At 39.9% G+C, this 288,358-nt stretch overlaps 8 protein-coding genes and 1 long non-coding RNA gene across 16 annotated transcripts in view; 3 read left to right on the top strand and 6 right to left on the bottom strand.

Moving 5' to 3' along the window:
* LOC120536903 overlaps positions 1 to 29,603 on the bottom strand; it is a 405,177-nt gene extending 375,574 nt beyond the window's left edge. For all 5 annotated transcript variants that reach the window (XM_039765454.1, XM_039765455.1, XM_039765456.1 and 2 more), the window contains exon 1: positions 29,472 to 29,603. The gene's annotated coding sequence lies outside the window, so the exon portion shown is untranslated. The remainder of the gene's footprint in view (positions 1 to 29,471) is intronic.
* Positions 29,604 to 50,464: 20,861 nt separating this feature from the next.
* Positions 50,465 to 53,358, bottom strand: LOC120536901 (sterile alpha motif domain-containing protein 3-like). Its single transcript, XM_039765452.1, has 4 exons — positions 52,786 to 53,358; positions 52,547 to 52,696; positions 51,344 to 51,436; positions 50,465 to 51,252 (listed from the first exon to the last, which is right to left on the bottom strand). The coding sequence occupies exons 1-4, from the start codon at positions 53,278 to 53,280 to the stop codon at positions 50,935 to 50,937; spliced, it is 1,056 nt and encodes a 351-aa protein (XP_039621386.1). The 5' UTR covers positions 53,281 to 53,358; the 3' UTR covers positions 50,465 to 50,934.
* Positions 53,359 to 70,280: 16,922 nt separating this feature from the next.
* Positions 70,281 to 76,172, bottom strand: LOC120536902 (zinc finger protein 493-like). The gene is made up of 2 exons (XM_039765453.1): positions 76,037 to 76,172; positions 70,281 to 71,390 (listed from the first exon to the last, which is right to left on the bottom strand). The coding sequence occupies exon 2, from the start codon at positions 71,334 to 71,336 to the stop codon at positions 70,416 to 70,418; it is 921 nt and encodes a 306-aa protein (XP_039621387.1). The 5' UTR covers positions 71,337 to 71,390; positions 76,037 to 76,172; the 3' UTR covers positions 70,281 to 70,415.
* Positions 76,173 to 88,243: 12,071 nt separating this feature from the next.
* On the top strand, positions 88,244 to 89,946 carry LOC120536201. The gene is made up of 3 exons (XR_005635059.1): positions 88,244 to 88,425; positions 88,990 to 89,062; positions 89,908 to 89,946. It is a non-coding gene; the product is annotated as an uncharacterized LOC120536201 (long non-coding RNA).
* Positions 89,947 to 99,314: 9,368 nt separating this feature from the next.
* Positions 99,315 to 145,458, bottom strand: LOC120538129 (zinc finger protein 845-like). Its single transcript, XM_039767563.1, has 5 exons — positions 143,999 to 145,458; positions 137,793 to 137,867; positions 133,714 to 135,333; positions 116,839 to 117,439; positions 99,315 to 102,617 (listed from the first exon to the last, which is right to left on the bottom strand). Exons 3-5 carry the CDS (start codon positions 135,169 to 135,171, stop codon positions 101,035 to 101,037), a joined length of 3,642 nt encoding a protein of 1,213 aa, XP_039623497.1. The 5' UTR covers positions 135,172 to 135,333; positions 137,793 to 137,867; positions 143,999 to 145,458; the 3' UTR covers positions 99,315 to 101,034.
* Positions 145,459 to 152,647: 7,189 nt separating this feature from the next.
* Positions 152,648 to 159,734, top strand: LOC120536900 (zinc finger protein 684-like). The gene is made up of 2 exons (XM_039765451.1): positions 152,648 to 153,164; positions 158,075 to 159,734. Exons 1-2 carry the CDS (start codon positions 152,855 to 152,857, stop codon positions 159,280 to 159,282), a joined length of 1,518 nt encoding a protein of 505 aa, XP_039621385.1. The 5' UTR covers positions 152,648 to 152,854; the 3' UTR covers positions 159,283 to 159,734.
* A 21,330-nt stretch (positions 159,735 to 181,064) lies between these two features.
* LOC120538128 (zinc finger protein 585A-like) lies at positions 181,065 to 219,655 on the bottom strand. The gene is made up of 4 exons (XM_039767562.1): positions 219,014 to 219,655; positions 200,895 to 202,465; positions 186,117 to 186,124; positions 181,065 to 182,871 (listed from the first exon to the last, which is right to left on the bottom strand). The coding sequence occupies exons 1-4, from the start codon at positions 219,519 to 219,521 to the stop codon at positions 181,155 to 181,157; spliced, it is 3,804 nt and encodes a 1,267-aa protein (XP_039623496.1). The 5' UTR covers positions 219,522 to 219,655; the 3' UTR covers positions 181,065 to 181,154.
* Positions 219,656 to 229,148: 9,493 nt separating this feature from the next.
* On the bottom strand, positions 229,149 to 254,797 carry xrcc6 (X-ray repair complementing defective repair in Chinese hamster cells 6). 3 transcript variants are annotated; one of them, XM_039765449.1, is made up of 13 exons: positions 254,656 to 254,797; positions 250,412 to 250,500; positions 246,297 to 246,406; positions 243,197 to 243,329; positions 242,516 to 242,767; positions 242,164 to 242,347; positions 241,844 to 242,030; positions 238,120 to 238,288; positions 233,254 to 233,415; positions 231,866 to 231,995; positions 230,308 to 230,408; positions 229,691 to 229,810; positions 229,149 to 229,534 (listed from the first exon to the last, which is right to left on the bottom strand). In XM_039765449.1, exons 2-13 carry the CDS (start codon positions 250,479 to 250,481, stop codon positions 229,338 to 229,340), a joined length of 1,815 nt encoding a protein of 604 aa, XP_039621383.1. In that variant the 5' UTR covers positions 250,482 to 250,500; positions 254,656 to 254,797; the 3' UTR covers positions 229,149 to 229,337. The 3 variants fall into 3 exon arrangements, with proteins under 3 accessions (XP_039621383.1, XP_039621382.1, XP_039621381.1); XM_039765448.1 differs by lacking the exon at positions 254,656 to 254,797 and adding an exon at positions 254,148 to 254,419 and having other exon boundaries at positions 229,149 to 229,531; XM_039765447.1 differs by lacking the exon at positions 254,656 to 254,797 and adding an exon at positions 254,148 to 254,415.
* Positions 254,798 to 261,549: 6,752 nt separating this feature from the next.
* On the top strand, positions 261,550 to 286,666 carry LOC120536897 (desumoylating isopeptidase 1-like). Of its 2 annotated transcripts, none has more exons than XM_039765445.1 (6): positions 261,550 to 261,907; positions 269,172 to 269,193; positions 270,480 to 270,549; positions 271,345 to 271,454; positions 278,578 to 278,700; positions 283,342 to 286,666. In XM_039765445.1, the coding sequence occupies exons 1-6, from the start codon at positions 261,817 to 261,819 to the stop codon at positions 283,433 to 283,435; spliced, it is 510 nt and encodes a 169-aa protein (XP_039621379.1). In that variant the 5' UTR covers positions 261,550 to 261,816; the 3' UTR covers positions 283,436 to 286,666. The 2 variants fall into 2 exon arrangements, with proteins under 2 accessions (XP_039621379.1, XP_039621380.1); XM_039765446.1 differs by lacking the exon at positions 283,342 to 286,666 and adding an exon at positions 279,347 to 279,468.
* Positions 286,667 to 288,358: the final 1,692 nt, after the last annotated feature.

Here is a 288,358-nt window from a genome sequence, read left to right as displayed (position 1 = left end):
GACAATTAGGAATAAGATGAAGGACAAAAACAGATTATGTCTTTAATAATGTATATTTATTTTAACTGCTCTATAAAAATGGCTTTGTATTTAAGCTTAGATTACTGTTTTAGATAGCATATGACCCAGTACAGCAGACAATGAAGGCTGAGACAGTGAGACACCTCATTTCTCACACTAAACTTTACCTTATTTCAGATCAATTCAACAATACCTGAAAACTGTTGAAATACATTTTTATTGCCTAAAGTAAACATTAATTTGCCTATAATTGGTGACAGCTGTCTTACTCTAAAATGTGTATTATGTTTATATGCTGTGTTGCCTTTGTTGTGTAACTTATTTTATCATTTTCATGACTTATGAGTGTGAAATACAACATACAGTTGGATGCTGATTGTATATCGTTACTTCTGGCATCAAAAGTGCTTTGTAAATGCCAATACTGATGCTCTGTGTAATAAAGGTCAGAGCCGACTATACTTCCTTAGAAGGCTGGCGTCCTTCAACATCTACAATAAGAATCGTGGCGAGTGCCCTCTTCTACACGGTGGTGTGCTGGGGAGGCAGCATAAAGAAGGACGCCTCACGCCTGGACAAACTGGTGATGAAGGCAGGCTCTATTGTAAGCATGGAGCTGGACAGTTTGACATCCGTGGCAGAGCGACGGGCGCTGAGCAGGCTCCTGTCAATCATGGAGAATCCACTGCATCCACTGAACAGGATCATATCCAGACAGAGGAGCAGCTTCAGTGACAGACTGCTGTCACCGTCCTGCTCCACTGACAGAATGAGGAAATCGTTCCTCCCCCACACTATACGACACTTCAATTCCACCCGGAGCGGTAAACGTTAACATTATACAAAGTTATTGTCTGTTTTTACCTGAATTTTTATTACTCTTTAATTTAATATTGTTTTTTGTATCAGTATGCTGCTGGATTATGCGAATTTCCCCTTGGGATTAACAAAATATCTATCTATCTATCTAAATAAATCTTGGGCTAGGTGGTGTCATAATCTCTTCCTTTAAACAATCTGAAAGATCACTAATTTACCGGGGATTCTACAAGGTCATGCTGTTAATCTTAAGAGATACACTGCTTAGTTATTTGTTCTACACCTACAAAAATTGCTAAAGTAATACAATTTATTAAATTGCTTCAAATGTAGGGGTGGCACAGTGGGTAGCGCTGCTGCCTCACCGTTAGGAGACCTGGGTTCGCTTCCCTGCGTGGAGTTTGCATGTTCTCCCCGTGTCTGCATGGGTTTCCTCCCAAAGTCCAAAGAAATGCAGGTTAAGTGCATTGGTGATCCTAAATTGTGCTTTGTGTGTGTGTGTGTGTCCTGCAGTGGGCTGGCGCCCTGCCCGGGGTTTGTTTCCTGCCTTGCGCCCTGTGTTGGCTAGGATTGGCTCCAGCAGACCCCCGTGACCCTGTAGTTAGGATATAGCAGATTGGATGATGACTGACTGACTGGTTTCAAATGTAATTTCTGTAGTGTTTCCAGCATCACAAAACGCAGAGTTATTCACAGCATCAAATATGACAACAATGGCATCAATTAATTTTGTATATATTTGAAATTTCAAACTGAAATGTCTGTAATGTCAGTTTGTACTTGCTTTCCCAGACATTTGTACCACACAAGATTGCTTTTAAAGTTAGAATAGACTTCTCATCATGTGTGCAGCCTTGCAGCCGTGCACCTTTCTCTCTAGCTATTGTTACTCTTATGTAATTTATCTGTGAGAACTGCTTTCATTGCAATGCACATGTGGCTTTTGATTCTCTCCATATGTGTTTTACGAATGGCTTGTTTCACCTAATAAACAGTGTATTAATCTATTAATCCTCTCATGTTTATTCCATGAAAGTTGGTGCAGCAAGCAGGGTGTTGCTCCAGAGCATTCCAGAACAGGATGGTCCATCGAGAGAAGTAAAAGAAAAAAGGTGAGTTGAAATGACTTATTTTTAAATAATAATTTGTAAAATTGCCTATATGAGTGCTCTGTACTGGTTTCAGTAGCATTATTTTGAAAGTGAGTAAAGGATTGCAGTGTTGTATAAAGTACTCAAACACCACACTTGAGTAAAAGTAGAGATACTTGAAAAGTTACTCAAATAAAAGTAAAATCTGCTTATAACTACCCCAACTAGAACGTTTAAAGTATTAGACACTAACTGCACTTATGTACAAGTAAATGTAGGATCTCTCTGTTTTCTTTCTATACATGAATTTTCAAATGAGAGAGGAAACCAGAGCACCTGGAGGAAACTCACTCAGATATGGGAAGAATTTGCAAACTCTATGCAGCGAGCACTTGAAATCTGAATGCAAGGCAGCAGCATTATCACTGCTGCCTCCCATTTTATATAAAGTCAAAAAAATTGCACAATCTCAAAATAATTTGAATTACTGTCTTTTTATGTGTTAGATGTATGAAATTAAAGAAGACAGCAATCAGTTTTATTTTTTAAGGTCAATGCCTACTGTACTTTTCACAACTCACATTTTGCTTGGTACTCAATCTGAGAAATTTAAAATTAAATGTAAAAAAACCTTGGTTTCTGCATTGTGTCCCATCAGAAATGGCAGGAATACACTGACATTTAGAAAGTTAAAGGCCACAATGACAATATGAAAGTATGCCATAAAGATATAGGCACTGATGATTTGAAAAAGCATAAATAAATAACAGGATTGACACATCTGTCTAATTCCTTTTGGAAAACTACATTAGTGGTGAGATCCTGCTTTCATGGTCCTTATTTAATTTCTGAATCCTTTATTTCACTTTTCACAACCTGTTAATATTAACAGAACTGTGCATCCCATTTAGAATATAGTGACTGGGCTTTGAAATGGAAATTAAATCATCCAGAAATCACAAATCATTATGTCCTCGCCAGAAACTGTAGAACTATGGTGTCTGATCTAAATTTCAAATTGTGCATTTAATTTGTAAATCTTTTGCGTTACTTTTCACAAGCTATCACATTCCTCACTTCTTCACATACCTATGAAGTTATAATTTGATCTTTACAGGAGAACAAAAATGTTTAGAAACAACGTATCATTTCAGTTTGTGACGGTGCGGGTCAACTCCTTGCACCCTCATCCATTTGGAAGCCTCTTGAAACTGACACCGTCGACAGTCATGATCGGGATGAGCTGTGCAAAGGAGTACACCACATAAAGCAAGGGGAAGGTGCAAAGGTGAACAGTGCTTTTATTAAAAACAAACCATAACAAATATTTCAAAAAGTGTAGAGCATAGAAATATTAAATAAATAAATAATTCATAAAAAGAGGTGAAGAGTGTAGGTTAAAATCCAAATAAATAAATCCAATAAAAAAGGGTTAAAATTCAGGCAGGAAACTGTCTTTTTGTCCTGTGAGCCTCAGTGCCCCTTAAAAAAATCTGACTTCTCCTCAGTTCACCTTGTCTGGACCTTACAGCCCAAGGAGACGTACTCTAGCAGGCACAAACACCCTTCTTTTCTTCTGGCCAGTGTTCCCAATGCCAACCCCATGGTGTCTGCAGGGAGCCACCCAGCCCTGCTCCTGTGCCACGGCTGCCTTTCCAGGCTCCACACGGTGAAAGCGCTCTCTGTACTCTCACCGCAGCCGATCCGTTGGCTCCTCGTGGCAAGAGGACATTCCTGAGTCCCCTATCGTGCACTGCCCACACGCTCCTTCCTGGGGCTCAACACCCATCTTCCTGCTTCATTTCATTACACTCACTTATTCTCCTTCATGCTCTTGCCTCTCTTCTTCCCATACTTTAAACCTCTGTACCCTTTTTTTCCCTTTTGTTTGCTTTTCTTTTCCTTTTTTCTAACCCACCTTGCACTTGCACTTCCCCTTTTAAATTGGGGACATGGAAGGGCTGTGGGAATTAGCAGCTCCCGGTGTCAATTAGGGTCACTGGGCAATCCTGCATCATGCACGGGATCCGCTGTCACCACACTACCACGACCCCGCCACACATTGATGTGAGTGAAGCAATTATTTATTTAAAAAGGCAATCAGCGGCAGACTTCACATTAGTACAGAGTTACATTAAAAGTAGTAATATTAATGTCTAATATTGAATCCACAACCTACATTAAATTTGTGAATCTTTTCTTTCAGAACACACAGATTCACCATGTGTAAATGAGTACAAGTCTGTAATTTACAGTGGATTATAATTGTCTAGAAATGCTATACCATTATAATTCCTTTAGACAAGGTAAGATAGTTGCCTGATCTTAGATTTACAACCAACAATTAATTTGTGAATGTTTAATTTTAGTTTTCACAACTTGTCAAGGTTTACACAACTATGCATTCCTGAAAAAGCATGTGATTTAGGATGAAATTAACTTGTCTGAAAAAGATATATCATTTGAATTCTTTTTAAAATAGGAGTTTAATAGAAAGACAGACAGACAGACAGGCAGAGAAGTCACTAGATCTATACTAATAAAAGGCAAAGCCCTCACTCACTCACTCACTCACTCACTCACTCACTCACTCACTCACTGACTCATCACTAATTCTCCAACTTCCCGTGTGGGTGGAAGGCTGAAATTTGGCAGGTTCATTCCTTACAGCTTCCTTACAAAAGTTGGGCAGGTTTTATATAGAAATTCTACGCGTAATGGTCATAACTGGAAGCAGTTTTTCCATTTACTGTAATGGAGATGAGCTTCAACGCCGTGGGCGGAGTTTCGTGTGACATCATCACGCCTCCCGTAATCACGCAGTACATAGAAAACCAGGAAGACCTCAAAAAAGCGCTGAAGAAAACATGCATTATATAATTGAGAAGGCAGCGAAACAATAAGAAGCGAGCGAGTGACATATACAACCATATTCATGAGTTCTGCTACTTGAAACAAAGCACGATGTAAACCTACACTTTAAATTAAGTTCATAGACAGGCTGCCGCTGGCGTTTGTAATTTAGTGCCTGCCCATATAAGGCCGTCCGTCAGCGGCAATCCAATAGCAAACTGCCACGGGTAAATATTCACGGGTGAAGGACTGTGCTTATGGAGAGGAAGATGAGATGGTCAGGGTGGTGTTTGACACAAACTCAGCGAAACTGCGAGAGAAAGTTTTAAGTGCCAGGACTAAGGTAACATTAAATACAGCCATGGACATAGCAGGAGATGGCACCAGCACAGCTGGGAACCTTCGATGCATGTACACCGAGTGGCTCACGTGAACTGGCGCAGTGCACAGATAAAAGCAACAGTTCCAAAGAGCTGAACAAAACCGAATTACACAATTGAAAAGGCAGCAAAAATATGAAGCGTCTCATACATTCAAGCATATTCATAAATCCAACTACTGCGGAAACAAAGCACACGTTGGAAAAAGTCAATGTCCCGCTAAAGGAAGACAGTGTAAAAAAAACCCGTGCATGCAGTGTGTCAGGTCTCAGATAAAGAAGAAGACGAGCTGTTTATTGATGCAGTAAGAAACGAATCGATGAATGAAACCTGTCATCTTTACAACGATTGACAAACACGGAATGTAACTTGAACACAACACATCCTACAAATACGAACCTGATTGAAAGAAATAATGATAATCAAATCCTTGATGACAGCAACACTCAGTAACACTCACAAAACAAATACTGTATATTGACAGTCATGTTACGTTATTTTTAAAATGTTCCCTTTTCTTTTCTAGCTTTTTAACACACTACTTCTCGCTGCGATACGCGGGTATATATATATGTATATATATATAACCCGATCTACATACTCGAATAATGGATACTTTATTCGCCATCAATGATTGTTTTGGTAAAGCCATACTCAGTGTATTCATTAGATGAACGGTAAAAAGTAAGAGCGAGGGAGGATGACTTATTGAGGCATGCAGGCTGTAGTCTTGCGTCAACTCTATCTGAATTGCGATCACATTTGAAAAATATATCTTTTCAAGTTCTATTTAGTCCATATGTGTCAAACTCAAGGGCGCGGGCCACATCCGCCCGGTGTAATTATATCCGCCCGAGATCATTTTATATACTGTATTATTGTTATTAAAGCCCGGTATATGAAGCGCTGGTAACACAATAAACTACAGATCCCATAATGCAGCGCTTCAGCTGCCTTGCCAACACTTACGCGCTAATCAAGTCTACCTTATGATGCTGCAAGTTATTGCGAAGCTAGCTCACACGATGCTGAAGAGAAAAGTTGATTCTGAAAATAGAGCCTTTAAAACCGATGGGAGGCTGAGTATATGTTTACTGAACCCGTGTGTCTCATTTGTGGAGCTAATGTGGCTGTAATTACAGAATTTAATCTAAGACGGCACTATGAAACAAAACATCAGGGTAACCTGAAAGACCTGAATGCAATGCAGAAGATACAGAAAGCAGAAGAATTAAATAAGAATCTGACACTTCAGCGGACGTTTTACCCGTGCACAATCACAAAGTGATTTCAATTGAAGCTGCTTTTATGGGAGACACAACCACTTGCCCCACTTTCCCTGTTGCCAAGTAATGTTAAACCAAGTCGTCACTACGGTGTTCCCAAATCGCACTTTGCTGATAAACTGAGCGCACTGAGTTTGCACGGCGCTTTGGTGACTTTGAAGAACAAAAAGTCCGTCTACATGCGGCTCGAACCTTGTGCATGTTTGGTAGCACATATCTGTGTGAGAAGCTCTTCTCAGTGATAAAGACTAACAAAACAGCACACAGGAGTCGCCTCACTGATGAGCACCTGCAGTCCATCCTGAGAATCTCCACACCACAGAACCTCACACCAAACAGAAACGAACCTGTGCCAAAAAGATGCCAGGCGTCCAGCTCTAAAATGACATATGAGCAAAGACAACTGAATGATTTGATTTGTTATTGCTGAAAGGAACACATTTTATTTATATTTCCAGGTTTTGTTATGCAGCATGTTCATATTTGAATTTGTATAATTTTGACAGGATATATTTTTATGGAGAGCAAAATCTTTTGGGATATTTAAAATCTAAGTTTATTTTTATATATAAAATTACATAAGAGTAAAGAAATTTGAATGTTTGTTCTTTTAATGTTTACTTTATTTCTAACTTGTATAATTTAGACAGGATATATTTTTATGGAGAGCAAAATATTATAAGTTGTTTAAGGTTTGAGTTGATTTATTCAGGAATAATATTCCTGTCTGTTTTTACCATTCCTACCAAAGATATTTCTGTCGACTAAATAAAAATTCCTTCTATTTAAAATTTAAATAGAACTTGAACAAATACGATAGTTCATAATATCCCAGACTTGCACGTAAGAGCGGGAGTCATCCGTTTTAACAAGCAGCGTATTGCACTGATACGAAATAGCTGTGTGTGTATATATGTAGATATGTATGTATATGTATATATATGTTTATATATGTGTGTGTGTATGTATATATATATATATGTATTTATGTATATATATATGTTTGTGTGTGTGTGTAAATATGTATGTGTATATATGTATATATATATATATATATATATATATATATATATATATATATATGGCAGCAACACTCATCACTCACAACAGTGACAAAACAATTACATTGACAATCATGTTACGTTATTTTCAAAATGTTTCCTTTTCTTTTTCATTGCTTCTTTAACACACTACTTCTCCGCTGCGAAGCGCGGGTATTTTGCTAGTATATAAATAAACAGGGAAGGCACTGTATAATAGATATATAAAAAAACAGCTAAGGGGATAGATATATAGATCGGTAGGAAGGAAAGGCACTATATGATAGGCAGACAGGGAAGCTGCTATATAATACTAAAATTACTGTTATTACTATATACTGTAGATAGACAGGAACTTCAGGCAGGCAGAGTAGCGAAGGTTAAAGAGAAAAAAAATTAACATTTTCTCCTCAGCAGGGAATCAAACTTAGCTCTCTGAGGCACGACAAGCCTGCTGCACTCTGAGTCAGCAAATCTTACCAGTACACCACAGAAGCTGTTGTATTCTTCTTGAACCTTTTGTGAAAGTGTTCGTTTGATCTTTGGACTTCAGACTTCATACATTTTATAGTTTATGCCAACATTTTGTCATTTATTACTAAAATATGAAAAAGTTTCTGTTTTAACAATGTGTTTACACAGATTACTGTAGAAAAGGAACACTCATGAAATGTGTGTGTTCCAAATAACGATCTATTATTTACACTCTAGAACTCCACTTCACTCCCAGATAATCAATCAAGACATGAGCTGGGAGAAGTTTGTGCACATTCTAAGTCGGTGGGGGGATGGAATAGCCGGCTGCTTATAGCTTGTCTTTATCGGCACATTTAGAGGACAAAGGACACTGGCGGAGAGGTGTGAACGGATTTAAGGTGGGCCGGATGTACAAGTTTTTTTGTAGACTCTGGTAATTGCCGATAATGACAAGCAGCAAGAAGCCTGGTATCCCATCCCCCCACCACCACAGAACGTTTATAAACTTCTCTCAGCTCATGCCATGATTGATTATCTGGGAGTGAAGTGGAATTTTAAAGTGGAAATAATAGATCGTTATTTGGAACACATTCATTTCATGTGAGTTCCATTTCTACAATAATCTGTGTAAACACATTGTTAAAACAGAAACATTTTTCATATTTTAGTAATAAATGACAAAATGTTGGCATAAACTATATAATGTATGAAGCCTGAAGTCCAAAGATCAAATAAACACTTTCACAAAAGGTTCAAGGAAAAGACAACAACTTCCGAAGGCATAGCGGTAAGATTTGCTGACTTGTAATCAAGAGTCCCCGGTTTGATCCCGACTGCTTCCTATATTTGTCGTTTTCAGTAGTGAGCTGCTCTTATTTTTAATATTATACAGTACACACATACATTTGGTTTGCATCTGTAACAGACGGTGTACATTTATAGGGCTTGTAAAAGTTACCGTTTTTTTTTTCACTTTTTTTTTCTCTCAGTCATGATCACGATATATACTACTGCCCTAGGGATCTGACGCTGTTAGTTTTTATTTGAAACTGGGAGTAACTGTATATGTGAGTGGTGTTTTGAGGCAATGGAAATGGACATTCTCTGATCTGGAGGGATAAAAGCTGACACACAAAAGCTGGTGAATCAGCCTTCTTCGTATCTCACCATCACTTGATTTTTTTTTATTCAGTTTTATTGAGTGTTCCTGCTCACGCTGAATTAGTATACACCTTATGGTCTATGATGTCAAAAAAAACCCAAAAAAAAACAGAGACATAGGTATATATGATATTTGGAATAACTCATTTTATGACCTGTATAGTACATTTCAGAAAACATTGTGGCACAGATGCAACATTATTCATATTATTCAAATTCATTCGCATAACATCTTGCACTTGCAATCGGTGATCGCGTGTTTTTTTTTTCCCCCAATCTTGCCAGTCACCACGTTGCTGTATGGGGCTGTTTCTTTTATACTCCAGGACATGCAGAGGAAAGAATAGTACAGAGTGGTCAGTTCAGCGCTATATACAATCATCAAATTCAAATGTTAACAGTTGACACACACGCAAGGACCGTCCTTCCTACATGTACCAACAGGTACACATGTCGTAAATGTAGGAAGGATGGTCCTTGCGTGTGTGTCAACTGTTAACATTTGAATTTGATGATTGTATATAGCGCTGAACTGACCACTCTGTACTATTCTCACCTCGGACTACTGCATCCTCCAACCATCCTTCTGCTGATACCAGCATAGGTGAGACATCCCCACCCACAATTACAGCAGCCCAGGTGAGCAGAGAGCTGAAAAGACTTTGTGCCAGCAAAGCAGCGGGTCCAGATGGTGTGTCGCCACGATTGCTGAAGGCCTGTGCGTTGGAACTGGGGAGTCCTCTACAGCGCATCTTCAACCTGAGCCTGGAACAGGGAGAGTCCGAGGCTTTGGAAAACATCTTGTATCACTCCTGTCCCAAAGGTATCACGTCCTAGTGAGCTGAATGACTTCCGGCCTGTTGCTCTGACGTCACATCTGATGAAGACCATGGAGCGGCTGCTGCTTCACCACCTGAGGTCACAGGTCCGTCACGCCCTCGACCCTCTGCAGTTCGCATACCAGGAGAAGGTGGGAGCGGAGGATGCCATCATCTATATGCTTCATCGATCCCTCTCCCACCTGGACAGAGGCAGTGGTGCTGTAAGAATTATGATTTTGGACTTCTCTAGCGCCTTCAACACCATCCAACCTCTGCTCCTTAGGGATAAGCTGACTGAGATGGGAGTAGATTCACACCTTGTGGCATGGATTGTGGACTATCTTACAGACAGACCTCAATATGTGCGTCTTGGGAACTGCAGGTCTGACATTGTGTGCAGCAATACAGGGCCGGGACTGTACTCTCCGGTCCTGTTCAATCTATATACATCAGACTTCCAATATGACTCGAGTCCTGCCACGTGCAAAAGTTCGCTGATGACACTGCTATTGTGGGCTGCATCAGGAGTGGGCAGGAGGAGGAGTATAGGAAACTAATCAAGGACTTTGTTAAATGGTGCGACTCAAACCACTTACACCTTAACACCAGCAAGACCAAGGAGCTGGTGGTGGATTTTTGGAGGCCCAGACCCCTCATGGACCCTGTGATCATCAGAGGTGACTGTGTGCAGAGGGTGCAGACCTATAAATATCTGGGAGTGCAGCTGGATGACAAATTGGACTGGACTGCCAATACTGATGCTCTATGTAAGAAAGCTCAGAGCCGACTATACTTTCTGAGAAGGTTGGCATCCTTCAACATCTGCAGTAAGATGCTGCAGATGTTCTACCAGACGGTTGTGGCGAGTGCCCTCTTCTACGCGGTGGTGTGCTGGGGTGGCAGCATAAAGATGAAAGACGCCTCATGCCTGGACAAACTTGTTAAGAAGGCAGGCTCCATTGTAGGATTAAAGTTGGACAGTTTAACATCTGTGGCAGAGCGACGGGCACTAAGCAAACTCCTGTCAATCATGAAGAATCCACTGCATCCACTTAACAGGATCATCTCCAGGCAGAGGAGTAGCTTCAGTGACAGACTTTTGTCACTGTCCTGTTCCACTGACAGAATGAGGAAATCGTTCCTCCCCCACACTATACGACACTTCAATTCCACCCGGAGCGGTAAACGTTAACATTATACAAAGTTATTGTCTGTTTTTACCTGAATTTTTATTACTCTTTAATTTAATATTGTTTTTTGTATCAGTATGCTGCTGGATTATGCGAATTTCCCCTTGGGATTAACAAAATATCTATCTATCTATCTAAATAAATCTTGGGCTAGGTGGTGTCATAATCTCTTCCTTTAAACAATCTGAAAGATCACTAATTTACCGGGGATTCTACAAGGTCATGCTGTTAATCTTAAGAGATACACTGCTTAGTTATTTGTTCTACACCTACAAAAATTGCTAAAGTAATACAATTTATTAAATTGCTTCAAATGTAGGGGTGGCACAGTGGGTAGCGCTGCTGCCTCACCGTTAGGAGACCTGGGTTCGCTTCCCTGCGTGGAGTTTGCATGTTCTCCCCGTGTCTGCATGGGTTTCCTCCCAAAGTCCAAAGAAATGCAGGTTAAGTGCATTGGTGATCCTAAATTGTGCTTTGTGTGTGTGTGTGTGTCCTGCAGTGGGCTGGCGCCCTGCCCGGGGTTTGTTTCCTGCCTTGCGCCCTGTGTTGGCTAGGATTGGCTCCAGCAGACCCCCGTGACCCTGTAGTTAGGATATAGCAGATTGGATGATGACTGACTGACTGGTTTCAAATGTAATTTCTGTAGTGTTTCCAGCATCACAAAACGCAGAGTTATTCACAGCATCAAATATGACAACAATGGCATCAATTAATTTTGTATATATTTGATAGGATAGGATAGGATTAAAGTTGGACAGTTTAACATCTGTGGCAGAGCGACGGGCACTAAGCAAACTCCTGTCAATCATGAAGAATCCACTGCATCCACTTAACAGGATCATCTCCAGGCAGAGGAGTAGCTTCAGTGACAGACTTTGTCACTGTCCTGTTCCACTGACAGACTAAAGAGATCGTTCCTCCCCCACACTATGCGACTCTTCAATTCCACCCGGGGGAGTAAATGCAAACATTAATTTTATTTTAATTCTTTTCATTTTTATTACTATTTAATTTAATATTGTTTCTTTGTATCAGTATACTGCTGCTGGATTATGTGAATTTCCCCTTGGGATTAATAAAGTATCTATCTATCTATCTATCTATCTATCTATCTATCTATCTATCTATCTATCTATCTATCTATCTATCTATCTATCTATCTATCTATCTATCTATCTATCTATCTATCTATCTATCTATCTATCTATCTATCTATCTATCTATCTATCTATCTATCTATCTATCTATCTATCTATTCTTTCCTCTGCATGTCCTGGAGTACAAAATAAAACAAAATACAGCAATGTGGAGACTGGCAAGATCGGAAACAAAAACCAAAAAAAAAAACACGTGGTCACTGATTACAAGTGCAAGATGTTATGCGAATGAATATGACCAATATGAATAATGTTGCATCCGTGCCACATTTTTTTTTACGAAATGTACTATACAGGTAATAAAATTAATAATTCCAAATATCATATATACCTATGTCCCTGTTTTGTTTTGTTTTTTTGACATCATAGACCATAAGGTGCATAGTAATTCAGCGTGAGCAGGAACACTCAATAAAACTGAATTAAAAAAAATCAAGTGATGGTGAGATACAAAGAAGGCAGATTCACCGGCATTTGTGTGTCAGCTTTTATCCCTCCAGATCAGAGAATGTCCAGTTCAATTGCCTCAAAACACCACTCACATATACAGTTATTCCCAGTTTCAAATAGATAGATAGATAGATAGATAGATAGATAGATAGATAGATAGATAGACAGATAGATAGATAGATAGATAGATAGATAGATAGATAGATAGATAGATAGATAGATAGATAGATAGATAGATAGATACTTTATTAATCCCAAGGGGGAAAAATAAAAACTATCTGCGTCATATCCCTTAGTATGTATCGTGATCGTGACTGAGAAAATAAAAGTGAAAATAAAATGGTAACTTTCACAAGTAGTATAAATGTACACCGTCTGTTACAGATGCAAATCAAATGTATGTGTGTACTGTATAATATTAACAATAAGAACAGCTCACTACTAAAAACAGCAAATATGGTAGGCAGTCAGGATTGAACCAGGGACTCTTGATTATAAGTCAGCAAATCTTACCACTACACCACAGAAGCTGTTGTCTTATCCTTGAACCTTTTCTGAAAGTGTTCATTTGATCTTTGGACTTCAGGCTTCACACATTATATAGTTTATGCCAATATTTTGTCATTTACTACTTAAATATAAAAAATATTTCTGTTTTAACAATGTCTTTACACAGATTATTGTAGAAACAGAACACACATGAAATGCATGTGTCCCAAATGACAATCTATTATTTCCACTCTAAAACTCTAGCACTTCACTCCCAGATAATCAATCAAGGCATGAGCTGGGAGAACTTTGTGCAAGTTCTGCAGCGGTGGGGGAATGGGATACCAGGCTACTTGCTGCTTGTCTTTATCAGCACATTTACAGGACATAAAACGCTGAAGGAGAGGTGTTAAAAGGATTTAAGGTGGGCCGGATCTACAAGTGTTTTTGTAGGCTCTGGTAATTTTAGTGTTAATTACCAATCTTTATTTCATTTGTGAATCTTTCATTTCACTCCTCATAAATTCATAATATTTCATTTTTATAGATCCATATGAAGACATAAGTACTGACAATTTACAATTGTCAATACTTGTCCATGAAAGATTAATCTTTAAACAGTAACTACCATGTTGAGTTTACAACCTGCATTTAGTTTATGAATCTTTCATTTCACTTTGCACAGCCTATCAAATGCTGCATTTACGCATGTCTCTCAAGGTATACGTATTGAAATTTGATAATGGAATTAAAGTATTCCGAAGCACCATATCATTTTCAATACATTTGAACAAGCTACTTCACTGCCTGACTGAGAATTAACAAGTCAAGGTCAATTTATAAAACTCATATTTCAGGTGGGTAGATCGGTGGCTCTGAGGCTAGGCATCTGCACTGGCAATTAGAAGGTTGGCGGTTCATATCCCATAAACGCTAGAAGTGACTCCACCCCATTGGGAACCTTGAATTTAACCTGCAATCGCTTTGTCCTAGGTATGACGTTAATCTGCATCCAGCCCTGCAAGCAGGTCCCCCATCTTACAAGTAAAATTCAGGGGTTGGTTGCAGGATTAGCACTCCAGCCCTGTAAAGAAAACTCACACTGTTCCAGTGTGGTGCTGAGGTGTTACCCACCACACTTGGGTCCCAATCCAGGTAGTTTTTGTGGTGGGTGCGATAAAATGTATCAGCACATGCTCATATATTTCAGATGGCTGGTGTAGTAGCACTGCTGCCTTAGAGTGAGGAGACTGGATTTTGAGGTCTAGGTACTCCTTCAATGATGTTTGCATGTTGTACCCATATTTTCAAGGACTTCCTCTCACAGGTGGATTGGCAATGTTTCATTGGTATGTAAATATGTTCTATGATGGACTGGCACCGTCTCTATGTGTTGTTCTTATCTTGCACTCATTAGCTTTAGTGTATGATGTTTTATTATTTAATTTCTGGATGTTTAATTACACTTCTCAAATCTTCTTCTTTCAGCTGCTCCTGTTAGGGGTTGCCACAGCAGTTCATCTTCTTACACATCTTTCTGTCCTCTGCATCTTGTTCTGTTACACCCATCACCTGCATGTCCTCTCTCACCACATCCATAAACCTTCTCTTAGGCCTTCCTCTTTTCCTCTTCCCTGGCAGCTCTATCCTTAGCATCCTTCTCCCAATATACTCAGCATCTCTCATCTGCACATGTCCAAACCTAACGCAATCTCACCTCTCTGACTTTGTCTCACAATCCTCTCCCACCCTCTAATGTCCTCATTTCTAATCCTGTCCATCCTCATCACATCCAATGCAAATATTAGTATCTTTTACTCTACCACCTCAGACTTTGTCTTTTGTTTTCTGGTCAGTGCCACCGTCTCTAACCCATACAACAAAGCTGGTCTCACTACCGAAATTTCACTTCTCAAGTACTTCACATATATACATCCATTTTTGAAGCACATAGTTGAATACATTATAAAATAAAGTGAAACACATTATCTAGGAATGACATAGCATTCCAATTCCTTTTGAAATAGTAAGAAAAAAATCAGATACTAAAATCACAATCCACAGTTAATTTGTGAATCTCTCATTTCACTTTTTACAACTTGTAAAATATTACATTTCTGTGTGTCCACTTGAAGGTATGGGGACTGTGTCTAGAAATATACTAAAAGTGTCTATAGATCACAATACCATTCATATCAGTAAAGTTTAGTTCCTGATATTGAATTCACTACCTGCAGTGAAGCGGTGAAGCCTTTCTTTCATTTTTTAGAACTCAACAAATATTATACTTTCATGATCAGCAAGGGGGTGTGGGGAGATGTGTAATGGAATGAAAGTCACCAAGAATTGAATATCACTGTAGTTCCTTTTGAAATAGTAACTATGGTGACTACTTTAATTTACAACATGAAACTATTCAATTAATTTATAAATTGTTTAATTTCCTTTCCACAACTCCTCACAGTTTTTATTTACATATAAAGGGAAAGGATCTTAATATATACAGTGCAATAAAAGTGTTCAGAAATGACATATCACTCTAATTCCTTCTGTGGATGCCACCAGCTGGATCTGTGGGAGCTGCTGAAGCTGTAGAGCCCTACAATGGGCTTCAGTCACATCTGGGAGCAATTCCAGACCTCCCTAAGAAGCCACCTGGAGTGCTCCTGGGTGTGGCTTAAAAAAGAGTCAGCTGCCTCACAGAGATGAGCCAGAGTCAGGAGGAAGAGGGACGAAGCTGTATTCCTGGGCTGTACTGTGATTGGTGCTAGTGGGAAACAACTGGAAAACATTTTTCATGGAATAAAAGACTTCTATTTTATGACACTTGTGACTGTGTCTGTAATGTCAGGTGTTTGGGTGGCTGGTGATGGTTGAGAACAGCAATAGACAATAAATTACAATAACAGCAAGCAGCATACAAACCAGTAAGACACACACAAGATAGTACATATTGTCACACCAGTGAGCATGGGAGGCAGCTAAAGGGGATGAAGGAGAGTAATTTCATGCCAGGCCAGGGGGTGGCGGAGTGCACTAACTCTTTCTCTCACTTCTGTGCATACCAGTAATGGGAAATTCCACCTGGCCCTAATGACATTACTTCCGGTCCCGGGCCCAAAGACACCACTTCTGGTTCCGGCCCCCAGTGCTGACATCTCTTCCTCTGCTCTCCTTTAAAGCTGCCATCTTTTTGCCAGCAAATCAGTTCTGCTGTGAACTCTAACCTGTACTAATGCTATTCAACCAATTTTGCAGCCAGGAAAGCAATATATGGGTAATATTGTCCCAAACCTTTTCTGTCTTTTTGTCATGTTTGTGACAATACACATAAGAACAATAATTGAGAAAAGATTAGATAAAAATAAAGAAGCATATCTGTCATTTCTTGATTTAAAAGCAGTATTTGATGCAGTACTGTGAAGATATATATGGGAAACATTAGACACAATGGAAATGGCAGAAAAATAAATAAGGATCTTTAAAAGTATTAATTAAAAATGTGTAGGAATGGCACGATTAAATGGGCGAACATCAGAGCAGTGAAATATAGAAAAGGGCATCAAACACGGAGACAGACTCAGTCCTTTACTATCTGTGATATACAGTCACTCAGTCATTGTCCAACCTGCTATATCCTAACTACAGGGTCATGGGGATCTGCTTGAGCCAATCCCAGCCAACACAGGGTGCAAGGCAGGAAACAAACCCCGGGCAGGGCACACACACACCCACACACCAAGCACATACTAGGGGCAATTTTAGAATCGCCAATGCACCTAACCTGCATGTCTTTGGACTGTGAGAGGAAACCCATGCGGACACGGGGAGAACATGCAAACTCCACACAGGGAGGACCCGGGAAGTGAACCCAGGTCTCCTAACAGCAGCGCTACCACTGCACCACCGTGCCACCCTGCACATTATATGAATTATGTTTAATCAACATGGGCAAGAAAGAAATTAGAAATGCAGCCTTGGGATACTATAAATTAAATCCAGTATTGAACCAGGAGTTGATATATGCAGACAATATAACACTAGTTGCAATAAGTGAGCAACAGTTTACAAAGGAAATTAATAACATGGAAGAGCAAGCTAAAGTGAAAAGTATGATAATAAATACAGAGAAAAGTAAAGTTAATGAAAATAACAAGGGAACAATAAAAAGAGAAATGGCAAATATAGATACAGATACTGTATATGGAAAACAACTACAAAATGTGAATGAGTGCCTGGCAGTAATCATAAATGAAGATGGAAAGATAGATGAAGAAAACAGAAACAGAATAAACATGGCAAAAAATAATATTATCAAATTAATGACACATTAATAGGAAAGAATTAAGTATGAAGACGAAGATGCAGCTATATAAAACCACATATGTAACAACAATATAATATACTGCAGAATCTTGGGCAATACTGCATAAACAAATATCTAAAATAATTGCAGCTGAAATTAAGTATTAGTATGAGTGGTAGGTAAAACAAAAAGAGACAGGATAAGAAATAAAAGTGTATCACTTTCTTTAACCTTTAGCCATAGGATAGCGCCCTAAGTTCGTAAGATCTATTTCCCTGAGCTGATTTATGAAAACCCCTTTAATTTTAAATACATGTTTTTAGAAGATAAATTAGAATCCCTGAACTAATACCTACTCCCCAGTAATAAGCTGCCAGCTGTTTCACAATTAATAACTTGTAACACAATTCACAATACAAATATGTTCCCAAAATATAACAAAATGTATTGACTACATTGGAAAAATATCTAAAAAATAAAACTATTTATAGTTAAGTCCAATCAAAATTCCCACAAATTATAGATTGCAGAAATTAGAAAACTCACACAAATTGCAGTATATTTAACCCTTCACAACAAATACCTACAGGTTCAGGCAGTGCACTTAATTAAACCTTACAGATGTACTTTTAACTCTTTGCTTTTACCAGAACTTAAAACATCCCTCTGTTAAAGAAAACACAATAACTAAATCTATAATAAGAACAAACTTAATTACTAAAATCTCACTTTAACGTAACAACTAGGGGCCCACACACACACACACACACAAACACAAGCGAGCGGCCACCAAAATAAAAATAATATTAACACAAACTCCCCTCGTTGCAGTCCTGGCCGATGCTCGGGAACGTGGTGGACAAAAACATTAAGGCCTGTTCACTCTAATGAACCAACATAAAAAGGTCACAGTACTCACAAATAAGCGGAGTGAATATCAGTGTCCATTGTCCAAACACAGCACTTCCACGCTGTGGAAAAAATGATGGAGTCATCCTGCAGGCAGGCTCACGGCAAAACGCTGCATGCAAAAATGAGCTAGTCCACCCGAGAGCATCCGCAACCATGTAAAACTCAAACTTAATTTTTATTTTTTTTTCAAACTCTCCAGGTAGTCATTCTCTTCTCTTATCCGAGTACGAGCCCCGCCTGTCCTCTCGCCCACTCAATTACATTACAGAAACACTGACATAACTAAATAATAATAAGGATTAATTTTCAACATGAGCCACACTATTCAGGGGAATATTATATGATTCTAGGGCTACAAAAGGATCTGTGAAGAACTGAAAATGCAACCACGCGTGGAAACCATAGAAATAAAACAGCCACAGTGGTTTGGACATATAATAAGGATGAATGAAACAAAGTATCCCAAAAAATGTGTTTAAAATAAAGTGTGAAGGAAAAAGACAGAGGGGAAGATCTAAAATGGTAACCTAGCCACGGGATGCACAAACCAGTGTGTTTCTTCGTGCCGGTCCTAAGCCCAGATAAATGGGGAGGATTATATCAGGAAGGGCATCCGATGTAAAATTTTGCCAGATCAATATGTGGAAAACTGTGCTGTATTTCCATTCTGGATCAGTCCAGTCCTGCATTGACAATGGCTGCCACCAGTACTGTTAGCCAACAGGATGCTGGCAGAAATTGGGCTACTGTTGGCCGAAGAAGCAGAAGAAGAGGGGGAAGGCATTTTCGGAGGCAGGAGGAGAGGAGGAAAGTAAAGAGAGTGGAACTGAGGGTAGGAACTTTGAATGTTGGCAGTATGACTGGTATGGGGAGAGAGTTAGCAGATAATGATGGAGAGAAGGAAGGTTGATATATTGTGCGTGCAAGAGACTAAATGGAAGGAGAGTAAGGCCAGGTGGATTGGAGATGGATTCAAATTGTTCTATCATGGTGTGTATGGGAGGAGAAATGGAGTAGGAGTTATTCTGAAGGAACAGTATGTCAAGAGTGTTATGAAGGTGAAAAGAGTGTCAGGCAAAGTAATGATTATGAAGCTGGAAATTGGAGGTGTGATGATGAATGTTGTTAGTGCATATGCCCCGCAAGTTGGGTGTGCAATGGATGAGAAAGATGATTTCTGGAATGTGTTGGATGAAGTGATGAACAGTGTACCTAAGGGACAGAAAGTGGTGATTGGAGTGGATTTCAATGGACATGTTGGTGAAAGGAACAGAGGAGAAGAGGAGGTGATGGGTAGGTATGGTGTCAAGGAGAGGAATGAAGAAGGTCAGATGGTAGTGAATTTTGTCAAAAGAATGGACATGGCTGTGGTGAATACGTATTTTAAGAAGAGGGTGGAAAACAGGGTGACGTACAAGAGCAGAGGAAAATGCACACAGGTAGATTACATCCTATGCAGAAGGGTCAATCTAAAGGAGATTGGAGACTGCAAAGTGGTGGCTGGAGAAAGCGTAGTTAGACAGCATAGGATGGTGGTCTGTAGGATGATGCTGGTGACCAAGAAGAGGAGGAGAGTGAGGGCAGAGCCAAGGATCAAATGGTGGAACTTGAAAAAGCAAAACTGCAAGGTTGAGTGCACGGAGGAGGTGAGACAGGCACTGGGTGGCAGTGAAGAATTACAAGATAGGTGGGCAGCTACAGCAGATGTATTAAGGGTGACAGCAAGAAGGGTGCTTGGCATAACATCTGGACAGAGGAAGGAGGAAAAGGAGAAGTACAGGAGAGTATACAGAGGAAGAGGAAGAAGTGGGATAGCTGGAGAGATGCAGAAAGTAGACAAGAGTACAAGGAGATACTGTAAGGCGCAAGGTGAAGAGAGAGGTGGCAAAGGCTAAAGAAAAGGTGTATGATGAGTTCTATGAGAGGTTGGACCCTTAAGAGGGAGAAAAGGACCTGTACTGATTGGCTAGACAGACGGACCAAGCTGGCAAGATAGGGTGATAAAGGATGAAGATGGAAACATACTCACAAGCAAAAACAGTGTGTTGAGCAGATGGAAAGAGTACTTTCAGTGGCTGATGAATGAATAGAATGAGAGAGAGAAGGTTGGATGAGGTGGAGACAGTGAATCAGGAAGTGCAACAGATTAGCAAGGATGAAGTAAGGACAGCTATGAAGAGGATGAAGAATGGAAGGGCACTTAGTCTAGGTGACATACCTGTGGAAGCATGGAGATGTTTAGGAAAAATGGCTGTGGAGGTTGACATGTTGTATTCTGGCATGGATTCGTGTTGCTCAGATTTAACATACAAGAATTATTTGAAATCCCATTAATTATACTTCTTGTTATGGCCAGCAGTGAAGCAGTGTGGCCATATGGCAAAGAAATGAGAAATATGACAGATAGAACTTTATAATTTTTAGGGAACATATTAATATTTAATGATATATTATGGCTACAGTAACCACACAAAACACAACGTTATGTTAAGCTGGTGTGAGCTGGTGTCATGAATCATGTGCATGAATGCACATTGTAAAGAACATTATGTTGGTTGTGATCAGTCAGACTAACGTTAAGTTACAGTCTTCTCTATGTCGAAAATCTGCAAAAAAGTTATGTCACAGTAAAGAACATATCCTTCTGGAGCAGAGAAAAGAAAAAAGAAGACAATACAAGATAAAAAAAATGATGAATTTCAGCATTTCACCATATTCACTTGCTAAATAGTGTTGAGCTTTTCTAAGCTCAAACTAATCAAAAATTACTTGAGCTCTTCCATGGAACAAGAAAGACTGAGTGGATTAGCATGAACAACAAAGTTGGCCGTCAGGTCTCTTATAATGATATCATAAATTACTTTGCCTCCAGAAAAGCCAGGAAAGAGAGATTCTAAGGTAAAAGTGTTATACTGAGGTAGACTGTAAGAGGAAGACATAAGAATATCTGAAAAAAAAAAAAGAAATCAATGCCTTAAATTTTACTTTGGAATTTATTTGCACCTGTGCATAGTTTTCATAATTATTCAGCTTTATATTTTATTCTTGAACAGTTATTGTATTGTAGTGTTACAGGTTTATATTTTCATTTTATGTCATTATTTAAGTATTTATTTAATTTATTTGATGTTATCTATGTTTTGGGTAGTATATTTTTTTTCATTTGAAGTTGATAGTTGTTCTTCAATTTTACATGTTGAAACTTTTTTAACAAAAAACAATTAAAGTGTTTAACCTGGTTAGAGTAAATGCATGGCCTTCTGGTTTATTTGGCTACTTTTCAACACACCACATTCAATATACAACTTATCACTATAATATACTCAATGTACTCTATCTCTTTGAATAGGGATTTTCACCCCAGTCCTCAGGCCCCCAAGACATTCCAACATTTTGCTCAATTTTAACCACCCTCTACAGCAGAGCCAAACAATCAGTAATACTGAACCGCTGGTTCTGGTGTGCTGAGAGTTTGGATAAAACATAAAGTTGAACTGTCTAGGGGAGCCTGAGGACTGGGTTAGGAAACCTTCACTTTGAATATTAAAATGCACAGAGACCACTTTACTGAGCTAAATACCTTTAAAGATTAAAAACCACAGAATAGTGAAAACATGCCAGGCTGACATTGGTATAACATAAGCAACGGCAACAACTAATAAAAATGATAATGGGTGTGTTAAATTTATAGTAGGTATGTGAATGATCAAGCATTGAAAATAGTAGTTTTGGCAGTGCCAAAGCAGTGGGGGGCCCAAATCGTGTTCTTCTTAGGGCCCAATAAATGCTTTGGCCAGCCATGAGCAGCAGTATGTTTTCATGCCAGGAAAGAGCACCACATGTGTGATGTTTGCTCTAAGAGTGTTGGGGGAGGATAGAGAAGGCCAAAAGGAGTTGCATTGCATCTTTGTGGACCTGGAGAAAGCATATGACATGGTGTCTCGAGATGAGCTGTGGTATTGTATGAGGAAGTTGGGAGTGGCAGAGAAGTATGTAAGAGTTGTATAGGATATCTATAAGAGAGGTGTTACAGTGGTGAGGTATGCTATAGCAGTGACAGATGTAATCAAGGTGGAGGTGGGATTACATCAGGGATCGGCTCTGAGTCCTTTCTTATTTGCAATGGTGATGGACAGGTTGACAGATGAGATTAGACAGGAGTCCCCGTGGACTATGATGTTTGACACTGTGATTTGTAGTGAGAGTAGGGAGCCTGTTAAGGAGACCATGGAGAGGTGGAGATATGCTCTAGAGGGGAAAGGAATGAAGATCAGTAGGAACACCAAGACAGAATACATCTGTGTAAATGAGAGGGAGGTCAGTGGAATGCTTAGGATGTAAGGAGTACAGCTGGCAAAGGTGGATGAGTTTAAATACCTGAGATCAACAGTACAGAGTAATGGGGAGCGTGGAGGAGAGGTGAAAAAGAGTGCAGGCAGAGTGGAGTGGATGGAGAAGAGTATCAGGAGTAATTTGTGACAGACAAGTATCAGCAAGAGTGAAAGGGAATGGTAGTGAGAACAGCTATATTATATGGGTTGGAGACTGTGAGACTGACCAAAAAACAGGAGACAGAGTTAAAGATGTTAAGGTTTTCATTGGGTGTGACGAGGATGGACAGGATTCGAAATGAGGGCATTAGAGGGTCAGCTCAAGTTGGACGGTTTGGAGACAAAGATGCTGGGTATATTGGGAAAAGGATGCTACAGATAGAGCTGCCAGGCAAGAGTAAACGAGGAAGGCCTAAGAGGTTTACACATGTGGTGATTGAGGACATGAAGGTGGTTGGTGTAAGAGAAAAAGATGCGGAGGCAGGAAGATATGGAAAAAGTTGATCTGCTGTGGCGTCCCTTAACAGAAGCAGCCGAAAGAAGAAGAAAACGGAAGACCTAGAATGGCATGGGAAGAGAACATCAAAGAAGCAGTCAGAAAGAGTGGAACAAATGAAGATCCTGGCAAAAGACAGAAAAAATGTAATCATTGCCTCAAGACCCCAACATCATAAGGTATAATGGGAGAAGAGTAAATAAGTCGATAACAAATTAATTACTGTGTGTGAATTCATGACCAGGGCCAGTATTTATCAGGTTTCTCAGAATTATTGATAGGAATTGCACTAAAAGTCACACCAGGATAAGATTTTGTCCTACCTTAGAGTAGGACATAAGAAGTATTTACAAAGTGTTCTAGTCTCAATCCCAGCTAAGAGTAATCATTTACATCTGTGAATGAATGACATCACAATTCGACGTCACCACTTGCCATAAATTACAAGAAGGGTATTGCTGTAGCCCAGAGAAATTATAGGCTGATCAAGGGTGGGTTTGGGATAAATGTCAATCAAATTCGACTTCACCAGATCATGTTGTTTTCAGTGCAGGACTTGATTGATTGCTATACCATAAGATATTGCCCATAAAAGGCTTCTGACTTTGTGCTAGATCCTCATCATTATAACCACTCGCATATTTATATTTCATAGAATTCTTGTCAGATATGGGTAAATACCAGATGGGCTGTTTATTTCTGGACTGAACCCAAATAACACCTTCACCTGTTCTATGTCTTCTGTGTGTGTCTTTCACGTGTCTCTGTCCATATTCTCTGGTGTTTCCCTTCAGTCAACTTAATTGCCTGGCTTTAAAATAACCTTCAAGGAAATGGGTCAGTCCTGCTTTACAAATCCCTGTCCATGGAATTCTTACACAAAAAAAAACAGCAGACCTGGGCTCTTGGCCACACACCAAATAGGACAACTGTCCTGCTCTGCCATCTTCTAATTGTTCATGTCATGAATCTCCCCATCAGCCAATTTGTCTCACACATGTTTTCTGTCAGCTGGCTTACCTAAATGTGTCTGGTTTCTACTCATATGAGTAAAATCAGATACATTGAAATAAACTTTACAGATCATAGTGACATACTGTAAACATTGGCTACACAAGGCTGTATTTATAATGCCCTGTGAGTTTCCACCTGCCATCTCGAGCCTTCTAGGACTTGAAAGGTATAATGGGAATGCAAATCTCAGCACACCTGAAAATACCCTGCAGTCAATCACCTGTTCAGCCCCTGCCCCTCTCTAGGGTGACAATGCTAGCCACTACAATATGATTGGTTGAAGTAGAAAATGATTGACGGATAAACAGAAGTTGAAATTGATGGATGACCGTGCCCACCCTGACAACCATTACTTCAATATCTACTTGCAATACTTCCTGAGCCAGTGACATAACACCGATGACAACGCACATTCGCTAGTACCAATACATTAGGGAAAGCCAGTGAGAGTCTCAAATGGTTTTCTCACCAGTGAAAGGCTTTCGAGAAACTGTCCAAAAATCTCATTATTAGTGCATGCATTTCAATATAAAATGTACTTATTTCAGTATTATGTGTTTCACTAAATAGTGTATACTAGTGGTGAAAAGGAACAAAGTACAATTACTTTGTTACTGTGCTTAAGTACATTTTTCAAGTGTCTGTACTTTACTTTAGCAAATTTAGTTGTGGATACTTTTGACTTTTACTCCAGTGCATTTTTCAGCAAATAGATCGACTTTCTACTCCACTACTTTTCTACATGGTGATGCGTTATATTTTTAGTCACATGAACTGTTTGTTCTATTTGAACGACTCTTTTCAGTGAATCATGGGGATCGACTCATGTGCATCAACAAATTAATTCAGTAGAGCTCCATACGAGTGCTCAAACGCATGTGTGATGTCGTTAGCCTCTTTTGTTTAGAGCAATTTCTCTTAAATAAGTCTGTGATGGGTCACCACATAATTGTGTGGTAAAATTAACGCAATTTGTAAAAGAGTGATTTAGGTATCGAGTGATGAGCTGCCCAAGATATATCGTACTGATTGCAGCAGTGCAGGATTTGAAGCAATGTCGTTGATGCATCACAGAGCTTTTACTTCTGTGGCACTTGTTGGATTATTAATCAGGCAGCTATGGAGGCAAACTAGGCAGCAGGGATCGTAATGCTGAGGCACCCACTGTGTACCACTGCACTGTGTGCTGCCCAATAGACTCTGTTGTTACCTGATCAACACGCAACTGCACATACAGCCAGAAAATCCAATAATGAAAACTAACAACTAATTGTTTAAAATGACAACTGAACTTACACTGGGGATACATAGACATTATGTATACAATAAAAATACCTTATTCAAATTTAAACAAATAGATCTTTAACAATGATTTTTAGTAAAGAATATGTTTAAGCAGCTTTACCGTTTACTGGCCTTGACATTCTTTTCATAGACATGAAGAAGGGTTCAACATCATATGAGAATAATTTAAATTTAGGTTTAGAGTTTATGGCTCTTTCTTTATGAATAGATTTCCCAAAGAAACAAAGTAATTTTAAGGTGTTATTAAAAACAAACTCCAACATAAAAATCATACTTTCAGAATTCTGTAAAAGTTAATGAACACATACAAAGAACAAAGCAGTAACTTCTGATTGTTGAGTGGCTCTAAAATAAATGATTAATGGTTTCATCTTCTTCATTGCAAAATGAACACAAAGAAAACACATTATGACAAAAATGTACTTAGCCATTTTTTAGAAGGGTAATAAGCGTACAGAATTTTAAAAGGAATTTCTTTGACAAGAAATTTATGTGATATAATCCACGTGCTACTCGAGTTTAATTTAGGTTATTAAACTTTCCATTGAACATAAGCTCTTGAAATTTTACAATCTGAAATTAAAGCACTTCTGATAAATAAACTGTTACATTTCTTGTCCATGATATTAACACCATTGATTAAAAGTCATAGAGTTTATTAGACAACAAACCATAACTTCAATAAGCTTTAAAAAACATTCTCAATCCAGCAAGAATGCTCTTTGTCACCTTTAGGTCATCTTTTAAAGAAACACTTGCCCTGTGAAAGCTACAGAATCTACAAAAGTGTAAAGATCTCCCTGCTCATGAAGAAGGTCAGAAAGATAAAGAATGTTCTGGTCAGCTCACTCTTTTATAAATAAGATTTGTTGCAAGATAATATGTACTCAGTGTTCCAGATTTGTGAGTGCTTGTTTGTGAAAATTGGAAAGTTTGATTGGGAGTTTACAGCTCAAATAACAAATCTGGGATTCAGTACCAATGAGAATCTGTGTTAGAGAAAGGATTCCTAATCCAATTTAAGTTGAATATCTGATTAATTGTTTGAAAATCTAAGGTATTAAGACAACTATCATTGTAACGTTTTAACAATGTATTTCATTTAATTTATTTAGTGTTGTTCTCCCAAATAAACTTAAACAATTGGCAATTAATAGAATTACACATTCTCTTATCAACATGCAATGACAGTGCCAGGTACACTACACATGACATGCCTTTACCCTTTGTCAGTACGAACCTTCCATAAATTGTAAGATCTCTCTGCAGCTAAGAATACTTTTTTTCATTTAGTCTAATTTTGGATCAAAGTTTTTAGATATTCACTTAGAGTTTATTTTACATATATCAACACCAAGATACCCAGTGTTGTGTTTCACAGCTATTCCATTTCTAGTGCTTTTATCTGAAGGATGCACATACGTAATTTCACTTTTCCTTGCATTCACTGACAAACCAGAGGCCCCTGAAAAAGACTGAGACCATTCAAGACCTCTGATACCTGTGACTAGTCCTTTAGAAAAAGAAATATCAACCACTAACTGACGGAGAGTGTTGTCACCAATCTTAATACCATCAATCCTGGAGCAATGAGCAACATACAGATTAAGAAGTTCATCTTCCAAAAGGAAAAGAAACAGGGAAATAGAGCAGCCCTGACAAATGTCCCTATCATTAACAAAACTGGAAAAAATACCAAAAGATAGAGACACACAACTATAAATGCCATTATAAAAAGTATGTACTGTACCATAGTTTGAAGTTATCACAAAAACCAAATTTACGTAAAACTTCAAAAATAAAAAAGAAGTGCTACCCAGGCCTTGTAGAGGTTTAGAAATGAATGAATGCATCTTGATTTATAAAGTCTGGATAATCTAAAATGTCTAGAATCAGTCTAATGTTACTGTATATATGCCTCCCTTTCATAGAGCCAGACTGGGTATTAGAAATAATATCTTCTAAACAAGATTTAAGTCTATTTGAATACAGAGACGCTAGTAATCTGAATTTAAAAGTGTAATAGGGCGCCAATTATTCACATGGCAGAGGTCTATGCTGTATTTGGTTTGGGTATTAGAGATATAAGACCCTTATGGAAGAAGATAATCCACTGTGGCGTCCCCTAACGGGAGCAACCGAAAGAAGAAGAAGATTAGAGATATAAAACCCTGTTTCATCAGTGCTGATTTTATTATGATTTTATACTTTTTAGAGCTAAATCATCATCTGCAAATGGAAACTCTGATCATTCTTTTGTTCATCATACAAATACAATGTATTCACAAAACATTTATATTAAAATGTGCTAATTGTTTTGTACAGTTCATTATTGGAATTGTTTAAAGCAGAGTAAATAAATGTGATATTAAAACTGATATATTTATGCAAGCCTGGATCTACCATCAGGGTGACTCATGTGGTCACCCTGGGGCCCTGCTTGCAAAGTGGCCTTTACTTGTGCTAGAAACTAAAATTCCTAACATCAGTTCAGACACTCACAGCAACGTGCACCACTGCCACAATTCAATCCTCGTGATTATAAACCTGTCTAATTAGACCTAAATTAAAAAAAAAAAAAACTTTTAAAACAAAAGTACAAGTGGGTTTGGCACAAACACAACAGGTGTTGAATAAGTCACTTTTATGATATAGGCCATCTGATGTGTTACCAGGACGTAAAAGAGAAAATACTGTAGATGGTCATTTGAAGTGAGAGCTTAGTGGTGAAGCAAAAGAAAAAATTGAAGAGAGACTTTGAACATATTCTGTAACTGAACTGAAATATAGTTTATGGACTCTTCAAGTATACTAAGCAATAAGCCTGGTGTAATTTTAATTTCGATAGCTAAGTATTAACAGCTTATTCGAGCAGCATGCAGTGGTAGGCTGAACTATTTTTTTTTTACATTGTTCTATTTTCATCCATTCATCCATTATCCAACCCGCTATATCCTAAACACAGGGTCATGGGGGTTATGACTGCTATTTGTTACCACAGAATTAAAAAAATACCTTATTTCCCCTCATTTTGTTCTTTAATCAAAAATCAAAATCTGAAAATTCCTTTCATTTCCGTTTTTTCGTTTTTGCTTCTAAAATGAAATTTCAAATACCAAAAAGTACACGGACCCATAAACTTAAAATTACACATACTTTTCTGGATTTATTTGTGATTCAAATATTGAAAGTGTTATAGCTCAAAAACAACAAAACAGACGCATTTTCGTTGTCTGAAACCGGAGGTACTACTTCTTCCTCACAACAAATCAATCGACGGCCTTGGAGTTACACTGCATGGCATCAGCAGAGGATTGACCATTAAGTAAAGTACTTGCTGCAAGGCTGAGAAGGGGTTCAAACTACTTTCTGGCGTAGCTGTTCTTTCTAAGTGAAGAATTAGGCCACCTGGTGTACAATCAGCACAGTGACGTATAACTGTCCATCACAACACTGTTGAATCGGGGAATACATTCGATAAGTACTTTTACTTTAATACTTTATTTATATTTTCAAGCAAGTACTTTCTTACCTTCACTTAACAAGAAAGGTTAACGGGGTGTTTCAACTTTTAGTACATTTTTGGTCATTTATTTTTACTTAAGTGAACTGTCTGAGTAGTTCCTCCAACACTGATGTATACTTCTCAGTACAGTCAAAGCCTTTCAGTGTATGTGTTTCAGAAAAAAAAAAAAAAGATAATAATGTAAAAGACTGGCATAGATGTATGCGGATGATCCGCTATGGGAACCCGTACTTGCGGGAGCTGCCGGAAGAAGCTTCAGTAAAGAAGTGTATGCGCTGTGAAGAAGAAATTAAGTTCTAAACGGCTCTTCATAGGATACTATGAAAATACAAAACGATAGGCATACCTTACTACGTTCAACAGATTACTGAGGTCGTCGGATATGTTCAGCAAATTAAAAAAGCAGTCCTGCTTCGTTTAACAATTACTTGTCTTGATCAGACCGTTGAAAATTGTGTCGCTTCCGTTTTTTGAGCAACTGAACCGCAACATCCTCTGCGATATTCTTTATTCGTTCTAGAAGCTTCCGTAAATGATTCAGTACAAGGCACAAGGTTAACCCAGAAAAGCTTTTAATTTATTAAAGCACATGAAACAGAACTTTACAAAAGATGCCCGTCTCCATTACTCTGTGTTACTAACCCCGGCCCTTATTTATTCATATATTTACCTTGGTTATCTGGTTCATAACAACTTTATTTAAAACCTTAATTCACAGTATACCGTATTACATCCTTGATAACGAAACAAAAAGCAGTTCTGTGAACGTGATTGGGGCGTTGAGGGCGTTTAGGGTATTACATGACTGACTTCATAGGAACTGCGGTCTGCAATTACACTCTGTTAGGATATTTTGGAGAATATTGTAGAGCTCCACCTGAAAGATGCGACGTTTTGATACTTCTTAAATCTTGGGCACTTTCCAATAACGTTCATGACTAAGATAATTTGCACATTAAGGGAAGGAAATCAATTCATCCATTTTCAAAACCCGTTTATTCAGAACAGGGTCACGGGGAAGACGCCTATCACGGGTTTTTCAATATAAACCCATGACAAATGAGAATAAAAAATGCCTTACCAGAAATATCATTACCAAAATAAATGGCCAGCTGTTCAGATTGAATGAGTTAATGGTTCAGATTTGACAGACTCTCTGTAATGTGTGGTAAAATGACCAGTAAAGTGGAGTCGTTTACAGCTGTGCAGTTTATTATGTCAAGACCGTAATTCTGTTCTGTTGGTCTTTGTACTGGAGTTTACACACACACTGTGTGTATTCTGTTTGCTTGGGTAGTCATATAGGATTATGTTCAGCTGAAATATCTAGCATTTCTAACTCGTTAACAGTCGTGATGCTGAAGCCCATCAGTGCCTGCTGTACAGTTGGACTCCTGGCCTCCTCCAGTCTCAGAGACACTAAAGAGAGGCTGATATGTTCAGTACACCACTAGGACCTGATGGAGTCAAATGGAGGCTAAATGAGATATGAACTATACAAACAAACATCTGTCAAATTTCAATCTCAAAATGTAACTTTTGCATAAGTAATATGAATTATAATAAACATGTATTTGATGGTCTTAAAGAGGAATTAAAAATTCCAAAAGTAATAAAGGTCCAATTAAGTCAAAAAATTGAATAGCCTGATTAACAGGTGCACAGTCAAAAAAATTGCAAAATGATTACTCATTTGATTTGCTCTTCACAGATTAACATAGTAAATTTCATTATAAAAATAATAATTGAAATGTGACTATTAGCACTATGATAACTGTCTTTCTTACATTTAACATTGATATCATGTAGAGACAGCCAAAGGATTCTTTCAATTCACGATTTTATTGCCAGCTTTCTTAATGTTATCTATTCCTAGATGAACTTGAGAGTGTTAAGTATTCTGTAATCATAATACAGCTAAAAAGCAACTTGAATACGAGATCCACAGGCAAGAAACTCACTAGAGCTGCTGGTACGATGAGAACAAACACGAATACCGCAGAATATTTGACTGACATCAGCAAACAAAGAACAGAGGCTGATCTGCAGGCAGAAGGGGGTACAATGGAATATTAGGAATACATACATAAATACACGTAGATAAATAGTAATTCAAGTAATAAAACAAATGTTTAGGGTTGTGTATTATTGAAGTTAAGATCCAGCTTTGGCGATTTATTCAAAGTTTAAAATTGTAATACGTTTATAGCCCGTCTTGTGTCTTGTTAAATGTACGCGACCATTTCCTTTGGAAATTCGATTAAACAACAACAGTCAAATATTTGTTTTAATTTGACTGCCTTACGGTGATCAAGTATAGTCCATTAAGTCTACCTCAATCCATTAAAATTAAGCGGACACAAATGTATATACATATGTTCACCGAAATTTTCTTCAGATGTTGTTCAGTAACAATAGACATCTGATAACTAAACTTTTGTGATCATTATTTTTCAAAACCGCTAATCATAAATGACGGTGGTAAAAATACCGGTGGTAAAAACGCATAATTTAATATATGATTGGCTGAAGTCGAAAATGATATGCCACGTCCATTTTACTCCGGTCTGCCTCAAGAGCACCAATTCTCGTCTCGTGTTGAGAAGGGTATTGCTGCAGACCGGAGACATTATGGGCGGATCTGAAGGCGGGATAACTGTAAATAGAGGTGGATATTATTGGCTAATTAAGAATTTCAACGAATGAGATTGTTGTTAAAGTATGACAATCAAAAACTCACTCAGCGTTTGAAGTTGTCTTTCAAGTGGTACTTCCACCAATCTTGTCACAGTTAGTGATCCCTACCGCTTTGAGGTTCCGCCTCATAGAGTTTCCTTTTAAATAGCCTTGCACTGTACTAAGCAACGAAACTATGTTAAAGAAAAGAAAACAAAGACGAAGCAGCAGCGAAGAAACTCTATTAGACCAAAGAAGAAGCGACAAAACGAATTGTTTGTTATTTCTGACAATGGAAAAAAGTTTGCTTCTAAATTAAAACGTATGAAATTTGCAATTGCGAAGTTTTCTTCGTCTTTTTTAAATAACTTTGTTTCTTTGTTGTGATTGTACGTTTGTATAAATATTAACATATATTGTATTCACGTTTGTATTAATAATCATTTTCGCTGTAGTAACTGATGCATATTCAGTGCTTGAAGTGGTCCGCCACTCAGCGGTGCCGGTGTTGGAACAGGTGTTCTAACGAAACATCCTACCCATCGAAATGATCTACTCACTGATACTACGCATGCGCAGACCAAAATTACGCAACTTCGCCTTACTACATTAATGCATTTATTACAGTTAACTGCATAGGTATTTACTGTCAACATTTTATAAGTTGTATATTTTGCATGTGTGACTTTTAATCTTGTACAGGCCATTGTATCCATGCACGAGTAAAGACCGTCTTGTGAAATCTTTGCATCAGGCTGTGTCTCTTTCGGGCATTAAATGATGCTTATAGAATAAATTGAGAAATGTTCACATTTCCATTAATTTGACAGACGACTTCTAAATACAACATGTTAAATGATGACATGGTATAACGTTATAAGTTTAATGTTACGACTTACAATAAACTACGGTAGGATACTTCGACAAAGTAGGACAAATCGTCAGAACACCGGCAACTCTTCAAACACCAAGAGGCAAGTTTCACGGGGAACATCCACCCATAACTACCCCCTCTCCGGTGCTCAGTGGAATGCTAGTAGATCACCGCCAGTAGTTTGGTTCCCTATTAATTCTGTGCATATTTATACATTTGTGAGATGTTCGATTAAAACGCTGTAATGTTATTTTACATTTTTTTAAACAAGATCATGTCACGATCAAAAATACCACAAACATTCCGTCCGTACTTCAGTCTTCAGATGTGTTTTTGTGCCCTTTCTGTCATCCGCGACTGTATTCTTCACACTCGTATATACAAGCAAATGAACACTTGCGAGATCACCGCAGAACAGCAGTTTCCTACGGAGGTACGTGTATCCCACTTTTCCCATTAACTCGGGCCTTGTAATCTTTAAACCAATTTATCAATGAATAAATTTTTCTATATTGATAATTACCGCATGGTGTCCAGTCCTTTCTTTTAATCTCATTTGGACGTTTTTCAGCGACTTTATTTATGCACAGAATAAGAAATTAGACAATCCCAGGAGCAACACAAATGAGAGAGATATCAAAGAAAATACTGGAAAGTAGACCGAGGTGGTTTGAATTTGTAATGAGTAGAGATAATGTGTATGTGGGTCAAAAGATGATACAAATGGAAGTACAGGGGAAGAGAAAGCTAGTGAGGCCATAAGCAGAGATGGATTGATAAAGTAAAAGAATATCTGAAGGGCAAGGGTCCGACAGGGGAGTAAGATCAGGGCTAAGCTGTATGGAGACTGCTGATCAAGCACATCGACCCCACATAGAAGTGGGAATTGATGATGATGAAGAAGAAATTGTTTGACACTTGCAGCCCTTTAACCAGCTGTAGTGTCATATTTTTTATATACAGGTCAATTGCCTATATTTTTCCGTTGTATGTAAAATACTGCAGTGGTTGATGTAGTTTGCTGTGCTGTTAATGACAAACAGACAACATTAAGAGAACAAACCTGCAACCTACTTTAGCTCAATATAAATTAGTATTTTCAGTTTTATTTTAAGATGTAAGTTGGCTGAAGAGTATAGATAGATAGATAGATAGATAGATAGATAGATAGATAGATAGATAGATAGATAGATAGATATAGGTTATACTTCATGTCTGTATATAGAGCCATGTCTATTTTCATTAAACTGTTATAACAGTTAAAGTGTTTTTAAAAATAGGTTTGCCGTTTCAGTAATTGCTGTTTGCCCTGGCCTGCTAGTCTGGTTAGGGTAACAGATGAGCGCCGGATACCATGGATATTAGACGGGTAAAGTCTAAGACAGAAAGCTAATTTATTACAGATGTGTATATATGTATTAACTGGAATGATGCGTGATGTTACCTTTTTTCCTTTTCAGTTGAGTTTCTTATGTTGGAGCTCTTGGAGCAATGTGTCTAAATTGTAATACCAAGTATACTATCGGCCATGTTTTGGCACCGTCAATTTTAACAGACTTTCTTGGTAGTTTTCTGCAGGTGATGCATGACATTTATAAACTGTTAAGACTTTCAAGAAATGTGCAGTGCATCACTTAACTAACTGTATGAGACTCAGACTGACAGTTATGATGTACACAGGACCTTTTCACTGTAATTACAAGTGCCATTTATATATATTTTTTTTCCTTTCAGCAAACTTGCAACAAGAATATCTGCCTGCAATTATTAATGAAAAATAAGGTAAATTGCATACAACCATTTGTTAAACTTGTAATTTCACTTGTAGTTTTGGACTTTCAAATGTGTGTTTTTTTTTCTTCCTCTCTTTCATAGGACATCCCAAAGCAGCCTACTGGTTCAGTAGACTGTGGAATTTACATGTTGATGGTATTTAATTATTAATTATAGGCTTTATGTAACCTTTCATTTGTGTTTAAATTGTGTGTGATTTCAGTACTTTTTCTCTTGTTCTCTGTTAGTATGCACTAAATATGCTGATATGTACATTTCTTTCTTCATATGTGGCATACTTTTAACCATGGCATTCACTGATATATCCTTTTTTATCTTAGGATGACATGCCTGCCAGTAGAAAGTGGTAGTGTTTGGTTGTTCTAGAGAACAACTCGTATGGGTGGTAAATATTCAGTGTTTCCTTTTGTTTTGTTAACAATTTATCCCATAATTTTATGTGGCCATGTCCTATGGTCTGGTTTAGTGGGTGCCCAATGACCTGTGCCTTCTTAGAATAATTTGCAGATATTGGTACTTGTTTTGAGTGTACCATTGCTGAGTGCCGGTGCGGGTACCCTGCTTTTGGAGATGCTCCTTTTAGGGATGCTTGGACAATCAAAGGTGACACCTCACATCCAACCAGGGGAAAACAGTTTAAATAAGCTTGGAATTTTACAGTTTTTAATGTCTAAATGAGGTCATATAGTGTTACTTAAAATACACCAGTGTGTGTTTTGGTGTATACAGGTAAACTTTTACTGGCACTCTTTTTTCTGTTAAATGAATAACATCAATATTTTAATGTCTAAAAGTCAGGGCCAAGAAGATCATGGCAGCAGTGAACTCGTTGAGGAATCTACTGATACAGCCACACCAAGGTATTAATGTAGAACTTAGTCTACCACTGTGGTTTGATACTTGGTTCAACTTGAGTAAAAACCTTCAAATTGAACATGGTATGAAGGATTGTCATAAGCTTTGGGACCCGTTGTCACATGGGGAGTGTTAGATTGGTTATTTTGATGATTAGAATAAAAATATCTTCAAAGCTTTTCTGTGACTTGCATATTACTTTAGCCAGTGTCCTGACTGGTGCAATCATAATACTCTGAAGTAATGGGTGTATTCAGAAAAGCTATTGAGATCACATCCAACAGGAGTTTTTGTAGTGAGTACAAAAGTACAAAAGTAATTTGTTATTGTAATCTATCTAGTAGCAAAGAGCTATGATGACTTTATAGCACCAAACTCTTGTATTTTCTTGTCCAACAGGCTGTTGTATCTCATAAGGTATCGTCACCGGGTAATGACTTTTATATAGAAGATGAGGAGCTGATAGATAGCCTGTACAACTTCTTGGATGAAGTGCTGTCACGAGCTGTAGGCCCTTTTGAGAGGATTGACAGAGTTCACATCATTCTGGATGTGTTGATGCCGGAGGTTAATTAGCCTTCAGTAAATCTCTAATGAGTACAGAAAGTGTGTCTATGAGTACCATCCTCTCTTTTTATGTGTTTTTGATAGGCTCTTATTAAAGTTATGCAGACAGTTGAGAAGATTTCTCTGCCAGAGGCAGAAAATCTGTTCATGGGTGGACCAGCAGACGGTGAGTGGTATGTCATGTCGAAAATAAACAGTCCTTTCTTTTTCTTTTCAGCGCCATTATTCTGTTAAACAGAATGCCCTATAGTTGTTGTGAATTTAGACAAGAATATAAACTAAATATATATAAATGTGAATATACTATGTTTAAAGTGACATTTAAACTATAAATTAGTACATTTTTAGTATTGGTAAAATTACATTTAGAAGTATGCCATATGTAGCATTTATTCTAAACTTTACAAGGTCAAGAATTGTGGTTTCAAATGACAAATGCACAAGTGTTTCTGGTCGGTATGAGTAGAATTTGTTCATTTGTGTGGTTGGTTTTGTTTTGTTGTTTTAGTGAGAGGGAAGAGTTTGACATACTTGTTTTACAACAGTTGGAAGCACAAGGAAAACACCACTGAGACATTTAAACTCGGGATTACATCTCAACCCGACTCAAATAAATGTGTCACTTTCTTTACTTCTCTTTTGCCTTTTTTATTTATGCGTTAAAACGAATGTGCATAATAGAGTTGTATATATTTAATGTACTGTAACTATTGATGTAAATAATAAAGGACACTTTCTGTTATTGTTAAAGATTGTTGATTAAGTTCGGTATGTTTGAAATTGAGTGTCTGTTTTTAGATAATTGATGTCATCTGGATTTTTTCTTTAATTGTTATAACTGCTTTGTACAGATGTTATGCATTTTACATTGTTGTTTTATTTATATATAATATATAGAAGCGGGCATGCTATAGTTTTAATACTTCAGTAAATTCCTTGATCAATCTGTTTGTTAAATTTAATCTTTGTGCATTCTTTCTTTCAATTCAACTGACCAATCATTATTGATAATTGTAAATATTTCTTGAAATTGTTGCACAATTTATATTGAATAATTATTAATAAAATCTTGTTTTTGGTAGTAATAATACTGAGTGTTCTGTTTAAGTGGTGCTGGTCCAATCACCTTGCATATTAACACTGTTAGAACTGATAGATATGACCAGAGCCTCCACTGTATCCACATGGTTACAAATGGTGTGCACTTTGCTAGTACCTGTAAATCCCACAAGCTTGGAAACTGAGCATCCTGATCAAGGCTTTGCTGTACACTTACAAACATACTCTACAATAATATAGTTCTTACTTATCTTTTATTAGGAGTCACATTTTCAATAACACTTGCATTTTTTAACTTAAAATACAGGTTTTACATATGGGAACAAAATTAAAAGAAAAGGATTGTATACACCTGATAAATAATCAAAATTTTGAAGATCAGTATTCTAAAACCATGACTCGCAGCTAGGACCTTGTTGTTCTAAGGTATTGACATTATATATATATAAGTGCACGTCAATCCATTAAAATTAGGCGGACACGAATTTATATTGTTATGTTCATTTAAATTTTCTTCAGACGTTGTTCAGTAACGATAAATATCTCATATGCAAACTTTTGTTATCATTATTTTTTCAGAACCGCTACTTATATATAAATGACTGTGGTAAAAATACACTGCAGTCTTAATAATGCACTCGACAAAGTGCTATAGTGTAAGGCAGGAGTTCCCAAACTGTTTTTTGCCGCAAACCCCTTTACCAAAAACTTTTAAAGCCATCGACCCCCTAGTCACATGCAACGGTTTTTCATGTCCACACTTGCTTTGATAAGTTCGTTAAGACAATGCACAGACATGTTTGTCCATCCATCCAGTTTCCAACCCATTGAATCCGAACACAGGGTCACAGGGGTCTGCTGGAGCCAATCCCAGCCAGCACAGGGCACAAGGCAGGAACCAATCCTGGGCAGGGTGCCAACCCACCACAGGACACACACACCAAGCACACACTGGGGACAATTTAGAATCGCCAATCCACCTAACCTGCATGTCTTTGGACTGTGGGAGGAAACCGGAGTGCCCGGAGGAAACCCACGCAGACACAGGGAGAACATACAAACTCCACGCAGGGAGGACCCAGGAAGCGAACCTGGGTCTCCTAACTGCGAGGCAGCAGTGCTACCACTGCGCCACCGTGCCGCCCCAGACAGGTTTGTGCTACATGTATTTTCATGCATTCTTACGTGTGACTCTTTTAATGACACATTTTACCTTTTCGTTCACAAGTTTGGTATGTAATATATTTTTATCAAAAAAGTGTTTTTTTGAATTATTTTGCTTAATAATTAGGTGCCTATTGGAATCATAGATATTTTGAAGTAACAAACAAATAGCAGTAGTAAGGGGGTCTATTTTTGCTGTCGTCGACCCCCAAATTTTTTTATTGAAACTATCGACCCCTAGAAAGTTCAAATCGACCCCAGGGGGTCAATATCGACCACTTTGGGAAGCCTTGGTGTAAGGTATTGACACTAGTAGACTATCGTCGTAGAGGTATTTTATGAATATACACTCCGTCTCTTACAGTCACTTTATCCTACACGTCCATCTTTAGAAACTACTCCCCCCTTTCTTTTTACGATTCCAAAAGGCAATTGGCTAAAGTGCCCAACGAAGGACAAATAACATCGATTGGCGATTTGTTGAATAAAACGGTGATTGACCGCGACGTTTAAATTTTCGATTGGCTGATCAGTAACTGACGCGCGCAAATTTAATATATGATTGGCTGAAGTCGAAAATGATATTAACGCCCATTTTACTCCGGTCTGCAGCAATATCTACTTGCTCGTGTTAGCCAGTAACAAGATGTCATGCGTCATCAGTTGTTATGTAGATGTCCCATGGCCTGAGCCACTTGATTGTTATTATCGGCCTTGAGAATCACAGAAATTGTGATTGCGAGCTTGCTCAGCTCCTAGTAACGAACTGGCAGAAGGTACAGTGAAGACGAGCGGGTGTAAGTGTTAGTGACACTCAGTCATTCTTACAGCAAATGCTGAAAGTGTGTTCATGTGTCGTGCTTTTGTCAACTTGTCATTTGGATTTCTCGCATATCGTCTGTATCTTCAAACTTCATGCAATCCCTCACCTCACCCCGACACTAGACAGGAAGTAAAAACGAGAGAAAAAAGACTCATAAAATACTCCCTAAAACAGTGGTCGGCGAACCGGGGTAAATTATCCCAAATGGGGTAAAAACAAAACTCTTGAGGGTAACGGAGACTCATTTAACCTAAATTATATACATTATAAAAAAAATAATGAAATGTGAAAACATTATTTTAGCTATTTAAACTTCTACACGATCACTGAAACTAGCTTAGTACAGTCATCCATCACAGTGTGGCGCCGGCGTACAAGTATGCTACATTTGCGTATTCTGGCGTCTGATTTTGTAACTGCATGAACAGAGTACGGGAGCGTATCGAAGTGTTTGAGTACTGATATGGTCAAACATGTTGCTGATGTATCTACACCATTCTAACCTAGTCGTTTTGCACAACTATGTAATATTTGTGGTTAAAGTTTTGATGAGCAAGGTAACATAATGTTTTATTAACAAAAGTTAAACTGTTGATAAATGAAAAGGCCTTAATTTAACCGACGTATGCTCAACAAATAACCACGGATGATTGATTTTTCCTTTCAGAAGGCTTCAAATAGGAAGAGAGTATACCATGAAGAGTTCTTCAATTATGGGTTCACACAAATAGAAGACAAGGGAATAATGAAACCACAGTGGGTTGTATGTTTCAAAGAACAAACTGCAGAATCTTTCAAAAAGAGTCAGTTAAAGAAGCACTTGGATAATTTACATTCACATCTATTTTCCAAGCCGCGGGAATATTTTGTAATTTTAGAAAAGTCTGCCAAAAGACAAAGACTGGACAGCAACTTGAGAGGCACATTCGATCAACGTTAAGCAGCAAAGGCTAACTTTGAAGTAGCCTGGTTGACTGTTCAAAACAAGAAACCACATACAATTGGTCAGGAATTAATTGAACCAGCAGCTTTAAAAATGGCAGAGATCATGTGTGGTCAGAAAGAGGCAGTGAAACTGAATTCAATGCCCTTGTCTGCAAAAGTAGTAAAAGAAAGAATTTCCATTTTAGCAAAAAATGTGAGGGAACAAGTTATTTCTTCAATAAAAGAGAGCAAATATTTTGCTATTCAGCTTGATGAAACTACAGATGTCAGTAACAACGCACAGCTAATGGTATATATTTGCTACAAAGGTACACATGCAATTGAAGAGGAATTGTTGTTTTGTTCCCCCTTGAATTGAGATCACGTGGTATTGATGTCTTTAATAAGGTGAATGAATATTTTAATACTCCAAGCATTAATTTGAAGTGGAAAAACTGCATTGCAGTGACTGTTGATAGAGCTCCAGCTATGTTGGGTAATCTTAATGGTTTTCGGCTTTGACGAAAAGTAATAATACAAAAACTGAAATTACTCACTGCATGATCCGTCGCCAAGCACTTCTTGTTAAGCATTTGGAACCTGTACTGGAAACCGTCATACATGACGTTATTAAGGTCGTTAATTTTGTCAAACAACATGCACTTAACACGTGCCTATTTCGTGAATTATTTGAAGATGGTGAGGCTGAATATACAGACTTACTCTATCACACAGAAGTAAGATGGCTTTCTCGTGGGAATGTTTTGAATTGAGTGTGGGCTTTGAAAACTGAACTTGAAATTTTCCTCACTGATCAAAAGCATATTCTTGAAGACAAGTTCACGTTTTTGAGCATGTGAATGCACTGAACAAAGAATTGCAGGAAAAAATATCAACATCATTTCAGCCAGAGAAAAGATACCAGCGTTTGGATCAAAGCTTCTATATAGGAGACAGAAAATACAAGGGAACAAGATAGCTGCATTTCCAAAGTTAGCTTTGTTTTTGGAAGATTCTGAAAATGTTACTTTTGATGACATCAAAGATACAGTTATAAGACATCTTACAAAACTCAGAGAGCGGTTCTCAAATTATTTTCCTGATTTTGATTTAAGTACTACGGTATCAGTTGGGTTGTTGATCCCTTTAAATGTGAAATAGCTGAAATACCAGGATCCTCGAGGATTGGCAGAGGCAATTCTTGAACTTCGATTGTCATGGCGAAAAATTCATCATCAGAAGGCTTTTTACCTAAAAGTAAAGGCTATTAGGACTCAAGATAGACAGACAGAGTTTTAAGGCTTTATTGCAATAAATCAACCACAAAAAATAACAAGGACTTAACCCAATACGGCCAAATTGAGCTGAGCGACATCATTACAACCATTGAAGCTTTTATAACAATTTCTTATCATTTTGGCTCATTCAATTAGCTTTTTCTTTACTTTACTTTGGAAAATTTAATGTAAGCCTATAAAATAATGCAATATAACTGATTTTTAATTAAATATTTGCTAAACCTATCGTATTTGCTTTTATATTCTAATTTATGCTTAATCTAATGTATTAGAAGCTTTTAATGACTTTTTATGACTTTATATGCTAATTTGCTATTCTATTATGCTAATAAAATTTTTTTCCTTCTACATTCCTCCCTTTTGAGGTTTAATCAAACCTCAACATCTAACCTGATTCCAAAAGAAAGGTAGGGGACGTTGATTCAATTCTTCTTCGGAGCCCAATACGGACCCCTCACAGTTCTTCTCAATACTTCAACACCCATACCCCTTCCTCTGGTGGCACAGGAGCCAAACATCTCCCCCATCAATCAACCAAGAGGAGTAAAAGACTTCCTGGCCCTACCCTAACAGTCAAAAAATATACATAATCATTCACAGGTGCAGATAAATGTAAACATCATAGGAATATCATATAATCCATGGAAGTTACAAAATAGTGTGATTACAAAGCAGAAAATAATAATAATAGTAATAAAACAATTGTCCATAATAAGTGCTTTTTCTTCGCTTAGAGAAATATTTTCCAGTGAAATTACATTTTTCTTCAACCCAGGTACTTTGCACGTAGAGGGTCACCTCCCTGGGGAGCGGTTACTAGCACTTCACCCAAGGAGTTTCTTCTGATTTGGTATTTCATCATCCACATTGTCATCAAGAAAAGAATAAAAATCTGTAACTGAAGATGTCCATGGTTCAAGAAATTGGATGCACACTTGTTTGACAGCAACTCTAGTAATAACTAATTAGGAAACTGGTAATAAGCAACAAAATACCATTCAAATATATAACAATACCATTAAGAGAGTAATTTCTGCTTCACTAACATGAACCCCCATGATTCCCAGGTTCAAATAAAGCTAATACTAATTATATTGGTTTTACCTTTCCTTTCTAAGATGGATTTACACTAAACACATAATGTATGTCCCAATTCCTAAATATGGTGAAATAACTATTTAATGTACCTAATTCTTTGTGTTCATCTACAATAAGAACTATAAATAATATTGTTGGTGGTGATACAGATGGCATAAATATTTATCTTAAATAACTCAAAAGTTCTCAGTTTTAGGTTGCCACGCTGTGCACAATGATAATCAGAGATAAAGTCCTTACACACCTCACCATGCTCACATCTTAACACACTCATTCATAAAATTGCCCAAATATACACCCAGCTGTGGTCTCAACCTTGAGCCACCTTTATCACATTAATGCAGCCATTTTGTGGACAGTAGGTGTCAATCCTCCCTTCGGAAGATGTCAGCACTACCTTCCAAAATGCAAATCACTGGGTCATTTTTGAGGTCACATTCATTTCAATTTCAATTTCAAGGGTTATACCCAAGCTTCTATTAAGGATTCATATCTTCAGAGATCTTCAGACTTCATCTGGGCTTTTTAATTCACAGACCACACATTCACCACTGTATGTATAAGACACTCCATCTCCTATGGGCCAAATTATTACTTCATTTCACTGATTTTATAACATATACTCATCAAGCCATGATGTTAATCATTTGACCTGTATCACCATCAACATGCTAGCCTAAACTGTTTTATCCTATTCTAAAAGTTATGGATGTTCTGACCTATAGTAGGTGTCCCTTATCCCCAAAATACTAGTTATGTGTCATCCCATATGCTTACTATTATTCTTTTCAATTAAATAGATGTACCTAAATGTTAAGCTCTACATTATTTGCTATAACACTACAATCAATAACCTAGAATATCTAAACTGGACTGACCCTAACTAGTAATAGTGCATTGTCCCTTCAATGACAATCACTTAACAATCTCTAATAGATCCCTTATGTTATATTAGACTCAATTCTGATTAACTTTACAGATAACAAAATCATTGGTCCTTAAAGGTAACTTATTATCTCATACAAAATATCAGAAGGCATATCAAAACATTTATCTAAAAATATCTATTCTTAACCACTATGAATTCATAATAATTATGTAGTATTCCCATTAATACAAACATTCATTAAATACATATTATTTAGGAGTCCCTATATTCTGCTTTACATACAAATAATTAGCTTTCCCTTCTATACCTTTCATAACTTTACAGTTCAAATACTTTTAATTTAAAAGATGTTGCTATTTGTCAAACAAGTGGACAGTCAAAGTAGGCTCCAGCAAGAACATTGAGCCCTGCAGAGTAAAAGTGTGACAAATTTTCTTCTCTGATAAGGATTAAAGCAGGTGTTGGGGTCCAATATCCCAGGTAAAAGGACCACTCTTGGACCAAAGCAGGCAGATGTCATCTATGATTCGAATCCACGATGATCTTTTGGGCTCAAACATCACCAGCATAGTTGAGCTCTTGGCAGCAGGTATCCATGATGCCTGGAACTGGAATCAAGTGTTTGTCCAGTAGTCAGCTGATCGATGGCCTGATTCATGACTTGATTCCCTCTCTGGTATGGCTGGGTTCTCCTTGGAGTCAGATGATTAGTTTATCTGCAGACCTTTATCACAGCCCAATCTCTGGTTCAACTTCAAATGCTGTCATCTACAATGCACTAGGAAAAAACAGCTTTCACCTGCAGATGTAAAGACTTAAAAACGCTCATTTAAATAGTCAGCATATTAATTCTTCATTGGTAGCTACTTATGGATCCAAAAATAATATGTCATAAGATGTCAGATCTGTTTCGTTGGGGGTACCCCTATTAAAAATATTGCTAACAGTAAAACAAACGGTCATTTCAATCCAGTCTGTGCTTGTCTAAGTCAATTTGTCTTTAAACAGTCAGAGTAAAAGTTTAAATTGATAAGCACAATGTTCAAGTCCTCCTTTATAGCTGTTTCCAGTTTGGCTGCGGTTGCAATTTCCACTCAATTAAAAACATGTCCCAAGTCATTATAAAAATAAAGTCAATCAATGTATTACAAAGGGAAATGTACTCAATAATAAATCATTACAAAATTTGTCCCAATAATATTGACATAATATTCAAATTATCTGCATTTGTTCCATAATAATTAAAAATAGTTCCAAGATTTAAACTGGTTTCAAAATGTAAAATTTAAACAAAATTAAACATACTTATACCAATACTTATTATACCAACCCTTCCCCCCTTATTGACACTTGTGTCAATATTGCTGTTTTTATTTTTACAAGTAGAGGAGATGTGGAGCAAGAGGGTAACTAAAACTGATCCCATTAATATAATATAATAAAAGCCAAATTTTATAGCTCCCTTACAGGGAAGACAAATACGTCCAGGGATAGAGAACAAACAAAACCAAAGAGAAGGTTGAGTATTTATTAGTTAAAGAGCCATGCTCCGTGGAGGTTGGTGTAAAAATCAAGAAGACTTCAGTCAATTATAATAAATTTGTCGTAGTGTTCATTGTACCCCTCCCTTATATGATCGTCAAGTATACCAGCAACCTCCAGAGAACATCTCATAGTTAGCATAGCAAGTAGAGTCAAGAAAGAAATCCACAATCTGGATGGGTACATTCTTAATTACTTTTCCTTTTTGACATTAAATATATAAAAAATAGTTAGGCTCCACATTTCCTCCCCCATGTATCTAATTATAAAGCATTGTTCAAATGTACAAAGTCCTAAAACATTTTTCTTTTTACACAAGGTGTTCACATTTGAGTATATTTGGACCATATCTAAGATTAACAAGGTCAGTGAAGTAAAATATTTTATCCCTTCCCACTCAAAGGCCCTTAAATTATTTCAAAGGTTATTTAGCAGCAAAAAATAATCTTGGACTTCATCTCTAACCCCTTATAAAAAGCTTAAGGTTTCTATACATGTATCCCAAATAATATTTCTTTCTTTTTATTACTATTTTTTTAATTAAAATACCACATACATTTGGATCTTAGTTTAGAATCTTAATAAAATTATTATTATTATTAAAATGTCTCATTCAATATTTCATTAATGCATCAAAAATATAAAAGTGAACCTTCCATTAGTTTTGTTGTGATCCCAGTATTCCACAATATTTCACACAAAGGAAATGAGGAAAGAAATCAATATATCAGAATGCCCTATAATGCAAAATGTGCCTTTATTTATTTACTATAAGGCCCTCTAAGACATGTGCACATTTCCTACCCATATTTAGAATGAAGAACCCACTTCTTTATCAGGTAAATTTTTCCCAGAATCTCAAACTAAGAAAATACTTTAAATCTACTTCAGTTACATACACTGATTTCTTTTCCTCATAACCTACTGCAAAGTCACTTGATCTTGCACATTCTTTCATTATTATCTTTCAGATGTTTATTACATGTTTTTCAGAATGTTGACTCCAAAGAGCACAGTCTGTTTTTCTCTTAGTTAACCCCCCTTTTCCCTCTTTTTTAGTATTTTAGCATGGAACACTATCTGGACTTGAAGCCACTGTTTTTATTCAGCTTTATTTACTATTTTAAAGAATGTCTCCTTCAATTGGAATTTACTCATTTTAATTAAAATACTCCCTTATATCAGAGTCTGGCCAGTACTCAAATGAAAGGGGTGCTCATATAATATGCCTAATCTGGAGACTTTTTACACCACCTGTTCATATCTTTTTAATTTAGAATTAAGAGCTCTTTTAATTTCAACATTTACATTCACATTCTCACACACATTAATATCAATTATTTCATCCTTGCAAACAACACCACATATTTTTACACATACTCTCAAACACACTGAAACTTATTTAACATGCACACATAGGGATCCCTTTAATACACTATATAACATACATAAAATCACCCAAACCATTGTTTTAACACATTCAACCTTACCCCAGTTTTGTTACTTATTATTTATTGTTACACACTATATTTGGAAACAATGCAGCAAAGGAATCAGAAAGAGAAAATGAATTCTGAAGAAGAGAAAGTTCCATTCTCACTTAACATTACCAATCAGGACAAACGAATATAAAACAGCCTCTCATGACGTTAGCTGGTGTTAACCCTAGGAAACATAACACGATCCTACTCAGCTCGAAACGGCGCTGGTTTCTAGATCAAGGAGACTCCATTGGCGAAATGACTCAGCGACAACGAGGAATTGCTTCCGTGGCGATCCATTCCTGCGACAATAAGGGCAAATCCAACTATCGAGAAATCATGCAGTTCGATAGCACAGCAAGACGACACTCCCAACAAAAAGACTAAACGGTCATTGAGAATATTAACTCAAAACAAATAACATGTAACCTTCAACACAAATCACAAATAAACTCGAATCTTAGCATAAGTGCTAACCACTGCACCACCACACACTCCACTGTAATATTCCTTATAGAGCACAATTTCACATACAGTACACACATCACAAGAAAAAGAAAAGGACAGAAGGAAATTGAAAGACATTGTTTCCCTTGAATGTTATAGTTATCAAAAGTGCACTTTTCCTTAAGACTTGATCAGGGTCCGAAGGAAAGATGCCTCGCATATTTTATAAACATTATTTATTATTAAAAGTAAATGCATTTTTCATTTTATCAAATGTTACACATACATTTATTTTAACCCATATTTACTCAGAGCTCTGGAAATTTATATGCACACGGCAGTTTCAGCAAATCATAATTGAACTACATTACCCAGAAGTCTCCATGTTTTCGCTTTCTTACTCCCAAACACACACACGCACACCCACAGAACAAACAACTGCATGCTGACACATTTTTAGCACAAACATATTTACACACACACACACAGAGAACAGTTAATGCTCACGCATACACATAACATACATGCACACACATTGAATAAGTTCAGCACAGACATTAGCGAGCGCCAGGTACCTTTGAAGTTAAATACAGTGCACTTTTCTTTTTTCGCGCACAATTTTCTTTTCAACGCTTGTTATTCTTTCCCCACAAATATAAGTACAGATATATACATATTTACACACAAATCTATATACTCAAACATTTTTCTATCGCTTAATTTTTCTTTTTGGTGCTATCCTCCTACATTTTTCTGAAGGCTGCTTTACTTATCAGACTATAAAAACGACTCGGATTGTTTTTTAATAGGGAGTAACATGAAGCCCAAGTATTTGAATCAAGTTAACCTTTTTCAAAACTTCACATTTTAATATCCGAATTCTTATTATAGTACTTTTCTAATTTACCAAATACTCGCACTTCTTCTAATTGTCTATATATACGTCAATTATGCTTTCTTGATAATTTTACAAAATCCTACTGCTGCAAGGAAGGAAACCCATGCCAACTAAAAGTACTTAAATTATGGTATTAAATTTATTTTTAAGAAATTATGTCACTTGAGCTACGTTAATGCTTTTCTGGATATAGTTTTGTAATATACTCTTTCTCTGATCTTTAATTTATTTCCTCTTAACTCACTAATTTGGCTTTCATATATTTATTTGCTGTACCTCCTAACAGTGATACCGTCTTGATGAAAAATCTCTCAATGTATCTTTATGTAAAAAGTGCTTGATTATAAAATCTCACTCACACTCGTTATGTGCTTGATTACTTTATTGTGTCTCCCGGTACCCACTATTTGGGTCGCTCGCACTCACACTGGTCTCCGCACTTGTGGCTCATTTTTACTACCACTAAGAAATAACGGAGCTTATGCAGTCACTCACACAATCATTCATTCCTTATTCGAGGGTGGGGCAATTAAAATATATATATATATGTCTGGCTATACTTCACCTAGCTGCTTTTGCTATTTAATGATTTAATCCTAATTACTGTTTTTCATTGTTATTTCTAATTTGGTCACAAAATCAGTTTCATCCACTGTACTCAAATGCTCTTCCTGTCCCGTTTCTTTCTTTTCTCCTAATTCTTCCCCCTTATTTGTCACCGTTATTTGTACGTTAAATTTTCCTTTTCCTTCTATCAGGGGAAACACATATGACACACCTAAAGGTAGTGTCAATGAGATTCCACCCCCTATCTCTCCGTTCCCAAAGCACCAACTCGCTCTATCTAATATATATATATATTTTTTCTTTTCATTGCTTCCCCCATAAACATTTGCATTATGTTCAGTTCAGTTCTCCTCTTATTTTCTTTTTGTTTGCTAACATCTTCTATTTTATGATTTTTTATGTGCTCTATCATTTCTTTGCACAGTTCCATGTTGAATGAACCTTTTCGGGGCCAGCGGTTTTGAAAACTTTTTGTTATCTTATGCCATTTTTGAGATGATTTTTCAATAAGATCTTTGTGGAGGGGGTTGTTACGCCCCAATATATCCACGGGCAACTCGTTCGCACTCATTTTAACTCCCTGTAGCCGTGGGTTTCCTATCGCCAATCTTAATTTTGATTTCCTATTTAAATTAGGTTTGATTTCACACAGGACCTTTCCTGTTCCATAGATTTTGCTGCCTAACTTTTCCACCACTTACAACCACAGTAATAAATCGTGTACTATCCTTCTCCTGAGTGTCAACCTTCCAGTATTTACACAGCACTCTTCCTGTAATTCGATCTACAGCTCCTGCTATTTTTCTTGTTTCTCCTCAATAATCTGCAATACTTTTATTTCTCCTCCACTCTTACGTATATATTTATCTGTTTATAGCACTGTTCTTTTATTCTCCTTCGAACACACGTTGTAAAAATGTTCGATCCTATTCGGTCTTCTTTATTTCACAACTTATATCTTCCGCAATAATATTTTCTCCATACACGTCTCCAAATGGTATATAAGGTCAAAACTATATAGTATATCTAAACAAAAGACCTCTTTCTTTATTCCTTACCGAGTGTCTTAGCTCTACACTTCCTCCTTTAATTCTGTGATATTTATTTACAGCTACTTTTATACGCTTAGGTTTCTATATTCTCTTAATCCATAGAGTTTATTTTACACATAAAAAGTTATATTCCCTTCTTAAGCATATACAATTCGTTCATTCCCTATATTTTACACTCGTACTCAATCACACTTTTTAGCTCCTAATGTGGTAACCCTAGTGCCCTATTCTCTCCTTATGCTAGTTATACCTTTGTACCATTCACTCTTTCCCAATCTGCACCTGTGTGCTTCACTCACCGCGTCGCTTTTTTAAAGCGCTCCAAGCATTCTGCGCACCTTTATGTGCTTCAACGATTGCCGCGACGCTTTTTTCTAAAGTTCTAATTCCCTTATCTGTCCCTTGTACTAGCATACTCACTCCACCTGTTACCACACGGATTCCTTTCACCGGCTCTCTATACGAACTTGAAAGCGTTTATCCGAACAGGAATTTCTGCCTATACGTTAGCCAATCCCCTTCTCTAATTCAGGGCAGCAACAATAGGTCTCCAAGCGCACCTGAATTAACTCCTTTACTGTGGCACAATCAGAAGGAACTGCTCTTAGCGTTTCCCAAAGATTGGCTCTCTCTCGAGACAAGCAGAATTTTACGACATCTCACCCGTCTCACTGGAGAACATACAGCCACAGCAAGAGATGCCAGCTTAGGAATTCCACACCTATCTATACTCGGAAAGCCGTCGTTACAGCAACTTTAGTATACTCTCGGTTCACCGTTACTAGGGCAATCTTCGTATTTGATTTGGATTTCAACACCACCCGTTACAATGCAGGCCTCCGTCCCCCGGATCGGAGGGAGCTATATTCTGCACCGTGCAGTCCCCTGTCCCCCGGATCAGGGCGTTTTCTATTAATAACCAAATACCAATAACCAAAAACTCAAATTCTCATTATTTTTCTGCAAAAAACTCATTCCCATTATTATACTGCATAAAACTCAAATTCCCATTACTTTACTGCAAAAAACCCAAAACTCAAATGGCCACACTGTAAAAAATGCTCGACTCCCCTAACTTAAAATTATCAAGCAACTAATTTCATCACTCTTTTTAAGTTAGCACAACTTTTTAGCAATTTGTTCTCTTTAAATAAAAAAAATAGTTGACCCAACTTGTGTTAGGGCTTAAAAAAACAAGTTGGACAACCCAACTTAAAAAGAGTGATGTAATTTGTTACTTTATTTTTTTAAATTGATATGTGATACAAAAATATATTACTTGCATGGATTAACTAAAAAAAGCTCATTAAATAAATGAAAAACTGAATTTATTTAGCAAAACTGTTTATTATTTTCTCTCAACAGACACCAATGAAAAACATATCTGTTAAAATTTGTGAAAAACATTAGTGTTAAGTAAACCACTAGTATTGATGTTCAACAAGAGCAAATTAAATCATCTGTTTAACAGAGACACCTAATAAGCATTTTTCGTTTCATGTTAAAACAATTTAAACACAATAAAACAAAACATTTTCCATATAACAGACACTAAGACAATATTTTTGTACCTGAGAAGAGATGTTTTACTCCATTCTTTCAAGATCTAAACAAATAAAACGTCAAAGATTTTAAACATCTCAAATTAAATAAAGATATTCAAAAACATTAAATATTTACAAACTGCAAAAAAGACAAAACTAATAAAGGTTTGCACATCATTTACCCTCAATCAACAGATTTTACTTATATATAATTACTAATCTTGCAAAACGAATATCAACATAATTGATACACCAGGTTAAAGCTTTAGAACTTGCAACAACTTATTTTTTAAAGACAGGGTGCGAGCCGAACATTGCTCTCCAAGATTAAGAAAGACCTTCTGAATGGTCTCAAATGTGTACTTCCATTCTTTGGGATACTCCATATTTAAGGCATAAATCAACCCAAACAGTACACAAAAAGCAGTGGGATAATCAGGCAGTCCTTCAACCACAACAGTGTCCTCAATCACAACTGCCATGCTGTCTAGTGTCCTGGAATCTTTTTCATCTCTGACCATTTCAATCATCATGATTTTCACACCTTGAGTGTCCAATTCCTTTGACTTAGTTACCTTAAAAACATATAAAAACAAATGTTGTAATACACCATTGTGAACAACAGTTGTTAGTTTTATGATGATTGGGGGGAAAAAAAAAACTTACCAAACAAGTCTTCAATAGTGGTGTGTGCTCTCTCAGGTAATGTGGAAGGCCTTTCAATGCAACTGATCTACGGTGTTCAGTTATGTCTGTAGTCTGGAAAGATGAAAGATTTATGGTATTATAAAACAACAAAAAGGAGAGACAAGCTTTCTTATATTGATATCACAACATATATTTACATTTCAATACATTTAAAAATACATGTTAATGAATACATTTCTTAAATGCATAAATAGTTTCACATGTAAAATATTTTTTATGTCACACTTCAGTGGCCGCTTATGCTGGTCAACATCACTGTTAGCCGGAGCCTTATTCTGGGAGCACAGAGGACTCAACAAGAGGCACAATAGGGTGCCAGTTTACCAGAGGGTACACACAGACAGACCCCCACAATTCTCATACACTCACACCTGGACAATTTAGTTAGACCTAAGCGGTCTTTCATTGGTTTGTGGGAGGAAACTCACTTCCGTTTAATTTAATGTTTTACATTTTTCAAATCACCATTAAAAAGTATACTGGGTAATCTTTCTGCTTCTAAATTATTGGAAGTTTAAACATCACTTCTTAAAGATGTAGAATTAGATGTTGAAGTTCTAAACTGTTCAAAAAAATTCATATATGAAACCTGGTCTACCCATGGATGAAAACATAAATGGAAAGTAAGGATCACATAACAGGGTGGGAACACATGAACACACTGAATTTGTATTTTACATGAATAAAATACATTTATAATTTTTATGAACAAAATTTACTTTGGCTTAAATTGTCTGAGTGTGAGTGTGTCGGTGCTTGTGTGTGTTTATAATACAGTATCTGAACTGGTGCTTCATCCAGAGTGTCCATTTGAAAACATTTAAGCATTTATATTGAACACATGGTATCAACATGGTGTTACATACAATGTCTACTGTAAGGTATAGTATGTAATGTAACAAGAATTATGCAACTAAATTGACAGACACAATAGACATGATTGCAAGGCAGCCTTATACACATTTGTCAATAACCAGGATGACAAAAAAAAAACACCCTACTTAAACAATAATAAGTAGAAATCTTGAGAGGAAACAAAGTTTACAGTCCACATGAACCCTGAAAGCTTAGTAAAAATATAATTAGACATAATTACAGAAAAAAAACATTTAACTATTTCTTTAAATGACTGGCACTAACTAACCAGAACTTGATTATCACCTGCTGATCAAGTCTTTCCAAAAGGGTCCCGATTTCATCACCTCCTTTTGTTCTGAACAAGCGAATAAGCCCATTTGCATACGTTTCCAAAGCAAACAGGAAGGTTTTATACAGGTCGATTCCCGTTATTCGTTTGAATTCTCCATACACCTGAAAGATACATACAGAAATTACCAATGGCATTAATATTTATAAAATCCCATATTAAAAAATGAAATCAAATTCACATATGACATTACCTGATGCTGTAAGAAGAGGCCTGGCCATTTCTCTTTTACAAGTGACACTAAAGGTTGTTCTTGAACAATTTCTTGTCGTCTCATGGAGAATGTAATGTCCATTTTTTCATTTAGAAGGGTCATGTTGAAATTTTTCTTCTTAAGTTCATCTACCATGGCTCTCCTTTCACATTCCAGTACTTCTTCATTGATACCTGGTGGATGGTCAGGCAGGAAGTTTATCTCCGCATGCTTTGGTTTTTTAACACCTTTCTTTTTCTTTTGGTTTACCGTGACTTCAAAGCAACCAGCGCTGCGCAATTTTTGACGATAGTTGCCCATCTTGTGCTTTAGGCTCATTTTCCATGCCTGCCACCCCTTCTCAGGTCCAGGCTCAGACAAACAAGGGTGCTTGGAAACAAGTTCCCTTGCAACACCTTCAAACTCTTTGTCAGTGGGGTAAGCTTTGAAAGAATACATTAGCTCGGCTAATTTGTCTAATATTTCCATTTTCATATCACGGGGCACATTCAAAGTTGTTTGTTCTTTCTCATATTGTTCATTGCCTTTTCTGAGTCGGATCTCTACGTCAAATGAAAACTTGGTATGAGAAATTTTGATGGCCACTGATTTACACGGTGACAAGAACTGGATGAGCTTGGGCCGGACTCTACTGATACCAGACTTGCTGTATCTAAAGTGTCAAAAGAAACATCTGATGAGTCTTTGTCAGGTTGTTCTATTGGGCTCATCATTAGTTCCCAAAAAATTCTTATAGTGGCTTTTTCGGGTGGAAGTTCCTCCATATTATGTAGATTGCAAAGCCGATAATCAAAGTCAGGATCTTCATATTGCATTGAAAATCCTTTCTCAATCTGTAGCTTTTTCGATAGCATTTCTTTGAGGTCTTCAAGTGAAGAAGGGTTGGGAATGGATACTTTTGTATATTGTCAGGTCCAAGAATAACTCGAAGTAGCATAGTGACAAATGTTACTAAAAAAGATAAAAAAAGATGTTCAATATAATTACAATAAGTGGCTAACAAACGATAAATCTCTTGAGAGAAATTAAAAGCTTTCCTCTTATTTTGTATGGTGTAAGAGGATAAAAGTCATTCAGCTGTTCTGGACGAACAAGAATTACATCTCCATAGTTACACCTTGCAATTTCATATGACCGAAGATGTTCAATGTACCATGAGCTCTGTTTTTCAACAACAAATGAAACTTCACCATTTATTATTAAAATATTCTGAATGAAGGCAAAGTCAGGTAGACCAGAACAAGAACCCACAGATATTACCATACCTTTTGAGTAAGTAGTTCCACGCAAACATACAGTATGTGTGACAGACACCATGTTTTGGCCTGGATACCCTTTACTGATAATATCTTTAAGCTTTGGTTCAAGGAACTGGGTTTGGACCACCTTTACTTTGCCAGGTTGCAATAAAGGCTTAAAAAAACTGGGCGAGTCCAAAACATATGCCAGCAATAACTGATGTTGCCTTGCCAAAGTAACTATAATGTTTTTAAAACTGCGTGAATCACGAACTACCCTCTTGAAAAAACTATGCTTAGATTCAAACCTCATGCTCCACAGATCAACTAAGGGGCCAAAACATCTTATCATATTTGGATAATGCTCTATGAAATGGTGTTTGGGTTTTAGTTTTTCATTTGGAAACACTTCTTGAAACAGCTGTCTGTGTCCTGAGAGTTTTGACTCCAAATAGCACAATGTTTCCTCGGAAAATTTTTTGGAAAATGCAAGTTCCACAATATCCTTCAGGTCCATTAAAATTTCCCAAGTTTTCTTTTTCTGGCACTAAACTACCAATCATCAAAGATAAGAGTCTTAACAGTGTCCAATTCTCATGCCCATTACCACCAGTTGTTTTTTTGGAATGGAAGGCTTGTGAAATTTTTGTGGCCGATTAACTTTATCAGAGTGGTCATATGGAAAATTCTGGATAATAGTGTTAAGGCAGTCAAGTGTGAAATAATTATCTTTAATCAACTTGTGCAAACAAACACTTAATTCAAAAGGCACAACACCCTCAAGAAAATCATGAAGAAGGTCTGGTGGAAACCCAGTTACAGAGTGGAAAAAAGTCAAATGCTTACTCAACACACATTCAGCTTTCACACCACTGGCAGACTCAAGACTGGGGTTTGTTTTAAGGTGAGTAATTAAATCATCATGCCCCTGTTGTGTTCTTATTTGAAATAATCCTTGTCGTACATCTATGCTCTGAATGTCACTCAGTGATGCTAAACAGAAACGACAGAATTTGTCTACCTTGAAACTCTCCTGGAATCCTGCAAGACTATGTGCAGCAAGATTATCGGCAGAAACAGCAAACACAGTTCCTCTGATGTTTCCAGAAAGTTTACTGATGTACAAACCTTCTTGTTCAAGCATCTTTAAATCTTTGACTAATGGATCAAAAAAAGCTTCATAACCAAACTCTTTTACATCCACACTTTTGCTTATAAGTGCTAACTGTATTGCATTGAGATTGCTTCGAAATTCTGATGGCCAGTTAAGAAGAACCCAGTATACTGCAGTTAACTTGTGTTTCTTGTGAAGTGCCAAGTGGATTGGCAACTTCAAAATCATCAATGTACAAACAAATAGCAATTCTGAACTCTCTGGAACCAAGAAGTTTGTTTTCTTTATAAAACTTTCCATCAAGATACGACATATAATATCCTGGTATCTCCACTGGAGTATTCAATGTGTTCTCCAAAACATCATCTCGACCCAGCAAAGTTGTTAACACTTTCAGTATTGGAACATAAACAAATGACTTGTTTTTTATTCGGTTGAACACAAACTCAACTGGTTCAACTACAGCAAAGTTTTTCTTAAAATAAGCCTTTCTTTTGTGACCAGTAGCAAGTGTTCCTCCTTCACAAGCTTTTAAAAATGGGTTGCTTTTGTGAATGGTGTCTGAAATATTTGCAAGATCAGAGTTACCAAGAGTGCAGCCATTTTTCTTCAAAGTGTCTACAATAATATTTAAGGTTTGGGATTCTGAAAGTTCTGAGATCTCTTTTAAATTTTCAATAATCTGTTGCACTGCATTTTGTGAAACGTGCAGCACAGTTTGCATGCACTAAAAGAAAGCAGCAAGCTTATGTTCAATTGCTAAATCTAAATTTTCTCCTTCAACAACAATACTTGTTAAAATGTTACTGCTACACGCCTCTGTGGTATCTTCACCATTATTAGAGTCCTCTAAAGTACAGCAAGCTTCACCTAATTCATCCTCTACAAGCACCACAGATGTTCTAAAATCCTTCAACGAGTGATTTTTGTGTTTTCTATTAATGTGCACTCGGAATGTGGAAAGAATGTTGGTTTTAAAAATACAATTAGAATATGGACATTTCACAGTTTCATAGTTTTTCAAGTGTCTGCTCAAATGAATAATATAAGTCCTTTCTTTGCAAATGTCTCTGAAATGACAGTTTTCACAGTTAAATGTCGCACACTCCGATTTATCACTTTTATAATGCACGCGGCTTAGGTGCGTTTTTAAAGCTCCTATTGTATTAAATAAAGCTAAACAGTCCAAGTACAAACACTGCACTCTTCTGTTGGTTAGATGATGCCAGTGTTTTAATCGATAGTGCTTAATCAGAATGTGTTGTTTTTCATGTGAAAATTTGCAATAACGACAAGGTATTAATGGCGTGGACATTATTTTGTTATTTAAACTCGACTTCCTTAAACTTTAAAATTGGCACATTCATTAACATTTCTGATATAACAAGACTATATAAACTAGGACTATTCTGAAATTTTGGCAGAAAAATAAAGAAGTGCAACTAAAGTGAAACGAAGTAAACTGCTTAGCTATGCAAACAATTCACGGCTCACGCTATTAGACTTCCTCCTTTACGGCAGGTTAATTATTCGCGAATTATTATGAAGCTGACCGCTTTCCTTAACTCACACTGTCAATGTCAGAGAATATCACGTACCTCAGAACTAAACAAAATCTTCACAAAATACCGCATGCAATGAAAATGGAGTCACTTTCCTGAATCTGCCGGAAGTGTAAGTCAAACAACGATTTAGACATGCGTGAATTAAACAGAACGTTTTTACCTTGTCGTAACTTAAAGTTTTACGTTAACTTTAAGAGCAATACTTGAAATGTGAAAAACTTGATTTAATATTTTTATCAACTTCGTTTCCTACAAAAAGTTGAAGCAACTTATTTTTATAGCATTCCAGAACGATTTTTAGATGTCATTTTTACAGTGCATTATTTTGCTGCACAAACCTCAAATTTCCATTATTTTACTGCACTCTCAATCATACCATTTATACATACACATTCATAAAGGCTACACATTCTATTTAAGTCTGTCTGCCCATCCTTTATTCCTACCTGTTCGTTTTAGAAAGGCCAAATGCTGTTTGTCTCCGTTGGAGGGGCAGATGCTCTCTGAAACTTCACACAAATTAGTTTAGCGAAAATATCGCTTACGTTACAGGTGGCCACCAACTGTGCCCGTTTCGTAGAGCATTGCCCCTGTCGCTGGATTCAGACAGCTGCCTTGTTATTCTATCACGTCGGAAGGTCACCAATATGTCGTGGCGAAAAATTCATCATCAGAAGGCTTTTTACCTAAAAATAAAGGCTATTAGGACTCAAGATAGACAGACAGAGTTTTAAGGTTTTATTGCAATAAATCAACAACACGGACTCAAACCAATTCGGCCAAATCAGATTGAGCTGAGCGACGATCATTACAACCATTGAAGCTTTTATAACAATTTCTTATCATTTTGGCTCATTCAATTAGCTTTTTCTTTTCTTTACTTTGGAAAATTTAATGTAAGCCTATAAAATAATGCAATATAACTGATTTTTAATTAAATATTTGCTAGACCTATCGTATTTGCTTTTATATTCTAATTTATGCTTAATCTAATGTATTAGAAGCTTTTAATTACTTTTTATGACTTTATATGCTAATTTGCTATTCTCTTATGCTAATAAAAAAATTTTCCTTCTACACGATCCAATAATGAATTGCGTATTGAATTTGAGAATAAATCCAGTCTGTCATCTTTTTGGATGTCAACTGCTGCAAAAGCTTTCAATATTGCACATGAAAAGGCGACCAAAAGGTGGCTGCCTTTCGCAACAAACTCATCTTTGCGAAAAAGGGTTTTCCACATTAATGAATATTAAAACAAAGCAAAGAAATCGCTTGAATAGCGAAAACGATATTCAAATCGCGCTTACCTCCAAAACTCCCAGTTTTGATCTCATTGTTTCAGAAATGAAACAATGTCATTTTTCAAAATGTGTGTGAATTGCATTTTTGTTCATTACCTTGTTTTGTGTATTTTGTTACTTATGAAATATTTTGTTTATTTTCACTTTAGCAGAGAGTTATTTTTTTATATTTAATTTATTTACATTATTTATTCTTTAATATTTCATATTGGTGCAATAAAATATTTTAATTTTGAACAGATTTTGATTTTTTTTTCCTTTCAAATCTCAGGGGTAATGTTAGAAAAACCAAATAAATTTTGGGGTAATGGCTAAAAAAGTTTGCCGACCCCTGCCCTAAAACAAAGAAAAATTCCTATCGTCAGTTTTTTTCTACCATATTTTTTTCTCAGTCATGTCACTTAAGGAGCTATGTTACAAAGGTTACCACGAATATGTGATAATAATAAAAAAAAAAATAACAAAACCCACTGTTCGGTTTAGGGAGAATGTAGAAGAACAAGTCTTGAAAAACATATTGCGTCATATTGGTATGACCAAATAGAGATTTATACATTATTTTAAATTTCTAGATTTGGGGAAGGTGGGTGCAGCAGTATACATTCCTCAGCTCTATGAAATATTATAAAGAGATGTCCAGTACATTTATTAGCCCTTTCAGTAGAATTAATGGCAATAATTTAGGCATTAGTGTGGGTAGAGGAAATAAGACCTTAGAAAGTGGTAATTTGTTTTCAATCCAAAATGAGCAACGTATACTAAGATTAAATAAAATCCTGCATATGCTATGAATTCTATGCAACTAAGGTATTACAGTTGGATTTGTGTGCGTTCCAGTGCATGAGATATAGTGGGAAATTAAGTGGTTGTTAGATTCTCTAGGAAATATTTAATTAAAACAGATCTAGATATGACAGCGTCACTGAGTGCATCTGAAATAAAAAGTCTTGTTCTGCCCCACATCTTGTTAGTTGAGACTGTTGTTGAGCTGTGCTCCCCCTTCATCTTGTCATTTATTAACACACCTGTCAGTCACGTCCCACACTCACAGTGGTACTATAAAAGTCTATGAAACTCACGTAAAGCACGTAGGTCCCATAATAAACATTTGAATACAATACACCCCATGTGTCTCACGTAGGCATTCCTTCATCTCTTGTTTCGGTCACGTCCAAAACGTATCCTTAGGGTATATAAACCCCTGTGTCTGGTTAGTTGTAGTACGCAGCAATTTGAACCTCTGTCAACGCGCTTCTCTTTGTCTTGATCCATCCGTGGAAATCACTCGACTTGTAAATGTCTTTTAAAGCTTTACTGTTTAATGTACACTGTCTGCTATGTATTGCTTTGTAAATCATTCTTTATTGTCTTTGTACACCTGTAAATGCCTGTATGTTTCTATCGTATATATTTCAGTTTACAACGAAGTACGTCCAGTAAAAGCCTTCAAGATAGCTCGCTCACCCCTTGTCGTTTTTTACGTGGATGTACCGAGTTGTTTAAGCTCTCTGCGGCCGCATTGCACAAGACAGTGCGGAGTGAGGCAGAAAAAAGTCTCTTTAAAAAGGAAATCAGAAAATTATAGAAGGAAAGACGGGAATTGAGAAATGCAGCTGGGCATTTATTCCAAATTCAGATTTCAGTTTATGCGAAAATCTTTACAAAGAAACACAGAATGGATGGTATTGTTATCTGCATTACAGATTTTAAAACTGCTAGTAGTATATACTGTATAAGATAAGGAAATTAACACTTCCAGTACTAAAAAAATTGAAGTGATGCACCACTAAATAGTGAAAACCATGTTTATTCAAAACCGATGAGAAACTGAAAGAAACTACAGACTCTAGTAAGCACATTTTATCATGTAGAAGGTTAAAAATGTGGAGCTTAAAAACACCATGTTTATTTTTTGTAGTGTAAAATTTTAGGTACCATGCAGATTATCATTTGCTGATTTTTTATTATTGCTTGAAAGTGTATATACACATGGTAACCCTTCTCTTCCCAATGCACTTGAATATTCACAGTCCATCAAGTCAAGTCAAGTTGGGGAGCATGCACTGGTACAGTGCTTTGCCGCACGCTACACGATGAATCAACTCAGGATCCCGGTTGGCAATCCCCCAGGCAGACACACGGTCCAGTCCCACCCTCCAAAAATTACCCTTTATCTGCCACAGCCAGGTGTTACATGGACGACCCCTTGGCCTGGTCCAGCTACTCGGGTCCCCAACAATGAGGATCCTACAAGTTGGATCACCCTCGGGGAAACGCGTTACATGGCCGTAGTGCCGTAACTGATGCTACCTCACAATGCAGATAATGTGCCTCATTTGGGACTCCATGAGCAACGCAAAGTCAAACCAGCGGTACCCAAGAACTCTCCGAAGAGACACAGGACCAAAGGAGTCCAGTCTTCATCTCAGGTCACTGGATAGCGTCCATGTTTCACAACCATATAGCAAGACAGGAATTACCAGGACTCTAAAGACTTGGACCTTTGTCCTTTTGCATAGATATCGGAAGTGCCACACACCCCTTACCAGCGACCTCATGACCTCCCCATGCTCTCCCAATCTGTCTACTGACTTCATAGGAAGAGTCACCAGAGACATGAATGTCAATGCCAAGGTAAGAAAACCTCTTGACAAGGTCAACACTCTCTCCGCAAACAGACACACTGCTGATGGCCGTGCCCAAGAGGTCATTAAAGGCCTGGCTCTTGGTTTTTACCCAGGACACTCACAAGCCCAGACACTCAGACTCTTCACTCAGTCTCTCGAGTGCCCCGATCAGAGCCTCCATTGACTCCGTGAAGATCACAGCATTGTCAGCAAAGTCAAGATTGTCTTTCTTCACCAACAGATGCCCCACAGCCGCTGGACCCCATGACCTTGCCCAACACCTAGTCCATACAAGCATTGAACAGAGTAGGAGCAGAACACAAACCTGACGAACCCCAGAATCAACTGGGAAAAACACAGAGGTCATGCCTCCACTTTGCACTGCACAGGCCGGCCATGATATCCAGCAACCTTGAGCAGATCCTGTGAACCCTCAGGATGTTCCACAGGGCTGCTCAATCAACTGAGTCAAACGCTTGCAAAAATCGACAAAGGCTGCAAAGAAACTCTGCCGACATTCGCATTTGCGCTCCATGAGAACCCTCAATGCCAGGATGTGGTCGATGGTAGACTTCTTAGGCGTAAAACCAGACTGGTAGGTGAGCAAGAGGACAACCCTAGCAAGACCTAGGGTTGTCCTCAATAGGATCCATGATCACAGTCCATGATCAGACAGAAAAAGTTGTTAGTAAAAATTAAAGAAAAACAGAAACTCAAATGCAGTGGGTGGAAAAAAATCAGAAGTCAAGAATATAGTCCAGTGTCTCTCAAACTTTATTCCTGCAAGTTCCCCCAATGTACCGGATGGATATGTATCGCCCACCTGCATGATATTTGCCCTCTAATGTGTTTCCTGCTGTCATGACAAAGGAGCTTCTTTTTGAATTGCATTTATTAACAAAAGAATATTTGCTGTTGGTGCTGTTACACTACTTGTATTTATCAAAGCATAATGAAAATTTAAGAAGCCATTTCAAAAACATCCTACATGTTTTTATTAAATAAATAATATTTTACTAGTATCTGAATTTCTAAATCTTAGCATAAAATGAGTAGACATTTAATCTAGATTATACACTATAAAAGTAAATGTATGTATGTATGTATGTATGTATGTATGTTCCAGCATCACATCCGAACGGCTGGAGCGATTTTCCATGAAACTTGGTACACATTGTTCAATACTGTAGGATGAAGTCAACCCTAACCCACCCCCTTCTGGGTAGGGTGGGGGGTGATCTTTCGGTCTTGTATGCATGTTATCATCCAGTTGACACTCGGAACGACCGCCAGAGGGCGAACTGGAGGTGACTGTCAGCATTCTTTATGTTTGAGCAGCACGGCGCGCCTATTGCTTTTGAAATTAAATAGAGTTGGCCGATTCCGTGCGTCAACTGGATGATAACATACGTACGAGACTGCAAGACATGCACAGTAGTGAGTCTTCATTGTTTGTTAATTTACTTTTAAAATTGTCTTTTTAATTTTATTTTTCTCAAGTAATTAAAAAAAAAACACTTCATTTTTCTCCCGGGCAACGCTGGGTATTTCAGTTAGTAATAAATAATTACCAGTAATTACAAAAATACAGAATTTGTCACTGTGGATATGTTTGATGACAGCACAAGCTGCTCAGTACTTGGTTTAAGTATTACTTTTTAAACTATGTATAAAATTATTTCATATTTCTAAAACTAAAGAGTCAAAATGTTTATAATGTACTGTAGAATTAATCTCTGCAGACATTTTTGTCATAACTTAATTACAAAAGCTACTTTTTTCCTATGGATTCAACACTGGAGTCTTTCCATCAGTGATAGCCACATTTAACACAAGTGAAAATGCAATTGCATTTTCAATATACATGTGACAAACAAGTCAGCGAAAAAGACAAAAAGCATCATATAGGGGAAAAAGGTCACACCAACATGGTGGTAATGTGAAAATTCCCCACAGGTAGTGCCCGGTCCAAGGATTACACAACACACTGATGGGAACAGAGCAATCAATTCTAATTAGACCTGCTAAACCAAGGTGAAACATGGCAGAGACGTTTTCAGTGAATTCATACTTGGGGAAAATGCTCTAGAATGCAAGCTCGAAGACGGGCAACTTAATTGATATCTTACAAATAATACTGACAGGCCTTAGTAAAAAGATAGAGGAAAAAAAGGAGTGACCAGACAAAATGAACATTCACTACATGTTGACTAGTAAGGCATTTCTTTGAAGACTGCAGTCTTAGTTATTTGACAGATTCATGCAGGTTATGCCACATAGGCAGCCATTCTGGGGTGTTGATGTTGATATGTTTTACCTTACTAACAAAGCTGTAGAAATGGTTCATTATGTGGCAGGAAATATGTATGCTGAAACACTGAGACATAATCTATACTTATATATAAAGAGACATGGCCTTCATACAGTACATACTGCTGAATGTTACATATGTTTTAAACAGTATATGAATAACAGTTCATTACATTCAAAGTTATTGTCCTTTCTAATTTTCTATACATATTTGTACATTTTTACATAGTTGAACTAATGTCTAGTTTCTCCAATGAAAAAACAAAAAGCTTATACAGAAGAGGGACTTGCCGGGATGGAAAATTTTGTAATCATTCAGAAGCCCATCCCCCAGCACTGTTAATGGTTTTGAAACATAATTTAACCAAAATCAAGGTCAACAAAGCACACTCAGACCATAATATTAAAGATGATGTGGAATAGGGGTCAGAATATGTTAAATCTCCTTCATTAAAATTCTGTAAAATGTAAAGGAGAACTCTGTGAGACAAACATCTCTTCATAACATAAAGGGATACAGCTATCACGTATGGTAAATGTGTTAAGGAAAAGCAGTTTGTTAAAGACTTTTGATTCTGATAGTTAATGTACATACACAAGAGAGACAATTTTCCTGACATGGCACATACTGTAAAGCAGAACACCAGTTTAAAAAGCTGCCTAGTGAGAAATGAGGCAAAACCTTCCCATCCAGGTCCAAATATCACTTTTAGTTCAGTCAAATAGATGCTCTCAGTTTACACCAGTTGGTTCACAAATAGAAACTGATTTTGAATTTATTTTATATTCACACATGGCTGCAATAGCAATGCCATGTCATAAAGATACACTCCCTTAGTGTATCTTTAATTAGTCATGTAAGTAAGTCATTGTCCAACCCGCTATATCCTAACTAAAGGGTCATGGGGGTCTGCGGGAGCCAATCCCAGCCAACACAGGGTGCAAGGCAGGAACAAATCCTGGGCAGGGCGCCAGCCCACCACAGGACACACACACACACTAGGGACAATTTAGGATCGCCAATGCGCCTAACCTGCATATCTTTGGAATGTGGGAGGAAACCCACGCAAACACGGGGAGAACATGCAAACTCCACGCAGGGGGGACCCGGGAAGCGAACCCAAGTCTCCTTATTGTGAGACAGCAGCGCTACTACTGCTCCACCGTGACGTCTAATTAGTCATGTTTATATGCTAATTGGCACGGTTTTTAGAGAAACCCTTCTAACTGCATTGAACCTTTCTAATTGCTGTGAACACCAAATTAAAACTTGGCCATTTCAAGCAGTAATAGCCATTACAGATTATGCAGTAGTAATACTTTAAACTTATTTATAAAATGCAGCCTATGGTATCTTAATAAAAAAAAGGTATCACTTGGTGTCAAAAACATGAACATTTCTGGGTGACCCCAAACATTTGGCAGGTAATATATATAAAACAGAATATACAATAATATATTTCAGTGTGTATGATGTGTCAAATGAGCAGTTGCTCATGGAGTCCCAAATGAGGCACATTACCTGCATTGTGAGGGAGCGTCAGTTATGGCACTACGGCCATGTGGCACGTTTCCCCGAGGGTGATCTGGCTTGTAAGATAAGATCCTCATTGTTGGGGACCCAAGTGGCTGGACCAGGCCAAGGGGTCACCCACGTAACACCTGGCTGCGGCAGATAGAGGGTCATTTCCGGAGGGTGGGACTGGACCACGTGTCTGCCCTTTGGGGGGGATTGCTGGGATTGGCATCAGCCGCCCCATGAACCTGCACTGCATAAGTGGGTTTAGAAGACTGATGGATGGATTATCATATTTCCTTGCAAAAGTAATTAGATACTAAAAAAGGTTTTAATCATTACTGACTTACAAATTATTCTTAATCCAGCCTCTATTTACACACTGCAAATTCATGTGGCAGAAGGAAAGATGATTTGTCAGTGGATGGAAACTTCCAAAAGCACAGATATTTTATAAGTGTTGAAACCCATGATGAAATCTGTATGAACTACTTTTTAACCACAGTAGCAGGCTGAAGTAGTTTGAGGTACACAGTTGTCAGTTTTGCACAAGGATCAGTAGTGAATTTTTGCAGTTTCCTCACATTCCAGTTTATTTGTATTTCTACCACAGAACATACAGATCAACACTTTCAAAATTATGCTGATGATTTTCTGTGGGGCAGATGTTTAACTTGACCTGCTCCCTTGAGACACTCCTGTTGTCATGCTTCTGAGATCAGTAACATGTTCCTAATGTTCATTTTGTTTTAATTAAAACGCACTCCTTTGCAATATTTTCCAGTACACTATCTTAACAGCTTTATTTCAATCCTAAAATGTTGCCTTGTTCCACTGATAAGCACTGCCATGATAAAAGTCCGCCCACCACCACACTTCATTATGGGAATTGGGTTTCTGGGTCTTCATTTTTTGCATCATTCCTTCCAATTTACTGTGTAGCAAGGATTATTTTCTAAATAAACTGTAGTTTAATAAAGAAGAGAGATAAAATCTATCTAAAAGAAAAAAAACTTCAACAGTACATAGACAATGACCAATGACTGTAAATTTAAAACTACTTGGGTACGCAGGACAGATCTCCAACTACATATAACTAATTTTCTATTTAAAATGATCCCCTTAAGCAAGGTAACAGAGGTGCAGTGATAAACTCATATCAGAAAAACAAAATCTATACAGATTAATGGAACTGATGTTTATTATGTAACGCCTATAAATTTTACAAGCAAAACAAATAAAACACTCACACAACCATGTGCAGGTTTTATTTAAGGGTGGCATGATGATGGCTCCCAGCTCCAGAGTCCTGAATTTACAGCACAGCCAACGGCTATGTAGAATTTGCTGGTTGCACCTGTGGCTGAATGAGATTTGATAGGCACAACGGTTCTCCTACAACCTTTCAAAGACAAGCATTAACAGCTATGTTTGGTGTACTCCCAGATGGGCTCAATGTGGAGAAGGACAAACAAACTGTGATTGCCTTCACTACCATGTTGGCACGTAGACTTATCTTGCTGAATTGGAAGAACCTTAACTCTCCCATTCTAAGTCAGTGGGTAACCGATGTTATATATAATTTGAAACTGGAAAAAATCTAATTCTCACTTAGAGGATCTGTGCAGAACTTTTTCAAAACCTGGCAGGATGCGATCAATAACATTTTACAGGGAGTGCAGAATTATTAGGCAAGTGAGTATTTTGACCATATCATCATTTTTAATGCGTATATTCCAACTCCAAGCTGTATTAACTTGAATGCTTATTGGATTTAAGCACGTCAGGTGATGTGTATTTGTGTAATGAGGGAGGGTGTGGCCTAAGGAGATCAACACCCTATATCAAGGTGTGCAGAATTATTAGGCAGCTAGTTTTCCTCAGGCAAAATGGGCCAAAAAAGAGATTTAACTGACTCTGAAAAGTCAAAAATTGTAAAATGTCTTTCAGAGGGATGCAGCACTTTTGGAATTGCTAAGATATTGGTGTGTGATCACAGAACCATCAAACATTTTGTTGCAAATAGTCAACAGGGTCGCAAGAAACGTGTTGAGAACAAAAGATGCAAATTAGCTGCCAAAGATTTGAGAAGAATCAAACGTGAAGCTACCAGGAACCCATTATCCTCCAGTACTTTCATATTCCAGAGCTGCAACCTACCTGGAGTGCCCAGAAGTGCAAGGTGTTCAGTGCTCAAAGACATGGCCAAGGTAAGGAGGGCTGAAACCCAACCACCACTGAACAAGAAACATAAGTTGAAACGTCAAAACTGGGCCAAGAAATATCTGAAGACAGATTTTTTCAAAGGTTTTATGGACCGATGAGATGAGAGTGACTCTTGATGGACCAGATGGATGGACCTGTGGATCAGTAATGGGCACAGAGCTCCACTCCAACGTGGAGGTGGGGTACTGGTATGAGCTGGATATTTTAAAGATGAGCTAGTTGGACCTTTTTGCATTGAAGATGAACTCAAAATCAACTCCCAAACCTACTGCCAGTTTTTTGAAGACACTTTCTTCAAACAGTGATACAGGAAAAGACCATGATTTTTATGCAGGCCAATGCTCCATCACTTGCATCGAAGTTCTCCACTGCGTGGCCAGCCAGTAAAGGCCTTAAAGATGAAGGAATAATGACATGGCCCCCCTTCCTCGTCTGACCTAAACCCTATCGAGAACTTGTGGGCACTTCTTAAACGCTAGATTTACGGGGGAGAAAAACAATACACCTCTCTGAAGAGTGTCTGGGAGGCTGTAGTCACTGCTCCACAAAAAGCTGATCGTCAACAGATCAAGAAACTGACAGACTCCATGAATGGAAAGGCTTATGACTGTTATTGGAAAGAAGGGTGGCTATATTGGTCATTGATTGATTGATTTATTTTTTTGAAATGTCAGAGATGTTTATTTGTAAATTTTGAGGTGTTTGTTTATTATTCTCACTATAACAGATGAAAATAAACAAGTGAGATGGGAAAATTTTCATTTTTCCTTTAGTTGCATAATAAATCTGCACACTAATAGTTGCCTAATAATTGTGCGCACATATGTATTCCCCTGATGATGTTCACACTCACATTTCCGTTGTGAAACATTCAGGTTTCAGGTTTATTAACATTTTGGATTGACTGATAGCACTGTGTTTGTTCCATATTAAAATTAATCCTCAAAAATACAACTTGCCTAATAATTCTGCACTCCCTGTAGATTAAGCTTTTAAAGCACAGAGGAAGCAGATTCTCTCCCCAATTCTTTTTCTTCTCCATTTATTTATATTCATTTATTAATTTATCTTATTTTTACTAGCTTTAAGTTTTACTCTGCTGCCAATGCTCTCAGGGGTAGGGGTTGATTTGTTTGCAAACCTATTTTTGTAAAAATGTATCTATTTGTATGGAATGTTGAGTGATTACAATAAAAATAATGTGGGGTGTGCAAAACAGTGACAGTATGCAATGGAGAAACACTGCACCTAAAAGAGGTTGGAAAGTAGTTGGGTTAATGGAATAACAAATTTTTAACATTTTAATGTCATTTTAATAATTACAACTAAACATGTGGCACATTTTTGGTTACTTCATAACTTACTTAAAGAATGTACTGTACATTCATTAACATTTTACAGCCTGTTTTAGGGTGTAAAAGTATCCAGGAAACATTTAACATTCAAGAGCCCATAGTTGCCTTTGTATTCTGCATCTTTAGAAACAATGCTTTATAAATTGTTCCATTTCTATTATAGCTGTAGCTGTTACTATTACATACATTATGCAAATCAAGGTTACAGCAACCTGTAATTTCATGATTAATATGTCATGATTTTAGGCTTAGCGGCGCAGTTGTAGTGCTGCTGCCTCATAGTTAGGAGATCTGCTTTCGTTTCCCGGGTCCTCCCTGCGTGGAGTTTGCAAGTTCTCCTCGTGTCTGCGTGGATTTCCTTCCACAGTCCAAAGACATGCAGGTTAGGTGCATTAGCGTTTCTAAATTGTCCCTAGTGTGTGCTTGGTGTGTGGGTGTCCTGCAGTGGGCTGGCGCCCAGGGTTTGTTTCCTGTCCTGTGCAGGATTGGCTCCAGCAGACCCTCATGACCCTGTAGTTAGGATATAGTGGGTTGGATAATGGATGGATTTCAGGCTCATAGCTTGGCATGGCTGGGGAATGCAGGATACTGAAAAACAAAAAAGTGCTCTGCCTGCCAGAGGAAAAAAAAAACAACAATAAACCTACACAAAAACAACTAAACAGGGTACTCAATTCCAGTTGTGGAGGTCTGTGCTGGGTGCAGGTTTTTTCATTCCAACCAGTTTTGTAGTTAGAAGCCAAACATAGCAGATAATGAGAGAATTTACTTATATGGCTTGTTAGTGCTTTTATTCTTCATCACATTTTATCAGTATGTTTTGTGGTGTGGGATATACATATTAGTCTTTCTCTTCTCTCTCATTTGTTTCAAAACACTGTATAACACAGATGTTTTATGATGCATAAACACAGGTTTAAATGGAGCCACAGGGTTTACCCTTTTAATTTCACCCCATTAACTGATGTTTGCTTGAGAAAACAGACAATAATTAAAATCTTAATGCAGTTGTTTGAAACTAAAATAAGACAATTAAGGGTTCTGAATAGTAACAAAAAAAGTTAACTGGAGCTAGCCCCCCACCCCAATGTTTTAGTAGTAAATAAATGGGTTCTCATTATAGATTCTGTTAAATCAAAAACAGCAGACCGCCAGGTCCAAAGCAGAGTACCCTGGCCCAATAAAGAACTTCATTTCTGTTTATCTGAGTTTAGATTACATAATTCAATAGTGAAGATATTCAAAAGTGCTGTTTATTATGTCCATTAAACAACAAACCAGAAAAGATTTTTTTTTTTAAACACTTCTACAACTGAAGGCGATATTCACCAAAAATGACTGAAAGAAATAAACAAAACACAAAACTTCTTAAGTTTGGCAAAGTTAATCATGCCTGTGCTTCAGCAGCATCTTTGGGTGTTTGACTAGCAACTACTATGTATCTGACTTTGGTAATCTCGTTAAGAGGTTGCCCTTCAGACCTTTCCAAGTGACATATAACTCTTAGTTTTATAAACTGATTGAATTGTAACAGATTCTTGGTAAAGAAGATGAGGAGCAACATTGTGTATTTTATGCTTCACAGACCTGTATGTATGATAAGGTTAACAGCAAAAATAAATACATTACTGTACATTGCTTTGTTTCATTTGTTCTTCTTAGCTGTCTTTATGAGTTTCTTACAGTTTCATCCTTTAGTGACACCTTCTGTTCAAAATAAGAAATGTGTGTAAACACAGTTACATGACCATACAGACAAAGCAAAGCGAATTATGAACATTTAATTTTATGCATTCTGTTCGATCAATTAAAGCTGCTCTATAAAGTATCTTGTTAAAGAGCGGATATCAACGTGGAATACTAATCAATACAATTAAGGACATCACAGTGCTTTAGTGCTGCTGTCCTACAGTTCCAGAGCCCTGGGTTCAAATCTTACTATATGCACTTCACATGGATAGTACCCACACCATGTTCCCTTGTGTCCGAATGAGTTTCCTTTCATGATACAAACACATTGCGGATCAGCTGATCAGTGCTTCTAAACTGAGATTATAGAAGCACCCATGGTTATGTGAATGAGCACATTTAGGACTGGTTTCTGCCTCGTCCCCTTTTGTATTGCTAAGAAAGGCTCTGGTTCCCAGCAATCCTGTACCAGAACAAGTGTTTTAATGAGGACTGGGAGTCATAGGTCTTTCAAGGATCAATCTAAAACCTCACTGTGTTCAAAGACTCAATTTATTAACATTGTGCTTTGGCAAAGAATATTTACATATTCAGTATATTCTCTTATGCTCTACAATATTCATACCAAGTTATTACTTCACTTCAACAGTCTGACATTTTTTCCCTTAATGTAACTTCCTGTGGGTTTTCAAATTACTTAACTGACTGAAGGTCTTTCCACAAAGAGTACAACTGTATGGCTTCCCTCCCACATGGATCCTCTGGTGTTTTCTTAATGCTCCAGACTCACGGAATGTCATCCCACAGTCATTGCAACAGAAAGGTTTCGCTTGTGTGTGAATTCGGTTTTGATTTAACTTTCCAGCTTCACTAGAACTTGCCCCATATTCATTGCATATGGATGGTTTCTCTCCAGCGTGAAGTTTCTGGTGGTTTAGTAAACTGCTTACAAATATAAATGTCTCTCCACATTCTTTACAACTGAAAACCTTATCTTCAGCATGAGCAAGGTGGTGCGTTTTAAGAGTTCCTGAGTATTTCAAGGTCTTCCCACATGCCGGTTTCTCTCCAGTACGAATCTTTTGGTGCAGTGTTAAATTACTTGACCGATTCAAACTCTTTCTAGACTCTAAACTAGGGCATGGGCTGTTTTTTGTGTTTATTAAAGCCTCTTCACAGTCAGTAATTTTGCCTTGGGAACCAGCATTCTTTATCACAGTAGGGAAAACTGGATCCATCTGTGAGCAAAGTGCTTGAGAGGTACTGACTTTTTCTTCCAGCTGCTCTTTCTTACCACATTGATTATGAGGATGGCACTCTTCTTGTCTGAATTTATCACCTGCAGAAATTTCAACCCTACAAAGCTCTTCTCTTGTCAGAGCATAATTTGAATTATTATGCTCTTGTTTAGCATGTACATTGCTCTCATCCTTGTTCTCCATTTTTGTTAGGCCAAATTCTTGCTTCAAGTCATCTTGTATGCAGCTGTCCATGTAAGCCTGGCTATGTTTAACTTTACCTAGAAAGTGTTTCTCTTTAGCAATGTTTCCCCCGCCTTCACAGAAAACACTATCTTGGTTTTCCATTTTGACATTCCTCTCTTCCGTAATCAACTTCTAAATCTTCACTTGGAGAAGAATCTGTACAAAAATTGAAAAGTAGGTATATGTAACAAATTAAATATGCATACAGCACGCTTCAAATAAATGCTTAAAAATACACACATTATAAGGTAATACATTGGAATGAGAATTTTTTCACAATTAATGGTGTGGTCTGAGTGCTCCTTACTGCTTGATAAATTAGAACAGTTTTTCTAAATGGAGAAAAAAAAATATTTGGGGCACAGCGGAAAACAAAGACCACCTTGTTTTGTTTGAATTATAGAAGCAAGATGCATTTTTCAAGTTTTGTTTATTTATGTGAACTTCTTATTTGAATCTGTTTATGCTTGTTATTAACTTTGCTGTACAATTTGTAAGAGTCAACAGCACTACAAGGGGGGAAAAATCATTACATTTGCTCTTGAAGGTGGCTAAGAAATCAAGACACAATCATTTTTAAATGTACATATTTTTCAAATCTACTTCTCCTAACAGAGAGATGAAAGCAGCAGCACTAGACAAATGTCAGTGTGAACTCCTGAAGCAGAACAAGTCTACCTCAGACAATTGTTTACATAAATGGTTTTTAACTTCAGTCTTGAAGAGCCACAGTGGCTGCAGATTTTCATTCTAGTCAATTTCTTAACTGGAAGGAACTTACTTCTGTTACATACTTATGGGCTTAATTTGAGTTTTTAGGTCACTTGATTGGTAAGATATACAACCATCAACTGTTTTTTTAGCTCATAAACAGCTACATTAAAAAGAAAAACAGATATGTAAAAAAGCATAAATGCTTTCCTCATATGGTAACCAATTTGTTAAAACATCCAGAAAGAAGTAAGAGAAAAATGAAAGACCAAGACACACCAATTTGCTTTGGTCCAGAAAAAAAAAACTGAACAACATTAGAAGTCTACAATATCAAAAATGCTTGATAAGTTAAAAAAAAAAAAAAAAACACAAAAGTTGCATTATTAAATAAGATGTTTTAACAGCTAACTGTCTTATAACCTAGAAATCATCTAGACCACAAAAAACAGAATCAGAGATTATGCGGTTATCAGTTATACAGTCTGAGGACCCCTTGTTTACATGTTTGGTAAAATGAGTAGATGCAATTTAGGTAACTTGTCCAGATTCACAAACAGAGACACTAGTAAAGACCAAACATATCAGCTCATGTTTTTACTTTAACATGGCCTTTTTATAACTTCACTTTAACTTAATCCTGATACTCTGTATGTTCAATTCTTCATAATAACTATTCACAGTGGCTCCAAAATCCATACTGACCCCTACTCTCTCTTCTGTTTCCAGTTTCTTTGTGGTGGCGGCCTGCGCCACCACCACCTACTCAAAGCATCATGATGCACCAACATTAATGGACTGAAAGCCAGAAGTCTACGTGACCATCATCATCAGGTCCTTCCATGAAAACCCTAAATACAAAGAGGACTGTTTGACTTATGTTAGGTAGATTGCCCAGAGGGGACTGGGCAGTCTCTTGGTCTGGAACCCCTACAGATTTTATTTTTTTCTCCAGCCTTTGGAGTTTTTTTGTTTTTCTGTCCACCCTGGCCATCGGACCTTACTCTTATTCTATGTTAATTAATGTTGACTTATGTTTATTTTTTATTGTGTCTTCTATTTTTCTATTCATTTTGTAAAGCACTTTGAGCTACATTTTTTTTGTATGAATATGTGCTATATAAATAAATGTTGATTGATTGATTGATTATAGTACAATACTCTATCCACTAATTCAATCAGCAAGCAAGGCGACAAATCAAAATCTACTATGAGCAATGCAGAATTATATCAAGGTGGAAACTGTTCTGTGTTAAAAATGGAAGAAAAAGCTTTGTACAGCGAGTAAAATGGTTTCTTTGCACCAAAGAAACTGTGAAATTAGTTGTTAATTAGATATTTGCCAACATATTAAATACGGCAATAGGAATTACATAAAAGAATAATGAAGGGTAGTCAAGTTGGGACATGTTTTATTATATTTTCAAACATGATTTATGATTTTTTGTGTTTTTTTTCTAAATAACATAATAGAAAAAAATGCTTATGTAATTTAACTATTTGCAAACTATGTAAACTCTCTTAAATACAACCAACATTTGCCTTTTCCAATTGAACACTTTTTTTTTTAATACATGGTAAAGCTCTTGGAGATGTACTTTCTTGCCACAAAAGCTAATTTTATACATGTGCTTATATGCTATTTTATATATATAATGTAACTTAGTAAAATGCATAATGAATATTTATATTTAAATATACTAGAATGTACTACAATATTGTCTTTGTTAAGAGTGGGGAAATAAAGAGGAAAAAAGTTCATTAAAACACACTTAAACCAATTTAAGGTATGCTAGAGGAGACAAATGTGTAGGGCTGCACCAAATGACTATTTTTTTTAATGATTAATCCGGGGTGGCCAACTCTGACCCCTGGATTAGCCTATCGATATTTTTTTCTACTCGTCAACTAATCTAATCAGTAACTTGTAGCATCTACAGAGACATCTATTTTAAATGTAATGCTGATGAGATTAATTGCACATTATGGGATGGTATATATGCTCAGGATACGCAGGTCTGGAACAATGGATGGTATTTAACAATAAAAAAAAAAGTGTCAAAATGCACCGTATCTTTAAAGAATCAAAGTTATTCAAATAAAGTAATGCTGACTTTAACAAAGAAAACTAAACTAGTCAAGTAGTTGGAGTCTGGGGTGCAGTGTCTGTGCCGATTATATACAATCTCATCCTTCTTCCCAGTTTAAGCTCAAAATTTATTGTACATGGTATGCATAATGAAAATAGCAAACAATGATATGTCATTGAGTAAAGCAAAGCAAATATGAAAAGAGATCAAGTACTGCTTATTCTACAAAAATATTCTAAAATAGCCGGGAAACATTTGTTGGTACCTCTGAAAATTATCATAAATAATTGGATTTAAGTGATTTTTCAAACTAGCTGTTTTCTTGAATTTGTATCACGTGTCTCCAATTGTGCAATTAGTCATTCAGTACTCAGACTGCTAATTGGCATCATCATGTGTCCCACACTGAACATGGACCAGAGAAAGTAATGAAGAGATTTGTCTGAGGAGATAGAAAGAAAATCATAGACAAGCATATTGAAGGCAAAGGCTAGAAGACCATAGGACTGTAGCCAACATCCCAGGATGCAGCCACAAGAGAAAATTCAACCCCAGAATGGGAGGAAAGACAGTGAGAATAGCCTACAAAAAGCCAAGGACAACTTCCAAAAAGATACAAACAGATCTCCCAGATCAAGGTCCATCACTGATTTGAATCCTATTGAACATCTATGGAAAGAACTGAAATATGCAGTCTGGAGAAGGCCCCCTTCAAACCTGAAACAGCTGGAGCAGTTTGCTCGGGAAGAATGGGCCAGACTACATGTAGACAGGTGCACAACTCGCATTGAGAGCTACTGGAATTGCTCATTTGCAGTGATTGTCTCTAAAGGTAGTGCAAGAAAATATTAGATTAAGGGTCCCATCATTTTTGTCTATGCTACTTACATGTGTGTCACTATTTGAAATATTGTGTTGAATTAAAACTTGTGATTTTTTGCTAAATACGGAAGAAACAATGACGGGTGCCAATTACGTTTGTCAGTTTCAAATTATTTCAGAAACACTTGTGGGTTCTTTTTATTCCATGGAGGGATAGTAACAAATTTGTCAATGTCTGTAAAAGGATTGAAAGCATCTTTACTGTGGCTTGGAGTAGGATGGAAAAGATTGGATGGATGGATGGATGGATAAATTAATGAAAAGGTGCCCGACAGGACTGGTGAAGAAAAGAACATGTCAGAAACAGCAAGAAAAAGACAACAAAACTGGATGAGACGTGTGCTGAGTGGAGATGCATTGTTTAAAATAGTGGCAGAGGGTACACTGGAGGGGGGGGGGAATCAAGAGGAATGCTAAGACAGAACACTATATTAAACTGAAAAATGGTATATCATACAAGAAATAAAGGAAGATCAGAAGACAGAATAAAATGCAGGAACTCGCGATCGAAAGACCTGCCCCACTGCAAATAACTAACGAAGAAAGTACAATTTAATTCTAACCTCGTATCATTAAAAGCCGCTCGTATGGAGTTTATTGTCAAAGTTTAAGTGAGACATTTGTGGAAATGTACGCATTTCGGTCAAAGCTGTCATTTAGTGTATACCAAACATTTTAGAAAATACAAATACATTGTCCATATTGTTATAGTGCACTCCTTATACGCGTTAAAACAGTAATGTTATTTGCCTAACATTCCATACTTACATCGCATTTTGGGAAACAGCATAAAACAGTATCGAAAAGTTATGCCCTCCCGGAAGAGGCAGACGTTCCACGGGAAACCGACAGCTGTGTCATAAAACGAAAACTTGCTACATATTATTTTCAAAAATCAATAAATAAAACAATACCGTATATAATAAAGAACAGTGTCTGTGGAACTCTTCTAAGAGCCCTCCGTTATCAGCAGGCCACGAGAATTATACTTTCAACTTTGATTTGCAAAGCGCTATAACAACACCATCTTACACCGTGTAAAAAGTCACAATCGAAACAAATAACGCCAACATAAAATACATTAATTGTCCCATTAATAGTAAAAGAGTGTGCTTTTACCGGTAACTGAAGTAAAATCAAACACCTTCATAAAGGAATGCTCCAGTAACACCGCTGTACGCACACAGCTACAGCTTGTTGATTGCTTCGAGCTCCGTCACCAGGACTTCCGGTCTCCGGTGTATCAAAAGAAAAGTTCCTATAAATTAAATCAAAGCTCTGAAACTCTGTTCCGGGTGGGTCGTCTTGGCTGTAGCCTCTTTCTCAATTAGTTCTATTACTGCAGATAATGGAACAGACTTTATTGCCTCAATTGTAATTGGCTCGCTCTTTTTTAGATCTAATCAATATCATTGATAAGGTCTATAATGGATTATGGAAGTAAGGCACATGGTTCAGCTTCTTCTAATTTATTTTTGTTATATTGGGGAAAATTCAGTACAGTGTGTTTAGACTGTGTTTAGGGGCCTTTCATTCTTCTTCAACAAATACTTTATTATTTGAAATGGAACTACTACTTTGTTTAAGAAGAAAATTATTGGATCTAAACTGTTGACTGTATTTCAAGCAAAATCCAGTTCATCCAACAGAAGAAATATTAGATTGTCAGAATTATCAGGGAAGAGCAGTATTGGTGTATAAAATATGAAATATATAGGAAAAGAGTTTTAAGGCTGGTAGAGGAATCTCTGTTTAATAATGATCACATTGCAATGGATAAAAGTTCTATTTGACAAATGGCAAAACCAATTATTGATTATACAATTGGAAAAGATGTAAGCAAAGTGAGGTCATATTCATGGCAGACTTAGTATTAAATAATTATTTAGAAAATAAATATAACCATTTTATGTATATTTATACTGAAGGTTTGAAAAAAAAAACTTTAAGTAAAAGAGTAGCCTCTGTATTTTATGTTAAAAATATGAATGTAAAAAGAGCCATTAGATTATCAGATGAATTATTAATTTTTTTGTAGAAATGATTGCTATTCTTATTGCCTTAGAGTGGCTGAATGAGGTTACACCTAATAGAGCAGTTCTTTAAACAGATTCTTTATTATGTTTGTTGGCCATACATTCAGAAAAATCGTCAAACAGAAATGGCTGGAAGTGAAACATGCAATAATTGGTTGTATTTGAAAAATATTTTAAAATTAGATAGATTCCTGCACACAAAAGAGTGTATTGCAATACAAGAGCATATACTTTATCTATACATTAAATAAAACTGAAATCAATTCTAAGGTGCCTTTAGGAAAATGTGAATTTAAATGCAGAATTAAAAAGGCAGTTTTTAAGGAATGGCAGAACATTTAGGAGCAGGGTGAAAAAGAAAGACATTTATTTCTGTCAAACCTCTTGTAAGAGTTATGAATAAATATTCTCCTTGTCTTCTTCATCTTCTTTTTTCTCTTTATCTTTTCCCACTTGTACATTAGGTCAATGTGCTTGATCAACCTTCTCCGTACAGCTCTGTCCTACATGCCCTCCCCAATAAGACCCTTTATCTTCAAATCTTCTTTTTTTCATTCTCCATCCACCTTTATTTTGTCCTCATTTATTTTTTCTTCCCCTGTACTTCCATTCCCATCACTCTTTTGTCGACATATTGATTGTCTCTCTTCATCACATGAAATGCTCTCTTTGTAATGTAGATTAATATTTTCATAATTGTTTGTAAATTGTCATTTAAGAATTAATTAGTGATTTAAAGAAAGAAGCAACTTTCTCTGAAATGTCATTGTATGCTCTCCAAAGTTTTCAAGATTGGTATTATTGATAATAAGGTTTTTATTAAATGCATCTTTTGGAATGTAATTTGTGGTAGGGGAGTTGGAGTCATTCATTTATCTACTTGCAAGTGTTTCTACAAGAACATTCCATGAGCCATCTCCCCAGGAAGGGACAAGTAAATGTATTTTTTGAAACTAACTAGCCAGCCTGGGGAAACACAACTAGTCAGGACAATAACAAGTCAGCAACTGGAGATGGATTAGGGTCTTTCAGAATGAAGAACTGGTATGAAGTAGGGCTTATTCTGGATTGTGGCTGTTTAGAACTCATTGCTGAATAAGGAGGGCCACTCTGTACCACAACACCCCATTGGTCCATGGTGTGTGAGAGGAAACCAAAGGATCTGCATAAGTTTGGTGTCTCTGTCGCTCTCTTTCTGTGTTTCTCTGTCTCTGCCTTTTTTCCATCTTGAGAAGACCTCTGTCTTGGTACCATACTCAGACAGGCTGCTTGGTCCCAGTGCAGATGATGACTTGATGAGAGCTGACCATAAAGAATCAAGTTCAACTACAAGTTTATGCACTGCCTAAAAGTACACATCTTGCACTAACCAATTATATAGTTTGTAATACCACATTCTTTTTGTCTTTGTATGGCACTAGTTGTAATAAAACGTATTAGGTATGATACATGAATAAATGTGTAACCTTTGTGTTCTGGTACTCTTAACTACTTGCTTGGTTTGAAGATGTGAAAAGAATGGAGGGAAGTATCAAAGTACAGCAATTAATCCTGCAGTGTGGTAAGAGTATGGGATTTAGTAGTGCAAGCCAAAATCTGAGTGAAAAATGTAAGCAAATTGTACTCCCCTTTAATACTTTAAAATAAATAGTTATCAATATAACTGAGAATAGAAGTATTGTTAAAGTCTTTAATTAAATAAGTAAAATATACAGAAATGTAGAAAGTCTAGTAGGAAAAGAAATTACATTAGATATATAAAGTTAGACCCTCCATCCTGCAGATGGCAGCAATGGATTATTAGTGATGATCCAAGTCTGCCATTATCCAGAAGAAAAGATGAAGCAGTTACAGAAATACACTCAAATCAGTCTGTCTGACACCAACTTTTATGCCACAGTCAAAAATCACTGAGATTATATTTTCCTTCCTGTTCTGGTGTTTGATTTGAGTATTAACTGGTTTCTGATTTCTGGATTGTGGACTTATTTGTTTCTAGTTTTTTTTTTTCTTTAAGTATACTTTTAGTTACCTCTTTTTATTTATTTTTTTATTGTATATAATTAGTTTTTGTAATAAATGTTCAAAAGCTTGAAGTTTTATTTGATTTTTTTTTTTTTAACAAGAGGTTTTCCTGGTTTGATCGCCTATTTCTGAATATTACTTAAGTACTGTCTTGAGCCTACACTTTCCTCTTTTTGTTTCTTCTGGTTTGAGCAAAGACCAATTTTGGAGATATAACTTTAGAGAACCTGGAGGCTAGAGTTAGGAGCCAAGGAATCATTTTGGCATTTTGAGTTTGGCGCCTATAGATTGGAAATTCTGAGGCTCTATTTGGAGGTTTATTCTTCATTTTTCCATTTTCTGTATACTCCTGTATTTTGGGCCATAAACTCTTAACAGTGACATGAGAATACAGCACTGTGATTTCCTTTCTCTAATAATTAACTTTACAAGCATTATCTTATTTGAAAAGCGCTTCCCAGAATTTCGTCATTTCAATACTGTATTAATTTCAAACTCAGACTTTGAAAGTTAAAATAGTACTATACCAGCAGCTAAGATTCAGCACTGTTAACCACTATGCCAGTTTTGTTTCCCAGTACCCTTTAAATATTTAATTCATTATTCCTAAACAATGAGTTCAGTTTTTTTGCCACATAAAATTGTGTTTTAAAGTGAAGCATTTTTTATACATTTTAAATATACCTTGCCTGTTTTTGCAGTTTTACAATGGAGATGAAGGGTACATGGGTCCAAAAATGAAAAAAAAGGCTTCAGCTTACCAAATGCTTCCATATTTCATTGCAAGAATGTTATGAGTTATTAATCAATTTCTTCTAAATTCTAAAACATTATGTTCACATCACTTTAGAAAGGCGTAAAAAAGTAAACTCTTTGTGAGATTTGGCCGTTTTAAAAGAAAATCATCTCTGTATTTCATCTCGCTGGTTATTTCTCCCTTTGCAGTACTGTATGAAAGACAAGAAACGGGTGCCTGTCCATCACAGGAACAACTGACACACACACAACACACGCACACACACACACACACACACATATGCACAATCTCATTCTTGCTAATCTAAAATCACCATTTGATATTATCTTTATAGCTTTGTATATGTCTTAGAGAGACCACTACATTAGTCTGGGAGAACATGTACACAGACAACAACCAGGCACACAATTCAAACCCACAACACTAGCAGCACCAGTAGTAATTGTTCTATCTTGCTGCCCTACATAAGACATGCTCATCTTTACAGTATTCAGTTTGCTAGCAAATGTCATTGAAATCGTTATTATTCTATGGCTTTGCATTATAGTTGCAGTGAAATAAGATCTGAAATATCTTTGAAACTGCAGTTGACTTCAATAATGGAAGTTCAGCAGTAACATATTTTCTTTTCCTCATCCAAGGAGAAATGAGTGCTACACACTTGCAAAACTGCTTTCAGTATGTCTTATGTTTAGGTGTTGACATTCAACCTAAGAACTACAAGCCAATAATAATAATAATAATGATAATGATACTAATAATAACAACAATAATAATAATAATAGTAGTACTATGCCAGACCAGGGGGTGGCAAGGTGCACTGACTTTTTCTCTCAATCCTCTGCAGACCATCCATTGGAAATCCTGCTCACTTCCGCATATGATGTTGGCACTTCCGGTAGTGGTGCCTATGATGATGGCACTTTTGGTACCGGTGACAGTGATGTCATCACTTCTGGGTCTATTAATGATGTCATTTCTGGGCCCGATGACACCACTTCCAGTTTTGGACCTGATGACGTCACTTCCTGTCTTGGCCTTTAAAGCCACCATATTTCTTATCCTAATTCAGTTCTGTTTTGGATTTAAACCTGTCAAGAATTTAATACAATTTACCCATTTGCAGTCAGAGCACAATATACAGATGGCTGCCCCAAACCGTTTTGATGTCTTTGGACTATTCTTGTGACACTTGTTAATGTCTAAACTCCACTCACGATGGTGGCATTGAGCAGACATCCAAACAGGAAATGTATTCTTATCTCAAGAAAATTAGAACCAATATTTGGGGGTAAAATTATTATTTCTACTTTCCTTTCATTATCACAAGAATGCCTCATAAACACAGAAGGCATGTTGTGTTAAATCAAAACCATTGCTGTTTCAAAATGGACATATCTAGCAAATTTTAAAACTTTTTCAGTCACCTGATACCCTTCATCCCAATGATAACAACAATGACTCTCTATTTAAAAAAAAAAATCTTGGAAGGCTTGGAAGGAGACAATACATGATTTTCTCTGAGACATTTTAACGTCCCGTGAGACAAGCCAGTGAGACAAAAGGACAGCTGCTATACAGGCTTTTAAATGATCGATGCGCAGCGCAATATGCAAAGCACCCAGCTCTGCAAAAGCAGCAGCAGCAAGTCAGCAGCTGATCCGACTGCATCTCCTCAGCATGTGTTCAGCCACTGTTGGGATTGAACAAAGCGAGCAGGGGGCAAAGCCCCTTAGTATTTTTTTAAAAATTTATAGAAAATACTTCACTTTCAAATATACATTTATGTGGAAAATTATGTGAAAAAATAACTTTAACGTGAAAAATGCTGAAGTTATCCTTTAACTGCTGGTGATGTAAGATTCGGTGTTTTAAAGCAGTTTGGTGTCGGTAGACAGGTTCATGGTCACATAGGCTTACTGTCAGTCTTCATTTTCAAACTACAATTACTGGTTATGTTACACAGCTCAGGGAGGTAACTGGGGTCCTTTGTCAGTTGGGGATGTCCAGCTCATTTTCTGGTGGGCTACAATGGCTGCAGTCTTGCATTCTGGATACACTAAAGGAACATTGTTTTTACACCTTTAATTTAACTGTTTTTGTGAATCACATCTCTCATTGTTCTATTTCTGGATGATGATGGTAGTCTACCAAAATAATAATAATGTATATTTTTTCTCATTTTGACGCAGTGTTAAAATGATCCTTATGTTTCACGCTTGTTCACACATAGAGCCGTGTTCAGCCTTTTAATTAGAGGTTGCTGCCTGAAGTCTGACAACTTCATCTTAAAAAGATGACTACTTCCAAAGAGGAGAGAAAGGTATGAATGTGAATCCTGGCAACAGTTCATTATCATGCATTCCTGGCCTATTTATAACAGAATGGATAGCATCAGCCCCCCCCGACCTTAAACTGGAGTAAGTGGATTATGGGTGAATGGATGTGCTGCTTAGTGTAGCTGCTGGGCTAACGTCTTTAAAGGTGACAAGATTATGAGCGATCTCCTTAATGAAAACAGATGGACTGCAGTACAAAAGAAGTCATTTATTTAATGTTTTGCACTTGCCCTTTATACTAAGTAAGAGATTAGACAGACCATAATAAAGATTTGGGGTAGCACCCAGTGACCGCATATAATGGAAAAACAGTACAGTAAAAATCAAGCAGTAACTGCAGAAGAACATCTTTTTGGACAGGAGTTCCACAGCGAACTCATTTCAAAATGACCAAACTTCTAGTTATATGTCCTTCCAGCAGGAAGAGGCGGGTCTTGGTGGGTGGACACCAGAAGTGATGTCAGAAAATTTTACAGCTGTCAATCATCCAGTCTGCAGAGGGAGGAAGAGAAAAGGCATTAGAACACAGTACCAACCCCTGGAATTATGACGTCCATTGCCTAAACAAACTGGAGTCCGAAAAGAAGGTAAAAAGTAATGAACTTCAAAATGAAATCTCTAATTAAAATTCTAATTACAAAGTTAGATGACTTGGCTTTAAAAGCACCCAAAATGACATGGAAAAATGTAAAAGAATTACAAGTCATAACAGATGGGCCTGGAATAGGGTTCAGAGGGTTCTGGAGGTGAGAAGGAAGTGTTTCAAAACATGTTCTGTGGTGGTTAAGTGCAGTAGACCTAGAAGACTGATGTGTTGGTTGTTACTATGGAGAAGGAGGAGGAGGAGGTTAGGAGCATGCGCTGATACAGCACATTGCCGCACCCATCACATGACAAACTAACTCAGTATCCCAGATTAGGACCCGAGTGCAGCCATGCAATAGGTGACACCTCAGCACCACACCAGTTCAGATGGAATGGAATAGTGTGAGCTTTTTACGGTGGCCAGTGTTCTAATTCTGCCACCAACCCCCAGCTTTTTCTCTGCAGGTTTGAGGGCCTACATGCAGGGCTAGAGGCAGATTAATGTCATACCCATTAATGTCATACCCAGGACGGAGCAATTGCAGAGTAAGGGCCTTGCTCAAGGGCCCAATGAAGTAGAGTCACTTTTGGCGTTTATGGTTCTCCTTTAATAATCCCTGTAGCCAAAGGGTTTGAAGTATGTCATGGTGATCTGTGAAGTTTAATGTCATTGGACCTGATTTTACTCAAACTAAAAACCATTAATTGGTACAGCAGAAACTGTCCAAACTATGCAAACCAGCTGAGAGAGAGAGAGAGAGAGAGAATCTGATACTGCCATGCAAGCAACCTGACAAAGAGATGGAGAAGAATCAAGTGGAAACAGTTCAGGCAGGCTATTAAAGGAGAGCAGGTGTACCCAGTGGTCTAATGGTCAATTTATGGTTTGAAGTAACAGTGTGTTATTTTTCTATGCATGTTTGGAGATTGCATGCTCATGCACGACATTTGCTCTAAACATGGAAGCTCACCAACAGATGGATGGATGGATGACGTCAACACCTGTCCCTCAGATGCCTTCTTCAATGCTGGAGTTGATGAACCCTACTTCTTGTGACACGCCATTCCAGTATCAGGCATCATCTAGAACTTCCTTTGAGTTATTATTTGCAAAGTAAGCTGACATTAAACAAAAGCTAAGTATTTCCCCTATGTGATTCTCTGTGTTCTGTAGCATAACATCACTGCCGTATCATTAGGGAGGGATATAGACTTTTATTTTATATCCATATAGATTCTGGTTAAGTAACATGCTACAATTACCAACGAGCCCATTGCAGGGAGTTTGTGCCCCCTGCTGGATACACTCTCCCTCATATTTATTAATCTATATCTATATATATATATATAAAAAATTCGATGTCTGTCTGTCTGTCTGTATGTCTGTCCACTTTTCACGAGAGAACTACTTAAGGGATTTTGCTTGGGTTTTTTTCTATAATTTGCTTGAACATTCCGGTTGATTTTGCGACTTCTCCCATTGTATTAAGTATCATAGTTCGCTTGCGGTACCGATTTATTTGCGTGAATCTGAGAGAGGCTGTGGGCTGAGGGGAGGAGGGTGGGGCCATCCTCACATGCTCCAGCCTCCGTTTGAGTCACTCTGCCTCTCGCCACGTGTTGGAGTGCACCTTGCCTTCGCTTAACTAGCAATGCCTGTTTGTTCAACAGACATTATCATCTAGAGATTCTTAAAGAGTAACGTTTAACAGTTTTTCATAGAGAGAGAGCAGAGCTAAGTGTATTTTAGAGGATAGCTGCTGATTGGCAGAGATATCACGGGCATATGTTCTTCTCCCGATGCAGGGGACCTGCTCGTGCCAGAGCGGAACATGATAAGATACAGTGGCAACTTTTGACGGTGGAGCGTACCTACCTTCCGCTTGGCCAGAATTACGTTTTTTTTTATTGATTTTTTAAGTTTTTCCTGTTTCACTACAAATGGGGACAGCTAGTTATTTAATAAATCATCATTGTTTTTATCCACATAAATTTCCTTGTGGGTTTGGAGATGGTGAGAAGTGAGTGCCAGACTGATGATCAAACCCTCCACTCTTACATTACGGAAGTAACGCACACAAGTGACACATCGTCTCAATGTGATCGTTTTTCAGGAGTGATGCGGAAAAGTTAGGTACTAACATTGACATATAGTATGTAGTAAATGTTAATCAAACATTGCAAAAGAGTTATGACAGTAGGCGCATGATTTGAGATAAATTAAATTGAGGCTACTGGACAGTAAATAAGCACCATCATACAGGAAAATGAAACTCACCTGATATGTCTATAGTCTTAAAACTGAAGCACATCAGTGTTTGCCCTCAGCAGAGCTCACCATCATTTGTAAACCTGCTTATTTCAAATCTTGTATTTCCATACCATGCTAAGAAGCACATCGCTTTCAAAGCACTCTTGCAGTTGTTTGATAATAGGCAGTTTCCTCGTAAAGCCGTGTTTAGTAATTTTAGAAAACGAGGAAGTAACCAAACATAAATGGTATTGACCCTCGATGATATTTTTTCCTGGTCTAAAAAAATGCTTCTGACCATTGAAAGAAGTCCATGGCACATCCATGGGATTTTTATTGATATATTTATTTTGTAGTGTGAAATGTAAATGAGCTAACTAGAGATTGGAACAAAGTAACAAGTTATGATTCCGAACAAAGCAAATTGACTATGAGTGTGAGAACACCTTTAGACTCGATTCTAAAACAAAAGAAAAAAAAATTAATAATGCTTCATTGATCAGTTCTGTGTCATAGCCACTGGGACAGGTTGAGCCCTATTTACAGTATGTCCAACAGATTCACTCAACTCCGAAGCTAATGACAAGGTTTTCTTTTATTAACTCATGCACACTTGCACTAAAGGGAACGCAAAAGGTACACAGTATGAGTATATAAAGCCCAAAATATTAAAATGACTCTTCTGCTTCTCTGAGCTTATCTAACACAAGAAGTGCTCCATGATCTGTATGGCGAGCTGCCTCAACCCAAACCATTTGTCATCAATGGTTTCTCTCCTCATATATCTCCACTAGCAACCATTGTTCTCTTCAGTTATCATTTTCCTGGGGAAAAATCCCAAAGAAACATGACTCTCTTGTGGTTTCAATCAATACAGCACTTCTTAATCAATCAACATACCCACCCACACACACACTCACACACACGCATTATATTAAGCAAGGCGTCCTCAAAGGCAACATCCCAATCCTATGTACCCTCCTTGAGAGTGTATAGTGGCAGTGCTGCCAGGTGTACCATTTTCTTGCCAAATTGGCCTATTTTTGATCTTTACCTGTGGGAAAAAAATTGGCTTTTGCAGGTTGTGTTTTTTGTGTTACTTTTAAAAAACAATGTGTTATTTTGGGCTATTTTTCATCTCCCCCCAAAGAAATTTTACTATGTTTTTCATCCATCTGCCATCCGTCCTATTTACACTTTTGTTATGTTCTTTACTAAAATTCCCCCTCCACCCCAGTTGTGTGATAGTATATACTCATTCTACCACTCTGAAATATTTCAAACGGGACCCCTAACACTAACCTGTACCTAACCCTCTCACTCTGACACTTTTCCCTGCTTTCTGGAGTGCCATTTTATCTACCTCAGGCATTGGGATAGTTTTTTTGGGCAAATTCACTATTTCTAAGCAGTCGTTGGGCTATAAATTTTTTTAGGAACCTGGCAACCCTGTGTGGTGGATAGTCTGCCATTTGTGAGTTTCCCACCCAGTTCATCGTTTCAGCCCAATAAGAGCTAACTAAGAATACACATAATTTTGAATAACTCTCTGCAAATTGTATGCCTCCTGGGACAACCAGGACAAAGATATTACACTTAAAGTGCTTCAGTTGTATATCCAGTGTGGCCCGTAGAAGGCATCTTGCAACCCTAAAGACCAATCCAGGAGTCGAAAATGACAAAACAAAACAAAGGCTTTATTAACAATGTCTCAATAAGTAATACAGGGGGACAATAAAGTACAACCCAAACAGAAAATAATAAACATGTCTGCCCTAATAGTAACCCCTGGCTACTCTGGTAACATGTATCCTCTGTTCACCTTCCACTACTCAGGTCTCCTTCCTCCCTCAACTTTAAGTTCTCTGAGCAAAGGAAGCAAGGCCCATTTATGCTGTACTCCAACCACCTTACAGGTACTCTGCTGTAAGGGTTCCCCGCTGACATCGAACTATGGTGTTTTATTATTAAGACATCCCCTAGAAGCACCCACTACAGTGGTCAAGGTTCTCCTTTAATAATATTTAATAATAATAGTGGAGAAGGCCAGATTAACATATGTGAGGCCATAACACATAAATCCTAGCAGTCTGGGGAACCTCAAACATTGCAATAGAGTTTTTATTATGACCTCCAACATCTTGAAAGTCCTCTTGCTATGAGGGTAGCATCTGATGCTGGTCAATAAGGGTACCGTTACCCGGATTAACTTCACACAAGCTTCTAATACAATTTCTTCTGATTAATCTTTAACGGCCATAACAGTTACATTCTGTTATATGCTGTGAATGAGCTGTGAAAGTCCCAGCATTGCTTGGATTGTCAAGCATTTATGCAAAATTGATCCTGCAGTTCTTCGCCATTAGTTCTTTTAGTGTACAGTTATTGCTGATTTATCATATGAGGAGCAGATGTCTTAGTAGGAAAAACTTTGCAAGGCCAATTAGTTTTATTCCGATTGTTTTTTCACTCACCAGTGATTAGTTTCTAATCAATTCTAATCAATTCAACTAATGATTGATTCGTTTCAACTTGCAATTACATTATAAATAAATTATTACATTTATATGATGCATATTAAATCTGCAATATTTCTTTTGACAGACATTTCATGGCAAGGCATTTGAGCCATCCATTCAGCATGTAAGAGTAATATGTCTGCTGGGTAGATGAGATTTGGAGTAACCTGGAGAAGGATGCAAAAGCAGGAATGGGTCAAAACTGGGAGATCAATGAAAACCGCGCATCAAAAACAAAGATGAGCACAATTCTTAGTTAAGGGCAAAAGCAAAGAGAATGCAGCACAAAGACTTGAGCAAAGCTGTTGGATAAGGGTGTTTATCCACAGCTCAGTTTGGGAAGGATTTCCTTGGAAGACCTTTTATTTCGTAATGTTGTAATACTGAAATCACGGCCTCCGAGGACATGTCCAAAACAATCATCACATGACCTAACAATGGGTGCCCAAAAAATTTTTTTAAATCCAAATAGGCTGAAACAGTAAAAACAAAAATGCCAGAAATGATTGTAGGAGCTTTAAATAACTCCAAAATGAGTGCTTGATCATGAAAACTGATGTACAATTGCCTTTAAAAAAGAAAAAAGGAATAATTCCTAACAAAGTGTTTTCCAATCTGTGCAAATTGTGCTAATCAGTCTTATGACTTTTATTGATTTGATCATTTTTTTCAACTGTTCCTTCACCTTTAAAAATGATGTATTGTCAAACAACTGTGTGCGAGGAGTATTTTGCAGGTTTGTGTTTGGTGAAGATGGAGAAGGAGGTGAGTGTGACACTTCCATTAACCTTTATTACTTCTGACTCCTTACAATGAAGGAGGAGGAGAAGGAGGAAAACCCCAGAAGATCACTGAGGTCACTTCCTTCGTTCACAAAGCCACACCCCTTCCAATTGGAACCTCATATAAACAAGACTCTCACTGGAAGTCGGCATTAATTTGTGGACCAGCTTCTGAGGCCAGTGGAGCTCCAAACCTCTAAAGACTTTTTACACGGTAATATTTCAATCTTTGGTTCAGTACGTTTGTGCTTTGTTTTCTCGTACCTCGGACACCGAAATTGAATGGGGGCATCCTGTGGGACCAAAATCCTCATTTCTTTTTTCTTGCTTTAATTTTACAGTATATGTAGTTCCTGGATGTAATGGTTCTGTACATTGGCATATTTTTGTATGTTTATTTATGCCTTATTTATTAACGGCTACTTCCCAATATGGGTTTTTTGAGAGACTGCATCTGATTTTTCCTTTTGTTTTTATCATCGCCATTTTGTTTTTCCTGTATGCTGTCTTGTTGTGGTATGGTATGTGGTCCTTGAAGTTATGTGGTTTACCTATTTAATCCGCCACTACAAAGACAAATACTTGGATCACTGTCCGAGTTTGTGGATATCAAGGAGAATCATATCTTTGTGCATGTGTTAATTCTGCTATTAAGGTTTCTTTGTTCTGCATTTTGCTTTGATTTCTTTTAATATGATTATTGGGTTTAGATTTCCATATTTACATTCGATAGGACTGATCTTTGGTTTTGACCTTTTGCTTGTTTCTGCTCTACTAGCCATCACTTTACTTTTGGAAGGCTTTCCTGAACAAGGCTAACACTGGGGTTACGAAGGTCACGGAGTCTATTGGTAATATTTATTTTTTGTTCCTAGGTGTTTTTATCAGTGTTAAATATCAGTCATATTTTCTTATGGGTGCTATCATTCTGGAATAGTACTGTTGAGGATTGCTAGGCCATTACAATAAAACCTTGGATTGCGAGTAACTTGGTCAGCGAGTGTTTTGCAAGACGAGCAAAAATTTTTAATAAATTTTAAATGAGTGAGATTTTGCAATACGAGTAGTATGTATACGCTTTGCCTGCCGAGCGTCACGTGATCACAACTGAGCCGAAGGTTCTTCTCTCTCCGTGAGATTGTGGGTAATCGTCTCCCATGCTCAGTCTCAGTTGGCGTGCCTCATTTGTATGAGTGGATAGCGCTTTGAGTACTGAGAAAGCACTATATAAATGTAATGAATTATTATTATTATTATTATTACTGTTTACTATAGCATTGTGACCTTGTGTGTGTGCGAGCGATGAATCTGTTTAATGTGGAAAAATAAAAATCAGTTATTGATCAAATCTGGTGTGCGTGACAAGGGCCATGAACAGTCTGTCTTGCGACAAGTGCAACTTCTGTTTTCTGTAACAAACAAGAAGTTACAAGTGCCCGACTGATGACCTTTAAAATTGTGTAACTGCTGATCCAAACAAAATTATTGTAAAGATGTAATGTCTTGAAATTCTTGTGCAACTAAAGTCATAAGGTCAAATTTTGCGCTTAGCATTATAAAAGATTTAGGACACCGACTTCTCGGGGCAGATGAAGGGCAGGTGTCCTAGGACTGTGCTTCTCTGTCAATCTTACCTTTGCCTGGTGTGTATTAATAAAATATTTTTTACTAACTTTAATTATATCTCTGTCTTCAGTCACGAGAAACGACACTAGAGAAAAAGTGTCCACAGTTTTCTGGCGCCCAGACGTGGGGCAGGAGACGGCCGGCTGACTCCTTGAGCGGGAAGACCTCAGCGATCTGTCTTCTTGAAGCAGACTGCCGCTACTGAGATCTCCGGCAGCAGTGTAAGCAGCTCCGATAAAAGTTAGGACTGCCCTGTCCTGAGATGGCTTCTGCGTGAGGAGTCCCCGGTCTCCTCCTGGTTCAACCACGGTGACTGAAAAGGATTTCCTGACAGAGCTAATTGACACCCAGGCTGGGGTAAGTACCATCGGGGGATTCCCGGGATATAAGGGAAGACGTAACAGGTTTGCTGGTATTGCCCTTGAAACTGGAAGTGACTGAAAGTATAAAATTACTCTAACTGGGAGTTAGGAGTAGGTATAAAATTACTTTAACCAGAAGTCACTGGCTGTTAGGGAAAGAAAAGAAAGTGGTGCTTGCTGAAAAATTATAGAAGGGAATCGGGTTTTTAGGACTAGGTGCGTGGCACACCTTAAAGAGAGCCTAAAAGATTCAGTCGACGAGCAAGGCTGAAGATAAGATATAAATGTTAACAGTTTAAATGGTTAAAGTAGGGGAAAGAAATTAAAAGTACGTACTAAATAAAATAATTGCTCCCTTAGCGCATAAGAAAAGAAATTATTGCGTAGAGAGAAGGAAGCAGGAAATTAGTGATGGGGACACATGGCAGCAAACCTGTTAAACAAAATAGGGAGGGATCAAAATCATTAATGTTAGAAGGACTGTTTTCGGAGGATCACCAGACGTCTAAAAAAAAAAAAAATGATGAGTCTCCAAGAAAGTTAATCGAGAAAAAGACAGGTTTAGATTTTAAGAAAGCATGTAAAAAGTGGAATAGGCAGAGCGGAGGGCGGTGGCCGTTAGAAAGGACAGGAGACGCAAGTGAAATTCAGGAAATTAAAAAAATATTATGTAGAAATGCACAAGGGTGTTGTATGTAGAAGTGTATGAGGATGTTGTAATAGAGGTATGTGTTATGTATGACAGATGGGAGTTGGTTATTAAAGATTGTAATTTAAAGGCAGTACAGAAATGAATTATTGGCTGCAGAAAGTTAGAACTAGAAGGAAAAAAAAAAAAGTTATTTATAGCTTACAGAAAGTGCAAGCAGATTCGGGACCGCAGTCGAATGAGAAGCGGAAGAAGAAAGAAAAAAAAAAAAGACCCGTTATATCCCACACTTGTTCCTCCACCTTTCCTACACCATCCACAGCCCCCACCTTCTCCTCCGCCACCTCCAGCGCCCACCGCACCAGAATTAAAAGATGATCCCTTGGGGTCTGGTTTCTTTGAAGAATATCATTATGATCCCTCATTACACACTGATCCGGGGGATGACAAAAGTAACGTAATGGGTGCGGCAGGTGGGTTTCACGATCCTAGAACCTCCATTTCACAACGCACTAGAAGTCAAACCCTATTCCTTCAGCCCCCTAATCAAAACACCACCTTTCGATCCCCCTTAAAGTCCCCCAAACCCACAGGCCCCTTATTCGAATACCCCTGATTGAGATCCCAGAACCCCCCGACATGATTCAATGCAACCTGCAGGAGCTAATAACCCCACTACTGTAATGATACATCGTAACTGGGACATTCAAGAGCTGAAGGACGTTGTGTCCGAATTGCCTGATCCCAAAGTCATCGGTGTGTTTAAAAAATTCATAGAACAATTACAGCAGCTGTATGATATGTATAAGCCTAATGCCACAGAATGGACTCAGGTGCTGTGGAGAAAGCTTGGCACCACATGGGACACTGTCAATCATGGACAGCATAACGGAAACCCGTGGCAGTGGAACGAGGCGTTGCCTCGGGGCCGGGATGAAGGTCCCTTTATTACGCAATGGGAACATGTTAAAATAATATTAAGGACAAGTATAAGAAAGGCAGAGACTGGTCTCTTATCTCGGCTGCCAAACAGAAAAAAAGAGACAGTAGATGAATGGGCACGCTGAATTTAAGAGTTAATGGCAACACACTCCGGCCTTGAAGATCCAGACAACCGAACTAAAACTGCAGTTCCTCTTTTGTTTCCGGACTTAGAAGCGACATTCAAAACAAGGTATCCTGTATTAGATGAGAGGCTGCCGCGTTTGAGGAAGTAAAACGTCACGCAGTGCATGCTGAACGACAGAGCAAGCAGAAAGAGTCAGACACCCAGACAAAGCTGATTGCAGCACAAATGAACTATTACACTGGTGGGGCCACTCCCGGCAGAAGTCGTGGACGTGGAGGATTTTTCCGGGGACAAGGGTGTGGACGGGGACGAGGTAGCGGATATATGTTACCTAATCCAAGTGGATCATCCACTCAGCTGCCTCCCTCCAGATCCAAACGCTACACCATATGCTTGTTACGGGTGTGGTGAAATGGGACACTTCTGCCGCAATTGCCCTCACAAGTGCCCACCCCCTCCTCCACCACCTGAACAATTTGATGTTTCATGGACATAGGAATCCGCAGGGATCCCCAGCCCTTCTCTTCAACTACCTTTGCTCACCCATAATTCAGAGACTGATCCATTATTGACTTTGCTGGCTGGTGAATGGCACTGAAACTGTTTTCCTCGTGGACACAGGAGCCACGCGCTCAGCCCTTTCGCTGAAGGAGGTCCCTGCCTCAAGAGATTCTTCGAGTTCAGCTGCATTCCAGTGATTCCACTTTAACACACTGATTTCTTTTAAATCAGCTCTGTCCAGTTAACCTCTTAGGAAGGGATCTCATGACAAAACTTTCTCTCTCCATTTCAATGAAATGTTTCCCCACACACCATCCTTCTTAAAGCCCTTCACTCCTGCTTGTTTCCCAATCTCCAAGCCCCTGACACCCTATTGTACTGCCCAATATTTCCCTAGAAGTAGACACCCCTGGCTAGAATCTTTTCTTTCATCAGGTACCTGCCCGAAACCCTTCACATCCCCTGCATTTTCATTTCCCCACAAAAGCTGCTGCATTTGTACATCTTACATATTCACAGAATATTTTTATCTTGGTGGGTCAGTACCTCATATTTCTTTAGCTAAATCAAGCACTGTCCATTGGGTGGAAATCGGACCATGGGTAGAACAATGTCTTAATAGAACAGACTGGTTACATGTTGCTCAGGTGTTTTGATACCTCAGACCATTTAATAACTAAAGTTGTGCTTCAAACTGATTTTTAGTACACGCGTATTGTGCGCACTTCCCTTTCTGTTTCATTGCAAACTACTTCCCTTCTTGGCTCTCAGTGCTTCCTGACTCTTTGTGGTCTCAGGGTAAAAATGATTATGGAAGGATAGCCCATTGTGAGCCTCTGGTGATCTACCCTAAATCTTCTTCCGCCCGCATCGTGCCCAGTATCCTCTGTCTCCTGAAGCAGAGGCTGGCATCTCCGCCGTACATTCCGATCTTGTGAAACGCAGTGCGATTATTCCAATTAAATATTCTCCAGTTAATTCTCCCATTTTACCTGTAAAAAAGGCTGACGGTTCATGGCGTTTTGTTCAAGACTTACGACAAGTGAATGCTGCAATCTTTCCTAGAGCTCCTATTGTACCTAATCCTTCCACTATTCTTTCTGCAATCCCTCCCTCTGCTCGTTATTTTTCAGTAATTGATTTAGCCAATGCTTTTTCTCTATCCCTGTACACCCTGACTCGCAATTCTGGTTTGCTTTTACTTTCCAAAGCCGCCGTTGGACATGGACTGTCATGCCTCAGGGATATACTGAAGCCCCTTGTGTGTATGGACAAGCGCTTGCTCAAAATTTAGAAGGGTTCTGGCCAGACCGAGGTAGTACATTAATACAGTATGTAGATGATATTATGTTATGCAGTGCTACTGAAGAAGATTGTGCAAGACACTAAAAACTACTGCAGTTTCTGGGGGACAATGGACATAAAGTTTCAAAGGCTAAATTGCAATTAATTCAAACAACTGTAAAATATTTAGGTCATGACATCACAAATGGAACAAGAGCTCTCTAGCGATCGCATTAACACCATTCAAAATCTTCCCAGACCTGTCACAAAACAACAGGTTATGTCTGTATTGGGCATTCTGGGTTACTGCCGGCAATGGATTTTGAATTTCACTGAAAGAGCACAGCCGTTACAAAATTTAGCAAACACCCCTGGCCTTCCTCTTTCTGGTCAGGTGCAATGGACCGAGCAGGCTGAGAAGGCTCTCTGTGACTTAAAAATGCACTTCCTCGCACCAGCCTTGGGCCTTCCGGACTTTCGCCCTTCACTCTGTTCGTGGACGAAAAGGGGGATATATGAATGCAGTTTTAACACAATTACATGGGGATAAACAAAGGCAATAGCTTATTTTTCGAAAAATTGGATCCAGTGGCTGCAGCACTTCCGCCTTGCCTTAGGGCTGTGGCTGCCACAACAGAAGCTGTGCTAGCCAGTACAGATATAGTGCTCATGAGCCCCCTAACAGTAAAGGTGCCTCACGCTGTACATTCCATTTTAGTACAGGCTAAGACCTCCCATCTCACTACTGCTAGGGCAATACACTATCAGAATGTACTCTGTACTTTGTCAAACGTCACAATTGAAAGATGCTCCACTTTAAATCCAGCCACCCTGTTGCCAACAAATAATGACGGCGAACCGCATAATTGCCATACAGAAATAGCAAAGGTTGTAAAGCCTCGAGTAGATCTACAGGAAACACCTTTAGAAATTGGAGAAAATATTTTTGTAGACGGATGTTCTTTGCGATTGGAAAACGGAGCACCCTCAACTAGTTACGCAGTGGTCCAAGGGGACCGCCTGCTGGAAGCAAATCGAATTTCATCAAGTTTAAGTGCACAAGCAGCTGAATTAATAGCGCTCACCCGAGCATGTCAGCTGTCTGAAGGAAAAATCATAACAATTTATACAGATTCCAGATATGCCTTTGGAGTCTGCCATGATCATGGGGCATTATGGAAATTGAGGGATTTAAGACCAGTACTGGCAAGCCCATCCAACATCAAAAGTTAATCGAATCCCTCTTGGAAGCCATAACTAAACCATCAAAGCTAGCGATTGTTAAATGTCAAGCTCACACAGGAAAACAGGACCTGTCAGCAAAGGAAATGAATTGGCAGATTACTTTGCTAAAAAGGCTGCATACAGTAACACACCAATCTCTTTATTCCAACAGAGAAATGACAGGGCCCTGATAATCAAATTATTTCTTTACAGAGTGCAGCCACGGATATTGAAAAGAAAAAATGGTCCAAAGAAGGATCCCTCTCTGATGGAGTCTGGACCCATCAGCAAACTAACAAACCTTTTCTCCCAAAAGCTTCTTTTCCAGGTATGGCAAAATAGCCCATGGCCTCGACCATGCTGGGAAAGATGCCATGGTTCAAGATGTTGAAAAACATTGGGAAGCTGTAGGCTTCTCTACATATGCAGAGCAATTCTGTAGACGCTGTGCATTATGTCAAAGGTTTAATGTAGGAAAAGGCACTCAGGTAAGTCCCGCCGTTACTCCTAACCCAATGGGTCCGTTTGAACACCTCCAAATGGATTTTATTGAACTAACACCGTCTAAAGGTTACCGATATTGCCTTGTGATTGTCGATGTGTTCTCCCGATGGGTAGAAGCTTTCCCTTCAAAACACAATGATGCCAAAACGGTTGCTAAAGCACTAATTAAAGAAATTATTCCAAGATGGGGCATCCCGCAAAAGTTACAGACAGATAATGGTACTCACTTTGTGAATTCCATTATAAATGAATTGACTACCTGGCTACAGATCAATGTACATCATTACTGCAAATACCATCCACAAAGTGAGGGTATTGTGGAACGATGCAATGGCACCCTAAAAGCTAAGCTTGCAAAAATTTGTGAACAGACCGATTTATCTTGGCCAGATGCTTTGCCCCTGGCTTTAATGGGATTGAGGGGGCGGACACATCGGCAATTGGGACTATCGCCGTTTGAAATTCTGACTGGACGACCCATGCCCGTTGGCATGGTTATAGGAAATGTGAACCTGCATACCGTGGACAATGATCTTCTCTCTAGTCTTACAGGCCTCCGAGCGTCCCTGAAGGAAGTCCACGAGCAGGTTAATCAGGCTTGGAGAACCAGCCCTCCATCTAAGACTTCGCGATTCCCTTGGGCACCTGGATCCTGGTTCGAGACACCCGGAGGAAACATTGGCATCAGCCTAGGTGGAGAGGACCGTTCCAAGTTCTTCTGTCCACACCACACGCTGTAAAGGTTGAAGGATTGCCCGCCTGGATTCACGCTTCGCACTGCAAAAGATGGCACCCATAATATACATACTCTCGTTGTTTTTTCCTCCATTATCCACTTCACGGGTGACACTGACTTTCCAGGTGGAGGAAACTGCCTCATTCCAGGTTGACTTTTGTGCAATTGTTCCCTGTACTGGCAGACAGGAGCAATGGGAATGGCCTGACAAATATGTCTGTGTGAGCTACCCGGTTTATGACTCTGACTCTATCCCTAATAATACTGCACCTGATGGGTCCATTACTCGAGCACTAGCCAGCCTAACATCTCTCTCCAATGAACTTGCCACTAACTCAGGCATTTCTGACCCTTGGGATCGATGGTTCATGTCCACCTTTGGATCATGGGGCCAAAGGCTAAAATCAGTATTTATTTCTTTGGCAGTAGTATTCATTGTCCTTTTACTTATCGGATGTTGCATTGTTCCCCTTATTCGCTATACAATATCCAAATATTTCACTGCTTCTATAGCCAAGGCCTATATGCTACACGAGGAACATATGCTCCAAATTGCCTCTTCAGTTTCCTCATCCCTTTCCCCCTCTCCTCCTCCTTCCCCATCCCTTACCTCCGCCTTCTGAATTTTTCTTCACTATTTTATCATGCCCAGATTGATAAAAAGGGGGGAATGTGGAAAAATAAAAATCAGTTATTGATCAAATCTGGTGTGCGTGACAAGGGCCATGAACAGTCTGTCTTGCGACAAGTGCAACTTCTGTTTTCTGTAACAAACAAGAAGTTACAAGTGCCCGACTGATGACCTTTAAAATTGTGTAACTGCTGATCCAAACAAAATTATTGTAAAGATGTAATGTCTTGAAATTCTTGTGCAACTAAAGTCATAAGGTCAAATTTTGCGCTTAGCATTATAAAAGATTTAGGACACCGACTTCTCGGGGCAGATGAAGGGCAGGTGTCCTAGGACTGTGCTTCTCTGTCAATCTTACCTTTGCCTGGTGTGTATTAATAAAATATTTTTTACTAACTTTAATTATATCTCTCTGTCTTCAGTCACGAGAAACGACACTAGAGAAAAAGTGTCCACATTAACGACAATGCAATGTCACAATTCCGTGAAATCCTCAAAAGGAAGCAAAAGCAACTGTTATTGGCGAGGTTCCTTGTTAAAGTCGCAAAAAAAGAAAAACATTCCAGTGACCCAACAGACAGCAGTGATTCTGTTAGAGTGAAAGTCATCCTACACAATAACCCTCTTCCTCCTCCTCTTCTCTCTCTCGTCTCCCTCACAACAGCCACGATTCTGTTCAAAGGTAAAGTGCAGGTTAATTTGTTTTATGTATTTTTACTTTATATTTTGTATTAATCATTTTTATATGAATATTTTTCAGTTGTAGAACGAATCATCTGAGTTTCCATTATTTCTTATGGGGAAATTTGCTTTGATATATGAGTACTTTGGATTACAAGCACATTTCCGGAACGAATTATGCTCGCAAACCAAGGCACCACTGTACTTGGCTTGTCATCTTGGATTGTGAGGTTGCGTGATAGTATTACCATGATAACACAAAGGTCAGTGTCTTACACTTCAAGGTCATCCAAGATTTGGATTCACAAACGAATAACCTCTAATGTGTCTTTGTTATTGTTATTATGATTTGTTCATTTTGAGATTTTGCTTCTCTTGGATAAAAAAGGGCAGCACGGTGGTGTAGTGGGTAGCGCTGCTGTAAGTAGACCTGGTTTGCTTCCCGGGTGTTCCCTGCGTGGAGTTTGCATGTTCTTCCCGTGTCTGTGTGGGTTTCCTCCGGATACTCCGGTTTCCTCCCATAGTCCAAAGACATGCAGGTTAGGTGCATTGGCGATTCTAAATAGTCCCTAGTGTGTGCATGGTGTGTGTGTGTGTGTGCCCTGTGGTGGGCTGGCGCCCTGCCCGGGTTTTGTTCCTGCCTTGTGCCCTGTGTTGGCTGGGACTGGCTCCAGTAGACCCCCGTGACCCTGTAGTTAGGATATAGCAGGTTGGATAATGGATGGATGGTTACAACAATATTTTCTGACATCTTACGTGTTATTTGACTCTGGGTACGTGCTCCGTTTTTTTTGGTTTACGACTTACAGCGCTATTCTTTGACCTCGATTGTGGCAACACGTCATGATCTTTGGTTATTTAAATTTAGTCTTAATATGACAACCAGTGACCCTCCTGGAGTAAATGGAATCCGATGGTCACCTTTATTTGGTAATTTCATTACTTTATTCTGTTCTAGTTTTCTTAATGAACTCCTTCCACGTGTACAGCAGTGCACTGAATTTCTTCCACCTCTATAGTGCACATCTTTTGGCTTCCTGTGCCTGTGCCTAGTGGTGGTGTTTTGACTTTGCATGTTGGCTTCCATAGTGTATGATCAATTCCTCTACCCAAGTGTGATGAATAGTCTGTGCTGAAGTGCAAATTTAAATTAATAATGATGACCTGGGAATTGCGGACTACAATTAAGTGTGGGTGTGTGCGAGCACACGTTGCTCCAAGGATGGTTGGGATGCCTGGCTGATTTTGCATAAATGTGCGGATGTGAGCATCAGTCAGGTGCCTCATTCTTACCACAGACAGAGTGGCATATTACAGCGGCACCCAATTAGGCAAGCCAAGATAAGAGGAGCCTGCATGACTGAGAGTAACAGATGAAAAGAAAAGAGAGACGGAGGTTAAAATGGATGGATGATGGAGACAAAGCAGGATTGGGAGACGCCAGGGTGCAGGGGAGAGGAGGCAGGCAGCTGGGAGGAGAGGCCCTAGGATGAACCCTCAAGGATGCTGAAGAGGGCAACTCCAGCTGAGCATTTATTTTGGAGTAGCTGGAGTGGCCAGCAATGCTCATATGGGTACCCATATAATCAATCAATCAATCAACATTTATTTATATAGCACATATTCATACAAAAAAAATGTAGCTCAAAGTGCTTTACAAAATGAATAGAGAAATAGAAGACACAATAAAAGATAAACATAAGTCAACATTAATTAACATAGAATAAGAGTAAGGTCCGATGGCCAGGGTGGACAGAAAAACAAAAACTCCAAAGGCTGGAGAAAAAAATAAAATCTGTAGGGGTTCCAGACCAAGAGACCGCCCAGTCCCCTCTGGGCAATCTACCTAACATAAATCAAACAGTCCTCTTTGTATTTATAAGTATAAATATAAATATATATATATAAGTCCAAGGAATGGCAGTGGGAGACAGAAGGAGTGAGGTGAGACTCGGAGTGGCATCCTGCCAGGGGCCTCTGACAGCAGCAGGGACCCGAGCCTGGTTTTCGAGGACTGGCTGTGCCTGTCAGTTGGGCGTCTCCTCCGCTGCAAGATCCCCCTTGGGGTAAGCGGAGGAGACGTCAGTTATAGTAGATTGCACCAGTGCTTGTGAGTTTTTAAAGGACCAATTCTTGCCACTGCCAGTGATTTTTAACCTTGTTTTTATGGAATATATTTATGTGGTGGATTTTAACCTCCACACATTTTCACCGGCTTTTTATGGATTATTTATTTATTGACTATTTTCGTATTGGATGTTGCACTACACTTTTCGAACACTTTGTCTTTGATTGCTTTTAATAAAAACATGGAACACTTTTTCCCCTATTGCACCTACCCCTTGCTGTAAGTGTGTGTCCTCATTTGCCCGGCTCATCTCAGTTTATGACCATTGACGGCTCAAGAGGCTCCGACTGGAACTGACCCGGATCGTCACACCACGTTTTCTAGTTTACCTGTACCGTTTACCCAGTGGAGGCCCGTAAACTTCTAATCTTTTTTTACCAGCTACAATTACAAAATATCTGCCTTGCTTTTCTGGGTTCCACAAATAGACTCCTTTCATAACATTTTGTTGTCATCATCCAGATTCCAAATTGCACCTTACAAGCTGCAAACATCCCAAATACAACATAGGCTTCAGAAGTGTGTGGTACACAGCAGGCGTCTCTGAGTGGCTCGGCAGCCTTGTGCTTTGCTTTATGGAGCTGTTCCTGTGTGCTCCACTTCAAGCAGTCTCTCCAGAAGCCGCCACCCTGCTCACAAAAGCGCTTACATTCTACAAATAAGATACCTCGAGTCATTTTCATTTTAACCTGGACGTGTGTCAGTTTCAATGCACTTCTGAAGTTTTACTAAACAATTGTCTCACAAAATGATCATTATGGTGCATTATAAGACCATCCTGTTGACCACTGGCATCAGTTCAGTTCTTCTTGTAAGTCCTAAATTAAGTTGTCACAATTGATTTTATACCCCAATATCATTGGTTGGAGAAAATCTGCATCCAACATTTTCCACAGCTCACGGTGATAAGAGCCTCTCAATGATGCCTGCTACCCCTGCATGATTTGTATATGGGTTAATTCCAGGAGGACGCACTTTTTGGTTCTGAAAAATATTGCCCATTTAAAGAGATGAACTCTAGAATTTGTACTAAGGCATAAGGGAAGCAAGCTCTCCTCATGGAATTCTGGGACTACAGTTCCCCACAGCCTTTTCTCCTGTTTAGACGCCATGGCACATTCGTTTCTAAGGCCGTGTTTGAGCATCTTTGAATACTAACAAATTTTTTTGGTGCAAATATTTAAAAATGACAATACTGCAAAGCTAAAGCCACTTGACGGCATTTGCAGATGTCAGTTGGAAGGGAGTGGGGTTGATCTGTGAGATTCATCTTCTTCAGAGGAGCTCCACATTCTGCACCACCATATTACTGACGTAACCTTGGTGCAATCGTATACCGAATAAGTTTCCATTTTGCTGTGATGCGGAAGAGGTACTCACATATAACCTTCTCAACACGCTCCATTCTCGAGAGGGGAGAACCATTTTTCACAATGGGTTACTTTCTGAGATCGTCTCTCCCAGGTGAACTCTCTGATGAGTTTTCAAGTCTCCTAAATATCTGAAGGCCTTATCACATTTCTTACAACTGTACGGCTTCTCCCCAGTGTGGATTCTCTGGTGTTCCTTGAAGCTGAAGAGCCAACGGAAGGTCTTCCCGCAGTCTTTACAAGTGTACGGCTTCTCCCCAGTGTGAATCCTCTGGTGCGTCTTAAGACTACTTGGGTGAATAAAACTCTTCCCACATTCGGCGCAGATGTAGGGATTCTCTCCTGTGTGAACCATCTGGTGGGCTTTAAGGCTCTTTAAGTGACTGAAGGTCTTCCCGCATTCAGTACAGCTGTAAGATTTCTCTCTGGTGTGATTCCGCTGATGTGTTTTAAGGCTTTTGGGATTATTGAAGGTCTTTCCGCATTCGGTACAAATGTACGGGTTCTCTTCTGTGTGGGATTTGTGGTGTGTTTTCAGGGTACTTAGCTGGCGGAAGGTTTTCCCACACTCGTTGCAGCTGTATGCTTTGTCTGGTATGTGAACCGAATGATGGGCTTTCAGGTTGGACAGCTGACTGAACATCTTCCCACACTGGGTGCAACTATATGGTTTCTCACCCGTGTGAATCCTCTGGTGGGTTTTAAAATAGCCCAAGCGACTGAAGGTTTTGTCACATTCGGTACAACTATATGGCTTCTCCCCCGTGTGAGTCCTCCGGTGAATTTTAAGGTGATACAGCTGGTTGAAGGTTTTTCCACATTCCGCACAAGTAAATGTTTTCTCCCCTGTGTGAATCCTCTGGTGAATCTTGAGACTACTGAGTAGGCTGAAGGATTTTTCACAGTCGTTGCAACTGTACGGCTTTTCCGTGGTGTGGACTGCCTGGTGGGCCGTGAGGTTGGCCAGTTGGCTGAACATCCTGCCACACTCGGTGCAGCGATACGGTTTTTCTCCCGTGTGAATGCGCCTGTGCGTTTTATAATGACCTAGACGAATAAAGGTTTTCCCACATTCTGTACAGCTGTGTGGCCTTTTCACAGAGTGGGACCTCCTCTGTCTTTGCATATTAGACCTGTACTTGAACTCCTTGCCATTTGGCATAGAGGTCAGGTGTTCATTCTGGTTTTCATTAGTTCTTTTCATAGTCTCATCTTGTAGCTCATTTCTCAAATCCTCCTTTTTGCACCAGCTACTCTCCTCCACTATGTATTGACCACCTAGGCCACATCTTACCTGGGTGTCCACAGCTTGATCAGAAGTAATTGGATCGTCAGGTGTAGAGATTAGAACAGAGCCCTCTGTCTTAACATTTGAAGAAATGTCAATGTAGCTGGCCTCCTCTTTAATGACCACAGACCCTTCATCACCGAGTTCCTCTTTAACGTGCACTGCCCTCCACTCCATATTGCAGTTTGTCAGGGATGCGATTCTAGCTTTTGTGTCTCCCTCTTCACTGTCTTTGAAGCTAGAGATATCATTTTCCAAATTGGCTGGGGCACTTGCACAACACTCTTCAAAGATATCTTCTTTTTTGATGGGAACCATATCTTCTGAAATGTGGGATTCAACATCTTGATTACCTGCAGAGAAGAAAGAAACATAACCAACTCAATAACTGTACAGTAAATTAAGCTGGAGTCAGTATAGTCTTGACAAGACACAATGCAGGAACAAACTCCAGTCCAACACAGGATATATTGACTCATACAAGGCCAATTTAGAGCTGCTAATAAACGTAACTTGCATGAGGGAGGAGATAAATACACAAAGACATACGGAGAAGAGGCAAACTGCAGGTAGGCACAGAATGCAGTCAGGCAGCCCCGCTGCCAGAAAATCTTGGGCACCTGACAATTATGGCAGAGCCCCTGGGCCCCCTGGCTCTGTACTACGATAATTCTGCCTCCCCAAGCTCATCGAGTGATGTCGCAGTGATTAGTAGAGTAGCTTTAGTTTTTATTTTATTTTAAAAATTTATTTTTATTTTTATTTCATGCTAGTTTCCTGTGGAGTTAACAATTCTTATTTTAATTTAATTCTGTGTTTAAAATTTTAGTTTTTATTTTATTTAGTTCTGGCCTATTTACATATTAGTACAATTTTAGTTTTTTCTTTTTCTGTTTCAAGTCTACAAACACCAGCCTACACATATTTCAACGCAAGTTATGTTTCAGTCAACAAAATACACTCACAGTTCATAATGCCGTTAAACACAGCTTGACTATCAATGATCAAACAGATGAAGTGGCCTAATGAGTGTAGTCGGAAAGATCAAATTTTTCAACCCAAGAAACCAGTCGTTGCTGTTAAGTATTAAACAAGCATGCATTTGGAGAAATGTGTCCCTGTTCCAACAACGTCCATTGCATCGATAGCCACAGAATGAAAAAATTTGCTTGACAAACGCCTGTGATGCAGGTGCACAGACGAGGTCCTCAGCCACTGGCGCCAGCAGTCTGTATGTTGACGATTTCTGCTGCAGGTACTGAAGTGCAGTCCTGGTGCCAGAGAAGTGTTGGACTTCCACTAAGTACTCATCCAGCTGGTCCTGCACTGCAACTCGGAGATTCTTATTCTTCTTCTTGCACACTATATTTACTTTCATTATCATCTGCGCTGTAATTAAAGCATTTGAACATGTTACTTTCTCACTTTTTACCCACAAACATCTGTGCAAAACTCGCCATCCTCAAGCACACATGCTTACTGCTTCAACCCGACGAGCCAAATGTGCTCAACAAACAAACAACGGCCCTTTATGGAAGTTGCGCCACGTGACTATAGTAAGCCCAAGGTACAAGGTCACCACATAGTGAACAGTGCAGCGTAACTGAACACTCAGGGCGACCTACAAACAACCCCTTTGTACGACTGACCGAATTGAACGAAAATGCTATTGCTGATTTTTTCGTTTTTACTCAGTTTTCGTTTGTTCACATATCACTAATTTTTATTTCGTTTTAGCTCCACTGTTTGCTTTAATTTCAGTTCTCATGCTTGTAAAATGAAAAATTATATTCTTAGTTCTAGTTCTCGTTTTCGACATGCCTATGCTAGATAGATAGATAGATAGATAGATAGATAGATAGATAGATAGATAGATAGATAGATAGATAGATAGATAGATAGATACTTTATTAATCCCAAGGGGAAATTCACATTAAATACACTCAAGCTTAACGGCAATCACTGAAATTTCGCACAACCGTAATTAAATTTATAATATCGTATCGCATGTTGTGTCTCATGATGCGTGGAGGGTCTGGTAGCTCTGAATTAAAATTACTAACAGAGTCAACTTATTTTTTTCTGTTTGTGTATTTCATGATATGATATCAACAATCACAGTGCCCTCCTTCGGACCTTAACATTTGCGTCATACACGTTCATGACGTGAATCACCTCATCTTTCAAATCAGATCCTTTGAATATTGTGCATCTAAATTTGTACAAGAGGCTGAGATCTCCTCCATGTTCATGCTCGCAAAGTTTAAAATTGGACAAAAAAGGCGTCATATGTTGTTTAGGCTTTCAAAAAGCCTAAACAATTCTGAAATTAAGGAATCCATCATAACGAGAAATGTGTCTCTTCTGAATTTTACTTCTGGATCTTGGGATTCCTGATCATCTGCTTCTGTGTCAGATCCATCGAGCTCAATAACACACCTTGGTCTTTTGCGACGCCGACCTGATCTGAACACCGCAGGGATTTCCATTTCGTTTGCCGCAGCTTTAGCCTCCCACTGCTCCGGGCCCCTGACAGGTTTCATGGTTGCCTCCCCCTGGTGGTGGCTCTGGGTCAGGATTCAAACCCAGAACTCTGCAGCTCAAAATCATTGCACACTGGGTTGGCAATTGTTGGCTAATACTTCAATTTTAATTAATTAAGTTGTAATTTCTCCTGCAATGGTTCATAATAACTGTTTCAAAGTCGATATCTCTCTTTCATTCATTGTCACTTTTAGCTTCCGGCTCCTCCATGGTGCGTTTTAAGGTGTTGGGAGATGCTATTTAACATTAAATACCGAACATCTTTACAATGAAGCCAAATTCAAGAGGTACTGACACAGATGTCCACAATGAAGCAGAAGCTCATATAGCGTCATGTATACGTGGCTTCACTCTCCAGGGGTTGACACTCTGATTAGAACTCAGTTAAAGCAGTCACCTCTAATTGGTGTCCATAAGAATCACATTACAACTCTGAGTGCTCTTATGATCTTAATAAATGTTCTCCAATGCAATGTGAATTGTCACACCAGCAGACTGCTATAAGAAAATGAAAAGCCTAATTATTCCAGAAGTTCAATTAAAGGCGTGAAACAGCATCTTGTTAAGTTTGCAGCTCTAATGAGATCCTGCAGACACTGTGGCTTTGTACGAGTGGAAACTGAGACTCCTGCTTCACAATGAGAGTGTGGCCTTGTTTTAATTATAAACTTTAAAGGGGGGGGGTCTAGGTTGAAACAGAATAACTCAAAATGCCTCCCGTTTGCCACTGCCAAACACAAACAGGCTCAAAGGTCAAGAGCTTGTCTTCTGTTCAAAAATTGTTCATATCTCATCTGGCAAATACATGGAGATTCACTCGAAAGAGGCTCCGATATTCTGCAATAACTCTCGCTAGGACGAAGCGACGTGCAATGTGCTCCTCAGTATATGGAGCTTCGAACAAGCCGGGATGCCCCTGCGTAGGAGCGATGAGGTAGGTACCGGACAGCCCAGCCATCGTGACGTTTAACCTCCGTTTGCAACTTCTGGGTGCATAGCACCCGTATCCCTTCACTCAGTCACTCGACTTCTCATCAGGATGGTGGTGTACAGTATTGAGCAGTGCGTCTTCATGATGCAAATTCGTTTAAGCGACATCAGAATCAACTGGATGATTGTGAGTTAATGGAAGGTTTCTTCCAGCAAGATGGAGCAAATGTGTCACACATTGGCAAGGAGCACGGCATAAAATGAGTCCTTCTTCGGCAACAGGGTCATTTCAAAGGGGCTTTGGCCACCACGGTCTTCAGATCCGACACCACCAGACTTCTTCCTTTGGGGTCTGCTCAAAGGAAACGTCTATCGGAACAAGACTCGCACTGTGGAAGATCTGAAGGAAAATATCCAACGTGAAATTGCTGCTATTCTCCCCCGAGATGCTTGCCGATACGTTCAGGAAATGTGTCTGACAGGAAACGGAAACCACTTCCAGCATCGCATGTAATGCAATCGATTACATGTACGTCAAGGTATATAGCGTATTTTTTTGGTTCAGATTGCTTCATCCTAATGGGAGTTACAACAGAATATTCTGTGCCTCATTCAAGTGTATCTCCCTGTAGATGGTATCTCCTTCATTCCTTTAAATTAACTTTAAATTCCCATGACCTGAGTATGCTTTGAAGATCTAACAAACACACTACAATACAAGTCAAGTCAACATGGCAGCCATTCATTATGTGACAATGTGCATAAATATTATAGTGCATATATTGTCAAATTCACGAGCCAGGGGAACATTTAATGAGCTCATACAGAGTACACCATGGGGAAGGATAAAGGTGTGACACAGTCTATAACCTCTAATCCATTTCGGCTTCTAGAGTGAAGGAAGATGGCTTGGATGATTCATGTCATCACTTCCAATTCAGGGTGGTGTGGTAGCACTGCTGCTTCACAATAAGGAGACCAGGCTTTGTGCTCTGGATCCTCCATGTGTGTAGCTTGCATGCTCTCCACGTGTCTGTGTGGGTTTCCTCCGGGTGCTCCAGTTTCCTCCCACAGTCCAAAGTCATGCAGATTAGGTGGACTGGAGTGCTAAATCGACCCTTGATGTGCGTGTGTGTGTTCGCCCTGCAATGGACTGGCACTCTTCACTCCAGGGTCTGTTCCAAGCCTTGCACCCTATGCTAGCTAGGATTGGCTCCAGCAGACTCTCACGACCCTTTTCAGGACTAAGCAGATTGACAAATGACTGACTGACTTCCATTTCATCATCACTATATAAAGAAGGCTCAGACCAGAAGTCGCTGTTTACTGTCTGCTTCAATACGGGATGGATCCTTGCAGTCTGAACCATTTATTTCTCATGGCTGCAAATGTCTAAGACTCCTACCAAGGTTATTATAGTTAATGAAAACTAAAATCAAAACTGAAACTATTATTAAAAAAACTTTTCCGTAAACTGAAATAAAATAATTAACAAAACCGAAATGAAAAGCTAAAACTAAATGAAACTATTAATGTACCTAGAAAGACTAACTGAAATAAAATAATAATTTACTAAAATAATTTTAGTTTTCGTTTTTGAATGAATATTCTTGCTGTTAGTTTTAACCCTGATAACTTTTAACTCTAAAACTGAAAGTCATCCACCACCAGCCCCAAAACCTGCACATATTCATTATGGGTTTACTGTTCTTATGATTACAACAATTCTGCTACCAAAATTCAAGACTCACTGTCCCTAACCTTGGCACTACATGCTTGATTTTGTGTTTACTTGTGTTATATTTGACTAATGGTTAAATGTGTTTGATGATCAGAAACATTTTGTGTGACAAACATGCAAAAGAATAAGAAATCAGGAAGGGGGCAAATAGTTTTTCACACCACTGTATTCATTATGGGTTTACTGTTCTTATGATGGGCTACTCAAGTCTCACTGTCCCTAACTTTGGCACTACATGCTTGATTTTCGTTATTTCCCCCAATACAGATAGGTGGGGTCTGCACACTGATTCAAGCCTAAGAGACTTGTTCTTCCTAAGCCCCCATGATTTTCATGATCACACCTGTCAGCACACAGTAGATTTTGTTTTCTAATTTTTTATATCTTTTCATGCCTGCAGGTGGTAAAATTCTGTCTATAAATTGTTTGTGCCTGAGATGGAATCAGAGATCAATATGGCTGGTAGAAAATAACAAAGCCCAGTATTTGAGATTTTTGAATGCAATATTGAAGGCATTTATTATAAGCACATTGTCGTTGGAACAGGATATGTTGTGTGCTGTAGACATTTAGAGTAAAAAACCCTCACACCTTAAAATTCACCAAAATTCCATTACAAATTAGCCCATTCTGGGCAATAAAAGGAAAAAAGTGCCAACAGGCAGCACAGATTTGTTTAGCACAAATGACATAGAAAATCTTTTAAAAATTATAAAATTGTGTAAGATTGTTCATATTCAGTGCCTGATTTTGATTATGCTTGTTTTTCTCAGACAAAAACAAAACCAAATAGTAACTGTGTCGTATAGTGTAGTAAACGTCCACTAACATTAAACTCATATTATATTCAAACTCGTTAAGTGTACAGTTCTGTCTCATTGTGATACAAAAACTAAACTCCATAGTAGCTCTTTAACCATACTATAATTACCAAAACTAAAACTGAAACTAATATATAAAAAAATAAAATAGAAATGTCTTTGTAAAATAAAAACTAAACTAAAACTAAAAATACACAATGAAGGAAAACTAAAACTAAACTGAATTTCCAAGTAAGGTCAGAAAAAATCTAGAAATAAAAACTAATATTAAAAGGCAAAACTATAATAACCTTGACTCCTACTCTACCTACCTGGTATTTCTGGACTCTTTGTTTTCTTTTTTTTATTCTTTGAACACTAAACGTCTCTGCTGGAACATCAGCTCTTTTGCTTTGAGAGTCCATGAATGCAGTGCCTCCAGAAAGTACTCTAACCCCTTCACTTTTTTGACATTTGCCTAGTTAGAATGACTACAAAGGTTAGAATATGGAGGTTCTGTCAGTTCAACCCTCCTATCCTAAATAACACCAGATGCCCAAACCATCACAGTTGGCTCCTACCACTGCAGAGGGTCAGCAGCTCTACTCCAGTTGGATGTCTGTGCTTCTCACCCTGCGGAGAAAGCTCATGTCAGCTGCTTGTACCCTGTGAGGGACGGCCCGTGTTCTTACCTGGCCGGGAAGTCCTTGAGCTGGAAGGACAGGGGGATATAGCTTACACAAGGCTCTCCCCACACCCAGGATGCTAGATCCCCACATGGGTGCCCACAAGGCATGCTGGGTATTGTAGTCCCATGAGACAGCCTTATTGGGTCCCGTGGGGGCCGCCTCAGGGAGCTGCGGGATTTGGGTGTCCCTACACTGTAGGGCTCCAACCTCACCCTGAAGTGCTTCAGAGCTGCAGCATCATGTCACCGGAAGCACTTCTGAGGTTTAGATAAAAGGAACTGCCTGAAACAAGTTGATGAGCCAGTGTCAGAAGGTAGATGAAGCTTGCGAGGCGGAGTGGAGGAGGCAGTGGAAGAGAAGGAAGGAAAACAAAGAGTTGCTTTATTGTGTTATACAGTGCTTATTGTACTTGTGGCCGTGGTGGGAAACACTTGATTTAACTCTTTGAGGGCTGAATATTTTTTTCCAAAAAACAATGGTTTTTACTCAGAAATCAACATAAAACATCTGTTGCTGCATGCTGTGGCTGCCAGTTTGCCAAGAATGTGCGGCAGGCTTGCTGCCAGGCTGTCTTTGCATCATGGTCGCAGTGCACTACATTCTGGTTTCTACCTCTTATCATTGTTAAGTGGCAGTCCTCCCTGGCGAACATTGTCAGTACCACTACTAGTTGGGGACCGATCAGCTGAAGATGGAACCTCACATTTGTTTTTGATCACTTGTATCAAAGACTGAGTCCTACAAGTCATAGTCCAGTTCAGAGATAACAGACAAAACGTCATCCACGGAGTATTTTGCTTTACGCATTCACTTTGATCTCTCGCTAGATGTCAGTGCCATTTTTGCCATTGTGTGCGCCTTGCTACTCATGAGAGTGCAGGGAGTCTCGGTCAAACCAATGAATCTAACTTTCCTTCTAGCAACGAGAGTCCAACTAAAATGTAACGGTTGGTTCTGTCACAATTTAAAGATGATTACCATCGTCAGCTCCTCATTTTGACAAAAGTCGACATCAGCCCTGAAAGAGTTTCCCACAATAAAAGACACCTGCTGCCTTTTAACATGTGTCAAGAACCTGTATATTTTGGGTGCTTGGGTAGCTGGAGTGTCCCCTGGTGTCCACAACCTGGAATCTCATTCTTTTGGTCACAAACTTAAACTCATGGCCATAGGTGAAGGTAGAGACGTAGATCGAATGGTAAGTTGAGAGCTTTGTCTTCTGACTCAGCTCCTTCTTCACCCCTGTGGATTGACTGAGCTCGCTTCATCGATCCGTCTATCAAAATCACCATCCCTTAATAATTAAACGCCTTCACTTGAAACAGTAGTTCATCTCCCACTCAGAGAGAGCACTGTCCACCTTTTTCCTACAGAGGACCATGGCCTTCGATTTGGAGTTGCTGATCCACATCCCTGTCACGTCACATTCGGTTGTAAACCATCCTGATGCACGCTGGAGTTCACAGCCCGATGAAGCCAACATGTGTTAATCAAAAGCAAGCAGCCCAAGAAGAGAAATACATTATGAGATAAACTTGAATTGGATTAAACTGGTTTGAGAATGATATGTTATTACATAATAAGATCTGATGAATGTATTCATACATTTATCAATGTGCATCTCCAGCTGGAAAATCAAAGGATAAATTATGGAAAATTAAAACAGTAAATGAAAAGTTCTTAAAAGCCACAGTGATCAGACCCAGGTGCATACGACAAAGTGTTCCATTTATACGCCTTGGATTCACTGTCACAAACACCTGTGCCTATTCATCGCCAATTGGCGGCCCTTTGTGAACTGAGCAGGGCAGGATTCACAAACCACGTCTTGTGTGATTCTTGTGGCTGCTGATCTATAGAGCAGCTACAGATGCAGGAAAATATGATATGGTATCCACCAGGCTGGCTAGCCCTCCATTAACTGAGATGCACTCATCTCATTGTACTTCTAAAAGAAACCCATTTCAGCAAAATCTGGACAAGCTACATGAAGGCAAAGGTTTTGCTAAAGGCCTTGATGGAAGACCATGTTGACTTGGACTCAATGGTCTCCACCTGCTTGATAAAATTTCTTATGTTTCTTATGTTGTGGCCAGTCACCATTTACCAACCGCCCAATCTGCAATATCTGAATTGCAAAGGCCCTGAGAAGCGAGTCCATTACTCTGATAGTAACAGGAGTTCTCCTGTGCCTGTGCTGCCACCAAGCCCTGCAAGCAGAGCTTTTCACGGCTGTCGTCGGCTGAGCGTCCTCTCTTTCACTGATCTGACCCATGATTTTAATGAGAGAGACCACCGAGATATGCATGCAGTCAAACGCTGAGCCGATTTTATTTACCAGGAAGTCAAGAATATCTTTGTCTAAACCGAAACACTAATCAAGAATCAAAGTCATTAAGGCAGAAATAGTTTTCTTTGAACTGAAAAACAGAAAACACTAGAAATCTGCTAACCCACACAAAGTTTATTCCATCTCAGATACTTAAGGGATGCGACGTGCCGACCTTTATATAGACACGTACAGCGCAGTAATATTTCCTTCTTGGTGATACTGTCAAACCATCAACACTATAGCGCGGAAAATGGCAGCTCTTATAATAATGCGAAATGGGGTAGCGATATAATGATGTAGTGAGAAGTCAAGAAAAATGACATCTTTAATTGGCTAACTAAAAAGATTACAATATGCAAGCTTTCGAGGCAACTCAGGCCTCTTCTTCAGGCAAAATGTAATCAATGAAAAATAAAATTACATAAGATTATATGTGGGCAAAAAAGTGAGGGAGGCCAAAGCGGAGGTAGATTGATAAAAGGGTCTGACTGGGGAGGGAGTGCTTTATGGAGAATGCTGATTAAGAACATCAACATCCCATAAAAATGGGAAAAGATGAAGAGGATGAAAAAGAAAAAAGCAGTGACTGTCCTTGAAAAATGACGCCACACTCTTGGCATACTCAAGTTGGTTCTCCTTCCTCATCCTCAAAGACACGTGTGTTGGGTCAACTGGAAATTCCAAAATGGCTGTGAGGGAGTGTGGCTGTGAGTGTGCCCAGTGATGGACTGCCACCCTGTCCAGGGATGTTTCCTGCCCTGTGCCCAATGCTGCGAGGACAGGCTGATACACCACACACTCAGATCGCTGGTCTATACAGGCGTACTACCTCAGGAAAAGTCTGGACTTGACGATGTTTTATTGCTGCTGTCTTTTATACTTATTATGTTTATTGTATTATTTATAGTGTATTGTGCATTTTAAGTATTCTGCCTTGAAGCTGAGTCCTACCAACAAAATTTTTTGTTTTGTGTATGCATAATGACAATAAAGAATTCTATCTATCTATCTATCTATCTATCTATCTATCTATCTATCTATCTATCTATCTATCTATAGTGCCTTTCATATCTATCTATCTATCTATCTGCTGACTACACTATCTATCTATCTATCTATCTATCATATCTATCTTTCTATCTATCTATCTATCTATCTATCTATCTATCTATCTATCTATCTATCTATCTATCTATCTATCATATAGTGCCTTTCATATCTATCTATCTATTCCTGCTGACTACACTAAAATCTATCTATCTATCTATCTATCATATAGTGCCTATTCATTTCTATCTATCTATCTATCTATCTATCTATCTATCTATCCTGAATCGGGTTGGAAAATGTTAGGGTTAGCTAATAATTAATGAACACACAGGTACAGATGGTATAAGTTAGCAGCTCCGATGTTTACTACCGTGTTATTTATGCGAAATTCCTAACTGATACTAATTAAAAAAGGGGAAGCAATTAAGGGTGCGGAATCTTAACAAGCAAAAGAGCTAAAATGAACGAAAAAAAAAAAATCCTGTGCACTAACAACTGCAGCAACAATAAGCACCATTCGGAATTTTAATGAGGAGTAAAACTCGCACCTTTAGTATGTGTTTAAGATGACTGCTACACGTCAGCCTGGGTCCGACCCTTGGCCCAAGTATGCTTTCTTTTATTTTAAAGTTTTTTGTCATATGTTATTTTTCATGTCATGTTAAATCTATTTCTGGATTGTTAAAATTGTGGGTTTTTAAGATGTTTATCAGTATTTTGTTTAATTATTCAGTATTATTGTATATGTGTGCCTACATTTTGTCATCTTCCTTGATTTCTGTGGGTTTAAACCCAAGAGGAAGGTTCACCTTGACGTTATTATTATTGAGGGACCACCCTCAGCTTTTATATTCTGGCTGGGGGGCTAAGGTCTAGAGGAGAGTCATTGTTTGTTGTGGAGTGGAGATCATTATAGTAAGTACAGGTTGAATTTTCCAGTTATTGTGGATTTGTTGCTTCTGTCTTAGTGGATTCTGATTCTGGATTTCAGACTGGCTTTGGGTTACCTTTTAGGATTACCTTACTTTTTTATACTTGCTCTGCCATTTTGTGCTTCTCTTTGTTACTATTAAATCAACTGTTTTTAATATAAAGAAACACTGTTTTCATTTTTTTCCTACAAGCCAGAGCTTTACGAACATCCTCTCCCTTGAAGGGCACTGTTATGTTTCATACGCATTTGTTGATTATTTAGCTTTCAACCTATCTTAGATGAGTAGCACACCTAGTCCACCTCAATAAAAGGATAAGTTTGTGTCCGCCTGGTTACTATGTCTCTGTCATTCCAACAGATGGCACATCACAAACATTAACACTGGTTTCATGAATCCCACACCAAATGGCATAACACAGACAAATGCAGATAATGCATTTCAAAGACATTTTGCATTGGTGATACTAAATTGTGTATAATAGTGTGTGTGTGTGTAGGTGTCTTGCGGTGGGCTGGTACCCTGCCTGGGATTTGTTCCTGTGTTGGCTGAGATTGGCTCCAGCAGACTCCTGTATTAGTATTTTTCATTGCAACAGATGATGCATCACAAACATTAACACTGCTTTTATGAATACCCTACAAAATGGTTTAAAACAGACACAAATGCATCGCATGATGCACTGCAAACATTAATGCTGAGGTCAACGTTGATTATTTAGATTTAAACCCATCATAGGCAGGTAGAACACAGCTAGTCCAACTTAATAAAATGGTAAGTGTCTGAGTGTCCGTCTATGTGCCCCCCTAGTTGCTATGTCTCTGCCTTTCCAAAAGATGCTGCATCACAAACATTTTTAGTAATAAAATGTATTTCATTTCTCATTACAATAGATGGCTCATCCCAAACATTAACACTGCTTTTACAAATCCCATACCAAATGGCACATAACAGAGACATAGGCTTTGCATGGTGCATTGCCAACGTTAACACTGAGGTCTATGTTCATTATTTAAATTTCTACCTGCCTTAGATGGGTAGCACAGCCAGCATGTAAATAAATTCCTTAGATGTCCATCCATCTGGCATCCATGCCCGGGCGTAATGTCGTATGACATCCACAAGAGGCTGGGAATGTCTGATGAACAAAGGCAAGTGGCCGGCATAAGACAGTAAAGTTTGTGGTGAGCATCACATCATTCGGTGTCCACAACAGGGCTGGAATGTCCAGTGAAGAAACTCCACAAGACGTACAAAGAAAGAGGGCCTACCTGGTGAATAGACGTTTGTAAATGTATGGTATGACTAAAACAGATGCACTTACTTTGGTACCATTAAGTCTGTTTTACTACACAGGCACTTCACTAGGCAAAGTTCAGAAAGGTGGTGGCTCTGAAGTGTCAATGTGTGTGTGTGAGACTCTCTTAAAAATGCTTGTTCTTTAATGGCACTTTACGGCTCTTTACTGGGATTTGTGATTCCTTGTAGAACTATTGCTTGACCAAACAGCATTTCATTCTTTGCATATGAATTTGGCTCTTTGTGCTTTGAAAATCTTCTTCATATGTAGAAAAAAGAAAATCTTTCATGTATGGTAGGCTGCAGGACACTAACAGATTGAGAAAACCTGGGCTTAGCCTGTGTTACTGAATGTATGCACTGAGAGTCCTTTTAAAGTCGTGAGCCATCGGTATTTCACAAATCTGTTACCATTTATTCATGGTTATTTGCTGTATGGATTCGGTTAAAAATCTAAATAAATGAAAGGCTCTTTCAGGAACCTTCATGTGGATGGGTCTTTCAGGAACCACAAATGGTTCCCCTATGGCATCGCTCTGGCACCTTTATGCTTAAGAGTGGAATGTGCCCATGCAGTGACAGACCACCACTCTGCCTAGCATTGGCTCCTTGTGCTTATTGTTGTCCAGGCTTCCTGCAAGGCAGTGAGAGTGGAAAGGTGGTTTGGGAAATGAATGGAAGGACGAGGTCAGTGATGTGGTGGCTTAACTGAGGAATTAAGGGACGTGAAGTCCTGTGGTGGTTGCCAGTTTCCAAGGCAACGCAATACTAAATCAGAGGCTAATTTCCTGTCATTAATTAAAGAGGGATACACTCTTTAAAAATGAAGGTGCCAGAGTGGTTCTTCAGAGCGATGCTATAGGAGAAAAAAAATGCCAACTCTCAAAAAAATGTCGTTATTCTTTATAGAATATTAGCTATAGATAATAGGAGATTTACGTAATGCCAGCGGGTTCCTGATTTTAACAGGACTCTTGCTGCATGCAGTAACCCGGGCTAAGTTCAGGTTTTCTTGATCTGTTAAGGTCGCCTACTACATATTAAAGATTTCTGTTCTGTCCACATATAAGGAACCTTTTCAAAGCCCAAAGAATAATTTCAGAGGTATAAACCCTTCCCAGAATGAAATGGTGCTTTGTCAAGCCATGGAGCAACAAGGAGCCACACCGCCTGCAGTGAAGTGCCAATAAAAGATCCAGAATTGTAAAGAGTGGAGGACCCGATCTGTGTGAGTTTTTTTTGTCCTCACATTTGTCAAATATTCCAACACATTTTTCTTTTTTTTGGATTGTGAGGACCTTACACAGATACTAATGGCCAAGAGTCCCTTAAAAAAAATCGTCCTAAAGGGCTGTCACCTGCATCTGGGTCACTTCATTACGAAGATGATGCCTTTTTTTTTTTAACCCAAACAGCCTCTTGTAAAAAAAAAAGCAATGTGCTCTGTGCACGGGGGTCTTTGGAGTTCACAAGCACACTGCGACACGAGAGAAACCAGCGGGCTAATTAAATCACAAATTCAATCAAAGACACGCTTTAGCGCTTTGGTGTAGCTGGAGCTTCAGAAGTCACTGCAGTCCTAGGGGGTGCTGAGGTCTTTCAGCCTCATAATAAACTTGTGATGTTGCTTTCAGATCTGCTAATCCGATAATGTACATTTTCCGCCCCTTGTATTCATGTCTAAATTAATTTAAATGATTAGGTGGAGAGCATAGCGCGATGTGCTCATAAATGATTAGGCTTGTCCGGCGAGTTAAGCGACTTTGGGATAAGGTGGACTGCCGTGGTGGACTCGCGTTCTTCTTCCAGTACAGACACTGTACTCGTGGGCTCAGTAATGGGGTGGGTAGAGAATCCAGAAAGAAAAGAAAGATTCATGTTAGTAAATCCGTGCGAGCTGCTTCAACAAACTTCAGTTTCAGAATTCGCCTTACCATCGGGTTAGTATTCTGATGCAGCGCCCTTGTGGACGGCGGACAAACTATTTATTATTCGTTTGAACATCTGGGGCAACCCATCCTGCAAGTTCGCCGCTCAATTGTGATCTTGTATACAATGATGCTTTCAATGGCGCTACATAACACACTGACGGAGTGAAAACGGACATCGCGCTTTATACTTGCAAATGCATAATTTTACGGTGGTCCCAAGGCGGCATTAATCTACCTGCCCCGCCTCCCCTAACTCGAGACACTTTTCCAGGTACGTCTAAAAAGCTGACCAGAGCACATTGCCGCAATCCCCATAGCCCTCTTACCCAGCACCGGTGTCTCTGCAGCATAGACCCCACCGATTCTCGCCCAATCAGGGATTAATCGCGGCAGGTCCCAGCTCCCAGTTCCAGGGTGCACAGGATCCATCCTCGCCTCCAGCTGCGGCCAATGCGGGACGTGAAGCGTGTCCAGCGTTCTCGAGTCCTCGGTGGTTCCTCTCGTACTAAAGCGCGGCTCTCCACTGACGGCGTACCGCGCCAGTCCCCTCACTGGTCCCAGTTCACTGCTGGAGATCTTGATCTGTAGCTGCAGCCTTTGCAGCTCCGCGTCCGTGTCGGACATATTGGGATGTGATCCAGCAGATCTCTTAAGCATAAAGTCTGCAAACTTAGCCATGATGATCTCCAGCACTGTCTTGACTGCTTCCTCAATCATGTGGCACGCGCAGTTCTTAAATTCATCTCTACGTTTGAAGTGGTCATAGTTTTTCTCGTCTTTCATCTGGAAACCCATAAAGTAGTCGTTGATGAAGTCTAACATTTTGCACATGATATCATGAGAAGTAGCTTTCACGGCTTGATCGATTGCGAAGGAGAAACGATTTTTGAAATCCGCGATGCAGAGTTCTCCCTCCATATTGTCCACCTTATTTCAGCGATAAATCTGATGACTGCCTGATTATTTTTTTTTTCTACCAACAGGTCAGTTCCCGTGCAGTAGGGGTCTTTGTCCTGACACCGTTTTTTTCCCCTTTTCTTGTTTTTTCTTCTTCTTCTTCAGAAGTCGACATAAAGACTTCTGGGAGCAGTCTCAATTTTGAATCTCCTCCCCTTGTATGGAAGAACCCGGAGTTGCCAAGACAACCCACATTATTACTGTCCAAAGGGGCGGAGTTCAAATGTGTGTACTTTACACAAAAGCCGAAAGGCGCGCCTAGCTGGCTGGCTGCTGTTTTAATCCGCGGCCCGGTGCTGCCGTTTTCCTTGTGCTCTAATCATCGTGGCTCCCTATTACTGTCAGAAGTAACAGCCAATAAATGGCTTTAAACGTTAATATTGTTCACGCCCGCGATGTTGCGCACTTGTCACTCCCACCAACCCCAATGCCGTCATCTCCGTACCCTGTTTTTGCAGCTGGCAGGCGAAGCAGCAGCTCATCATCCATGGGGTCAGAACGGAGAGCAGCACTGCCGATCCAGCCTTACGTTTAAATTCTTATAATGCAGTATTTTGAATTGACCAATGTGACTCCCAACTACAGATCAGAATTTCAATAATACAAAGCATTTAATTAAATAACGCCAGCAGAGGTGATGAACTGGCATCCTGACCTGGGTTGGGTCCTCATATCGATGGAACGCACCTTGTATGGATGGCTGAAGAACTGATACTCTTTAAAGCACATTGTATTGATAGCGTTTCTTACTTAAGACAAAGTAATCCAAACAAGGACGACCTGCTGGCACAGTGAATCGTGCCTTTGCCTCTTCAAGGATCAGTGCCCAGGGTGTGAATCCTACACCTGGTGGAGTTTGCCAATTCTCCCCTGGGTATTCAAAGATGTGTTGGTTTAAATTGTCTGGCGATTATGAACTGACCCTTTGTGGCATGTGAGTAGGCACTGCGATGGACTGGCACCCTGCCCAGGGCTGCGTCCCATCTTGTACCCTCAAGGACTATGATTTGGGTTAAGCGAGTCCGAGAATGTTATTCAAGCCAACAGCCATACCACATCAGAAGAGGTCATTCACCTGAAGTTAAGCGCGTTTGGCTCGGCCAGTACTTGGATGGGAGACCATCTAGGCAAAGCTTAGGTTGCTGCTGAAAGAGGTGTTGGCAAGGCCAGCAGGGGGTGCTTACCTTGTGGTCTGTGTGGGGACAGGGTCGTTCGTAGGCATACGCGAACTACGCATCCATGTAGGGCCCTGACTTACAATTTTTTTTTTTGTGGGCCTGGGGCCCCTGTCATGCCCCTGGCACTGCAGCCGTCTGTGCCAGTCCCACACGTCATGTGTCACGATACCCTCCTCGTCCTAAATTTTATCGTTCTGAGTCGAATTCGCAGGGGAAGGGTAGGAACAGGGGGACTGGGAATGTATAAATAACGATCGCTCAGTCTGGATAAACCATTGCACAACGTGGATCGGTGGCGGATGGTGCGTTTTGAGACTAGGATGTACAATCAACAGATTCCAAGTCATTAAACTCTGACTTTAAATCTTATATTATTATTTGGATTATTAGTTAAACGTAAAGCTAATATATCACATAGGCCCTACATCCTAATCCTTGTTCCTCCAGGGCCCGGTATTAGCTAATCCCTACCAAACTTGGTTTGGTCTTTGGTCGTCGGTTCCTGTAAGCTTACATACTATAGCAAACGTTAATTTTAGAGATTCGTTTCGGATTCATTCAGAGAGATCCCCATAAAATCATAAAATATCCCCATATTACCGACCTTTACCAAATGCAGAACAAAATCAATATTTTACCACTCTGCATACACACAAGCATACATGTAGGCCTACTGGTCATCTGAGGCCTTTTCCGGATGTTTTATCAGAACAGCTTCTTGAGCTCTGGGGGGGCTCTGCCCACCCAGACCCCCCCATCCGGGGCCTGCACATTTCTGAACCGCGTAGGGTCCCCAAACTGCTAAGTACGGCCCGGGTGGGGATCCCAATGCCCCAGTGTGGCGATGGGCATACTGTGCTGTAAAAATGGCGCCATCCTTCATATGAGATGTAACACCAAAGTCCTGACTCTCTGTGGTAATCAAAGATCCCTGGGCCTCCTTCGTAAAGAGTAGGGTGTACCCCGATGTCCTGGCTAAATTGCCCACCACAGCCTAGTCATTCTGGCTGCCTAATCATCCCCTGTCTCTAACTGGCTATCTCTCTCACCATGTTACCACTTAACAGCTCATGTGCCGTGAGCGTGCTGGCACAAAAATGGCTGCCGTTGCATCATCCAGGTGGGTGCTACACATTAGTGGTGGTTAAAGTGGCTCCCCACTCACTGAAGGGCTTTGAGTAGTGAGAGAAGTGCTATATAAATGTAAAGAATTATTATGATTAGACAAATGATTTAAGTGACCTGTAGGGGCACCACAGAGCCTCAAACCCCAGACACAACCACACAGAGATAAGTCCCGGGTTCAAATGCAAAGTTTATTACAACCCAAATACATCCTACTGCCTTCTTTTGAACTGTTCCACAAACCCAAGCACAATACACTTCTCTTCTTCTCCCTTCTTCCTCCACTCCTCCCAGGTGAACTTTGGCCATCCTCCACTCTCGACTCCAAGTCGCTTGGGTGAGGTAGAACGACTCCTTTTATCTAAGACCTGGGAGTACTTCTGGTGCTAGGATATGATCCATCGGCAGCACTTCTGGGTCATGTAGAAGTCTCACAGAGTAGGGATTGCAAATTCCAGTGGCACCCACACAACCCAATTGGTCTGCCAAACGGGGCTACAGTTCTCAGTATACCCTGTGGGCATCTGAATGGGCACTGAAGGAATGCTGATATTTAGTGTATTGTGGAAGAATGAAGTCCTGACCAGTCACCCCAGTGCCTTTCCATTGCACTGGCCATCCGGCTGGGTTCGGGTCCTTGCTCCATCCTTGCCTGGACGCCAGCCCATGGATGCCATCCATTACAATATAATAATAATTCTTTGTATTTATATAGCGCTTTTCTCACTACTCAAAGCACTTAGCATTTGCAGCTTAAGGGACTTGCTCAAGGGCCCAACAGAGCAGAGTCCCTATTGGCATTTACGGGATTCGAACTGGCAACCTTCCGATTACCAGTGCAGATCCCTAGCCTCATATAAACGAATGTCCCGTATACAAATGCACACCATTGGAATCTCTGGCAAAATTTGAACACCACCCTCATTTGATTGTAGACTATATCCCGATCGAACCTAGAGGTACCATTGTTATAATTATTATTTTTTTATTTCCTTTTTACTTCAATTTAAATGACAGTGCCACCTGGTGGCACAGAGCAAGTGAGACACCAGAACAGAATGACAGGCAAAGCTTAAAATGACTTACCTGTTGCTTCTATTTACAGATACAAAACAGAAAATAATTGATTGCAAAAGTATTCAACCCCTTTAGGTCATTGATGAACCTTTGCCAGCCATGTCAGCCGCTTTAAGTCTGTGTGCAAATGTCTGCCTGTCTTGGTCAGCTTTGCACATCACGACACTGCAGTTGTCTCCCATTCCTCTTTGCAAACCTGCTCCAATTCCATTAGACTGCATGAGGATCGTGAGTGAACAGTCCTTATCAAGTCCAGTGACACATTCTCAGTTGGACTGACATCTGGACTCTGACTTCGCCTTCCACATTGTTGTTTTGAAGCCATTTCTGTTTGGTTTTAACTTTACGCTTAGGGTCATTGCTTTGCTGGAAAACAAATCTTCTCCCAAGTTGCTGGTTTCTTGCCTACGGAAGCTCTGAACCGCACAGTGAAAAAAAATTATGGGATAACCCTTATCTCGTACGTACGTGAAAGTATCTGGTACATACGAGATATTTTCACGTACGTACGAGATAAGGGTTATCCCATAATTTTTTTTCACTGTGCGGTTCAGAGCTTCCGTATTCTTGCAGACCACATGAGTTTTTTTTTCTCCCTGTATTTTGTTGCATTCATTTTACCCTGCATGAAGTACAGCTTAAAGATTCTAGTGATTGTAATTCGCCATTGGACCAGGGGTTGGCGCTGTGTCCCAGTGATATTTTCATAACGAAAACGAGAACTGAGTGGCGCAGTGGTAGCGCTGCTGCCTCGCAGTTAGGAGACCTGGGTTCGCTTCCCGGGTCCTCCCTGCATGGAGTTTGCATGTTCTCCCCGTGTCTGCGTAGGTTTCCTCCCAAAGACATGTAGGTTTGGTGCATTGGCAGTCCTAAATTGTCCCTAGTGTGTGCCCTTCCTGGGGTTTGTTTCCTGCCTTGCGGCCTGTGTTGGCTGGGATTGGCTCCTGTGACCCTGTAGTTAGGATATAGCGGGTTGATGAATGGAGAACAATAAAAATACTGTTGTTCATTTTACAAGAAGGAGAACTGAAATTAAGGCAAACAGAGAAACTAAAACTAAATACAAATAAAAAATAGTGATATCGGAACGAACTAAAACCAGAACGAAAACTGAGTAAAAACAAAAAAACAGCAATAGCATTTTCTTTCAATCTGGTCCAGTTGCCCTGAGCCTTCAGTTGCGTTGCGCTGTTTACTTTGCGGTGATTTTCTACCTTGGGCTTACTGTAGTCACGTGGCACAACTTCCATAAAGGACCGTTATTCGTTTGTTGCGCACATCTGGCTCCTCGGGTTGAAGCAGTAAGCACGTGTGGTTGACAATGGCGAGTTTTTCACAGATGTTTGCGGGTAGAAAGCAAGAAAGTAACGCGTGGAGATACTTTACTTACAGCGCAGATGATGATAAAAACAAATGTAGCGTGCGAGAAAAAGAAAAGAGTCTCGGAGTTTCAGTGCAGGACCAGCTGGATCAGTACTTAGTGGAAATCCAGCACTTCTATGGCACCAGGACTACACTTCAGTACAGGCAGGCGAGGCTCATATATAGTAAAAAAAAAAACTAATAATGATAAAATAAATTTGTCCACTGGTCTGTGCTATAAATGTGTTTTTTGTATGATTCCAATAATTTTGATCATGATTTGATTCCTGATCAGATACTGGCGGAGAAACGCGAGGTGCGGGAGCGATGAGCCTCACCTCCGCTCAGACTGCACTATCCTCATACACTGCAGGGTTGATGTTTGCAATTGGCGCGTGTCTGTTGCTGTCTTTCTTTATGTCGCCAATATAATGTTTTCAGACACATTTATTATACACCCTGACTTTCAGTCTGGCTAATATCTTTAATGAATGTGTGTGACATATTTAGTCTTGCTGATCGGACATACTGCGGCGGGCTGGTGCCCTGCCCGGGGTTTGTTTCCTGCCTTGCGCCTTGTGTTTGGCTCCAGCAGACCTCCGTGACCCTGTAGTTAGGATATAGCGGGTTGGATAATGGATGGATGGACTGATGATCGGACATAAAACCGTAGTGAAAAGGCACAAGGCGAGACAGACAGTACCGTGCTGCCCTGAAGGGGGCGCATGTGAGCCCAACATGTGCTCGTTGCTGTTGTTCTTCTACGCAGAGGCGCCAGTAAGTTAGTGATATCAGAAAGTCAAAGGCACAGCAGCGGTCCGTTGATTTTTATGTTTTGTTCCGACTGACTGCCAAAATTGAAGATTAAGGTTTTTAAAACTAAAGGAAAATAAGAAGGAATTTTACACGAAAGTGACGGAGCTTTTCGTGGAGAAGGATAGGCACATGGACTTCATTTACAAATAACCATAAACGGTTTTCAATTTTATAAAAAATGGGATTAGACTAAGAAAAAAAAAAACAATCCAATATTTAAAAACTAAATTTTTACCTTAAATAAAATATTATTTTGTTTTTCTTGTTATGTTTTTGTTGAACAGTCTGTATTAAAAATAATTAAAGCATCAGAATTAAAAGCTTTTAAAAACAACTAAATATTTCAATTAAGGTCAAAATTGAAATCTGTTTTTTTTTTTGTACCCCACTCTATACGTTCATTTGTATTGAATGAGTTTGAATTGTGGAATCGCGACAGTAAATTTAAAACACACGGAGGGTGAAGAGCAAATGCGCTCTGTCTCGTCGCTATAAATGTAACGTTCTTTCTAAGTCATATATGTACCTTACCTACGTATGTGTGTGTAAAGAATGCTGATGGGATATGAAACATAACCAGTAGTCAGCGTGCATGCTGGCTGCCAACTGAACAGTGAATAAGCTACTCTTTTGGGTTCATATACAGTGGTGTGAAAAACTATTTGCCCCTTCCTGATTTCTTATTCTTTTGCATGTTTGTCACACAAAATGTTTCTGATCATCAAACACATTTAACCATTAGTCAAATATAACACAAGTAAACACAAAATGCAGTTTTTAAATGATGGTTTTATTATTTAGGAGAAAAAAAATCCAAACCTACATGAACCTGTGTGAAAAAGTAATTGCCCCCTGAACCTAATAACTGGTTGGGCCACCCTTAGCAGCAATAACTGCAATCAAGCGTTTGCGATAACTTGCAATGAGTCTTTTACAGCACTCTGGAGGAATTTTGGCCCACTCATCTTTGCAGAATTGTTGTAATTCAGCTTTATTTGAGGGTTTTCTAGCATGAACCGCCTTTTTAAGGTCATGCCATAGCATCTCAATTGGATTCAGGTCAGGACTTTGACTAGGCCACTCCAAAGTCTTCATTTTGTTTTTCTTCAGCCATTCAGAGGTGGATTTGCTGGTGTGTTTTGGGTCATTGTCCTGTTGCAGCACCCAAGATCGCTTCAGCTTGAGTTGACGAACAGATGGCCGGACATTCTCCTTCAGGATTTTGTGGTAGACAGTAGAATTCATGGTTCCATCTATCACAGCAAGCCTTCCAGGTCCTGAAGCAGCAAAACAACCCCAGACCATCACACTACCACCACCATATTTTACTGTTGGTATGATGTTCTTTTTCTGAAATGCTGTGTTCCTTTTACGCCAGATGTAACGGGACATTTGCCTTCCAAAAGTTCAACTTTTGTCTCATCAGTCCACAAGGTATTTTCCCAAAAGTCTTGGCAATCATTGAGATGTTTCTTAGCAAAATTGAGACGAGCCCTAATGTTCTTTTGCTTAACAGTGGTTTGCGTCTTGGAAATCTGCCATGCAGGCCGTTTTTGCCCAGTCTCTTTCTTATGGTGGAGTCGTGAACACTGACCTTAATTGAGGCAAGTGAGGCCTGCAGTTCTTTAGACGTTGTCCTGGGGTCTTTGTGACCTCTCGGATGAGTCGTCTCTGCGCTCTTGGGGTAATTTTGGTCGGCCGCCACTCCTGGGAAGGTTCACCACTGTTCCATGTTTTTGCCATTTGTGGATAATGGCTCTCACTGTGGTTCGCTGGAGTCCCAAAGCTTTAGAAATGGCTTTATAACCTTTACCAGACTGATAGATCTCAATTACTTCTGTTCTCATTTGTTCCTGAATTTCTTTGGATCTTGGCATGATGTCTAGCTTTTGAGGTGCTTTTGGTCTACTTCTCTGTGTCAGGCAGCTCCTATTGAAGTGATTTCTTGATTGAAACAGGTGTGGCAGTAATCAGGCCTGGGGGTGGCTACGGAAATTGAACTCAGGTGTGATACACCACAGTTAGGTTATTTTTAACAAGGGGCAATTTTTTTCACACAGGGCCATGTAGGTTTGGATTTTTTCTCCCTAAATAATAAAACCATCATTTAAAACTGCATTTTGTGTTTACTTGTGTTATATTTGACTAATGGTTAAATGTGTTTGATGATCAGAAACATTTTGTGCGACAAACATGCAAAAGAATAAGAAATCAGGAAGGGGGCAAATAGTTTTTCACACCACTGTATTTGTAAATCTGACTCTGAAGGAGTGACCAGCCATGAACGTCACCGCACGTCAGAGCTTAAGTACTGGCAGCAGAAATCGTTAACATACCGTCTGCTGTCGCCAGTGGTCGAGGACCTCGTCTGTGGACCTGCATTACAGGCGCTCCTCAAGCGAATATTTTTACTGTGTGGCTATCTGTGCAATGGACGTCGCTGGAATGTGAACAAGTCTCTCGAAATACGTCCTTGTTTAAAGCTAACAGCCACGTGCTCGCACAGACTGGGTTCTTGGGTTGAAACATTTCATTTTGCTGACTACGCTCATTAGGCCACTTCATCTGTTTGATCATTGATAGTCAAGCTGTGTTTAACGGTGAGTGTATTTTGTTGACTGAAACATAACTTGCATTGAAATATGTGTAGGCCAGCATTTGTGGTCTTGCAACAGAAAAAAAAAACAAACTAAAATTGTACTAATATTATATAAAAAGTCAGTCATATTCAGTCAGTCAGTCATTTTCCAACCCGCTATATCCCAACTACAGGGTCACAGGGGTCTGCTGGAGCCAATCCCAGCCAACACAGGGCACAAGGCAGGAACAAATCCTGGGCAGAGCGCCAGCCCACCGCAGGGTGAACACACACACTAGGGGCAATTTAGGATCACCAATGCACCTAACCTGCATGTCCTTGGACTGAGGGAGGAAACCGGAGTACCCGGAGGAAACCCACGCAGACGCGGAGAGAACATGCAAACTCCACGCAGGGAGGACCCGGGAAGCGAACCCAGGTCTCCTTACAGCAGCACTACCACCGGGCTGCCCTTATATAATAAGGCCAGAACTAAACAAAATAAAAGCTCAAATTTTAAACACAGAACTAAATACAAATAAAAATTGTCGACTCCACTGAAAACTAGAATGAAATAAAAATAAAAATGTATTTTATAAAATAAAATAAAAACTAAAACTACAATTAAAAACAGAACTGAAATATCACTGCTGTGTCCTAATGCCTTTTCTCTTCCTACCTCTGCAGAGGGGAAGATTGATGGCTACACCACTGCTGACCTCACTTCTGGTGTCCTTCCACCTGGACCCTTCTCTTTTGTGCCAGCAGGACTTTAAACCAGAAGATCCGCCATCTTGGACTAATATCTGAGAAGACGTTCTTACGATTATTTTGAGTTCACGTTTGTTGTTTTGTCAACAATTATATGGGGTTCATCATTTGGTGCCCCGACTCTTTGTAATTGCATTTGTCTTTTGCTACAACCGTCACAAGCCTTCAGGGGTCTGCTTTCAGAGAAGCATCATTCCCTCAGTCATCACCACGCTTTGCTAATGTGCACTATTAATATACCATTCAGTCTAATGGCCAAAAATGTAAATTTTGGTCTCATCTGACCACAGAACATTTTAATGTTAATGTCTTGGGAATCTCACTGGACAGTTTCCCAGGCACCACAAAGTTGTGAGATTAATTCACATGAAAATTTAAGGAATATACAAGCTACCAGAGAAACATGGAGACCACACTACAGGGCTCCATAAAAGGAAATAACACCAGTAAAATAACATCGCTACTCAAGAAAGAGACTAAGAAAGACAAACTAATTGAGGTTTCAGTCCTTAGGGACTACTCAATACCAAACTGGAATGGCGAAAAATAAGAATATTTATTTACAATACAATTTATTTTTGTAGAGCACAAAATCACACAAGAAGTGCCACAATGGGCTTTAACAGGTCCTGCCTTTCGACAGCCCCCCAGCCTTGACTCTCTAAGAAGACAAGATAAAACTCCCAGAAAACCCTTGTAGGGAAAAAATGGAAGAAACCTTGGGAAAGGCAGTTCAAAGAGAGACCCCTTTCCAGGTAGGTTGGGCGTGCAGTGGGTGTCAAAGAGAAGGGGGTCAATACAATACAATACACAGAACAGAATAGAAATAATTCTTAATACAGTATAAAAATATTACAAGTACGGAGCAGAATTTAACAGTAGATGATACCATATAATATGATTTGGATTTGTTCAGAGTCCTGGAGACCTCATCCATCAAACTGCCTCCACCTATTGGCCAATCCATAGCTGAGTCAGCACAGGGCCAACCAATCCGATGAAAGGAACCCTCTACTCGAAGATTCCTGCGATCCTCCATCAGGGATGACTTTACCTTAGGCAGGCAAAACAACTTGGTGGGTGGGCTGTGGCACCAAATGGCACATTTGAGTACCGAGAAGAGAAGCAGAATAGGTGAGGGTTATTAACAAATTGTAACTATCATGTTACTTATGGGACAACAACAAAATTTATTTATATAGCACATTTTCATACAAACAGTATCTCAAAGTGCTTTACATAATAAAGAATAGAAAAATAAAAGACACAATAAGAAAACAAAATTAATCAACATTAATTAACATCGAATAAGAGTAAGGTCCAATGGCCAGGGGGGACAGAAAAAACAAAAAAAACTCCAGATGGCTGGAGAAAAAATAAAATCTGTAGGGATTCCAGACCATGAGACCACCCAGTCCCTCTGGGCATTCTACCTAACATAAATGAAACAGTCCTCTTTGGATTTAGGGTTCTCACGGAAGGGCTTGATGATGATGATGGTCACGCAGACTTCTTCCTTTTAATCCGTCCATCATTGTTTGAGCATCATGAAGCTTTGAGTAGGTGGAGGTGGCGCAGGCCACCACCACAAAGAAACCGGAAAAAGAAACAGAAAAGAGAGTAGGGGTCAGTATGGATTTTAGAGCCACCATGAATAATTATTATGAGGAAATTGAACATACAGAGTATCAGGATTAAGTTAAATTAAGTTAAATTGAAGTTATAGAAAGGCCATGTTAAAGTAATGTGTTTTCAGCAGTGTTTTAAAGTGCTCTACTGTATCAGCCTGGCGAATTCCTATTGGCAGGCTATTCCAGATTTTAGGTGCATAGCAGCAGAAGGCCGCCTCACCACTTCTTTTAAGTTTTGTTCTTGGAATTCTAAGGAGACACTCATTTGAGGATCTGAGGTTACGATTTGGAATATAAGGTGTCAGACATTCCGATATATAGAAAGGGGTGAGATTATTTAAGGCTTTATAAACCATAAGCAGAATTTTAAAGTCAATCCTGAATGACACAGGTAACCAGTGTAGTGACATTAAGACTGGTGTGATGTGTTCTGATTTTCTTTCCTAGTTAGGATTCTAGCAGCTGCATTCTGCACTAGTTGCAAACGATTTATATCTTTTTGGGTAGTCCTGAGAGGAGTGCATTACAGTAATCTAGTCGACTGAAAACAAACGCGTGAACTAATTTCTCAGCATCTTTCAGTGATATAAGAGGTCTAACTTTTGCTATGTTTCTTAAGTGAAAAAATGCTGTCCTAGTGATCTGATTAATATGCGATTTAAAATTCAGATTACAGTCAACAATTACCCCTAAGCTTTTTACCTCCGTCTTGACTCTTAATCCTAATGTATCCAGTTTATTTCTAATAGCCTCATTGTATCCATTATTGCTGATCACTAAAATTTCAGTTTTCTCTTTATTTAACTTGAGAAAGTTACTATTCATCCATTCTGATATACAAGTCAGACATTTTGTTAGTATGGCACGGTGGCACAGTGGCAGCGCTGCTGCCTCATAGTTAGGAGACCCGGGTTCTCCCCGTGTCTGCATGGGTTTCCTCTGGGTGCTCTGGTTTCCTCCCACAGTCCAAAGACATGCAGATCAGCTGCATTGGTGATCCTAAATTGTGCTTTGTGTGTGTGTGCACCCTGTGGTGGGCTGGCGCCCTGCCTGGGGTTTGTTTCCTGCCTTGCTGGGTTTGGCTGCAGCAGACCCCCGTGACCCTGTAGTTAGGATATAGTGGGTTGGATAATGGCTGGATGGATGTTACTTATGTTATAGGAATGAGAGATTTCACGATTTTGATTAAAAAAAAAAGTAAACCATTCTGAAAACATGTTTTTACTTTATCATTATGGGTTATTCTTTGAAATCACCTTAGTCAGTGGGTGGGCCTCTCTAGTGTCTTAAATTGGTTTGAATCCTACCTGTCAGGTAGAAAATTCTTTGTTATTTGTGATAATTACAACTCAAAGACACATGATATTCTATATGGTGTTCCACAAGGCTCTGTCCTAGGTCCGCTGCTCTTTTCAATTTACATGCTTCCGTTAGGTCAGATTATCTTGGGGCATAACGTGAACTACCACAGCTATGCTGATGACACACAACTGTATTTATCAATAGCACCTGATGACCCTGACTCTTTTGTTTCACTAACACAATGCCTTACTTTTGTTTCTGAGTGGATGAGTAGCAATTTTCTCAAGCTAAATAAAGAAAAAACTGAAATTTTAGTTATTGGCAATAATGGATATAATGAGGTTATTAGAAATAAACTTGATGCATTAGGATTAAAAGTCAAGACGCAGTAAAGAATTCAGGGGTAACTGTTGACTGTGACCTGAATTTTAAATCACATATTAATCAGATCACTAGGACAGCATTTTTTCACTTAAGAAATATAGCAAAAGTTAGACCTCTTATATCATTGAAAGATGCTGAGAAATGAGTTCACACTTTTGTTTTCAGTCAACTAGATTACTGTAACGCACTCCTCTCAGGACCACCCAAAAAAGACATCAATCGACTGCAACGAGTGCAGAATGCAGCTGCTAAAATCTAAACTAGGAAAAGAAAATCCGAGCACATTTCTTCAGTTTTGATGTCACTACACTGGTTACCTGTGTCATTCAGGATTGACTTTAAAATACTGCTTATGGTTTACAAAGCCTTAAATAATCTCGCCCCATCTTATATATCGGAGTGTCTGACATCTTATATTCCAAATCGTAACCTTAGATCTTCAAATGAGCATCTGCTTAGAATTCCAAGAGCTAAACTTAAAAGAAGTGGTGAGGCGGCCTTCTGCTGTTATGCACCTAAAATCTGGAATAGCCTGCCGATAGGAATTCGCCAGGCCGATACAGTGGAGCACTTTAAAAAACTTCTAAAAACACATTACTTTAACAAGGCTTTCACATTACTTAATTTTAATTTAAACCTGATACTCTGTATATTCAATTCATTATCACTACTATTCATAGTGGCTCTAAAATCTGTACTAACCCCTACTCTCTCTTCTGTTCTTTTTCTGGTTTTCTGTGGTGTTGATCTGCACCACTTTCACCAAATCAAAGCACCGTGATGTCCCTGTGTTGATGGATTAAAGGCCAGAAGTCCAAGTGACCGTCATCATCAAGTCCTTCCATGAGAAGCGTGAATACAATGAGGACTGATCATTGATGTTAGGTAGAAGGCCTAGAAGGGGCTGCGTGGTCTCATGGTCTGGATCACCAGCAGATTTTATTTTTTCTCCAGCCGTCTGGAGATTCTTTTGTGTTTTCTGTCCTCCCTGGCCATCGGACCTTACTTTTATTTTATGTTAATTAGAGTTCTCTGATTTTAATTCTTACTTTGTCTTTTTTTCTATTTCTTCATCATGTAAAGCACTTTGAGCTACACTGTTTGTAAGAAAATGTGCCTTATAAATAAAGGTTGTTGTTGTTCCCCTTGGCAATATCTTTCGTAAATATAACATTAGCTTCCACTGTTATGCTGATGACACCCAGCTCTATCTCACTAGCAAACCAACTGCTTCCTTTCCACCCTCCTCACTTATTGATTGCATAGCAGAAATCAAATCCTGGTTTTCTTCTAGTGACAAAACTGAGGTTCTCCTCATTGGTACAAAACCAACATGGTCCAAAACTGATCATTTTTCCTTTGTTATTGATAATTCCTCTGTCTCCCCTTCCCCACAGGTGTCATCCTTGACAGTACTTTATCCTTTCAGTCCCACATCAATAACATCTCCCGGTCTGCATATTTCCACTTGCGTAACATTAATCGTATTCGCCCCTCCGTCACTCCCCACACCACTGCTATCCTCGTTCATAGCCTTGTCACTTCTCGTCTGGATTATTGCAATTCCCTTTTCTTTGGTCTTTCTCGCAAATCTCTTTATAAGCTTCAACTGGTCCAGAATTCAGCTGCCTGCATCATTACTAGAACCCCCTCAGTTCACCATATTACTCCCGTCTTGCAGCAGCTTAACTGGCTCCCGGTTAAGTTCCACATTCAATTCAAAATTCTTCCGTGAACTTTTAAGGCTTTTAAGGCTCTCCACAACCTTGCCCCTCCATATCTGTCTGCCACCCTTAGATGCTCTTCCTCCATCCACTTTACTGTCCCCTTCGTCCGTCTTACCAGTATGGGGAGCAGAGCATTCAGTTGCTCTTCTCCCCAGCTCTGGAACTGAGCTTAGAAATATTGAACCATTCTCACTTTTCAAATCTAAACTTAAAACCCATTTGTTTAAGATTACTTTTTCTCTTTATCTGCAATTGCTCTGTCTGGTTTTAAATTTTGTATTTTAGTTTTGTTTATAATGTTTGTTTTATTTACTGTTCGGTGTCCTTGAGTGCTTAGAAAGGCGCCTGCGAATAAATAAAATGTATTATTATTATTAATTCAGAGGTGTAGCGCTGCTGCCTCACAGTTAGGAGACTCAGGTTCACTTCCTGGGTCCTCCCTGTGTGGAGTTTGCATGTTCTCCCCGTGTCTGCATGGGTTTCCTCCCACAGTCCAAAGACATGCAGGTTAGGTGTGCATTGGTGATTCTAAATTGTCCCCAGTGTGTGCTTGGTGTATAGGTGTGTATATGCGCTCTGTGGTGGGCTGGCGCCCCACCCAGGGTTTGTTTCCTGCCTTGCGCCCTGTGGTGGCTGGGATTGGCTCCAGCAGACCCCTGTGACCCTGTAGTTAGGATATAGCAGGTTGGATAATGCATGGATGGTTACAAGAATGTTTTCTGCCTTCTGACATCTTATGTGTTATTGGACTCTGGGTACGTGCTCCTTTTATTTTTGGTTTACGACTTACCACGCTATTTTTTGACCTCGATTGTGGCAACACGTCATGATCTTTGGTTATTTAAATTTAGTCTTCCTCCAGGTGCTCCGGTTTCCTCCCACAGTCCAAAGATATACAGGTTAGGTGCATTGGCGATTTTAAATTGTCCCTGGTGTGTGTGTGTGTGCTTGGTGTGTGGGTTTGTGTGTGTTTGTGCCCTGTGGTGGGCCCGTGACCCTGTAGTTAGGATGAAGCAGGTTGGACAATGGATGGATGAATTATTAATTCAGTACTTTATACAAGCCCCTTTGGCAGTCATTACACCTGCAAGTGTTCTTGGGTTAGTTTCCGCAAGTTTTGCACACCTAGATTTCTTCCTGGAAGATCCCCTCAAGCTCCATGATGGGAAGCATCTATAAACTGTCACCTTCAGGTCTCACCACAGATGTCCTATGTGGTTAAAGTGCGGGCTTTGGTTTGGCCGCTCAAGGACAGTTACAGACTTGTCCCCAATCTGCTCCAGTGCTGTCTCGTTCGTGTTCTTCATTTTACTGTCGTGATGAATGGCGAGTCCCTTACAGACTTTGTGTTTGACTTTCTTTCAGTTCTGTTGTGGAGAGTCACACCGCCCTGTGACTGAGTCACACTACATGATTGGTGGCCACAGGGCATTGCCATGCTGTGACTGAGCACAACTTGGTAAGATTCTGTAAATTAAACCTTTGACTTAACATCAGTGGAAAGGCGTGTTGTCTGACAGGGTTTTAAACTTTAAAACTGTATATGTATCACAAATAAATAACAAGATGATAACATTACCAAGACATTATGATTGGGTTATTATATTTTATTCAATTTCATTTTTTAAATACCCCACCCCTACATACAATACAGTCTTTTATTTTTTTACACCAGCTTGTAGTAATGTGCAGTGCTGTAAGAGGCAGTGACAAGTTAGTGAATGCTGTTTGTGCAGATGAAGAGAGGGAATCAAAAGAAGAATTGTCACCAATTGTCACTGGCCCTAGGCCACTCTGTTTAACGTCCCCACACGTAGAGGCCGGCTGTGATCCCAACTCTTCCATGTCAGCAAATGGCAGCTTTTCCAGTCAAACTAACATCCTCCTCTCCAAGTGACTAAGCAGCCTTTGGTCTTTGAAATCATATTGCACAATGGCAGGCACTCTTTCTCAGCCTTGCTACACTCGCAATTCCGCTACGTGTCCCCGATGAGAAGTCACTCCGGATTCTGTACTCTCCTTGTGAGGAAATGAGATAAAGAAGGATGGGACTCCAAACAATTTCTTACCAGTGACAGTAGTATGTCATCCCATGGAGGACCAGCATGCAAACTTTAATTCATGCTCTAGTAAAAAAATAAAAGATTATTGTCCCAGTTTCATAACAAATTTTAGAAATTGTGTGTAACTTTATAGCTATTTAACTCCTGGAGAAGCGAGGACTACTCGGCTGGCAATCTGGTACACTTTAAAGAAATGTTCAGTAAGTTGCTGAAGATTCCATCGCCTTTCATATGATCATGTGGCATCGGCTGTGGTGTCTTTTAAGACTTAATAAGTGAATGAACGACTTCCCACACTCGGTACAGCGGTATGGTTTCTCTCCCGTGTGAACCCACTGATGTGCTTTGAGGTGGGCTGACTGACTGAAGCCTTTCCCACATTCAACACAACTGTATGGCTTCTCACCTGTATGAATCCTCAAGTGGGTATTAAGGTTGGTAAATTCGCTAAACGTTTTGCCGCAGTCGGGGCAAACGTAAGGCCTTTCTCCCGTGTGAATTCTCTGGTGAGTTTTAAGGGTCAACATCCGGCTGAAGGACTTCCCACATTCAAGGCAGTTGTATGGTTTCTCTCCGACATGAATCCACCGATGAGCTTTAAGGTGAGTTAACTGGCTGAAGGTCTTTCCACATTCTTTACAACTATACGGCTTCTCCCCAGTGTGAATCCTCTGATGGGTCTGAAGGTTGGTCACCTTACTGAAGGTCTTGCCACATTCAGAGCACACGTAGGGCCTCTCTCCCGTGTGGATCCTCTGGTGCATTTTAAGCGTCAGTGACCTACTAAAAACATTGCCACATTCGGCGCAACTATACGGTTTCTCTCCTGTGTGAATTCTCCGGTGTCTTTTAAGGTGATTTAATTGACTAAAGGTCTTTGAGCACTCCACACAACTGTAGGGCTTCTCTCCTGTGTGAGTTCTCAGGTGTGTTTTAAGGTTGGAAAACTTACTGAAGGACTTCCCACATTCAGAACAGATATATGGCTTATCTCCCAAGTGGCTCCTTTGGTGTATTTTAAGGGTTAATAACCGCCGGAAACTATTACCGCACTCGGAACATTTAAACGATTTTTCAGTGCTATGAATCCTCTGATGTCTTTTGAGGTGATTCAGCTGGCTAAACGTCTTGCTGCATTCGGCACAACCGAAGGGTTTTTCTCCCGTGTGAATCCTCTGGTGTATTTTTAAGTGGGATAAATGGCCGAAGGTTTTGCTACACTCAGTGCAACGGTACGGTTTTTCTCCGGTGTGGACCCTCAGGTGTGTTTTCAGGCGAGATAAATGACTGAATGCCTTCCCACAGCTAGAACATTTATATCGTTTTTCACCAGACACTATTATCATTTGAGGTGTCTGAGTGTTGCTTGCATCCCCATTCTGACGACGACTAATTGTTTTAATTTTTCGTTCTGTAGTATTACAGACTTTAACATCTTGTTCAGGTAGATCATTACGAACAATCTCTTTGATGGGACTAGGCTCCTTCTTTCCTGGCTCTATTCTCCAATCAATACACTCTACTTTGGTTTCAGAATCCTGATTTGTGGCGATGTCATCCTCGTCAGACTGCAAATTCGGAATCTCGACTTTAATAGCAGCTGAAATATCCAGATCAGTAACGTCCTCTTTGTATTCTCCATACTCTAAGTCGCTCTCTTTCTTAATACTGATTGACAAGAGATCCATGGCTGTATTCTGGGTGATGGCTAAATATCCACTTGGGTTTCTTCCTGGTCTTTGGAAGGTCTCCTAATGAGCCCAGTTTAAGGTTTTATAACTTTCTTAGATTACAGAGCTTGGCAAAGTAGAGTGGAGCACACCACATTTTCTTCTGAAAGTTCCATTTTCCTATGAAATAAAAAAAGTATACTGTATATATATATATATATATATATATATATATATATATATATATATATATATATATATATATATATATATATACTGCTCAAAAGAATTAAAGGAACACTTTTAATCAGAGTATAGCATAAAGTCAATGAAACTTATGGGATATTAATCTGGTCAGTTAAGTAGCAGAGGGGTTGTTAATCAGTTTCAGCTGCTGTGGTGTTAATGAAATTAACAACAGATGCACTAGAGGGGCAACAATGAGATGACCCCAAAACAGGAATGGTTTAACAGGTGGAGGCCACTGACATTTTTCCCTCCTCATCTTTTCTGACTGTTTCTTCACTAGTTTTGCATTTGGCTACAGTCAGTGTCACTACTGGTAGCATGAGGCGATACCTGGACCCTACAGAGGTTGCACAGGTAGTCCAACTTCTCCAGGATGGCACATCAATACGTGTCATTGCCAGAAGGTTTGCTGTGTCTCCCTGCACAGTCTCAAGGGCATGGAGGAGATTCTAGGAGACAAGCAGTTACTCTAGGAGAGCTGGAGAGGGCCATAGAAGGTCCATAACCCATCAGCAGGACCAGTATCTGCTCCTTTGGGCAAGGAGGAACAGGATGAGCACTGCCAGAGCCCTACAAAATGACCTCCAGCAGGCCACTGGTGTGAATGTCTCTGACCAAACAACCAGAAAGACTTCATGAGGGTGACCCAAGGGCCCCATGTCCTCTAATGGGCCCTGAGCTCACTGCCCAGCAGCATGCAGCTCGATTGGCATTCGCCATAGAATACCAGAATTGGCAGATGCACCACTGGTGCCCTGTGCTTTTACAGATGAGAGCAGGTTCACCCTGAGCACGTGACAGAAGTGAAAGGGTCTGGAGAAGCCATGGAGAACATTATGCTGCCTGTAACATCATTCAGCATGAGCAGTTTGGTGGTGGGTTAATGATTGTCTGGGGAGGCATATCCATGGAGGGTCACACAGACCGCTACAGGCTTGACAAAGGCACCTTGGCTGCCATTAGGTATCAGGATGAAATCCTTGGACCCATTGTCAGACCCTATGCTGGTACAGTGGCTCCTGGTGCACGACAATTCCTGGCCTCATGTGGTGAGAGTATGCAGGCAGTTCCTGGAGGATGAAGGAATTGATACCATTGACTGGCCACCACACTTTCCTGACCTAAATCCAATAGAACACCTCTGGGACATTATGTTTTGGTCCATCCAATGCCACCAGGTTGCACCTCAGACTGTCCAGGAGCTCAGTGATGCCCTGGTCCAGATCTGGGAGGAGATCCCCACAACACCATCTGTCATCTCATTAGAAGCATGCACCGATGTTGTCAGGCATGTATACAAGAACACAGGGGCCATACAAAGTGCTGCGTACAATTTTGAGTTGCTGCAATTAAATTTTGGCAAAATGGACTAGCCTGCCACATAATTTTTCACTCTGATTTTTGGGGCGCCTTTGAATTCAGGGCTCTGTAGGTTGATCATTTTCATTTCCATCAAACGATGTGGCATCCTTTCGTTCCTAACACATTACCCAGTCTATATCAGTATAGATATCCAGGAGGATTTCTTTTTCCCATTGAGATCTGATGTGTTTTCAAAGTGTTCCTTTAATTTTTTGAGCAGTATATATATATATATATATATATATATATATATATATATATATATATATATATATATATATAGTAGATATTTGTATTTCTCAGTGCCAGTTTTTCTTTAGCTACTCTACTGAAATTCAAAATATATAGGTCCGAGGTGACCCTAAACCCAGAATAACACCAGAAAATCCCAGGTAAAGTGAAAGAAGGTGTCCTGTTGGCAAAGAAAAGTTCATAGGCAAGGAAAAGAGTAACAGAATATACATCAATATGAACGAATAAAAGTATGATGAGTCTCGATTTGAGCGTCACGGTGCCGCAGTGGGTAGCGCTGCTGCCTCGCAGTTAGGAGACCTAGGTTTGCATGTTCTCCCCGTGTCTGAGTGGGTTTCCTCCCACAGTCCACAGACATGCAGGTTATGTGCATTGGCGATTCTAAATTGTCCCTAGTGTGTGCTTGGTGTGTGTGTGTGTGTGCGAGCGCCCTGCTGTGGGCTGGTGCCCTGCCTGGGGTTTGTTCCCTTCCTTGCGTCCTGTGTTGGCTGGGATTGGCTCCAGCAGACCCCCGTGACCCTGTAGTTAGGATATAGCAGGCTGGATAATTGATGGATGGATGGATGGATGAATCTCAATTTTTGGCATACTATTTTCGGTTCTATTTCACATTGTCACGAGCATGTGCATAGGGGACAGATGAAGGGCTCTAGTGATTGTAATTCTACTGCCACGCCAGGGGTTGGCACTGTGTCTTAACTCGCTTCTCTCTTCCATATTGTTATTGTCACTACTGTATACCTGTTACTGCGTTACATGAAGTACATTGTACTCACCTATAGAAGATGGTGGCACATAAAACTTCTGGCATCCATCTATTGCATTCACTTTAGATCAACATCTTTGTAACCCTAGCGAAAAGGTTTTGAGACACGATCAGAAAAAGAGACATAGTCAGGAAAGCAAAAGAGATCAATACCATAAAGACAGCCACACAGTACCAAAAGCAGAACATGAGACAAACACTGAAGTCAAAAATCAGACACGAGTCAAAAAAACTGGAGAGTCAAAGAAAGGGATTATTTTGTAAAGCATGAAGGGTGTTTGGAATCCATCACATCGGATGAAAAAGAATTCTCTAGGGTGATCTTTGAACCCATTGCATCATTTCACACTGGTCATGACCTCTAAGGGCAAACCCATAACAATGACGGATGCTATCCTAACAACAGGAGCACGAATTAGCATTGGGTATAAGAAAACACCAATTTGGTGGCTGAATCAGCCCCCATAAAGTCTTAACAACAATAAAAAAACATAAAATAATTGAAATCTAAATTCATAATTGAGATCATCACTCAACGCGCCAGCCTCCATTTGTGTTGCTCTACCTCACGCCACGTATTGGAGTGCACCTTGCCTCCGCATAGCTACCGATACCTGTTTGTTCGGCAGTCATTATCATCTACAGATTGTTAAGGAGTAACGTCTGACGTTTTTGAGAGAGAGAGATCACAGCTACGTGTGTTTTAGAGGGTAGCTGCTGATTGCCAGCGATATCACGGCCATGTGCTTTTCTCCTCACACAGGTTACGCTCTCCCGTCACAGCTGAACACGAGCAGATACAGAGCTAATGTTTGACGTTGGAACATACCTACCTTCCGCTTGGCCAGAATTACATTTTTTTTATTTATTGATTTTTAAAGTTTGTTAAACCATTGTCGGGCAACCGGTGCGCCGTGCCGTGGAATTTTCTAGGGGCGCCGCGCAAACTTTTGTAAAATATTTAAAATTGCTAGTGTTTTTGAACTTTTGATTAATTAAAAAGATAATGTTTAAAAAAATATATTTTATGTTGGAAAAACAGATAACGGTTAATCAGATTGTTGAATAAACTAATGTATTTATTTTGAATGCAAGTTAAAATTTTCGCTGTTCACCATTCATCATAATATCAACACCAGCGGTGTCAAAAACACATCTCATGAAACTTAAAAGTCTCGTTGTCAGAAGATCTCGCTCACTGTATGGATACGGAAATGAAGTCTAAAGAAACGCGAGAGACTTCAAATGATTGACATGGAAATGCGCGTCTGTCTTTCGAAAACTGATCCTCGCATCAATCTCATATGTGCTGAAAAACAATCTCAGCGTTCACATTAATTAAATTTAAGATTTATCTTTTGATTCCTTTATTAATAAAATGTCTTTCAAACTTGTAAAATTAACTGTTTTAATTGGCGATTGTCCATTGATTGTGTCGTCACGACTTTATTTATCGGCAGTTCCTCAGGTGCACCGCGAAAGAAAATCTTTGGACTTAGTGCGTCACAACTCGAAAAAGGTTGCCTTTCACTGTTTTAAACTAATACACGTGCGGAGCCGGGGGATGGACCGCTAATTTTTGATAAAAAAATCTGCCTGATTATTGGTTAATGAACTTTGACATATACTTTGATGATTCTCTCATCTTTGAGTCTGCTTTCAACACAACAGACTGTTTCTCAGAGGTGGTACAGTATATACAGTAGCCCACGTTACCACTTCAAGAACAAGACGATACACTCTCCAGTATACCACTCACCTTCCTCACGTCCGTCTCAAACACTGCTGGCTTCTCCTGTTTCTGCCAGCTTGAAACCAAGCTAATCGATATACAGACCAGAAGGAGCTGCTGGGATTACTTTTGGGCTCTACACTTGAATCACTTCCAGTCAGAATCTGTTTAACTCAAATGGGTAAGAAATGCTTACTGACTCTGACGCTCCGAGTTTGTGGCCAGGCTCTCCAGGTGAATATATGAAATGGAGAAGAGCGGGGCAGAGAGATAACATCTAATATCACCATGTAAAATAAAATAGCTGAATGAAATGTTGTGATAGATAGCAAACCTGAAACACATTAAAGGGGTTAGAAAATACTTTGATGATTTAACAGGTGTGAGTGCCGGATTGGAAGGACCACAGGAGTGGAGGTGTAGCCTGGCCGGGAGGATCCTCAATTCCTATTCCATTCGGGATGAACGAATAATGGATGGTCTGGGGGAGTTTGGATATTATGAACAATTCATCCCCCAGAAAGAGAGGTGGCAGTATTACACTGGCTGACGCCCAACTTGGGCACCTGTAAGGTGGTCTGGGAATTGTGGAGGGGAAGAGTGGCCCAGTTGGAGATCTTGGGTGCCACCAGGGGGCGCTGCAGGAGGGGAACCTTTCTTTTTCATGCAGCTTCCATGTGGCCCAGAAGTGCTTTTTTAGGGTGCAATACTGTGACACCGGAAATATTCTCAGATTCCACATAAAAGGAGCTGCTCTGCCTCATACAAGCAATAGAGTCCAGCTGTAGAGCCACTCCATTGAGGAGGTTGTTGCTTTATATTACAATTCAGGGATAAACACCTGGCTACACTATGGTTACGACTAGGGTTGGGTAATCTGGCTCAAGTTAAGTAAAACAAGTGACAAAAACCTGCAATCCAATTGGGTGTCCAGCAGAGCTACTGAATCTCAGAGCTGCGGAGGTCTGCAGCTGGACTCTTTTCTGTACAAGCGAGTCAGAGTCAGCAGGGAGTGGACTGGAAGGAGACAGAAGTTGTTGGTTTGCTATTTGATCAATTGTTTAGTTGATTAAAAAACCTACAAAGGTACTATTAATAATAAATCATTATGTAATTGAACTGGAGACCATCTGTGGGTGAGTTGTGTTTGGGGACGGGGCACTGGTGGTCATACAGGCAAAATGTATAGTCATGTACTACAGCAGGGGTGCCCAATACGTCGATCGTGATCGACTGGTAGGTCGGAAAGGTAGTGCAGGTAGATCGCGTTGCATTCAAAAAACTTTTTTTTTTTTTTAAACGTTAGTCTATTATATATCCTCCCTATGGCATTTGCCACTTGATTGACATGCAGGGCGGCCAGTCTGAGATCTCTTTTCTCCTAACACACTGATCATCCCACACGCCGTGCAAACGCTGAGCTACTGCAAAACTCCGGCTATCTACGTGATCTAGTTATCCTTCCAATTTATATCGACTAAAGAAGGGATTTTTTAAAAAAAATTGTTCCTTATGGGCTGAATGTGGAATCGGAAGAGGATTTTTTTCTCCCACAATGTCACAATCGAAGTGCATTTGTCTGATCCGTCAATCTATCATTGCTATTCCAAAGAAGGAAAATGTGGAAAGGCACTTTTGAACTGTTCACACTACGAAACTGACTCCCTTCTGAAAAGCGATCTGAGAAAGAGAAAGGAGAGGGAACTAAAATCGCAGTTAATCGGACAGCCGTCATTTTTCACTTGGCTGAATTTAAAAGGAAAGGCAGACACACCGAAGCATCGTTCCGGGTGAGTCACTCGATCATTAAGCATAAGAAGTCCTTCCAAGATGGAGAGATGATAAAAGATTCCTTCGTTGAGGCAGATGGCTAGGAAGAAATTCCTGCTGAGATTTCAAGACCCCTGGCCAGAGAAAAACGGAGTTTCTCCTTGTCATTAAACATGCAGAATACAAGCAACTTAATAACAATCAATGGCCGCTAGACTTGGCATTTTTTTTCCGATCAGACCAACATGTCGAATGAGCTTAATTTACAGCTGCAAGGAAAAGAGAAAACCATGGCCAATATGATTAGCGCAGTTAATGCTTTCAAACGAAAAATGCAAGATCTGTCCTCAAAGCTGCAGCGCCTTGATTTGGGGAACATCCCAAACCTCACGTCAGAGCTGGAGACACAATGGCGTGTGCGCAACTTGACAGCATCTGCTACACAGAGCAGATTGAAAACTGTCTGTCAGACTTTATCTAATGGGGAAAAAAGTAACGAGTTGAGTGTTGCCCAATGCAGCGGAGTAAGAGTAGCGTTTCTTCTTCACAAATGTACTCAAGTAAAAGTGAAAAGTATGGTGCAGTAAAACTACTATTAGAAGTACAGTTCTGTTAAAAAGTTACTCAAGTAAATGCAAAGGAGTAAATGTAACTCGTTACTACCCACCTCTGATACTCACTATACATATATTGTGGCGAATGACCGGGGCCCATGCCCAGCCGGGACGCCCCTTCAACACTGGATCCGGGGGAGCAGCCATGGGATGCCCGCTATGTCCCCCGGAACACTTGGTTGCAGCCCCCCTGGGTTGCGTCGGGGCCACTTTCATGGAACACCGGAGCTCATCTTGATTCATGGCCTCCGCTGGGGGAGCTTCATTGAGCTGCTCAGCTTAACGAGACTGTCTGGGGAAACGCAGCCACACCTAGAGGTGCAGCCAGAAGTAGGTCAATGAACACCTGCAGCACCTCTGGGTGGGCTATAAGAGGAGCCTGTAGCCACTACTCAGGGTGCCAGAGTTGGGAGGAGGTGGACGAAGCGGCCCTGGAAGGAGTGGAAGACAAAGTGTGCCTTGGAGTGATTTTTGTTGGTTTGTGTGTGTATTTTGGGACTGTGTTGTGCCTGTGGGGTCCACAGGTGAAGAAGAAATTAAAAGTTCTTTTGTTTAATTTACACGTGCCTCTGTTGTCAGTCTGTGTCAACCAAGCGCCAATATCACCATATATATATATATATATATATATATAGTAATAAAAGGCGCTATATAGGCACCTGACCCAACACAGATGGACATGAAGGCATGTATAACAATACACAAACTTTTATTTTTCTTCACCCGTGGGCACACATCTTCCCCGTGACCCACAGGCAATACACAGTCCACAAGCACTATTCCACCACACAGCAACAGCCTTTCCTTTAACCACCACTCCTCCACAAGCGTAGTCCTCCTCCTCCCGACCCTGGCTCCTTGAGTGGTGGTGGCTGGCCCTTTTTATAACCCACCCGGAAGTGTTCCAGGTGCTTGACCACCTGGTCCTAACTGCACTTCTGGGTGGGGCTGAAGATTCATCCAGCCAGGCTGCTGAGTCCATGCAGCTCCCCCTAGCGGCCATCCGATCCTCCAAACCAGGCTGTGGAGGACTCCATCTCCCATGGAGCCCTGCGGGTGGTTGGGGAATCACCGTCAGCAAGGGAGGCTGCCACCAAGCGTCCCGGGGAATGTACTGGACTGCCCATGGTGGCTTCCCCAGAACATAAGCAGCAGGGGCATCCCTGCCGGGCATGGGACCCGGCTGTCCTTCACAATATATATATATATATACTCAGTATATAGCATTTTTAATGTAGGTAGATCATTTTGACCTGGTCGTTTTAAAAGTAGCTTGCAAGCCAAAATAGTGTGGGCATCCCTGTACTACAGTATCTACATATCTGGCTGATGCCTTTTATCCAAGGCATCTTACAACATTTATGACACAGTTGTTTACATTTCTTTTGGTTTTCCAGTTGGAGCAAAAGGCAGGTCAAGTGACTCGTTTAGGGTCACACAGTGTCAGGATCTGAGCCCACAACCCGAGGGTCTGAAGGATAAAGCCATAACCGCTACACCACACTGCCTGCTAATTGTAGTGCAATTATTAAAATGATCATAAAATGACTAGTTGTAGAGTGAAACATCCATGGAAACTTCTTGGCAGAGAATATTGCTTTGGCTTTCCTCATAACTAATTACTTTTTTTTTCTCCTTGAGAAAAGAATGCCACCATTATATGTTGCCTAAGCCCCATTGTTTTTTTTGTTTTTTTTTAATTATTTTATTTTGCTTTGGATTGAGTTTTAATGTGAACTCACCTATTGATTGGTAGGGTGCACTGAAGAAGCGCATTGGCTTGTATAGTTAATATTCTCAAGGTAAAAAAGTGATTTAATATTTAATATTTTTGACTTCAAATACGAACTAGAATTGCATCGTTTGAAGAAAACTGTGGCTACGGAGTTAACATGAAATTAGTAATACCTTGCAGCTCGTCCCTAACCCTAACCCGTCGTTATTCTGATATGCTTACCCTTGTAATGTTTACCTTCATCTGTAAACTCTTTTTAAAATCCTAGATGGAAAATGCGCAACACGTAACAAAGGTTTACCGTGCGGCACGAGAAACATGTATTTTATTTACAACGTTGATGCATTTTGATAGATTCATCTTACCAGGCGTACGTCTGTCTGTCTGTCTGTCTGCACCACGCTAACGGACGGGGGCTGCTTTCCTCCTATACGGTGACCTGACGGCTCTGCACGGCACTTCACTTCACTGCACTGCTGCCCCTCCACTCGGTTTAGCGCCTGGTCCTCTGATGACAAGCGGGTACTGCTGGAAAAGAAGCTTCACTTCCGTTAAGAAATTCCCGGCGACCCTCTCCCTCTGACGAGCTGGCTAAGGGATCGGGTGGCGAGCCGGTATGCAGAACCGCCTTCTCCTCCTCCTCGTACGGATGTCACGCTGCTACTATTATAATGAAAGTCCAGCGAGTCTGAATGAAGCTCTCATTTCAAGAATCTCGCTATCTGAGGCCCAGCTTCCGAACACGTATACGAAACAAAACAAGCTCACTGTGTAGCGAGCCCACCCTGGAGTTACAGAGGGATTGTGGGACTGCGCTGCTCGAGGAATACGAATACAGGGAACGGGCTTTGAATTACGCGTCCGAAAACTTTGGGCTGATCTGATTTCGCACATGTAATGTTATTTTTCTTTAACGATCACACAATAATAATGGATACCAGATAAGCGAATAACGGTCCATGAATACGCATATTGGATTTGGGGCTTGTGGTTTAATGTTGACGCATATCTGAGAGCCCGACAACTAAACTGTGAGGATTTGGATTAACTGAGGGACAAAATGGGAACGGGTGGGAAGCTGTTTGTTTATGATATAAAATCGGGGATTCGTGCATCACGGAGAAATCTGATAAACGTGGAAAGAATACGAACCCAAGTGGGTGACTGAGAGTGGAAATTAACAGGATAAGGAAAAATCAGAATTCAAAGACGGCGAACCTGCTTTGTCCTGAACAGGGTCGCAGGGGGTCTGCTGGAGCCTGTCCTAGCTAACATAGGGTGCAAGGTGGGGAACAAACCCTGGCCAGGGCGCCAATCCATCGCAGGGCAGTATACTGGAAAGGTGCAAGGGAATGTGTGGAAGTAGTGATTGATACCATAAAATGTTTTCAGGGTTTTCTGCAAACTGTATATAAAAAACTCTGTAGTTGGGTATCTTGGAAATACTGAGACTGCAATGTTTCATTTCATCTGATTTCCTGAAGCTGCACTTTTCTTGGTGAGGGTCCGTCCAGCTGTTGTTCCTGCCTCGCACCCTGTGGTTGCCTGGTTAGGCTGTAGCTGCACTGCAACCCTGGATTATACATTTAGGAAGATGTTGATTTAATGTTAGGAAAAGCACACCAAAAGTAGTTTTCTGTTATGTGTTATGGCACTTAATCCAAAACTGACGTGTGGTGGGGCTGGAGCCAGTCCCAGACAGTATTGGGTGGGAGGCAGAAACAGACCCCTGGACAGGGTGTCCTTTGCAGTGCAAACACAAACACCCACACACTAGGGTCAATTTAGTGTCACCAATTCACCTAACATGCATGTTTTTGGACTGTGGGAGGAAACCGGAGCACCCAGGCAGGGCCATCTTAACGCATGGGCATGCTGGACATTTGCCCGGGGCCCCATGCTAATCTATGTATGTTGTGACTTGCTTAGTGGTTGTGTAGGTAGGGGCCACAGTGCACTGCTTTGCCCGGGGGCCTATACTGCTGTTAAGACGCATGCTAAACAGTGAAGCTCCGTAGAGCACAAAAAAACAAAAAGGAATTACCAGCAAGGCAATTTGAGGTAAAGAAAAGAATGAAACACCAAAAATAGTCAAAATACACAGCAAAAGGTCAAAAATGCAGAAATTCACAAAAATATTAAGAATAGCAAAAGACACGAGAACTTACCAACTCTAGAACACATTCACAATGAACTTCCAGGAACTGTGGAAGACCCTCTGAATGTATAGGACGGAGTGCAGTTCCTGACTCTGCCTCTTGAGGGATTCACCCACAAAACATATGGAGCAGAGCACAGACGTAGAAAACAAAGCAGACGATAAGCAAGTAGCATTAACATACCTCAACAACTCAAAATTGAACAAAAAAGACATAAATAAGACTTTGAAGGCCAGCCAGGGGAGAAACCCTAGCTGAGATATACCAAGAACGCGCGATTCACCGCATGAACGTGCAGCTGATGTATCCGCAGAAACTCCATAATGCAATCATATCAACATGGACCAGAATTTCCACAGAATATCTTGTGGAATCAATGCCAAGAAGAATTGAGGCTGATCTGAGAGCAAAATGAAGCCCTACCCAGTTTGAATATAATGTTGTGAATAATTGAATCAGTGAGTGTATAACAGGAATTAACCTGATAGTATTATATCTGGGTGCTCTGGTTTTCTCTCACAGTCCAAGGACATGTAAGAAAGATGGATCGTCAAAGCTAAATTGGCCCCTAAAGTGTTTGTGTGTGTGTGCTCAACCTGTGATAGACTGTCCACGTCCTCATGCCTTGTTTATTTCATGCATTTATGTCTATTACAATCGACTACAGCATTGTGTCATTCACTGGCTGTTCAAATCGTTCTTTGCACTGCTTTTAGTTAATTGAAAATGCTTCTGTATCATTTATTACAAGAACAAAAAAGTACAAACAGACAACTCCAGTTCTTAAGTATTAACACTGGCTCTCAATCAGGTTTAGGGTAGATATGAAAATCCCCCTTTTAACATTTAACGCCTTAAGTAGCTGAGGCCCTACCACTTACTTATCACATTAAGATCTCAAGATGCCGGCCTGCATATGATTCCAAAGATTAATAAACTAACAGTTTGAGGTCGAGCTTTTACTTACAGGGCCCCAAAGCTGTGGAATGATCTGCCTACTAATAAAAGTGACACTTTAAAATCCCAGCTGAAGACTCACTACATTAGTCTGGTATACCCTGACTAGAGCTGCTGATAACAGGGTATACCATCTCAGTGGTTAGTCATTAGTACTAAAATATAAGAACTATGATATTTATAAACTGTTACTAACCCTCTCCTATTCTTTTTCTCTTGGTACTTGGTGCCACTGCTCTACTGCCAAGTTCTTTACCTGCCTATGGAAAAGTCATCCCTGATAGAGGAGCACTGGAATCATCAGACAGAAGGGTCCTTTCATCAGATTGGCTGGCCCAGCACTGACTCAGCTGTGGAATGGCCAGTAGGGGGCAGGCAGCTTGTTGGCCGAGGTCTCCAGGACTCTGACTATGTTTGGCTTGTCTGACTCGGCTGTGGTTCTACATTTAGCTGATGGACAGATATTGTTGTTTTTCATTTATGTTAATTAGTTTCTACTTTGTTTTGATGTATCTGAATAATTCTGTAACTTCTTATGTGACAGTTCTGTATTTATTGAGTGGTATAATATATTCTTGCATTTTGTCTTGAGAGTTGTCGCGGTGCTCTGTGTCTACACTTGTGGACAAGTGCTGTGCAAGAACAAAGTAGCTTGTATTATTGTGTCGTATTTCTAAGGTGGCCATGACAGATTAGCCATCAAGCTCTGTGAAGAGGATTACTTGTGTTCTCTTTTGTGCGTTGTATTTGACACCCATTGGACACCCAACTGGAAGGGGGGACTCTCTTTGAATTGCCTTTCCCAAGGTTTGTTTCATTTTTGCCCCCTCAAGGGTTTTCTTTTCTTCATTGGGAGTCAAAGTTGGGGTGTTGTCAAAAACAGGGCCTGTTAAAGCCCATTGAGGCATTCCTTGTGTGATTTTGGGCTACACAAGAAATAAATTGTTGCTGTTGTTGCCTGATGTTTGTCTGGATAGGCTCCAGCTCCCCAGCGACTTTGTTTAGAAATGCAGGTTTAGAAGATGGTAGGTATAGAAGACAGTGTCCCATCCATCCATCTTCTAAATCACTAATCCAGTTCGGACTCATTAATTTGGCATTTACACCAGTAGCAATACAAGAAGATGAGAATCCACCCTGGATGAGATGCCAATATACACCGTATGCACAATTATTAGGCAAGTGAGTATTTTGACCATATCATCATTTTTAATGCGTATATTCCAACTCCAAGCTGTATTAACTTGCATGCTTATTGGATTTAAGCACGTCAGGTGATGTGTATTTGTGTAATGAGGGAGGGTGTGGCCTAAGGAGATCAACACCCTATATCAAGGTGTGCAGAATTATTAGGCAGCTAGTTTTCCTCAGGCAAAATGGGCCAAAAAAGAGATTTAACTGACTCTGAAAAGTCAAAAATTGTAAAAAGTCTTTCAGAGGGATGCAGCACTTTTGGAATTGCTAAGATATTGGTGTGTGATCACAGAACCATCAAACATTTTGTTGCAAATAGTCAACAGGGTCGCAAGAAACGTGTTGAGAACAAAAGACGCAAATTAGCTGCCAAAGATTTGAGAAGAATCAAACGTGAAGCTACCAGGAACCCATTATCCTCCAGTACTTTCATATTCCAGAGCTGCAACCTACCTGGAGTGCCCAGAAGTACAAGGTGTTCAGTGCTCAAAGACATGGCCAAGGTAAGGAGGGCTGAAACCCAACCACCACTGAACAAGAAACATAAGTTGAAACGTCAAAACTGGGCCAAGAAATATCTGAAGACAGATTTTTTCAAAGGTTTTATGGACCGATGAGATGAGAGTGACTCTTGATGGACCAGATGGATGGACCTGTGGATCAGTAATGGGCACAGAGCTCCACTCCAACGTGGAGGTGGGGTACTGGTATGAGCTGGTATTTTTAAAGATGAGCTAGTTGGACCTTTTGCATTGAAGATGAACTCAAAATCAACTCCCAAACCTACTGCCAGTTTTTTCGAAGACACTTTCTTCAAACAGTGATACAGGAAGAAGACCATGATTTTTATGCAGGCCAATGCTCCATCACTTGCATCGAAGTTCTCCACTGCGTGGCCAGCCAGTAAAGGCCTTAAAGATGAAGGAATAATGACATGGCCCCCTTCCTCATCTGACCTAAACCCTATCGAGAACTTGTGGGCACTTCTTAAACGCTAGATTTACGGGGAGAAAAACAATACACCTCTCTGAAGAGTGTCTGGGAGGCTGTAGTCACTGCTCCACAAAAAGCTGATCGTCAACAGATCAAGAAACTGACAGACTCCATGAATGGAAAGGCTTATGACTGTTATTGGAAAGAAGGGTGGCTATATTGGTCATTGATTGATTGATTTATTTTTTTTGAAATGTCAGAGATGTTTATTTGTAAATTTTGAGGTGTTTGTTTATTATTCTCACTATAACAGATGAAAATAAACAAGTGAGATGGGAAAATTTTCATTTTTCCTTTAGTTGCATAATAAATCTGCACACTAATAGTTGCCTAATAATTGTGCGCACATATGTATTCCCCTGATGATGTTCACACTCACATTTCCGTTGTGAAACATTCAGGTTTCAGGTTTATTAACATTTTGGATTGACTGATAGCACTGTGTTTGTTCCATATTAAAATTAATCCTCAAAAATACAACTTGCCTAATAATTGTGCACACAGTGTATTACTGGGTGAAAAATGACTGCATACTATGTAGTTGGTTATATCCCTCCATCCATTATCCAACCCGCTATATCCTAACTACAGGGTCACGGGGGCCTGCTGGAGTTAATCCCAGCCAACACAGGGCGCAAGGAAGGAAACAAACCCCGGGCAGGGTGCTAGACCACCACAGGGTGCACACGCACACACTTGCCAAGCACACACTAGGGACAATTGAGAATCACCAATGCACCAAACCTGCAGGTCTTTGGACTGTGGGAGGAAACCGGAGTACCTGGAGGAAATCCACACAGACACGGGGAGAACATGTAAACTCCACGCATGGAGGACCCGGGAAGCGAACCCAGTTCTCCTAACTGTGAGGCTACAGCGCTACCCACTGTGCCACCATGCCGCCTAGTTGGTTATATTACAATACAAAATTACTTGACAAAACTGTAGGTGGAAACTCCAATGCACACCAATTTGCCAGGCACATCACTGTCATGAAGTTCAGTATTTGCTGAATTAGGAACATTGGTTAAAAAATTGTAACATTAAAATCATTAGGATAAAAAGATGCTATATAAATAAATTGTATTATTAACTCTGAGTAATGACCTATACCCAAAGTATAAAATAGATTATACCTGCATGTCCAAGGATTATAATTACAGCTAAAATTACAACAGAATGTTTCTTTTCCTATCCCCAAAAGCAAAAGAAGAACAGTTCCAAATTTTAAATGATATACAGTGGGTACGGAAAGTATTCAGACCCCCTTCAATTTTTCACTCTTTGTTATATTGCAGCCATTTGCTAAAATCATTTAGATTAATTTTTCCCCTCATTAATCTACACACAGCACCCCATATTGCCAGACAAAAAAAAAAGAATTTTTGAAATTGTTGCAGATTTATTAAAAAAGAAAAACTGAAATATCACATGGTCCTAAGTATTCAGACCCTTTGCTCAGTATTTAGATGCACCCTTTTGAGCCAATACAGCCATGAGTCTTCTTGGGAAAGATGCAACAAGTTTCTCACACCTGGATTTGGGGATCCTCTGCCATTCCTCCTTGCAGATCATCTCCAGGTCTGTCAGGTTGGATGGTAAACGTTGGTGGACAGCCATTTTAGGTCTCTCCAGAGATGCTCAATTGGGTTTAAGTCAGGGCTCTGGCTGGGCCATTCAAGAACAGTCACAGAGTTGTTGTGAAGCCACTCCTTCGTTATTTTAGCTGTGTGCTTAGGGTCATTGTCTTGTTGGAAGGTAAACCTTCGGCCCAGTCTGAGGTCCTTAGCACTCTGGAGAAGGTTTTTGTCCAGGATATCCCTGTACTTGGCCGCATTCATCTTTCCCTCAAATGCAACCAGTCGTCCTGTCTCTGCAGCTGAAAAACACCCCCACAGCATGATGCTGCCACCGCCATGCTTCACTGTGGGGACTGTATTGGACAAGTGATGAGCAGTGCCTGGTTGTCTCCACACATACCGCTTAGAATTAAGGCCAAAAAGTTATATCTTGGTCTCATCAGACCAGAGAATCTTACAGAGAGTCTCCATGCGGGCTGTCACTTGTCTTGCACTAGGGAGAGGCTTCCGACAGGCCACTCTGCCATAAAGCCCTGAGTGGTGGAGGGCTGCAGTGATGGTTGACTTTCTACAACTTTCTCCCATCTTCTGACTGCATCTCAGGAGCTCAGCCAAAGTGATCTTTGGGTTCTTCTTTACCTCTCTCACCAAGGCTCTTCTCCCTCGGTAGCTCAGCTTGGCCGGAAGGCCAGCTCTAGGAAGGGTTCTGGTCGTCCCAAACGTCTTCCATTTAAAGATTATGGAGGCCACTGTGCTCTTGGGAACCTTAAGTGCAGCAGAATTTTTTTTTGTAACCTTGGCCAGATCTGTGCCTTGCCACAATTCTGTCTCTGAGCTCTTCAGGCAGTTCCTTTGACCTCATGATTCTCATTTTCTCTGACATGCATTGTGAGCTGTAAGTTCTTATATAGACAGGTGTGTGGCTTTCCTAATCAAGTCCAATCAGTAGAATCAAACACAGCTGGACTCAAATGAAGGTGATCTCAAGGATGATCGGAAGAAATGGAAAGCATTTCTTAAATTGAGTTAAAAATATGAGTGTCACAGCAAAGGGTCTGAATACTTAGGACCATGTGATATTTCAGTTTTTCTTTTTTAATAAATCTGCAACAATTTTAAAAATTCTTTTTTTTTGTCTGTCAATATGGGGTGCTGTGTGTACATTAATGAGGAAAGAAATTCATTTAAATGATTTTAGTAAATGGCTGCAATATAACAAAGAGTGAAAAATTGAAGGGGGTCTGAATACTTTCCGTACCCACTGTATACCCTTCGAATAACTTTTTAAGATTGAGTTTTAATGCAATAATTGTTTTATTGTAATGATATATAAACCACAACTCATAGTTTCTCCCACTGTAAAGTAGTAGAAAGTTTTAGGATTCTGTAAACAATTGGCTTTGTGCAAAAAAATATGATCCTACCTGCTATACATGTACAGTAATGTGTTTATCAAGGACAAAAGAATTAATTTGACCAACACTATTTTATTTTTAGCTCAGTACTTTATATAGAAATGTATGATTCCTAAAGTCTCTTCCAGTCACAGTAAAAATAGGCAGTATTATTTGATATTTTAAAAATGATTAAATCTAATTACGCCCTTAAATTATCCCGTTTATTTGCAGTGTAATATATAAGCATCGTTTTCGTTGGTTTTAGAGTTACATTTTGTATTACTTTAATATATAACGTATTGTATTTTATTAAATTACTCAGCTGTAAATTTGTTTATACAGTATTCTGTTTGTTAAGATATCGACACGCCTTTCGATCTCTGTATTTCTAAATATTTTAAGTAAGAAGAACGTTGTTTTAAATTTTGCCAATGATGATTCAGCCTCAGTTAGCGTCTGCGACATTTCGGCAAGTGTCTCATGAAGGCGGACGATTTCTTGCCTTTCCCGTCCATTTTATCACTGTACTATATTTATCGTTACCCGTTCTCTAGGAGATTGAGTTGTAGAAGGCGGAAGGAAGAAACCAATCCTGGGCATGAGGAGAACGAAGCAATTGCATTAAACAAAATGTACTTAACCGGTGAACAATCCAAACACTCGCTTATCTCTCGGAATAAAATATTTTTACACTCTACTTGAAAAAGGTGACTAAACTCGCTCAAGCCGTCACGTCTCGTGGGTCTCAAGGGGGCGGGCTTTAGTGTCGTGATTGACTGCCGGAAGTCTCCATTGATTGATTCCCAAAGACACGCTGCTCGCACAAAGAGCACCGGAGTTCACTCGAGAGCTTCCTAGACAGCATAGACGAGACTTTCTAACGTTTCTAATGCGTGACTTTGCGGAGTGTAAGTCTACGCTTTGTGGAATTTCAACACGAAATGTCTGAAATGGAACAGGCAATCGAAAGTGGCACACTGCAGCTGGAAATCTCCCCGAGTGAAGTGCAGCGGTTACACGAAAATGCAGACCCCGGAGACGACGGGATCCACGCACGACTCTACCCGGGCAATCAGGAGACGCTGATCTACGCGAGGCGACCGCTTGTTAACGGCAAAACCGCAGACGATGTCCAGTCGTGCTCGGCAGGCACCTGCGGGGAACTGGTATCGGGAAATGGGCAACCAGCTGAAGCCGAAATGGAAGAAGAGTCCGAAGGAAAGGACGATGAGGGACAAGGGCCAGTGGACGGTAAGAGCAAGACTGAGGAGCCGACTTTATGAACTTTAACGCTAGCTTACTTTTCGTTGTTTAAGATCTACTTAATATTTAAAAGAGCACATCTGTAAACGATGCCTCTAATCGTTAAGTATAATATCAAATCAACTCTGAACAGATTTATTTCTAAGCAATTTGTATTCATTAAAACATAATTTTTGTTAACTCCTTATTTACGTCTGTTCGAAACACGAGACTTTTGAATTTGGAGAACACGCCCACTGAATTTTTTGTTGTAGAGTCAAGAGTTAAACTTTATTATCATTCAGTTAGTTAAATCGAGTTGCTCTTTTGTACACGGCGAACCCACAGTTAAATGCAGTTTCTCAATGACGTTATCTTCAATTTATGATAATACTGCGATCGGCAGAATACTTGAGTGTGCGTGTTCGCTATTAATTAAGTAAAAATCTGTTTACTAGAATTCAATTGTTTAAAAATGGTGTAATTGGAATTGCGCTCGATCTGACTCCTCAGTGCTACACGAGCGGTTCAAACTGCGTAATGCGTGCCGTGCAGATCACATCCGGGTTATACGCGAAGCGTAGCGAGGGCTGGTTTGGGGGTGGAGTCTATCTAAGTAGCGATGAGCATTTCGATTCTCTTTATTCAGTTCTTTCGAACTTCCCAAGTAAGTGAGGCGATTCATCAGATTGGTTTGATTCATTCATGGAGGTGGTAGCACTGCTGCCTTGCAGTAATGATAGCTGGATTCGCGTTCTGGTTCCTTCGTGGTGTTTGCATGCCATCCCACCTTGAGGTGATCCCACAGGTAACCATATAGTGTGCGGTTGGTGTGGGTGTATGTGTATCACCCTGCGATGACCTGGCACCCTGTGCAGGTTTGTTTCTGCCTTGTTCCCAATGCTAGCTGGGATAGACATCACTACCTCCAAACTCCGGTCTGGGAAAAAAAGATGACTAACTGATGGGCTTAATTCATAATACTAATAAAAAAATTGGAGGTTTTTTTTTATTATGTTTATAATTATTAAATAATATTATATATTAGCATACATTTTATAATATTGCCCTTGCAAGTTTAGAGCTTGACAATGTAGTAAAAATGCATAATTAAAGTAAAATACAAAGTTTCTTATAAGAGGTCAAGACTTTTGCGACTCATTTTCGGGTATTGATTCAGTTCAAACTGAATGGTACATAAGGGCATTCATTGAGCCTCAAAAAGTGTACCCATCGGTAAAGTTGAAAGCCGATAATTGTTAGAAATTAAAATTAATATTTTTACAAGGTTCAGTTTTGTGTGTCTAATTTGTTGAATGCAAAATGGGATATAAACCTATTAGTTTAGTATTTACTGTAATATACCGTTTAACACAATCCCAATAGTGAATTGTACAGAAAAAAAAAACATACTAATGTTTTGTTACTGATGAACGAGAGAATAATCAATGTGTGCGTTATCTGTCGTCGCCACTGATGATTTAATTCTAACTAGAAAGAATCATAACTGAAGTGAACGAGAATCAAGTGGGTGGTACTTTCACATGGCTTTAAACATATAAATGAAGGAGACTGACAACATCGCACGTCTGCTTTTTCCATCTTGTTGTGCTCCACTCAGTCAGTTTGTTCGTGGCTTTAAACAGATTCCCATGATTCCGTGGAAAACAACAAATAGTTCTTGAATTGCCCAGCACTGATGAGCACAAGTCATGAGACATTAGCCAGTGTTCCTCAGTTATGGTCCTGGAAGGCTGTGCATTTCATATCAGCCAATCTCTTAACTGGACCCCATTATTATTGGTATTTTTTTTTTTTTTTGGTGGAGGGTGATGTGCTTATTTTAAGTTAACTTCCATCCATCCATTATCCAACCCGCTACATCCTAACTACAGGGCCATGGGTGGTCTGCCGGAGCCAATCCCAGCCAAAGCAGTTTAAGTTAACTTATTCCTTACAATTCGGAACCCTTAATTGCCCGTTTTACTTTTAAATGGCTCCATTTAGGTTTTCATTGTGTCCTGTTTTCGTAGCTAGCCATCAGTTAATAATGAGGTGCAAATGAAAAGGGGACGTCGGCTACAAAAACAGCAGCATTTACTTATATAGCGCCTTTCAATACCAAAGTATAATTCAAGCTGCTTTACCAAGTGGTTGTATGTGGAAAGAAAGACAAACAATAATCAAATAAGCAAATTATTATACTAAGGGTCAGATGGTTTGTGGGGAGAGGGGAAAAACCTCTAGGGTTTCATGGCCAAACGCTGACCAGTCCCCGCTGGGGATTCGATCACATATCTAAGACAGAAGAAAAGAGAAAGTCTGCCAGTGCAAATATCATCAGGTACAGGATCTCGGTGCCCTTCTTCCTTCAACCAGCCTCAGGGAATTTTGTCCAGGTGATGATGGCAGAGGCACAGGGCAGCCACCAGAAACCGAGAGGAGAAACAAAAGACAAACACGATGCAATTAGTCGCAAAATTAACAAAAACAAGTCGGCTTAGAAAAGTAAACTTTAAGACATGATTGAAATGACTCTGTCATGCCAGCCTGACGTATCTCTATAGGTATTTTATTCCACATAGTAGGAGCATAGAAGCTGAAAGTAGGCCTACTGCTTCTGTTATGTTTTCTGTTTTGTCTTCTGCTCCAGCACTAGCAAGCAAAGCAAAGCTTGAAGGTCTGAGGTTACGACTGTGAATGTGACGGAACAAACATTCTTAGATATGTGAAGGTGCGAGATTATTCAAAGTCAACAACAATTGGCAGTATTTTCAAATTGGGACGGCATGGTGGCACAGTGGTAGCGCTGCTGCCTCAAAGTTAAGAGACTCCCTGCGTGGAGTTTGCATGTTCTCGCCGTGTCTGTGTGTTTCTTCCGGGTGTTCCGGTTTCCTCCCATAGTCCAAAGACGTGCAGGTTAGGTGCATTGGCGATTCTGAATTGTCCCTGGTGTGTGCGTGCGCCCTGTCCAAGGTTTGTTTCCTGCCTTGCACCCTGTGTTGGCTACGACTGGCTTCAGCAGACCCCTGTGACCGTGTAGTTAGGATATAGTAGGTTGGATGAATGGATGGTTCTGAAAGACATATTTACTAAATCTGTGTCAGTACAGCGGTGGATGCTACACTTCCCTTTCCTACTCTATCTATGCCATTTATTTGTTTCTGTTACCCATAATATTTTTTTCTTGGTGAAAATAAATGTAGCATTTTTGGTTAGTTTTTCCCAGGGGTAAACATAATGGCTATGAAGTTACTAAGAAAGTCACATTTCTATATGTAACATCTTTTTATAGACTTATTTCTCTACATTACTTTTCTTAGCTGATGTGTTGACTTGTAACTCAAAATGTACAAATTTAATGTGAAAATCACCTTTCACAATTTTTATTTTTCACTGTTTCGAGTGCTAGTGTGTTGTATACCGTGTTATCCATTATAGATGCAGTGAGAAGTTTTTTTATTGGCTAACTAGAAAGATTACAGGCGAAAAGGGTCCTGAGTTGCCTTGAATGCTTGCATATTGTAATCTTTCTAGTTAGGCAATTAATGACGTCATTTTGCTTAAATTATTTCTATAAATATGATAATTCATTTCTAAGTTTGGTTAATGAGAAAAATGCAACAAATCGCCCTTGTATTTCGCCAAACCAAATATTTCTAAATTTATGGTTAAGTCGGGTCCTCCCTGCGTGGAGTTTGCATGTTCTCCCCATGTCTGCGTAGGTTTCCGTCTGGTGCTCCGGTTTCCTCCCACAGTCCAAAGACATGCAGGTTAGGTGCGTTGCCGTTTTTAAATCGGCTCTAGTATGTGCTTGGGGGTGTGTGTGTGTGTGTGTGTGTGTGTGTCCTGCAGTGGGCTGGCGCCCTGCCCGGGGTTTGTGTCGCAGTGGGTAGCGCAACTGCCTCGCAGTTAGGAGACCCGGGTTCGCTTCCCAGGTCCTCCCTGCATGGGTTTCTTCCCACAGTCCAAAGACATGCAGGTTAGATGCATTGGTGATACTAAATTGTCCCTAGTGTGTGCTTGGTGTGTGTGTGTCTTGCCCTGTGGTGGCTGGCCCTGCCCGGGTTTGTTTCCTGCCTTGCGCCCTGTGTTGGCTGGGATTGGCTCCAGCAGACCCCCGCGACCCTGTAGTTAGGATATAGCGGGTTGGATAATGGATGGATGGATGTTTAAGTCAGCAGCCGCAGCCATACCACATGTACTTCAGAAGAGGTCATCCACCTGAAGCTAAGTGTGTTCATGCTCGGCCAACACTTGGATGGCACACCATCTAGGAAAAGCTTGGGGTGCTGCTGGAGGAGGTGTTGGTGAGGCCAGCAGAGGGCGCCTACCCTGTGGTCTGAATGTCGATGCCATTGCCCCAGTGCAGTGATGGGGACGCTGTGCTGTAAAAACGGTGGCGTCTTTCGGATGAGTTCCCGACTGTCAGTGGTCATTAAAGATCTTGGGGTATCTTTCATAAAGAGTTTAGGGTGTTTCCCAATGTCCTGACTAAATTGTCCCATCACTTCCTGGTCATTCTGGCCTCCTAATTGTTTATCATTTTTAATTGGCTAACTATCTGTCCCAGTTCTTTATCACATAATAACTAATGTGTGGTAAGCATAGTGGTGCAAACCATCTAGGTGGATGCTGCACATTGTTGGTGGTTGAAGGGGTTCTCCCCTGTCTATGCAAAGTGCTTTGAAAAGTGGTACATAAATACTACATCTTTTTCTTCCTCATCTATCATCTGTATTCAGTGTACAGGGATTGGAGTTACAGAACCGGGCATGCAGTTGCATGAGAGCAATCAAGAGTTACCAATTCACCGAATACCGAAGTGTTTTTAGGATGTGGGAGGGAAAGCTAAATATAACTTGTCAGAAGAATTTTTGAACCAATAAACTGTATTTATTTTTTTCCTTCTTCCGCAGATGAACAAGATCAGTACATTGTTGAAAGAAAACTTCCAATTATAACAAGTGTCTTCAGTCAGAATTCCTCTGCACATCTCCAGGCACCTACAGAGTTAATTGACTGCGAAATCGAAAATCGAATTCCTCCTCTGGCCCATGTCCACAGTGGTGGGTGGGATGAAAATGTAGACACAATCATCATTGTTTCTGATGATGATGATGATGTGGAGCCACAGCCTATTAAGCTGGAGGATTCGGACAGTAGCTTGGAGGATGTTTCCTGTGTGCACATCTCTTCAGATGTTAAGAAGCAGCATTCTACTGCTTTATCAGTAGTAGAAAAAGATGTACTTGGCAACCAGGATCAAATGGTATCCATGGAAGGCTTGCAAGGATCTGGGAGCATTGTAAATAAGAAGCCGCTCTACAGTGTAATGCATATTCGAAATAAGCCGCTTACTTCTTCAGAGAGTGGAAAAGTGTTTAGTTCGAGAAACCACTTTGAAAATAATGAAGGCGTGTTTACTGGACAAATAAGATACATATGCATCGAATGCGGAAAGAGCTTCGGTCGATCAGATTTTCTTCGAGCACATGAAAGAATTCATAGAGGGGAGAAACCGTTTTCATGTGCAGAATGTGGGAAGACCTATAGCCGGTTAGAGCACCTAAAGACACACCAGAGGATCCATACGGGAGAAAAACCATACTGTTGTTCTGAGTGTGGCAAGACGTTTATCCGCTCGGATTCCCTTACAACGCACCAGAGGATTCATACCGGCGAGAAGCCATACTGTTGCGCTGTATGCGGGAAAACGTTCAATCAGTCGATCACGCTTAAAACGCACTTGCGAATTCACACTGGGGAAAAACCGTACAGCTGTACCGATTGTACAAAGACGTTCAATAACTTGGCAGGCTTTAAGAAGCATCAACGAGTTCACACGGGAGAGAAGCCGTACAGTTGTATTGTATGTGGGAAGACCTTCAGTCAGTCGGTCAGCCTTAAAACACACCAGAGGATTCACACTGGGGAAAAGCCCTACAGTTGCACGGATTGCACAAAAACCTTCAATAACTTGGCGGGCTTTAAAAAACACCAACGCGTTCACACCGGAGAGAAGCCATACAGTTGCATCGAGTGTGGTAGAAATTTCAGCCAGTCTGTCAGTCTTAAAGTGCACCAGAAGGTTCATGCAGGAGGAAAGGAGAAGAAGAAAATGTGAACAAGTGGTGTATCCCCTTTTCACATGGACTTTAATATAGTATTAAAGAAAAATATTCTAACTTTTAATAATTAAAGAACTAGGAAAAACAGTAAAAATGGATAATACACACAAAGTAAGATGAGCAAATTGGGTCAATCAGTGTCAGTCATATATCGGTAATGACTTTAGAACTGCGGAATAAAGCAATCCTGATTAGGAAAAGTTGTACAAAAGAATATAACGGACATGTAAGATGGAAAATAACAAAAAAGGAGTCCCACATTGTTCCTGTGATTGGTAATGTGAGTGAAGGCCAAGGCAGTTGTGAGTGTGATTGAAACTTTCATTTAGCGGGCCAGCCTTTGATTACCAAGTTTCACGCAGGGAGATTTTTTTTTTTTTTGTTTTCTTAGTTGCTGCTTGGGCCAGTCAGGATAATAAAACACTTTATTAAAGGCCTGAATCGTAAATCATGTCCGGTTATAGTTTATTTTCATTTGGGTCAGTCAGCCATGTACGAGGTGAGACACACAAATAACCGGAATTGGTAAAAAATGGATATATTTACTGATGAATTACAGCATTCTAAACATTGTCACCTTCTATATACCCCCGATCTCTACACCGCTCCATACGTATCTTCCATTGATTGAAACAGTGCTGGAAGTCTTGTTGCTTGAGGCTCTTCAACAGGCTTGCCGTTTTTGTCTTTACTTGTGTTCACTTCAGGTCACTTTTGATTTTTGGGAACAAGTAAAAAATCATAGGGAGCTAAATCGGGCGAATAGGGAGGATGATTGAGGACAAAGATGTTTTTGTCAGTCAAAAACTGCTTTACGGAAAAACCAGTACAATCATTTTGAACAATCTGATTCCCAGTTTTGATGTTTTCATCTGTTCGAGACGAGCGTGGGCGACCTGGGTGTTGAACGTCTTCCACATTTTCTTGTCCTTCCTTGAAACGTTTGTGCCACTCAAAAAGTTTTTATAATTCCATAAGTTTCTGTGGCTGTTTTGTTCAATTTCGTGAAAAATTTGATGTTGATTCGCTGTTCGATTTTTATTTATTTTTTTTGTTTTAACCCGACATTATCGCGGCAACTTGTGGAGCAATTTTTTTTCAAATACTGACTGAGCTATTCACATGATATACCTAGCCAGTCGCCAGTTTGAGAGAGCGTGTAGGATGGGATATATTTCTATGATTCACGTTCGGCCGACGACCTCCAGACGGTTTTCCAGGAAAGCCCCAAGCCCAGTCCAGTTATTTTTGTGTTTCACTGCGTATTGCATTTCCATCAAATGCCAATAGTGTGCTAAATTTGAACAGTAACCATATTATTAACAATGAAGGTCAAGCAAGCGTTGTGTTCAGTAATGTGCACAGTCCAAACTGCTATCTGTAAAGGGGCCTAACTCTTTTTATATGTGTTCAGATTTAATAGCCATGTTTTGTTATCCCTTTGTGTAATACAGTCATGTGCTGACTTATGGCTCCATTTTGGGACCAGCTATTATGTTGGTTACAAATTGCAGCTGCGGCTGTTTGGGCCTGACATGGGTCATCTGTATGCATACTTAACTGCCAGTATGGAGTAGCACAGACCGATCTTCGTGTCTCTTGGGCCACAGGCTGGTTCCATGCAAGGCAGTGTTTCTCAACCACTGGGGTCACATCACCGTTGGTTTGCGAGTGAGTCATGGCAGGTCGTCTAAGGCTAGTGTTTTTCGGTCGCAAATGTGGAAGAGAGATTAAACTTAGGGCGAATATAGTATTTTGGTATGCTTTCCACATTAAAATGTAGCATTTGTTATAGAAGTAGTATAAATGGGTTAATAAATGTCAGAAACCTGTTTAAGCTTCTCAAGAAACCAGATAAAGGTCAAGTGAGCAACAAAAGACACAAATGTACTTAGGGCAGAGTTGATGTCCTACACAAGACTGGGCATTTGTCACATACACAGAAATCTCAAGGGTAAGGGCTGAACCTGAGAAATATGGGAAGAACGAGAATGTGGTGTAACGAGACTTTTATTTTGGGGTATGTATGTATGCATGCTAAGAGCTAGAGCACTCTCTGCCCAAGACATCTCCTGTCTTTAACCAATCAGATGGGTGTATACAGTAAGTTAATGAACCAATCAGAGCAAATGACAGGATTAATTCAGCACTAAGTTCAGTTGAGCCTGTAACTTTGCTTATTGACCATTCCATTTCAAGTTGCTCTGTTGGGCTGTATCACTCTTCATGATGAGAAATAAAGGAAGCAGTGGGTAAGCTTCCTCCTGCCCGGTTCTTGATTTAAAGAGGTCTTTGTTAGCCACAAGATTTCTTTCTTTAATATACTAGGGGGCTTCGCTCACCAACAAACTCCCGATGGCAACACGAATTAGACGATCTACAAGTCTCCGACTTAAAGTTTAAAACCGAACAATATATTTGATCTCTTTTCGCTGTTCCGTTATTTCACCGAGTTGTTTGTGCTAATGCGATCTTTACTATCCTTTTTTTGAGACCTTCGAATTTTCATACTTCCATTATCTCTATCCTGCTTTGCCTGTGTACCGCGCAAACGTTTTTTAATTCTTTACGACGTTCTACTTTGTCATCAACTCTTTGTCTTTTATTTCCGGCCCCGGGCGTAGTTAAATCTCTTGGCATAAAGACTCGTCTCACCGAACATGAAAGTGTCTTTCTGAGAAAATCACATCTCATCTCCTTCCAACCTTCCAAGGGTTTTTTTTTTTATAATAGAGATATTTTCCAAATTTTAATTCTACCACACAACCTGGCTTGCTGAATGTGGGTCACGGTTTGCTCTCATTGGTTTGCGAGTGGGGTAGTCTAAGTAGTGGGAAGCGACGTGTGACATGTTTTATCAAGGGAGACCACCAATTGCGCTAGTATCACCAATGGGGCAATTTGCATTTGCTGCTAGCTGGTTGTCAACACATTTAAAAAGGCAAAACTGGGGTGTGGGTGTGGCGATGCAGGTTCGCTCCATGCTCCCAACCTCCTTATGGGGGCCCTGAACCCAATTCTCAAATGAAGCCAGGGGATATATCCATAAAATGCTTTTATTAAAACAATAATCAAAACAAAGTTTAATTAAATATTCCATTAAACCAAGTGTGCAGTGGGGTAAAAATCATCAATGAATAAATCCTTTAAAATCTGAGGTTAAAATGTGCAGAAGTTAAAAAGCAGTCTCTGTCGTTATTCACCGACCCACCTCCGTCCTTCTCTCGCCGGCTCACCCATTGCTCCCTCAGCCGGCAGAGACCTAACAGCCACGAACTCCTTCGGCCAACCTCCGTCTTGGCCTCCTTACAGAAGTCACTGCCAGACTGTCCGAGGTCGGCTCTCCTCCCTTCATCCTTTGCACTCCCGCAGTCGCTCCTCAGATCCCCCTGGAGGACACTTGCCCTGCTCACCCCACTCACTCGATCTTTCAGTGGTGTGAACTAGCCCCCCAGAGTGCAACCGACTATACACTCCTTAGCGGGGCCCCACCTCGTGGTGTCTCCACTTTCCAGGTGGCCAAATCGTAACTTCATGACTGCTGTTTTTCGTCCTTTCACCTCATGCTTTCTGTTTTCCTCGATCCATCTATCTATATCTTTCCATTTCTATCGCCTTTCCTGGTGTCGACCCGTATGCAGGTGCTGGTCATAAAATTAGAATATCATGACAAAGTTGATTTATTTCAGTAATTCCATTCAAAAAGTGAAATTTGTATATTAAATTCATTCAGCCTGATGTATTTCAAATGTTTATTTCTTTTAATTTTGATGATTATAACTGACAACTAATGAAAGTCCCAAATTCAGTATCTCGGAAAATTAGAATATCAATTAAGACCAATGCAAAAAGGATTTTTAGAAATGTTGGCCCACTGAAAGGTATGAACATGAAAAGTATGAGCATGTACAGCACTCAATATTTAGTTGGGGCTCCTTTGGCCTGGATTACTGCAGCAATGCGGCGTGGCATGGAGTCGATCAGTCTGTGGCACTGCTCAGGTGTTATGAGAGCCCATGTTGCTCTGATAGTGGCCTTCAGCTCTTCTGAATTGTTGGGTCTGGCGTATTGCATCTTCCTCTTCACAATACCCCATAGATTTTCTATGGGGTTAAGGTCAGGCGAGTTTGCTGGCCAATCAAGAACAGGGATACCATGGTCCTTAAACCAGGTACTGGTAGCTTTGGCACTGTGTGCAGGTGCCAGGTCCTGTTGGAAAATGAAATCTGCATCTCCATAAAGTTCGTCAGCAGCAGGAAGCATGAAGTGCTCTAAAACTTCCTGGTAGACGGCTGCGTTGACCTTGGACCTCAGAAAACACAATGGACCAACACCAGCAGATGACATGGCACCCCAAACCATCACTGACTGTGGAAACTTTACACTGGACCTCAAGCAACGTGGATTCTGTGCCTCTCCTCTCTTCCTCCAGACTCTGGGACCTTGATTTCCAAAGGAAATGCAAAATTTACTTTCATCAGAGAACATAACTTTGGACCACTCAGCAGCAGTCCAGTCCTTCTTTAGCCCAGGCGAGACGCTTCTGACGCGGTCTCTTGTTCAAGAGTGGCTTGACACAAGGAATGCGACAGCTGAAACCCATGTCTTGCATACGTCTGTGCCTGGTGGTTCTTGAAGCACTGACTCCAGCTGCAGTCCACTCTTTGTGAATCTCCCCACAGTTTTCAATGGGTTTTGTTTCACAATCCTCTCCAGGGTGCGGTTATCCCTATTGCTTGTACACTTTTTCTACCACATCTTGTCCTTCCCTTCGCCTCTCTATTAATGTGCTTGGACACAGAGCTCTGTGAACAGCCAGCCTCTTTAGCAATGACCTTTTGTGTCTTGCCCTCCTTGTGCAAGGTGTCAATGGTCGTCTTTTGGACAACTGTCAAGTCAGCAGTCTTCCCCGTGATTGTGCGGCCTACAGGACTAGACTGAGAGACCATTTAAAGGCTTTTGCAGGTGTTTTGAGTTAATTAGCTGATTAGAGTGTGGCACCAGGTGTCTTCAATATTGAACCTTTTCACAATATTCTAATTTTCCGAGATACTGAATTTGGGACTTTCATTAGTTGTCAGTTATAATCATCAAAATTAAAAGAAATAAACATTTGAAATACATCAGTCTGTGTGTAATGAATGAATCTAATATATAAGTTTCACTTTTTGAATGGAATTACTGAAATTAATCAACTTTGTCATGATATTCTAATTTTATGACCGGCTCCTGTATATGCATGCCTCTGTGGGCGCAGCGCCTTAATCACACACCATAGGAAGACAATGAGGCAATCGAACAATCACATCCACACGTGCAGGTGCGACTCGCTCCGACTACCTCATTAACTCCCCTCGGTCGTGCAATTGCGTCCACGGATAACGACACGGCTATACAGGTTAAAACCTGGCCACTTTTTTTTTTTTGAAGCCGCTTACCCGCTATACCACAGTGGGACCTTAATGGTTGAGAAACATTGGTGTAAGGAAGTGGATGTGGGCCAAATTTAACAAACATGATCTACTTGGAGCAGAACAAACCTTAAAGGGCCCTCCAAGTGACAGAAAACATGAGACCCTGTGAAATAATATTAATAACAAAAGATTTATTACTGCGGCTTGTTTTGACATTTTATTGTTTTCCTGTTGCTCTCATCCATATATTCAAATGACCTTCACTTTGTTGGCCATAAATTGGCGCATGACTGTACCCTGAAAGCAGCAACGAGCCCATCTCCAAGACCACATACAGAGGTAATGTGGGCTTATTTTAAATAAAAGATGGTCACGGCCATTGTGGCGGGTGTTGTTCCCTGATGGTGCTTTACAGCATTTCTGAATTGGAAAATTTCTGATTGGAGTGACGGATGCACAAAGTTTGGTTTATGTAAATTCAGATCCCTTTGTTATTAAAAATGTGGAATTTTACCTTTTCAAGTATACTTCTATCTGGAGTTCTGTCATACCTGAATTGGTTTTTCCATCTCGCCTTTTCTATTGTTTTACTAAGTGTTCCCATCATCCATGCCTTTGTTGAGCATTCTTAAAGGAGCAGTTCACCCAAAATGACGTACCTCGTGTGCTTTGTAGTGGTGTGGAGTCAAGTTTTTAATGTGTTTTTGTGTGGATTGTGTAAAAAAATAGATTGCTACAATTGAAGCCAATAGTGAGCAATGCTGTTCAATTGTAACCAATGTGAGAAACGTCCACCTCGAGGGAGCGAATTTCACATTGCTTATGTCACATGGTCTACATGTTTGTTGTCCAGTTGTATAATCAAAATGGGCAAAACACAGGATTTTTTTCTTCCCTTAGATACTGTTGAGTAAAAATTTCTGGAATAATCCATATCAGTTGCATATCTGAATTATGCCTTCTAACCTCCAAGGGGATTTAATGCTGCATTCCATTTGAAGTTAGAAGCCATTTCCAGGTTACTAGTGGAGTGGCTGTGAGGCTAGGGATCTGCACTGGCAATCGGAAGCACTTTGAGTAGTGAGAAAAGCACTATATAAATGCAAAGAATTATTATTATTATTACTACTTGGGATTTTCAACTCAATTTCCCCTTAGGTCAAATTTCCAACTCAGAAACTTCCATCCATCCATTCATTTTCCAACCTGCTGAATCCGAACACAGGGTCACGGGGGGGTCTGCTGGAGCCAATTCCAGCCAACACAGGGCACAAGGCAGGAACCAATCCTGGGCAGGGTGCCAACCCACCACAGACTCAGAAACTTGGGTCTGGTCTATCAAGTCCAAATTTGTTTAACTTCAGATTATGACGTAAATCCAAAATGGTGACCTTTTATTGAAAAATGTGGTAGTATACTGTTCATTAGCCCTTCTGTCCGTGTCTCATTAAATCAGTCACACACACACACAGTGCTGCCCAACTTTTGTCTGTGGACATGCTGCTATGTTTGGATGCACGAAGAGCTGTGTGGTGTGTTATCAAATGCCATTTTTTCCAATGGATCAAACACACCAATGGTTTTCCTGGAAGTGTCCATATTGTTTTTCCAAATGTTTTATGCTGCTTTCCATTTGAAGTGGGAAGTCAGAATTTCTGAGTTCCTACTTGAAATTTTCAACTGGAATGTCGCACTAACTCAGATTTTGTTTCTCATGGTCTGAGAGTCCTTCAGGTGCCTTTTGGCAAACTCCAGGCGGGCTGCCATGTGCCTTTTACTAAGGAGTGGCCATACATACAGGCCTGATTGGTGGATTGCTGCAGAGATGGTTGTCCTTCTGGAAGGTTCTCCTCTCTCCACAGAGGACCTCTGGAGCTCTGACAGAGTGACCATTGGGTTCTTGGTCACCTCCCTGACTAAGGCCCTTCTCCCCCGATCGCTCAGTTTTGATGGCCAGCCAGCTCTAGGAAGAGTCCTGGTGGTTTCAAACTTCTTCCACTTACGGATGATAGAGGTCACTGTGCTCATTGGGACCTTCAAAGCAGTAGAAATTTTTCTGTAACCTTCCCCAGATTTGTGCCTCGAGACAATCCTGTCTCTGAGGTCTACAGACAATTCCTTTGACTTCATGCTTGGTTTGTGCTCTGACATGAACTGTCAACTGTGGGACCTTCAATAGACAGGTGTGTGTCTTTCCAAATCATGTCCAATCAACTGAATTTACCACAGGTGGACTCCAATTAAGCTGCAGAAACATCTCAAGGATGATCAGGGGAAACAGGATGCACCTGAGCTCAATTTTGAGTTTCATGGCAAAGGCTGTGAATACTTATGTACATGTGCTTTCTCAATTTTTTTATTTTTAATAAATTTGCAGTTCCTAGTTGGAATTTTTAACTGGAATGTCGCACTAACTCAGATTTCCATCTCAGAAACCCTTGTCAAGTTTCAGTTTCTTTGACTTCAGATCAAGATGTCAATCTAAAAAAGCGACATACAATGTGAACTTTAGCGAAAGCTGTACCATTCTACTGTTTTTATTAGCACTTCTGTTTATTCGTGTCCTTAAATCAGTTGTACACACAGTGCCGTCCAACTTCTATCTGTGGACGTGTTACTACAGTGTTTGCATACACAAAATACAAGGTAATGCGTTGTTATCAACTGCTGTTTTTTATGATGGAGCAAACACAACAAAGGCTTTCCTGGGTGCATCCATATTGATTTTCCAAATGTTTTACTAGAACGTCGTCAATGTGAGCGTTATATCATTCCCAGCACCGACATCTGACTTCCAAACTAAATGGAAAGCAGCGTTACTGGAACGTGATCAACTCGGGTGTGACGCCATTCCCAGCACCGACTTCCGAGTTAAAAAGAACGAGGAGGACACCGACACTTATTTGATTTTTTTTTTCTTCCATTTCAGGCAGTGGGTACACTAATTATTACCACAGGACCTCTGTAAATTCGAGACTAGTTAACCCAGGGTTATTTTACACAGAAAAGAGAATGCACAGTCTGTGAAAAGTTACCGACGTCAGCGTTTCGGATGATACTGAATTTACAGTCGTCCTCCGCTAAAAACGACTTTAACCGAACCCAGTTGTAAAACTACACTGGAATAAATGTTTACAAAATCAGGTTTACATTACTGTATGCATCTGATTTAGCCTAGAATGATCATGTTTTTTGTATCATGGTGCTTTTTTTTCTAGTTATATTGAGAAAAATCTGGAAGATCTCAAATTAATGCGATAAAGTGATGTGGAAACAAAGCCATTAAATTATTCTCTTTTCAAAGAAGCGTAATCAGTCTCAGAGTCTCTCTCTCTCTCTCTCTCTCTCTCTCTCTCTCTCTCTCTCTCTCTCTCTCTCTCTATATATATATATATATATATATATATATAGATATAGATATAGATATATATATAGATCTTCAAAGCAGCAGCAATTTTTCTGTAACCTTCCCAGATTTGTGCCTTGAGACAATCCTGTCTCGGAGGTCTATAGACAATTCCTTTGACTTCATGCATATATATATATATATATATATATATATATATATATATATATATATATATATAGATAGATATAATGAGAGAGAGAGAGAGCTTTCGGAAAGTATTCACAGCGCATCACTTTTTCCACATTTGTTTATGTTACAGCCTTATTCCAAAATGGATTAAATTCCTTTTTTTCCTCAGAATTCTACACACAACACCCCATAATGACAACATGAAAAAGTTTACTTGAGGTTTTTGCAAATTTATTAAAAATAAAAACTGAGAAATCACATGTACATAAGTATTCACAGCCTTTGCTCAATACTTTGTCGATGCACCTTTGGCAGCAATTACAGCCTCAAGTCTTTTTGAATATGATGCCACAAGCTTGGCACACCTATCCTTGGCCAGTTTTGCCCATTCCTCTTTGCAGCACCTCTCAAGCTCCATCAGGTTGGATGGGAAGCGTCGGTGCACAGCCATTTTAAGATCTCTCCAGAGATGTTCAATCGATTCAAGTCTGGGCTCTGGCTGGGCCACTCAAGGACATTCACAGAGTTGTCCTGAAGCCACTCCTTTGATATCTTGGCTGTGTGCTTAGGGTCGTTGTCCTGCTGAAAGATGAACCGTCGCCCCAGTCTGAGGTCAAGAGCGCTCTGGAGCAGGTTTTCATCCAGGATGTCTCTGTACATTGCTGCAGTCATCTTTCCCTTTATCCTGACTAGTCTCCCAGTTCCTGCCGCTGAAAAACATCCCCACAGCATGATGCTGCCACCACCATGCTTCACTGTAGGGATGGTATTGGCCTGGTGATGGCGGTGCCTGGTTTCCTCAAACGTGGCGCCTGGCATTCACACCAAAGAGTTCAATCTTTGTCTCATCAGACCAGAGAATTTTGTTTCTCATGGTCTGAGAGTCCTTCAGGTGCCTTTTGGCAAACTCCAGGCGGGCTGCCATGTGCCTTTTACTAAGGAGTGGCTTCCGTCTGGCCACTCTACCATACAGGCCTGATTGGTGGATTGCTGCAGAGATGGTTGTCCTTCTGGAAGGTTCTCCTCTCTCCACAGAGGACCTCTGGAGCTCTGACAGAGTGACCATTGGGTTCTTGGTCACCTCCCTGACTAAGGCCCTTCTCCCCCGATCGCTCAGTTTAGATGGCCAGCCAGCTCTAGGAAGAGTCCTGGTGGTTTCAAACTTCTTCCACTTATGGATGATGGAGGCCACTGTGCTCATTGGGACCTTCAAAGCAGCAGAAATTTTTCTGTAACCTTCCCCAGATTTGTGCCTCGAGACAATCCTGTCTCTGAGGTCTACAGACAATTCCTTTGACTTCATGCTTGGTTTGTGCTCTGACATGAACTGTCAACTGTGGGACCTTCTATAGACAGGTGTGTGCCTTTCCAAATCATGTCCAATCAACTGAATTTACCACAGGTGGACTCCAATTAAGCTGCAGAAACATCTCAAGGATGATCAGGGGAAACAGGATGCACCTGAGCTCAATTTGAGCTTCATGGCAAAGGCTGTGAATACTTATGTACATGTGCTTTCTCATTTTGTTTTAGTTTTAATAAATTTGCAAAAATCTCAAGTAAACTTTTGGACGTTGTCATTATGGGGTGTTGTGTGTAGAATTCTGAGGCTAAAAAAATGAATTTAATCCATTTTGGAATAAGGCAACAACATAACAAAATGTGGAAAAAGTGATGCGCTGTAAATACTTTCTGGATGCACTGTATATGCATAGAAAGATAGATATATATAGATATAGACATAGATATATATATATATATATATATATATATATATATATATATATATATATATATATATATATAGAGATATATATATATATAGAGATATAGAGATATATATATATATATATATATAGAGATATAGAGATATATATATATATATATATATAGAGATATAGATATATATATATATATATATATAGACATATAGATATATATATAGACATATATAGATACATATATACATATACAGACATATATATATATATATATGTATATATATATAGAGATATATATATATATATATATATATATATATAGAGAGAGAGAGAGAGAGAGAGAGAGAGAGAGAGAGAGAGAGAGAGAGAGAGAGAGAGAGATATAGATATATACACTGTGAGTGGAAAAAAAACACACCAAAATGTTTTTCATCACATCTTCAACAATAATCGGCTGATTTACTTAATGTTTGATACAAAGTGTATGTAATATGTTTTCCAACAACACTTGTATTAATTACTCACAAGTTTATACAATGTTCCAAATTTTATCAAAATCGGCCGACTATTGTTGAAGATGTGATGAAAAACATTTTGGTGTGTTTTTTTCCACTCACAGTGTAGATATATATATAGATATATAGACATATATATATATACTCAGCAAAAAAAGAAACGTCCCTTTTTCAGGACTGTGTATTTCAACAATAATGTTTTAAAAATCCAAATAACTTTACAGATCTTCATTGTAAACGGTTTAAACAATGTTTTCCATGCATGTTCAATTAACCATAATCAATTAATTAACATGCACCTGTGGAATGGTCGTTAAGACCTTAACAGCTTACAGAAAGTAGGCATTTAAGGTCACAGTTCTAAAAACACAGGACACTAAAGAGACTTGTCTACCGACTGTGAAAAGACCCAAAGAAAGATGCCCAGGGTCCCTGCTCATCTGCGTGAACGTGCATTAGGTATGCTGCAGGGAGGCATGAGGACTGCTGATGTGGCTAGGGCAATAAATTGCCATGTCCGCACTGTGAGACGCCTAAGACAGCGCTACAGGGAGACAGGAAGGACAGCTGATCATCCTCGCAGTGGAAGACCACGTGTAACAACACCTGCACAGGATCGGTACATCCGAATATCACACCTGCGTGACAGGTACAGGATGGCCACAACAACTGCCCGAGTCACACCAGGAACACACAATCCCTCCATCAGTGCTCAGACTGTCCGCAATAGGCTGAGAGAGGCTGGACTGAGGGCTTGTAGGCCTGTTGTAAGGCAGGTCCTTACCAAACATCACCAGCAACAACGCCACCTATGGGCACAAACCCACCTTCGCTGGACCAGACAGGAGTGGCAAAAAGTGCTCTTCACAGATGAGTCACGGTTTTGTCTCACCAGGGGTGATGGATGGATTCGTGTTTATCGTCGAAGGAATGAGCGTTACACCGAGGCCTGTACCCTGGAGCGGGATCAATTTGGATCGATGGCTAGGGCCATTCCCCCCAGAAATGTCCAGGAACTTGCAGGTGCCTTCGTGGAAGAGTGGGGTAACATCTCACAGCAAGAACTGACAAATCTGGTCCAGTCCATGAGGAGGAGATGCACTGCAGTACTTCAAGCAGCTGGTGGCCACACCAGATACTGACTGGTACTTTTGATTTTGAGCCTCCCTTCATTCAGGGACACATTGTGAAACATTTTAGTTTATGTCTTATGGTGTTGACTCTTTTAGTGTTCATACAAATATTTACACATTAAGTTTACTGAAAGTAAAAACAGTTGAAAGTCAGAGGACGTTTCTGTTTTTTGCTGAGTATATACACACATATATATATATATATATATATATATATATATATATATATATATATATATATATATATATATAGTCATCCAGGAGGTGCTTAGAGTAGAGCCGCTACTCCACCGTATTGAGAGGAGTCAGATGAGGTGGCTCAGGCATCTGATCAGGATGCCTCCTGGTGAGGTGTTCCGGGCACGTCCAACCGGGAGGAGGCCCCGGGGAAGACCCAGGATACGCTGGAGGGACTATGTCTCCTGGCTGGCCTGGGAACGCCTTGGGATTCTCCCGGAAGAGCTGGAAGAAGTGGCCGGAGAGAGGGAAGTCTGGGCCTCTCTGCTTAAGCTGCTGCCCCCGCGACCCGACCCCGGATAAGCGGAAGAGGATCGATGGATGGATGGATATTTATAGATATATATATATATATATATATATAGATATATATATATAGATAGATATATATATATATATATAGATATATATATAGATAGATATATATATAGATATATATATATATATAGATATATATATAGATAGATAGATATATATATAGATATAGATAGATATAGATATACATATAGACATAGACATAGATATAGAGATATATATATACTGTATATATAGATATAGATAAATATAGACATATATATATATATATAGAGAGAGAGAGAGAGAGAGAGATATGTCTATATATAAAGCCAAATCCCACTGAGTCACAAAATCTCCCAAACCATGAGATCTTAGGAGTTGAAATTTAGATTTTTTTAAAGTTTGTCCTGTTTCATTATTATGTGGTCACAGCCACGGGGTACAACTAGTCATTCATAATCTTTAACTCCTCAAAACATCATATTCCAATTTTTCCCAATACCCATTAAATAAAGTCAATTTAATTTAAACTTAAACACGTTTTATGTACGTGACTATCCTATTTTTGCATAAACGTTGCGCCCCTTTTTTGCATTGTGGTCTAAAGGATCCCCCACACCTTTGTAGAGTTGTAAAGAGAGTTCAAGATTGTTTGTTAATTGATTTTTATTTGATTGCTGCTGTTTTTCCGTGGTTGTGGAAGTTAATTTATATTACATTTTTTTGATATACTGGCAAACTCCTCACACACCCAACATCACAAAAGAATCTTTTTCTTTGCTTCCAATACAGCCTGGTAATGAATGGATTGGGTGAAAAGTGCAATCTATGGAGGAATATTTTGGACATACATAAATAAATGTGCAAATAATTAAAAACCGCATGAAATTTGAGCATAAATAAGGAATCAACCAAACTAAATGAAAAGGAAGTAGATTCAGTGTTATGATTTATTTTTAGATGTGACAGTATGGCAGTGAATGGCACAAGCTCAGGCGAAGTCTTTTTGATATGGATGATTAATAATCTGTAAAAGAAGAGGATGTGACCAGAGATCTGCGGTGGGATGTTGGCTTGTGCAGATCAGTAAGCTCTTTGGGTACCCATCTTGTGCAAACTTTACTGAACACCAAGTCATCATGTAGCTATTTCATATGCAGATCCATAGATAATCTCCAAATGGACAGAAACACAAAACAATATAATCTGTTGGCTATTTCAGATGAAGGCATTCACCATGACAAAGTGGGCTTGTGTGACCAATGTTGATGGTCGACCAGATCGAGCTTCGTTCGTCACCCTTGTTCTTCTTTTTGTCAAGTCCTGCAGTGTTCACTTCCATACTTGAGCCGTGGTGAATTTCAGCAGGTTCCACTCCCCTCTGCCCAAAGAAGTCTCACTTAGACGTGTTGTGCAGCCCTGCAGTTGGAGTGCTCATGTTTCATTTGGTCTTGGCTTTAATCAGACTAATGGCAGAGCACTGCAATCTGTGTATTCGAGTTACCCATAAGCCATCATGACCGTGTTGAATTGCGTCACCTTCTATCCATTTTGGTGACCACATAATCTTCAAATTGCCTTTACTTTCTGATTTTGCCATGTATTCAAAAGTTGATGTGTTCAAATGGAAACACAAAGGAATGGTAAATTCTCCACTTGAATATCTGAAGCCGATATCAGATATCAACTGTAGCAAATGAAGAAACATATTTTCGCCAACGTAATTTTCAGATTGTCCTAAAATGAAGTGCAATTTGTCAGCATTTAATGCGAGCCATCCCAAGATCGTGAGTAAAAGAGTTTTATAATCACAGTAACTATTTACAAAGTTTACATCATGTAGCAGTACACTAAGGCTGCCCTGCTATTTACATAATTTTCAAAAACTGAACAAAACACTGCAGTGGAAGGATTCACGTTTTACGTGTGCCCAGCTCCTAAACACATTGAGCGTAATGACATATACAAGCTCTATACGAAGCTCACTTATAAAATGTGTGTTCTTTTACAGTAGGTGACTTATAAGAACATAATTTCTGGTACAACAGGTTCACTTTCACCATAAGGGGTACTGGCTACCATTTATGACTTGCACCAATGAACGTTTATGTAATGCCAAGCCAGTAAGTTGAAGTTAGTACCTTAAAAAGAGAGACGATTCTGCATTTATTATTGTTACTGAGGTCACAAACATTAATCGCTAGATATTTCTTCAAAAGTTTTACTGTATATGATCCAAAAGTTTGATTGAGTTGTGTAAAACAAAGCCACCATATAAGAGTAGGGCACAATTACAATGAATGAATCTGCTGATTGGCATTATGGTGGCACCAGTGACAGATCCTGGAGTCATTCATCTGTGTTGAGTCTGCAGTCACCACCCTCCATGTGTCTTCTCCATGTATTCCTGTTTTCTCTTCACGTCGTAAAGACATATGGATCAGGAATGACTGCACTTGTACGATGGAAGGTGGGTTTGCGTATGAAAGTACTCTGTATGGTGTTGGTCCTTGCCCAGTGCTGCCAGGATAGGCTCTCGCTTCTCGACTAAGTTGGGATGTGGACAGATGGGTGACACTCTGCTGTAGACACTTAGGGGGTTATTTCTATTGCTTGGTGTTACTATATGGATTGGCACCAGATTATGAGGGCATTATGTGTGTTTAGTGAACTGTATGGTACTTCATGCACTTGTACCCAATAAAGTGGGAACTAATCCTGCATAAAGTGCCACTTTATCAAATCACACAGCCACATTGGATGTGTTTAGAGTTTCCGGCCGGTCAAATGCATGTCTTTGAACTATGGAAAGATAATCCAGAGACCCAGGAGGAACGTCATGTTAATCACCAGCACAGAAGGCCTTCCAGTACAGAATAGAACTGGAGCCCAAACACCCGAGAGTGCCAGCCACCATCCCACTGTGCTTCCTGGGTTCTTTATTTGAATCATGAAACAGCACCTGAGAACCGTGTTCACCCCCTTGGAAGTTTTGACAATTTATTGCTTTGTGCCCTTGTGAAACTTTTAAATCTGTAAAAAAAAATTCAGTCTCCGTTTTCCGATGTATCTCTACGTTTTAGGGTCCCCTGATACCAAAAACATCTACCGTATATACTCGCGGATAAGTTCTCCTATGGATAAGTCGGGACTTGCTTTTACCATATAATTTGGTATTTTATAATGTCGGTCGTATAAGTCGAATATGGAAAACTCACGCTATTGGTCCAAGAGATTATGATATGCTAAAGCCCACCTGAGAGAGTAACCACGGAGCACACTGCCTTTTTTTTTTTTTATGTATCGTACCTACGTGACCACACGGTAAGACCCGAACTATTCCGAAGTGACGTTTGCACTGATTTGTGTTTTTTGTATCTCACACCCTCATACACCTTTATCGTAAGAGCATCCCTTATCTACAATGGAGCGTTCAATCAGAAGAAAATATGAAGCTGGCTTTAAATTAAACATCATTGAAGTAGCGAAAGAAATTGGTAACTGTTCTGCTGTAACAAAATTCAATACATCTGAGTAACTGATGCAAGATTGGAGGAGGCAAGAAGATGTAAAAAAAATAATGTGTTGTATTTTTGAACGGGCAGATAAGTCAGGGTCTGATTTTATGATCGATTGTTCACGTTTCAAGACCCGACTTATACGTGAGTATATACAGTATATCTCGATGATGGGTGTTAGTGTGTGTGTTTGTGTCCTAGTTTCTTGAGGACAGTCTACAGCTAAAACAGCTGGATGGAAAAATACCAAACTCAACTCTTAAACCTGTTATGAGATGACAATGTGTGGATTCGTTTTTGTGCCAAATCGTGCAAGACGAAGAGGCACTCTAGAGCAGGGGTGCCCAGACTTTTTCGGCTTGTGCGTTACTTTCAAAATGACCAGGTCGAAATGATCTACCTACATTAAAAATATCCATCTATCTATCGATATATATATTTTATATATATATAGATAGATATATAGATAGATATAGATATATAGATATAGAGATAGATATAGATAGATATATATACTAAGTATACTTTATACATAAAATTATATGTTAGCATACCTTGCATAACTGAATAACCTTTATGGCACAATAACAATTCAATACATTTATGGTCACTACAGTATTTAAGATTTAATAATCTTCATGTGGGAAAAGGCTAACTCGCATAAATAAGTAGAGCCGAATAATGCTGTCAAGGAGGTAGCTCTTGGAAGGACTTCTTCTGCTTAATGATCGAGTGACTCACCCAGAACGATGCTTCGGTGTGTCTGCCTTTGCTTTTGAATTCAACTGAGTGAAAAATGACAGCTGTCCGATTAACTGCGATTTTAGTTCCCTCTCTTTTCTCTTTCTCAGATCGCCTTTTGGAAGGAAGTCAGTTTCGTAGTTTTTATGAACAGTTCGAAAGTGCCTTTCCACATTTTCCTTCTTTGGAATAGCAATGATAGATTGACAGATCAGACAAACGTACTTCGATTGTGACATTGTGAGAGAAAAAAATCCTCTTCCAATTCCACATCCAGCCCATACCCTCCCCAAACAAATTTCTTTTTAAATCCCTTCTTTAGTCGATATAAATTAGAAGGCTAACTAGATCACTTAGATAGCCGGAGTTTTGCAGTAGCTTGCGCGTTTGATCGTGCGTGCGGGATGACCAGTGTGTTAGAAGAAAAGAGATCACAGACTGGCCGCCCTGCATGTCAATCAAGTGGCAAATGCCATAGAGAGGATATATGATAGACTAATGTTTAAAAAAATTTTTTTGAATGCAACGCGATCTACCGGTTAATCGCGATGAACGTCTTGGGCACCCCTGCTCTAGAGGAACTCTCAAATATTGTAATTCTGCAATTAATTAGGAATTCTTCTCATCAATTGCTATCAGAATGACTTATTTTGTGATCCGAAAGATCAGCAGCAGAGTGGTAAATAATTATTGAAATGTTAGAGAATAGTTTGGGTAACTTGGTTCTGAGGGCGCATGGCCTACTGCTGCTCACGTCCACATTTTCCTTCTACCATACAATGGATTTTTTTTTTTTCTTTGCACTGATCCACAGAAAAAGATGTTAAAACAACCCTCTGCAAAGTGCTGTAAATTAATTACAAATATAAAACACAAAAAAACAAATCACATAAGCATTTAATATGACACCCCTAAATCCTCACTGGTGCAGCCAACTGGTTTTAGCAGTCACAGAATCAGTTCAATGGAGACCACCTGGGTGAGGTTTCAATTCATTTTGTTATAAATCCACCACATCTAGAAGGTCCAGCTTGTGGGGAGTTAATATGGTGGCCTAACATACCCAATGAAGACAAATGAGCAGGCCAAGCATAAGGATTCACCCCCTTCAGGTCACTTTGGCAGCCATGACAGCCTTGGGTCTGTGTACTTAGGTCTTTATCAGCTTTGCACATCTGGTTGTGGCCATTTTCCTCCTCATTCTTCTTTGCAAAACGCATCAGATTGCACAGGAAGTTGTGAGTGAACAGCCTTTATCAAGTCCAATCAGAAATTCTCTAATGGATGAAGACCTGAACTCTTACTTACTCTGGGACATTAAAACTGTTCATTTCAGCCTTTCCTGTGTAGCTCTGGCTTTATGCTTTTGGTCATTGTCATGATAGCAAACAGATCTTCTGACATTCTTACAGACTGCATCAGCTTTTCGTCCAGAAATTTGCTCATTTTTGCTGCACTCACATTCCCTCTACATTTGCAACCCTTCCAATGCCTGCTGCAGAGGAACATCTCCACAGCCTGATGCTACCACCACTCTGCTCCATGATGGAAGATGGCGTGTTTTTGAGTTTAAACAGGGCTTTTAGTCTGATGACCACAGACCATCTGATCAGACCATAGAACATTCTTCCAGCTGACTTCCGAGTCTCCCATGTACCTTCTGCTGAGACGCCACACGCATTTATTCAATTTTTTTGACGGGGTGAATGGTGACGCATTTGGGCATCAGTAGTTGTCTGCGCAGTCCCTCCTCTCTTGGTCAGTGTAGCTTGTAACTCATTCAGAATTCTCATTGATCTCTTGGTTGCCTCCTTTTTTGGTCATCTTCTTGTATGATCATTCAGTTTTTTGTTTTTAGACAGCTAAGTCACACTCTATTTATTTATTAACGTTTGATTTAGCTGCACTCCAAAGGGTATTCGGTGACTTGGGTATTTTCTTGTCCCCATCCTTTAACTTGTGCGTTTCAATCACCTTTTCATGGAATTGCGTGTAATGTCCTTAGTATCTTCATCGTAGACATTAGTCCACCGTACTGACTCACCACAAATTGGACCTTCCAGATACCGGAGTGCGTTTAGATGGCAATCAACTGAAACCCTGGACAGGTGATCTCTGTTGAACTAAAAGTGGGACTTCTAAAACCAGTGGGCCGCACCATTGATGATTTAGGGGCGAATATCTAATTGATTAAAAAAAAAAAAAGAATTTGCTCTGTGATCTTTCATATTGTTAGTTGATTTGTTGTTACGTTTATTTTAATTGATTTATCAATTGTTAATCTATGATTGTAAATGTATTCGTTATTACATCTTTTCACTTGTGGCGATCAACTTTTGTTAGCAGTCCTACTACACTTGCTGAACAAAAAGACCATGGCCTAATGTTACTCGATTATGTTTTTCCTCTGTTGTAAGTCCCTTTCGGATTAAAGTGTCTGCCCAGCAAATAAATATAAATGAAAATAAATGCTAATGTGATAGATTTATAATTAATTTAGACCACTTTGCTGTACCTCGGTACTGTGTCTCTTCGGAGAATCCTTGGATACCGCCAGTTTGCCTTTGTGTTGAATGAGCGGTTGCTCACTGGAGTCCCGAATAAGGCAGATTGTGAGGGAACGTCAGTTACGGCCATGTGGCGCGATTCACAGAGGGTGATCCCCCTCACAGGATCCTCATTGTTGAGGACCCGAGCAATTGGACCAGGCCAAGGGGACCACCACGTACAGTTGTGCTTGAAGGTTTGTGAACCCTTTAGAATTTTCTATATTTCTGCATAAATATGACCTAAAACATCATCAGATTGTCCTAAACGTAGATAAAAAGAAACCAGTTAAACAAATGAGACAAAAATATTATACTTGGTCATTTATTTATTGAGGAAAATACTCGAATGTTACATATTTGTGAGTGGCAAAAGTATGTGAACCACTAGGATTTGCAGTTAGTTTGAAGGTGAAATTTGAGTCCGGTGTTTTCAATCAATGGGATGACAATCAGGTGTGAGTGGGCACCCTGTGTTATTTAAAGAACAGGGATCAATGAAAGTCTGCTCTTCACAACACATGTTTGTGGAAGTGTATCATGGCACGAACAAAGGAGATTTCTGAGGACCTCACAAAAAGAATTGTTGATGCTCATCAGGCTGGAAAAGGTTACAAAACCATCTCTAAAGAGTTTGGACTCCATCAATCCACAGTCAGACAGATTGTGTTCAAATGGAGGAAATTCAAGACCATTGTTATCCTCACCAGGAGTGGTCGACCAACAAAGATCATTCCAAGAGCAAGGTGTGTAATAGTTGGCTAGGTCACAAAGGACCCCAGGGTAACTTCTAAGCAACTGAAGGGCTCTCTCATATTGGCTAATGTTCATGTTCATGAGTCCACCATCAGGAGAACACTGAACAACAATGGTGTGCATGGCAGGGTTGCAAGGAGAAAGCCACTGCTCTCCAAAAAAAACATTGCTGCTCGTCTGCATGTTTTCTAAAGATCACGTGGACAAACCAGAAGGCTATTGGAAGAATGTTTTGTGGACGGATGAGACCAAAGTAGAACTTTTGGGTTTAAATGAAAAGCGTTATGTTTGGAGAAAGGAAAACACTGCATTCCAGCATAAGAACCTTATCCCATCTGTGAAACATGGCGGTGGTAGTATCATGGTTTGGGCCTGTTTTGCTGCATCTGGGCCAGGATGGTTTGCCTTCATTGATGGAACAATGAATTCTGAATTATATCAGAGAATTCTAAAGGAAAATGTCAGAACATCTGTCCATAAACTGAATCTCAAGAGAAGGTGGGTCATGCAGCAAGACAACGACCCTAAGCACACAAGTCGTTCTACTAAAGAATGGTTAAAGAAGAATAAAGTGAATGTTTGGGAATGGCCAAGTCAAAGTCCTGACCTTAATCCAATCGAAATGTTGTGGAAGGACCTGAAGCGAGCAGTTCACGTGAGGAAACCCACCAACATCCCAGAGTTGAAGCTATTCTGTACGGAGGAATGGGCGGTGTGCAGGAATGATCAACAGTTACCAGAAACATTTAGTTACAGTTATTGCTGCAAAGGGGAGTCACACCAGATACTGAAAGCAAAGGTTCACATACTTTTGCCACTCACAAATATGTAACATTCGATCATTTTCCTTAATAAATAAATGACCAAGTATAATATTATGTCTCATTTGTTTAACTGGTTTCTCTTTATCTACTTTTAGGACTTGATGTTTTAGGTCATATTTATGCAAAAATATAGAAAATTCTAAAGGGTTCACAAACTTTCAAGCACAACTGTAACACCTGGCTGTGGCAGATAGACAGTCATTTCCAGAGGGTGGGACCGGACCACATGTCTACCTGAGGGGGATCCTGAAGTATTCTGTCATATGGCGGGTGTTGTAACACGCTATACCAGAGCAGGACTTGACCTGACTTTAAAGTGATCTGTTTTCACTTTGACATCACAGGGACTGCTGATCAGTGTCAAACTGCCAAATTCAGTTCTCCGTGTATAACAAGAAAATATATTAAAAAAAAAAAAAAACTTCCAAGAAGGCGAATGCCTTTGATAGGCCCTGCATGTGCTGCGGTTCCATGATAACATATTTCACATTTTGTGGACTTGTCTTATGGCTCGCCAGGGCCAGCGTGAAACATTGCATAATAATGCAGTGTCCCAAACGACCTCACTGAGGTGTGTAGCGGAGATTTCACCCTAATGCATACGGTGGTCAGGGGCACTTTAGACATTTCAGCGTTTCTTCTTTTGACCAGTATGGATTTTCTGGTGCCGTTTGAGGTTGCTTTGACAAATAAAGGACATGGCACATTCAGTACAACTGTATGGCTTTTCACCAGTATGAATCCTCTGGTGAACCTTAAGGTTGTATAAGAGATAAAAGGCTTTTCCGCAGTCATTACAGATGTAGGGTTTCTCGCCACTGTGAATCCTCTGGTGCTTTTTAAGGCTGTACTTAACAGTAAAGGTCTTGCCGCAGTCGGCGCACATGTACGGCTTTTCTCCAGTGTGAATTATCTGGTGAGTCCTTAGGCTTCTTTGCAAATTGAAGCTTTTCCCACAGTCCGTACAACTGTATGGTTTCTCCCCACTGTGAATCCTCTGATGTCTCTTAAAGTTGTTCAGAATGCTGAATGCCTTCCCGCACTCCATACAACTGTACGGTTTTTCACCCGTGTGGACTCTCAGGTGACTTTTTAGGTAGTCTAACAGTTGGAAGGATTTCCCACAGTCGGCACATCTGTGCGGTTTCTCCCCAGTGTGAATCTTTTGGTGTCTTTTAAGGTTATTTTTCCAACTGAAACAGCGGCCACATTCTGCGCAGCTGTACGGTTTCTCGTTTGTGTGCGTCAGCCGGTGGGCTTTGAAGCTGTCTCGATGCTTGAAAGACTTCCCACATTCAGAACACTTGTATGGCTTCTCATTGAAGAAAACTTGCTGGTGTGTTTGAAGGTTTGCTAAGTAATGGAAGGTCTTCCAGCACTCGGTGCAAATGTACGATTTCTTGGCACCGTTGTGAACTCTCTGGTGAAATTTAAAGTCATCGTAAAAAGGGAAGATCTTCCCACATTCTGGGCAGCTGAACGGTTTCTCTCCAGTGTGAACTCTTTGGCCGACTTTCATATTGGTTTCTTGTTTAAATGTCTTCCCACAATTTATGCAGCTGTAGGGTTGCTCGCCAGCGTGAGACCTCTGGTGTTCACTTAGGGAGGCCAAATCGCCGCACACTTGACCACATTCGTGACAGCTGTATTGTTTGGACCCTTGGTGAACCAACTTGTGCTGCTTAAGTTTTCCCAGCAACCGAAACTTTTTCCCACACTCCTTGCAGCCGTACAGTTTCACCTTTGCATGAGATCTCTGGTGTCTTTTCAGGGAAGATAACTGACTGTAGGTCTTCCCGCATTGGGCACAAGACACCGGTTTCTTTAGAGTTTTAAACATCCTTTCAGGTAGTTCCCGATTTTTAAACATGTTCTTGCTTTCATTCCTAGCCGCCGACCATCTGCCACCCAAGTAGCCAGACGGCCTTTCCTCCATCGTGGAGACATCTTCAATTACGACCTCTGTGGAGCAAACCTCCGACTTAATATGTGAAAAAATGTCCATGTCAAAGACCTCCTCTTTGATCTGAGAAAATTCCAGCTCCCTGATGTCTCCCATCAGGTGGACAGACATTTGGTCACTGACCTCTTCTTTAATGCGAACAGATCCCTGCTCCCTGATTGGCTCTTTGAGGAAAGTCGGTCCATAATATACGGCGTCCTGTGGGACGTGTATGATGTTCATTTTTGTGTCTTCCTCCTCGCAATATCTGGAACTTTGTGGTAGCCTCCTGCTTTCATTTTCATAACCGTTCATCTTTATAGCTCCCAGGATCGTCAAACAATGGTCTGAGTTCATGATGCCCTGTTTCACATGGACCATTTCTCTAAAACACCTTGAATACCTGAAAGAAAGCAAAACCACAGACGTTTGACACATTCAACATAAGGTGAATCTTCTATCCATCCATCCATTCATTTACAATTCCAAATTATATTCAATTTCATGGTTGTTGGGCAAGCTAATGTTTTTAATGCTGGCAACTGACTACTTTGTAAACCTTTGATTACAGCTTATTATGAGAATCAATCAATAAATTATTTAACAGAAATCACAACTGCAGTAGTAATATGGTCTTAAAGAAAGAAACAATCTAAATGACCAATCTATTATTACAGAAATCGGGAGTGGTCTCCCCTCGACTTTCTCATATACTCAGATATGGGGATGGATATCTGAGGAGTAAACCGCAAGACAAATTATTATATTTTTATATTATGTACATTAAAGAACCAACAGCAACATATCAGGTCAAATTAATAATACAGGTGCATCTCAATAAATTAGAATATCATTGAAAAGTGAATGCAATTCAAAAAGTGAAACTCCTATAATATATAGATTAATTACACACAGTGATATTTCAAGAATTCCTTTCTTTCTTTTCAATTTGCCGATTATGGCCTACAGGTAATAAAAACTCAAAATTCAGTATCTCAGAAAATTAGAACACTACATAAGACTAAGAAAAAAAAAAGATTTTTAATACAGAAATGTTGGCCTACTGAAACGCACGTCCATGTACACACTCAATACTTGGTGAATTACTGCGTCAATGTAATGCATGGAGATGATCAGCCTGTGGCTCTGCTGAGGTGTTCTGGAAGCCCAGGATGCTTTGACCGCGGCCTTCAGCTCGTCTACATTGTTGGCTCTGGTGTATCATCTTCCTCTTGATAGATTCTCTATGGGGTTTAGGTCAGGTGAGTTTGCTGGCCAATCGAGCACAGTGATACCACGGTCACTAAACCAGGTATTGGTACTTTTGGCAGTGTGGGCAGGTGCCAAGTCCTGCTGGAAAATGAAATCAGCATCTCCATGCAGCTTATCAGCAGAGTGAAGCATGAAGAGATCTAAAATTTCCTGGTAGACAGCTGTGCAGACTTTGGACTTGATAAAACACAGTGGACCGATACCAGCAGATGACATGGCTCTCCAAATCATCACTGACTGTGGAAACTTCACACTGGACCTCAAGCAACTTGGATTCTGAGCCTCTCCACTCTTCCTCCAGACTCTGGGACCTTGATTTCCAAAGGAAATGCAAAATTTACTTTCATCAGAGAACATAACTTTGGACCAGTCAGCAGCAGTCCAGTCCTTTTTGTCTTTAGCCCAGGCGAGACGCTTCTGACGCTGTCTCTTGTTCAAGAGTGGCTTGACACAAGGAATGTGACGGCTGAAACCCATGTCTTGCATACGACCTCAAACAACTTGGATTCTGAGCCTCTCCACTCTTCCTCCAGAGACCGGGACCTTGATTTCCAAATGAAATGCAAAATTTACTTTCATCTGAAAAGAGGACTTTGGACCACCAAGCTGTTAACAGTCCAGTCTGTTTTCTCCTTAGCCCAGGTAAGGTGCTTCCGACGTCTCTGGTTCAGTAGCAGCTTGACACAAGAAATGCTGTGACAGTTGTAGCCCACATCCCAGATACACATGTCTGTGTGTGGTGGCTCTTGAAGCACTGACTCCAGTTGCAGTTCACTCCTTGGGAATCTCCCCCAAATTCTTGAATGGGCTGTGCTTCACAATCCTCTCAAGGCTGCCGTTATCCCTGTTGCTTGTGCACCTTTTTCTGCTCTCACATTTTTTCTTTCCACTCAACTTTCCATTAATATGTTTGGATGCACCACTCTGTGAACAGCCAGCTTCTTTAGCAATGACCTTTTGTGGCTTCCCCTCCTTGTGGAGAGAGGGTCTCAATGACTGTCTTCTGAACAACGGTCAAGTCTGCAGTCTTCTCCATGATGTGGCCTACTGAACCAGACTGAGAGACCATTTAAAGGCTCAGGACACCTTTGCAGGTGTTTTGGGCTAATTAGCTGAGTGGAGTGCGACACCAGGAGTCTACAATAGTGAACTCTTCCACAATCTTCTAATTTTCTGAGATACTGAATTTTGGGTTTTCATTAGCTATAAGCCATAATCAGCAAAATCAAAAGAAATTAACACTCTGCATGTAATGAATCTATATCATATATGAGTTTCACTTTTTGAATTGAATTACTGATATAAATGAACTTTTCAATGATATTCTAATTTATTGAGATGCACCTGTATCTTGAACAATTATTATAAATGGAAAGTAGAATAAATTGGACTCTGCAGCTGCATGAATAAAAAAGTACCACTTCCGGTTTGTGGAAATAACCCAAAAGTTAATAGGAATCTACATTTTGTACTTAATACTTGTATGCAAAATTTGGTTGACCTAAGTGAAAGCGTACTCAAGTTATTGTGTTTACATAAAGAGACAGACAGACAGACGTAATTTAAGAAAAAACGGTATTTTTCAGACTCAGGGAGGTCTAAAACATTGAGATTCATCAAAATCTCGAAATCAAACTTTTGGACGACTATAATACTTTCCCTATATAGCACTTTGTATATGAGAAAGTAAAAACTGAATACAATGCAATTAGATTTAATTAAACATTACACTTTAATAGGGTTTGCTGACAGCAACATTTACTGTTCTACAAGACGTAGCTTAGCTACAACTCTCAACTCTAAAGGGGTCCCAGTGGGTCTTCAGAGCGATGCCATAGGGCAGGGATGTCCAACTCCGGTCCTGGAGGGCCACAGAGGCTGCAGGTTTTCATTCTAACCATCTTCTTAATCAGTGACCAGTTGCTGTTCATGAACTTCTTTTCTCTTAATTACAATTGACTTGCCTCAAACCCAGGATTGTTTTGTTTTTCCTTAACTAGCAGCCAAAGAATAATGAGACATGAAACAAGCCGAAATATGACCTGTGCCCATCAAACAGTATGTGAAAGTAAAGAAAGGTGAAGGTCTCAGTAAGGCCGATCTTCTCCGGTCACCAAAACATTTTGACAGTGGTCTTAGAAAAAAGCAGAATCAACAGTTTTGGGAAATGTCTACTGTGGCAGAATGAGAGTAGCAATAAACCATAGAATGAAATAACGGGTTTAATTAACAGCAAGAATCGGCTTCTCATTAAGAACCTGGGAGGACTCTGAAAGCCTGACTTAGCTGGTCATCTGTCAGCTCGTTTCACGTCTCATTTCTGTTTGGCCGCCATTTAATGAAGAAAAGAATCAAGTCAGAGGACTGACTCCTTACCAGCAGGGCTGTTGAAATGAACAGAAAAGAAATAGCAGTGAGAACTAGTCACGGATCTGGAAAAGGATTGGCACGGAAACCTTCAGCCACTGCGGTCCTCCAGGATCGGCGTTGGACAACCCTGCCCTATGGCATCGCTCTGAAGACCCACTGGGACCCCTTTAGTTTTAAGAGTGCAGCATGGCCTTGGGAAGCCCCAATTAAATACCACACTGGCCCCATGTGGGGGCTGCTATAAGGTGCCCCTTAGTGAAGCTCCCTCAGTAGCTCAAAATGGGCTAATGGCTGGTAGTGCAAGTTCAGGAAGTCCCTCATTGGCACAGTGATGGTTTCCCACTTTATAATGTTTTACTGCAGAATAAGTAATGCTGTGAATTACTACTTTTAATGGGCTTTAGATTTTGCTTGTAGAAGTAGAAATAGCAATTTCAATGACTTCAATAAGTACTGTTTTAGTTGGTGAAAATTGCACCATTTCTGTATTTATTATTAGTAATGTTTTCATGTTCAGTGATGTAACATTGCAAAAAAAAAAAAAACAAAAAACAAATAATGGAAAAGAGTTTTGTAAGAATACAAAGTTTAAAGCAACATTAGTGTTGTGTTTTTTATTTTTCTTATTAATTAATAAATTGTAAATCTGACGCATAATTTAAATTAAAAAAAAGTTTTAAGGAAAGGAGCAGTAAGGAGTGGTGCAGTGGTAGTGCTGCTCCTCACAGTAAGGAGACCGGGGTTCATGTCCTGGATCCTCCCAGTATGGAGTCTGCACGTTTCCCCCGAGTCCATGTTTGTTTGTTTGTTTGTTTGTTTCCACCAGCTGCTCTGGTTTCTTCTCACAGTCCAAAATTACACAGATTAGGTGGACTGGTGGTGCTACACTGGCCCGATGCTGTGTGTGTGTGAGTGAGTGAGTTCACCCTGCGATGGACTGGCATCCTGTCCAGGGGTTGTTCCTACCTGTGCCCATTGCTTGCTGGGATAGGCAGCTGGTGCCCTGCATCCCTACTCTGGATAAGCGGGTACAGAAGATGGATGGATGGTCTAGTAAAGTATGGACTTTTATCAGGTGCATGACCAGCTTTGAACTCGCTCTCTGTTTGTCCACACGAGGCCAATGTTGCTCAGACGTGCAAATCTCAATGGGTCTTTGTTGAAGGTTTGCTGTTTCATTTATTGGGGCTCGTCCAGCTTTTTTTTTTTGCTGTGTTACAAAACTGAACACAAAACCATCACCGATGATATATAAAAAGTTGTGCGATTTTAGTCAATAGAAATAACCAAGATTTTTTTTGAAGTTAATTAATAGTTCCTTTTGAAGTCAAATCGTTATTTATACTTCTACAATCAAACTTAAACAAACATTAAAAAGTGGGAAACTATGGGGTAGTGATGACACTGGACAGCGTTACCAACCCATCAGTGGTCCAGTGGAGGACGTGCACTGCACTTTGCTAAGGGACCCCTTGTGGCAGCCCCTCATTGAGCCAGCGCAGTATTTAGCTGGAGCTTCCTAAGCTCACACTGCCCATGATCTGCTCACAGGGGGCTACGCTGTGCCTGTCTGCTGGGGGAATGTCTCCTCAAGACTAAAGTTAAAATTCACTTATTACAATGCAATGATGAAGAAAAATGAGGAATTTATAAACATGAGGGGGGTGCTGAGCTCCTTTGTGGACGGGCAATTGTAAAATGTACTTATGACAATAGGAAATGTTTGGGCATGTGTTGGAAATTAGAGTTGTTTTTTAAAATTCAGTTCTTTCTGAATATTTCAAGGATGTGTTGTTGAATTTATGTGTTGAGTAGGATATCTGTCTATCCTGCCAACTACACTATAATTAATATCTATCAATCTATCTTATTAACTACACTATAATTAATATCTATCTATTGTGCCAACTATACTAAAATTACTATCTATCTATCACGCCTTGAGCATGGGAAAGGAGCTATATAAATAAAACGTATTATTATTATCTATCCTGCCAGCTATACTAAAATTACTATCTATCTATTGTGCCAACTTTACTAAAATGATTATCCACCTTGCCAACTATACTAAAATGACTATCTATTGTGCCAACTATACTAAAATTACTATCTATCTATCTATCTATCTATCTATCTATCTATCACGCCTTGAGCATGGAAAAGGAGCTATATAAATAAAACATATTATTATTATCTATCCTGCCAGCTATACTAAAATGACTATCTACAGTATCTATTGTGTCAACTACACTAAAATAACTATCTGTCTATCCTGCCATCTATACTTAAATTACGATCTATCACGCCTTGAGCATGGGAAAGGAGCTATATAAATAAAATGTATTATTATCTGTTCTGCCAACTATACTAAAATTACGATCTATCTATCTATTGTGCCAACTTTACTAAAATGATTATCCACCTTGCCAACTATACTAAAATGACCATCTATTGTGCCAACTATACTAAAATTACTATCTATCTGTCCTGCCAGCTATACTAAAATTACTATCTAGCTATCTATCTATCGCGCCATGAGCATGGGAAAGGAGCTATATAAATAAAATGTATTATTATTATTATCTATCCTGCCAACTATACTAAAATTAAACTATATTTAAATTACTATCTGTCTGTCCTGCCAGCTATACTTAAATTACTATCTGCCATGCCAACTATACAAAAATGTATATCTATCAATCTAGCCAACTATACTAAAATTACTATCTAATCCTGCCAGCTATAATAAAATTACTGTCTACCTTGCCAACTATCTATATACAAATTACTATCTATCTATCTTACCAACTATACTAAAGTTAAAGTCTATCTATCTATTGATCAATCCACAGGTAAGGTTCAATATCGGTCATTGGCTACGTTTTCCTATAATGCGCCTTGTCATTGTATTTACTGTAGCCTACAAAGGCGCTATATCTATTAAAATGCGCTCTTTTGTCCTTTTCTCATTGGCTCCCAAACTTGGTTATGTCCGGTACGTCGCAGCATCAAGAGGGTGTTTTGCTTCAAAGGCCCCTGCGAGTTATTCCGTTAATTTCAGGCGACTCCTTCAATGTACAAATGCACGTTTTCAGGTCACTCGCTTGTCACGAGCCAAGGTACCAAAATCTGATAAAAGCAAACGGACATTTGGCTGAGAGGGGAGAGGGTGGGATTCATTGTTGTTTTAACTGTTCAAAGAGATCAGCAGTTCATTTACAAACGCGTTCGTTTTTCCCTTTTCGTCCTTCTTCTTCCCTGTCGCGTCTGGTGAAGGCGGCGCTCGGTCCTGATTCTGCTAGTGAGACGTGTCACCTGTAAAACGTTTATTTATTTATTTTTCTTTTCTTACCTCACGAAAGTCACTTTAGCACTGGAGGTCCGCTCCGCTCCCTCGAGCCCAGAAGGTTACCGATGCGCCGCCAGCCCGGGGTCCCCCGTTCGTTACTGGCGGCCAGCGCTTTCACAAAGAGCCTCGTCTCGGTAGCGGAGCGCTCGGCTGAGTCTCTCGCTGTCGGAAGTCCTCCGGATCGGCTCACACCGGTAGCTTTTCAGACTGCGGCTTCGGACTGGCTACCGTTATTTTCCTTCCCAAGATTCTAAACACAAAATCTAATAAACCCATAATGAAATAAGTCCAGTGGAGCCGCTCGCTTGATTTGACAGTCGTATCGTTTATGCTAGGGGCGCATAGCTTTTAAACAAACCTTCAATCAAAAATGTCATTTTCTCCCCCAAAATGCGAGTCTGACAATCGGTGCGAGTCGGCTTCTCAGGTCGATCGATAAGGGGAGGCTAGCAGTTCTTGAAAAGAGCGGAGAGTCGCACGCCGAGCACCTCGTCCAGTTCATCTTCGTCTTCCAGTTGCACACCCCGAAACCTGTGAATGCCATCTATAGCTCTGGAGTAGGTAATGCAGTACTTTACAAAAGTGAACCAAATGATCCTTAACTGATTCGGAACCGCAGAGGATAAAGTGCCCCAAAACTGTCACTGTCACTACAGCCTTATGCGACGGCGCGTCTTCTACCGCTACCGCTTACTGTTTATCGCAATCCGCCTTATCAGTCAGTCAGTCCTCCCCTCAGGAGCAAACGGCTGGCATCAAGAAGGTTCATTAAATGGCTAGACGAGTTTTTATCCAGATGGAGGCTCAGGCAGAGTATTTCTAACAATTAACAATGGCCACTGAATCTGCTGTCGTCATATTATTTTGGCCTGAAATGAATGAATGCAAATGAGTGTGTGTGTGTGAGAGAGAGAGAGGGCCCCTGTGATAGACTGGCACCCTGCGCATCACTGGATGTGGCAGGACAGCATGAAAGTGCCATGGAACAGACTGACACCAAATGGCATCTGCCTTGTGCTCAGCGAAGCTGGTTCAAAAAACCAAAGAAAGGATGAGCGGGGTTACAAATTGCTGAGTATTGTTTTCTTAAGTTAAAAAAAAGACAGAAAAGGCTAATCTCTTTTCACTGGCAGTTTTGAGCTCTTTTCCTGTTATTTGTACACTCTTTTCTAAAACAATGCATATACTGCTGCCTGTCACTTCATTCAGAAACAATGGTTTATACCTGCCGATAAAGTAGGCATTCTAGTATTCAACAAGATCCCTCTGCCAACTGTTTACTGAACTGTCTTTCAAAGAGGTTTATTATTCTATTTATCCTATCTGTTCCTTCAGCTTTTGGGTTATGTGTTTGTTGTTTGTCCAACAGGGTGGCACAGTGGCGCGGTGGGTAGTGCTGCTGCCTCGCAGTTAGGAGACCTGGGTTCGCTTCCTGGGTCCTCCCTGCATGGAGTTTGCATGTTCTCCTCGTTTTGTAGCCCATTGCTCTCTCTACACTTGAGCTCTCCCTGCCTTCTATCTGTCTGTCTATCTATCCTGCCAACTATACTAAAATTAAATTCTATCTATTTATAGTACCTTTTCTATCTATCCATCCATCTATAATATAGCACCTTATAATACCTATACATCTGCCTATGATGTAGTGCCTTATAATATCTGTCCTAATATAGTGCATGATCTATCTTATCCTGCCTACTATACTAAAATATATTTATCTATCTATCCTGCCAACTATACTAAAATTAAAGTCTATTTATAGGACCTTTTCTATTTATCTATCCATCCATGATATAGCACCTTATAATATCTATACATCTGCCAATGAAACTAAACTAAAGTCTCTCTATCAATTTTATCCTGCCCACTATACTAAAATCTGTTTATCTATCCTGCCAACAATACTAAAATTAAAGTCTATTATAGCACCTTTTCTATCCATCCATTTACGATACAACACCTTATAATATCCATATATCTGCCTTTGACATAGTGCCTTATAATATCTATCCTAATATAGTGCCTTTTCTATTTATTGAAGCCCACCTACTGTAATAAAATTATTATCTATCTATTATATGGTGCCTTTCACGTCTATCTATCTGCCTATATCTGATATAGCATCTTATAATATCTCCATCTATGTCCATAAGTCAATAGAACAAGGTCAATTATACTTACAGTCCTGGCCGGAGCCACCATTAAGACAAATTAGACATTCACCAAGGGTGGAGATCATGGAGGTGCAACCAAGGTGAGCGACCGGAGAGTCGGTTGGCGCACTAATAAGCTTGGCTTAGGGCACAAAGTAACCGAGCACTGGCACTGCATACAGTACCAGTGAAATGACTCGACACATCCAGACATTTTCATGTTTTTGATTGAAATTGATACCTTTTTAAATAAAGATAACATTTTATTGATTTAAAAATAACAGCCAAGAAAAATTGCATCACAGGTGACTGTGTAGAAAACTGATGTAATTTGTTTTTGAAATTCTTAATAGAGTAAAAAAAAAGTGCGGGAACATTTTGAACATCCCTTGTATAACGTGTAAAAAACACAAAGGATGGTAAATAAAGGGCGTCTAAAAGTCCTGAATGCGGACCACCGGACACCTTGTGCACTTTACATAGTAATTCTGTGGCTTTACTTCCTCATCCACAGCCTCCAGGAACTCCTCCTAATTCTGAAAGGCCTCCACATAAGAAACTCGAGGGGTTCTTGAATGGACTTTGTTCCTGCATCGATAGCCTCAGTACTGCAAGTTCTTAGCATGACCCGCATCATAATGTGAATCATAGGTTGTCATATTTTTGGAACTAAGACCTGAAAATGTTGAGGGTGGGGTGGGATGGATTACAAGGCAGTGTAAAGTAAATTGTGAAGGTGTGGCACAGCACCACAGATAGCCAAACAGAGAAGAGAGCAGATTAGTGGAATTGAAGGAGATCAGGCGGGTTGATCCAAAGAAGACCCGGCCGGAGGTGCTGGGAGATGATATGAAAACAATGGCTCTTGCTTCCAAACGATATCCACGGCAGTCAAATAAAAAGATCCAGAGAGGTGGGGACAGCCAGATAAGCTTGTTAAATGTGGGAAAAATGGCTGTTAAACTGGAGATGAGGAGGTCAGTTTCTCATGATGACTCAATGGTTAGTGCTGCTGGCTCGAGAAATTGGAGTTCACTTCCCAGGATGCTCAGCATCTGACTTGTAGGTTAGGGTCAGATTTGACACATGTATGGGGAAAGAGTACCTCAGGATGGGTTGCTGTCTCTTTGAGACCACCTTATTTTGGAATTAATGAAACAAGCAAACGTGAAAAAAAAAAAGGCTTTGACTCCAAAAAATAAACTGAAGTCTTCATGCTGTTAATCTTTTAATATTTTAATGGGTACCATATGAAAAATACATGTTTACTTAAAAATGATATATATAAGTAGATACATCTGAATTAAATACAGTAATAGTCTGGAATTTGCTCCACGTGTAATCCTAATGAAAACGCTCACTTATTCAAAGAGTATCTTGTCACCATCGCTTGGTTCACTCCTCATTTTGGGCTGGTTAATCGTGAACCGCACTGAAGGACATTACAGTGATCCCCTGCCTATCGCTGAAGTTACGTTCAGCATCAGCGATAGGTGAAAATCTGCGATACAGAAAGACCATATAAATAAACATTTTTTTTATAGTTTAAGCTTTAAAATACCCCTCCCACACGCATTAAACACCGGTAAACTTGTAATGGCGAGCGACATCCACATAACACTTTCCTTCCCGAAGCATCTTCTCCTGAATAGTCAAGGTGTCCCTTTGGCACTTAGGCTCACTACTATACTATACTATACTATATTATATATATATATATATATATATATATATATATATATATATATATATATATATATATATATATATATATATATTATATTATATATATATATATATATATATATATATATATATATATATATATATATATATATATATATATATATATATATATATATATATATATATATATATATATATACATACATATATACACATATATATACATATACACACACTATACTTATCCTGCCTACTATACTAAAGTCTATCAATTTTATCCTGCCCACTATACTAAAATCTATTTATCTATCCTGCCAACTATACTAAAATTAAAGTCTATCTATTATAGCACCTTTTCTATCTATCCATCCATTTATGATACAGCATCTTATGACATCCATATATCTGCCTTTGACATAGGGCCCTAATAATATCTATCCTAATATAGTGCCTTTTCTATTTATCTAAGCCTGCCTAATATAGTAAAATTAATATCTACAGTATCTATTATATGGTGCCTTTCAAGTCTGTCTATCTGACTATATCTGATATGGCATCTATTCAAGTAGTCAACCTTGTGAATTCCCTCTTGGGATTAATAAAAGGGATTAATAAAGTATCTATCTATCTATCTATCTAAAGTATCAATCTATCTATATACTACCAGAAGGCTTAGAAGATGCAGGACACCTGGGAGCCATCGTAGAGCTTAAAAGAAAGTGAAAAGTTCACAAAACGTTTGCTCACAACAATCGGACCACAAGCAGGGTACGCGATACGCAGAGAACTGAGATGCGTCGGGGAGCCACGTTCGCTGTCCTTGTGAGATTACACCACGTTAGCAGCAGGCAATCGGGGCCCAAGAGAATGAAAATCCCACTCTGATTGGTCGAGTCTCCTCTTTCAGCCGATAACGGTCCTTGTAAGAAATCATCTGGGTACTGTAACGTGAAACTCTTTTTCTACCGTAGTGTACAGTGTACGTATATTTAATGATTTGCTGTACTGTATTGCTTAAATGTTCATTACTTTATATACATAGACTTTTTACTGCATTTTAGTCAATATTTACAGTTATGTTATAGTTATTAAAAATTATAATACATATTGTTCTAACAAACTCTTTTGTCTAGCACGCGTAGTGACAAATAAAAGTGTATGTACATTTCATTATGAATTGCGACTCTGTCTACGTGTTCCTGTACGTAGCAGTACATTTTATGATTTACTAGTGTATTGTTTAAATGTTACGTACAAGTTAGTTATTACAAATTATAATATTGTTCTAACCAACTTTTGTCTAGCACACGTAGTGACTGCTGAAAACCGCATGCTTTGTTATGAATTGGGTGCAAAGTACACTACAGGTAGGATGCACTTATTGAACTTTTCCACGAGATAGCAGGGGATCACTGTACATAAAGTATTTAACAAGCCTATAATAGGCATACAGCAGAAGAGGACGAGGCTCACAAAGGTCTGGTGACCCGTCCTTGCCTAACCCTTCATCGACAAACATGTCCTCCAGAAGACTCGAGACCACCGTGCTGCGATGCCTGTGTCTGAAAAGCAACACCTTGTTGGTAGTAAAAAACAAAAGACAGAGTAGTAACACAGGCCCAAAGCGTTTTGTAATATGCCACATTTTTCCTGTTTTCATGGTGGTCACCTTTAGCACACAACATGCTTTTCAAAAGTGTTTTGAACATAATGAGGAGTTCATTCAGTCCAGAGATTAAAAGTCACTTTATGGCCTATCAGTGGTCCAAAAGAGAATGTGACAAATGATTCACTCAGAACGACAAGTCTGTTAGTAGTAATTGTGTAGCTCAGACCCATCAGGTAATTGACGCAAAATATTGTCTGATCGCCCCCCAATCTGAAGAGTGGTCCATAAGGGAATTCACTGAGATGAAGGACTCCATTAGCAGTGAGCAATATGAGGCCGGCTTTTAGCTCTGTAGCCCAGACACATTAGGCAAGCTGCAGAAAATGTTGGCCGAACATCTCCAAATCTGAAAGGTGGTCCACTGAAATGGAGAACCCTTCAGCATTGAGTGAGCAATATGAGGCCCACCTTCCAATTGTGTAGCCCAGACCCATCGGCTGATCACTCCCTCACTCAAGTCTGAAGGGTGGCCCATAAGGAAAATTAAACAAATGGTCCACTTAGATGGACAACTCCATTTGTAGCAAGCAGTATGATGTCTGCTTTTAGCTGTGTAGCCCAGACAGCTAAAAGCACAGAAGGTTGTCAGGTTACCCCATGTCTGAAGGGTGGTCCAAAAGGGTAATCGACAAATGGTCCACTGAAACGGAGGACCCCTTCTGCAGTGGGCAATAGGAGGTCTACTAGTTGTGTAGCCCAGAAACATCAGGCAAATCATACAGAATACTGTCCAATCACCCCCAAGTTTAAAAGGTGGTCCATAAGGGAAACGGGCATATGTTCCACTGAAATGGAGAAGTCTTATTTGTGGTAAACAATATGATGAATAGTTGTGTAGCCCAGACACATCAGGAAAGTTACGCAGAAGGTTGTCCAATCAAGTGAAAGTCTGACAGGTGGTCCCAAAATGAATTTGATGAATGGTCCACTAAAATAGGGACACCCTTCATCAGGGAGTAATATGAGGTCTACTAGTTATGTAGCCCAGACACATCAGGCAAGCAGCAGAGAATGGAGGCTGACCACCCCAAGTGTGAAGGGTGGTCCATAAGGGAATTCAACAAATGGTCTGCTGAGATGGAAAACTCCATTTGTGGAGAGCGATATGAGGTTTGTTTTAATTGCATCAGAAAAGTTGCACTGAAGTTCCCTGAAGAAGGCAGGATGAAAAAAATTTTGGTGGAATTCCGCAGGAAGGAACACATTCAGAAAATGATGCGCAAAAGAGATCTATAAAATACAGCAGCACTCCATAAAGTGTGTGGACTAACACAGTGCTGAAATTAGTGCGATGTGAGGTAAAACAACTGTTACGTTTCATTTGAACGTCAAACGTAAAACTGAATGCCCGCATGATGCCATCTCTTTTGAAATGTGTCCATTGTAAACAGATTCTAAAGATCTCAGTTCTTTTATGCCATTCCATTGTTTTTCACTTGGTCACTTCTATAACCAATTACTCTAAACAAGAAAATGGCCGATACCTTCTAACTTCTGCATTATTAAAATAGCGTGAGAGGTGATTCGCATCCGTCATGCTGGAAGTGGAGCTGCTTGTTTTACGCCATCCCTATTGGGCCTGGAAGCACAAACCTGAAGATTTGTAATCTAGAAGAGACAACCTGTGGCAGGCATGGCTGGAACGTTGTACAGGGTGATTCTAATGGGCAGGTCCTCCTGAGTAATGTTGTATTAGGCTGGAGTTATACTTCACGTGACGCGACGCATGCAGCGGACGCTCCTGCTACGCAAGCGTTATAGTGTTTATACTTGCGCGCATACTTTACGTAAATCTGGAGGAATCCACCAGGTGGCAGTGCAAGACATTATCACGGTGAGAACATGTTCGGCTTCTCTGTGTTGTGAATTAGTGATGGGAAGTTCGGATCATTTTACCAACTCGGACCTTTGAGTCTAGTTCAGCAAAATGAACAAATCATTTTTCGAGTCATTTCGTTCAATTCTCTTTCCGGCTCAGACTGAGTTGGTTAAGCTTATGGGGCTGTCACGTGATGAACGAACGACTCAAACCCGAAGACTCGAGAGATGAACTAATCAATTCTGTTTCCGGCTCAGACTGAGTTGGTCAAGCTTATGGGGCTGCCACGTGATGAACGAACGACTCGAAAAACCCGAAGACTCGAAACAGGTGAATCAATTCCAATACAGAAACTATAGGAAGTTGCGCAAATGCGCATGCGCGACTGAACAAATCACTCCCACGAGACGAGTCGTTCTTCCCGAGTCACATTAATCGAACGAATCGTTCAAGAACGACCCATCACTACTGTGAATTGCCTAGAACACTCATTAAATTCTGATGACACCTTGCCGCAATATCTCTAAAAATTATGTTTATTGATTAAATCCATCAATCCAGGGATGTGCCCATTCCAGCAAGCATTGGGCACGAGTGAGAAACAATCCCTGGACGAGGCCTCAGCTCATCGCAAGGTGAATACAAGCACTCGCATACACTAGCGTCATTTTAGCGGCACCAAATCTGCATATCTTTGGAAGGAAACCGGAGCACAGTGTGGAATACAAGCAGAAAATACCAGCAACATAACTCCCTGCGAGACAGCAGTGCTACCATGACACCCCCATATGTGTAATTATTAACAGTATTCATTATTTAAACGAAATTATATGTAAAATGTAACATACACACTTTAATGCATTTCATCATGAAAGTGATATCAAGTACAAATCTAAAGATTCTAAATGTGTAGAGAGTTGGAATATCATACATGTCATGTGTTCTGTGTGGTGACCTATTGCTGCTTGTATTAGGCCGGAGTTATACTTCACGTGACGCGACGCATGCTGCAGCGGACGCTCCTGCTACGCAAGCGTTATAGTGTTTATACTTGCGCGCATACTTTACGTAAATCTGGAGGAATCCACCAGGTGGCAGTGCGAGACATTATCACGGTGAGAACATGTTCGGCTTCTCTGTGTTGTGAATTAGTGATGGGAAGTTCGGATCATTTTACCAACTCGGACCTTTGAGTCTTGTTCAGCAAAATGAACGAATCATTTTTCGAGTCATTTTGTTCAATTCTCTTTCCGGCTCAGACTGCATAGGTTAAGCTTATGGGGCTGTCACATGATGTACGAACGACTCAAACGCGAAGACTCGAGAGATGAACTAATCAATTCTGTTTCCGGCTCAGACTGAGTTGGTTAAGCTTATGGGGCTGTCACATGATGAACGAACGACTTGAAAAACCCAAAGACTCGAAACAGGTGAATCAATTCCAATACAGAAACTATAGGAAGTTGCGCAAATGCGCATGCGCGACTGAACAAATCACTCCCACGAGACGAGTCGTTCTTCACCGAGTCACATTAAGGATTCGTTCAAAATGAACGAATCGTTCAAGAACGACCCATCACTATAGTGAATTGCCTAGAACACTCATTAAATTCTGATGACACCTTACCGCAATATCTCTAAAAATTATGTTTACTGATTAAATCCATCAATCCAGGGATGTGCCCATTCCAGCAAGCATAAACAATCCCTGGACGAGGCCTCAGCTCATCGCACGGTGAATACAAGCACTCGCATACACTAGCGTCATTTTAGCGGCACCAAATCTGCATATCTTTGGAAGGAAACCGGAGCACAGTGTGGAATACAAGCAGGAAATACCAGCAACATAACTCCCTGCGAGACAGCAGTGCTACTATGACACCCCCATGTGTGTAATTATTAACAGTATTCATTATTTAAACGAAATTATATGTAAAATGTAACATACACACTTTAATGCATTTCATCATGAAAGTGATATCAAGTACAAATCTAAAGATTCTAAATGTGTAGAGAGTTAGAATATCATACATGCCATGTGTTTTGTGTGGTGACCTATTGCTGCTTGCCACTGCTGTCAGGTCCAAGAAGCTCGTAGAGATTAAAAACTGGGATGATGTTTACGATGGTCTGCATTAATGATAAAGTAAACTACGAGGTTAAAGTGGACATTTCGAGATTAAAGCCAAAATTTCCACTTTAATCACAAAATACACATTTTCACCGTGTCTTTTATTTTTTTCTCACTGGCTCAAAAACATCGCTATACATTACGTTGCTGTTGTTAAGTTGCAAAAAAAAAAAAAAGACGGCACAAAAGATGGTATGTGAGACTTTTATAATGTATCCTGTCATTACGATCGGGAATATGCGACGCTTGAATATAAAAGCACCACGAATGCATCTGTATGTCTGCATTTTGCTTCACCACATCGAAGCAATCATCCCGTAGGATCTGCACAGAGGCTTTCTGTCACATGTAGATAGATAGTCACGTTCCGACTTTTAGCACACTGCGCCCCCCATCTTTTTGCTGGTACTGTAACTCGCACACACGTCGAGCTCATTTCTGAGAACCTGCTCCGTGTATGCGTTCTGAGCGTTAAGTATAAATCGCCCCTTATTGTCTTAATAATGAAGAAATTCAAGTGAAATGAAGAGCTCAGTATTCGTGGATAAATGTATAAACGAATGGGGCACAGCGCTCTTCTGTTGAGACTGCTGGCGGGCAGCAGAATGTCGTCGTCTTTCTGGCGGAGTGGCACCTACAGAGAGCTCCTTTGTACAACACATAGTTAATGCTTTGGCAGTTCCCCCTCTAAATGCAGTACAGGGAAGGATGGCGTACACGACTGAGAGGGTGTGTCTTGTGCGGACGTATAGGTGTACCAGTTCCATCAAGCAGTCTCAGATAGCGTTCAGGAAGGAGTATGGCGTTAGGGAAATACTGCTGAAACATCTTAATCAATGGCGGCACGGTGGCGCAGTGGGTAGCGCTGCTGCCTCGCAGTTAGGAGACCCAGGTTCGCTTCCCGGGTCCTCCCTGCGTGGAGTTTGCACGTTCTCCCCGTGCCTGCCATGGTTGTCCGCCATGCTCTGGAGTATTGCTTGGTGTGTGGGTGTGAATGTGCGCTCTGTGGTGATGTGGCGCCCTACCCGGGGTTTGTTTCCTGCCTTGCGCCCTGTGTTGGCTGGGATTGGCTCCCGTGACCCTGTAGTTAGATAATGGATGGACATCTTATCCCATTTATGCCTAAGGAGTTTGTGCATGAAATTCACATATGTTGCGTAGAAAAATATAAGGAACAAGAATTTGAGGAGAAAAAAAAATTATTACATTCCAATTGGAACACTAGGCAAATCCACTTCTTACATGATACATAATGTATAAAATTACCTGACTGTCATTCCAATAATGGAACACCAGGCATAAATGGGTTAATCAGAACTTGGCATGGAGATTGGACACTACAGGATCAGTGTTGGCCTACCGAAAACATCACAACACGTTGTGGATGACGTGTGCAGTTGTCTCCAGGTATGCACTGTATTTATTTTGTTTTAATTGCTTCATTATTACGTAAGTAACACATCATAAAAACTCGGGCCCCCGCCAATTAGGATCTAACTGTACAATACAAATATCAGATTTCATTCTTTCATATACACTGGGGGGTTCAAGAAGTTTTGTTCTGTGAAGTTACACATCTCCTCCAGACACAGACACAGTAGGGTGTGTAGTTTGTGGTCCTACTTTACTGAATGTCCTACATTTTCTGTCGAGCAGTTGATTATACGATTGAGTTTCTCCCTTTGTCACAAGGCCACTCGTTGTCATTGTGGACTAAATCTACACCAAAGCTATTAAGATCTGGAGATTCAACTCAGTATCTCCCACCATCATCTTCGTCCTTACAGAAATTAGTGGGAATAAATTTTCCTGAACGTTGTACAGTATGTAAGATCAAACCAGCATTCACCTTGCATTCTCCCAAAAGTGTGGTTTGCCACCATGAAGTTTAGAACAATATGGACGTGGACGCATTACTCTAGTAGTCAGGACGTTCCATCATTGCGAATGATGGCTGAGAGAGGCCAGAAAAATCTAGCGAATCATACAGTTTCGGTTTCTAGCATGTGTCCTCTGGTGGGATTCAAGATGGCTGAACTGGGTGAAGCTCCGCCCACATTCCTGGCAGCTGTACCTCTTCTCGCCGGTGTGAATCCTCTGGTGTTTAATAAGGTTGGCTAACTGACTGAAGGGCTTGCCGCAGTCGGCACAACTGTACGGCTTCTCTCCCGTGTGAATTCTCTGATGTACTTTTAGGTTTCTTAGCACAGCAAATGTCTTCCCACATTCTGGACAACTGTAGGGCCTCTCGCCCGTGTGAATCCTTTGGTGAGTCCTTAGGTTGCTTAACATCGTGAAAGACTTGTTGCACTTGCTGCAGCTGTACGGTTTCTCTCCCGTGTGGATTCTATGATGTGTTTGGAGGTGAACTAACTGAGTGAATGATTTTCCACATTCACCACACCGGTAGGGTCTCTCGCCGGTGTGAGTCCTCTGGTGTGTTTTCAAGTTGGTGGACTGGCTGAAAGTCTTCCCACACTCGGTGCACATGTGGGGCTTCTTGTGCTTGTACGCGGCGCGTTTCAGTCTCTTCCTGCATTTTGCACAGTCCGAGTGACGGTTAAGGGAGTCGAACAAATTTAAATGGCCTTCCGCACTACTGTACTGGTTGTTCTGGTGTTCTTGAAGGTGATCCGATATCCAAAAAGTCCGCCCACAGTCACTGCAACTGTTTGCATTTTCCCGAGCGTGGACCGTCATATGTTTCTTCAGGGAGGCCGACTGATTGTATCTTTTGCCGCATTCGTTACAAGTATAGGGTTTCTCCCCCGTGTGAATTCGCTGGTGCGTTTTAAGGTTGCAGATGTTGCTGAAGCTCTTCCCACATGTGCCACAGCTGTACGGCTTTTCCCCGGTGTGAGTCATCTGGTGTGATTTAAGGTGGACTAACTGACTGTAGTTCTTTCCACACAACACACAGCTGTATGGCCTCTCCCCCGTGTGGATCCTCTGGTGCGTTTTAAGGTTGGTTAACTGGCTGAAGACCTTGCCACATTCACCACATCGGTACGGTTTCTCACCGGAATGGATTCTCTGGTGTACCTTAAGGTGGGCTAACTGATTAAAAGTCTTCCCACACTCCTGACAAACAAATGGTCTGTTATGCTTGGGAATAGGTCTCTTCTGTTTAAAACTTTGCTTCCCCCTCTTGATCACTTTTCCAGCAGATTCATTCTGCAGCCTAGTTTTCGGCTGACTTAGCTCTACCAATTCTTCATTGTGATGTACTAATGAAATCTCTTCATTGTCATGCTCAAAAGCAGAGGCCTCTGCTTTAATAATCGAATGAAGATCCAAGTCAGCCACTTCCACTTTTAAGCAGTCAGACCCCTGATCCGTGAATTCCTCCTTAACTTGAACAGGCTGTAAGTTCATGTTACACTCTGACAGGGGATTAATGTTCAGTTTCGGATGAGCCTCTTCCACGTTCCTCGAATGCTCCACAAAAATCTCACCTTCACTGTCCTCATTGACATGCTCTGGAGTGTTGCGAGAGACTTCCCAGTTCTCCGGGGTGAAACTCCCATAGTCTCTGCAGGATGCTTCCCCTGAAACAAAAAGTGCACCTCATTAGCTTTACAAAAACTGAAAGACATTCATTAAAGCACAAATATTATTACGGTCATTTAGAGGAATTCTCCACCTTGTATCCGTCATGGCGGACGGCCATGGTACTTGCCTGGCTGGGACACCTGTGAACTGGAAGGACTGAGGGAGAGAATACCATTTTTACTCGTTTACGACGCGCACCCTAATTTTTACAAAGTGAAAATTGTAAAAAAAATTTTTGCCCCGTGTAAGATGCGCATTGTAATTGTATAGGAAGCGGGTGAGGTTGGAGTAAGACACTGAGGTGAATAACTGTAATGGAGAATAATTATGTTTCGTTTAGTTCCTTCCGCACATGATACAGTATATTGTATTGGAGTACTAACTGTAAGCAGTACCCCCTACTGCAGAACGTTCAGTGTTTGCCACACCATGTTGCGAAAGGTGGGAATGACAAATTAGCCCTGTGAAACGAGAAAAGAAAGAACCGTATATAGACAATTGGTAAAGGACTATAACGGCAAGTGGAAAATTATTGTGCTCATCAGACTATTCCAGTTTAATCATCATCTTTCGATTCGCTGCTGGATTCGGATTCACCACCGCTACTGACGTCATCGTCGTTGTTGCTTTCCCATACGGCGTTGTCTTCGCTTCCATCGATGCTGTTGGATGTGCTGCACGTTTTGAAGCTTTTCACAACCAAATCCTCTGGGATAAGCTTCCAAAATCACTTTTAGTTATGTCTCCCGTTGTGAAGGAGCATAAACGCTTGGTACTGTTCATGCTGAATGACGACGCCAAACTGATTCAAAAACAAAGAAACCCTACTACCGTAATCCTCGTGTATGACGCGCACCTGATTTTCTAATGCTAATTTTCGGGGAAAAAATGCACGCGTGGTACACACATAAATACGGTATATACAGAATAGTACCACAAGATGGCAGTTTCCCAGGGCTGAGGCGGTACCATGGTTTCTCAGAGAGTGTCATGGGAATTGGAGTTTTGTGATTCGGCCCTGTTGGGTGCCACAGGGACTGGGAAGCCCTACTTAGTGGGGCTCCAACCTTACCTGTAAGTGCTACCGAGCCACGCTTTTGGAAAACCAGAATTACTTCTGTGGATCACTTAAAAAGAACTGCTTGCCTTCATTCCGGGAGGAAGAGAGACGAAGCTTGCCAGAGGAGTGAAGCTGAAAGGACAAGAGAGAAGACATTGCTGTGTGCTTCTAGTATTGACTTAGTACTGTGACTGTGCTGTGGTGGTGGGAAACAAGAAAGCGTTCCCCACAGCTTAAATAAAGCCCTGTGTGTTGCTGGACTTATGCCCGTTGTCTATTGCATCGTGTGTCTGGTTTGTAATGATGGCCGAGAAAACCTTTTAATCTTGTGTTTTCCTTTAGAACGGAGATGCAATTTCTGATACAATGGGCATGGAATCGAGATTCAGCTTGAGCAATAAATGGCGTACCAATCTAAACATCCATGTGTCACGTGTGGGTGCACAGGGGACAGCTAATGGGCTCTGGTGATAATTTCCCCACCACTCCAGGGGATTGGCACTGTGTCCTATTCCTTTTTCTCTTCCTCTCTTCTGCAGACTGGAATATTGACTGTTCTTAACACCACTGACACCACTTCCGGTGTCCATTCACCTGGAACCCTGCCTCTTCCTGCTGGAAGGACTTAAAACCGGAAGATCAGCCATACTACTTGCACTTTAGAACAGGCCATCTACCTGAAACGAAGTATGTTTGGGCCTGTCCAATACTTGGACGGGAGATCAACCAGGAAAAGCTTGGGCTGCTGCTGAAAGAGTTGTTGGCGAAGCAAACAGGGGGCGCTTATCCCAATGCCCCAGTGCAGTCATGGGGGCACTGTGCTGTAAAAATGGTGTCATCCTTCAGAGGAGACGTAAAAACCGAGGTCCTGACTCTCTGTGGTCAACAAAGAACCCTGAGCATCCTTCGTAAAGAGTAGGGTGTATCCCAATGTCCTGACTAAATTGCCCATCATGGCCTAGTCATTCTAGTCTCCTAATCATCTCCTGTCTCTAATTGGCTCTCTCTCTCAGCACTTCATCACCCAACAGCTAATGTGTTGTGATGATACTGACACAAAAATGGCTGCCGTCGCATCACCCTGGTGGATGTTACACATTAGTGAGGGCTGAAGTGGCTCCCCACTCACTGTGCAAAGTGCTTTGAGTAGAGAAAAGCGTAATATAAAGAATTACTATTGTTAAGATACGAGAATAGGCGGGAGAAAAAATTATGTATTTTTTATGTATAATTATGTATTATATATGTAGATAATACGCCTAAAATATAAACAAAGTATAAATTTGAGGGTTGGCAAAATAATATTAGTACAACCTGGGAAATAATCAGGTCATCTTGCTTAGGCTACCAGGTGGATTTCTAACTTTGCATGCTGAGTGTTGCCCTCTGGTCCAGGTGGTAAATCCATTTGCCCTTCTTCTGCTGGACCCGGGTGACAGAGGCATCTTCACGGTGTTCATCTGAAGTGAGTGCCAGGGTTTGCATACTGAAGCTTTACAAAATAATATCTCACCTCGGGATGGTGAAATCTCCAACATCCCAAAATCACAAGTGCATCCACCTGTTCAGTTTCAAAACCTTCAAACAAATTTAATTTTACCTAAAGCTTTTCATTTCATGTATTGTTTATGTAAAGTCTGGGTGAAATATGTTTGATGTGCCATATCCCACCTTATGTTCAGTTAATTCTGTTTCCTAATCCATCCTTGTGGCTTCTTAAATGCTCCTACAGGAAGAATATTTTTGACTTTATGCTTTAGTGTCAACTGTATTTCTTCTTCCTGTTTCTCTTTTAATCTTTCAGATGCGTTTTTGACCCTTTGTTGTCATTTCCTCGATTCCTGCTTATTTTTCTCATTTCCGGTACAGTTTTCGTTTCAGATTTGCTCTTGAAAATGTCCGTATTTATCTAGTTAGAACCTTTTGTTTTCATGTTGTTTATGAAATACGGTATATTTACTTGGCACGTGAATCAGGATATCCCTGAAATGACACCATCTTTTATTTGGAGCGCAAATGTTGCTTTGTTTGCCTTCCCCGGCTATTTCCTCATCTAAGAAGTCTGCTTTTTCACAAAGTATAAGCTTTTGAAGTGCATTTTAAAACACTGGTTCAAAGGGAGCCATATCATGGTTGTTACTATTTCAAGGATCCATGATTTGTGTTTGTGTAACTTTGCCAAAAGCTTTTAGAAACAATGAGGACTAGACAAGCATCATCTATTGTGGGGCTTAAGACCAGACAGGTGACAGTACGTTAATTTGTCAGGACCATCACTTCATTTTCTTCTTCTGTCCTTTCCCAATCGACATCTAGAAGTTGAAATCAGACACGATCACCACATCTCATTTGTTGTATACATAATATATGATTAAATACGATGGTTCAGAATCTCTCAGAATTTAGTCTCCTCTGTGGGAGATGTGAGAGATTTCGGTTTTACCTTCCAGAAGGGGCACTAGAAATATGAAGAGATCTGTACATGAATGAGGCCCATGAATTGCCTTAAGATTAAATTAAACACATTTCACTTCCTCTGTTGTAGGTCGGACGTGGCGATTGACTTATTTTCAACAAATAACCCAAATACACTTGCTACAACAAACCAAATAATACAATTTATTTAGACACAAGGATAATAGATATATGCAAGAATATATATATATATATATATATTGTGAGCTGGAGGGCTGATCGCCCAACAAGAGACAGACGCCCCTATGCAAACCACAACCCCCTGAAACACCGACTACCCTCACATTGCTCCTTATCCTTGCACTATAACGCGTAATACAAGCCTTGCGCGGTACTCCACCGACTTAACAAGCCTTGCGCAGCCCCTGTTATTTTTGGTATTGGTATTGATTTGTTTCTCTCTCTCTCAGACTACTTCTGCTCCTGATGCGTATTCATTTGAAGAAGAAGGAACTTACGCTACCCTTTAATTGATAGATGAAACTGTCATCTCTGTCAAGGAGCAAGTTTGAAGAGAGAAATGTTTGTTTGCAGTGTTTGAATAAAAATCCTTCTTGTTTCCACAACCTTGTGTGTCTCTGTGCAAATCTCTGACCCAAGAGTGACAATATATTATATATATATATATATATATATATATATATATATATATATATATATATATATATATATATATATATATATATATATATATACATACATACATACACACACACACAGAGTGGTACCTCGGTATACATTCTTAATCCATTCCAGATCCTTTGACTTATACCAAACAGGACGTATACCAAACAAATTTTTCTCATAAGAAATAAAGGGAAAATGATTAATCTGTTCCCATGAAAAAAAATCCTATTTTTATTGCCATATTATACATTGATGCGGTTGTATAAAATAATTTAAACACTGCTGTACAAAAGCAATTAGATGAAATAAATGAAAATTTAATCTCATTTTACTTTTTAATAACGTCTTTGTTTTTCACAATCGTAGATACCGTTGTTCTCGGCATACGGTATGCAGCAGCCATGTCCCGGACACGCATGCCACCTTCATACTTTTCAACAATCAATTCAAATTTACGCGAATAAACACAAATTCACGTGAAAATTCAACAGAGAGTTATAGCGCGGGTTGTTCACTGAATGCTAGCAACTGGCGTACTGATGCTCGTGGGCAGTCGTGGCTTTGTCTCGAGAGAGGTAAACAAGGGTAGCACGCGGTGTTCTAGCATGCAAGTCGTATTCCAAACAAAGGTCGTATGCCAAGCAAAATTTTTCGCGTCCAAACAGGACGTATACCAAGTTGCACTTATTCCAAAGTGGACATATACCGAGGTACCACTGTATATAAAATATATAATATATATGTAGAAAGCCCAGGGTCCTAGAAACTACTGAAATAGTCAGAAAAAAAAATTGAAATGTAGAGATGTCAGGTAATTGAAAGGAACTACTCTGGGCAGCTCTCTCCTAGGAGGTTTTGTTTTCCTGACGTGCTCGCCTCGCTTCTGTATTAGTGGCTAAGCGAGTGACTGTCTTTCTTCAGGGGTTTTGTTTTGCCGATGTGCTGACCTCGCTTGTGTATTAGCGGCAGGAGGAAAAGTAAAAGGGATACCATTTTGCCGATATGCTCGCCTCACTTCTGTATTAGCGGCTAAGCGACTTTGTCTTTCTTTGGAGGTTTTGTTTTGCCGACGTACTCGCCTCGCTTGTGTATCCTTGGAGGTGGAGCCCCTACCCCGACTCCACGTCTCACTTCTGGGACAGGTAGACAGACAGACAGACAGACACACACACTTCCACGCGTAGACGTTTATACATAAGATGAGGGTTGTGCGCAATTACGATACTGGAAAGGTATTGAAAAACCCAAATTCTATACCTGTACAGTTTCAGTGTATCTGGATTTTCAGTACTGGAAGTAAATGTCGGCTTTCTTCTCAATTTCCCGCACCCCCCCTTCCCTCTACACCCAATGGTTCAAAAACATCCGTTCTGTAGACTCCACGCAATTAAATAACTCAAGTTTGTTGTAATCAGAACTTCACAGGACCCTACTGCTTCGTCGTGATTGGGACTTTCAAAGGGGAGGTGGAGTGTAGTGGGACGTGATGGCACAGTGCACTAGAGAGGAGTTGTAGTAATAGGGGTGAAGCATGCCACTGCGATCTGTGACATTTATTTCAAACGCATTATTTTGCGGATCAAGCCACACAAATAAGCTGACAGAGAGAACCCGACAGAGAGATGAGATGACAACTGGAAGATGGCATCAGCAGACATGTAGCCCTATTTGGTTCATGGCCAGGAGCACCTGTCTGCTATTTCCAGCTTTCTCTGTGAACGAGTTCCATGAGCAGGAATTTTGGTTAATTGAAGCAGGCCTGACCCATTACTTTCAGGGACAGGGGTAAAAGGGTGCTATATTGATCTGAGTAGAGCACAGCCCAGATGGCCATTGCTCATATCTGGCAAGACTCATAGAAACTCGAGTATATAAAATGAGGAGAAACCACGAAGAAGTCAGAAGCTGTCTCCATGCCACTGAACACCCTGGTGGACCAGGCTCGTTTAAGGGACTGACTGATGACTGTACATTCCATGGTCTTCTCTCCGGCCTGGATATGTATCTTTATATATAATATGCTACCGTGGTTGTCCGTTTGTCTGTGCAGGATTTTAAATCACCTGTAGCTCGCAAACCGTTTCACCTGAAATTTGGTACACATATACTACGTAACGTCTACTATTCGCTTTCGGGGTGATGATTGATCTCCAAGAATATTCCTAATTTTATTTTATTTTATTGTAGAATCAATTCTCGGCAGAGGCCAGCAGTGTTGTTCATGCGTACGGGCGCCATTCTCATTCCCTACCACCTTCGCCATCACTTCCGCTAACTCTTCATATCTTAAATCATTCTTGAGGCAGATTGAAGACTTAAGTGCCAGCTTAAGTGAAAAGTTAAAGAAAACGTCCTAAGTAATTGTAACACATACACTGAATCAATGAGTTTTAACGCGAAAAGATGACGACGAATAAAGGGAAGAAGCGGGCCGCTAGGGTGGAGAAAAGAAGAGTTGCTCAGGAAGGAACAAGCACATCAACCTCTGAACAAACGAATGCTAAACGTACAGAGAAAGAGGAGGAAAACTAGGAAAGTTCAAGTCATTAATAAAAAACACAATCCTAGGGAATGAGCGACCCCTGCTGGATACAATAACACAATTGTGTTTTGTACCGGGAAGACTACAGTAAGGTGTAGGGTTTGGAAGTTATCTGTTATTTCTTTATTTTACCACTATTTAAAAAAGATATATAGTTTGCCCACACTGGCATTTTACATTGCAGTCTATGGGGTATGGAAGAAAAGCTTAAAAACTTGCCAGATAGTGTACGTCCATTTTTCAAGCCACAACAGTTGACGAGTATTGACCAACATCTTGCAATTACACACACATTGTAAAATAGTTTATACATGTAATTTTTCAACAAATAAACACCAATACTATGACAGTCAGCCATTTTAACTATAGAGCCGTCGTGGGTGAGAGCTCGGCCGTGGTTTCCTCCCGACAGATCAGATCATAGTAAACTTTTCAAGTCGCATGGTTGCTTTTGATTTGACTTACTTCTGTATTCGTGTGACAGCTCACACAAGCTAATAGAAAACACTTCCTTACCGCGAGAAAATAATAGTACCTGGAATATGTGATAATAAAATGATTATTTCCGGATCCGTTCTGTTGTCACAAACATGCGGATCAATATTCGCCAACTCTCTTGGCTTGAAAAATTAACATATTTGGTAATATTTTAAGCTTTTCCTCCGCACCCCATACCCTTCATTGTAAAGTGCCAAAGCAGGCAAGATATTTTTTTTAATTATTTTTAGATTTGATACACTTCATTTATCCCTAAGGGGAAATTGTCTTTTTGCATGATCTTTGAAGTTCGGAGGTCAGGGTCGACCATTATACAGCACCCTGGAGCAATTTTCAGGTGAAGGGCTTTGCTTGAGGGCCCAATGGAGTAGCATCCCTTCTGGCAGGAATGTGAATTGAACCGGCAACCTTCCAGATGCCAGCACAGATCCTTAGCCTCTGAGCCACCACTCCACCTAGAATATATTATTTGTAGACACACTTAACTTTAGAACACAATTTTGTGTGGTAAATGTATATACACCATATTGGTGAAGAAATAACTTTAACTTGAAAAATACCAAACTTACCCTATTAATCAGCATCTTATTTTCACGGCACAGTAGTGTCGCAAACTAAAGATTAAAATGCAGTGACGTCACATAACCCGTGTCATTTCACACAACCAAGGCAGAGCAGAAGGATGAATGGAGTAGCAGAAAACACAGTAAGGGAGAAATTTTGAAAATATCGAAATACACGGTGTATAATTTGTGAGGAGCAGACTGCTTTTGGTACTAAAAGAACATCTGGAAATAGCAGAATGAGAAAACAGCAGTGCACAGACTATAAATGATAGATGATGTCAGTTCTGTAATATCTCAATTCATAAGAGAATAAAAAATATATTCCAAAAGCAAACAAAATAAAGAGAAAGGGAAATGTGTAGCTAAAAGAATTACAACAAAAATGCATTCAATGAAAAAGACCAACATACAGGAAATTAAAAAGAAGCAATAAATGCAAAACCAAAGGGATATAGGAAATTACAACTGGGGACCAAAAACACATTTGAAAGGTTAAAAAACAACTGCATGTAAAGAGAAAATTAACTGAAAAGAGAAAGCTTTCAGTACTACTGCATGCTGCCATGTGGTGTGTTTTTGCATAGTTGTCGGTACTGCCATCATCAAGTTTTTAATTTAGATTTTTTATAACTTCTCCTTAGCATTGAAAAATTTGTTACTTTACTTCAGTTGGCAAGGAATCTCGTGATCACATTTGCTTTTGCATTTCACAGATTTTTAATAATGTTTAAAAGTTCACTCGCCAACCCCGCCAATTTGTGTCTCTGCCGCTGGTGTTGTGAAGAGGGGGACTGAACGCACCCCAAGGAGACGCGGTCGCTCCTCCGAAACCCCCTCTTAAACGGTGATACAATGGGAAACAAATACAGTGTTTTTTTTTACATTTGTTTACCTCCTCTTTGCTCGATCAGCTGCTGGATTGCTGTTGCTGGAAACAAGAATTAGATGATCTACAAGTCTCTGACTTAAACATTAAATCCGAACAATATATTCAATCTTTTTTTGCTGTTCCGTTATTTCACAGAGTACTATTTTCGATAGATAGATAGATAGATAGATAGATAGATAGATAGATAGATAGATAGATAGATAGATAGATAGATAGATAGATCTGTCTGTCTGTCTGTCTGTCTGGACGATCGACAGACAGACACTTTATTAATCCCCAAGGGAAAATTCACAGACTCCAGCAGCAGCATACTGATAAAAACAATATTAATTAAAGAGCAACAAACGCGCAGTGCAAGTTAAAAGTTTTTTGGGCTAATGTGATCTTTACTATCATTTTTTTGAGATTTTCGAATTTTCGTACTTCCATCATCTCTAACCTGCTCTGCATGTGTATCACGCCAACGTTTTTGAATTCTTTACTACGTTCTACTTTGTCATCTACTCTTTCTCTTTTATTTCCGGCCCCGGGTGTGGTTAAATCTCTTGGCACAAAGTCTCGTCTCGTGGGATGTCAAAGTGTCTCTTTGAGTAAGTCACGTCTTGTCTCTCTGTAAAAGTCTCATCTTGTCCCAAGATTTTTTTTATATAATAGAGAGGTAAATATTCTCTAAAAGATGCCATTCCGTTTTTCTTATGGGCACAGCCATTTTGAGAGCCTTCCGTTGATGGATGCTATGCTTTCGCCAGACGTTTGCAGCTTGTGACTACACGTCTCTTCACAACAGTCCAAGGTTAGAATCTCCCAAAAGATTGTTGCATCTGTCACTTGTTTTTCCTGAATTCCAAGTTATGGGTTGCTTTTCTCTGCTTTTTGACTACAGTTTATAATTTAAGAATCGAAATCAGAACCTGGTGAAGTCTGCAGATGATACCAAGCTAGGTGGATTCACAGATAATCTGGAATCCGTTGAGTCATCACAGAGAAACCCGGACAGCATACAGGCCTGGGCAGATTTGTGACAGATGACATTTAGTGTAAGTATATATAAAGTATTACATGAAGTTTGATTACATATTGGGAGGTCTGAAAATCGAAAGCAACTGTAAGAGATGACCGGGACGCCCTGTGACAATAGGGTGTTTGCTGCCTGCTCCCATCCGCTGCTCGGGAGCCCTTGAACCCTACATGTTACAGATGAGCTAGACAGTGAGGCAATAACAATGGAGCAAGGGGATGGTGTATAAAAGTGCAAAAGTGCTTTATTTAAAACAACAACAACAAAAACAAAGTGTTCAATTACAGTGCAGTGCTTCAATGTCTTCATTAAATAAATAATCCATAAAAGAAATGTGAAGGTTTAAAACAATGCAGAAACAATCCTTTAAAAAGACGATGAGGTTAAAACATTGCTGGAAGCAATCCTTCAAAACCATGAAAAGTCCAGTGCTTCTTTTACATTAGCGTCTCACCTGCTTCTCCCTTTTGGGCCCTGCAGCCGGCGAGACGCTCTCTCTGCAGCTGTCCTTCATACACTCACATAGGTCTGAAGGCCGTCCGATTTGATTTTGTGCCCTGAGGTTAAGGATCGGCACGGGTATCTGGAAGGTTGCCAGTTCAAATCCTGTCACTGCCTGAAGGGATACTACTTTGTTGGGCCCTTAGCCTGAAGTCTGTATGACCATCAACATCAAGTGACTCCATGAGAACCGTAACTACAAAGAGGACTATTTCATTTATGTTAGGTAGAATGCCCAGAGGGGACTGGGTGGTCCCATGGCCTGGAACCCCAGCAGATTTTTTTTTTTTCTGCAGCCGTGTGGAGTTTTTTTTTTTTCTGTTTTTTCTGTCCACCCTGGCCATCGGACCTTACTCCTTTTCTATGTTAACTAATGCTGTCTTATTTTAATTTCTTATTTTGTTTTTTATTTTTCTTTTCTTCATTATGTAAAGCACTTTGAGCTACTTTTTGTATGAAAATTTACTATATAAATAAATGCTGCTGTTGTTGTTAACCTGAAAACTGCTTTAGGGTGCTGCACTCCGGCCTCCAAAGGCCAAGCAAAAAGTCAATTTTCCCTCGGGGATTAACAAAGTATCTTTCTATTACAAAAGGAAACGTTGCAACGAGACATTCTTGGAGATAATTTCAAGTCCCAAGACTCTTTGCAAAGAGATTTTGAAAATTCCTGCCCTCCTCTCAAACATTTACAACCACACACACGGTACAATCATTTCTCATTCGTGTGAATGCTATTGTCAGACACAGTTCATGTGCTCTCAGCTCTTATAAATTTTGACGTTTTCCCACATTTAAATGCTAAATGACAATTTAGCATGCTATGACAATTTAACAATGCTATGACAATTAACAAATCACATGGGACAAATATTCAAAAAAGTCGGTTTATTTATCAGAGAGAAAGAAACGATATTCACTGACGGGCAGTTATACGTTGCATTGTCACGATGCAAGTCCAAACATGGAATCAAAATTCAATGCAACACTGACGAAAAGGTAATTCCAAATATTGTTTTTACTGAACTGTTCAAGTCGAAGTGTAAGTTTAAAAAGTATTTGTGTGTTAATTTCAAAGCCAAAAAGAAAAAAAAAAAAGTATAACGCAAGAAATACCTCTAACGCAACATTAAACATAAATTCAGAGCAGGTTAGCATTAGCGCTAACAAATGGAAATTATTACTCGGTGAAATAACGGTGCAGCAAAAAGAGATCGAATATATGGAAATAGGTGATACGACAGAAGTATGTAGACATTGTTTGGCTTTAAACTTTAAGTCGGAGACTTGTAGATCGTCTAATTCGTGTTGCCATCAAGAAAAAGTAGTGTTTCTTCACAATGAAGAGGCGTATCCGCGAGACTTAAATGATTTGTTGTTTGGTGAAAGTGAAATTCAAATACGCGAGCGGTAGAGACGTGAAGAGGATGGTGCGTATCGCAGGCAGGGGGGTTGGCGAGTGAAGTGAGCAGGGGGCTAGTATAAAAAAAATAAATAAATTCAATGCCATTCCTGTAAAGGAGTAAGTGCTGAAATACACACAGGTGGATGAGCCTATGGCGCCCTGGATAATGGTCTGTGTGTCGGTGCTCTAGGCCTCATCACAGAGATCATAAATACAATAACTAATGATAGCTTTTCTTTCCTTTTATAATTAGTTAGACAAACTGCATTTACGTGGGTGATGGGTGTAAGGAGGCTCCAGAAAAGAAACAGCTGGCAGCTACACATAGGCACGCCAACAGGTGGCAGTGCTGCTGGCCGTTCAAGCTGGGTTCTAGAAGGCCTGTCAAACCGTTTAATCTTCGAGCGCCAGCATGCCACCATTTTGATGTGCCCTCGTGTCTGTCCAGAAGGACGTCTGTTTAAGTCTGCGTGTGCTGTGGCCGAGTTACCGCCATGGAAAAGAGGGAACGCACGTAAGCCAGTCATGCAGGGAGCTGTAAAAATTAAAATTGAAAGCAAGTTCAGAAAGTTATCTGAAACTAGACTGGGTGCATTTGCACGTGGGCCTGCCGACAGCCATACCCACGTGCAAGTAGAGATGCTAGGAAACAGGCGACTTCCACCTGGAATGAAGCTGTGCGAGGTGGACGTTGCGACAGCATCACAGATTGGGTGTGCCTGGTAGATGTTTTAGAAGATTGGCTTGGTAGTCTGCCTTGGCATATAAAACTGAGAGATGCCCAGCAGGGGTTGTCTTTTAACCATCTGGCATTGAAGAGTGTGTGTGGTACAGTTTACTTTAGAGAGTATTCTTGGTCAATCGAGCACAAAAATCAGAGCTTAGTCCCCTTAGTGAATTTAGTGCGATTGTCTGAGCTTCCTCTCTTGGTGATTTAAGTGTAATCATCAGGAGTGGCAACCCGCCATGACACAATAACATTGTAAACAATAGCAACTTGTGACCCACCAATGGTAGCCCGCAATCCACTTTTGTTTTTTTTGGTTTGGGACCCTGTGGTTGAGACACAATGCATTAGATTACTTCTTTTTTTTTCCAAGGCCATGGCTATATTGTTGTTGACAGCCATGACCATTGTAATGCAGTTCAAAGCACAAAGGCTACCGACGATGCCCATGTGCGTTATCTGTCGTACAAGCGTTTGATATCCCCTCCAGCTAGTAACTGTTAAATGTGCCACCGGGTTTACCGTAAATTGTGTTGCACATTTCATGCATCAGTGTGGTAGCACTCATCCATCCCTAAACCTAACCCTTTGCAGCATACCCTAAAAATGCTTCAACACTAATATAAAGGCCTAAGTCCTGAGGTTGTTTTAGACAAATGAAAGGATGGACGAATGGCAGGGTGGGACAAATTTTTTTTTTGGTTAAATTGTTTAATTCAAGTCAATGTTTTAAGTGATAATCAAAAACTAAATCTGTTTTTTATGTAACAGTCGGTACAGTTAAGCGGTATGGCAAGCAATGAATGTGCAAACAGAAGGGAAAAAAAAAGTCAGGTTACCAGTCATTCCAGTTGGACAAACTGGTCACGTGTGTACAGTCAAAACATATTCATGCAAAGATGGAGACGAGTGACGTTTCCCTAGCGAATGAGCTTGCTGCAAAGAAAGTCGGCGAGTTTAACTTAGTTGACTGCAGTTGGCTGGGATGTAAAAGATCAGATGTTGGATAAGAGAGAGGCCTGGAGCCTGCACTGACACAGCGCACTACCACACCCACCACACGACAAATCACCTCAGGATCCCAAATGAGGTCCCAAATGCAGTCATGTTAACGGGTGACGCCTCAGCACCACACTAGTTCACATGGAGTGGAACAGTGGCTGGAGTGCCAACCCTGCCACCAACTACCGAGTTCTTCCTGCAAGTTGGAGGACCTGCTCGATGCAGGTTAACGTCATACCCAGGATGGAGCAATTGCACGTTTTCCACAGACACAATATGGTTATTTATGTTTCTGATATGCTCATTCCAAAAGTAATCATTCTTACATTCAAAAAAGTTAATGTCATACCCAGGACGGAGCAACTGCAGGTTAAGGGCTTTGCTCAGGGGCCCAACGGAGTGGAATCACTTCTGGCATTTACAGGATTTGAACCGGCAACCTTCTGATTGCCAGTGCAGATCCTTAGCCTCAAATCAACAAATAAAAGAACGTACAATGAAGGGGGGGACACATTCAATATGTCTCAGCGCTTCCAAAACAGAAATACCCAAAGGAATAACGTTAAAGCAAGAAAGCATAGGACTGTTCTGACCGGGCAGGAAATATAACTCATTTGTTGAGTTTAACTGGGAGCTGCGTGCAAAAGGCAAAACAAAACAAATACGAAGCAACCGAAACCCAGATGAGAGGCAAAAATCACAGTCAGAAAGTCGAAAATTAGGCCAAACAGAAAAAAAAAATCAATGAGTAAGAGAATACTAAAAGGGTTTTGAAGGTTTTATCCGCAGATCAGAGAACCCTTACTTGATGAACTAAATGTGACAACCCCGGAGACCACACCCCTAGAAAGGGGGTGACCATAACAACGGTACACAAAATGGCTTCCCCTACAGGAAAAAATTGAGCCCCTGACAACGAGTGGGACACAAATAAAGCCGGTCTACAAAAGACCGCTTTGGTGTATTCTTCTCCCTGCTTCACAGCCTGCACTGCACATGGCGCCCACTCTGCTGTGTCTCCCTTCCTTGCAGTGGCGTAGCACACACTTGTGGGCCCCCCCTACACATTAATGCGGGTGAGGAACTCTCCCTGAAAACAAGCACTTACAATAAAACCCTGATTTAACATTTCCATATTTAGCGTTTTCACAATTTTTGGATGCTGACGTTGACAAATTAAAGCTCTTGTCTGAAGAAGCCTCAAGTCTTTTAAGGCTACATTCACATGGTAGCTAAAAGTGACTCTATCCTGATTTTTGCCTTGTATTTGTTCTGTTTTTGTTTTTTTTGGACTGCGTAGATACATTCTGTGACTGATCCAAATCTGTCCACCCTGAACGTGCCCCACATGCACAAAATGATTTTGTCAGACAAATATTAACTAACCCCAGAATGTTCTTCCACCTACTCTGTTCAATGCTGGTATGGACTGGGTGTTGTTGAGCAGGGTCGTGGGGCATCTGTTGGTGAAGAGAGATTCATGGATCTTGACTTTGCTGTGATCTAAGCGAGGAGTCCGAGTGTCTGGGCTTGCGAGTGTCCTGATAAAAACCAAACATAAGACCTTTAATGACCTCTTGGGCACGGCCATCAGCAGTGTGTCTGTCTGCGGAGAGAGTGTTGACCGCGTCTCTGGTGACTCTTCCTATGAAGTCAGTAGACACATTGGGAGAGCATGGGGGTCATGAGGTCGCTGGAAAGGGGTGTGCAAAAGGACGAAGGTCCAAGTCTTTAGAGTCCTGGTGCTTCCTGTCTTGCTGTATGGTTGCGAGACATGGACGCTATCCATTGACCCGAGACAAAGACTGGACTCCTTTGGTACTGTGTCTCTTTACAGAATCCTTGGGTACTTTTAGTTTGACCTTGTGTTGCTCATGGAGTCCCAAATGAGGCACATTACCTGCACTGTGAGGGAGCGTCAGTTACAGCATTACGGCCATGTGGCGCATTTCCCCCAATGGTGATCCGGCTTGTAAGATCCTAATTGTTGGGGACCAGAGTGGCTGGACCTGGCCAAGGGGTCACCCACGTAACTCCTGGCTGCGACAGATAGAGGGTCATTTCCGGTGGGTGGGACTGGACCCTCCAGGGGGGGACAAACGGGATTCTGGTCCGGGGCCCTAACGGAAGGGGGCCCCTTCACGTTTAATTTTATTTGGCATGTGGGGACCCGGGGGAAGTCAGAGGGGCCCACACATACTCAGTTGTCTGGGGCCCAAATATTTCTGGCCTGGGGGGTTGCCAACTGGGATGCTGAGTTGTTTCGTCGTGCAGTGGGTGCAACAACGCTCTGTACCAGCGCATGCTCCCCAACTTGACTTGACATTAATTAAAAGATGCCGGTTTTTACTCGACTTCACATTATTTAAGTGCAGGACGCATGGAAATTCATCAGCTTATGATGGCAAGGAAGTGAAATGGAAACGAAAGATCAGAACTGTTACTTTGAGGTCATTTAGTATCTCTGTCGGAATTGTGTGCATAGAAACAAGTGGACCAACAGACAGGGGACAGGACGGGGAGGAAGAGGTGGATGGTTTGGAAGCAAACAGTTGTTACGACAGCAGTGTCAATTATTTTCTGAAATGGTTTGAGTTCATAATTTTTTTTGTTAATCATACATCACTATAAAAATCAGATCTTTGTCATATATTCCTTAAAAAAATGGGAATTGAGGTGCAGCATGAATGGAGCCTTTTCTCGTTTCACATATGAAATGCAAAGTTGTACAGGGATACAGGGAGAACATGCAAAACCGACAGTTTCTAAATTGAACTGCTGGTGAAGCTTTTAGACAGGTTCGAAAGCACAGTGCCACCACTGCTACTTCTGCGTCACTATTCAGCGATAAAACGCCACCAACTTGTAAGACATTTATGCAAGAAATAATACTTAATAAGGGGGGGGAAATGGCCGAACTAGCACAAAAAACGTAAGGAGGATGAAAATGGGATGCAGTATATGTCAGAGGAAAAAAAAAGTCGGCTCATCCTTAACTTTTTCCATTCTACAAAACACAAGTGGACATAACCAAGTAATAAAATAGACCGAACAAAAAAATCAAAAAAATAAAGACGTAACAATAATTACATAAAAATATGAGAAGAAAATAAAACCTTTGTTCAGCCTCACATTAAAAGAAATAATAATAAAATACAGATGAATATCAAACCGATTACGAAACTGACTTAAATGGATCAGCACAAGAATTAAAAGTGAAAGTGCTCCTCTTACCCTGCGTTGGTATCTCAGTAAACGAAACTCCACCGAGGACCACCTTCGGTGCGCAGCTCTCCTCCTGGGATGGTCCACAGCTGGCATTCGTCACCCATCGCCGGTCACCTGCTCCCGGACCCGAGATCGATTCTCTGGCGCCCACGGCGGATTCGGACCCACCGCGGACCTCGTCCTCGGGGCTCACGTGCATGAACACGGGTCCGCTCCGAGAGATTCCCAGCTGCAATCTCAAGCTTTCGATCTCATTCTCCTGTTCGTACACGGCGAGCTGTACCTCTGCAATTCGTTTCTCTATAAATTCTTTAAACTCCGATCTGACGGTTTCCAGTACCATTTTCACCGCCTCCTTCACTAGAAAGGACAAGCAGTGTTCAAAGTTGCTTTCCCAGTTTCGAAGCACTTGCTCCCCTGTTCCCGTTTGGAAGCCAGGCAGGCAGATTTCCGCCACTCCGTGCAGCTTCTTAAAAACGTTAGCCCTTTGCGTAGCGTTCAACGTTTCTTCCATCGTGGAAGAGCTACAGTTTGGAAAGGGCTATAATAAAGCCAGCTTCACGTGACGTGTGCGTTTTATTCTCAGAGAAGGTAAAACAGTCCGCTTTGCACGGTGTGTCCGTCTCACTGACGTCCTGGTAGCTTTCCTTTTCGAGCCCGCGGACACTTCCGGACTCCCAAGGACACGCCTCCCGTGCGCGGGCACGCTACGGCGCAGACTGGCTGGCTTAGCAACACAAACAGAAGACTCGTGTGCACTGAAGGATCAGTCAGGTACTATCAGACTAGAAAACACCAGAGACACGGGTATTAAATCTTGAGTTTGATGCCATACAAAAATAAAACTGTTCTGCAAATTGGAAATGCACATCGATAAAAGGAGCTGAAACTGATTTAGATGTTGCATGCTACGTGAAATGGATGACGAGCATGGGAAATGCGCTATATAAATACAATCTGTCATTATGGGTAGTTTCTGTGCTGATGCCGCTTTCGTGTTTATTAGTTTGCACCTAAATATCTGCTAATATTCGCTTTTCAGCATTTTCTATTTTTACTGGAAAGCATCTTAAAACAAATACGCAAATGCAACGACGACCATCTCCTGCGCCAGCAGGCTTACCAGTACACGGTGGCTGTGAATCAGCGCAAATCATCGCTCATCTTTTAAAAACGCGCAAAAAAAAGCTAATATAGCATGTTGTTTCTGTTTTTTAGTTTGCCTTTTGGAGTCAAGAGATCTAAAACGATATGACAATTAGACTAAAAGGAGAAACGACGTGTTGAAAGAAAACAATTCAGTCAGCTCATCGAAGAGAGGGAGAGGCTTCAAAGTGTGGATTATCCGGAAAAATTAAGGCATGCGATTTATCGAAGATCACAGTTATGAAGGATAAGTCTACAACTGCAAAATGTCACTGAAATCACCGACAACGTGTGCATCGCAGGGATGAAGGTATCGTCATCTATTTCTCATAGCAAAATTTAATGGCACATTTTGGCACCATGCAATACCATCCTTTCACGACAAACAGCAAAAGTAGAAGGGACATTTAAAAAAAAAATATGTTTAAATGTACAGTACTTTAGTAAAAATGCATTATAGACAGATAAGATAAAGTTAAACGTATGAAATTATGGAAAATGAACAAACTACAGATGATCCAAAGCATAATCCTTCACTCCGAAACATGGCAGACGTAATAATGTGTTGGCCTGGCAAAACGTGTCGTTTATGAAACTGGTTCGCGTATCTTTACCGATGACATAACTAATGAGCGGATCAGAACAATTTATATTCCAAAATGGACTGACATATTTATGTTCAAGAAACTGTTTGTGCAATCATCTGACACTTCATTGCAGGACAACTTTGACAACTGACAATATGAACAAAGGACTTATGTCCAGCAGGAGCTTGGAATCACACTATGGAAAGTTCGTTTTGCTTACACTGCCCCACCAAAGCCGCAATAATGACAAAATAACCACAACAACGGCACAAATCAATCATGAAACAAATAATAAATCAACACTCAGCTTGTATTAAATAATTTTTTAGCATTCAAATTCACAAACTGGGTCTGACAGGAGAACCGAAAAAAGTGACCATAGATGTATGCAGCAGTCGGCTGAGGTGCTCTCGCTGCTCCGACTGTTGTCTTCTCCAGATGTTGCAGGAGTGAGCAGAAGCCTGGAGGTGGATGGTTAGGGAGGGCCGCAATTCAAAATCCCCAGAGTTTAGCAGATTATGGTGCTCCAGTGTGTCCAACGTTGAGCGGTGTTGGGGTCTAAACAAGTCAGGGTATGCGGTAACACGTTTTCCAACTTTAGCATAACATTGTGTTCATACAATAAACGAAGCAGTGTCTAACTAACGGGTTTGTGCATCATTTACCAGAAATCTCTGTAAGCCAGAGAATATTCTCGACCTTTCTCCTGGCAGAGCTCAAGAAACGTTTTCTCATGAAGCCCAAGAAACAAATAAAACAACGTCAAACGAAAAGGAATAAAAGAGCACTGAATAATATTGATAATAATCAAGATAATCAGGAAAAAAAATAAATACAAGCAGACTGTTTGTATGAATGCAAATCATATTATACATTTAACACCTCTCGGGCAGGGGGGCAGCATTAGCAGTAAAGCTAAATGAAAACCAGAAAAATAATGGAGACCGTGAATCCGTGCCGCCTTTCTGAGTAGCCGCGCTCGCTCTTTTAAATGAGACATCGGCGCGGCAACCGGGAGCAGAGCGGAGCGTGAACTGCAATAACCGCGGCTCACTGCTCCCTCTACTGGTGCAGACAGAAATGATTTATTCTCTTGATTTAACTTAACCCAACCCAGACGAAGTGTTAGATAGATAGATAGATAGATAGATAGATAGATAGATAGATAGATAGATAGATAGATAGATAGATAGATAGATAGATAGATAGATAGATATCCTGATGACCCTGATTCTATTGATTCATTAACAGAATGTCTGACTAGTATCTCAGAATGGATGAATTCAGTTTTCTCTTTATTTAACTTGAGAAAATTACTAATTTTAGTGATCAGCAATAATGGATACAATGAGGCTATTAGAAATAAACTGGATACATTAGGATTAAAAGTCAAGACGGAGGTAAAAAGCTTAGGGGTGATTGTTGACTGTAATCTGAATTTTAAATCACATATTAATCAGATCATTAGGACAGCATTTTTTCACTTAAGAAACATAAGTAAAGTTAGACCTCTTATATCACAGAAAGATGCTGAGAAATGAGTTCACGCGTTTGTTTTCAGTCGACTAGATTACTGTAATGCACTCCTCTCAGGACTACCCAAAAAAGACATAAATCGTTTGCAACGAGTGCAGAATGCAGCTGCTAGAATCCTAACTAGGAAAAGAAAATCCGAGCACATTTCTCCAGTTTTAATGTCACTACACTGGTTACCTGTGTCATTCAGGATTGACTTTAAAATTCTGCTTATGGTTTATAAAGCCTTAAATAATCTCGTCCCATCTTATATATCGGAATGTCTGACACCTTATATTCCAAATCGTAACCTCAGATCCTCAAATGAGTGTCTCCTTAGAATTCCAAGAACAAAACTTAAAAGAAGTGGTGAGGTGGCCTTCTGCTGCTATGCACCTAAAATCTGGAATAGCCTGCCAATAGGAATTCGCCAGGCTGATACAGTGGAGCACTTTAAAACACTGCTGAAAACACATTACTTTAACATGGCCTTTTTATAACTTCATTTTAACTTAATCCTGATACTCTGTATGTTCAATTTATCATAATAACTATTCATGGTGACTCTAAAATCCGTACTGACCACTACTCTCTCTTCTGTTTCTTTTTCTGTTTGTGGCCTGCGCCACCACCACCTACTCAAAGCATCATGATGCTCCAACAATGATGGACAGATTAAAAGGCAGAAGTCTACGTGACCATCATCATCATCAAGCCCTTCCGTGAGAATCCTAAATCCAAAGAGGACTGTTTCATTTATGTTAGGTAGAATGCCCAGAGGGGACTGGGCGGTCTCATGGTCTGGAATCCCTACAGATTTTATTTTTTCTCCAGCCGTCTGGAGTTTTTTTTGTTTTTTCTGTCCCCCCTGGCCATTGAACCTTACTCTTATTCGATGTTAATGTTGATTTATTTTGTTTTATAATTGTGTCTTTCATTTTTCTATTCTTTAATATGTAAAGCACTTTGAGCTACTGTTTGTATGAAAATGTGCTATATAAATAAATGTTGTTGTTTTTTTCTATAATGTCTAATGGGATTTTGATGTCACACAACCAGCATTGGTAAGTGAACTAGCTGAACCCTTCAGTGTTTCATATGGCCTGTACTATTCATTGTAACAGCAATCCCGTCATTACATGTGCCAGGTGATGGTAGCTATCGGCTCAGTCGCTGGCGCCATATTACACCTTTCCCGGACCTCCATAGCGCAGTGGAGAGGCAATATAATGCCACGAACGCTCTTACGCTATCAGCTATCGGAGCACAGATACAAACTCTAGCATGCAGGGGGTCGGGGTTACGGTGAGTCAGGAGAGAGGCTGCTTACCAGCCAATGAACGTCTGCAGCATCCTGATTGCATATGTATGAGGTTGATTAGCCTGCTCCATATATGGATGTTTCAGGGCGCCCACGTACTCATATTTACAAGGTGATAGATAGATAGATAGATAGATAGAACGAACATTAGTTGTCCCCAATTTCGCTTTTTACAGAAGATCTCTAAATAAATAGTAAATAGTTCAGAAACAAAAAGAAAATCAGTGAGAAATACGGAGCTTCTGTAAGGGGGCTGCTCGATGCGAAGGGTAAATTGCGTAGGAATTTGCGTACGCCAACGTTTTATAAATCTGAATTTAAAAAAAAAAATCCCGTTATTTAGCGTCAGCATTCACGCTCGAAATCAACTCAAAGTTTTATAAACGAGGTGTCAGGAGGTGCCATAAGCGGGTTTAGGAATAGTATATAATAATAGAAATGTCAAGTAAATGGCCAAACAAATCTTACTTACCAAATGCCCAGAATTTTTTAGGTCAAAAGTACCATAATCTATTCCACACTCTGCAAGAGAAAACTAATATCTGAAAGTGAGCAGCTCTGAACATTTAGGGTGAGGAACAAAATCTAATTTATAACGGTAAAAGTGCCATATTACCAGAGGTGAAAATGATTTTTTCCCATCCTAATAAAAAAAAAAAATAGTTTAAAATAAACCCTGTAATTTTGTCCACTGAAAATGACTTCTGTATGAGCATAAATCGAACTTAAAAACATTTATTTATACTGAAATCTAATACTTTCATTTTTAAGCCATTATTACACTTTTTTTTATTATTAACAGCTTCTCAGTTTTCTCCACTATTTATAATTACCTCAAATTCCCACTGGCAGAATTTGGAAACAGCATTCATTCAGTGTCTTAACTCTATCACTAGAAAGCAAATGTACAAATACTTATTAAATAATTTACATAATTCTGTGTTGAAACCTTCCCCCGCCTTATTTTTTTATAATTAGAACCAGCAGACCAAGAAGAAAAATACTATATAATCCTCCACGTTATTAAGGGCGGTTTCGTTACTAAAAATATTTTACAGTATTACTTCACACTAAAATCAAATCACGTCTCTTAAGTTTACGCATAAACCAGAGGAAGGCACAAATAAATGAGGTTTAACACATTAAAAAATGCTAATAGCGTAAGCTATTCAAGCAAAGACAGCGACCTGATGGTTATTTTAACGAAAAACAAATTATCGCATCCAAAATCAAATGTTACGTATGTTTGTAGTGACCGTGTGCACGCCAACCAATCCGCTGCCAGCATTTCTACACGTCACTCGATAAACGCACAAGTCGTCTTTTTGCCAGTCTTGGCGTATCGCTGCCATCTGCTGCATTGAGAGAGAATTCCTCATTGCGCTTCAGTTGCTGAATTCATTTTTCCAATCCAGTGTATTTAAGAATTCTCCTTTATTATTGAAGACCCTTTAGTGTTACTGCAACCACTTCAATTTTGCGATGGCTTTCACTTAGTGGTCGTCTTTGATTTTGGTACAAAACACAGTGAAGTAGCAAGTTTGAATGTTTCCATTGAGCCACGTTTTGCATCCTTTCCATCCCGGTGGTGATCTATTAGATACAATGCTTGATGTAAAGCACGATGCCATGGCCTTAACCTACTTAATATTGTTTCCTATTTTCTTTTTTTTACGTATTTAAATGATGTAACACTATTATGTATCACATATATGTGCGTAAGTTTAGATGCTCCTTCCCATTTATTTTTATACAATTGGAAAAACTCTTTTCAATACTTTTAACTTTGTTATAACCCTTTCCCTCTCCAAGTTCACTTCTGTTCTTTTTGACAGCATTTTTAGTTAACTTATCAGCAGTTTCATTTCCGTTCATCCCTACATATGCTGGAACTCACATAGACCCTAAAAATTCCCTAAATGACTTGTACTAATATTTCTAGACAGCAGATCTTGTTTAGACAATCATTTATCTACTTTAACCAACAGGAATGCAGATTTGGAATCTGAGCAAATTATTCGAATTCTTCTATCCATTCTAGAGCAAAAATTAATGCAACCAATTGTGCAATATAACTCCCACCTTAATAAAAGGCCAAGTGTATGCTTGTCTGTGCATCTGTCCAATTCCTTTGTCTCTTTCTTTCCAACATTTATAGTAATAAAATGCACTCAATTTTTCATTCCAACAGGTGGTGCACCACAAAAATTTATAGTAATGCATTTTATTAATGAAAGTAATTAATCAGGGTCTTAGGTCATCCATCATCTTATGGTCTCATACTATAGGAAATATGTCCAGGTGTGAAACTGGGAAAATAAAAGAGGACTAATAATTTCTTCTTATTAACAAATATTGAACTTTGAAGGACCCAGGTGTATCCTGCTTTTGTTTATTGCTTCAAATATGTTTTAACCAGCAAGTAAGCCCGTGTATGACATAAGGGGAATGCATATGGAAGGACGGACATAAACTCTTCATATTGACAACTTGAAACTCACAAGATTTATTCAAGACTTATTACTGATAAGGCCTGAATCTATCATAGTAAAAAAAATAAAAGACCCCCTCTATTTGAGGATTGTCTAATGTGCCTCTCATTCTTCTTCTTCGTGCACAGAGCACAGCCAGTTATATTTTCTCTGCAGACCTCACAATTGTTGAAATGTATTTTTGGAGTTTACCATCGCTGAACCAAACCAGACAACAATGGAGAATGTGATGACACTTTCAATTATGGCTTTGCAGAACTGCACTAGGATGGGCTGGGAAATATTCAATTTCTTTAGTTTATAATTTTTTTTTACTATTACTAATTATTTAGAAATAATTCTTACTAATTAGCACACAGTAGAATGTAAAATACAAAACTGAAGTTGTAGCTCTGCTTTAACAGTCAAGAGTCATCTGCACCTGTGTCTGTCCTGCTCATCACGAATTGTCAGAATAATCTAAGAAGCGAACTCCACAAACAAAGTGAACTGAAAAAAAAGGTAAGAGAGACGTGTTTAAAACTATGACAAAGAAAACACATTTCTGAATTTCTTCTAAATGCAGATATCATACTAGAGCACTTTTCTGAATGAAAAGAAAAGAAAAATGGGCAGCTAAACAATGAGATTGACGTGACATAAGAGGGACCCGCTGACTAGCAGTGAAAGCCGACAGCCCCTGGACGTGCTGAACCTGCCACTGTTAGCCCCAACAGCAACGCAAGGATATTTGGCCAGATGTTTTTTTTTTTTTTATCTTGCCAGTTGCTCACTTTTTGTTACTTTTTGGGGTAATCTCACCAATTTTTGGACAGGCCCTCCTCATGTTGCTCACTCTAATAAAATTTCAGCTTATTCCAACATGACCCTCATCAGGAAAAGACAGTCGTTTTCTAGTCTGATTTGTCCAGAATAGGGCTGTAGCGGGTGCTAGAGCCTATCCCATGTAGCATAGGGCGCAAGGCAAAAATAAACTCTGGACAGGATGCCAAGTCCATCACCGGGCAAACAAACACACACAAACACCAAACACTGGGGCCAGTTTAGTATCACCAATCCACCTAACCTGCTGTGAGAGGAAACCTGCGCAGACACGGAGAGAACATGTAAACTCCATGTATGTGTAAGTTAAATTGCTCCATTTGAATTCATGCATAGGTACTGTACCTATTCATTTGACCACTTATATATTTACACATGTATTTTTTAAACAAACTAGGGGGCTTCGCTCGCCCACCCCCGGGTTTGGTTTACTGGATATACAATTTAAAGAGTTTGTTATTTTCATAGGAATTGTTACATATGCGTTACTTTCACTTTTACAAAAACAATACTTGTCCTTTATTACTGCCCCAGGCATCGTTAAATGTCTTTCTTGCAGGACATATAATGCTGCTCGCGTTTTGGAGGGGGGGGCGGCGTCATGAATGCACGCTAAGGAGATGCCATTCGTTCAGCTGCTGTCTTTCTGCTGCTAGCGAGCAGCATATTCTGCTTGTCACGCATTGGTCATTTCAAAGCCTGTACAGCAGCTGTTGTTTTGCCACTTTGTGTCTCTGCTGCTCACGTTGTCGGTGGGGGTGTGAACGCACGCTAAGAAGAAACAGTTGGATCATCTGCTGGCGAGCTGCATGTTCTGCTTGTCGTTATTTTAAAAGCTGAGAGCACATGAAGTGTGTCTGCCCCAAGCATTCCAACAACTGCGAGGTTAGATGTCCATAAACTTGTTTTAAATTGTTTGTAAGTAGGGCGTGACGTGCAAAAGTCACCGACTCACGGGTTTTGCTTCCTATGGTTGTAATGTCTAGTCTTGTGTATTGTCAAAGTGTCTAATCGAGATGATCACGTCTCGATCGATTCGCTCATCCCAAGGAGGCGTGCTACATTCCTGCAACTTCGCATCTCTCCTGGTCACGTTGTGAAGGGGGGGTCTGAATGCACGCTAAGGAGAGGTAGTCGGATCATCTGCTGGCTTGCTGCTGCTGATGAGCTGCGTGTTCTGCTTGTCATTATTTTAAGAGGTGAGAGCACATGAACTGTGTCTGCCAAAAGCATTCCAACCACTGCTAGGTTAGACGTCTGTGAACTTGTTTTAAATATTGTCTCATTGCCTTGTCTCGCGTGACGTTAAAGCATCTCTCACAGGACGTCAAATTGTCTTCAGAGAAAATCTCATCTTGTCTCCCTAGTCTCCCTCCCAAGATTTTTTTTTTATAATAAAGAGATAAGTGAGTGCTTGATTAAATAGTTGGTACAGAGATGGCAGGCCCAATCATCCCTTCCTTTCAAACAGACAGACATCATGTCCAGGCCTTGTTCTTATTGCAAGCATAAGTTCTCACGTTTCCCTGATCTTCTACTGAATTCCGTGGGTATGAAAACCGATGGTAAAAAGAAATCTGCTCCCGCATGCTAAAGATGTGTGTACTGGCAACTGGCGATTAAGGATTAAGCTTGTGTGTGTGTGTGAGAACAGAAGTAGGACCTGCAATGACTGACATGCCATTCAGGGGTGGCTCCTGTCTTGTGCCTAATACTGGAAAGACAGACCTGTACACTCTTAAAAATACTGGCTCTTTAATGGCACTTTATGCTGGATTGTGTGGTTCCACAAAAAGCCATTGCTTGAGAAAGAATTGTGTCATTCTGGGAAGGGTTGTCTGCATATGAAGTTGGTTCTTTGTGCTCTGAAAAGGTTCCTAATGTGTAGAACAAAATCTTTAATGTATGGTAGGCTACCTAGCAGGATACCAGCAGATTATGAAAACCTGGACTTAGTCTGTGTTACTGAACGTACGCTGCAAGAATATGGTTGGTATTTCACAAATCTCTTACCATCTTTTCATGGTTATTCACTTTATGGAGACTGTTATTGATCTAAATAAACAAAGATTCTTTTAGAAACCTTCATGTGGACGGGTCTTTTGGGAACCCCTATGGCTTCGCTCAGAAGAACCACACCTTTATTTTTAACAGCATCCAAGCTTTAACCGAAATGTTATTTTTAATGTGCCTCTTTCTGCATGATGGGACATGTGTGCCAAGCGACTCGATGAAAGGGACAATATGAAGTCACCCAATTGCAGGTGCAAAATTCTTTTATTGAAAAATGTAGTGCAACATAGTTGTTCACTTAAAAAAAAGAATTGCATACTAAGATTTAACATGATTATGTAAATTAGAAACGCCTTGTAATTCTGAACTGGCTGAACAAGCACAGTAAACTAGAACAAATCGCCATTTAACCACTTATCTTTTTTTAAAGTATTTCAGTTGTCGAAGTAAGCAGTCAGAGCATCCATGAGTTCCTGTTTCTTTGTCCCCGAACGGAGACCCAGTTGCTTGCAGGCATCTTTCAAGACAGGAACAGTCAGCTTTCCCAAGGTGCCTTTCGTTACATGGGCTCGTAATTCTGCTTCCGATATTTCCATGCGCTGCTTTTTCTCTGTTGCACCGCTCCCCTCTGCTGAAATAAAAAGAGATAATGCAAAACAGGGTTAAAACGTATTCAGATGCAAATGTTTGTGTTTGTTACGTAAAGTGTCTTATGATGTTTTAATCTGTGAATGGCACAATATAAAGGTTCACTGACTGATTGAAGAGGAAGGTGTGTGAGACTGACCAGTTTTTCGTTTCTGTTGTGTCCCTTTGCCTTCTGGATTATAGTCCGGAGGGTACACCTGCTCTTTGAACTCATCCACAAGTGATCCCAGTCTTTTGTCTATCATTTCCACCTTTGGTACTAGAAGAGAAAAAGGTAGACATGTTTTTTAATAAGAGAACCATCAAGGAAAATGATCAAGATAAAAAAAATTAACAACATTATGGAGAAATAGAATGGTTCAGAAGGTTAAATTGCAAAGTAAAACATGAAGTGAAGCTCAATATATATATATATATATATATATATATATATATATATATATATATATATATATATATATATATATATATATATATATATATATATATATATATATATATATATATATATATATTTTTTTTTTAAAAACCACGCTTATATCAAGTTAAAAAGTGTGCTAAAAAGTAAAAAATAAGTCTCTCATACATCACTCGTAAAATAAAAGGTGGGCGCTTTTGCTAAGATTTTAAGAAGTGTTTTTTTGAATGTTGATTGATGAAAAGCGCCCACACTTTTATTTTACAAGTCTAATTTAGTGCTTACTGCTATCACTTCAGTAACTCTAAACAAAGATGTGAGCAATAAAATCAACTTACGAGTGTGGTCCTCAATAGGCTCGGGCTCCATCAAATCCAGTGCAAGAGCTTCAAGGTTCCTGAAATGTTTCTGGATGACTGGATTTTCAAAAGCATCACTCCTGTAAAACAAAAAACACATACACACAAATGAACTGGACGGGTTAGGCATAATTACTAACAGGTCACTGAAGAATGAATGGTGTGATGAAGTGAGCACAATACAAATTAGAAAATGGAGATTTTATTTTCATGTTTCAGTGTTCAGGGGAATGCCTGCTTATGAATTAGGAATATTCAAAAAATGCAACAAAAGGTGAGACTAGACACAAAATTGTAACTCTCTCTCTCTATATATATATATATATATATATATATATATATATATATATATATATACATGTTATATGTTTATATATATGGTTGAATAATTTACTGTCAAATAATGTAAACTATTAAAAATAAATGTGTTTTGCCCTAATTCTGGGCTCATCAGGCATACACACTCACTGCACCCCCTCTTGGGGATCGAACCTCGGATGTGGGTATGCGTGACACGTTTCCCGATCCACCTCGACTCGGGGATTCACCCAAGTTGAAAAAGATAAGGAGAGAGAGAGAGAGAGTGAGGCGCGTGAGCAAGAGAGATAAGGAGAGAGACGCGCACGAGAGAGAAGAACCATCAGCTCAGTTATGATCACACGATGCTCAGCAGACAAAGTGTATCCATACTACTCATATTGCAAGACATCGCTCATTTTATCAAGTCAAAATTAATTAAAAAATTTAGCTTGTCTTGCAAAACACTTGTAAACCAAGTTACTCACAAACCGAGGTTCCACTTGTATATATTATTTATCAGTGTTATTTGTTAGGAAAATTGATTTTTATGTTGATATTTTTGGGGGTGTGGAACAGACTAACTGGATTTCCATTATTTTCAATGGGGAAGTTTGTTCTAGATACGAGAAATTCGCTATACAAGCTCAGTGCTGGAACGAATTAAACTCGTATCTCGAGGTTCCACTGTGTGTATATATATATGTGTTATATATATATATATATATATATATATATATATATATATATATATATAAAAAGCTGTACCAGTCAATACAATTATTAGAAAAAGGATTCCTCTTCTTTTAACTGGGGACAGCCTTTGAAATGTCAGCCTCTTTGCTGCTTGACATTTATCTTCTCAGTTACTGTTCTATTAACTGAAAAACATGCGACTGTTCAATTTTAAGTCTCAAACTTATAAGTACTCTTTACTTTGCCCAATGCAATAAATCTACTTTTACTGTAGGGAACATTTTTATTTTGTTAGTTTGCTATATCCTGCTCATTTCTAAGTAGTGTCTGTCATAAATTACTCACTCAGCTTCTCTTTTAACTTTTCCAGTACCCTTTTAATCTAGTTGCGGTTTTATGTATTCCTTGTGGCTTGTATAGTTTATCTCTTAATTACACTTTTCACAAAATGTATGAATATTTGGTTACAAATTTACAGACCAATTAAATTCTTAAAAAAAAAAAAAAAAGGTGAAGAGTTTGAAGAACACAGAGATACTAAAACCTGTAAGGGAAGCGAAGTTTTTGCACAATTTTCTTCATTACATCCACTTGATCCTGATTGGCTTGGACCTTTTCTGGGTAATCCAATTTGCGAATATCATCAGCAAAAGGGAGGAAGATCAGGTGAAACCCTGTTAATGAAAGAAGCAGAGAAACACAGTTAAGCCTGGTCATCAGTGAATCTAAACTGCAAAGAAACAAACACGTTTCTTGAAAGAATTTCCATGAATCCAGCAGAAAATAAATTTTATTGCATATCTGTGGTTGTATTATCCTATTAAGACTAACAGGGAATTTAAATTTTTTTCAGGACTTTCAGTAAGTCATATGAAAAATAAACTAAAAATTCTGAATACTGCTGTCTGAAAAAGTAAAGATGCTACCTTAAAAACAGTATACAGAGACATTTATTTGATGCAAAAAAAATTGTGTCATGTATGTACAGTACATTAACAAAAGAGCAGTGTTGAAAATGTTTTCTTGAAAATTTGTGTTTCAGTTGCCTTGAGTAAAGAAGCATATCCACCTAATCTAATTCAAGATCATGGGGGATCAGAGCCAATTCTGCCACTGGCAAGTGCAAGATAGGAAACATCGCTGAACAAAGTGTCCGTATATTTGGGATGAACCAAAATGAAAACAGGGTCAGTTTGCAATCATCAGTTGACTTAATCTGCACGTCTTGGGGCATGTGGGAAGAAACCCCGTAAGATACTGGGACACCATGTAAACTCCACATCACCAATGACCAGATCCAGGATATGAATGCAGGATGCTGGATCCATGAGGAAACAGTGCTAACCATTGCACAGCTGTTCCTTAATAAAGAACCAACAAGCTGCTAATTCAGCTTACTGCCAATTAGATTTAAATAACGAATCACATACTTGAGCCCACCAGTGGAAATCAAATGGCAGTGTATTCAAGATGCAATTCAACCAGCACCTCCTCACACAAAGCATTGTGGGAATTTGGAACAACTCACTAAGTCACTTAGCTTAAGTGGAAACAGTGACAACTTCTAAAATGTACTGTAGAAGGAGATGTTTAGCTATATAACCGAACAAAGTAGATAGATTGATAGATTGAAGGTCTCATTTTGTCCATCAGATATCTTATGTTCTTATTGAAAGAATAAAATGCATGTAAAAAATCCAGGATTTGGTGAATTTAAGGTGTGATTTATTTAATTTGTTCATCATCAAAGTATGCAAGATATATGTGAATATAAAAAAAAATTATGGTTGCTTATTTTTTGCTCCAAATCAGAATGTACACAACACACATTCTTACAAGGTGTACATTTAATAAATTTTTCTTTTGTGGTGTTGAGATGAATATGGAAATCCTATCCAGGTGGCGTAATAAAAATGAAATCCTTTTACTCACCTGGGGGAGTCACTTGCACCTTATGTTCATCCAGCTCTTCCGACTGTGGAACAAGAGCGACAAAACGTGGCGGGGTGTTGCGACGTGGGGTGTAACGACACAAAGCAAACACTTGCCTCTCTAGACACTTGATTAGAAGAGCTGTGAACAGCTTTGAGCTTCCTGGAAAGTTAAAATAAATAAATAAATAAATAAGATTTATAAAAAAAAAAAAAAATGAGGACAACAAAAAGCTGGCGATTGCTGGTGCTAGAGAGCCATTCCTTGTTTCTACTTCAAATCCAGGTTAGCCAGCAGCTAAAATGACCACAAAAGTAATGACTTCGGCAGAGAAAGTGTCATATTTGGATGTAATAAAAGTAGGACATTCCTTTGCATCAATGGGCAGTAGATGTAATGAAGGAGCCCACAGAGCACTGCAGTTATAAGAAAGAAAAAAAAAAGTAAAAGCTTTGAGTTTGTGCATCAAAAGCTGTAAAGCCTCTAGTGAAAAGTAAAAGAGCTCTCAGGATTTGGATTGTAACAGGAAAATTAATCAGTTAAAAATGAACATGTCCCTCAACCATATTTTCAAATTTGTGTAATCCTAATCTTTTTTTATGTACAGTGTCCTTGAGTGTCATGAAAGGTGCTTATTAATAAAAAGTATTATGATTATGAATTCTGGAAGCCGGCCCAGACGCAGACAGGCGGAAACGTTAATGTCACCCAACACACGTTTATTTACACAGTCCATTATTTACAAAGTGCAGCAACAACCCCCAAAAGTCCCCAAAGTCCTGGCCACAACAATGTCTTCCTTCTTCAGGCTGCGTCTTTGCTTCCTCCTCCTAAGACCTCGTCCTCTACTCTCCCGACTCCAGCCATCATATGGGGGGAGGCGGCCCCTTTTATGTGCACCCGGATGTGCTCCAGGTGCTTCCTGGCAATCTTCCACCGGCACTCCCCAGTGTGGCGGAAGTGCTGGCTGCGTACCCAGAAGCACTCCGGGTGTCCCTGCTTGTCTTCCCCCCCGGCACTTCCGGGTGTGGCGGAAGTGCCAAGGTCTAGGGCTCCCAAGGCACAGGGGCGCCCCCTGGTGGTGACCACGGGCCCCTATACGGTACAGCTTCAAAGCTCTGTACCCGTGGCCCCCAAAGGAACCAGGGTGGTCGCCCCCACGTGGTCCGAGGTGAACCTAAGCCCGCTTCCGGTCTTCCTGGGCATCCCGGCCAGGTCACCACCCCAGTCATCTCCGACAGTATGTATTATTATTATTATTAAAAGGTTGCGTCACGACTTAAGATTAGCTGTTGTGCAAGCGTTTATATTAATTATATAACTCTACCCTTTGTCGTACAGTTTTAAACAAATCGAAAGCAGTTTGAAACCACAATAAGAGCATTAAGAATCCCTTTTACAACACTGATAATCAAAAACTTTGGGTTCTGTGCCAGACACCCACTACTGTAATTAATATAACAGCATACTTTTACATTTGATGTAAATGTCAGTTTAGCCTGTCCTTATATATACAGCGCCCTTCATAATGTTTTCCTTGATTCAGCCCTCTGCTCTACAGTTTAAAATTATAAATCAAACAATTCAGATGTGATTAAAGTGCGCATTGCAGACTTTCATTTTAGGGCATTTGCAGACATTTCAGTGCATACCATATAGAAATAGCAACACTTTTTTTCAGGGCACCATAATGTTTTTAGGTCACAGCAATGGCAGGTGTATTAAAGCCGTCATATTTAGTACTTTGTCGCTTATTCCTTGCATGCAATGACTACTTGAAGTCTGCGATTCACAGACATCACCAGGTGCTGAGGGTCTTCTCTGGTGATGCTCTGCCAAGCCTCTCACACAGCCCACCTTCAGCTCCTGTGTGTTTCATGGGGGTGTTCCCTTACGTTTTCTCTTCAGCATATGGAAGGCCTGCTCTATTGGATTTAAATTGGGCGAGTGGCTTGGCCACTCAAGAAGTTTCCATTTATTAGCTTTGAAAAACACCTCTGTTGACTTAGCAGTATGTTTGGATCATTATCTTGTTGTAGGATGAAGTGCCGTCCAGTGGGTTTGGAGGCCTTTACTGGAACTTGAGTTCTACAAACCTGCTGTCAGCAGTTCCATCATCAATGAAGAGAAGTGTGCCAGGACCTGTGGCAGCCATACATGCTCAAGCTGTAACACTCCCCACACTGTGTTTAATAGATGAGGTGGTCTGCTTTGGATCTTGGGCAGTTCCTTTTGGTCTCCACGCTTTGCTCTTGTCATCACTCTCATGTAGATACATCTTTACCTCGTCTGTCCACAAGACCTTTTCCCAGAATTCTGCAGGCTCTTTCAAGTCCTTTTTCACAAACTATATAATATAGCCTCTTGTTTTTGTACCTAACTAGAAGTTTGCATCTTGCAGTATGGTCTCTGTATTTCTGTTTATGAAGTCTGCTGCTGATAGTTGTTTCTCACACACATGTCTGCCTCCTGAAGACTGTTTCTGATCTGTCAGACAGGCGTTTGGGGTTTTTTCTTAACCATGGTGAGGATTCTTTTGTCATCACAAGTGTCTTCCTTGGCCTAACAGTCCCTTTGAGATTACTGAGCTCACCAGTGTGTTCTCTCTTCTTGATGATATTCCAGACAGTTGATTTAGGTCATTCTAAGGTTTTAGTTATGCCTCTAGTGGTTTGATTCTTGTTCTTCAGCCTTATAATAGCTTCTTTGACTTTCATTGCTCTTGTTTTCATGTTGAACAATGGCAACAACAGACTCCAAAGGGTAGAAGTACGCCGAGGTACCTTATGAAGCAATGAATCACACCTGTGATGCCAATTGTCCCAAAAATTATGGTGCTTTGAAATGGTGGGACCATGTATAAAACATGTTGTCATTTCTACATGGCCTGACCAAAATGTGCGCAATGAACCTTAAAATAAAGTCTGCAATCATAGAAAAACGTGTCTTTGTCCCAAACATTAGGCAGGGCACAGTAACCTTCTGCCTATTTGCAAGTAGGAGGATTTGATAGGGAAATTAGCATTAAGGGAGCTGCTCTTTAACATTTTCCATTTTGTATAAAGGCCATTGGCAACTTTCCGTACTGCCATAAGGCAATATCTGCAGACATTTTTCAATTTAGTCCTTAGAGTTTGAAGTAGAAGGCATTGATTTTTTAAAATAAACTAATGTCTAGTGATCAGTTGTGTGATTAAATCACAAGTTAGTGAATCAAACTTAGTAACAAGTAAAACAAAAATATCTATATTTTTCATTTATTAAGGGATACTGGTTTGAGAGGAAACAGGATGGAATTAACGAAGGTTAAAAGAACCTGTGAGTTGTTAGTATCAATGTCATATGTTTATGTGTGCACAATCCAAGTGTATTTATCCTGTTGTACAAAATGTATCTTTCTTATACAAGCCAAATCAAGTTTGTTACCGTAACTTGTGACTTTAGATATGGGCTTTAATGATGGCGGTATGAGTTCGGCTTATAGCTCATACCTATGCAGGGCCCTACCAGTTAACATTGTTCAACTGGCAGTGTTTCATTTCTTAAAGTACCAATCATACAGCATTTGCTTAATCACCTCATTCTGTACTTGTTTCATTTGTTTACATTTCCAACAATGCATTGTGTGCTTAGACTCCCATTAAATGGGACTTCAGTTAGGCTTGTCCTTCGTCAGAATGAAAGCACTAAATTGAGGCCAACGTATAACTGATTCAGAAAGTATGTGTGAATGAGGAACACATTATCAGACATTTGAGTTAATTTCATTTCGCTATGAATTGGATACTTTAAGCATAAATGTATTAAGATACATAAGGTGGTGGGCTACACATGTCTTATGATTTGGATTAATTAGTGGTTTACTTTTATTCTTCCCATGCATGTGAAGATTGGAGATACAGACTGTTATTTCCAAACACTCATATTTTCCATCCAAAAATTAACTCCCGTCTCCTTTTCTCTTCACTCTGTACACCACAGACTGTTACTATAAAACCAGGTCTTGTCACTTGCAGAAACCCTCAGATGATTCTACACTGATAAAGGGAATGAGACAGGGGAGAGAATAGAGTCAGGTGGTAGACTTTGAAAATTCTCCGCAACTTAATATCAGCAAAACCAAGGAACTGTTTACTGACTTCCGCTACATCAAACAGCCTCTATGTCCGGTCACCATTCAGGGAGTAGATGTAGAGGTGGTCTAATCCTACAAGTACTTGGGGGTCCACATTAATGACAGGCTGGAATAGACAGAGTAACTGTACAATAAAGGGTAGAGTAGACTCTTTGTCATTAGCAAACTACATTCCTGTAATGTGGGAAGTGACACCCTTCACATCTTCTACAACTCTGTGATGGCCAGTGCAATTTCCTACATTGTGGCATGCTGGGCTGGTCACATCACTTAAAGAGAAGCCCACCAAAGCTAATCAAAAGGGCAGGCTTTGTTATGGGACACACTCTGGACCCCCTGGAAGACTGAGTGCCATCATGTAAAATGCTGCACATCCTTTCTGTGACACACGAACACTGAGGACTTTCAGCCAACGAATCATTCAGCAGAAGTATGTCAAGAAACACTACTGGGGGCTCCTTTATACCAACAGCAATACACCTGCATAATGCCCCACTGTGACTGGAACAACCAAGTCAGAAGTTTTCTTTCTTTTAAAGTTTCTTGCTTTTTAGTGATTCTGGTGTGTGTTCAGACCAATGTGTGCGTATATAAATATATTTATTTACCTAGCTATTTATTTATTTATGGAGCTTCAGTAAAAGGCCAAGTAAAGTTAGTTAGTTGGTTCAAACGAACGAATAATCCATCTATGTACCTATCTGGAGTACGTTAATTACGTATAGGCTGACCTGTGATCTGAGATTCCTCAGGGTAGATGAACTGTGCAGGTCGAATATGGTAGTGCTTCTTCAGCTTGTCTAATGGCTTGAATCCAATCAGAACAAGACCTGGATCATCAAACTTCTTCAACTCTTCCACCTCCTCCTTCTCCAAAACAATTTGCCTTTTTCCATATATCTGAGTGATGCAGTAAAACAAATTAAATGGAGCAGACAAGGAGTCATAATGACAAATATTTACCAAAATACCCACGCTTCGCAAAGGAGAAGTAGTGTGTTAAAGAAGTTATGAAAAAGAAAAGGAAACAGTTTAAAAATAACGTAACTTGATTGGCAATGTAATTGTTTTGTCACTGTTATGTGTGTTGCTGTCATCAAGGATTTGATTATCTTTATTTCTTTCAATCAGGTTCGTATTTGGAGGACGTGTTGTGTTCAAGTTACATTCTATGTTTGTCAACTGTTGTAAAGATAACAGGTTTCATTCATCGAAGTGTTCACTACCCAAATCGCTACTCGTGAATCTAAGATGTTTAACAGGAATTCCCAGTATTAACTTGTGGATTTGCCTGCAAATATTTAGCGACAGCGTCTCTATGAACTTGTGGATTTGCCTGCGAGTATTTAGCGACAATGTGTCTATTAACTTGTGGATTTTTCTGCAAGTATTTGGCGGCAGCGTCACAAAGTTGGTTCTGTCTAGCTGCTTCAGAAAATGTACCACGACGTCTGACATGCCTCCTTTTTACTGTTTTCTCACAGCTTGGATTGCTGCTGTCATAATCGGTTTGAGTTTCATGGTTTGTTGCAATTATGTTAGTATTTGCAGGACTTGTGTTGAAGTGACATTCAGCATCTGTCAAGCGCTGTAAGCATACAAACGGCTTCATCGATAACCTCGCATCCAGCTTTTGAGAGTTGAAACATTCATAAACATCAAAGTGTCCACTACTTAAATCGTCATCTGTGAATCTAAGATGTTTAAGAGGCATTGGCGGTTCTCTAAAGGTGTAAAATATTTGGCCATTTCGGTATACTTGAAAGCGACAACTGAATAATTCAGCGGCAGCCATCAACTCACATGCAGAACCATAGGTGAAGGGCTTAAGCATTTCACTCTTCTAATGCTCCTGTGTAGTATAATTATCTCCTGTAATGTCGTCAGTCCACACCTTGAACCTGCCCCAGTCATTCAATACAAAAGACACAATGTTCCTCCGGGTATCAAGATTGAGCCTGATATGGCCGTGCAATATGGAACACAGAGAATGTAAAAGGCAGGCGGCATCTCTGGGCATGGAAACCACTCAGTAAGTGACAGCTCTTTGATCGATTGTGATCACCTCGATAGACATGTTTGTGGGGGTACGGTTGGAACGATAAAGGAAATGGGTACCTGAACAATGCAAAGTAAGTCTAAAATACCTACACAATAACTATAAGCGTAATAAACAAACAATAAAACAGCGGAGAAGCCGTGGATTAAATAAAAAGGGTGCAGTTATCAGCACAATAAAACAGGGGAGAAGCCGTGGATTAAATAAAAAGGCTGCAGTCATCAGCAAGGAGACATGAATACCGTGGCGAAGCAAGGAAGGGAATGAAGAGACTGGAGCGATGGACGGCCTTATATCGGCAGGCAGCCAATTACGTGGGAGGCGTGGGGATGGGGACGCAATATCGGCAGGCAGCCAATTACGTGGGAGGCGTGGGGATGGGGGATGCAACTCCGCCTCACACGGCGACTGAGCTGCAGGCTATGGACGTATATATGTACGTAAGTAGGATTCAGTTATGACCGTTACACGTAAAATTTCAAAATGAAACCTGTCTAACTTTTGTAAGTAACCTGTAAGGAATGAGCCTGCCAAATTTCAGCCTTCTACCTACACGGGAAGTTGGAGAATTAGTGATGAGTGAGTGAGTCAGTCAGTGAGGGCTTTGCCTTTTATTAGTATAGATTAACCAAAACGGTTCGGTGGCAACTGGGCGACAGTCAACTTGGCAAAAAGACAACTCGGCGAAAAGACAACCTGGCAAAAAGACAACTCGACGAAGAAACTACTCAGTGACATCCTTTACCAGTTAGGTTCAAAGAGATTTTTTCATTGTATTTAAATGACAACGTGATTTAAAATGTTGAAAATAAATTTACATAATTGACGAACAAACTTTATTCTGCAGATGGAACAAACTCCATCTTACATTATCTTCTGCAACCAAAATTGCTAATCCTTTATATAAATTGTATTGATTGTAACCGTATAATAGAAGTTATTTAGAATACAAAGGTGACCTGCGAGTACGGCTTAAGGAATAGCTTTACTCTCAATGTATTGGGACTCTCATAAAGCAGGTGATGCTGTGGATTATCCGGCGTCCTACGTTGTCATTTAAATAGCATTAAAAGCTAGTAAAGGATGTCGCCAAGTTGTCTTTTTGCTGAATTGTCTTTTCGCCCTGTTGTCTTTTCGCTGAGTTGTCTGTCACCCAGTTGGCTTTTCGCCGAGTTGTCTGTCGCCCAGTTGGCTTTTCGACGAGTTGTCTGATGCCCAGTTGCCCCTGAACGAACCAAAACATAAAAAGAAGTGTTTTTTTCATTAAGCGATTGCCTATTTTCAAAGCTCATTTTTAACATCCCCAAATTCCAACCTAATTGCATGCCATTTTCTGAAAAGCCTTTGGTTTCCCCCAGGTTTTCAATCGTTGGTCACTATTCTTAGGATCTCATAGATGTTACGGCTTTGAAAACAGAAAGGGAAAACCAACATAATATTTTACTTTCGTGCCAACAAGTTAACTAAGTCTGATGCCAACAAGGTATCACATGTTACACCATTTCTAAGATGAAGACGGATGGAGACTGCATTATGTCACGGAGTGCACTGCAGCAGAAAGGATCACAAGGATGTTAGCATACCAGATTTGTAGAACATCTTAACTTCCCCACCCTTGAAACTGAGGTAAATGAGCACTGTTTTAACTAACTCTGCCTTACTGAAGTGATAGGTGCCATCAACATCTCAAGATTTACATCCTTTGGTTACTGGCTCATTTCTGTCTGGATTGACGTTTGGCACGCTTAGGCAGGCCGTGTAGCATACTGCTTAAGGCAATGGACTTTAAACGCTAGACTGCTTGTTTCGTTCCCACCAGCGTGTGATCCTCAGCAAGTCCTGGTAATGCCTCAACAGTGACATATGTATGTAAACAATTGTCCATTTCCTGACTGTGACTGCTGCTTTGGATACAAGTGTGTCAGCCAAATATAAATTATTATTATTTTTAATTTGTAAGTATCCATGGGAATGCACTGCACTTTGCAGGATAAGTTTCAGTATGTGGTCAAATTATGGCACAATCCCAGCAGTAGCCAAGCATTTTTACAGTCAGTCATTTATTTATTTATTTTACTAATTCTGTCACAAAATGAGCCAACACTGCCTTTGCAATTCAGAAGGTTAAAAATCAAAAGTCCAAATTAGGTCTCATTCTTCTTTATTTATGGACTAGCCTAACATCAGGACAATACAAAATAAAATAAAAAAAATAAACAAACAGAAAATGGGGTATATTTGCTAATTTAAATAAATACTAAAAACAAAATTACTTGTAAAACTTGGAAACTGTCCGCTTGGCTGCATTAAAGATCAGATCTGAACATAGCTCAACACTTTTACGCTTCTGTACTAAAATCACCAGGCATTTATAGCATAACATAAGCGACAATTACCTGCATTTTCTTTGTGTCACTGGGTAACAGCAAGCTGCCAGTCTCACCATTAAACCAGCGCGTTTTGGTTCTGATTGGTTCATTCGTTTCACGGTACAGCTGAATAGGAGATGGCCTAGTGGCACTGCGTACCATTATGTAAACTCCCACCGCCAAGGTGACACCACTTCCAAGGGTCAGCTTCAACCTAGCAGAGACAGATGTATTTTTCAAAAGGCTTGTCTAGTTTTTTAACAGTACATGCCTAAATGTTAAATTTACTTTATTGTTTACCATTTTTTGAAAGTCTCCTTTTCCAACACAATTCTAAAAATCCTTACCTAGCCTGTGCTCTTTTTTTTAATTCTTTACCACGGACCCTCCTCAACAGATCATCAAGCTTTGAGGAGGGCTCAACCTGCAGCTTCAAGTCTTCATCCTCAACAGAAGTTACTATGTCCCTGAAAAAAAGGGACACATCAAAGCCCCCAGGCTTTCTGAGGTGTATCAGGTCCAGGACCACACCTGTCGGACAACAAAGAAACAGGATTGAGAAGGCAAAAACTTGTAATGTGATACAATACAGGAGAAGACCTGACGCTAAATCTGGATACAGACACGTTTTAGAGGAGAAAAATTGAATGCTTAAGTTAATAAAATAGTTGTTATGAAAGCAACAAAAGTAACACCAACCTGTTTCCCGCAGGTCACTGGCCTTAGTGCGAGCCTGTCTGGCTAATTCGCCATTTCCTGCATGCGGGTTGTCTTCATTTGTGAAAAGCATGACACGTTTGTGACTGAGCCTCAGCTTTACATCGCTGAAGAGGTTCGAACAGGTCCACAGTGCCTCCCCAAGAGAGAACTGAGCACTGCTGCCAATCAACTCATCGAAACCCTTCTGACTCTTCTTCTGAAGGTTGTCCAAGTCCAGGACTCTACGGGCACCTTGAGGAATGCAGGAGGAAAGCATGATTCACAAAAAGAAGGCATTGAAGTTCACCATTTACTTATGGCAAAAGGGAGCATTTGCCAAGTGCATGATGCTTTGGATTGTTAATGTAAAATAACAAAAAAACAGCATAAAATATAATTTATAGTAACTGCCCTCTCTGCTCTAGCAGCTCTCATAAAGATCTGAATGTCAAGTTATAGCAAAGTCACGAAGTAACGTGGTTAGTGCTAAAACATAAAACAAGGCTTCAACTCACTGAAAATGGTGAACACATTAAGAAAATATGCTAACTGTATTTTCTCATAAGATTCTAAGTGCTGAAAGGATATTCATTAAATTGTATTCATATGATGTACTTTATAACCTAAAATATCTCCGCTTTAAAATACCATTGAGGGTCCTTTCAAACTTTTAATAGTTACCTGGGGTGTCCAAGTTGTGGAAGACATAGACATGCTTGAAAGTGCCATTTTGTTCTCTAGATGCATAAAACACTAACGCCAGCAGGTCATGTTCGCTGCTGATAATCTTGCTGGTGTAGACACTGCGTATACACTGTAAGGAGTAAGCAGGGAAGAAGTCAAATACCCACAAACAAAACCCTAAGCAAGGTGTTCAGTATCGCTGCTTATATGGTATTGGCTTTAAAGACACTTTGGGTCAAAAGCAGCACAGTGGCTTATGATGAGAGCCGCTGAAGTACCACAATTGAATCCTGGGATTGAATCCATCCTGAAGGAACTACTGCTGTGGATTTGGCACGTTCTTCACATGTGAACCGCACATGGCTGTTTCTCTGGATATTATAGCATTTTCCCTAACCCTAAAGGCATGTGTGTTAATATAAACTGGCAAAGCAAAAATCCAGGTGAGTGAGGGTAGGAGGGAGGGTTGTTACAGGAGTGGCCCTGTGATGACCTGGTGCTCCATCCAGGTCAATCCTTCCTAACTTCCACAGATGCCAGGACTGGCTCAAACTCCTTAGATCCTGATCTGGATAAGCAGGTGCAAAGATGAATGAATAAATGAATGGAAAATCTGGTAAAGCAATATTTATTTTTCATACAACTGAAATCATTTCTTTGTTTCAAGATCGGCACCTTCGATACATATGACAATAAAATATAGACAGTACTGATTATGCGCTACATTTTTATTGCAATTATTTGAAAACAATTTTTTTCTATGAGCAAAGCTACTTTTCCCCTCAATAGCGTATTTGTCAGTATAATTTGAATCCGATTTTAGTTCTAGGTGCTAATTCATCTAACATGGATAACTGCGCTAAGCAATTTCTTTAGCAATTAATAAAGACAGAAAACACATAGGAAGGTATCTTGGATCTTCCAGTTATGCAGATAATGTTCTTGATAACATTAGGTTGACCCTTAAAACAGTTTTCATTCAGATTTACACCCATTGCAAAAATGACAATTTTGCTTCCAGTCAACCATTCTACTGTTGATGTTAAAGGGGAATTTTGAGTTCTTGTCATACTGAAAGCTTCATATGTCATCAAATTGAAGAGGATGTGTTGATGATAATATGTGTTCTTGAGTTGGACTTTTAAGCTTTAATGGTAAGCAATATTTATTAAGTTCTTCTTTGCTGGATTATGAGAGATATTTTCTTAGAATCTGAATGCCACATGAAACAAATGATCCTGAATGATGGATGCTATGAGAAAGTTGTCTTTTTCTACAGCATCACCTGAACTAAAATTTAAATCATAGAGAGATCACGTTAACCTAGATATCTTTAAACCAATGTAAACAAACAGTATTTGAATTAGTACTATAATGTGTTACATTTGTTCACATCAAACTTATTTCTGCATTTTTATTAACATTAAAGTCATTCAAGGTTTGTCTGGGGTAACCTTACACAATTATCTAAAGGTCAAGCTCATACTTATTCTGCTGAATAATTCACTGCCTGGAAGTATTCAGTGACAGTGTGTGTGTGAGAGAGTGATGTGTAGCATTGTTCATAATGGCACTCTGATTTGTTTTACTTATCTCCTTTGCTACAACCTACAGGGGATCCACAGAACATTAGAACACTCTAGACGAGAACAGGCCATTCAGCCTAACAAAGCTCGCCAGTCCTATCCACTTATTTCTTCCAAGAAAACATCAAGTCGAGTTTTGAAAGTCCCTAACGTCTTACTGTCTACCACACTACTTGGTAGCTTATTCCAAATATCTATTGTTCTTTGTATAAAGAAAAACTTCCTAATGTTTGTGCGAAATTTACCCTTAACAAGATTCCAAATGATGAACTCATTTTAAAGTCACTGTCTCGATCCACTGTACTAATTCCCTTCATAATTTTAAACACTTCAATCATGTCACCTCTTAATCTTCTTTTGCTTAAACTGTAAAGGCTCAGATCTTTTAATCTTTCCTCATAATTCAACCCCTGTAGACCTGGAATCAGCCTAGTGCTGCTATGTCCTTTTTGTAGCCTGGAGACCAAATCTGCACTCAGTACTCCAGATGAGAACTCAACAGTGCGTTATAAAGGTTGAGCATAACCTCCTTGGACTTGTACTCCACAGATCGTGTTATATAACCTAACATTCTGATAGCCTTCTTAATGGCTTCTGAACACTGTCGGGAAGTCGATAGTTTTGTGTCCACTATGACTCCTAAATCCTTATCATAAGGTGTACTCTCAATTTTCCAACCGCCCATACCTAACATTTTTATTTCCTATGTGTAATACTTTACATTTACTGACATTAAATTTCATCTGCCACAAATCTGCCCAATTCTCTATGCTATCCAAGTCCTTCTGTAATGATATGACGGATTCCAAATTATCTGCTAATCCACCTATCTTGGTATCATCTGCAAACTTAACCAGCTTGTTACTTATATTCCTATCTAAATCAAGTATCTATCTATCTATCTATCTAAATGATTTATATATATTAAAAATAGCAGCGGCCCTAGTACTGACCCCTGTGGAACACCACTCTTAACATCGGCCAGTTCTGATAAGGTTCCTGTAACTGAGTCTGCCCTTTTAATTAGCTTTTTCACTCAATGGACTTCTCTGGAAGTGACGTAACCAGCCCAGAATAGGCAAGTCAGAAAATAAAAGGGTGAATAATGGAGTTTTACGGTTAAAAGTATAATTGGATTATTGGAAACGGTCAACCAGTCAGAAATAGCATAAGTAAAAATAAATGGGACAGGGGAAGGAACATTTGTCATGTAGCCTAATATTGGGTTTCGTGTTTTGTCTTATAGGCTATTCACATTTCTCCTACTTTACTTCCAAGACCTTTTCCAAATTATTTTGAAAAGCATATCAAGGATACAATACGGACCATAAACAGGACATGTTCACATGACCTGGACCAAAGACTGTTGGTCTGTATAATCCAGCAACTTGCCTATCTGATATGATGTTGAGAAACTGGTTTACTCGTTTCAAAAACTGGTTAGCTCCAACTTACAAAACATCTTACACTCATCTTAAGAAACAACTTCACCATTTAATGCAATCTCCTACCTGCAAGGTCATCTCAAAAGGGCTTTGCTCATCCTCCTCCATACACTGAAACATGGACTCTGAAGCATCCACTAGAAAGATCAAGCTGTCCCTGCCAGTGTACTTCCACTCTGCAGTAAAAATTAAAGGCAAAAAAATGTGGAGAACAGACAGTGGGGTAATCTCTTTGTGCAAAGAATAGTAAAATGACATGTAAATAATGCTCATTTCTCAAATCAATAAAATATATTCAAGACAAAAGCAAATAATTACACGTTTAAATAAAATGTGAATCCATTGACAAGTATCATAAGTATTCTACTACATTTTCACTTATGGGCTCTAAAACTAATTTATAGAGCCCATGAACCTAATGCCATGTCTGTCTACTGCCTACCCTCAGAAGGGCACGTTTATACTTCACACTCAGAACGCGTACCCACATGCATCATGGCTGCCACACGTTCCCAGCATTCATTTGACGCGTCCTCTAAGCACGTCCTCAGACATTATTGTGACGTGTGCGTGACCAGCAAAAAGTCGGGGGGCGCAGTGTGGTACAATTTGGAACGTGACGTCAGAGTCTCTGTTTACTATGAACATGTGACAGAAAGCTGCTACGCGGATCCTATGGGATCGATGTGCCTGCTTTGATATTTGACGAACAGCTCGATGTGGTGAGCCAAATGCCGACATACAAATGCATTCATGGAGATTTTATATTCACCCGTTGCATACTCCCCAACATAATGAGACAATACATTTTAAATGTCTCACATTCCACCTTCACGAAAGCATCAGACTGTACAGCAGCGTATCTAAGTCACAGAGAAAAAAAAAAAAAATTAAGGGAATGGTGAAAAGGTCTACTTTGTGATTAAAGTGGAAATTTTGGCTTTAATCTCGAAATGTCCACTTTAACCCCGTAGTTTACTCTATTATTAAAGAAGACTGTCATAAACATCATCTTAAAACAGACCCAGTTGTTAATCGCTACGTGTTTCTGGGGCTTCCTCCTGACCCGACAGCAGCAATAACCACACACAGAACACGTTACATTTATGATATTCCAGCTCTCTGCACGTTTAGAATCCTTAGATTTATACTTGATATCACTTTCATGATGAAATAAATTAAAGTGTGTACAGTATGTAACATTTTACAGATAAGTCGTTAACTTCATTTAAATAATGAATACAGATAATAATTACACATGTTGTGGCGACATGGTGGCAGAGGGGTAGTGCTGCTGCCTCGCAGGCAGTCGTGTCCCTTGTGTTCCCTGCCTGCAGTTTGCATGTTTTCTTGGTGGGTTGCCACAGTGCGCTCTGGTTTCCTTCCAAAGACATGAAGTTTTGTGGATTTGGTGACGCTAAAATGACGCTAGTGTGTGTGTTCACAGTTGGTAAAATTCAAGTGGTGAATGATCTCTACTATGTACAGATTATTCCTTCTCAAAGCAGTTATTTGTTCTGTTCATAATATTTTATTAATAATTGCTGCAATCATTGTGATAAGCTTTCCAACTCCCTTTTCGTTATCCTTCAATAAATATCTTTTTGGGTTGCTGCCATCTTTATTAAATTCTCTCTCCCGATTTCTAAGAAGACCTCAGAACAGATATGCTGTCACCTCGGCAAACTCTGCCTAAAATCTTAATCTTAATCCACCAAAACCATCCACAGCACTCTGCACAGAACAATGTAGACAGTCCATTGGCAGAACTGGGCAGGCTGTTGGCCAAAGTTTTGATTTTTGTCTTTCTTAATGACTACGGGCCCTAGATTGGAATTCTGTGTTTCTCTCTTATCAACTGCAATCTGCACATACACACTCATATAAACTCTAACTTTACAATTTTTCATATAATTAGTATTTAGGCACTGGACTTAATTCAGTGTAACACCGTGACATGGTGCTGCCGCATTACGGTTTAATTAGCCTAGGTTTGAATACTGTGCCCAGTCATTGTCCATGTGTAGTTTTAGATTTAGCAGGCTTGTGAATGTTATGTCGAGAATTTTATTTAGATTAGATAAACTTTACTAATCCCAAGGGGAGATTCAATGATTACAGCAGCAGAAACATAAAAACAAGGATACCGTCTCACAGGAGAAATAATACAGTCGATCAAGAAATAAAAAAAATAAACCTAACGAGTACATTAAGTGGATGCACTGAATTGCCTATTATTTATATTTAATTTTCTATATTTAAAAGGTCTTTACATATAAAATTACATACTTCTTTGAGTACTGTACATAATGTTTACTATTTTTGTTTTACTGCAAATTATGTTTTATTTTAATTACTTTTCTAAATGTGCATAAAGCTCTCGGCTTGTATATTAAAGTATGATATATAAAAATAAACTGTACTGGAATCCTTAAGTGGGCTGACTCAGTTCTGATTTTCTTGGAATAATTCCTATAAATTACCCAGCCTTGTGCCATTAGGCATTAATCTTCTGTGGGAAAAATAAAAATTTACCGAAGAATACACTGATGCCAGGGAAGGATGAATCTGGTCTACAACAATATTGAGATATACAGTGTGTTTGTGGAACTTTTCTGAAGTTCATACATTTTTCTTCCTTACTTTTTGGATTATTTTATATGTTTTGATTATACACCTTCATTCTATGTAGATCAGCGTTTCTCACCCTTTAAGTATTTGCGACCCAGGTTTTTATGACAGTTTTAATCACGACCCCTAAAACGTTTTTTTGAAAGGAGCCCACTAATACCAATTTGTTCTTTTTTAATTAATGATATATCATAGATGCATATTTTATTATATCTACTTAACTTTTATCAACATTTATCTAACTCTATATTTATTTTTCTAGTATCAGAATGTAGTTTAAGTTAAGCTAATTCGTTTTGGTTTCAATAGATGTTTTCTGCGGTGGGCTGGCACCCTGCCCGGGGTTTGTTTCCTGCCTTGTGCCCTGTGTTGGCTGGGATTGGCTCCAGCAGACCCCCCGTGACCCTGTGTTAGGATATAGCGGTTTGGATAATGGATGGATTTTTGTTACTTCGCACACCCCTAGGGGGGCCTGCCCCAAAGTTTGAGAACCACTGATGTAGACAACGTGGTTTTCACCGAGTTATAATTATTTACCGTTTTGTTTATTTCCCGTGCCATCATTCTGTTTTTAAGGGGCACAGTCACAATGGCTACTTGCTAGAGAACACGTCCCTGGAAATCACACTGGGTGACATTATCACTACAGCTGTATATCAGCTGGGTCGGTGTCTAAAACACTGTCCAAGTTTGAGGACATCATACATTTTTTTTTCACAAATTAGTTTTTTGCTTTCTGACTTCAACAACTGTGGCTAGCGATTACGTTCTAATGAAACATACTCTCAATTTCCTTGCTTTTTACCCGAATCTGATCCTTTGACAGCCTGCATTTCCTAGCCCCCTTCTGTCTTTTCCCTTCTTACCGCTCTGGGGAGCCGAACACTGCGATTTCAAACATTACTCTACTTGTGTTGAAGAGTTTGGTGTACTTCAAGTAAACCTTCTCTCATCATTTTGCCTCCTAATCACTGTTAACACCCTGCAATTGGATCCATAGACCTATGGGGTGTTTGCCATATCCTGTTCCTCCAATTAATGCAGAATTCATCACATTTTGTACCCCTCCAGTGTTCCTTAACCCACTGCAACTGTACCATCTTGTTTCTTGCCACAGGACTGGAATTTGGCTTCCCATACTTCATCAATTAAGATAAAATCAGCTGGGCATTGACGGGTTACACTCAGCTGCTTGTTGACTAAATGTAGCCAGTTACTCTGAATATGCTTATATTAGACTTCACCAGTAGTTTGTTTCTGTCCACAGGTCCCATGTTGTGAGGAGGTGTATTCTTAAGATACCTGTGATACTGCTATGTATGAAGATACCCCCAGGCCTGCTGCAACAGGCACATTCATGGCAGGGTATTTGGTAAGTGACATTTAGTCTAAATACACTGTGTCACCCTATATTAAAACAGCACTAGTTTAATTAGTTGTTATTCATCTTCCTTTACCTTCCTTACCTGCAATGGCAATTTTATATGAAGTTTTTTGTTTACCGTTAATCTTTTTGCAGTTAGCAAAAGTTGTTATTAAAACAACCTTACCTTGGGGTGCCTCTCCTTCCTCCTGTTCTGGATCATCCTCATTTTGATAGTATTCTCCCCACTGAGCCATAGTGTCTACAAATAAAACTCTCAAAAAAAAAAAAAAATTAAACAAATATATATTGTTTTGGTCTTTATTGGTTGTATGAAATTACATTGCAATACATATGATATAGAAAAACTGAGCATATAACACATAAAGTTAAATTTGATATGAAATATGACATCAACACCATCACCCAACCCTTCTGCAGATGTATGAAATTGGATAGCCCACTGCACCACTGTCACGCAAAGATATTACAGCTTCAAAACTGGCTAACAGATCCTTAGCATGCTTTGTTAAGAGAAACATTAATAAATTCTTGTGAGATTTTAAAGAAGTTTTTCTTATTTTAAGTGAAATCCATTTCTTACTGTGTTATAGTTGGTGGAGTAGGATGCTTCCTGTTAAATAAGATAAGGTAATGAGTTAGCAATGCACATTATTATTCCCTCTGATAGCACTCTGAATACTGCTGTAAATGGTTTAAAAGTAAAAGTGGTTTCAATACTATCTGATGTGCAGTTAAATATTTTTTTCCAAATATATTCTGAGTGCTGGACAATTTCAAAACTTGCTGTACGTCCAAGCTAGACAGACGTCTGATGGTATCGCTTAAACTTAGGACCCTGGCCTGGGTATATTTTAGATAACCAGAGTCAAAGTAAGTGTGTGATGTAGAAGTTTTAGTTTAATTGCCCCGATTTGGCACAGATTGTTGTGAAGTGTATCTCGTCAATGGTTGAGTTCCATGTTTTTACCCGAAATTCTAATTGAAGGGTCTCCTAACCCTGCCTTGAGGTGTGTACTTTTTTGAAAGAGAGTGGTAGAGACAAGACGAAATTTTAGGAACCTCCTTAGAATTATGTTTACCTCTGGGAAAATGAGTCAAAAATTATGATTTTTTTTCCCCAACAAGACAAAATGTTATTACATGTAACAGAGACATAGGAAAGGAATGTCTTGTGTCCACTGCTGTACCGATGTAGATTTGTTACACGTCCTTAATGTGATGTGTTTTGAAATAATCAACACACAGCCTGACATTGCAATCAGGACAGTAGAAGTGTGTTTTTTTTGCACTTTTTATATTATTTTTTGTCGCTTGTGTATGAAATGGTGGAATTTCACTGCCTGATCCACATAATCGATGCGTCGCCCTTGTGTTACTGTAGGCTTAGTGCCTTTCACATTTCCTCTGACACGAACGACAGTTGCTGCATTATGAACGGAGGCATTATAGGGGGCTAATACCTTTCTGGTCTTTCTACTTGATCCCATCATTTTGCCTGTTTCCCACGCACCTACCTGCACCATGGTGAATCTTCAGGCAACTAAATTCGCTAGGCATATCGAGGTGGTCCGGTCATAGAGTGCCGTATACATAAGTTTCACTATCCATGTCAACATCTGATGAGCAATTTACATTGTCCTCACTATCACTTTATTCAAATAATGGTGCAGATTCAGTTTGTTCTAAAACTGGCTTTACAGCTTCTCGTTTACATGCCATGTTGCTTTGTTTGAAGGCTCCACCCCACTCATGAATATTGATGAGTTACCTTACAGTAGAAGAACACATTGAAAGTCATAATTTGTTGAAGCATTGTTATTTCATCCAGTAAAATATTACTACTGGGAGTTATTTTGGGCTTAACACTGTGCATTGGATCATAATAACTTATCCTGAGAGACACTCAGGCGTAACTGTACTTATACAGAATTCCGAGCCCGAGTAAAGCGTTAATGCCAGATAGCATAGCTTATAATATTAATACTGAAGAAAGATTATAAAAAGCAGGCAGTTATTTTCAACAACATTTCTGACCTCTGTAAAGTATCTGGGCTGGTAACTCGAAGGTTTCCAGTTCAAATCCTGGTAGTGACAGAAGGAATACACCATTGAGCCCTTGATCAAAGCCCTTAACCTGCGATTGCTCTACAGCTGCTGTACAAATAGATGACCCTGCACTCTGACCCCCAATGCTCATGCGAAAAAAAAAAAATTATCCCAGGGATTAGTATAAAAAAAAAAAAGTGTTTTTCACTTAATCTGAAAAGGTCTGTGGTAGAAAAATACCCATTTCAGAAATTGATTCAGCACACCTAAATCTATAAAGTACACCATTTTTTTTTGCGCTGTATGATATTGCTACAGGCCAGTGATATCGACCCAGTAGGAAAACTGGAAGGGAGCCTAGGTACTACTATCTCCCCCTCTGCCTTATATCCTTATAGTATTAATTATTAATCTACTGCATTAAAAAAAATTGAAGAAACAAACATCTTACTAAAATAAAATGTTATCACAGGTTTAATCTTTACCCTCACAAAGTCCTAGTTAGAAATCTAATGAACTTTTCTTTATTTAAATTCACAATATAACATGATGAGATGGACAGGCAGCCTGTCCAGGTCTGTTTCCTGACTTATGCCCAGTGATGACGGGATAGACTCCCATGGTATTGAATTGCAAAAACAAAGCAGTACACTTTATGGGCCAAATAAATCGTGTGCTCCTTTAAAATTATAAAGAAATAAAATACACTAGAAACTTAGTAATTCCCAGTTAAAACTTAACAGTACCACAGATTTCCAGCACAGTATCTCTCTTAGATTGCAACTTGTTTTGTGTTAAAGGATAGGACATCACAAAAGGTGATCCTGTGAGCACTGGCTGCAAGATATGACATCCTAAATATCTTTGTAGATAAGACAAGGATAGGATGTAATGTCAAATTTGGCGGCGCTGCACACTGTTCTAGAAACCCATTCAAGGTTGTTTCCAAGACACTGACACACTACGCTCCAGCTCCCTGCAACTTCTGTTTTTCAATACAGTATCAATGTCAACTAAGAGTTTTTTTTACAGAATTATATTTTAAGCATAAAGTGAAGATTTTACACCCTTTTCCATCCATCTTTTATCTGAACCTTCATAATTCAAGTTAAAATTGCTAAGAGCTGATGGATGCTAAGTAGGAACCCAACCCGAGAAGTGGAGCACATCAAAGGGCACAATCACTAACATCTGCTTAATATTAGTCCCCCATATTATAACACTCATGATTTAAAGAATTATTGAGGCTGAAAGTTAGCAACTTTTTCCCTTGTAGCCAGGTATCTCTTACACCTGGGAAACAGCTTCGAATTCCATGTTAACAGGAAGGTAAGATGTTCAAAAGTGTATACATCAATTTGTGTCATTAAAATTGTTGAATAACTAGAAAAACTGAAAATTCTAGTCTGACTTCACGTGAATTTTGCCAGGTCCATCACAGGTAACACTAATCAAATTCACTGGCAAACTTGTTGCATTCCTATATCTAAAGAGGTCTAAGTATATTTATTGGGCCCTCAAAAAATCTAAAACTGGTTGTTCCATTTTAATATTCACAGTTCTGTGACAATAATGATACATTTCTTAAAATGTACTGGATCTTTGCTCGAGCCTACGGATAAAGTGGCCCGATGCGACTTCACTCTACACAATGCCCGCTAAATATCATCTTACTTCCTTGCCCGGGGTTTACTGGAGACTTTGACTAGAGAAATATTTAATTTTGGCACAGAAAAATTCATATTCGATCGGAACGTGGAAGATGTGCTCCTCTAATTATTCATTAATTTTAATGACACAAATCGATGTATAACTTTTACAACATCGTATCGTTCTTTTAACAGAATACCCACCTGCAGATAAAGATGCCTGAGCGAATAAGTAGGCAGGCTGCGAATAAACAGCTGTTAAAAATATAATTCTTTCCTTGGTCGATTTTTGTTACTATGCTGTGATCGCCATCCATGCAGTTAAGAGGGAGGGTCAAAAAGCTTCATAACAAAAAGAAACATGCTTAAAACTTTACTTTAAATATTGTAAAGAAATACTCCTCCCGGCCTTATAATTAAAAAGGCGAGATCTTAAATGGATAGATGAAAACAAATACTGTTTTCATTAAATCTATGCTCCTGTCTGACTTCCCTAATCTAGTTGTGGGCGTGGTAATCGTGATTGCTATTTACAACAGCCAATCCAAATGATTTCCGAGTGCGTATCAGCTAATCAGGGTATTAGAGGGTTGAAACTAAACTAGTCGCACATTACGTTTACAAAAATACAATAATTTCTACGCCAAGTAAATTGACAAGATTATTGGGTCAGGAAGCATTTATATCGTATACAGCTCATCATGCGTCCTACCTATGAATAATCCGTGGAAGGCTAGAGTTCCACAAACAGTTAACTTCTTTTTCGAGCAGCAGTTAGCCTCTTAGTTTCTACTTGCATGCATCCTGCGGTGCAGCATGGGCGCCCTGTTACGTCATCTGCATGGTCGGTCAGTGATTGGCGGAGAGGATCGCTCTTGAGGATGTAAGTGGTTCTGGGAAAGCGTGGCGGACGGTTAAGGCACTTAAACGTTTGTAATCCGCTCTTGAATAAAGGGTTTTTAGAACAGATTTCCCAATATAAATGTTACAACTGAACGGAGGTCCATTTTGAGTAGTCGGTCTAAAAACGGAATCTATAGAAAACTATAAAATGAAAACCAGTACTTTAGGTTTAAGGGACCTCGGCCAAGATTTAGTTTTCTTTTTTATGTGGCACATCCACCAATTCCCCTTTCCCCCTGCCCTCTACACTAGAGTGGTGTGATCTTAATTGGAATTTGCGTTTAAAGGCGTTGCAGCCTTAATCTCGGTTACACTTGACCCGACATTATATGTACGTAGATGGAAGCGCAACTTTTTTTCTTCATTTTTTAAGCACTGGTCCGCGTTGATCCAAATAAAACATTTACGACGACACAAAATTGAAATGCCATACACATAACGGGTGTCCGTATTCTCCCTTTCGTATTAACATTATATAGGCGGGGGGTACATGCTATGATAGCTTTATCTGTTCTCAGATTAGTTTAATCGTTGCATCCTAGCAGCAATTGGTTGCAAGTTGAATCTTATCTTGGACCATATTAAATATCCATCCATCCATTTTCTAACCCGCTGAATCCGAATACAGGGTCACGGGGGTCTGCTGGAGCAAATCCCAGCCAACACAGGGCACAAGGCAGGAACCAATCCTGGGCAGGGTGCCAACCCACCGCAGGAATATTAAATATTAAGGTGCAAATTTTTCTTGATATTAATTTTAAATACATTACATATATGGATTGCTGATTAACCAGAGGAAGTTGTCTTAGGGTTTTAGACCAAATCAAACCCTGATTGCTTTACTAGCATTGGTTTGAGGATCCAAGAGGCTGTCAGGTTTCACTATTATCATTAACCAGTGTGATGTGCATACAAGTCATTAATGACTTAGAAAACAGCCTAATAATAATGCACAAGATGGGTGGCCTAATGGGGGGAAGAGGGTAATGATTACCCCCGGCCTACTGAAGGGGGTGGTTAGGAGCTCTTGAAGCCTGGAATGGAAAAGACGTGAGACAGACATGGATCAAGAGGTAGGTTAGCGGGTTAGAAGTTGGATGAATGGAAATTCATGGACACATTGCTTTCGTGGTTTGCATGAAACTTATTCTGGAAGCTGTGCGTTCAAGGTTGCACCAAGCCCTGGATGGTGGGAGACTAGTCTATCTCAGAATGGTTTTATCTGAATTGATTTAAAGATGTCCAAAACACAGGCACAAAGAGAATATGCAAATTCCACACAATGAATTCATTAAATGAACTGTGAGGCAGAAGTACTAATCACTAAACAAATGATATATATATATATATATATATATATATATATATATATATATATATATATATATATATATATATATATATATCATAAAAAAGAATTAAAGGAACACTTTTAATCAGAGTATAGCATAAAGTCAATGAAACTTATGGGATATTAATCTGGTCAGTTAAGTAGCAGAGGGGGTTGTTAATCAGTTTCAGCTGCTGTGGTGTTAATGAAATTAACAACAGATGCACTAGAGGGGCAACAATGAGATGACCCCCAAAACAGGAATGGTTTAACAGGTGGAGGCCACTGACATTTTCCCTCCTCATCTTTTCTGACTGTTTCTTCACTAGTTTTGCATTTGGCTACAGTCAGTGTCACTACTGGTAGCATGAGGCGATACCTGGACCCTACAGAGGTTGCACAGGTAGTCCAACTTCTCCAGGATGGCACATCAATACGTGTCATTGCCAGAAGGTTTGCTGTGTCTTCCTGCACAGTCTCAAGGGCATGGAGGAGATTCTAGGAGACAAGCAGTTACTCTAGGAGAGCTGGAGAGGGCCATAGAAGGTCCATAACCCATCAGCAGGACCAGTATCTGCTCCTTTGGGCAAGGAGGAACAGGATGAGCACTGCCAGAGCCCTACAAAATGACCTCCAGCAGGCCACTGGTGTGAATGTCTCTGACCAAACAACCAGAAAGACTTCATGAGGGTGACCCAAGGGCCCCATGTCCTCTAATGGGCCCTGTGCTCACTGCCCAGCAGCATGCAGCTCGATTGGCATTTGCCATAGAATACCAGAATAGGCAGATGCACCACTGGTGCCCTGTGCTTTTCACAGATGAGAGCAGGTTCACCCTGAGCACATAACAGAAGTGAAAGGGTCTGGAGAAGCCATGGAGAACATTATGCTGCCTGTAACATCGTTTAGCATGACTGGTTTGGTGGTGGGTCAGTGATGATCTTGGAGGCATATCCATGGAGCGACTCACAGACCTCTACAGGCTAGACAACGGCATCTTGACTGCCATTAGGTATCAGGATGAAATCCTTGGACCCATTGTCAGACCCTACGCTGGTGCAGTAGGTCCTGGTTTCCTCCTAATGCACGACAATGCCCGGCCTCATGTGGCAAGAGTATGCAGGCAGTACCTGGAGGATGAAGGAATTGAAACAATTGAATGGCCTTCACGATCCCCTGACTTAAACCCAATAGAACATCTGTGGGACATTATGTTTCGGTCCATTAGGCGCCACCAGGTTGCTCCTCAGACTGTACAACAGCTCAGGGATGCCCTCATACAGATCTGGGAGGAAATGCCACAAGACACCATCCGTCGTCTCATTAGGAGCATGCCTCAATGTTGTCAAGCATGCATACAAGCTCGTGGGGCCACACAAGATACTGAAAAGCATTTTGAGTAGCAGAAATTAAGTTTTTGAAAAATGGACTAGCCTGCCACATCTTCATTTCACTCTGATTTTAGGGTGTCTACACAATTGAGCCCTCTGTAGGCAGAAAACGTTTATTTCCATTAAAAGACTTGGCATCCTTTTGTTCCTAAGACATTGCCCTATCGTTATTTGTATAGATATCCAACTTCATATTGAGATCTGATGTATCTAATGTGTTTCTTTAAAGTGTCCCTTTAATTTTTGTGAGCAGTATATATATATATATATATATTTATATATATATATATATATATATATATATATATATATATATATATATATATTACATTTAATATTGACTCGGTAGAAAAGTACACAGCGATAGATAGGTAACAACTCTAATTGTCCCAAGTGGAAAGTCTGGCTTTTTACAGAAACTCGGTAAATAAATAGATAAATAATTAAATAAAAACAAATATAAGAATTACTAAGAAGAAAGAAAACCCTTGACTTGGCTAAATATAAAAAAAATTGCAGTCACAATCACAGCGAGGCATTGTAAATGTGTATTGCTGTTGGTATAAAGGAGCCCTGCAGCGTTTCTTTTGCTGAATTATTTTTTATATGAAAGTCCTCAGTGCTGGTGTGTCAGAGCGAGGATGTGCAGCATTGCTCATAATGGCACTCAGTTCTGTCTTTATTATCTCCATCACTACTACCCTCCAAGAGGTCCAGAGTGCATCCTGTAACTGTGCCTGCTTTATTATTTGGCTTGTTGATTTGGTGGGCTAGCCTAGAACACCACAGCACTGAAAATACCCCTGACCATTGTAGAGTTGTGGAACTTGTGTCACTACACACACTGAAAGAACACAATGCTCCTAAGAAAAGAGTCTGCTCTGCCATTTCCTATGTAGTTCCTCTGTGTTATGAGACTAGTCCAGCCTGACATTTATTATTTAGATCTATTACTTAAAACACAATGAAAGAAAACAACAAAGGGAGATCATAAATTGAGCATTACTCGCTAAATAAATAATTTAAATGGCACCTAGCTTTATAAAAATAATGCCTATTTCTATCAGTTTAGGATTTAGCTCTTTAGAAAAAAGCAGGATCCTTAAAATGAATGGATCCAACTTTTGTTTTTTCAATAGGAAGAGGGTCATGTGACACATCAAACTTATTGGGAATTTCACAAGAAAAACAATGGTGTGCTTGGTTTTAACGTAACTTTATTCTTTCATGAGTTATTTACAAGTTTCTCTTTGTTTACAGCCATTGACATGTCGCAGAGGTTAACATGTGAGGAGCGGATAGAAATTGTGTTGATGTCTGGTGAACGCAGTAACCGGGTCATTGCAGCAGATTTCAATGCAAGACACCCTACGAGACCACCCATCTCCCATGCTACAGTTAGCAAACTGCTTGCTAAGTTTCGTGAAACTGGTTCAGTGTTGGATTTGCCAAAATGTGGACACATGAAAACTGTCACTAATGAAGAAACATCAGTGGCTGTCCTAGCTTCATTCAGCAAGAGCCCACAGCGTAGCACTCATCGCATGTCACTGGAGAGTGGCATTAGTCGAACATCCCTTCGGCGGATATTAGCTACTCACAAATGGCACCCTTACAAACTCCAGCTACTGCAGCATCTCAACGAGGATGACTCAGATCGGCGCACTGAATTTGCAGAATGGGCAAAACAAAAATTGGAACAGGACCCTCAGTTTACGCAGAAGATTTTGTTCAGTGATGAGGCAAACTTTTATGTGAATGGTGAAGTTAACAAACAAAACCACCGCTATTGGTCTGACACTAACCCACATTGGATAGATCCCTCCAAGACTGTTGGAACAAAAAATTGATGGTATGGTGTGGTATATGGGGTACAAAGATAGTGGGGCCATTCTTCATCAATGGAAACCTCAAGGCCACTGGATATGCGAAATTGCTACATGATGATGTGTTTCCCTCTTTATGCACTGAAGCTGGCACATTCCCTGAGTTTTTCCAGCAAGATGGTGCACCACCACATTATGGGTGTCAGGTCCAAGCATTCCTAGATGAACAGTTTCCTGGAAAGTGGATTGGTTGATGTGGGCCAGTTGAATGGCCCCCAAGGTCTCCCGATCTGACCCCCTTAGACTTTTATCTTTGGGGTCATCTGAAGGCAATTGTCTATGCTGTGAAGATACGAGATGTGCAGCACTTGAAACTACGGATACTGGAAGCTTGTGCTAGCATTTCTCCTGCGGTGTTGCTATCAGTGTGTGAAGAGTGGGAGAAGGGGGTTGCTTCGACAATCCAACACAATGGGCAGCACATTGAACACATTTTATAAGTGGTCAGAAACTTGTAAATAACTCATGAAAGAATAAAGTTACGTTAAAACCAAGCACACCATTGTTTTTCTTGTGAAATTCCCAATAAGTTTGATGTGTCACATGACCCTCTTCCTGTTGAAAAAACAAAAGTTGGATCCAAAATGGCCGACTTCAAAATGGCCACCATGGTCACCAACCATCTTGAAAAGTTTTCCCCCACACATATACTAATGTGCCACAAACAGGAAGTTAATATCACCAACCATTCCCATTTTATTAAGTTGTATCCATATAAATGGCCCACCCTGTAGATGAATGTATGAAAATGTGTGCAGCTTGCTTATCATTGATTCATCTACTGGCATTTGGAATAATGATCAATAACAAATACACATAAACCAATTACCAGTTGGTTACACTTTATAGCAGTATTAGGGGATGTGTGGTTAGTTGTTGATGCCTCTCAATTTGAAGAATTAAAGTTCAGGTTTGGTCTTGTCACTGTTCATGTGGAGCTTGCACATTCTTTCCACATTTCCGTTGGATTTTCCAGGTGTTCTCTTGCTTTCCAAAGACATGTTGGTGAAGAAAAATGTCAACTTTACATTCACCCGGTGTGAGTGTGTAAATGAGTGTATCTGGCAGTACACGTTTGGATTTGGTTTTTACCTGCCGGAGAAAGACTCCAGCCAGTTGTAATAAGAGATTTTGTTTTGTCAAATGAAAAAATGAATGGGTGGTTAACAACACCTCAAATTAGATCCAGACAACAGATATGAATAAATAAGTTTATTTTTAATATAAAATAAGGGAGAGGTTAAGCCTGAGTGAAAATGAACCTCCATCAGGTCCAGTGGACCTGATGAGACAGATAGCTTTCCTGATTTCCTCATGTCTATACTCTTCCCTCTCTTATCTTCTTTATTCATTTGTTTGCACAACTGGTCACTCTTGCCTTTACTAGCCACTAATAGTTAAATAGCAGGAAAGCTTATTTAAAGTGTTCTTGAGGTTCATCTCTTGCCCATTTTTCTATAGGGTTACCCATCATGCCATTTTGGCATGGGCAACTCTAACACTGGCAGTTTGAAGAAGCTAAGTTTCCCAGTTTTCTCAGCACCTTATGTAATTTTGCTACTAATAGTTGTCCAGAGCAGTGGTTTTTATTTTAGATTCTCAAGGGAGGACCACCTGAGAAACTGTAAGGGGAAAATCCTATTAGCTTCTAGCCCTTGACCTCTGCATACTTCCGTGTCCTAATTTTGTCATTTTGACAAATGATGCCTGCTTCCAGGTAAGGACTCGAGTCAGGGCCAAGCTGGTCAGCGTTGACTGTGGTGGTCGACAGCTTCACTGCACTCCATTTGCCACATTTGCACTTAAAGGGAAGTCCACCCAGAAGATGTTTTTTTTTTGTTAATTTAATATGCTTACCCCATGTAATATGTGGTGGTGGCTGGAAAAAAAATATTTTCATCTTTTCTTGGAGAAAGGGCACAAAAACGTTTCTGATAGAACAGGACCCAAAAAATTTTACAGAAATTTGGCAAACATTTCCACCGATGTCTAATATACATGTACATAAGCAGACTGTAGTTTTAGTTCTGCTGAACAAAATAAATACGTTTCCACCGCGTGACCGGCGTGACGTAATTGCAGCAGATGCAGTGACGTCATGTAGAGCTAATGTGTGCACAGCTGACAGTTCTGGGAGGCCGAGCCAACTGCCCACCTGCCTGTCAAATCTCGGCGAGTTTTTTTTTTTTTGTGTTACTCTTCACTGCTTACTGGCTACACTTGGCGGAGCTGACCGTATTTTATATTGCAGCAGCAGCAGCAGCAGCAGCTACAAGCGCCGGAGCTGTCATTTCAGTCAGCTGTTTGTGTCAAAGTCACCGGCACAGTGCTCGATAGTTTGACCAGATCTTTGAGCCCTGGGCATGGAGCAGCAGTCCAGCGCCCACTCGGTCAAGTTGTACATCTACGACCTCTCTCGTGGAATGGCCAGGCAGCTGAGCCCCATCATGCTGGGTAAGAGATTTAAGCGGCAGCGCGAGTTCTCCGAACCGTCTATAGTGTTGGCATGTTTAGTAGGCGACTTCGCGGATGCCGGCAGGTGTAGGCCTCGGTTTGCGTGGGTTTGAAGAAATTACAGGCTGCCGCATTAAGTGAAGAACCACATTGTGAGCAAAACGGGCAGAAATTGAATGATTGTGTTGCTAGATAGGACATAAATCAACAGTATTTATATGTCTTATTAAGCGCGTGAGTTTTGGCTCTTAGTTTTTTTTGATTTAATAATGAAATTAGGCTCCCTGAAACTGCTGTTTGTGATAGGAATGAAAATTCATATCGTGGTCAGATTTATCGTATTGTGCTGAATGACATCTTGACAGTTGTACTGGTTGATGGTGGTATTTCAGCGAAGGGAGATGAGGCGAAGCTTTTATTTCTTTTCTTTTTTTATATTAATTATAAGTTAAAACATTTCACACACGATCTCTTGAAGGACGTAAGCGTGAGTTGGCAGCTTTCGTTACGAAACCATTGAAATGCAAAAAAGTGAAGGCTTCTTCCGCGTTCCCTGTGTGTGTGTGTGTGTGTGTTGATTGTTTCCCCCTGGCGACTCTGTTCGATCGGACAGCAGATCGCAGCTATCTGGAAATTTCTGGGCCGTTTTAAAGAAGGTTAATATTTAAACCACCCCCAAGTCCTCCGATGTCCCAGCTGTTAAAACTCACTGGACAAGTTCTTACCACCAGATCTCTGTTGAACTCCATTTTAAAATTCTGTTGTAGTGGTCTCTGTTTAAAAACGCCGCGACCCCGAACTGGATTAAGCCGTCTTGTTATTTTTATTTATTGTAACGCACGTCACTTGACGAGCCATTTTAACTTGAGCAGAGTCTGTCTGAAATGTATCCGTAGTCGGTATTTACAACGTAAATTGTGAAAAAGTGTTCGCCGAACATGTAAAAAAAAATCAGGTATTCGTTAAACATAATAAATCATATTATGCATCAGCGTAATTAGTTGTCAAAAGCGGAATATACTGCTTTTAAATTTATATTCCGTTTTTTTAATCGCACCACTTTAAAACATACTGGCAATTGATAAAGCTTTATTTTATACAGTGCCATGAATAGTGTGCACCAACTCAAGGTGTTTCACAGCGCAAATGAAATTATTTTTCAGGTTAACACACAGGGAACAAATTTAATAAATTTTAAAATGTTTTTTATAGCAATGTTCATTCATTTTCCACCAAAACTGGGCCGTGGAGGCAACAGTCTTAGTAGTGAGGCCCATGGGTCCCAACTCGTACTGGGGCATCCCAAGGTGCCAGTGAGCCGTGGGTCTTCACCCAGCTTGTCATACCTGTAAAACTTCCACAAGGAGGTGTCCATATCTAAAGCCCAAACCACCTTAGCTGGCACCTCTCAATGTGAGGGGTCAGTAACTCCACTCCACGATGTCTTTACGTCTCACCCTGTCTCTAAAGGAGGGCCCAGCCACTCATTGCAGTGTTGACAGTTTAATTAGAGGAGCTGGTAAAATATCTAATATTATCAGAATATAAGCAAGGCTCTGCCAAATGGCTATGTCTGTTGTTTTTTTAATAAGAAGGGGATGCAGGAGACAAATTGTTTTGCAAGTGGCCCTAACAAGGAACTTTTTGGTTTCTTCATTGTGCCTCCATTGCACCACCCTTGTGTCGGACAGCACCATGCACATCTAGCTATTCCGTTCTTCTATCCTCTCGCCACCTTGCAAATGCCACACTATTCTCCAGTCCTGTGAGCCGACTTTAGCCTAGGGTGCAAACTTGAGGCTTGCTATCAGCCATGCATCCAGGCCCATGGGCTTTAGCAGCTGGCAGGCACAATGGAAGTGCTCTCGAAGTACTGTGTCTGTGCCACTCCACTACACTGCTTACCGAGCTACTTTATAGCCGGCTTCTCCAGGTATTCCTAGCTCCCTCTTGGGCAGTCCACTACCAGAGGAGCGTGTCCCTATGAGGTCCAGACCCTGGGATCGCTACACGGTCCCCTTCTTATTAGCCCTTGTCCCGAGTGTAACATAAACTCCATCCGGGTGAGAAATGATTTAGTCTGCCCTGTTACGAGCAAGATTGAAGGGTTTACTGGCGTTAATGCTAAATCAGTCATTAGTCTGTTCTTCTCCCAACCGCTGTCACCAGTGTAATGACCCATAGGGTGTGAGAAATGGGGGAGTGGACTTAGCCTCTTTACACCAGTTGCTGGTGAGTGACACTAAAAAGGAACCTTTGGCTTCTTCAGTGAACCTCCACTGTGCTACTCTTATATTCAGTGTCACCCCTCTCTCCCAGCTGACTTTTCTCCCTTGGTCTGCTCACACACGCCACCCAATTCCACCTCTGTTGACTCATCTGGGATTGGAGTCAACCCTTATGCCACACCATTCCCTGGGACTATAAGATGACCCAAGTCCACGGTCCAAACCTGAGGCTTGCCAGAATTGACACATCTGGGCCAATGGGCTTTAGCAGTTGGGAGGTGCAATCCAAGTGCTCTGTAAGTGCTGTGCTAGAACCTGAAAAATATCTCCAGGCGTGCCGTACAATGGCTGACCTCTAAGGGTCATGCAAGAAGACCATTTCACCTGGGTACTATTAATGTGATTTGAGTACATTAGAGGGTCGGCTCAGGTTGGACGGTTAGGAGACAAAGTCAGAGAGGCGAGATTGCGTTGGTTTGGACATGTGCAGAGGAGAGAGGCTGGGTATATTGGGAGAAGGACACTAAGGACAGAGCTGCCAGTTAAGAGGAAAAGAGGAAGGCCTAAGCGAAGGTTTATTGATGTGGTGAGAGAGGACATGCAGATGATGGGTGTAACAGAACAAGATGCAGAGGACATGCAGATATGGAACAAGATGATCTGCTTTGGAAACCCCTAACGGGAGCAGCCAAATGAAGAAGAACTAATAATGTATATAAAATATATTATATTTCTATAGCACTTTTGTAACCTACTCAAAGACAATAGGGAGCCACTTCAGCAACCACCAATGTGTGGCATTTTTGCACCCGGTACATTCAAAATGTATTATTTTTTTTGGATGAGATGAGAGTGAGATAGTTAGCTAATTAGTGGCAGGGTTTGACTAGGGGGCCAGAATGGCCAGGCTTGGTGGGCAATTTAGTCAGGATGTTGGGATATACCCTACTCATTTCGGTTCTATGACCACAGAGAGTCGGGTCCTCAGTTTTACATCTCATCTGAAGGTCGGTGCCATTTCTACAGCACAGTGTCCCCGTCATTGCAGTGGGGCATTGGGATCCACACACATAGCATAAGGTGTAAGCGCCCTCCATTGACCTCTCTGATACTTCTTCCAGATCTTTCTGGATGGTCTCCCATCCAATTACTGGCCGGGCACAAACATGCTTAGCTTCAGTTGGATTATCTGATCTGAAGTTCAAGTGACTGCTCGATGGATGTTTATATTTAAATGGACTGGAGGCATAAAGATGCCACTTGATGGTGAGGAGCTCTTTCAAGTGGTTTCCAGCATATCTGGCAGCGTGGGTGATCAAAGCCTGAGTGAATCATCCACACAAATGGCCTTTTGTGTATCTCGACCATGTAGGGAGGTGGATTTTACACCTTCTGTCTTTTATTTTTTTTTATTTTTTTTGGAGCATTTTGGGGCAAGACTGTTCTCATCCACTGACCTGAGGACGGGATTGGGCTGATTTAACCATCCATCTAAACACAAACCCCAGCAGTGTGTAGGAGCGGCTGTGACAAAACTTTTGGACGAATTTCTCCATCTAGAACGACAATAGAGTGGCATTTGCAAGCAAGATGGGTAACTGTCGGTCAGTAGTGCCCTGATGGTAGTGCGTTTGTGGACAGCACAGGGGGAGCTGAGGGTGGGCATGGAGTCAGTTACCTTGGGTGAGGTTTAGTAGTAGTTTATTTATAAAACACCCTTCACAGACAAAAGGTCACACAATGCTGAAGAGCAATACAATACAAATACGACAGTTAATAAAACGTAAATAAACTCAATAAAAATAATAAATAAACAGGAACTACTCCACACTGATTAAAAGCCTGTTTAATGTAAATGTTTTCAGTTGTTTTTTAAAAGAATCAACAGACTCAACTCCATGCAGACCACAAGGCAGGCTGTTCCATAGTCTTGGTGCCACAGACCGATGGGCACAATCCCCATGGGCTTTTAGCTGAGTGCGTGAGACAACCAAGAGGCCCTGCTGCCCTGACCTAAAAGGCCGACAAGCTGTATAGCGTTGGAGCAGGCTGGTTAGGTACTCAGGAGCTTGTCCATGCAAAGATTTAAAATTAATTCTAGAAAACACTGGGAGCCAGTGCAGTGTGTGCAGAATGGGAGTGATGTGATCATTCCAGCTAGCTAGCACGTGGTAGGAGCCTGGCGGCAGCATTTTGGACTAACTGAAGACGTGAGAGAGAGAGGACTTGATCAAACCCGTATAGAGAGCATTACAGTAATCAAGTCGTGAGGAAATAAAAGAATGAACAAGCTTCTCCAATTCTGACTTTGACTGATTAGAGATCAGGTCACGTGTTTGTGCTTCATGAAATGTGTTTAAGCTGCCCGACAAGTTTATTTCACAGTCCAGAAGAAGCATTTGAGTAATATGCAGAGGCAAGATGATCAGATAACTCGGAGTAGCATGTGGCAGCCCTTGATATGGTAAACTGTCATGTCTTGAAGAATGCAAACCACATTAAGTTTCTCAGACCCACAAGGTTCAGAGCCAATTCTAGGAGTATCAGGCACAAGAGAGCCACCCTCTGTGGTCAAGCATTAATGAATCCACCTCTGCACACTACCAACACTGGTTCAGTTTAGAAACTGGCAACTAACCTGAGTTGTACATCTTTAACATGTGGGAGGAAAACCCACACAGATTAAGAGAAAATGTGCAGGGTGCACACAAACAGGATTCAAGCTCTGGATTTGTAAGGCAGAAGTAGCAATAGCAACCATTGTGCTGCCCCCAAAACACAAACATCGAATGGACAAATGGAGGATGTAGCACAATACAGTCCCATCCATCCATCCATTATCCAACCCTTTGTATCCTAACTACAGGGTCACGGGGTTCTGCCGGAGCCAATCCCAGCCAACACAGGGTGCAAGGCAGGAAACAAATCCCGGGCAGGGTGCCAACCCACCGTAGGGCACGCGCTGACACACACTCACACACCAACCGCACACCAGGCACAATTTAGGATCACCAATGTCCCTAACCTGCATGTCTTTGGACTGTTGGAGGAAACCGGAGTACCCAGAAGAAACCCACGCAGACTCGGGGAGAACATGCAAACTCCACGCAGGGAGGACCTGGGAAGCGAACCCGTGTCGCCAACAATACAGTCCCTTTTTAGAAATGTCAGAAGAGTGCGAGTGAGTGCCTTGGTTGAAGTGTCATAGTTGGGACTTTTCACTACAAAGAGACTCGTGAACAGAGAGTCAGAGAAACCGCAGGGCTGAAAGTGAGATTTGGAGCAAGATTGTGAAAAGTGAAACCTTGTGATGTCTTTGAATTGCAGGCTTTAAGCAGTCATTGCATGTCACGAATCTACAACAAAGTCTTAAATATGACTGCTTTAACTCTTTCAGGGTGGATGTCAACCCTTGTCGAAATTCAGGGGTAGAGAACAGTAATCAGCTGTAAACTGTGACAAAACTCGCCATTATGTTTTAGTTCAACTCTCTTTATAGCTATCTTTGTTAATTTGACCGAGATTTCCTGTACGTGCATGAGCAGCGAAGAGCAAACAACCCCTCAAATGGCACAGACATCTGGTGAAATACCGAAAGCAAAATACTCTTTGGATGACGTTTTACGTATCATATCGCTGAGTCGGACTCTGACTTGTCAGATTTTGATGTAAGTGATTTTGAGTTCGCAAACGAAAGTGAGGGACCAGCATAAGCTGATTGTGGTGCTGAACATGTCCGTATAGCTAATGCACCTACACCAACATTCACCTGGGAGGACCATCTCTATACGGTGTCAAGTGGTACAAACCAGACTGCATCACACTGCTAATGCTGTGCGTATTCCTGCTGCTCACTGAGCTTCCCCCGCCAGAGACCCCCGAACAGGTGCTGACCGCAGCCATGACATGCAGCGGAAGATGTTTTATGCTGATGTATGTGTGAAACCATCACTGTATGTGCTTTTCAGAAAACTGGAAAAAATATTCAGCCCTCAAAGAGTTAATAGACCTGCCATTGCTGAGTCCCCTGAAAAGGGGGGTGACCAAACAAAAAAATGGGGTTGTCGTTTCTACGTGATGTGGCAGAAATGTCTGCAAATCCCCTTAAATGAAAGTCTGCAGTATGCACTTGAATCACAATGTCAGAATTGTTTGATTTGTAATTTTAAACTGTGGAGTAGAGGAGTAAATCAAGGAAATCTATGTCTTTGTCCCAAACATTATGGAGGGCACTGTAAATTTTAATAGTAATTTGAGACCAGTAATTGATTAAAATTGGTTGAAGATGTAGGTGGTTCAGCTACAGGCTGTCAAATCTCGCTTTAGTTTTGGAGTGGAAGGATTTGAGACGTTATAGGCAATAGTGCGTTGCTTATTTTCTGGGGCTGCAAGTGTTTATTAGCAGTTCAAATGCAAAATTAGAAGTGCAAAAAAAGTACAACGCTGTTGTTTTGCAGACTTGCTTGAATTATTGAGTGGTAGTATGGGTGTAAATTTGATATCAAATGTCAAGCTTGTCTCTAATTCATGTATGCTGTATAAGATGCAGAAGACCAGATCTGAAAGCAAACCTCAGAATTGTGTTTTCAGTCCTGCCTTTTAATTGTAACCATAACAACCTGACATGAAAACTGAACAATTAAATAAAACAGTTAAGGATAAGAGTGGGATGATGGGAGTCAACATTTTTAAACCAAACTGTGCACTTTTGAGGCATTTGTTTGAATGTCCCTCTTTTCCCACACAACTCTGACTATGTGTTTGTATTCATCACGGTCCATCTGCAATGCTTAGCTGTCATTAACAAGACTTCAAAGTGAACAACAGAAAAATAATCTCTCAGAAAGTGAAAAAAATCTACATATGCTTTTGAGTGTAGCTGATCTTTCAGTATTTAAACATGCAAAAGTCACCAAAAGGAGAACTGTTTAGTTCTTTTTATTCTTTTATGCACCATAATGGTGATTTTTTAAAATATGTTTTTCTTACCCAGCATTAATACCCGTTTTTTTTTTCTTTTTGTTTTTTTTAAACAGGAAAGCAGCTGGATGGCATTTGGTAAGTACACATAATAACCAGAGCAGTTCACTTTTTTCTTTTTCAGCATCTTGGAATTTCTTAGCTGTTTGCAAGGGGAACTGTAACATTTGGGTCTTCATGGCTGCGACAGCTAGACATTTCTCTCTATTATAAAAAAAAAAACTCTTGGAAGGAGACGATGTGATTTTCTCGAAGCCACTTCAACGTCCCACGGGACAAGGCAGTGAGACAAAAGGACAGCTGCTGTACAGGCTTTTAAATGATCAACGCTGAGCACGACAAGCAGAACACGCACCTCCGCAGCAGCAGCAAACCAGCAGCTGATCCAACCGCATCTCCTTAGCGTGCATTCAGCACCGCCTTTCACAACATGAGTGGCAGAGACGCAAAGATGCTGGCGCCTAGCGCACCCCGGTGTTTGAGGGGGTGGGCGAGCGAAGCGAGCAGGGGACAAAGCCCCCTAGTCTCTTAAGAAGAAAACAATAACACAGTCCTCTAAAATTAAAGTGTGGTATTTTTCAACATTCAGTTTTATTCCCAACGACTGTGGCATACATTCATTTCACTTAGACGTCCCTCTTGTTAAGTAGTGATGGGAAAATGAAGCCTCATGTGCCAGAAAAAATTCGAAGCTTTGAAGCCTCAGCCCCAGTATGAACAGCGACATCTGGTGGTTGGTTAACTGACGTCAAGGCAAGCTCTCAAGAGTGCAAGTGAAGCAGCACTCACTGTTTCAGTCTCATGTCACCAGTAAAAGGTCAGAAAAGTCTGTGTTCATTTTATTCTGCTAAGGGCCTTGTCCATTTATACTATTTAACTTTTGAACACCATTTTCCACTGTTAGTCGCCATCTGTCACCAAAGTTCTCCAAATCTCTCTCTCTCTCTCTCTTCACAAAGCAACAATGCTGAATGAGAATGATGCATTTTATATAGGCTACCTGTTAATTTAGTGCCAAAGCTGTCAAACCAACGAAACACTGTCTCAATCTGTCACTTGCAGTGGCCTGACTTATAATACTCTGATCTCATGCTGTTGTTTCTCCAATTATCTTCAAGCATCACTTTAATAATTGCCCATAAGGCTGGTCTCAGTTCTGTTTAGTTGTCCTGCTTTTTCTTTTTTTTTATATTTACATTTTTGTACAGTAATAGTTTCTTAATTCTCGAGTGGCCTTTTCTTATTTAGATACTTTTGTCCTGACCTGTTCCATTTTACTTTATTTCCAATTTGTTGTAAGCTGACTTCACCATTATGCTTCTTTATGTATTCACTGGATGTAAACTAAATGTTCTTTCTTTCAGGCATACTTCTATTGTAGTCTATGGTGATGAATTTTTCTTTGGAGGGGATGGGATTTCCAGCTGCCCACCAGTAAGTTTCTTAATCAACATGTATTAGAACTCATTGCTGCAGAACACGTTGCTGCTTTGCTTGTTTTTTTGTGTTCCATTTCGTGTAATACCTGCAATGTACTGACACCCCCTCATCCAGGATTTGTTCCTGCCTTGTATCCTATGCTGGCTGGGATAGGCCCCAGCCCCCAACTCCACGAGCCTGGTCTGAATTAATCGGGTTAGTAAATCACATGACATTTTATGCAATGTTATTGTTAGATGTTGTGGTATGTGGTCCATGGTACAGATATATTATCTAAATACATCACTCGTATTCCCTGAAGTCATTCCACCCACATCCCCAAAGACATGTAGGTTGGGTTAATAAATTATTCCAAACTGGCCTGTTGTGAGTGTGAGAGCAGTTAAGTGTGTGTATGTGTATGAGAAAAAAATGTAATGGACTGTCACTCTGTCTAGGGCTGGTGTCAGTTTTATAATCTGTACCACTCCCTAACTCCTAAATTGGATTAAGTATGTTTAGGAATTTTCTATAGCTGTTGCATATGTTTGGGCTATTTTCAGAGTATTACTGAGAGAATAAGTATGAATAAGAATATGAATTTACTTGTTGCAATTAGTAACTAATCTTTGAACTTGAAGTACAGATGAAGAAAGTTTTGGTAGAAATAGTTGTAAATGTTTTCTAAATTTTAAGTAAAACTTAAATGGAACCAAAATAAAACCCATCATTTTGTAATCAAGTCCTTTATTCTCAGTCGTTCAATTCTCATTCATGAAATTTGGCTTCAACTTTTCATATTTATTTCAGGGTGGGACAATGCTGGGTCCTCCTAATTCAGTGGTCGATTTGGGAATCACAGAAGTGACTGGGGAGATTTTCATGGACTATCTGATGTCTCTGGGCGAGTCTACCTACAGGTAAAAAGATATTTTCCTTTCTTGCTGAAGTGGTGCATAGTGCTGATGGGGTGTGAGACCTTGGAACTCTGATTTGGATTAAGCAGATTAGAGAATGTATCTGTTTGATGCTCAGTTCAGGAACTATATAATTTACAGGACATACTCCATAGTAACTGTGCAGTCGATTACACTATGTGTATATTTGCCAACAAATGGCAAAAGTAAATAATATTGCTATTTTGACCAGATCTCATTTTTAACTTCACAGTAAATGTTCATTTCAATTTAGAGTGTGTAAAGGGTACTTGGCATTAAGTCTATAAGATAAACCTGTGGCAGTCACGTGGATGCTAAGACACGCACCATCTGAAGACGGTGACTTTCTTATTTTACTATGGGGACCCCATAAACACACCCAGCCTTGACCCTGCATGCACTCACTCACTCACACACACACAGAGACACTGAGAGAGAGGCTCAGTGAATCGATAATTAGGATAACTAGGGGCTTTGCCCCCTCTCCCACTGCCAGTGCTACGTGCCGCTGTGAACAGGGGGCTGAACACACCCCAAGGAGACGTGGCTGCTCCTCTGAAACCCCTCTTAAACAGTGATACAATGGGAAACAAATAATTTTTTTTCCTCCTCTTTGCTTGATCAGCTGCTGGTTTAATCATGCTGCGTGATCTGCACCTCGTACGGTGCTTCAAACAAACAGCTGTCCTTATGATTCACTGCCTTGTCTCTCTTGTCCCCCAGACATCCTCAAAACACTATGTGATCTCTTTTCACTGTTCTGTTGTTTCACAGAGTAATATTTTCCATTTGTTTGCGATCTTTACTCTCATTTTTTTGAGACTTTCAAATTTTTCTACTTCCATTATATCTAACCTGCTCTGCATGTGTATCGCAGGACTTTCTTCCAAAGGTTGTAAGTATGATGTGACTTGTCCATCTCGCGGGACATGAAAGTGTCTCTCTTCCAAAGATCAGGTATCATCACAAGATTTTTTTTTATTATTATAGATAATAAAGATATTAAAGTATATTAAACAAGTAAAGAAGGCAAATAAAACAAATATTAAACAAACAACATGTACACAAAAGCCCTCCCCTATTCCCTGACAGAGATCATTATTTACAAGCGCTACATACATGAAACTGAACGAAACTGCCATGTGACCCTTAATCAGTATTGCATTGGCCTAATGGTCCACCAATATTGACATATTGAATTAAAAAAAAAAATACATTTATTGACTATGCCTTAAGCTGTACCCCTCACACAAACAAATTGCATTTATTTGACTCGTACCCTTTTTTGTAAATGCTGTCTGGCTCCCTTCTGTCCACACGTTCATCCATCCATCCATTCTTTCAATTTTAAAATCTGCTTTGTCCGATTCAGAATTGTGGAGACTGGAGCCTATCATGGCAGCACCAGGTGCAAGTTGGGACCTCAAGATGAGGTGCCAGTTTTGCTTATACAAGGGACTTTCAAAAAGTTTCTGCACTTTTATATTTTCGTTGGAAATGTCAAGGCGGGAGGAGTAGTAATTGGGCATTAACAATTTGGTACGACGCTGGGAAAATTGCATTGCAAGCAAAGGTGACTGTGTAGCAAAGTGATGTCATTTGTTTTTGAAATTGTTAATAAATAGAATTTTTAAAAAAAACTGCGGAAACTTTTTGAACGTCCCACGTATTCCTTACAGTAATTCATTGTAATGAACAAAGTTGAGCCCACCTACTCTCTTTAAATATAGAAATATATATATATATATATATATATATATACCATTGAAGTATAGAAAGATTTTTTTTTTTTTTAGTATACTTCAGGTTCATTAATTAGTATGTACTAGATCAATTTAACATCTAAGAAAGGTGTTCATGAACATTTAATGTTAAATGAAGAATGAAAGTGAGGTAAGCCTGACAGATATACTGTATACACGCAGTAACCACTATATTAGGTCTGTCTGCTTATTGATGCTAATAACCTTACTCCTCCAAACAGTCAACCATGTGGCTGTAACTCAGTGTTTATAGCATGGACACATTTATATCCACCCATCCATCCATTATCCAACCCGCTACCGGGTCCTCCCTGCGTGGAGTTTGCATGTTCTCTCCGGGTGCTCCGGTTTCCTCTCACTGTCCAAAGACATGCAGGTTAGGTGCATTGACAATCCTAAATTGTCCTGTGTGTGTGTGTGTGTGTGTGCCCTGCGGTGGGCTGGCACCCTGCCCGGGTTTGTTTTCTGCCTTGCGCCCTGTGTTGGCTGGGCTGCACACATTTATAGTTGAACCAAATATTTGAAGAAGCAAGATGTGTGATCTAAGCAGGATTTCCTGTGTATGGTAAAGTATGGTAGTTCCTGTATCTCAGAAACATGTGCCCTCCTAAGATTTTCATGCACTACTTTTAGAGAATGGTATGATAAGCTGCTAAACGATAAATATTCATGGAGCAGCAGTTTTGTAGGATAAATCATCTTGTTAAAGAGATAAGTCGGAGGCAAAATACGAAGCTTGTTTAGGCTAACAGAAAGGCGATCTCTGAATGCACAATGCATTGGACCGTGAGGCAGAAGTGCTACCACAGCAGAAAACCACACTGAGTTCCAATCCTGCCAGTTAAAGGGAAGATGAGGCTGTTGTGGGCATGTGATTATCAAAACTGGAAGACTGTAAAAATTTCTTATTGTAATACAAACCTCAATTTCTGCTGCAACTTAAAAAGAGTAGGCTTGGAATTTAGCGTAGAACAAATATATTGCTTTGTATTAACGATACAGTTTGATAGTCCTTGTGTAATGGCATAGACAGGGGTGTCAAACTGACGTCATGGAAGGCCACAGTCACTGCCATGTTTTTGTTCCAGCTACTTTTCTTAATTAGAGATCAATTACTGCTGCTACTTGACAAGACCTCTATTGGTTTAATTTTAATTGACTTTCTTTTTTTAAGACTCAAACCTCTTACTTGTTTCTTTTCTTTAGCTAGCAGCCAAACAAAAATGAAATGAAAAGTGAGCCAAAGAATGACCAGCTAAGTCAGGGGCCCAACTTCCAACCTTAGTTCTTAATAGAGAGCAATTCTTGTTGTTAACAAAACATGTTATTTAATTAACTTTTTCACACTCTCACTATGCCACACCAGACATTCCCAAAACTGCTTTTTTTTTTTTGAGGATATCTACAAAATATTTGATGGACCAGAGCAGATCAATATTTCTTAGACCTTCACTTTGTTTCTATACCGATATTTTATTGAAACAGTTAATTTATATTATGCAGACAGCTGCAAATCGTATCTGGTTAGCTTATCATGTGTTGGCTCACATTGCATTCATTGCTTGACTGATAATGAAGGAAAAAGGAAACAGTTAAGGGGATTGAGTCTTAAGAAGCAAGTCAATAAAATTAAGGCTAAAGAAGTATGTTTCATTAGTGGTAGTAATGGGGAATGACAACCTGTAACCACTGCGGTTTACGGAAAAGTCGCCCCTCACATTTCACCCCCAACAATTCGCCTCCCACATTTAGCCTCTCACATTTTGCCCCCAGCACATTTTACTTTCCACAATTTGCCCCCTGTAGGTAATGAGTAGGTTACAGAAATGTAAATAATGTACCTAATTTTTTTTATGTCTTATTTGAGGTTTAATAAATGCATATATATGTTAAAATTAGAAAAAAATTAAACACGCCCTTTGCAGGAGGAACGTTTTTCACAAACCCACTAAATGTGGTTGTCATCATGTATTAATTTTCTTTTTCCTCTTATTGACGGAACCCTTTTTGCCATTGTAAATTTTTATATTATTATACGGTGCGTGGCATGGCAGCGTATATATTGATATCGCACTGTATGTGACGTGCTGCTTGTTCTTCAGCACCGCGATGTACCACCGATAGTCAGGCGTTGAAAACAGCAAGCGCATGTTTCGTAATGGCACGTTAAATTGAGTAACAGTGCTGATGAAGAAACTGTGCAAAATCTAGTAACTCTAATTTTATGGAATGCAATTTCGATATTTTTTAAATAAAATCAAAATAAAAAAAACAATAAAATACAGGTAATAATAATTTTTAAAAAAGTTTGAATGATCCAGGTTGGTGATAGGAAAAATTTCTCAGACAAAGCATGAAGGACAAAATTGTATCCGGGTGAAATGTGTGTGTGTGTCAGGTTATCCCTCCATGGTGTAGGAAATGTTTTTTGCACACATTAGGCCTCTAATCCCATCTGACTGTATTTGCATGCTACAGCAAGACATGACAATGTCTTTAGTTTGCTCCTGTGATCTGCATAGTCTAATAGAGCACATGCGGGAACAGGACTTTTGCAGCATAATTGTAGATGGATTGATACATAGGTTCTTTATGAATCCCAAGGGGAAATTCACATAATACAGCAGCAGTATACTAATACCAAAAAAAAAAAAATTAAATTAAAGAGCAATAAAAATGCATCTAAAAGCAGACAATAAATTTGAGTAATGTTAGCATTTACTCCCCCGGGTGGAATTGAAGAGTCGCATAGTGTGGGGGAGGAACGATCTCCTCAGTCTGTCAGTGGAGCAGGACGGTGACAAAAGTCTGTAGAACTGTGTCACCCTATCTAGGCAGCATGGACCAAAATCCTTAAGGAATGTTTCCAGTAGATTGTAGAATTTATGGCCAGAATGTTTTAGGAGGCAAACGAGAGTTCGTTCTAACTAGTAGTAATGTTGGACTCTTGATACTGAGGGCGTGCAGTAATGCCATCTCAGTGGATTCTTCAGGCAGCCCTTTGGCACTCAATATTGGACGGAAAAAAATGTGTAGACTTGATTTTGTAAATTGTTGTAAATGTCATTGCAGCACATTATTAACATTAATATAAAATGCCATACAATATATATTTATCAGTAAAATGTGTATCTCTAATAGCTGTATTGCTTACCATTTAAGATCTGGATTACTGCTTTAGATGTAAACCTTCATTTAACTTTTTTCTTTAAATGTGGTTAATCAACTTGTCCAATCCTTTCTTCTGTTTATTGTATTTTTGAACATAAAAATTAATTGTCAAATATTTAAACAAACTAGTAAAAGTGTTAAGGTCCAGTCAGTCAGCAGGCATCCGTCAGTCTCGAGAGACTATGGAGTTGAGCGCTCTGTTCAGCTTCTAATGCAGCGTCCATTACGACTTAGCAGGCCTATGTGGGGATGGCGGTCTCTACTACATTTGGTCCGAGCAAAGTCGGATACCATTTTTTTTCTGTCAGGATTTCAGCCTATCCTCTTAGACTTTTCACCTCTGTCTGTTGGGCGAGCGATTGTTTGAAACAGGAGAGGCCTTTTTGTACTGCCTGCCTCCTGGATTGCCGATCAGAGGCCACCGTTTCCAATGTGTCTGTGTCTAAGGCCTTCGTGTCTCTCCTGCAGACATGTTTGAATCTCGGCTGTGGTCTACCTGCAGGCCTTTTCCCATTTACCAGTTCTCCGTGCAATAGGTCCCTGGGTTTGTAATTTCAGCCCCCAAACCTAAAAGCTAAGCAGTTGTCAGTTGCTTTATAATCTCATTGTACACAAGCCTTGGTTCCAACCTTGACAATTACAGCTGCAATCTGGAATCAAAAATTGTATCAGATATCTTTAATTGGAAAGAACTGGAAAAAAGAAAATCTGATTTTTTTTTAAATAGTTTTATTTTCAAGTTGCATCTCTGACACCTGACCTTCTAGTCCATTACGTGCCTTGTTTCAACAATAGGGTGCTCATCGCCAAGTTATTCTTGATCCATGTGTGTTTGTTAATTTATTCACTTTCTCTACTAGGTGCTATGTTTGCATACATCCACAATCGGACATATGTGGCCAATTCAAAGTTGACAGTCAACCAAAACTATTTATCCTTATGATGTGGGAGGAAAACTAGAGAATGCAGAGAAAAATGCATCCATGCAGACACAGGGAATAGTCTCCATACTGCAGTATTAACTGCTTTGTAAGAAAAACAGATTCATGTCAACCTCGTACCAAGCCTTTGTACCTCTCTTTGGCTTGAAAGGAAAAGCATTTTATTTGAACATATTCCATCAGGAGGAAAAAAAAAATCTTTTTGAAATTGTCAGTCTTTTATCATCTGTTAGACAAGATGATCAGCTATGAAGGCTGAGTGTCTCCTATTCAGTGTGCTTCCTACTGGGGAAAAGATAAGCTGAACTGTGGCACAAGTGCCATGTGTAGTAAGTGAGTTCTTTGCCAGTTGTGCTCAGCTGGTGCATGATTTCGGCCTGTTGAGTGGATTAGGGTCAAATGGGAGCAGCATTTTTTTTTTTTTAATATATTGTTGTCTCTGTCAGGAAGCACTAATGACTTGTTACTGTGCGTTGACATGACAAGCACACATCTTCCATTCCCAACCTTTCTTTCTTTCTCTCCGGCCATCACCTCTGCTCCTAGTTTCTTGTGTACGTCAAGTTGTTCCTCATCTCTCAAATGGCTTCTGTCACTGAAGCGTAAGTTTAGATAGACAAGTGCTTCACTGTAATGACTTTATTTCTTTGTTCACATGATAGTGCTTCTCAATCAGCAATAATTTTTGCTTTCAGAAAATTCACAGCTGCCAAATTATCTGTAGTTGACATTTTTTAATTATGACAGAAAATGTGTTTCAGCATCAAATTAGCTGATGCTTTTGAAACATTTTTACATTCAAATGTGCAGTTCTTTCCATGTTCTTTTGACTATTCAAATCTCCTTATTTGCTTTAACTCCATATCACTCTAGGGTGGCTCTTTTGTGCCTAGCTTGAAACATTTTAAGAGATTTTTTAAAAAGCGCACACATACACACACACACTTGAAGGTTTTGATTTTTGATTAGCATGTTCAAAGGCTCCAAACCGGTGGTCTCAACTGGATAATTGACTCTGAGTGTAGACAGAAGGATGATGGTCTTTTGTTGTCCTATGTTGTATTATAGAATGTATTGTGCTCGTTTGCCTTTTCTCCATTTTATCACTTAAGTGTTTGTGTCAGAAATAAAAGACAAATTGTCTTCTAATTTGTTCAATACATTATTCTGTCTGTTTTATTCATTTAATGATTATATTCACTGACTACAGCTTTTGCAACATGTTTCCAGGGGTGAATGTTATCGCTTGTTTGAACACAACTGCAACACCTTCAGCAATGAGGTAGCTCAGTTCCTGACTGGAAAAAAAATTCCTTCTTATATTACAGACCTACCTTCAGAAGTGCTTTCCACGTGAGTTAAAGTTTCTTTCCTAAATGTTATTTCATCATTGAATTAAAAATGGCAGAAGTGGTGTAATAAGCATTATACCCTCCAATCCTACATCTGGATTTTGTAACTTAAGAGAGAATGAAAAGCCTCTTTTTTTTTTTAAACTTTAGACATATATAAATAAACTCGGCCTGTTTGCATAAAATAGTTATTCAAATATTCAAGGTCATTTGTTTGAAATAGCATAGTGCCAGGAAAAGTAAATTCTCTTTAGCATTTGAAGTGACACCTGAGAAGGGTCCTCGGTCTAAACATACTCGCTAGTCCTTGAGAGGTTCCCAGTGGTAACATCTTCAGCCAAGAACACCAGGACAATCTATTTACAGCAACATCTTCTACCTTCTCCTGGAGAGTCTTCAAACCCATCCGAGAGTTAATATCCATCCAGTGTACCCTTAGTCAGCCTCGTGGGAGTGGCCTGGACGTCTTCCTCTCTACACAGCCAAGCCACCTCTACTGGCTTCTCTTGATTATGGAAAATGAATGACTCTGTATATACGTAACTAAGGTGATCACCATGTGAGCCTAGCAAACCTGTAAAAGAATTTTAGCTGCTTGTATTCGTGATCTCACTCTCTCATTTACTATCCCATGCTAATGTCTGTAGGTGAGAATGAGCGTGTAGATTGACTGGTAAATGAAAAGCTTTACCCAAGGACCTGGTTCCTGCTTCACCCACAGCCCAATGTAAGATTTGAATAAAGACGTTTTTTACACTGATTTATTGGTCAAACTGTATATTAATTCTGCCCTCATCTTTGAAGAAGACTGAAAGGTTCTTGACCTCCTCCTCCATTTGGGACAACTGTAGAGCAGGGGTTTTCAATCTCAGTCCTGGGGACCCCCTGTGGCTGCAGGTTTTTGTTCCAGCTAGAATCCTAATCAGTGACAACAACTGATTACACTGCTCTCATTTTATTAGCTGATATTTCTTTCCTCTTCTCTTAATCTAAATTCACAAAAGCACAGCAGCATGATTTTTACATACAGAAGACATTAGAAATATTTCTCTTTTTGGTATAGATTTAAATGCGTAACTTTCTTTGGTTGATTTCATTATATTTTGCTCGCTCTTTGTGTAGTTTGCTCCCTTCATTGTATCTTAATAATGACAATTAAAAATGAGCAGAGCAGACACGCTGGCAAACAACACTGAATCACGAAAGATTGCAACTACTTTAGCGTCAGACCCTCTAATTAGTAAATAATGGATCAGTTAAACAATTAGAACACCTGGAAAAATTTAATGAAAATCAAGATGAAAATATTGTTAAAATGAAAAAATACATTATTCCCATATAACTGCTTAGTACATTTTAATATTTACTTATTTATTTTTTAACCAAGCTTAGTTTTCTGATTTCTATATTGTTCCCAAAACACTAAACTTGGGAAATAACACATTGCTTAATTAGCCCAGGAGTCCAATTAAAAACAGAAGCTGGTTGGAACAAAAACCCGCAGCAACAGTGGGTCCCCAGGACCGAGTTTGAAAACCCCTACTGTAAAACCTAATATGTTAGGCATGAGTGGGAAGGTTCTAGTTACCTTACTGTCATTGGTCCTGACTGCCAGGCTTCCCCTTGGAAGTGGTGAGCCCACACAGAGTCTCGGCACAGCATTTTTAGACAGCCCACCTTGGCCATGTGAGTCATCTGGCCAGCAGACGTGGCTCCAGGAGTGGGCCCAGGTATAAGAAATCCATATGAGGTTCAGCTTTGTTGAGCAATTTTTTGAATTGCCCACTTCCCATGAGTAGAGCTATTAGAAGCATATGACTCCTGCCAACAGCTTTAACTTCCTTGGCGTTAATCTCAAGCTTCTGTCGGGCTTAGAATTTTATGTAAAAATGGTTAACCCTGAGTGCCTGTTGGGTTAAGCTGTCATGATTCAACATACAGTCTTAAGCCTGAATAACCCTTGGGAGGACAGTATTCTGCTGCCATCTTGTAGATGCAAAAAAAAAAAAAAATGAATGCTTCCATATGTTTTGCTACTCTATAGTAACTCATCAGTAGTCATCAGAGGAACGGAGCCATCACTCTAAGCACACAATGGTGTGTAAATGAAATTCTGTAGGGCCAGTTTTAGAACAAACTGAGACTGAACCATTAGTTCAATCACGCAATAGTGATGGCAATGTGAGTTGTTTATCAGATGTTGACTTGTATAGAAAAACTGATACATACGGCAATGTATAGCCGAACCACTGTGATATGTCTGGTGAATTTGATTGCATGAAACTTCAGCATGGTGCAAGTAGGTGCGTGGTAACAAGGCGATCAAGTAGAAGGACATAAAAGATGTAAGCCTACTAAATGCTGTTCACAATGTGGCAAATGTCAAAGTTTGTGTCGGGGGAAATGTGGAAGTCACTAAGCCCTGTGTTGTGGTAGCGTACAAAAACACAATGAATGTGCCAATTGTGCCATTCAGGCACTGACATTCTACACTGTCATGTGCGAGCAACAGAAGAAATATTATGAGAGATGTGTGCCAAGTAACACGCTTGTATGGTCCTGAGTGCAACCTTAAGACTATACAGGTGCTGGTCATGAAATTAGAATATCATGACAAAGTTGATTTATTTCAGCAATTCCATTCAAAAAGTGAAACTTGTATATTAGATTCATTCATTACACACAGACTGATGTATTTCAAATGTTTATTTCTTTTAATTTTGATGATTATAACTGACAACTAACGAAAGTCCCAAATTCAGTATCTCGGAAAATTTGAATATTGTAAAAAGGTTCAATATTGAAGACACCTGGTGCCACACTCTAATCAGCTAATTAACTCAAAACACCTGCAAAAGCCTTTAAATGGTCTCTCAGTCTAGTCCTGTAGGCTGCACAATCATGGGAAGTCTGCTGACTTGACAGTTGTCTAAAAGACGACCATTGACACCTTGCACAAGGAGGGCAAGACACAAAAGGTCATTGCTAAAGAGGCTGGCTGTTCACAGAGCTCTGTGTCCAAGCACATTAATAGAGAGGCGAAGGGAAGGACAAGATGTGGTAGAAAAAAGTGTACAAGCAATAGGGATAACCGCACCCTGAAGAGGATTGTGAAACAAAACCCATTGAATACTGTGGGGGAGATTCACAAAGAGTGGACTGCAGCTGGAGTCAGTGCTTCAAGAACCACCACGCACAGACGTATGCAAGACATGGGTTTCAGCTGTCGCATTCCTTGTGTCAAGCCACTCTTGAACAAGAGACCGCGTCAGAAGCGTCTCGACTGGACTAAAGACAAAAAGGACTGGACTGCTGCTGTGTGGTCCAAAGTTATGTGCTCTGATGAAAGTAAATTTTGCATTTCCTTTGGAAATCAAGGTCCCAGAGTCTGGAGGAAGAGAGGAGAGGCACAGAATCCACGTTGCTTGAGGTCCAGTGTAAAGTTTCCACAGTCAGTGATGGTTTGGGGTGCCATGTCATCTGCTGGTGTTGGTCCATTGTGTTTTCTGAGGTCCAAGGTCAACGCGCAGCCGTCTTCCAGGAAGTTTTAGAGCACTTCATGCTTCCTGCTGCTGACAAACTTTATGGAGATGCAGATTTCATTTTCCAACATGACCTGGCACCTGCACAAAGTGCCAAAACCACCAGTACCTGGTTTAAGGACCATGGTATCCCTGTTCTTCATTGGCCAGCAAACTCGCCTGACCTTAACCCCATAGAAAATCAATGGGGTATTGTGAAGAGGAAGATGCAATACGCCAGGCCCATCAATTCAGAAGAGCTGAAGGCCACTATCAGAGCAACATGGGCTCTCATAACACCTGAGCAGTGCCACAGACTGATCGACTCCATGCCACGCCGCATTGCTGCTGTAATCCAGGCCAAAGGAGCCCCAACTAAATATTGAGTGCTGTACATGCGCATACTTTTCATGTTCATATCTTTCAGTTGGCCAACATTTCTAAAAATACTTTTTTTTTGCATTGGTCTTAATTGATATTCTAATTTTCTGAGATACTGAATTTGGGACTTTCATTAGTTGTCAGTTATAATCATCAAAAATTAAAAGAAATAAACATTTGAAATACATCAGTCTGTGTGTAATGAATGAATCTAATATACAAGTTTCACTTTTTGAATGGAATTGCTGAAATAAATCAACTTTGTCATGATATTCTAATTTTATGACCAGCACCTGTATGTTGGTGACTTTTTCAACACACATCACACGAAGGATGTATACTAAATCTGCATTAGTACAGCAGTGGACACTATACTCACCTTTCCTACTTTATTTATGTGGATGTTTTGGTATCTTGTTAAAAAACATTAAATGTTTTTGACGTGTTCTTCTGGGGGTAAACAACGCTAAGTGGGGTATGACTCGGACATGGACAAGCCTCCCTAGAATTCATAGTCCTAGAAGCCGTGAAATATTCCTCATGACTTTCTATTTTTTAGGTGCTAAAATAACTTCCAGTCAATTAAACTAGTCATGCTATATTTTGTACTTCAAAATGATAATTTGGATGCTGCATATGGCCAGATTCAGTGTGTTTTTCAACTATGAAGCTTTTCTGTGGTTTGCAGAGTCACAATTTTCTGTATTCTGTAGTAACAACTGTCCTCTGTTTCTTTGTAGGCCATTTGGACAAGCACTGAAACCAATCCTGGAGTCCATTCACATCCAGCCACCGGGAAGTAACATCCTGAATGGCCACAACATGCAGAGCTAAGGGTCCCAGGCGGCTAAATGGCCGCTCGCCTGACCCTTAGATAGTCTTAGAGTGGAAATAAGGGGGCTGAATCAAAAAGCTGCCCTGCTGCCAAGCGACCTGTGGATGGACCCTCTACAGTGTTCCTGTTGTACAGTGATTGAATGATGGCTGCGTGAGGTAGTGTGTCTGAAGGCTGGCCTGTACTTCAGTTTTTATGCAGGCCCCTTTCTCTGTATCTGTACTGCTTGGCATATGTCTCAGCAGCAGCTTTTGTTGTGATTGGGGAGCCGCTTCCGTGGCTGTGGATGCATAGTCCTCCGTGCAAGAAAACATGCCCTTTGCCCCCAGTGAGTTGTATCTCTACAGCACAATTGTTTGAAGTGATTGACCGCCAACATACCGTCAATGTAGTGTTTCCGCACTCGCTCTCACTGTTTAGTCAAGGGATGGAGCTTCTGTGTAACCCACACTACTCTCCACCTGTTCCAGCAGGGTGCAAATGTATGGTGTGGATGGAACATCTGACATTAAACATAAAAACAGAATACGGCCTGAGATTTTTATTTTCATTCTCCCTTCATAGTAGATTGTATCTTCATCTTTGTAGTTGGCAGACTTTAAGTATGATTTCTTTAACAGCATGCTGTCACTTAATTAATTTTTTTGTCATTTTTATTGATTTCATTATAATCCGTACATTCCAGATTAATAGCACATTAAGTATAACATCTTTGTCAAATCAGATCAGATACTCACCAACTCACTGTCTGTGAAAGTTCTTTGGTATTGGCATGACACGTATGAAAGGTAAACCTACACTCCTTTGTTGGTAGACTGGCATTTAATGCACATTTCTGCAAATTAGATTGATTTGTGCATAATAAGTCAGTAATATCTGAGGAACTGAATCGTATTTATGATGTGTTGCTGGCTTTCTAGGTTGTTACTTTTTTTTTTTTTTTGGCCAGGAAGGCACACACAACTGATCTAAGGTGACGAGCTGCTGATTTGATTTATTTTATGTTCTCAAGTGGACCTGTCACACTATCTATTGTCATTCCAAGCACCCTTTATTCATAAAGTGCTTTGTATTATTTTCAATATATTTTGCATCGGCTATTGTTTTCTATGGTTTTGAATTTAAGCTGTTGCTCATGTACCTCAAAGATGCAAGAAAATGTTCAGGCCTCTAACTCGCATCTCCAAACCTCCATCCTGAAAATGTATGACGTTTAATTGCTTAAATAACACTAGTGGGTTTGAATATAGGAATTGACTGTCTGTGGTCTTTTATTGTGTAAGCAGACTGAGAAATGGATAGATGGAATTGTTTAGTGTAGAAATAAAGAGAAATGGCGATCCATTAATCCAACATAAAGTGATAGTCAAGGACACTGTGACTCTTCATTTGTATTTGTTAGTCAAATGTGTCTTCTTTTTGTTTAATTGGTTTTGCAGTGTTCTTGTTATTTTTGCAACAAGTTTGATCTTCTAAGTAATTTTTAAAAGCTGTAATTAGTTTTCTTATTAAGATTAGGTACTTCTTAAGACCTTTCCCAATTGCTCGTTCTTCAAAGACTGGTAATTATAATGAAGAGGCTAAACCTGAAAATTACGCACATTTGAATGCAAAATGATTTGAGCAGGATGCTCTGTTAAAGGAAGAAATTAGCCTGCCATTCAGTGACTGCACCTCTCAGATGTAGAGTGTGCATCATTTTGAGCTAAATTAATGGCTCTATGATTAGCGATGAAAAGAAATTGTGCATCTTAAACATAATTTGGACTTTTTTTTTTTTTTAGTTTAAAACTTGTTTATATTGGGTACACCTAGCAAAACTTGAGGCAATTAAAACTAAATAACCCTATGGTATGATTTATGGTGGTGGCAGTAGGTGAGCCACTAGCAAGTGTGTCACTCGTGAACAAGTTCTGTGCTGAAGAGTAGGTGCCAAATCCATCCCTAACTTGGTGCTGCTTCCTAACCCTTTATTTAACTATAGCCACGTGCTTCACGTTTATGTTTCTGTTTCCATCTTTGAAATACCGTGGGCTCCATCTGGACCTTTTATTTTGAATGTGTTTTGTGTGCATGTACATGCTTGTTGTCCTGTTGTTGTCATAGCTGAAGAATGTCTTTCGTATTACTTTATACCAGTTATTGTCATTTCAGCATCTGCAAACTTCCAGGTGGTTAGAAATCCCCATCATTTCCAAGTCCATCTTGAAAGACAAAGTATTTTCTGTTATCAGCAAAGTCTGAAACTTCCCTTTTCTGTGAATTTATTCCCCTGAAAATGATTAGTTAGGGGGTGAAACACAACCTCATTTATTTAGGCATTGATGCTGATGGCACTACAATAAGATGAAAATGTTTTCCCACAGTGTCTCTTGCAGCTGGGCAGTATCTGATTCTCCCAACTTAGTAATATTTAGAGAATAAATAATAATGTATATATATTTATTCATGTTTTCTCATGTAGTTTTTAATATAAATCATTTTTTCACATTCCATTGTATTTCTAATCTTTCTAGTCTGTGTTTAGTAAGTACCTGTGCTGAAAGAATCATAATGTCAAACGTGTCTTTGAATTATTCTGCCCTTTCCTATTAGCCCACACATGCATGGCGGTGGCCGTGTTTCTGGCCCTTTGTTTTATGTGTTATCTGTCTGCTTAGTTTGGGCCACTTCAGTTAAATTTCTCCCTTGAATAATTCTGTCCTCTGGCAGATGAGGAGGAGGAAGAGGAGGAGGAGGAGGAGTGCTTCTGGCCAGTTGCAACCCTAAGAGAGCGTTCTCTGCTTCTTCTGTTCCTTATATTTTTTTGGACTCCTTTAATAGTAATAGAGATAACGGGTACAGTGAATAAGAATCATTTGAACAAAGCAGCTGAGGAGGAGCACATTTTTGTTTTTGACATTTGGTGCCATCTTTACATCACACATTTACCCTGACGCCCTTAGCATTTATTTTGTTGAGTATTTGTACGTGGCTTTTGATTTGGTTTTAAGTATAGCAGTAGTAGAGGATTATAAGAATCGGTGTAAAATAGTTTTGATGTAAATATTAGCTGCCTTTTATACCAATTGGTTGTGTCATCCCAAGAAACAAAACATTAGGAGACCAATCATGGTTTTTAAAAGGGGGGAAAGAAAAGTTTGTGAACTGATGATGGGGAACTGGTGCTGTCCTGTCCTGTACTTCATTCATGTTGCCATTACTCATAAAGATATGATTTTTTAACAACATCTGTACTGTTACCTGTTTTGTGTATCGTTTGTGTGTTTTTTTTTTATATCACATATGAAAAAATAAAAATAACCTTTTAATATAAAATAGCAGCACTATCTAATCAATCAATCAACATTTATTTATATAGCACATATTCATACAAAAAAATGTAGCTCAAAGTGCTTTACAAAATGAATAGAAAAATAGAAGACACAATAAAAGATAAACATAAGTCAACATTAATTAACATAGAATAAGAGTAAGGTCCGATGGCCAGGGTGGACAGAAAAACAAAAAAACTCCAAAGGCTGGAGAAAAAATAAAATCTGTAGGGGTTCCAGACCACGAGACCAACCAGTCCCCTCTGGGCAATCTACCTAACATAAGTCAAACAGTCCGCTTTGTATTTAGGGTTTTCATGGAAGGACTTCATGATGATGGTCACGTAGACTTCTGGCTTTCAGTCCATCAATGTTGGTGCATCATGATGCTTTGAGTAGGTGGTGGTGGCGCAGGCCGCCACCACAAAGAAACCGGAAAAAGAAACAGAAGAGAGAGTAGGGGTCAGTACAGATTTTAGAGCCACCATGCATAGTTATTATGAAGAATTGAACATACAATATCTAATGAACCTTGTTGGACCTGAATGAACTAAAATTATTGATGTCAGCTTCAGCTTTTTGATCTTTACACTTCACAGCACTTCTAAATGTTAAGAGTGCTCAGAGCAGTAGCATCCTTTACCCAAGGAGGCTTTAAGATCAAAATGTATTGTACACGTTATTATAAAATGTTTTTACATATATGTAGGCTCATATAGGAGTCTGTGTTTGTGTATGTTTTTATAGTATACTATTACAGTTTGAGTGCAGGAAAGTTCAATGTCTAGCATTACAGAATGCATCTGAGGCAAGCATGTGGTTTAAAGCCAACTGCACCGCGCGCACTACACTGTCTACTTTCAGTTGTCAACATTCTCTCTCAGCTCCTCAAAAAACATAAAAAAGAATACCAATGAATGGTCGGTCAGTCATTATCCAGCCCACTATATCCTAACACAGAGTTACGGGGGTCTGCTGGAGCTAATCCCAACCAACACAGGATGCAAGGCAGGAACAAACCCCGGGCAAGGTGACACACACACACGCACATTATGGACAATTTTTAGGATCACCAATGCACCTAACCAGCATGTCTTTGGACTGTGGGAGGAAACCCACGCAGACATGTGGAGAACATTCAAACTCCACGCAGGGAGGACCTGGGTCTCTTAACTCTTAGCAGCGCTACCACTGTGCCGCCCCCAATGAATTAATTTATTAAAATGGATAATATTGTTCATAGTAATTTGTGTGAACTAATATATACATAACTAGGGCTGCACGGGATAACTTGGGTCTTCAGCCCTAACAAGATAAGCATCTTTTGTATATTCATTTACACAGGACTAGGAAACACTCGGACCACTGGTGCTTGAAAAAAGTAGGTTCATGTGCTCCTTACGAAACACAGCACCCCTGGTCACTACCTTTTCGTGCCCGAACAGTGCAAATGGGTATATGTTGTGTGTGGAGTGTACGACTTGCACTTGCGATGAAAACAAAACTGTCAGCCTGTGCAATGTGCCTGACTGTCATCAGATGTTTTGCTGCTCTTCTTTTACTGTCAGCTATGCTGTGTGCCCGTGCTGCTGTTCTTTTTCTGCTGCA

The sequence above is a fragment of the Polypterus senegalus genome, chromosome 10 (assembly GCF_016835505.1).
Source record: "Polypterus senegalus isolate Bchr_013 chromosome 10, ASM1683550v1, whole genome shotgun sequence".
Classification (NCBI taxonomy): Eukaryota; Metazoa; Chordata; class Cladistia; order Polypteriformes; family Polypteridae; genus Polypterus; species Polypterus senegalus.
Note: the sequence above shows the minus strand (reverse complement) of the source record. Positions and strands in the feature narration are given on the sequence as shown.

Coding starts and splice junctions, on each gene's coding strand:
- LOC120536901 (XM_039765452.1), bottom strand. CDS start 53,280: ATGAAAATGGAAATATTAGACAAATTAGCCGAGCTAATGTATTCTTTC. Junction 52,697..52,785: donor GCCTCTTCTTACAGCATCAG/GTAATGTCATAT, acceptor TGTATCTTTCAG/GTGTATGGAGAATTCAAACG. Junction 51,253..51,343: donor CACTATTGAAGACTTGTTTG/GTAAGTTTTTTT, acceptor TATGTTTTTAAG/GTAACTAAGTCAAAGGAATT.
- LOC120536902 (XM_039765453.1), bottom strand. CDS start 71,336: ATGGAAAACCAAGATAGTGTTTTCTGTGAAGGCGGGGGAAACATTGCT.
- LOC120538129 (XM_039767563.1), bottom strand. CDS start 135,171: ATGGATCTCTTGTCAATCAGTATTAAGAAAGAGAGCGACTTAGAGTAT. Junction 117,440..133,713: donor GCCGATGCCACATGATCATA/TGAAAGGCGATG, acceptor CGCTGAAATAAG/GTGGACAATATGGAGGGAGA. Junction 102,618..116,838: donor TGCAGAGACACCGGTGCTGG/GTAAGAGGGCTA, acceptor TCTTCTCTGCAG/GTAATCAAGATGTTGAATCC.
- LOC120536900 (XM_039765451.1), top strand. CDS start 152,855: ATGTCTGAAATGGAACAGGCAATCGAAAGTGGCACACTGCAGCTGGAA. Junction 153,165..158,074: donor GGGACAAGGGCCAGTGGACG/GTAAGAGCAAGA, acceptor CTTCTTCCGCAG/ATGAACAAGATCAGTACATT.
- LOC120538128 (XM_039767562.1), bottom strand. CDS start 219,521: ATGGAAGAAACGTTGAACGCTACGCAAAGGGCTAACGTTTTTAAGAAG. Junction 202,466..219,013: donor TACTGAGATACCAACGCAGG/GTAAGAGGAGCA, acceptor TTTTTGTTTCAG/GGGAAGCATCCTGCAGAGAC.
- xrcc6 (XM_039765447.1), bottom strand. CDS start 254,260: ATGGATGGCGATCACAGCATAGTAACAAAAATCGACCAAGGAAAGAAT. Junction 242,768..243,196: donor CCACAACTTGGACACCCCAG/GTAACTATTAAA, acceptor GCATTCCTCAAG/GTGCCCGTAGAGTCCTGGAC. Junction 238,289..241,843: donor GTGACACAAAGAAAATGCAG/GTAATTGTCGCT, acceptor TGCATCACTCAG/ATATATGGAAAAAGGCAAAT.
- LOC120536897 (XM_039765445.1), top strand. CDS start 261,817: ATGGAGCAGCAGTCCAGCGCCCACTCGGTCAAGTTGTACATCTACGAC. Junction 261,908..269,171: donor GCTGAGCCCCATCATGCTGG/GTAAGAGATTTA, acceptor TTTTTTAAACAG/GAAAGCAGCTGGATGGCATT. Junction 271,455..278,577: donor CTGGGCGAGTCTACCTACAG/GTAAAAAGATAT, acceptor ACATGTTTCCAG/GGGTGAATGTTATCGCTTGT.